At 40.8% G+C, this 288,358-nt stretch overlaps 2 protein-coding genes and 1 long non-coding RNA gene across 6 annotated transcripts; 2 read left to right on the top strand and 1 right to left on the bottom strand.

Moving 5' to 3' along the window:
- Positions 1–23,807: 23,807 nt before the first annotated feature.
- On the bottom strand, positions 23,808–36,739 carry PERP (p53 apoptosis effector related to PMP22). Its single transcript, XM_059177444.1, has 3 exons — positions 36,339–36,739; positions 26,826–26,966; positions 23,808–25,274 (listed from the first exon to the last, which is right to left on the bottom strand). The coding sequence occupies exons 1-3, from the start codon at positions 36,550–36,552 to the stop codon at positions 25,048–25,050; spliced, it is 582 nt and encodes a 193-aa protein (XP_059033427.1). The 5' UTR covers positions 36,553–36,739; the 3' UTR covers positions 23,808–25,047.
- Positions 36,740–58,654: 21,915 nt separating this feature from the next.
- On the top strand, positions 58,655–60,346 carry LOC131833151 (uncharacterized). The gene is made up of 3 exons (XR_009354342.1): positions 58,655–58,762; positions 60,032–60,177; positions 60,280–60,346. It is a non-coding gene; the product is annotated as an uncharacterized LOC131833151 (long non-coding RNA).
- Positions 60,347–84,786: 24,440 nt separating this feature from the next.
- ARFGEF3 (ARFGEF family member 3) lies at positions 84,787–263,722 on the top strand. 4 transcript variants are annotated; one of them, XM_059177439.1, is made up of 35 exons: positions 84,787–85,329; positions 92,984–93,035; positions 129,300–129,381; positions 132,834–132,965; positions 150,140–150,208; positions 165,433–165,564; positions 168,535–168,657; positions 172,048–172,090; positions 174,345–174,423; positions 182,599–182,703; positions 183,574–183,907; positions 193,329–193,441; positions 194,195–195,105; positions 208,283–208,449; positions 209,459–209,624; positions 213,063–213,170; positions 213,532–213,747; positions 213,908–214,018; positions 215,416–215,566; positions 216,859–217,179; positions 219,326–219,459; positions 221,271–221,416; positions 223,216–223,395; positions 230,047–230,191; positions 231,698–231,820; positions 236,840–236,943; positions 238,598–238,742; positions 241,172–241,300; positions 243,796–243,972; positions 245,305–245,419; positions 246,264–246,366; positions 246,597–246,728; positions 249,021–249,142; positions 253,880–255,101; positions 259,487–263,722. In XM_059177439.1, exons 1-35 carry the CDS (start codon positions 85,245–85,247, stop codon positions 259,676–259,678), a joined length of 6,669 nt encoding a protein of 2,222 aa, XP_059033422.1. In that variant the 5' UTR covers positions 84,787–85,244; the 3' UTR covers positions 259,679–263,722. The 4 variants fall into 4 exon arrangements, with proteins under 4 accessions (XP_059033422.1, XP_059033424.1, XP_059033423.1 ...); XM_059177441.1 differs by lacking the exon at positions 165,433–165,564; XM_059177440.1 differs by lacking the exon at positions 168,535–168,657.
- The last annotated feature ends 24,636 nt before the right edge of the window (positions 263,723–288,358 follow it).

Raw genomic sequence — 288,358 nt, 5'->3', positions numbered from 1 at the left:
GGTAATCAAAGTTTGCTTTATGGATAATGTAAAGAATTTTCATGGGTAATTTTATTATCCAGTGTTTTTCCTTAGATATCGAGTTGAGACTTCCTAAAAAATCTGACTCCATTCATTTGATGTGACTGATTTTGAGCAAATCTTGAGACATTTCTCTCATCACTAAATAATAGTCAAGAGGCATCACGAGAAACACCAACTTTGTGCTAGGCTGGTGTTCAGAGCAAAAACTTCTTTCTGTAAGGCTAATTAGGACCTTGCTCCTACCTAAATCACTGGGCCTGGTAGACACTAATATAGAGCTCACCAAATAATAGCAACTAAATAAAAACACAGATCTGCAGTCATAGATTGGTCAAAACTCCATTGAGCATTTCTTCATCATACATAAATCACCCTTTAATAAGACTGGCTTCATCTGGAGCCCATTAGTATTTTCATTCAACTATACAACAAAACATCTGCCCACAAATTCCCAATGCTAACTGCTCTTCTACATTGAAAGCTATTTCTGCAAAACAATGTCCCTAGTGTCATTTGATTAAGGCATTTTGCCAAAAGTATGTTGGGTCCTCCTCCTGAACATAATATTAGTCATTATCTTTGCCTCTGGTTTTAGAAGCTTCTCAGCATAACTCAAACTATCTTTGCTCTAAACAGTTCATTTAGTATCAGTCTTTAGGTAGAGAGCCCCAGATGGGAAGCTGAAATTAAGAACACTGTATTCAGAAGCCAACGAAGAAGGATCAGTCTTTTGATTTAGGCCCATAGTTAATTATCATACTTCAGAATTACCTGAGGAACTAGATAATAACAATAATAATGATAGTAATAATAATAATAATAATAACTCTTGAGCCCCACTCTTAAAGTTCTGACTGTCTAAGTCAAGGACATAGATACCTGTGAACAATTAAAAAGTTTTACAGGTAATTCCGTTAATCAGCAGAGATGAAAGCTCTATTGAAAAAGATAATACATTCCAGAAAACGCTTTATATTAAAGCTCTTTTCTATTAGTTTTAGATCTATCATCAAAATGTAATTCTTTTAAGGTCTAATGTTCATAAAAGATGAACTATTATTTAGCATGTATTCATGAGAATTTAAGGTTATAAAATTGGCTTTTTAACACAATATCTGTGTTCTCTTTCAAAATCAAACGGAAGAATACAACTTGGAGAAATTCTACATATTGACCATACCCTTGTGGCAATCACTTCCTGGTTATCCCTAGCAAGAAAGAGACTAATAAATTTAAAATGTTCCCTAAATAAGAAAGGAAGATGAAGGTACCTTAAGTGCTCTCCTTGGCTTAATAATATTGCTCACCTCATTCACTGCTTTCCTTTGGAAAGCCAGAAGGTATCTGGGAATGGCGAAGTAGAATGCACTACAACCTGTGAATGTCAAATGTAGAAGTTGTTCTACTATTTTTTTATCTTATGATTTTCTCAGTGGTGGTGACTATAAACATGCTGGTTTCACATCAGATGCAGGAGACATGGAACAGTGCCTAAAATGTTCAAAAAACATTTGACCAAGTGCAAATTCCCTTACTCTATGGGGAGATATTAAATCAATAAGTGAATTTCATGAGTTAATTTGACTGTTGAATTTTAGTAATAGTTTGGGTTTCATTAATCCAGTTACTGGTATCTTCTTAAAACTTTGATTCAGGTTAGTTTAATTATGAAAAAGAGGTTTCTAGAACAAGGTTTCTGCTGTCATCCCTCCAACCCCCATGCTGAAGCTAATCCTATTATGGACAAGCTCCTAATTCAATCTAAATATTAAGGACTGAATTCCTGAATGATTGGATAGCAAGGTGGCCTCTGCCATATGCACTCAGATTGGGAGCTGGAAAGTAAAGCCACAATCCAGGATCTGTCTTTTTTCCTCATTCCACAAAAAGGGGCATATTCTCAAACCAGAGATAGGTTTACTATGTAAGCCAGGTCATTTTGACCCATAGATTCATCTGTATTTATTTCCCTCATGTCACCCCCTACTGTCAATAAAGCCTTACTTGAATGTTCTGCCTGTCTCGGCAATGCTTCAGGAACTCTAGGGGAGTATCCAAATGAACCTGATGGGTCAGAGAGAAAGTACTGCTTTAAAGGCAAGGGTGAGTTGAAACTTGAGGTAGAGAGTAAATTTCAGGATACAGAACAGAGTAGTATGGCCCAACTCTACCTCCCCATCAGGAATTTTTTCTTTTCAAGGAAACCAACCAATGCAGAGGTTTGACAATTTTTTCCTTATTAGGTAAAGTTGTATATCATATGGAAATAATATCCCCATCTTACAGAAGAAATACCTGAGGCCAAGGTCAATTAAATTTATTTCCCCAAAACAACACAGCTACAAGTGGTGGTGTAAGAAGTGAGAATTTTACCACTTAGCATTTCACGTCACTGGTTTGCAAACTTCAGGAGATTACAACACACTTCTGTAAGTCTTCCATGAAACTGTAGAGAAATACATAGCTATATATACACATACAAGTTCACTATAATGTTAAGTTTATTCACACTGTTGTGCAAGAGATCTCCAGAACTTTATCATCCTGTAAAAGTAAACTCTATACCTATGAAATAACTCCCCTTTTGCACATCTCCTCATCCCCTAATAACCAACATTCTATTTCTGTTTCTGTACATTTGCCTATATTCGATACCTCACATAAGTGGAATTATACAGTATATGTGTTTATTTCACTTAGCATGATGTCCTTAAACTTCATTCATGTTGTAGCATGTGACAGGATTTTCTTTCTTTTTAAGGATTCATATTCCATTGTACATATACAGGATCACATTCTGTTTACCCAGTCATCCACCAGTGGACATGAGGGTTGCTTCCACTGCTGGACTGCTATGAATAATGCAAAGATTGCAAACACCTCTTCAAGATCCTTCTTTCAAGCCTTCTAAGTATATGCCCAGAAGCAGAATTGCTGGGTCATATGGTGATTTTATGTTGAAATTTTTGAGGAACTGCCTACTGTTTTCCGTAGTGACTGCACCATTTCACATTCCCTTTAACAGTGCACAGGGGGGATGCCTCAGTGGCTCAGTTGGTTAAGTCACTGCCTTCAGCTCAGGACATGATCCTGGAGTTCTAGGATTGAGTCCCACATCAGGCTCCCAGCTCCTTGGGGAGTCTGCTTCTCCCTTCCCATGCTCTCTCTCCATCTCTCAAATAAATAAATAAAATCTTTAAAAAAAAAAAAAAGTGCACAAGGGTTCCAGTTTCTCCACATACTCACCTGTATTTTTCATTTTCTTTTTTAAATTTTTTTAATAGTAACCATCCTAATGATGTGAAGTGATATTTCATTTGCTTTTCATTTGCATTTTCCTGAGGAGAAGTGATGTTTGAGCATCTTTTCACATGCAGTCCAGTCACTTATATATCATCTTAGGAGGAATGTCTATCAAGTCCTTTGTTCATTTTTTAATTGTTTTTTTTGTTGTTGTCTTATTATTTTGTAGGAGTTCCTCATATATTCTAGACATTAACTCCCTAACAGATATATGATTTGCAAATAACTTCTATCATTCTGGAGGCTGCCTTTTCATTACATTGATTGTGTCCTTTGATGCTCAGGAGTTTTTAAGTTTGATGTCCCATTTGTCGAGTTTTATTTTCATTGCCCATGTTTTTGGTGTCATATCCAGAAATAGTTGCCAAATTCAGGGTCATGAAGTTTTTTCCCCTATGTTTTCTTCTAGGAATTTTATAATTTCAGGTCTTAATTTAGGTTTTTTATCTCTTTTGAAGTTTATTGGTTTTTTTGTTGTTGTTGTTTATGCTCTAAGGTAAGGATCCAATTTCACTCTTTCGCATGTAGATATCCATTTTTTTCAACATCATTTGTTGAGGAGACTGCCTTTTCTCCTATGAGTAGTCTTGGCACCCTTGTTGAAAGTGCTCAGTGCTCCAGCAGGGCTGCCTTAAAAACATGATTAAAGCTCATGCATGTTGTAGTAAATGTGAACTATTTCTCTAACATTTGGCGGATTTGTTTCACTTAGCACAATGTCCTCAAGATTCATTCATGTTGTAGCATGTAATAGGATTTCCTTTCTTTTTAAGGTTGGATCATATTCCAGAGTTTGCTATTCCTTTACCTCTTAGGTATGCATTTCAACATCATTAATCAGGGCAAAAACAATAGCTGCTTGTGCACTGATCAAAATTTGGTTACAAGCCACCAACAGGATTGTGATGGACAAGTGTGCCTCAGCATGCCTGGTGAGTACCACCACGCTGTAGTGTTGTCTTTCATGGAAGGTATTTCTTGGAACCCTAAGAATATTTTGCCCATCCTTACTAAGCTATATAATTACATGAATTAAATAAAAAGGATTAAGTTTTCTGACTTTTGTGGAAGACATTACCATGTTAAAGCAAAGTACATAAATAAAACTAAAAAATGGCTGCCGTTTGATTCATGGATGAGTAGGAAGATTGTTGCTCTGAGTATCTTAACAGATTTAGCAGAAGCCTGGATCACTTCCTCTTAGGTCCTGTGCTCCTCAAGAGAATAAATTGTGTCATAAGTAATTGAGAATTAAGAAATTTGGTGTTGTGATATTCTGGTCCAGGATGTATTACAGACAAAAAATCATCAGCAATATCTCCAAGATGGACAGATCCTCTACAATAGAGGTGATGGGTGTGCCCTACTGTACATTCTGCAGCTGTTTTTCTGCCTATCCAAAGGCAGCCTGAAGGATAATAGCAATTCTCCATTTATCTGCCAATCATTAGTTCATCCACATAGCCACAGAGTAGATTATCTTCAGTTTTATAGAGAAGTAAATTTTAGAGATGAAATACTTAGAGGATGCAGGATAAACAAGAAAGCATGGCATTCAAATTCAGCTTCCTATTACTAGACTAGTAACTCACTTTCATTACTCTGCTGTTTCCTTGATTTTTAAAAAGTTATCAAAAAATTCTGCATTAGCATTTACTACATAGCCTTTAAACATACTAAGAGCAAACATTGCTTAGGTACTATTTTTCACATATTCTTTTTTTTTTTTTTTAACAGCTATCATGATGCTGATCACGTAATTTTTCTCCTTCCTCATTGGTAGCCCCCTTCTCAAACTCCTTTATATGTCTAGATGTTGGTAGACTTCAGAGTCTTGTCCTTGCCCTTCCTTTTCCTATAGAATCTAATCCAGACACATGGCTTTAAATAAAATCTTGTGCTGAGACATGACTTCTCCTCTGAACTTCAGGTAGATATACCCAATTGTGTACTGAACTTCTTTACTAGGATGTCTAGTGGGATTTTTGCAAGGAATATGTCCAAAAAGAATTTTTGGTTTTCTTCCCCAAATCTGCTTCTGCCTTAGACTTTCTACTTCACCAATGTCCAGCTGCTCAGACTGAGAATGGAGGCATAATCTTTTATTACCCAGTTTCCCTCATTACTCACCATCCTCACAAACCATAACCCTATCCAAGCAGGTACTGTCAACTTCTGAAATATATCTGGATTCTAGCCACAATTCTTCACCTCCACCACGACCACCTCAGTCCACACCTCCATCCTCTCTGTCCTGGACTACTAAAACAGTCTTTTAACTGGTCCCTCTGCTTCTAATTCATCCCAAGCTCACCCCTCTGGTCACAGTCCATTCTCCAGTTAGTAGACAGAGGATATTCTAAAAGTATAAATTAGGTGATATCACTCCCCAGCCCCCTCCAATACTCCCCATTGCATGTAGAATAGAATCTAAAATCTACATGATCTGGGTTTTGGCTACTTTGCTAGCTCATACCTTACCACTTTCTCCTTATTCATTATATCCTAGCTACACTGGCATTCTTTCTATTCCTCATACACACCAAATCCAATCCCATCTTGCTATTCGCTCTATCAGGAAAACCTTTCCCTGAAATTTTTTCTTGGCTTCATACTCCTCAACACTTTTTCTCACCTTTTCAGAGAAGCCTTCCAATCAGCTCGAAGAATTCCCACAGTCCCACCATCCTCTCTCCCATTACTCAGATTGGTTTTTAATATCATTTATCTTTATCTAAAATCATCATGTTTGATTTGTTTGCTGACTATCTCCACCATGAAGTATATGTGCAATAAGTGAGGGAATGAGTGGCAAAATGAACAGATAAAGAAAACTTATAAAACATGGAAAATCATTAAAAAAAAATTTAACCTCATTATCCAGAAGTAGCCACTCTTCATACATTTTTAGGATTATTATTTTAACCACTCTCCATTCTCTCTACCCATCTCCTCTCTCCTTTTCTAGCTGTATGTTCATATGTATATAATAATATATATATATATATGTATTGTACATACGATTTTATAGTCTGCTTTTATCACTTAGAAATAACTATTAAACCTATACTCATAATAATAACAATTATTATAACATTTAGACGTACCTGTTTAAAAACAATATTAAAAAAATAGTGAAAGTCATACCCCACTCAATCCAGTTCTCAGAATTAACAACTGTTAAGATTGGTATATATTGGGATACCAGGGTGACTCAGTCAGTCAAGTATCTGCCTTCCGCTCAGATCATGATCGTGGGGTCCTGGGAGCGAGTCCTGCATTGGACTCCTTGCTCAGCAGGGAGCCTGCTTCTCCCTCTGCTTGTGCTTTCTTTCTCTTTCTCTCTCTTTCTTTCACATACACACACAAATAAATAAATAAAATCTTAAAAAAAAAAAAGATTGGTATGTATTATTCCAAGGTTCTTTCTTTGTCTATTAAACATACACACAAATACATACATTATATATGTTATATAACATCATATATATGTAACATGTATGGGCAATTATATATGTATATATATTTATATATGGAGAAATAAGATCCCAAAAATCAAATTTGCTTTTTGTATTTCAGAATAAACTGAGATTTTCCCTTGTCAGCACATGTTGAAATTTCTGAGGGCTTTTTGATCTTTAAAATGGCTGCAGGGTGGGGATAGAGGTAAGCCAACAAGAGGCAAGCTGATTCCTGATTCAGAGAGGTTCAGGAATTAAAGACAAACCCTATCTCTGAAGGCAAGGACACAGCATGAGGTTTAACACAGGAGGATAGATTCACATTTTTACAAGAAGCATATCAAAGCCCAGTTTCCTTTCTCAACAACACGGTTAACATCCTCAACCTTGGCAGAAGACTAGAAATGTGCCCATAGAGTATTGAGGACAAATCACAGCTGAGAGCAAAATAAGGCACATGCTGAAAACAGGTGGATTAAAGTCTACATAGTCAGCAGTGAAAGTTCCAGCTCATTCTTCCAATGACTCCTTGAGTAATAACAATGAGGCTCTATCTTCTAGGCAAGAGATAGGAAAATTCCACTCTAGGAAAACTGGTCTTCCCAAGAAACAAGACGTACACATACTGGCAATTTGGAGTCTTTCAAACCAGGTTCACCCCCATAACCAATGATGAATCCCACCAGTTGAGCCCAATAAACATACAAGGAGCTTTCAGACTAAAATGTCTTATATCTTACTCTGAAATATAAATGAATAACCAAGGATCACTAAACATCCAAGAAAAGCCTCAAAATTGAAAAATAGAGACCAAAACATATGTGTAAGCAATCAAAAAGAGAGCTCAAAGGAAAAAGAGACACAGATGGGGCCAGAAAAAGACTATAAAAACTTATTATTAATATGGGAAATGAGAGATTTTGCTTCTACAAAATAAGTCAGAATAATTATTTTTTAAAAGAATAGACATAATTAAAGAATAAGAAAAAGCTCTTGGAAGCTAAGTCTATGTTAGAAGAAAATTTTTTGGATTCTAAGAAGATTGAAAGATTAATATTGAGAAAATCCCTGCAAAGGAACCATAAAAAAAACAAAGAGATGAGGACTGGAAGAGAAAGTAAAACCAAAAAAAAAAAAAAAGAGAGAGAGAGAGAGATGGAAAAATGAAAAAAAAATGATGACAGAAAATTAGAAGATGTAACAGAGAGGTCCAACAAATGACTAATAGGAGTTGCAGAAAGGGGGAACAGAGACATGAAATACAACAAATGGATACAAACCAGAACTAAGGGACATCAGAGATTTCAGAACATGGAAATAAAGAGAAAATACTGAAATCTGCCATAGATGAAAAAATGAGTTACAAGCAAAAGAAATCAGAATGACGTGACTTCTCAAGAACAATATGGAATCTAGAAAGAATGCCTTCAAATCCTGAGAGAAATTATTTCCAACTTGAAATTCTCAGCAAATGAAAAATGAGTCAGGTATTCAAGTATTATAATAAAATCAAAAAGTTGGAGGAGGAAATGAAATCATTTGCTATGAGAGTAGGACAAGAACTGTACCTAAATAACCATTATAATATAAAATATGAGCATTGATGTAACGTCACTGGGAATTTGGAAAAGGGTCTGTATGCGTGCATATGTGCCTCTGTGTGTGTGTGTGTTCACATGCACAACCACACATGTGTAGGGGTGAGTGGGATGGATATAAAATACAGATGGGTATATCCTTATCTTCCATGTCAATATAAGATGTCAATATAAAATTAAAAACTCAAGGGAAAAGGCACATTATTTGAAGAATGCAGGTAAATATCAGAGGAAATAACTAAAACAGTTTTCTGTGGTTATTGCTTTAGGAACCTGGATATGAAGGGCAAGAAGAGAATGGGTAGGGCCTGCTATTTTCATGACAAACTTTTTGAGTTGTATGACTTTTAAATTCAGCATATGTATCATTTTGACTTGTTTTTTTAAAGGGTACAAATATTTGCAGTGTTTCTGGATAGGATAAGTATTTCTTAGTGGGCATTAAGTTTCAAAAATAAAAGATATTAATATGTTTGCTGTCGTGGAAAGTCTCACAATTTTTGAAAAGTGAGAATTCTTGCAAACTGGAACAAAATTTCAATTTTGTCTCTTATAAAACCCTTTTTTGATTCTTTTGTTGTTATTTTCTAAAGATTGTATTTATTTGAGAGAGAGAGAGAGAGTGAGAGCACAAGTGGGGAGAGGGGCTATGGGAGAGACAGAGGGAGAGGGAAAGAATCTCCAGCAGACTCTGTGCTGAGCCTGGAACAAGGGGTGAGGCTCCATTTCACAACTGTGAGATCATGACCTGAGCTGAAACCAAGAATCAGATGCTTAACTAACTGAACCACCCAGGCACCCTGAGACTGCATTTTCTACATAAAACCCCTTAAATTTATCTATGTTAATACACAAAGATTTAGTTCACTTGTTTTAACTGCTAGGTAGTATTCCGTTGCTTAAGATTCATTTCTCTAAAATGTACTTGTCCATCCCCCTATTGACAGATATTTAGGTTGTTTCTAGTCTTTCAGTATCACAAAAATTGTTTCAGTGAAAGTGTGGGGATGTGTCTCCTGGTATGCACAGCTGAGAGTTTTTCTGGGGTTTAACCCCAGAGGTTGAAATTCTGGTTAGAGAATATACACATCTTCAGCTTTTCTCAATATTGCAGAAATATTTTTTCAAATCACTGAGGCCATTTGCACTTTTACCAGCTGTCTAAGACCATGGAGTTATTTAAGCATTGCCAAGGTTTCTTGATCTTACCAGTCCAGTGGGGGTGAAGTAGTGTATCATTGATTTGATTGTCATTCATCTGAAAATAAGGGAAGTTAACCATCTTATGTTTCGTGGTCATTCAGCTTCTCAATTTCTGAATTACCTATTCACATTCTTTGTCTGTTTCTTTCTTTTGGGTTATTTATTTGGGTTATCTTCTTCTAATTCATTTGTAGGGTTGCCGGGGGGAGGGGGTTGGGGAGAAGGGGGTGGGATTATGGACATTGGGGAGGGTATGTGATTTGGTGAGTGCTGTGAAGTGTGTAAACCTGGTGATTCACAGACCTGGGGATAAAAATATATGTATATAAAAAATATATGTTTATAAAAAATAAAAAAAAAAAATAATAAAGTATATTCTGCGTGGTACTAATAATATTTATGTATATTTATATAATACCTTTGTTTTTTAATGACTGTATGACTCTATGATAGGAAATTTGAGTAATACCTAGAACTGGTAGTACCATAAGGCCTTGAAAAGCAATATGGAAGAATATTTCAGAAATGATAAGCACTTACTGAGTATTTATTAGATGGTAGGTTTTGGAATATCTCATTTAATCATTTTGGCAAACCTATGACATTGTAGTATCTTTCCTTTTTGCATGTACACAAACTAAAGGTCAATAAGTCAAACCAATTGCTTGGGCCATGCCAATTACTAGTGAAAGAGGTAGGATTCTATTTGATAACAAAGTCTATACTTTTTCACAGCATTACCTTAGCTCTCTTTAAAATACAACCCACTCCTAACAGCCTATTCCCAAAGAAATAAATCTAGTAGATAAGTGAAAATACACAAAAATGTGTATTGTAGCATTTATTGATAGTGGTAAAATACATTATAAAAAGCTAGGCTCTGATATAAGGGAATAATTTCCTAAGCCATCCCCCATAATGCAAGTGACTGTGACAAATGAAACACCACCCACTCTCAAAGAGACTCCCTGCTAAAGCCGTTGACACATAACCAAAAACTAGGTCTTTAGTGAATGAAGACAACCCATGGTGATGGTAGATGACTAAGAAGTTGATTAAAGTACCTTTCTGTGAATGAAAGAGGCAAAGGCTATAAGCAATTCATTTGTTAATTCATCTGTTCATTCATTCATTTGTTCAAGAGGTGCTAGTGAGTCCCTCTGTGCACCAGAGGTTATGTTCTCTGTCAGTAATGAAAAACAAGTCATGCTCTCTGCCTTTAGGGGGCTGGCTGTTTAGCAATGATGAAATGGAAGCATAGGGGAAGAGGAGTCAATATTCGCACACTGTGAGCAATTCAAGTGTGCCACACAAATAAAACTTAGCTCTTGTGCTTTCTGTAACTGATCCCACTTCACCCCTTGGTGATGGCACAGGATGGGAGGAGGGAGAAGTGCACTTAAAATTGCCTGTGAAAGGTAACTTAGCTTATTCCCATTTAAAGTCTGCCTTAAGTGACCTTCATTCCTTTAGAGTATACACTTAGTTATCCAAAGTTCACACTTTTTTGTTTTAGCCTATCTTCAAATATCTTTCCATCCTTCCATCTCCCCTTTCATAGGAAGACAACAGGGAGCATTCACCTCTTTGTGGGGAGGTGTAGATTTCATAATGAATTAATCCTAATCTTCCTCACTGAGTTCAACTTGCCTCCATCTCCACTGGCAAAGTCTCATCCATGGAGTGACAAACAGTCTGTTTCCTTGGTTCTAGCAAGGCACAGAGTCGATTCTCAGGGACGCCAGTCATCAACTGCTGCTGACATTGTCCCTCCTTGGCTTCCGCAGGTGCTGTGGATACCTGGAGCCCTTACATGGCCATGTGACAGAGAGCCTAAGAGCATAGGCTGTCTTGCCAGATGGCCTGAGGTTGAGTATCAGTCCAGCCAATTACTAGCTTTGTGATCTTAGGCAAGTTACTTCACTTCACTATGCCTTGGTTTCTTAATCTATAACATGGGGCTAATAAAAAATATTATGTATTTTGTGGGTGGTCAAGAAAATTGAAGTAATGCATTTAGAGGTGCATAAAATCGTATCTGGGGGTCTGGGACTGTTCCAGCCCTCCTGTCTGTTGGCAGGATCGTGCACCAGCTCTCCTCAGCAATCAGAGACTGGAAACTCTGGATCTGGGCCAGAATGTCTTGGGGCAGAGTGAAATAATGATGCTCTTTGAAACTCTAAAACAAAATAATAGCTCCTTAAAGATGTTCAGGTTGAAGACGATGAATCTACTGTGGAAATCCAGAAGCTGTTGAAGGATGTGAAAGACAGCAATCCAAAAGTTGAAAGTTGAATGCAAAGATACCAGAAGAGCTAGATCCTCGTATTGTCACTTCCCTTTCCTGAACATGCTGAGCTCATTCTCTAGTAATTAAAAGTCTCAAAGAGGGTGACCTGATATCTCCAAGATACCTCATTAATGAAGACCAGATGGTCAAATGTTAATTACTGGTCACAATGTAGAATTTAGACCTGGCTTTCTTGCTCTGGTTTATCTAGTAAATTCTGTACAAGTCACATACCCACTTTATGTCAAAATGTTATCTCTCACAAGGATACAGGGATGATAAAAGGCAAGAATTCTGCTTGAAAAAAAAAAATGTTCAATAAGTACGACCCATTTTTTTAGCCTCTGACATCACCAGATCGTTAGATAGACTCTTCATTCTCCCTTGGCACTGCCAGGTACATTGTGGGGTAGGGAGTGGGGAGCATTTGGATCACTTCCATACCTGGTAAGCTGAGAAAGAAAGCTCCTTTCTAAAGTTTTCCTTGGGAAGCTAGGCACAAGATACCACACACACACAACCATGCATGTTAGCTCTCCTCTCTACTCCTCTGTGACTTTTATTCTTTTTTGATTCCTCTTTTCAACCCAGAGTTTTATCCTAAGAGGAGGTCATATGTTTAAGATACACTCTTCTTTTACCCACCGTTCCTCTTTTGTAGCAAGAAGCTTTTTCTTTCCATTTAGTGGGAACTTGACATAAATCACATTTTGAGTTCTCTTGACCTAAGCCTTAGAGTTAAGACTTTGTAATCAGACCTCCCCACTTGCTCCTCATATGTAGGAGAACTTTTAGAATAGAGACATTCATTTTCTCTTTCAAATAGGCTGTTTTCACAATGAGGGGAAACTCAAGAAAGTTGGACTGGAGACTTAAAGCTGGCCAACTACTTCCTCTGTCTAAAGGGGTGAGTGCTGCATCCACACCTATACATTATTAGCTACCCTATTTTTCTCTTGATTCCCCTCTGGATTCCTATTCTTAGACCAAGGAAGAGCCCCTATTAAGCAAGGTGACTGGGGGAAAGCAATGTTAGAAAGTGTTCCTGAAAATCATTCCCAACGTATACACAAATGTTGCTCCAATTTCTTAAATACTTGGTATGTGTCAAGCATTGTGCTGAACTCTTTAGAGTCTTTCAATTAATTCTTACAGCAATAATAACTACCCCCTTTTGACAGATAAACAGAATCTTGAAGATACTATTTACTGAATGAGCAATCTCAGAGTCTACTCACAATCACTGTGCTATTTTTGCTTTGTAAATATGCAATGATGTGGCATAAGAATGATTTGGTGAGCCTAGAGGGGGCAGAGCTTGATGGCTAGCTAGTGTCAGGGCTTAAGAGAAAAGGAAACACAATTCTCAGTAATATCAAAGAAGATTTCAGATCTTTAGAAGGAATCCAAAAAGGAGAGAATGGAGAAAGGTAAAGACAGTGGTGAAGAGAGGAATTTCTTTCAAGAAAGAAAAGCAGACAGAGCCAGAGCGTGGAGGGTTTTGTAAGCCATGCTATTGAGTTGCAATATAATCCTATGGGCTATGAGAAGCAATGGAAATGAATGGGTAAATAATCCAGAGATGTGTTTCCAAGCCAGACTTCTGCTACATGATGATAGGACTGTGTAGCAGATGCTGTTGATGCCCACCTTGAAAGCCTGTTGGACCACTGCTTAGTTCACCCCATAGCTGTGGTAGCTGGTTCCCACACACATCCCAAGCAGCCATGTCTCTCTGCCTTTTTGCCTGAGGGATTTGCCTAGCTTTCTAGCTCTACCAGAGGACTCCTCTGAAGTTCTGAGGATTTTACCCTCAACCATTCAGGGACAGAGGTTGGTTGATAAATATTCCATCTTCTGCATCTGTCATGGGATAGTCCTGTCTGGTTGCTCAGAGCATCTGTAGCAGGATCAAGTCCCAGTTGCTTACAAAAATACCCAGAAGTAGTAACATAATACACACTTTATAGGCTTTTCTCCCTTCTCTGTATTACTTTCTCCACTTCCTCACTTGAGATTCCTGGGATCACCTCCCAGATACTACCTGTACCTCAATGCTTGTCTCATGTTCTCCTTTGGGGAAAAAACAATCTAAGGCAAATGGTTCTGGGAGTGGCACCAGGATGGAGCCTGCCATTGGCTCACTCCAGTCAGAGGGCAGACAAAATGGCCCTGCTGGTAGTATGCACTCCTGCAGTTGCCTCCTGACAGCCTGGAGCATCACAATTACTAAAACACTCTCTGTGATGGTTGGAAGAGCAAGCACTGGCTTATTTGCTCTCTGAAGCACTTGAAATATATGAGGGCAATAGTAAGGACAAGGATGGTTGGATGGTGAACTGGAGAGAGGGAATACAATCTTTGGGTCAACCAAGAATCAATTCACTGTGACACAATGTGAAAGCCAGAGATCCTCCTGGAAAATATTTAAAGGGGCCCTGACCTCCTGTACCTGTAGGGCAAGCTATGTTGGAAATCCAGCCTAGTGTTTGATATAAAGTTGATAGACATACAAAGGAGACTGAAACATAGTCCTAGGTCTTCCATGTTAAAAATTGGGCTCTGATAGGGAATGAGTTGGACTCTAAAACCTGGGGTGTAAGCATTGGGTGCAAAGCTCCACACTAACAGAGAAAAGCTACCTCCCATTGCCTGGAACCACACAAAGTTCCCTACTCGACACAGATGCCTCATGAGGTGATAGTGTCTTTATCATTGTTCCTTCCCTCTTTGCTTCTAAACCAATAATTAGGGCAAAGTCTTATGGTATCCTGAATGGGATAGTAAAGTTCATGCCAGAGAGAAATGGCCTATCCACCAAAAGAGCTGCAGGGCCTGGTTGATCTATCCAGTCAGTACTGAGGGAGCACACATGGGAATGGACGTTAGATTGAGAAACAGGTTGGTGGATAAACACCCCTCAAAAAAATAAACCACCCACTTAGAGACATCAGACCTTTCCATCCTGGAGCAGGCAGCAATTCATCCTGTCAGAGCTGATGTTTACTTCTGTTTCCTTTCCCCACCTACAGGGCCCCTACCAGCCCCATTATCCAAGGACTTACAAAGATATTGAGTTGTTGACATGAGATCCTGTATAACATATCCTTAAACTAAGGGAGCCAAGGGGACCATGAGGTGCACTGGTCTTTCCATACACTATCCCTCCCAGAAGCTGACAAACTGATAAAATATTAAAATAGCCTTTCACAGTCTCAGCTAAGCTACCAGCTCACAGACATTTCAGGGCTGGGATCAGCCGCTTGAACTTTTACTCCCAGTGTCTTGTTTGAGAGAATCTGTGGCCCCTCTAAGAGAAAATTTGGACTATGCAGAATTAGAGATCAAGGTTTCCAAGAGGAGGTGAGTTTCAATGAGGGGGACATAAGAAGGCTTCCACTGAGCCTAAAACTACTACCACTGGTCCCTTGGATTTCCTCAGGCAGGTAGACCAATGGGTCAATAATCCAAGTTAATATGCTGGTGTTAATTGACCTTCATCATCCCAAGGGGATATGGTTGCTGTAATGAAATATCAGTGAAAACCTCAGCCAGAGCTGCAATTATGGGGACTATACTTGATTTCACGAATCCCCCCATTTTTAAATTCTGCTTAGAACCTGTGGCCCACAGCCACCTTGAAGCGTTAATACCAGGGTCCGCCCAGGACGGGAGAGGGATGATCTAAGCAAAGACAGCAGTGAGGGACTATAGCAGACAATGTAGATGTCCAGCCATGTCTCTTTGACTCCTCTCTGATTAAGCCTGCAGCCATAGTGGACAGTTGCCTTACACACCGACAGCTTCCCACCCACCCCGGGTCCATCTTTGGATCCTTGGCCTGAGCACTCTACCTAGAGCCCTGAGAGTTTGCTCAGCCCACACACAGTCAGCCCAGCTGTGCCAGGAGGTAAATCCCAGAATCTTGACCATGAAAGACAGAACCATGAGCTAAAAAGCCCAGGCAGCTTAGGCTTCAGTACAACTATTTCGAGGGGCATCGTACAGGCTTCTCAGCAATAGTGAGCCCCAGTTGTAGTGATCTGACCATACACACACTTAACTTGTCTTTTTCCCTAATTTGTTTCCCCTCATCCCTTCATTTGTGCTTCCTGGCATCTCTTCCCAAATAAACTCTGTATCACTAAGTCCTTATCTCAGGAATCCAAATTGAGGCAGTGTGCCACGAGAAAAAGAAAGTGTTCTGATTTCAAAACCTCTTGATGATGTATAATTCATCTTAGCATATTACTAGTTCTGAAATTTGTATGATAATAAAAAGCAAAAAAAAAAAACACTTAAAATATTTTTTAAATATTTTAAAAATATTTTAAAAGATTATTTTTGTTTATTGGACACACAAAGAGAGAAAGAGAGAGAGAACAAGCAGGCAGAATGTCAGGCAAAGGGAGAGGGAAAAGCAGACTCCCCACAGAACAAGGACCCTGATGTGGGGCTCGATTTCAGGACCCTGGGATCATGACCTGAGCTGAAGGCAGGTGCTTAACTGACCCGGAGTGACCCTGGTGTCCTAAAATATAATTCTTAAAACCTTATTTACCTCTGTATCTCCCCGAAACAGTTGTGTTAGGTTAAGAGAATGGGTTTGGAATCAAAAGCACCTGGCTTGAATGATGACTCCATTATTTCCTTTGGAAGTCACTAACGTCCCTAAATCTCAGTATCCCAAACTCTGACATGGATGTGATCATGTGTCGGCCTAATGGGATTACTGCTATGATCAAATAAGAGCCTGGCATACAGTAAAGAAGTGAGACAAGGCGCTACTATTGCAATTACTTGACTGTAGAATCCTTTTTAGTAATAACTGCTCATATCCAGAAGAAGAATAGTTTTTGGAACTTCCTATATGCATCTTTCTTGTGAAAATCTGACCTCTCATCTTATGCAGAGAATCTTAGGTGAATTCTATATGGTGATTTCCTTTTCATAAAAGTCTTAAAAGCATTTGTACCATCTTACCAGATATTTCTGCAAATGAGAAACCCATGTTGAACATGCCAGCTTGGCACGAATATAAGCCCTCCAATGCCTCTTTGCGGATTCTCATTTTGCCTGTTTTTCCCACCTTCTTTGGTCAATGAAAAAGGTGTTTCAAGAGAAAGCTGTTTCAGAATATAGGAGTTGTCTACACTTTCCCACCAGTTCTAACTCATGCCGTGAGAACTTGAGGGACGGGTTGAAGGGACAGATCGGGCTGCTCTGTTACCAAAACAAACACGAGTCCCCAAACAGTGCTTTCCTCATGGAGGACTGGCTAAGAGAAAGACCACAGCAACAGGCTGTCTCGTGTTTAATAGTCTGCCACTCTTTGTGTAGTTCCCAAAGTGGCCTTAGGATTACACAGCCATCAGTTCTAACACTTTTCTTACCTCTTCTTAGAACAAAAATCTGTTGTGTGAAAGCATGTGAACAGCTAGGCATGTTTTATACAGAAGCCCCTGAGGACCAGCCCAGCTACACTGAGGTGACTCAAGCAGAAGGTTAGTCTTGAGATGGCTTTTCCTTCAGCAACTCAGCTCTCCCAGGGTCCCAGGACAGCCCCTTTGTGCATTCCTAACAGACAGCTCATTCAGGGGTTCCCAGAGAGCCCCATTAGGACAATTAGGCTAAAAATCAGCCAGTTGTGGCTGGAAGCTTCTTGTTAGCCTCTCAGGGCAGAAGTGTGCAGGCAGCCTTCTGAGCTGAGGAACATTACTGGGGTATTTATTACTTCTTAACATATATTTCAATGTGTAGTTTCCCTTAAGGTCTGTGTATTTGCAGTACATGTGACTAGAAAATGACAAACATCGCTTGACTCAGCTTTGACTTTATTTGGTGTTTTGTTTCTTTTTTTAAGCAGAATTAGTGTTTCCTCTTTTTTTAAAAAGATTTTATTTATTTATTCATGAAAGACAGAGAGAGAAGCAGGCTCCCTGGGGAGCCTGATGCAAGACTAGATCCCAGGACACTGAGATCATGACCTGAGCCAAAGGCAGCTGCTTAACCGACTGAGCCACCCAGGCGCCCTAATCGGTAATATTTCTGAATGTTGTATTTACCCTTTAAAGACATAAATTGGAGAACAGGGAGTGTGTTGGTAGTAAGTCCTTGATGTCGATGGTGAGAGCTGCCTCTGTTTCTGAGCCTCACAGAGGAAAATCTGAGGTGGCAAATCGGGGTGGGGTGTGCAGGGAAACATGGAAGAAGGCTTGACTAACTTCTCAAAACAATCCTGGTAAGCAATTTTATTCCTACTGGGGCTCCTCCTTTAATTGAGGACTGTTCCACTGTGGTATTTGGATGCCCTGATCTCCCAACCAGGGCTGCCCAGTGGGACTCCTCTTAAGGGATGGCACAGCCCCCACCCAGAGAACCACCCCAGAGGGCAGGCTGGGAACATCCTGCGTGGCTAATGTGCTGCTCTGAGGCATTTGTATTTGTTTGGGGCCTGCAAAGAATTCATTTCTTCTCATGGCGATGTCTCCAGCCTCGATGCACCTAACTTCTGACCAACATCTTCAGAAGAGACAGTTGTTCCAATGGTCTATCAGCATGAAAGCCATCCTTGCCAAAGTCAGCTTTCCATATGTACTTTAGCTTTTCAATCTTCTCTGTCTGGACTGAAATCATTTTTTCCTTTCTGTTGCGTTTTTTTGTTTTCCTTGAAAAAAAATGTTTAGGCATTGTGGTGTTACTTGACTAGAAATTGGGTGGGGTGGCATTTGGAAGCACCCATTGTCAACGAAGACTGTTAATTAAAGAATATCCGCTGTCAACCAAACAGAAAATATAGAAAGAGAAACAGAGGATTCACATAAGGAACTTGCTTTCAAAGTCTCATTAAAGTGACTTTTAGTGATTTAGTTCAGTTTCTGTTCCAAATCTAAGTGTTCCCTCTTGAAAGTAACCCATTCAAAAACAGTTGATAATTGCAGGCTAATTACCTTGAATCTTCGTACTGGAAAAACTGGCTGTGCAAACCATTGTACCACTGTCTATTAAGATTATTTGGTGACTCATTATCACTAAGACAACCTTATTTCAGTTAAATCAACAGGGTTCCATTTCTTCACCAGAGAGCTAGCTTTACACACCACACACATACACGCACATCTTCTGAGTTTTTCTTTATCTCCATAGCTAAGGAGAGTAAATTCCTAGATCGACAGTGAAACACAGAGGAGTACAAGTGGAACATCTTTAACGTGACAGGTTCTGAGCCTCTTTTAACTTTCCTTTCCGGCTGTCTTTTCCCACACCTGAGGTGTGTTATCCTCTCCTTTGCCACACCCAGAAAATACACCCAGATAATTAGCGGACTTGTGAAATCCAGGAACAATGAGCTGTACGTGTGACAAGGCAAGCCCAGTTCCCGGAAGAATGATCTCAAACAAGACTCTGAACATTGACTGGCAGGTCCCAATCTCTTTTTTTTTTTTTTTTTTTTTTTCAGTGTTTAAAGATTTATTGTTTGTAGGTCCCAATCTTGGTCTGTCTTCAGGAGTTTTAAAACCTGAAACCATATCCACAGGGGTGAGATACAGCAAACTTTTGACCTCAGTAGACCTGTTGTTAACACTCCATTGCAAAACAAAACAAACCTACAATTGCAGAAGGAGTGAGGAAAGGAGAGAATTCAAAGGAAGGAGCTGGAATACAGCCTCTTCATCCCAAGTTCCCTGAGCTATGTGCTCTTGCCCCTGATGGAGGAGTGGGATTCCTTACTTCATGAGTGTATGAAATACTCTGGTTCAGAGTCATCCCTCTTTCATAACAATTTAGATTTCAAAATTGCTGTAATTTCTGTTTTGGTTTTCCTGGTAATTCTTTGAATTTCTTTCTACGGAAGGGAATTAAGTACTGGAGGACTATCATAAACATTTACTCGTATCTTCCACCTGAGTCAACGTCAAGGTACTGGGAGTACAAACAATGGCTTCTAAGGAGACAATGATGTCCCCAAATAGGTCAAGTTTCATTCATATCTGCTCCATTTTATTTGAAGATTTGGAGAAGGGAGGTGGAGAGTTGAATAACTGCAATGCAAAATATTTTTATATGAAAAAAGCATGGCTATATTTCAGATTAAACAGTTGTGCAGACAATCAGGTGAAACTGGGAGCTGTGTACTCACCTTCCTATGCTAAGAGTGCTTAGGTGAAAAAGATCTATACACAATGTGGCTGGAAAGTGAAAAGGATCCCCTTTTCTATTTGTTTCTATTTCTGATAAGGAATACTCTCTAGCATAACAAAAGCTGAAGGACAAAATATGGTCTACCTGTATCAAGGTACTCTATATGTTGTGAGAATACTATGTGTTCACACATATTTCAAGGTAGTCAATAAATAATGAAGACTCATGACATTCTGTAATGTATGGATGATTCTAATGTCTAAAAAAGTTAAGACCAGTAATCTGCGATATCAAAAGCAGTACAAGTTAAGAAAACTAAAAACAAGGGCTTCAGAAAGATTTTGCTGGGTTTTTATTTATGAGGCCCTTTCCATCAAGCCACCAAGTCAAGACCGAATCCTCTCGTCTCAGCCACACCCCTGGGATAATCTGGAAACTGGCTTACACCTGCAACACTTACAAAGTGATGACTCACGTGGTCCAATCACAGAGAAGTGATCCAAAAAAAGAGAGCACAATCATGAAAACTCAAACCAGTGTGGACTGCGTTTCTCCAACTCCATGCAGTGAGATACACAGATCCAAGAAATCTATTATTAAATCCCTATTTTTCCCTTTCTCTCGTTTATTTTCTTTAGCTGCCCCCACCCAGACCTCACCCTTTATGCTTCTGGCCCTCCACCTTCTCCTTTACTCTACACCTTCCCATTGTACAATACCTCCCACCAGTCCCCCAAACACACTCGGAAGGCACATCCTTTCCTAGAGTATGGAGAAGTAGAAGAGGTTAAGGGCCCCACACCAATACAGTGGGGGAAGGGGGAAGCCCACGAGTACTCGTCTGGTATTACCTGGTAATTACCTGGTATACTATTCCCCACTACACCAAATACCATATTTTGCACTTATTATTCCTATTATTTACTAACTGTCTGATCTTGAGAGTTATTTCATGTTCCTATGTTTTCATTCCTCCTTTGAGTAATTAATAATAAACTAAACCCATATTAGAGGGTCAAGATGAATTTGTATGGGTTAGCACATGGGAAGCACTTAGAACAGACAATACTATTTAATAAGGGTGACCGTCATCTCTGGGTTTTGCCTACAGGTCAATTGTTCCCTTCTCTAAGGGGTAGGAAAGTCTGGTGGGAGGAAGGGGGGACAGACCAATGGGCACACTCTTCATGGAGCAGACCAATTGCCCTGATTTACATCTTCCCCCTTTCCCAGAGCTACTCTTTTCTCTGCCAGCTCCAAGCTCTGCACCTCTTTTATTTTTTTTAAGATTTATTTATTTATTTATTTATTTTTTTGGCACAGAGACACAGCAAGAGAGAGAACACAAGCAGGCGGAGTGGGAGAAGGAGAAGCAGGTTTCCCGCTGAGCAGAGAGCCTGATTGGGGGCTCAATCCCAGGACCCTGGGTCCATGACCTGAGCCAAAGGTAGACACTTAACAACTGATCCACCCAGGCATCCCCAAACTCCACACCTCTTTGCCAGTTATCAGGCAGCACAGCTGTTAACTTTCCAACAGCCAAGTTGAGTTTATTCAGGGTGGTGGCTTCACTCCAGTGTTGACGATATCACTCATTTTTCATCTTCTCAAATTTGACAAAGCCTCTGGTCAGCTAATGGACTCTTATCTTGGTATGGATTTAATTCCTCTAGTACTTACTTATTATTCTACATTTTTTCCCATATTAGTCAGAAATGATGGATTTAATGGAGTCCACTCCACCATCTTGAATCAGAAGTTCCCTGGAATATACATAAAGCTTTTCTTCTAAGCCTTAGGGTTACTTATGCTCATGATAGAGTTCACATTCATTTATTTAGTGGTTCTTCCAACTATAGGAATCTTCTTTCATTTTCAATTAAAGAAAATTCCATCACAGTATTAACATTTTAGTCATTGTCTCTAGCTGTGAAAGTCAGCTTGGAAAAGAGCCATATTAAAAAAAAAATAGCCTCACTTTACCATATTTGCTTTTTCCCAAGAATAGTTAAGTAAATTAACAAATACAAACACACTGAATCAAAGAATTTTGAAGGAGAAAAGGATCATTTGCAATCATTTTATGCATGAGGTTATAAGGCTAGTGGAAAGTAAACTGCCCCAAGCCTGCACAGCCAGCAAGTGCCGAAGTTGGATGAGTTTCAAATATGGCTTTTTTGGGTATGCCTAGAAAAACAAAACAAGTTGACTCAGCATTCATGTTTATTTTATGAATAGGACTGTCTTTCAGCAGGGGTTTGTAGCAAAAACCAACATGATGATATTAGGACTATATTCTCCCACTGTTTTCATTTCCTTAGAAAAGGAAAGCCTATCAAACTTTATTGTCAGTTCTGCAGTATATGGTTTTGAAGCGAAAAGTAATTACAATCCATAGTTATCTCATGTGACAACTGAAAGAACTTGACATATTACTTCTTTGTTACGTTCAACGTAGATGGCACCAAGCATATCTGATTACTTATACCATGAGTGTGAGATAATTGTTTGGGAACCTATAACTGCTTATTTAAAGGGTGGAGACTCCTGATATACTTACAGAGCCAAGCTAGCTTTACTGGGGGAAATGCCATACAGTGCATTGTTAGTCTTCAGATGGTTTCTTAGTCAAATTCTTCATTACTCTCCAGAATGCTCTGGAATTCTATAGCTCCATTTATGACATAAATGTATCTGTTCTGGTGAAAATCAATCAACAAGGCTATTCCTGAACAAGGCTGAAAGAAGTGAAACATTTTAGCCAAAGTAACAACACTCAGTGTGTCTTTGTTATAAACATTTCAAGTTGAAATTCTTCTGTTAATATAGACCATTGATCCAAGGAAGCCATATTTTTTTCTAAATGTGCATCATTAGAATATAGTGTGTAACTTATTAAGGAGGTGAAGAAGACAGTTGGACAAGGAAGTATCCAAAGACAGGAATGCTCACTTTAGAGAACCTTGTACCTGATAATACTTTTGAGGTAAAATGGGTGTTCTAGTTTCTTAATGTCTAGCTATTCATTATCTGTTGAGTTACTTCTGTTTTAGAGGATGACATTTTTAGCATTGTTAGTTATCACTTCAAGTCCTCTATTGGCCACGGAATTTTTGAAAATTTTTGGTATAAATAATCACCCAGGTGACTTTCTTCTAAATTTATGATGAGAAACATTAACCTCATATTTTGAAAAACACAGAAAAAAATTGACCACCAAGAGCCAACTAGCCAATAGAAGCACTAAGAAGTATGTCCAGTCTCCCAGTATGCCACCCAACAACCCATCTTCACATTTCCACACACCAGAGGGGAATTAAGGGGAATTAACCTACAACCCATACTGTAAAACCATGATCAGACAGGAATGTGGACAAGGGGAATAGAAGAAACTACTTGCTGTCTCACTCCCTGAGTGATCCCATTTCAAGCAGGAAGATGAGAGAAGAATGAACCTTTGCTAAACCACACCAACATTCCCTGAGAAGTCTCTTAGGCCATTTCCCTCTGGTGGTAGCACTGGATAGAGGCTGTATAGGATCTGTGTGTTGGGTATTGGTCATTGAGGAAGAAGTCCAGGGAGCAGACTCCCTGAATCCGTGAAAGTCCCTTCAAATGTGTTATGGGAAACCTAAAATAAGCAAGATCCTTCAAGCTAAGAAAAAGCTGCTTCTCATTTTATCCCATGTTCTTATTATTTTGTCCCATCCAAAGCATCTTTTAAAAACTCCCTTCCCCAGAGTTGAAAAAGGAAAAAAAGCAAGACCAAAAACTACAAACTAGGAACAAGATTAAACACCTGGTTTATTGGGAAAAATTCATAATGAAAACTGCAATTGCTTATCCTGCAACTTACAAAATAATAATTTGATATATAAAATGAATTAGTTTTCACTATGTAAATACAAATGGTTAAAAAAAAAATAGTCCATGTGATATATCCTCTATTTGCCATTCAGAGAAATCTCACATCCTTGAATTCTGTGTGTCTCACATCAGGTATTTTGTATCTCTTTTTCCAAGGAAGACCAGGTTTGTCTACATTGAAGGTGGTGTTTACAACTGCAATCTACCAGAAGCTGTGTCTATATGATTAGAGCCCAGCCAAACCTGAGATGAACAATTCAAGCCACTTCCTCTCCTTCGGCTATTTTAATGACTTTGTGAGAGGAATGGAGCTCCGAAAGCTTTACTAAACCACTGGTTCATGCCTATCAGTCATGATGAATTAGACCCAGCCCATCTTTGAATCCATCTACTGTGTTCCTGAACATATAGACACAAAAGAGTACAGATTTATTAATACAGCATTTTCCCACACCCCAACCCTATAAACCACTTTAAAAGAAAAAAATTTCATCTTAACCTTTCACTACATAAGGAGGCCTTAATAATGCTGCAGGCTTTGGGTATGAAAGAATACTTTCCTAGTTGCCATAGCATGGTAACAGAAAGCTTCACAAAAAAGATCAGGATATTAGTTAGAAATTCTCACAAACAATATGCATTGAGGAAGCTTTTTAGCTTCTTTAAATAAGTGAAGGCTTGGAAAATATTTATTTTTTGCATTTCTTTTAGGATCTTTGGTCACTGACAATTCTTACTAATCTCTCTCTCTTTTCATTGGCTCTTAATGGACACAGTCCATTCCACCTGGGAAAAGTAGAAACTCGATCAGGTCAGTCCAATCTTTGAAGCCTTCTCATTTTTGCCTTATACAGTGGTTACATTTCATATTCATATTCTTTTACAAATGTCATATAAATGGTATTTATAGATATAAGGGGATATTGGCATATTATAGGTCATTAGTTTAAAGAAGTAAGCTTTGTTTACAAAACATATATAAAAGATGAATATGAAACTGTAACACCATTTAAGAAATATTTTCTCCCAAATTATTTTAGCATTGACTAGTTTAATGAGATTAACACTGCCCACAAAATGGGTTCAAAGGATGCTGGCGAAGGCAGTATCTTGCTCTGGGATCCATCTTGGCAGCAGTGATCTTCTGCTCACTCCCACCTTAGGCAGATGTGTAGAAGTACCTGGGCTTGGCATTACCCAAAAGGTCATCTTCATAGTTGGGAAGGCAACAGAAGAAGAAGGCACAGCCAATCAGGATAATCGTGGCTGCCCACCCAAAACCATAGGCCCAGTTATAGATGTAAGTGACAGCAGGGTTGGCATGAAGGTTGAAGGTCTGGGTGTACTTCACAGGGTAAATCACCAGGGAGATGATCTGGAATACGGCTAAAGGGAAGAAAAACATCCCCAAGTGAATACAAATGCACAAATGAATGCAAGGGAACAATAGGTCAACTCCCTCTTCCACAACTGGTTTTTGTCTTTAAATAAGTGTTAAATCCACTTCCTGTCAATGAAAGGGACTTGGGGTGGGGGGGATCTATTCGACATGAGCCAGAACATGTTATTGACTCTTGTATGTCAGAGAGACCTGGCACTGAGCAGAATGCTGATTATATGAAACACAGACGAAAGGCAACTAGAGAACCCTTCTTTAGTACCTGTGTAAGCATTGTGTTTACTAAAGTAAAAAGTGCAAAACTCTGGTGTACCGTTGAAAGCAGGGTGGTAGGTTTTCATCTTGGTATTTCCTGTGCCAAACACAGTAAATATTTTCAGGGCTAGTAAAAATAATATATATACACCTACACACATGTGTGTGCACACACACACATATATTTGACAATATTGATCTTTAACAGCACATGATTGGAATATTCATTTAATAAATGAGTAACTAAATGAATCTACAAGCCAATGATGTGAATGATCAACAGAGAAATACCAGGAAAGCCTGCAGAGGAGGCGAGAATCTGAGGAGTAAATAGAAAGGGAGAGATGGAGGTCAGAGGGAACAGCATTCCAGGCTGGGGGAAGAGAAACACCGGAGTGTTTCTCTTGGAGGAGTGTAAGGAGGATCTAAGAAAGAAAACACAGGTCAAGAAGACTTCTATCCTCTTTGGCATTAGAGTCACCCAATTACAATTACTATTAATCATATTAACATTTTAAGCAACTTTTAAAAAAAGAACTTGATTAAATTGACTTTTGTTTTCTTTTTTCATGAACATGCATAACTCCATGGAGCTATAATGAGCACACACGTGCTATGTTGTGCTCTGTATTCTTTTCACATCATATTTCCCATGTCTGTTGCCATGTCAGAGGATAGGAACACATTTTCGCTCTATAACATTAAGACACTAAGTCTACACCCAGTGGTGCCAACCAGTTGTGCTCCAAGAGCCCTAGGTCTGGTATTCCATTAATAAATGTTCACTCTGACCACACCCACCTGTATCACTAAATCTCCCATACTGCAGAATCAGCTCTATGATACAAGTTCTGGACCTGGCCCATCCTAGGGTCTCCTGTCCCACTGCAGAAAAACTTTCTATGACCCGCTACATCATAAGATTGTAACATTCCTTCTATAAGCAAAATGGGCTCAGCATGGGGCTCACAGGAGGACAGCCCTGGGGCCACAATGGAAAAAGTGCAGTGATTGTTGTCAGCTGTTGTTGTCAGCTCTGGTCCCTCAAAGCAGGGTGTCACTGGACATGGACGTGGGGTCACGCAGCATGGACTGGAAACATGGGGTACTGCCTGAGACACAGGAGGAAAGGGACCTAGACCTAAAAGCCCATGTCTCCGTTACTTTTGCGCATGGTGACACATCTCCTGACAACAGACCTGGAAGTGTAATTGTCAAGGATTGTGGGTTGGACAGTATTACAGAGATGCCTACTGAAGGTAAGAATGAAGAACCTGTCTTACCAGCCAGGGCCAGGAGGCCTCCAATCACTCTGAGAAAGACGAGCATCTGGGGTCCGCAGAGGGCAAAGAAGGACAGGATGAAACAGATCACCAGGATGATAAAGCCACAGAAGAGCATGGCGGCCGCTGCCCTTCCCCACGCTGTAAGAGAAAAGAAATGAATAAGACACACAGGCCACATTTAAAAATTACCTATCGAAGTATCAATAGAAGTTTTTTTTTAAATCTTCTACTACTTATATTTGGTGGAAAGACTGTGTTTTTGATGGGAATTAAGCATCTCCATATCTCAAGGGAAGAATAGGCAATTCATACGGAAGGCACTAATATATTACTTGTGGTAATACCTTCTCCCCTCAGACTTGGGGTAAATGTTTCTAGCTCTGAAATGAAAGTTAGAATTCATTCAACTCTTTCTCACGTAATAAAGAGGCCATATAAACAGGTATATTTAAAAGGCTCTCTCCTTCTTCCCCTCCCTACGCTCTTGCTCTCTCTCACTCTCACTGTCTTGCACTCTCTCAAATAAATAAATAAAATAAATAAATTTTAAATAAAAATAAATAAATAAATTTTAAAATAAATAAATAAAATAAAAGGTTCATGCAAGTTCTAACATAACATATAATAAACAACACTTTTGGTATTGAAAAATTAAGTTATAATATCTTTAGGAAATGGTTCAAATACCTTTAAAAAGATCTTTGTTTTGTATTAATGTTTGGTCCTGTGCCAAAATAACCATTGAAAAGCATACTTATGACTAGACAGAGAGGTGCACTAAAGTGATTTAATTATAAAGAAGCTTTGATTTTTATAACAAGTTTAGGTATAAACATATCCCATTGTTTGTCTAAATTTTAACTTCTGAAGTATTCAGAATTTATAGCGCAAGAGTTCTTAATGATGGATAGGACTCTTAAAAACAATCAAGATGAAGTGAAAATTGAGTTCTGATTTTGAAAATCTGCGTGGACACCTCTAGTCTTGTATTGTTCTACCGTCAGCCCATGGAAATAGGAGAACCATGATACCCAGGTTAACAATTCCAGTCAGTAATTCCTGTTGTGCAGCCTGCACTGATTTCAAAAATCTCTTCCCACACAACCTGCTTTCTAGAGGGCTTAACTGACATTGATGATGTAATTGCCCTGGCCAGGCACTGTGCTAAGAACTGGACATGCATTAGTTCACTAAATATTCACAGTAACTTTTAATGTCTTTTTTTTTCCTAAGAGAGGGAGGCAGAGGAGGCGCAGATGAAGGGGAAAGAAAATCTTAAGCAGGTTCCACGCTGACTGCAGAGCATGATGTGGGGCTCTCTCTCACGACCCTGAGATCATGACCTGAGCCTAAATCAAGGGTCAGACGCTTAACCAACTGAGTCACCCAGACACCCCCACAATACCCTTTGAAAGTTCATACTACCATCATTTCTTTACTGGGGCACCTGGCTGGCTCAGTTGGTGGAGTATGGGACTTTTGATCTCAGGGTTGTAAGTTCAAGCCCCACGTTGGGTGTAGAGATTACTTAAAATTTAAAAAAAAAAAAAATGTTTATCACCATTTCTTTAGAAATGAGGATATACTAAGACTTTGAAAGTTCAAGTGACCTGCCCATTGCCACATAGCAATTGCCACTGTGAGTGGTTCAGGCAGAGTTTGATTTACAACCTGGATAAATCCAAAGCATGACTCTTCAGATACGTAATTTATATCCCATAAAATTCACTCTTTCAAAGTATACAATTCAGGGGTCTCTACTATATTCACAGGGTGGTGCAATCATCACCGCTTATAATTCCAAAATTTTCATCACCCCCCAAAGAAGCCCCATATCCATTAGAGGTCATTCACAATTCTCCCCTTCCTCCAGCTTCCAGCAACAATTAATCTAGTTTCTGTCTCTATCAGTTTGCCTATTCTGGACATTTCCTATAAATGGAATCCATACAGCATGGCCATTTGTGACTGTCTCCTTTCACCTAGATTAGTGGCCTCAAGGCTCATCCGTATTTGCAGGTACCAGCACTGCATCCCTCTTTGTGGCCAAAAAAATTCTGTTGTACAGCTCTCCCACATTTTATTTATCCAATCATTCATTCACTGATGGACGAACATGCGCTCTTGACCTACACATCCACCCAGGTGCACTCCTGACCCACTGAATCAGAACTCAAGAGGTAGTACCCAGGAATCTGCACCTTACTGACATTTCTTACATTCATGCTAAAGTGTGAGAAGAACTGAGAGAGATTATTAATCTCCTTATGAGACCAGATCAGCCCTGGCAAAAACAAGAGCATGTAATTTTCAGGATGTGACCCATCGTCAATTATAGCCACATTCTATAGATTTTTTTTTTTTTTATGGCTACCACCAATCATTACATCAATTAAATCCAACTATTAAATTCAAAGAAGTAGATACTGATTTTTCCTTTTGAGTTCACAGGTTACAAACCATAACAAAAGGTGACATCTACATAAGCATGCAGAGGAATGCAAACGTTGGGGAAAGCTGCATAGCAGAATGTGAATTCTCAATAACAACAATAAAACTCCCTAACAAAGAGCATATTTTGATAACCAAACTTTGACAGTCACAGATTAAGGTTTTGTAAGTATAGCTAAACAAGTCGTGCATGATGTAGCTTCACAGAGTAACATCAATAATTATTCCTATTTATTTGGGGAAGACTATTGTTATTACTACTCCCTCTAACATGATAGCTGAGGTGTAATTTACAGAAGTTTGAAATACTTGAAAGAAATTAAGAAACCAGCAAGCCAGGTCACCTAACCTGAAGCCAACAGGTGAGCACAAACAGAAACACAGCCCATGTTAAGCACCTGGCGTATGCTGTGTGAAATAATTCCGTCGTGACTTGTTTACGTAACATGCTGAGTCTAAAGAAAATCAAAATGGCAAATTAAGTGGCTTCTTGTCTTAAGAAAGGCTTCTCTGGAAGTAGAAGGCATGTAATCTGCTCCTACAGCATGGGAACACCCAGAATGAATCACTTATCTATCACTGAAGACCCAGATTTTGGCACGGTTTTGAAGATCTGGCTGATGAATATGGAGTAAGATAACCTGCCTTCTCATATCAATGACTAGGTTGCTGTAAAATGATGAGATGGACCCTCCCAGGTCTGAGCAGAGTCAGCCCAGCCCAATATCCTGCCTGAGAAGGGGACCAACAGCCATGTAGACATGGCAAATCTCCATGACATACATTTTGAAAAGCTGAGATGAGTCTGTACCCCCAAGTACCTTTGGTCTTACCTAATTACCCAGAATGAGCTTAATACCTGCAAATTTACCCAAACCTTTGGGGAACTATTTATATTTTTATATTATACCATGATCTAAATTATACCGTTATCTACTGACCCAACAGAAAAACATCAATTTTTTTAAAAACTTGTCCATGACTGAACAGACGGATGGTCTTTGGCTCTTCAAAGGCAGAATGTGCTTCTTCATTGTGAAGACAAGTTATTGTGAAGACACCATTATTATTTTATATGCAAATTGTATTGCCTTTCCTAATTGTGGTTTGTGATAGAGGGCGGGGAAGATTCTTGTTCTCAATTAGCACTCTCTGAACAGAAACCACAAATCAGGTAGGACTCCAGGTAACCAGATTCCGTGTTTCTGTGCAGGAACGGTTTCTGTTTGTTCTGTCCCCTTAAGGGAAGATGAATTTGGTGTTATTTATGATCCGTTACGTCCTAATTTTTTTTCTAAGTGCCATTTGGACAAGTTCCTATTATCAAAGAAACCAGAGGACTTATAAATCCACTTGTAAATAGGATTCATTAAAGATCCATTTGGAAAATTAGCTTACCTAATTTTGCCATCACTTGCAAAGAATAAACCTTAAATCAACACTAACAGTCACTGAAGAAATTCTGATTTTTTTCCCTAGGAAATGCTTTTAAACTTTTTGTATGAGAAAAATGCTGTATCTTTTTTCCAGTGATGACATGTGAAAACACGATGTTGCAAGTCAAATACAGCTAGGAAAAGACCAGTGAGGTCAACTGATAAGAAAGGAGCCAAATAAATAAATAGGTAGACAGTAGAAATAAATAAATACCTTGAATGCCAAGCTAGGAACCATTAACCAAACTGAAGCTTGTGGCGGGGTGGGGGGACCAACAACAACAACAAAACTGTAAGATGAGAGCACTATTAATATTTTTAGTATTGTGAGCAACATTTGGCACTAACCGTTCCTCCAAAGTTAGTTTTTCTTTTAATGAATTTGCTGCATTCTTTTTTTTTAGTTTTTTTTTTTTCTAAAGATTTTATTCATTTATCTGACAGACAGAGATCACAAGCAGGCAGAGAAGCAGGCAGAGAGAGAGAAGGAAGCAGGTTCCCTGCTGAGCCGAGAGCCGGATGCGGGGCTCAATCCCAGGACCCTGGGACCATGACCTGAGCTGAAGGCAGAGGCTTTAACCCACAGAGCCACCCAGGCGCCCCTTTTTTTTAGTTTTATACATGGCTACCATACCCTGACCAGAACAGTCTGGCCTAGCCCCTTACTCAGTGTCCTGCAGACACCAACCTGCCGCCCAATTTGAGTAGGGCTCCTTTCCAGAACAACAGATTCAGCTATTAATAGTACAAAGGCCCTACCTAGTAAATCTGAGAACAGGTCAGATCTCATACTGGTTGTATAGGGTTCTTTATGTCAGACTCTTTAGGTCACAGAACTGAAAACTGGATAAAATCATGGGTGAAAAAATTAAAATGTTAAAGATAACCCATGGGTGGAGTATATATTCAAAAAGACTGGGGCATGTCCAATGAGGAGGTAATGGGCAGGAACACAGGCCGGGGCCTCTGAAACTGGAAAGCGTTTACAAATCACGTGGCTATCTTGTGAAATAACCACCTTCCAGGTAATGCTGATGCCCCTCGTCTGGACATGTTGATTTGCAAAAATCAAGAGAACAACTCGTCACAGGCCTCCAAAAATATCTACATCGAAGAAGCGAGTTTGCAGAAGCTTTAGAAGGCAGTAAAGCAAGGTCAAGGTCCCATGGGATGGCATCCAGCTGGTGTGAGATTCTTTACATGCTCCACATTTTCTCCGGAAACGGAGCCTGATGATAACTACTTACCACTGGGTTTTTATAGAACCGTGATACGTTCTCTCTTTATGGTGTTCTTTTAAAGCCTCAGTGGGGAAACCATCCTACCCAGGAAGATGTGAACACAGGGATTTGTACCATGAACATAGACAAGATATCTAGCAGGGAATCGGGGAGCAATCCTCACAGACTTGAAAGTGGGTCAGATGAAAAAGGCTAGGAAGTAGCATTTACGTGGAAGCATACTTGAGCTCCATCAGTACAAGACAAGTACTTTTAGACAGAGAGCAGCGTCCAGAGAACTGAATTAAGTTGTGGAACAAAGGGAAGAGGCTTAGCTTGTCGTGGGTGGTGTTGATGAGTAAAGACTTTGGTGAAAGCTTGAACAGGTGCACTCTTATGTCCTTCTATAATAGCCTGGGCGTCTGTGTCCGCTAGCAAGGAGAAAACAAGGCCACTTAAAAGGGAGTGAGGCTTCCGGGCAGTTCCTGCTAAATGCAGCCAGTGAGCCAGTCGTTGGTTCCCACACATCTGAATCTTATAAATCAATATAAATTTATATTTTTAATTATGAAAATCAATTGAGTGGCCAATTTTTTATTTTGCTGTGTAAAAACCATGAACATCCACCCACAGTGAATAATCTATCCCACCAATGCCTAATTTCATAAAACCATAACATTTCTATACCTCACCCTGCCTCCCCGTCAAAGGGTCTCACGAGCCTAATCTCAACATGAAATCCTTTAAGTTGAATTTAGAGCGATATAAACCTATTCCCTTTGTGCTTATCTTTCTCATCTCCTATACATTTAAGAACCATAGGGCTAAATGATCTAAAAATAGGTCCTATAATACTCTGATTCCTGGACTTACCTAAGACTGATTTCATGTAAAAGCAAAACAAACCAAAAAAAAAAAAAAAAAAAAAAAGAACAAAAAGCAGAAAACAGCCCATTCAATGCACTGTGCGGTATTCAAAGACATCTGGTAAAAAGGAGGTTCTGTACTTGTGAGGCAGGCACTCTAACTGAGCTGCCCTGGGTCCCCACTGCCGTTCCTGGCGCATAGACTCATCACCCTTAGTCTCCACCCTGACAAGTAGGTGCCTGCTTTGGATTTGAAATCTGTATCACTGATATTTAAAATAATCTCCTGATGTATTTTTTTCTTAAGACTGGAGAAGAAAGGGTGCCTGGCAGAACAAAAACAGGATGCAAGAACATGCATGCAAATCCAAGTTTGCATTTTATGTATGGGTGAAATCGGACCAATCATTGCAATGCTCTCTTCCTGTTTGGACAAATATAAATGTGAGATTCTCTCCATGCTCGACATGCTCATGATTTTGCTTAAAAATTAAATGGGTATTTGTGAAACTGGGTATTTCTGTAGTTGTTAATATCATGTAAATGCAAATTTCAGGGGGAAATTTAGTTCATTTATGAGGGAAAATGAGGTGATGTAGCAACCTGAAATTCTTTTAAAAAACCATCAATAACTGTGAGGAATATAATATTCTGCATTTTACATCGTTCTAATGGGTAGTATCATGTTCTGCATTTTACATAGTTCTAAGAAACTATTTCCCTTTACAAAAACGTCTCTATTATTAGTATAATTGCCAAGACTTGCCAGGAATAATCTGTGCTTTTAATATCAAAATGAACATACTAATGTTATGAATATTAATTAATAGAAAGAGATGGTCAAGCACTTTGTAATAAAAAGATATACTTTCTTAATCGTATTTACTCAATGTAAATCACAACATTTACACTCTAGTACATATCAAGAAGTTTTTTAAGAGTCAATAACACATTCAATCATCTATATTAAGATATTATTTGATTTTATGTTTAAGATTTTATTTATTTGACAGAGAGAGACACATTTAGAGTGTGAACACAAGCAGGGGGACTGGGAGAGGGAGAAGCAGGCTTCCCGCTGAGCAGAGAGCCTGATGTAGGGCTCGATCCCAGGAGCCCTACAGGCAGATCCCAGTGAGCCACCCAGACACCCCTAAGATATCATTTTAATTAGAGCCATCCACCTTATTCCTTGTTGTGTTTACACATGTGTAGGAGTGTGTATAAACTGCTTACTACATTTTAGAGAAATCTCCTGTAAACATATTGTTTTCCAAAAAGCCTTACTGGTTATCTGAAAATCTCCAAAGTTGGAGATGCCTAGAAAATCGCCCTACAGTGTAGGAATCCACAATTTCGATATTTGTGAAGCAAAACTAGCCAATAGTCAATGGCAGAAAAAATGAAGTGTAAGTATAATAAACACTCAACTCATCTCTGACACAGGAACCTGAGATGGACCTCTCTCTGGGGAGTTCACATCTACATCCTTCTTCCCACGGACAAATAATGACAGGGGATCCTGGATTCATGATTTGATTCTAGGTCTTGCACAAAAGCTTCATCTAATGTGTTATTGACACATACTTATCTTTGCAAAGGTCTATAGGAGTAACTTAATTGGGATGTTAAAGCCACCACCCGCTTAACGAATATCAGTCTTGCTGCATCGTAAAGGTAGCAATAGATTTTTTTTAAACTTGGAAAACTGAACTTTACCGAAGACCAATTTCTACATCAATTTGAAACATATTTTATACACTGGATCAGTGTTGCCTTTAGCATTAAAAGAGTTAATGCTTTAGATTTCTAATTAAAAAATTAAACCAACAAAACCTGTTTATTCCCTTCTATATACAAAGCACTATATCATTCTGAGGCTCAAGACACCACACCCTACAAAGGTGAGCTCATCTTGCAAGTCAAGAAAAATAAGAACTGCATTGTAGTGAGTTTCCCAAGAGGGCTGGAGTCACAGCCAGAGCCTTGCAGGCCAGATCATGTCCCAGCAATAGCTGGTGGTTCTACCAGCTCCTCTCTTCCTGTGGTGCACTAAGTTGACTTCACATGAGGGAGGATTGCAGAGTACTCTTTGGGTCTGTACTAGTCTTTGTTCTGAAGTATGATTATCAAGTCTGCTTAAAAACACACCTATTTAAGCAGTCCTGTTAAGTTCCCCTACAAGAGACTGAGCTCCAATGCGTTTTAACTAAAAGATAAAGCATATTACTTCAAAGATATTAATTCCCTTTTAAAACCTAAAAGATCTCAGATAATAGAAACACTGGCAGGCGCTCTATTTGTTTTAAGAGAGAAAAAACACAGACTCTAAGGAAAGGAGAAATTCCATGCAGTCTTTACATTTTATTAGCTGCTAACGAGGACCATGCCTCCCTTTGCGGGAAAGCTCCTATTGGGAATTTCCAAACAGTCCACAGTAGATAAGATACAGCACCAAGCTCTGGATAGGGGCCCCCAGAACCACAAATAAACACTGTGCTTGGAAGCCGTGGGCCACTTCAGAGTAAAGAATCAAATTAATGGGTCTTAGGCAGGGAATGAGAAACGGCAGGGTAGCCTTCTTTCTGGGTTTAAAACTATTAAATTCAGTTGCTGAGGCCCCATTCAGTAGCATTTAGCTTAAGTTTGGATTAGGCTCCTACTTAAACCCTCCTCTCCCGCACCCCAGGCAAAACACTGCTAATGACAAGAGATCCGGGCTCTTCTTCCCCACTGTCCTAAGAAGGGAGTGGCAGTAGACAGGACTGTGCTCCTCTCCAGTCCTGCCTATTATGTAGGACACCAGGGCTGCCCCCATGCTGGAAAAATAAAACGCTCGATCTGCACTATATGAAATTTGTCAACTCCGCTTCCTTTTGCTGGTGTGGAAGATGTGTTTGCTGCGTCGATTTTACATCAGATTAAAGTAAGTTTTTCTAAACAACAATGGCGGACTTAAGTCCAAAAGACACCCCCTAAAGCTAACCAGAACTAGCCTGCTGCTTAAAAATACTGCGGTCCCTCTTGAAATCATGACTGCTAACACTTGGACGGAAAGGGCCTTTTTGTTGCTTTCACTTAGTTCGCGTTAAACGATACACCGACCTTGGTGAAGGCACATATTTTAATATTTTATTTTAATCTCGTGAGGAATCAGAGGAGATGGTGGAATGGTAAGAGATTTCAGTGGGTCCTCAAGAAAATACAGTTTGTTCATTGTATTTCCTCACCTAAACCTTTTCGACGGCTGAAAATCTCCTCTGGCACATAACCGACAAAGCCTACAGGAAACATAGTTTAAACTAGGGCCGTTTTCGTTTCAGTGTTGAGTCTGGTTTTGGCCACTCAAAGCTGCTACTGCTTTCTTCTGTTCAGGTCTGATGCCTGAATCTAAGCTCTAAACACACTCCTCCCCACCCCACTGCCATCACTCCCTACCGCTGCCCCAGTTCAGTCCTTTAACTTGGGGCGGTCTCCGAAGATCGGCGGAAGGCCCAGCCGCAGCCCGGAGGGCTTCCCGGAGGCGGCGGCACTCACCGTACTCCATGAGGCTCTGGCAGCCATCATCGTAGGACCCGCTGCCGCCGCCCTCATGGAAGCATCGCCACCACAGCGAGGATGTCTGGATGTGGTCGCTCGACTGCAGCCAGCCGCGGCCGGCCAGCGCGATGATGTCGAAGGCGATGGCGCTGAGCAGCAGCAGGGGCAGGATCCACCTGCAGCGCTCGCAGGCCAGGCCGCAGCGCAGCATCTTGACGGTGGCGGCGCGGAGGAGAGGAGCGCGCGGGGCTCGGACGCCGCGGAGACTGGCCCGCCAGCGCGGGCAGCGCGACAAAAGGGAAGAGGCCGCAGGGAGGCGGCTCCCGGGAGGACGCGGCTCGGGGCGCCCGGGCCCCACCTAGATTCCGGTGACTCACGGCGCGCCGCCCCGACCTGCCCGGCCGGCCCGGGTGTGCGCGGGGAGAGGCGGGGCCGGGCTCGGGTTACACGGGGCGTGGGGGAGCCTAACCCGCCCGCGCCCGGCCTGGAGCCGCGGGGCGCCCCGCCCGGCCAGGGATGGGGTCCGGGGGGCCCGGGCTGCCCCCACGCGCGCCTCCTCGCCTCCCCACTGCCTCATGTCCCGCTTCCTGGAGCCTCTCACGTCAAATGTGGTTTTCACAGTGCCTCACCGGGTGCCCATTTTAATCCGTGCAAACCAGCTCAATATTTAATCTCTGTCGGATAATGGTCTGACTTTAAACAATCCCATATTTATCCATATCTGTCGGATAATGGTCTGACTTTAAACAATCCCATATTTAAGTTTCAAGCAGCTTGAGATGGGTATTCACGTTGTACCTGTGTGTAAAGGCTGCACTGCGTTTGAACGTAGTGTGCGCAACCCAGGAGCCCGTCCCTGACCTTCCTAGGCAGAGGTGGCCACTTCCTCCCGGGCTCCACCTTTGTACCTTGTACCGTAGCTCACTTCATACTCTTATCTGCTTATGTACCCGCCTAACCTGCTGGGTCTGGAGCTCTTTGCCAGCAGAGGCCATGTTTTATTTATCTGCGTATCCCTAGTGTCTAGCACTGTGTCTGGATGTTGGCGGGGACGGGTGGGGGGCTCAATTAACATTTAATGCATGAATGCGCTGAGTTTAACAGATGCTCACTTAGGTCTTGGAAGAGTTTCATCGGGCTTCCTGGAAACCTTCAGGTCCCGTCTGCAGCAGTCCACACTCCCTATCACAGGTCTGTCACTATTTCAGCCTACTTAATCTACTCTTTTCGTTTACTATTTTGAGGTTTCTCCAAACAAAAACCGTATGCCAACATGCAACCAGCACCTAAAATCCCACCTCCAGTGTCCTGGCCCTGTCACCACCAATGACTCAAGTGTGGGGCTGGGGGAGGAGCTGGACCGGCAGCTGGGAGTAGCAACTGAGGAGAAACAAATTCTCAGTGCCAGGCTCCACAGTCGCCTTGGGCAAATCATGAAAAGCATCCAATGAGGGTCACAATTTTTTAATGGAGGTCACATCTTACCTCGTACCTTCAGAGCTTTCCTCTGAATCCCTTGCTTTTCCCACCAATTTAATATAAGAGAAAGGGGGAATATTTAGCAATGTTTAAAATTTAGTTCTCTGTATTTCAGTTTGGTATTCTCAATAGAAAAAGAATAATATTTTGTCTTATGGTTCTCTGGCAATTTTTGAGAACTGTTCCCAGAAACGTGCTGAGAAAGTTCGTGTTTGAAGCCACAGGAAAAAAATCTCTTCAGCCTTAGTCTGACATAAGCCAAGTTCACATATTTTCCTTAGAGGCAAATATTTTCACTTTGGAATAATAGCATAAATGGGGCTGGGAGGCTTCCGCCAAAAGTTAACTGCATACGGCGCAGATTGTATAAAGAAAATATGCTCTCGGGGTTTTCAAAAGTAATGTAAATATTTGTTTAATTAGCTGTGTCTATAAGATATTTGTGAGGGGGAGATATCACATTCTACAAATAAATAGAGAACTGATCAGGAGCAAAGTGAGTTTCATGGGTCTTAAGATCTCTAAAGGATTTTGGACGAAATATAACTTCTTTTTCTTGTTCCAGTAGATATGAGGAAAAGAGCTCATTCATGTTGAGGTGAAAACAAGGAAAGTAGCTCTTCAGAATTTCTGGAAGCGAGTAAACCCAGCCTGCTTGGGTTCTAACTGGAAAGTACCTAATATAGGTCTCAAAGACTGTGGAACCAGATGAGTCGAGTTCAGATCCTTTCTCATATCAGCTGTGTGACACTGGGACACTTAGCTTCTTTGTGCCTCAGTTCCCTTATCTCTAAAATGTATAGTGCTCACCCGTAGTGTTGTAATGGGTATTAAAATGCTAATATATGTAAAGCATGAAGAATTGTGCCAGCACTCAGTTAGCTACAATAAAAGAAGTGATAATGATGATTTTCACGTAAGTTTCCCACTTTACTAAGATTGGGCCTTTACATGTTTATAAAGAACAGATTCTTTACAAGAATATCAACTGTATAGGTCTAAGTTTCTCAGACAATCATTCATTCCTCTTAGCCATACTAGCGAAATGACGGTGTATAGTGGAGAATAGGCAGCTCAGTAGTTCCGCCTTCTGGATAACCTAGGAATCGCAGAGCGTCTGATGATGTAAAGTATATCTAAAAAAGGTTTTTATTTTTATGATTTTGGATTTTCATGGTTATAAAAGCAATAAACATCACAAATGAGGTATATACTATTATCATCCTCATATAGATGATACAACTGGGGCACAAAGTTCAGTAACTTGCTCAAAGTCACAGTCCCTGAGTGGCAAACCCATACACTACCCTGGGCCGTTTGTCACCAGAGCCGGTGCAATTTACCACAATAACCATTTGTAAGAATCTGGAAAATATTCCTCCATAAGTTTCCTTCTTTCTTCCCTTTTCTCTGCCTTTGTAAACATCCAACCCACTACCAAGTCTCTCCTGAGCTTAATGAAATGGTCCCATTTAAGCTGCCATCTTCTCACTCGGAAACCAAAGTAATCACGTGCAGGTAGAATGAGCACAGCGGGACAGGAAATCAGGTAGTCGGAAGTCTTCTCACTGCTGACCCTGTGCTTCACCTCTAATTCCTGTCCCATCACTCTTCTCCTCTGTTCCTGCAAACTTCTGTCTCCACTCTCTCCCCTCCTATTCCTTCCTGTCTAGTCTACCCAGTGGTGTGATGGTAAATGTTTACCAACTTTCTGACCCCCCAAATCCTTGATTTGTAGCATTTGTCAAGGCTGATTTCCAGTTACCACCTGATGTCACTGAACACAGAATTGGAAAGAAATATACATAATTATCTCTCTCAACCTAATAAAAGCACACCCTTGCGCCTACCCCTAGTATCCTACCAGAGATATTCTCATAGAGGTCACCAGTAAGGTCCTATTTGCCAAATTCAGTAGATATCATTGACCTTTTCATTCCACTAGATACTGTGATGTCTTCCTCCATAAAACTTTCTACTCTCTTGGCTTCTATAAAGGTGTTAAAGCCTGGTGCTCAAAGATCATCAGAAACACACCTATACTGGGATGCTTGGGTGGCTCAGTCAGTTAAGCATCTGCCTTCAGCTCAGGTCATGGTCCCAGGGTCCTGGGATTAAGCCGCCCATCAGGCTCCTTGCTCTGGGGTGTGGGTGGGGGGCTGCTTCTCCCTCTGCCTGTTACTCTCCCTGCTTGTGCTCTGTCTCTGTCAAATAAATTAATTAAGTGGTTTTTTTTTTTTTTTTTTTTTTTTTTTATTTGACAGAGAGAGAGAGATCACAGTAGGCAGGCAGAGAGAGAAGGGGAAGCAGGCTCCCCGCTGAGCAGAGAACCCGATGCGGGGCTCGATCGCAGGACCCTGGGATCATGACCCGAGCCGAAGGCAGAGGCTTAACCCACTGAGCCACCCAGGCGCCCCAATTAAGTGGTTCTTTAAAAAAAAAAGAAAACACCTATAGTCAAATAAAGTTAGTTTTGTTCACTCTGCAGCAAAGCACACAGCACACCACAGGGTACTCCGGGGATGTCCCAATGGGAGGATGTTAGGAGATCTTAGCCACAAAGATTAGGCTTATGTCAGGTGATTTAGAAGGGGGTTCAGAGATGTGCGTGTTTTGTTCTGAGTTATGTCAGGAAGAGCGATATCTTATTTTTAGTTGCATGGTGTTTTTTTTTTTCTTCCTGCGTTCAGATATGATTATGGAATGGTCTTGTTTTTATTTTGTTCTATCACAATGACACAGTGACCTCATCTGATGTTTATATTCTGTGAAGTTACTCATGCTCAGCGTTGAGTTATCCTGGCATAGCTATTGGCTGCCAGAACAATTACCACCTGCCAGGGACTGGTTTTTTCTTTCTCTTTCACTGGGTCTCCATGAACCTCTCCACCCAACCCTTCCGGCCTTCCATAATGTGCTCGTCCTCTTCTGACCTCTGTCCTCACCCAGTGGTGGATTCTCTGGGATTCTTTCCCATATCACCCTTCTATTCATTTTCTTTGTGTTGCATCATCCACTTTGATGATTTCAACCCCTACCTGTATATTCATGATGTGCAAATACACACACTTTTTTTTTGGCGGTTCAGAATTTTGTATCCAACTGCCAGAAGGTGGCGCCACCTGGATCCCGCCCCCACCCTCTACACACCACCACCACTTCAGCATCAACTTGTACAGAGTTCCAATTGCTCTCTCCTCTACACCATTGTTGTCTTCCTGTAGCCTCCATACCGCCTCCATCACCTTGGTCACCAAAATTAAAACTTCAAGATCATCCTTGACTCCTTCTATATCCAATTTAAATCCAGCAATGTAAGGTTTTGCCAGCAGCCTTAGCTCCTGAGTACTTCTGCAGTGCACTCTGTGCTCTGCCCCTCCTCTGCCTGCCCCGGGGCCATTGACCTTCACCGCCACAGCTGCCCCTCACTGCTCTCCCGCTTCCAGTTCTGGACACTGGACACTCCCCTCTCCCTAAAATCCGTCTTCCGTAAGACCACTAAAGCGGATCTGAACCTCACACTCTCTTTGATGCACCCCTCACTGATTCTTCATTGCCTCTGCCATCAAGAATGAGATTCCTAAAAGTGACACACAAATTCTCCTGTGGTCTAGCCCCTTTGCCTCTCCAGCCTCATCTGTCCCCTCTGCTTGCCTTCTCGTCTTTTAGGTTCTCCCCAGCCTATCACAATCTGATTCTGCTCATGCTACTATGTTAGAACAGCTCTTTGTAATATTATCAGAGTATTCAACAGTGCTGATGACTTCCTCCTGGAAACCCACACCTGCCCTCTGCCATGGCGCTCTCACTATTGACCTTTCTGACTGTCCTTCTCATTCTCTTCTACTTCTCCCTAAATGACTTAGCCCAGTCTCTTTCTTCCTCACATTCATGATATCATATTTGCTTTTATTCTGATGTTATTTTTCGAATAACTTTCTTCCTAGCCCCCTCCCCAACCACCTATTAATTCCTACTGATCTTTAAAGATCTACTTCAGACACCATGGCCTCCAGAAAACTTCCCTGAATCTTAGCATATTCCTTCTATCCCTGCCTCCAATCTAAGGTAACTATGTGCTCTTTCTCTGTGATCCCAGAACACGTGAACCATATGGAGTATTCACTTCATTTTATAATAATCTCTTTTTTTTCATTTTATAGTAATCTTTATGTGTGTTTCCATTAGACTGTGAGATCCTTGAAGAAAGTGACCATGTCTTATTTGTCTTTGTATTCCCAGCACCTTTTCTAATGCAGGTGTTAAGTAATTGACAAATAAATGAATGGATGGATGGATGGTTTGGTCAGTAGCTAGGAGACTTGGTTTCTCTGAACTTTAGTATGTTCATTTATTTGTTGAAGTGGCTAAAAAATAAACTGCAAGGAAACCTGTAGCTCTAAAATGCTATGAAAGTACACATAAATGAAAAGACTCGAAATTGAAAAAATATATATATATTTGGAACAGTAGGTGGCAGTAGAATACTGTTTTTCAGCTTCGCATTTGCAAGACTTAAAATTGATTGACTATCCATAGAAAAACTAATAGCTATATTGCATAATATTTTAAATGTCTCTATACTTTAGTTAATAACAGTGTGTCCAGATTGGTTTCCTAACTACAGAAATGTATTATACTAGTGTAAAATATCAATAATAGGGAACAGTAAGTACAGGGGGCTAGGAGAATTTTGTACTCTCAAGTTCTTTATAAATCTGAAACTATTCTAAAATATAATTTTTAAATGCCTCTACACTGCTTAGTATATCATTTTTCTCATACAAAAATATGAAACCCCAATATCAGTCATTTCCTCATATAAAATTAAATACAAAACCCTATAATCCATCATTCACCTTCAAGTTTTTTAAAAATAAGTTTTTGATATTCAGAAATAAAAGCTATTTATTTATTTAAAATTTTATTCTTCTGTTGTGATTATAAATGTATTATTTTAGAAAATCTGAAGACAGACAATATAAAGGATACATTATCCATAGGCAATTGCTTCTTTCTTTTCAACCAGAGTCCATTGCTGCTAATATTTTGACCTTTTGTTTTAGACTTTTCCCCTTTGTGCTCTAAGAGCTGAGATCCTCCCTTGGCTCCTACCAGCACACATTCTTGTTGTTTCTTCCCACCCTGTCACAGGTTTCTTCCCTAGAACCTGTGGCCAGACCAGGGGGGTTCATCAGGATTTGGTCCCAGCAGCTTCTTCTTCCCCTGCATTCTCTCTTTAGATGACCCTAACTACTTCTGGCTTAGACAGTATGCTGGAAACTTCCAAGTTTATTTCTGGCCAGACTTCCCTTCTGAGCTTCAAGTTGAATGTCTCACAGATAATATCAAACATAAAACAGCCCAGACTGAGCTCTTTCATCTTCATACCTCCTTCTTTGTCTTACTCTTATTAGTAAATGGTATCAGCATCTTCTACCTTCTTAGAAGCCATCCTCTACCCATTTGCTCCACATCCAACCCATCAGAAAATCTCCAGCTGCCACCTGCAAAAGTGTATCTCAAATCCATGTAGTTTTTGCAAGTTCATTATCACTGCCCTACTCCAAGCCACCATCCTTTCTCACCTGGGCTAGTGTAATAGCTTCCCCATTGATCTTCTAATTTCCATTCTTATCCTCTTAGAGCAGCCAGAGAGAGGGGAGGTGAACCTTGAGAAACTATGGACTCTGAAAAACAATCTGAGGGTTTTGAAGGGGTGGGGGGTGGGAGGTCGGGGTACCAGGTGGTGGGTATTATAGAGGGCATGGATTGCATGGAGCACTGGGTGTGGTGCAAAAATAATGAATACTGTTATGCTGAAAATAAATAAAAAATAAATTTAAAAAAAATAAATGGAAAAAAAAAAGATACAGTTCACTTTCCTACATAAGGTTTTAACAAAACAGCAATGCCCATGGCACTTGGAATGAAACTTGCCCCACTTGCTGAGGTCTTCAGCAGCTGGCTGGTCCCTGCCCGCACCTGTTAAAAGAATTGGAGTGCCTTCATCTCCTGATAGAACTCTGATACAATTTTTAGTTATTGAGAACATAAAAAAGAAAATGTTAAATCCTCATAATGCTGTCACCAATACAGAAACACAGTTAATATTTTCATACATTTCTTTCTACTTCTACTCTTTTTTTCTACATGGACATACTCCTACATATACATGTGTATACAGTATATTATAAACACATTTGTCTTTAGGACTCCACTCTATAATCTTCTATCCTGGTTTTTTATTGTCACTTGATAGGTAAAATGTGATTATTTTGCTAACACATGTTGCCATTTACAATGGCCACTAACAAGCACTTAAGACCTGTTCTCCCTTTTCTATGTTTGATTATTTCCCCTGTTTGGTATTTGATACTTCTGTATCATGCTGCTTATAACATTCATTTCTCTGGGAAGCATTTATTGAGTTCCTCTCATGCACATAGCACCGTGTCAGGAAATAGTGTAGAAATACAGAGGTCAGGCCCCATAGCCACCCACACAATGCTCAGGGGCGGGGGGAGATGTCGCCAGCAAGTCATGCGGGTGCCCGTGCAGGCGGCCCTGCTAATGGAGGGCTGTGCCCAGGGCTGTGGGAGCAGAGGAGGGGAGGCCGCACTCTTGGCCTTGGAGCAGTTGGCTCATTTATTAAGAGTGGGAGACAGGGCTGTTTTCAGGCCCAGGTGCTCTCCACGAACTAATTCCACCTAAATTCAATACCATACTCCTCCCTAGGACCATCAGGATAACTTTCCAAAAGGGACTCATTAATAGCCTTCCAGGGGTTAGGAGCAACTAACATTTGTTTAGAATTACTGTGGTCAAAGGACTCCCTAAAGTGACATGTGATATCTCTTAGAATTCTCCCGACTGTCTTCAAGTTAAATACTGTTATGCCCATTGCAGAGGTGAAAAAAAAACCTGAAACTGAGCTAGTGAGTAAATCACTAGCCACTCTTCTCATGTCTTTCAATATTATGCTGGAAACTTCCAAATTTGTTTCTGGTCCAGATATCTTTAGTAAATCAGGGGGCCCGAGGCCGAGTCTACTTGCACCACGTCTGTGCTCTGTCCCTTCCAGCAGCAGCGGTTTCTTACATAAGCACAGCATTTGGAACCAACAAGGAAACAGAGTTAATGAAGGGTTAGCCTAGATTTACATTCTGTTTAGAAAGTAGTTACATCTCAACATCATTTCCAAGCTTGGAACGTCACTGAATACAGAATGAGATACTGAGCTCAAACCATATCATCTGGAACCCAAGCTTTAATTAGAGATAATAAACGCTAATATTTATTGAGTGCTTCAAAGTGTGTGGCACTATTCTTTGTACATGAAAGGTATGAAATACTTTATTCTCAGCATAATCCTTTGAGGTAGATACAATGAAGACCTCTACCTTGCAAATACAGATATTGAAACAGGGTTTGAATTACTTGTTTAACATCACCCAACAAGTCTGGGTTAATCGGGGTTAAAGCCCAGGCCAACTCTCTTGACCTAAGGTCTTGGCACCTAACCACAGTGCAAATAATAATAATAGCAACCAACCCTTAGCATGTACGAGTGCCTGCTTCAAGCTCTCATGCATTTCTCTTCTCTTCCCAGTCCCGTGAGCAATGGACGACTATTGCTACAATATCACAGATGAAGAAACTGAGGCACAGAGAAGTTAACGACTTTTCCTGGATAACTCAGCTAGTAAGTAGCAGAGCTTGGTCTCAAATGACTTTTTTTTGTCCATTATTGCATTGTTGCCACTGTTTCGGTGGCAGATTTAGATTTCAGTGGCAGTGATAGCTTTCTTCATTCTTTCTCTCATCCTGATGCCCTCTACACATGATTATGCATCACACACAATGTATGACATAGGAATGCTTTGTTTTAATAAACCAATGATAGATTTCTGGTTTGAGAAATTTAACAGAGTCTGCCCAATTAACACCTAAAACTCACTTTTAGTGTGCACAGTCTTTAATCTATTGGGGTACATTTTAAATTTATAGCACATATCCCGTCGCCGGTCTATATCTGAAGACTAGTCATGTTTCCAAACCAAGGCCAACTGTGCTCTCTCTCCCTCTGCCGCTCCCCACCTGCCCACTAGTGGAAGGATGATTATTGTGCCCCTTGGACGATCACTAAAATGCATGTTGTATATTCTAGGGTTATTTCAGCCTGGAAAACTCCCAACAAATATTCAGCGAAGACCTCAATGTGTCAGCTGTGCTTTTAAAACACACTTTTTAAAAAATATACTCAAGATAGGGAAAGGGATGAAAACCTTGGGTCCAGGCTGCACACGGTGGTATCGAAAATCACGGACTTGTTTCTTTAACGATTTGAAGGAACCATTAGTGTTTGGAGATTTGTTGTTGTCGTAGTAGTAGTTAAAATTCACACATTGCAATCTGTGACTGATGCAGACATTTTATTTTATTTGGCACTCTCTGCGAGTTCTTTCCTGTTTACGACTGAGCCGCTGTGTGAGCCCACCTCAGCCCAGCCTCTGCCGGCCTTGTCTCCTGCCTCCACACAGGTCTCCGCATTCTCTCTCCAGCGGACCTGCAAACCTCCAGGGGGTGGTTTGTACCTCTCTGTATTCCTACGGCATCTCCTTAACTAGCCAGGCTCCACAGCTCTTGATTTCTGAAAATATAACTGCCAGATAATAAATTGGATTGCCCTAAGGGTAGAGATTAGAAAGAAAAATATATTCTTAAGAATATAAATGTTAGGTAATATTTAGTACCTCTATTGAGGACAAAACTGCCATTCCTCAGCTCAGGGAATCAGCCTGCTCTGACTCAGCTGTCCCTGTGAAGCAGATGGAGAGATTGTGTGGAGCAGCAGTCCAAGGTCATTCATTTATTCATTGATTATTTAATTATTAATTATTATTTATCAATCATTTATTAGTGTTCAGTTAATGTTGAAAGAAGTGTGTTGGCTCTTGAGAACTCACATGGAATATTAAATAGAATACAGGAGTAACTTCAGGCGCCTGGGTGGCTTAGTGGGTTAAAGCCTCTGCCTTAGGCTCAGATCATGATCCCAGGTCCTGGGACTGAGTCCCACATTGGGCTCTCTGCTCAGTGGGGAGCCTGCTTCCTCCTCTCTCCCTGCCTGCCTCTCTGCTAGTTGTGATCTCTGTCTGTCAAATGAATAAACAAAATCTTTAAAAAAAAAAAAAAAAGGGTAACTTCAAGTCGTTCTGTCAAATTTACAGATTGATTTTTCAGGGGATGAACTCAGCAGAATGACTTTTTTTGTCCATTATTGCATTGTTGCCACTGTTTTGGTTCACTGAACTCACATGAGGAGGTCTCTTCATTCTTTCTCTCATCCTCATGCCCTCTACACATGCTTATGCATCACACACAATGTATGACATAGGAATGCTTTGTTTTAATAAACCAGTGATAGATTTCTGGTTTGAGAAATTTAATAAATTTGAGATTATGTCATTTGCAAAACTTAGAGAAATATTTACTTATCCCATATAATCTTGGCATATAGCTGGAGAATCCTAGAGGGCGTTAAAAAAGATCATTGAGATCTCTGGGATGCCTGGGTCACTCAGTTGGTTAAGCATCTATCTTCCTTCGGCTCAGGTTATGATCCCCAAGTCCTGGGATCGAGTCCCACATCAGGCTCCTTGCTCAACAGGGAGCTTGGTTCTCCCTCTGCCTGTCACTCCCCCTGCTTGTACGCTTGCTCTCTCGTAGTCTCTCTCTATCTCTGAGAAATAAATAAATAAAATCTTTTTTAAAAAAATCATTGATATCCCAAATGGTAAAAATTAATTATGGGGTCTTCTGGATTTGTTTGGTGTTTCCAAACCACTTGATGAGTTATGAAATAGTTTACGAATGATATACAATTTGCAGTTTCATTATAGTTATTTTCTTTTAAGAGGGTCACTTTTTTACTTTTCCAAAGATGTAAAGTAGTGTTTCTTTTAAAATAGTTATGAGTTAATCAGGCACTTTGTCAGTTGGTTATGTGGCAGTTAGAAAGAAATATAGACCTCCACCCCTGTTTCCTTTGAGTTTGCAATTTAATTTGGAGGACAGCGCCTACTGGAATATACATGAGAACAAGTAGCATTAAAAAGTATTTATGACTAAGTGCTTAGTGGAGATCTATTGAGGGAGAATTCAGAGGAGAGCTGGAAAGAGAATTATGGGTAGGCAGGTATGTGAGTTTTCTGTTGCTGTATAAACAATTACCACAAACTTGGTCACTTAAATAACACCAAGTGGTTAGTTCCCAGACCCGAAGCTCTGAAGTCCCGGAGGGCTCACACTACTATTCAGAGTTTTCTCTACTTAGGGTCTCCCAAGGTGAAATCAGGGAGTCAGTTAGGTCTGACTAGGCTCAAGGGAAGAGCGGGCTGCCAACCTCATTCACCTTGTTGGGAGAATTCGATTCTTTGTGACTGTTCCTCCACAGTTCCCATTTTCTTGCTGGCTGTCGGTCAGGTCCTCGCTCTTCCTGGGGCTCCTCTATCTTCAAAGCCATCTTCAGAGCCACAGTGCATGGAGAACTTCTCACACCTGAAATCTCTGTCTTCTTCTTCTGCCACCAGCTAGAGAAAACTCCACTTTTAACGGGCTTGTCTAATTAGATTGCACGCATCCAGATCATCTCTCCTTGGCCATATGAGGTGACACGATCACAGATCTCACGTTCCACCCAACTCAAAGGGGGGGATTACCCAAAGGGGAGGGTTCCTGGGAGCCACTCCTAGAATTTACGGAACAGTTCACACAGAAGGCGAAACCAGAATTTACCTTAAAAGAAAGCTAGGTTCTAGATAAGTAAGTGTACTAAAAGGCTTATTCAAGAAGGAGGAACTGTTTAGTCATTTAATAGATATTTATGTAATACACTGATATCTGATGATTGGGATATAAATGATGAGCAAAGGAGACAAGCTTCCTGGCCTGACAAAGTGGACGAAAGAGAGTGACCACAGATAGATTTGCATGAGTCATGCTCAGGGACAGTGAACAGTCCACAGTTTGGGGGACAGGAATAATTCCTCTTAAGAGATAGAGTACGGGGGCACCTGGATGGCTCAGGGGGTTAAGCCTCTGCCTTTGACTCAGGTCATGATCTCAGGGTCCTGGGATTGAGCCCCACATCGGGCTCTGCTCAGCAGGGAGCCTGCTCCCCTCTCTTTCTCTGCCTGCCTCTGCCTACTTGTGATCTCTCTCTCTCTCTGTCAAATAAATAAGTAAAATCTTCAAAAAGAGAGAGAGAGAGTATGGAGTCACATGGGTATGTTTGTACTAGGTGTAGATGTGGACACTTGAAGGCTTTTAGGACAAGGCAGGGGTTTTGTATAAGCAGCTCAGTGGTTTTTGAAAGGAAGAAAGAGAGACATCTAACCTTTCTTCTGGAGACCTAAGCTGTTAAAAGCTGCCCGGGTGAGCCAGATGCCCCTAGCCCAGTCCACTGGCAGGGATGATCAACAAAACCCTGAGTCTGAAAACACCATGAGGACAAAACAGGAGGGCCCAGCAGACTGGTCGTCACCCTGAGTTGCATGGTCATAGGGAGAACCGTGGCTCTGGGCACAAGCCATGATGGCATCCCACTCACCTTGCACCGCAGCCTCCCGGTTGGCAAACAGACACCCAGGGGCGAGGTGATGCGAGCTGGGAGGGCGTGAGCCTGGCTCAGTATGGTGAGGAGCTTATGTGACTGAGCTGGGTACTGAGCAGGAAAGTGATCCTTGATGGACCTCCGAGGTGAGGATGAAGGTTGGAAGAGGATGGTGGAGAGGGTCTCAACAGGCGCTTCGGCCCAGCTGTGGCTGCTGGCTGCAGAGAAGGTCCATAGGCTGTTAAGGTCCAGCAACTTGTTCTAGCAGATAATGACACTTCTCTAGCCTCAGAGGAGTACAGGTTTAGGTAACTACACTTAGCATCTGTTTCAAAATTTCCCTGGGGCACCACAAAGTACAAGGAAGGAGGTGATGACCTTGTAAGAAGCATCACTTAAGGAGTGCCCACGGTGAGTCAGGACTTGCAACAAGCAATCCCCATGCGTGCTCTGCACTCCTTCCTTCTCCAAACCCTAACACAGAGATACCGGACCTCTCACACTGCAGATAAGGACACTGAGGCTCAGAGAGGTTAAGCAATGTGCCCAAGGTCTCACAGAGAAGAATCGGTACCTAGGACTCTGCTCAGTCTGTTTAGTAAAGCCTGTGGTCTCTTAACTTATACATCACTGCCTCTTGAGATCATGTTCTAAAAAGGATGAAATGTGCTTTTAATGATTCCTAATTTTTCAGCTATCTAAAAACTCATGAAACAGCATATGACTATATTCCTAGTTGTCATAGAGGCAATGTCAGAGATGCATTTACTGATCAGAGCATGATATAAGTAATCTGGGGTGAAAAGAACAATTCCAACTGTCAAGAATGTCATGGAGCCCTCACTAAAGAAATGCTGGGGCTTTGCCTGTATTGTCTCTTGCAAACACAAGGACAAAAGCATTGGACTACTTAGGAAATCTAGGATATAGCCCAGTTGGGGTTCTAGAATGCTGGCCATTGGCTCTCCCGACCAGAATATTCGGGAAGTTCTGGGACCTGAAGGACAGCTACCCCCTGGTGGGATGAGGGTCAGAATGTGTCCAGGATAGCAGAGTTCTGAGAAACTTGCCCTGTACTGCCAAAGGAAAGAGAGATGAGAGAGTGAAGATAAGCTAAGAATAGAAAATGGGGAGATGCTTTCTCAGTGTGCCTAGTAAGCAATGGTGGAATGGATTTAAAGTCCCCTTCTCGGGCATGTGAATGGTGTAGTCAACTAAGCATCTACTCTTGGTTTTGGCTCAGGATCATGAGATTGAGCCCTGCATTGGGCTCTGCACTCAGCACAGGGTCTGCTCGGGCTTCTCTCTCCCTCTCCTTCTGCCCCTCCCCTTGACCCCTTCTCTCCCACCACCCCCCTACTCCCCACCACTTGCAAGCTTGTGTGCAGTCGCTCTCTCTCAAATAAATAAATAAATCCTTTAAAAAAAAAAGTCTCCTTCCAAGAGACCAGATGGTGCCATCCCCTAAAATGCAGATTCTGCAACATATTTAGCTCTGTCCCAAAATCTCGGAGCACTAGCCCAGATTTCACTCTTCTCGATTGATCTCTGAGGCAACATTATGGAGAGAGAATTGGACCAGGAAGTAATTGAAGTTTCAGTTGAGTTTGCAACTAATTCTATGTCTTTGGAAAACACACGAAGTCTCTCTGCAATTCATTTTCATCATCCGTAAAAGACGCTGCTAACATAGTTATAAAAATGGAATGTTTTGTGAGATTAAGAGTCACTTATGGTTTGTCTCCCTCCCAATCCCATCTTGTTTCATTTATTCTGAGGGTTGCCGGGGGGAGGGGGTTTGGGAGAAGGGGGTGGGATTATGGACATTGGGGAGGGTATGTGATTTGGTGAGTGCTGTGAAGTGTGTAAACCTGGTGATTCACAGACCTGTACCCCTGGGGATAAAAATATATGTTTATAAAAAATAAAAAATTAAAAAAAAAAAAAATGGAATGTAAGGTGAAATCAATTATCCAGATAATCTTACACTGAAATAGTTTTCTCCTGAGATAGCAAGATAATTAGGGCAAAGATACTGGAGATGATTTCTGAGACTCTTCTAGACAATTCCATAAATTTACCTCCTTATCTTACACCTTTACATACAGTCAACATACAGTAAAATTGTTGATGGAAAAAATAAAAGTGATACCCAACAGACCTCTACATGAATATTTGGGGAGCCTGGGATGAGACTAGGAATGGAGTCCAAAGAACACATTTTAAATATGTAAAAGTTATAAATCAAGGCAACAAACTGAAATAAAATCTTTTCTATCCTCCTATTGCAACAAATATAACTTCCTAACAATCTGGAAGGACAGGTTTGAATTTAGAAACCATGGAATGTTGATTCCCAGCCCACGCCCATTTTTTTCCCATCTCTGGCTCCTTCCTGTATTGCCAACACATTGTGCAACCCCGTGTATGCACCCCATCCCACATGACAAGCTCTGGCCAGAGTCCCTGCAAACAGCTGCCCCTCACTACCACATAGGCCTAAGGGTACCCATTGGGACCTTGGCAAGTATGTACCCAAGCTCAGGCAATCAGGATAGGGAATTTATGGGACACAGATACCCAAAACCTGGTCCAGAGAGGACCAATGAAGGCAATGGGTGGCTGTGTCCCCTTGGCTTTGTGGATCTTTATCCCAGGTGGAAGGCACAGTCAGGGGGTGGCCAGTGTACGGCCCTTAAAAGCCAAGCCAGGGCAGGGACCTCAGGTGCCCTTTGTCTACAAGGATTTGCAACAGAACTGACACATCTGCCTTAAAGATTGACGTCTAAGTGGGGCGCCTGGGTGGCTCAGTGGATTAAAGCCTCTGCCTTCAGCTCAGGTCATGATCCCAGGGTCCTGGGATCGAGCCCTGCATCGGGCTCTCTGCTCGGTGGCGAGCCTGCTTCTCTCCTCTCACTCTGCCTGCCTCTCTGCCTACTTGTGATCTCTGTCTGTCAAATAAATAAATAAATAAATAATCTTAAAAAAAAAAAAATTGACATCTAAGCATGTCTTTCTCCTGTGGACTTGGAGGGAGCTTCCAGCCACACTCTCTAAAACCCCTTTGCAATCAAAAGGAGCATCGCCTGATCCAATGACCCGTGAAGCTTGCATGCATCTCTCCATCTTCTCTGCTCAAGCATGGGGTGGGGGGCAGTGTTACCCACCTGTCCCTTCCTTGTTTCAAGAAGTCTGTTCTGCCACCATTACCTAATTGTAGCTTTTTAAAAAATGATTTATTTATTTATTTGAGAGAGAGACAGAGTGCAAGCAATGGGGAGGGGGGCAGAAGAAGAGGGAGAGAGAATCTCAAGTAGACTCCTGCTGACCACAGAGCTCAACATGGGGCTCGATCTCATGACCCTGAGATCATGACCTGAGCCAAAATCAAGAGTCAAATGCTCAATCAACTAAGCCTCCTAGGCGCACCTTGCTTTAAAGTTTAAAACAGTATCTTTGTATGCCTGAGGAAGGACTGGGGGGGGGGGTACAGGATATATGTTAACCACTGCTAACATTTGGGTGATAAGTTATAGGTATCAAGAAATTTCTTAATTTTTTAAATGGTTTTTATTTTTCACTTGTAAATTTATCTACATTTTCTGTAGTGAATGTATTAATTTTAAGAGAAAGAAGCACAAGTTATATGATTCCTTCTGTAGGTTATTTAGGCACATAGAAGTATGTGACACACAAATGTTATGATACGGTTCATAAGGCTCTGCTTTTGTGACTTAAGTCACAAAAAAAACTTAAGTTTTTTTTTTATACTTATAGACACAGTTCTTCTCATTCTCTTTTCATTGTGCACCAGAATCCCATTATATAAAATACCCATAATTAAGGCAACCCTTCTTCTATTGATGGATATTGAGGTTGTTAGCAGCTTCTTGTTTATTACAGGCAATGCCACAACAAACATCCTCTTGTGTATTCATCCCTCGGGATAAATCTGTAGCAGTGGAAATAATGGATTAAAGATGAAATGTCAACTGATTGATATTAACAAATTGCCCTTCAAAAAGGTGTCACCTTTTTCCATTTCCACTAAGAGCGTATGGAAGTTCTGACAAGGGCTTGCCAACATTGCATTTTATAAATGTTAATCATTTTTGCAAGTCTGGTAAGTAAAAAAAAAAAAAATGGTGGCATCCCTTTGATTTGATTTTCAGCTCATTTTGAGTAGGGTGGGATGTAGGTATTGGGCATTTGTATTTCTTAATAACTTAAAATTGAAATTCTGCCCAGAACTGAGCTTAAGGTGACTGCTACTCAGAGCAAAAACATATGGGGAAAGAATAATGTCTTCCTTCTCTGAGCTGCATATTCGGTGCCCAAGGACTCACTTTATTTGGTGATTATTTCTTATAAGTTTTACATGCTTCTGCAATAGATCTGTGAGCCCCTTGGTAAAAATGACTTCAGGTGCCTGTGGTTTATGTGTAGCAAAATGTAACAGAAACAGAACTGGGTGTAACCTCACTAGGCAAGACTCATTTGCTTGTAATGAAACCTAAACTCTTTCCTGAGACCTAAGGGCCTCTCCTGACCTGGCCCTTACTAACCCTGCCAACCCTACCCAGCCCCACATTGCTTCCGCTCATCTGGCTCAGTCCTGGCCTCCTAATTTCCCTCCAACCCACCTACTACTTTGCTGTCCCCAAGCCTTCGCAGTTACTATTGCCTCTGCCTGGAACACGCCTCCCTATGCTCTTCACATGCCCAGCACACTCTCATCCTTCAGACTCCAATCCATTTCCTGTCTTAACCAGGCACCTTGACCCAGTGAGTCTAACACATCACCCTGTTTATTTCATTGAACGTGGTCATGGTCAGACTCAACAACTTGCTGGAAGGAATCATGAAGATCAAAGAGTTGCTTTATTTATGGTCATGGTTTACTACAGTGAAAGGATACTATTTTGTTTATCAAAATCAAGAAAGGGAGAAGGTGGATGGGCAAGTCAAGGGGAAATCAGGGCATACTTGCAGGTGCGCCTCCCAGTTGGGACACATGGAAATACCCTTAGCTGTCCCAACAAGAGTGTCCCAGTACCTGTGAGTATGGCCAACCAGAAAAGTGCACTGAGTCTCAATGTCCAGGGTATTTACTACAGATCAGTGATTCAGGCTTGTAGTACCCATGTGACTGACCTTATTCCTCCGTCTTCCAGCCCAACAAAGATCAAGCTGACATAGGATGGCCCAACTAAAAACACTGTTACCAGGCAGGATATTCCAAGGGCTCAGTGGTTATCTCCCAGGAGCCAGTCAAGGGTCAGTTTTCCTGAAGACAGGGCTTTTTTCTTTGAAAGGTGGAGGGTTTGAACAACTTGGGCCTTTACTGCCCACCCTGAAATGTCTTGTTTGTTCATTTATTGCTTGTGGATTGTGTATTTCCCTTCCTAAAAGACGGTTCCCTGAAAGCAGAAAGACCCTGTCTGTATATTCCAATGCGCACACCTGGAAATGAGCCCAGTGCCAGACACTCATAGCTATTTGGTGAATGAATCAATGAATGAGTAAGTGAAATACTTGAGTAAGTATTTACAATAAGTTCCTCTCCCCTCCGCTTCCTAGAAGAATTTTGTTGTGCTTGTACACCTTGAGAGCTTAGAAGCTTATTTATAAAACATAACATTTTCACAGAAAAACAATCCTCTAAAGCAATGCCTTTATTAGCATAAGATTCCAAGCATTTCTTCAAGCAATTTTTAATTTCATAATTATTTGACTTGGCATGAGATTCTATCTAAATATGTCAGAGGCTTGAAAAATAATTTTGGCTTTGTAATGAATCTCACTTTATTATAGTCCCTGCCTTCTCTCAAATGATAGTAATAATTCTACTATAATGTTTTCTGAAACATTTATGAATTCCTTTAACTTATACTTCAGTGCCATCTTAATCTTTTGAACTTCCTGATGTGGAAATATCTCTATCTAATGTCATAACTTCTTGTAATGCATTCCAATGGAATAAAAGAAACTTCAATAAATGAAATGTTTTCAATATAGAACATTTCTGCTTTTTTTTGAGGGGTGGGGAGAGTGTTTTATGATTACATTACCTGATGCTTAGCTCTTGCCATCTGCTCTGCCCACAAATTATAAATGACGGGAGAATAACTCACAAACATATAAGAGATGAAAATGATTTAAAACCTCTGTATCTGTTTCGTTCATTAAAAAATGCTGCTAAGAAGACATTATTATTCATGATTATTCATGATTCAGGCACAAATTACAAAGCAAACTGGTCATACATGACAGACCAATTTATTTTCTGGACTAAAGATTTCTCCATGCTCACAGGATGCTGGAGAATGACTTCACTGAACCTTCATGGCATCTTCTGTATTAAGGCACAACAGAAAGTGAATTATTTAAGGGCTGTTGCTTATGGCAGAGTTGATGACACAGAGATAAATAGTTTCAACTGCATTCACTTTGTGGGAATCTGTGTTTTGAGATGAAAAAGCATTTAGGGGGAAAAAAAGGAGAATGGGAAGTGAAGATATATATAAGCAGATCTGCATAATCAGAATAATAATAAATCCTGCTGTAGTAAAATAAATCCTACGCTGGCGATGAATTTAAACCCTAACTAATAAAGCCAAGTCTCATAATATCCACACTGCTCTTGTTCAGGCAAGTGTAGGTCCGTTGCTTTTGGAAAAATCATTGATCTGCCCTGATAGGTCAAATACGGATAGAACAGGCTCTATGCTGAAGCTATATTTTGGTAATTACAAGAATCACCAGGGTGCTTATTAAAATCATGACTTCCTAGACTCCATGCCTATAGAATATATTTCTGTAGTAAGGGAGGGGTGCATAAAATTTATCTTCCAAATGTGACTCTGGGCCAACAGTAAATGTCCTGGGCAAACAGAACCGTATGGTCGTTAACAGTACATCTGGGTGTATATTCACCAAGAACTCCACGTGATTCATGTGAAGATGGAATGGGACTCCTCCTGAGGGAATCAATCTCCCTCGATCCCTCAGGACCTATAGCACTTCTAGGAAGCATTTCTGCCTGGAGGGAACCATCTGCTATGTAACAAGGAAGGGCCTTTCAGACAGAGTCACCAAATGTCCCAGTCTGTTTGGGACTGAAAGGATCTCTGGGACACAGGATTTTTAGTGCTAAAACCACATCCTGGGCAAATGGGGATGCCTATCACGGGCAGCCAGGCAAAGTAGCTTTTCCAGAGCCTAGGAAGAAACATCAATAAGAGAAAAAGTCAGAAAGAGAACTGAGAACTCTCCCAGGAGTGGCATATCATTTCTATCCAAAGAGAGGGAGGTATGCAAGAATCCCTTCCCTTCTGAGTGTTTACATGAATTTCCTGGGGCTATCATAACAAAATACCACAAAACTGAGTGGCTTAAAATAACAGAAATCCCTTCGCAGTTCTGGAAGCTGAAAATCTGAAATCAAGGTGTTGGCAGGGTTATCTAAAGGTTTCAAAAAAAATTTTTTTTTCTTTGCCTCTTCCCAGCTTCTGATGGCCAAGAAAAGTCTAAGATTGCAAATAGCCATGAGAAGCTAGGAACCCTGCACCCATTGTCACATGACCATCTCCCGTGTGGAGTGTCTGCATGTGTGTCTCCAAATCTCCCTCTCTTTTCTCTTATAAAGCCACCAATCCTTAGATTTAGGACCCTCTGGAATCCAGCATGACTTCACCTTAAGTGCAAAAACCCTATTTTCAAATAAGGGCTCATTCTGGTTTCTAGTGAATGTGAATGGTGGGGTAGGGAGTGGGGAAACAATTTAACTCGGTCTAGCATATACGCTACACTAATGGAAAAAAAAAAAAACTGAAATGATTTTCTTTTCTTTTTTTTTTTTTTAGAAATTTTTTTTTAAAGGCTTTATTTATTTATTTGACAGAGAGAGATCACAAGTAGGCAGAGAGGCAGGCAGAGAGAGAGAGAGGAGGAAACAGGCTCCCTGCTGAGCAGAGAGCCCGATGCGGGACTCAATCCCAGGACCCTGAGATCATGATCTGAGCCAAAGGCAGAGGCTTAACCCACTGAGCCACCCAGGCGCCCTGAAATGATTTTCAAAGATGGTTCCTGCAGGCCCTTTTGTTTGGAGACCTCACTATATAGTGTTCTTCCCTGAAAAGATTTCCATACCCAGAGGTCCATGCTTAACATCCCCATTGCACAAGCTCAAAACCCTGAAATGACAATCCTCACTCCCAACACACAAAGAATGGAGGCAACTTGGTAGCAGTGTCACCATATGAAATGTTGAATTCTGTTTCTCAGCAACACTGTGCCCTTACAGAGGTTTGCCACGAGGTCCTCAAACATGAACAAAGAAGTGTATACTGGGAGCGCCTGGGTGGCTCAGTGGGTTAAGCCTCTGCGTTTGGCTCAGGTCATGATCTCAGGGTCCTGGGATTGAGCCCCACATAGGGCTCTCTGCTCAGCAGGGAGCCTGCTTCCCCCTCGCTCTGCCTGCCTCTCTGCCTACTTGTGATTTCTCTTTCTCTGTCCAGTAAATAAATAAAATCTTCAAAAAAAAAAAAAAGTGTATACTGGACAAGAAGGCAACTGGGTTTTTTCACACATACTCTTGGAATTTGAGAGGAAAATATAGAATGGAACTAGCATTTTTAAGCATTCAACTCTACTAAGTACTTTTCATCTCTTATTTCATTTACATTCATAACTCTATGATTGGCATTATTAACTCTCTCTTCTTTCCTCGAAGTTGTTTAACAGTTCTTATGAACTCATGTATTCCCAAGACCTCTCAGAGGTCAGCAGGGATTGGTCACTCTCTGCTTGAAAGTTAGAGGAGCCAAGCTGAGCCAAACACAGAAGTTCCCGTATTTGTTAGACTTGTTTTCCCAAGTAGTAACAAAGCTGTCTTCCCTTCATTATTCAAAACACTATACTCTTGCTGCAAGCCCTCAGTGAGTCTGTTAGCTCTCCTCTCGCGTCTGGCCATCAATAGTCTCTGAACGAGTCTGTCCCCAGTGAGGTGTGAAAATGGGGAGTAGAGGCTAAGGAAGACAGAGGTCAGTGGAGAAAGAATTGGGAGGGAAGGCAAGAGTACGCCTGTGCAAGCTTGAAGAGTCCTGCTGGGCGGGCAGCAGGCCCGTGCTCATGCGCGTGAGCAAAGTGCTGTAGACTGTAGGACTCCAGAGCTAGGAACCGCCCCACTCTGGTTAGAGCCCCTTTGCCCCGGGCCCCAGGTGCGGTGGCCTCCCCCAGCCGCTGCAGAAGCGGGGATTCCCACTCCCGCCTGGCTCCGGAGTGGCAAAGGGAGTACCTGTCAGCATCTGCAAGAGATAGTTATGTGAGTAATCGCAGCCGCGCTGGGTCTTTACAGAATGAGGCGCTTTGCAAGGCCAAGTAGTGCATACTTTATTTTAAACGTTCAGTTTTTCTGTTTTTTTTATCCAAGGTTTCAAAAGATATTTTTCTTTAATGTATGGAATGAGAAGGTTCCCTAAATCACAGCCAATTTAACTTCTTACAAGGACATCGTAATAGCTCATTCTGATGTATCTTTATGTGTCTGACAGGAAACATAGATCAAGTGTGAGGAAATTATAACCTTTTTTTTTTTTTTAGATATATGAACCAAGTCCTGATTTTTTCAGGATTGAATTTAAGATAATTTAAGTTGAAGTTGAGAGAGTTTCAGATATACCTAAGAAATGTGTATAATGTCATAAAGATTTTTCTGTTTTCTTATATGTGGCAATAATTTTGCTCCTAAAATATTTTTTTAGGAGTGCACACTGGTGAATTTTATAAACATTGGGTCCTAGTGTACAGTGTATTAACTATTTGAAAAATGACTAGGTAAAAGCACTGGTTCCAAAAGTCAAGATTTCTGTGTTCTCACTCAGTCTCGTGTAACGAACCATGTAAACTCAAACTTCTCCCGTATCTTTGTGCCTTAAAAATCTTTTCTGTAAAATAAATATATTCAGTGAAGCTAGTTATTGTCCAAGTGTGCCTCCCTTGCCCCCCACATCTCAGCTAAGCTTTCATTCTGACTTCTTACTCATTCTCACTGGGAATTGCAAGAGGTTAATAAACAACCCTACCTTCTTCCCTTTCTGTGTTTGTAAATGATTGAATGATCAATGCAGGAACTAGACAGATGGAGAGCAAAATCAGGTTTTGATTACTGATAGGAGCTGGACCAGTAGGAGGGATAGAGGGCCACCTTGTGCACTTATCAACACTGGCCACTGAGCCACCTCAGGCCTTATCAGATGGAGGGACAGAGAATGTATGTGTTCTGCAGAAGGGCTGGTTCCAAAAGGAAAAGATGCCCAGAAGAGGCTCAGCCAAAATACTCAGTCCCTTTTTCTAAAAGTACCAAACAGTTAGGTCATCATCTTGCCATGGGATGGGGAAATAAGTAAACAGAAGCTAGGCAGTTTCCACCCATATTTCTCCCTCCTGGGAGTTTGTAGTAATGATGACAGAACTCTGAAAAGCTGAAAAATCAGTAAATGTTATAGGTTAAGTGGGTAAATTGTGTGATATATGAGAGTTGAATCTCATAAAGCTATTATTTTTTTTAAAGACTTATTTATTTATTTTGCAGAGTGAGAGCACAAGCAGGAGGGTCAGATGGAGAGGAAAAGAGAATCAAGCTGACTCTGCACTGAGTGCAGGGCCTGACACGGGGCTCAGTCTCAGGACCCTGAGATCACGACCTGAGCTGAAAGCAAGAGCCTGATGCTTAATCCAGTGAGCCACCCAGGTGCCCCAGTTCTTACCATTTTTTGCTTTCAGTTTTGAACATGCAGCTTAAACACCTTTTCTTCTTCCTGCTTTCTTCCTGCTGAGCAGAGAGCCTGATGCGGTAGATCCCAGGACACTGAGATCATGACCTGAGCTGAAGGCAGAGGCTGTAACCCACTGAGCCACCCAGGCGCCCCATTTGTATTTCTTCTTATGTGACTCCTTTTTCTCCTTTCCCATTCTTTTCTTTGATATTGCTCTTTTTCTTATCTACATAACACTATATTATTAGAGATATTAAACCTTTGTTGTATATACTATAAATGTTTTTTCTCATTTTGTCATACTTTTTTGGTCATTTTGTATTTATCTTTCTTATTTTCTATAGGAGGAAACATTTTTATTAAGTCTATATGTTATAAATTCTTGCCTAAAACTGAAAATTTAGAAATGAATCCATCAAAATCACAGGATTTCATTGTAGTTACCAGTCAGTCAGAATCTTTATCCCAGGAATTCATGTTTTTAAAATCTTCTCTGTATAGGTAGAAAAAAAAGAACTCACCTACATGAAGGTGTGGATAACCTTGTATACAAGACAGTGAAGAAGTTGAATTTTCATGGGAAATGTCAACTTTGTCATTATTTCACATGGTATTTAATATATTAATATATTATATATTAAATAACATATAAATGTATATTAAATATATATTTCCAATAAACAAATCAGAACTTTCCTATTCTTCCAGATCTTACCAAAGTCCTCAGAGTCAAATTACCTGCTCTCCAACAACTATCAAGTGCTGATATTCGAGAGAAGTGGTATATTTCCCTCAGTAGAGGAGGTGGGGTGGAGGGTGAAAAATTAAAGAAGATTAAGAGGTACAATGTCTAGGTATGAAGTCAGTAAGTCACAGAAATGAAAAGTACAGCTTGTGGACTACAGTGAATAATATTGTAGTAACGTTATGGTGACAGACATTTTAAAAAGAATGAAATGTTTAAAAACTACTATATATAGAAACATCTTCTGACTTGCAATAATACTTACAAAAATACTTACAAATGAATAACTACTTCCACATGCCCACAAGTCCTCTCCTGTCTCTGATTTCCTCCTGCAGGAATCTTCCCCCATCCCTGACACCTTCATCCAGGATTCCTTCCCCACCATTGCTGGGGAGACCGCCAGGAACGCCTATCTGGGTGGGGCCTCTCCAGCCCATGGCACCTCCACGCGTTCTTCCTTATGAACAAATTCATCAGGGCTCCGGAGTCTCAGGACTCTCAGGACTTAGGGCTTAGGATTCAGAGTATGAGATGCTAGGTGTCTCTTTCTGGGAATACTAAGAGCTACACTTAGAAATATTTCATCCTCATGACGGATTAAATAAGATTTTGTGAGTTTGATAATGTAGCCATACTTATAATGTTTGCAAGCATAGACCTAACAAAGTATTTTGGGGTTTATAAATCTTTCATAAGTTGGGAGTTACCTGTATAGTGAAGATGAATAGTTAAAATAAAATTTTTATTTTTATCTGATGAAGTATTAAATCAAATGTATGTTTTATCTTTAATGTTAAAGCCCAGTCCAATTGTAAAGATAAAAAGGAAAGTGTTCTTTTCTGGGCATGCCTGCAGCTAACTCAAGGGACCTTCCAGCCATAAAGGCAAACAGAATTTCTTTCCCCTTCAAACACATTGCTTGTTAATTCCCTTCTACATTTGTTTTTGTACTAAAACCATAAGCTTCTGAGGGACATGACCTGGGCTTATAAAACAATGTACATAATGTTTCCCCTAAATTTAAAAAAAAAAAACCTAAGTCACAGAGGAGAAATATTCATCCTTGCTCATCTCTGGATTTCTTTAAAAATCTCCTCAAGTTTTGTGAAAATCAAACATTTCTGTAGCAATAAATATCTAAGTGTCACAACGGCAGATCAGAGGATTGCTCTAGAGGACATTGTTGCATAGTTTCTGTGCCTAACAAACAACTTTCATTTCCTCCTAATCCTGGGACAAAAATGTGTCTTCTTTAAAAAAGCAAGCCGGTGGGGTGCCTCAGTGCCTAACTTGGCTGACCTTCGGACTTTCAATGTGCTTCAGGTGGTGATCTCAGGTCACGATCTCAGGGTCATGGGATAGAGCCCTGCATCAGGCTCTGCACTCAATGTGGAGTCTACTTGAGATTCTCTCTCTCCTCTCCCCCAGCTCCTCCCCTGCTGGTACTCAATATCTCTCTCTAAAGCACATAAATTTAAAAAAAAAAAAAAAAAAGAGGCAGGCCCATGCTTAGAACTCTTCATTCTCCGAACCTATCCTCTCCCCCAGCCAGTCAGCTCAGCCAGCCGTTTTCACCATCAGTCAGGGACTCCCAGAGCCTCCACTGCACCCAGTAGAGCCGTCATCAGGAGTAGCACATTGCTGCCCTAGTTCCTACAGGTCAGGTGTGCTTGGTTTATTATAGTTCTCTTTCTTAGCCCCTCTGAGTCCCTCCCCCAATAAGGTTAGAATCACTGGAGTTGAGAGAAATGAAGTCCATTTTGCTTGGTTCTTTCTTTCTTACTATTTTTAGTTTTAATTCCAGAGTAGTTAACATGTAGTAGTAAATTAGTTTCAAGTGTCCAACATAGCGATTCAGCAATTCTCTGCATTGCTCCGTGCTCATCACGATAAAGGTACTCTCAGTCCCCATCACCTATTTCACCACATCCCTCCCACCAACCTCCCCTCTGGAAACCATCAGTTTGTTCTCTATAATTAAGAGTCCATGTCTACTTCTTGGTTTGTTGCTCTCTCTTTTTTTCTTTGCTTATTTGCTTTGTGTCTTAAATTCCACATAGGAGTCAAATTTTATGGTGTTTGTCTTTCTCTGACTGATTTATTTCACCAACATTATATTCTCTAGCTTTATCCATGTTGCTGCAAATGGCAAGATTGTATTCTTGTTTATGGCTGAATAATATTTCATTGTATTTATGTACCACGCCTTCTTTATTCATTCATCTGTCCATGGACACTTGGGCTGCATCCATAATTTGGCTATTGTAAATAATGTTGAAATAAACATAGAGGTTCTTGTATCCCTTTAAATTAGTGTTTTCATTTTCTTTGGGTAAATCCCAGTAGCTGTGAAGTTACTGGGTGCTATGGTAGTTCTGTTTTTAATTTTGTGAGGAACCCCCACCCTATTTTCCACAGTGGCTGCACCAGTTTGCCTTCCCACCAAGAGTGCACAAGCTCTCCTTCTTCTCCACATCCTCGCCAAAACTTGTTGTTTCTTCTGTTTTTGATTTTAGTCATCCTGATTGGTGTGAGGCTACATCTTATTGTAGTTATGATTTGCATTTCCCCGACATCAAACGATGCTGAGCATCTTTTCATATGTCTGTTGGCCATCTGTATGTCTTCTTTCAAGAAATGATTGTTCATGTCTTCTGCCCATTTTTTTAATTGGATTATTTGGTTTTTAGGTGTTGAGTTGTATCAGTTCTTTATATATCTTAGATACTAACCCTTTATTAGATATGCCTTTGCAAATAATCTTCTCCCATTCAATAGGTTGCCCTTTAGTTTTATTGATTGATTCCTTCACTATGCAGAAGTTTTTGTTTTGTTGTAATCCTAGTAGTTCTTTTTTGCTTTTATTTCCCTTGCCTCAGGAGACTTAATTTAGAAATATGTTGCTACAGCTGATGTCAGGTGAACTACTGCTTGTGCTCTCTTCTAAGATTTTTATGGTCTCAGGTGTCACATTTATGTCTTTAATTCATTTAGAGTTTATTTTTGTGTATGATGTAAGAAAGTGGTCCAGTTTCATTCTTTTGTATATTGCAATCCAGTTAAATCCATTTGATCCAGTGTGTCATTGGGAGCCACTCTTGCCTTATTCATTTTCTGTTTGGATGATCTGTCCATTGATGTAGTTGGGGTGTTAAAGCCCCCTACTACTATTGTCCTACTATGAATTATTTCCTTTATGTTTGTTATTAACTGTTACATGTATTTGGGTGTGCCCATGTTGGGTACATAAATATTTACAATTTTTGTATTGTCTCCTATCTTATTATAGAGTGTCCTTCTTTGTCTCTTATTATAACCTTTGCTTTAAAGTCTATTTTGTCTGAAGTAAGTATTGCTACCCCATCTTTCTTTTGAGAACCACTTGCTTGATGTTTCTCTGTTCCCTCACTTTCAAGTTGTTGGTGACTTTAGGTCTAAAATGAGTCTCCTTTAGGCAGCATATAGGTGGGTCTTATTTTTTATCCACTCTGTCACCCTATGTCTTTTGATGGAGCATTATTCTATTTACATTCGAAGTAATTACTGATATGTATTTGTTGCCAATTTGTTACTCACTTTGTGGTTGTTTCTGTAGTATTTCTCTGATTCTTTCCCTTCTTCTTCTCTTTCATAGTTCATTTTCTTTACTGATATACTTGGATTCCTTTTTCTTTATTCTTTGCATATCTATTACTGGTTTTTAATCTGTGGCTACCTTAGGTTGTTATACAAACTCTTCTGCATATAGCAATCTATATGAAGTGATGGTTGCTCAAGTTTGAATTCGTTTTAGGTATATGGTGTCATATTTTACAACCTTTTATTCTGTGAATCCTTGGCTGGTTTTTCAGATAAGTTTTTTTTTTCTTTTTACCACTTTTTTGTTTCCTACTTTTCATACTCTCATTTATGGCCATTCCTTTTCTTTCTACTGAAAGAGACCCCTTTAATATTTCTTGTAGGGCTGGTTTAGTGGTCAGGAACTTCTTTTGTTTTTGTTTGTCTGAGAAACTCTTTATCTCTCCTTCTATTCTGAATGATAGCCTTGCTGGATTGAGTATTCTTGACTGCAGATTTTTCCCTTTCAGCACTTTGAATATATGGCTGATAGCACTTTGGATATATGGCTCCTTTCTGGCCTGCAAAGTTTTTGTTGAAAAATCTGATAGCTTTTAGTATTTCCCTTGTATGTAACTGTCTTCTTTTTTCTGCTACTTCTAATTTTTTTTTCCTTGATTGAATGACTTTTTGCCATTTTAATTAATAGATATCTTGGTGTGGACATCCTTTTGTTGATTTTGTTGAGGAATCTCTGTGCCTCTTGAATCTGGATATCTGTTTCCTTACCCAGATTAGGGAAGTTCTCAGCTATTATTTCTTCAAATAAATTTTCTGTCTCCTTTTCTCTCTCTTCTTCTGGGATCCTTATAACATAAATGTTATTATACTTGACGAAGTCACTGAGTTCCCTGCTTCTATTCTCACTTTGCATAATTTTTTTCTCTCATTTGTTCAGCTTCATTACTTTCCATTAGTCTGATTCATGGTTGCTAATTCATTCCTGTGTCTTTTCTAGCCTATTTATTCCACCAAGTTTATTTTTAATTTTAATTATTGTGTACTTCATCTCTGATTGGTTCTTTTTTATCTATGAGTTAATGATCTCACTGAGATCCTCCACTCTTGTCCCAAGTCCAGTGAGTATCTTTATAATCATTACTTTCAATTTTTTTTATCAGGTGTATTATTTAAATCCATTTTGTATGGGTCTCTTGCTATAATTTTGTCCTGTTCCTTCATTTGGGACATATTCTTCTGTCTCTTCATTTTGCAGAACTCTCTATGTCTATTTCTGTGTTCTGGTAAGTCAGCTATGTCTCTTGCTCTTGAAAGTAGTGGGCAGGGCATGCACTTAACAAGATATCACTGGTCCCCTTCTACAGGGGACTCACAGCCACTGTAGAGGCTGGGGCAGCTGGATCCACTCTGTTAAGTGCACACATATTGATGGAGGTTGTGTGTGTGTGTGTGTGTGTGTTTAAGATTTACTTATTTATTTATTTACCTTAGAGAGAGTAAGCAGGATGAGGGCCAGAGGGAGTAGGAGAGAATCCTCAAGCAGACTCCCCACCGAACATGGAGCCTAACACGGGGCTGATTCCAGGACCCTGAGATCATGACCTGAGCTGATATCAAGAGTCACCATTTAGCTAGCAGCCACCCAGGTGCCTCATCAGAGGGTGTAGTTTTAACAAGGTGCTCATGTCCTCTGTGGGAAGTTGAGAGACACAGTGTTGGCAAGGTTTGCACCAGTCTTCCTGGGCAGGGGACCAGAGGCATGAGGACTAAAGCAGGCCCAGCCGGAGAGGGCAGGGCATAGTCAGTATAAGCAAGTTAGGCAGTGAATACCTGTGCAGAGCTCGTTCCTGCAGAAGGCTCTAAGATTATGCTGGGGAAAGTGGGAGGGTCATGGTGCCTGCCCGTTCCTTTGTTCCCCGAGAGGTCCCTCAGTGAACTCCGAGATTAGTAACTAACTCTGCCTCCCATATGCCCCAGGAGTTTTGAAACTGTTATTTCTAAGCTTTATCTTTGAGGGATGTTTGTTGCACTGAATCTTTAAGGGCAGGGACTCAGCTTTCTATCACCTTCTGGGCTCTTCCAGAGTCAAGCTTATTGATTTTTAAAGTTCTAAGCTTTAAGTTCCTTTGGTTATAAGACCTCATGAAATTTGGCCCCTCTGATATTCAAAGTCAAGTGTTACGGGGATTTGTATTCCCTGGGCAACCTCCTGATGTGATAGTCTGATTCTCATCACTCTCCATACCCACTGTTCCCTCCCTCTAGTGGCCAGAGGCATGGGGTTTAGCTCCCTACCACATCTCTGCCCTTCCTGCCCTCTTGAGTGTGGTCTCTTCTCTACATTCATTTGCAGAGTTTGTTCTGACTGTCTCTTCCATTCTTCATTTTTCTGGGTTATTTGAACAGATGTGAGTGTTATGGAGTTGTATCTGTGGGACGAGATGAGCTTAGGGTCCTCCTACCGTGCCATCTTCCCGGAAACTCATTTTGTTTGCTTCTTGTATTCACTCCTTAGTGCCAAGATAAAATCACTTTTCTTCCAACCACTAAATTATTGATTCAATGAGTCTCTCAGAGTTTGCTAACCAAATGCAATCCTTTATCTAAATAATGTCCTTGGACAGAATAATGGATGAAGAAGATATGGTATGTATATACAATGGACTATTACTCAGCCATCAGAAAGGATGAAATCTTACCATTTACATAGATGTGGATGGAACTGGAGGGAATTATGCTAAGTGAAATAAGTCAATCAGAGAAAGACAATTATCATATAGTTTCACTCATATGTGGAATATAAGAAATAGTGCAGAGGATCACAAGGGAAGGGAGAGAAAACTGAATGAGAAGTCATCATAGAGGAAGACAAACCATGAGAGACTCTTCACTATAGGAAACTGAGGGTTGCTTAAGCGCAGGTGGGTGGGGGGATGGGGTAATTGGGTGATGGGTATTAAGGAGGGTACATGATGTGATGAGCATTGGGTGTTATATGAAACTATGAATTATTGAACACTACATCAAAAACTAATGATGTAATATATGTTGGCTTATTGAATTTAAAGTTTAAAAAAAGAAAGAAGAAAGAAATACTGTTCAGCCATTCAAAAAAAAGAAAATGAAAGTATCCCTACCTCCAAAAAGATTTGATATTGTTTATTTTTTCCCATAGTAAATGGAGAGTTAAAGTTTCAATATAAGACAGAACATCTAATAGAAACATAAAGATAGATGTTTCCAGACACCTGGAGTAATGTAAGTATAATGATTCACTCAAACATTCATATATATTTGAATTGGATAACCGTCATGGGCCAGGCACCATATTAGGCATTGGACATTTAACAGTGAGCAAAACAAACATGGTTACCTCCTCCTTGACTCTTAAACTTCTTGCATCCAGAAGAGATACCTGAGCTGGAAAGTGATCAGCACAGTGATAGGTTTAAAAGCTCTGAGAAGAGGCGCACCTGGGTGGCTCAGTTGGTTAAGCGAGCAACTTTTGATTTCAGATTGGGACATGATCTCAGGGTCCTGGGATTGAGCCCTGTGTTGGGCTCTGAGCCATCACGGGGACTGCTTGTCCCTCTCACTCTGCAGCTCCTCTCTCTCTCTCTCTCTCTCTCGAATAAATACATTTTTTTTTTTTTAAAGAGAAGAGATGTGATAGTCTATGGGAAAGGTGGGAAGGGGAGGTAGAAAAGAGAACGGGCAGAAAAAAAGAGAGAGAGAAGCAGAGAAAACCATGAGAAAAAGAAAGCTAGGATTGAGGTGTAAGGTTGTTCTCATGAGAGTCAGTAGAGAAGGTAATTAGAAGCACAGTTAGAAAATGTTAGAAAACTTAAAAGAAAACAAGGGAAATGTGGTTTCACAGAATCCAACAGAGGAGTGTATTTTAAGAAAAGAGGGGTCATGATATCAAATGCTACTGGGAGAAACCATAAAATTGAGGGCTTTTCTAAGGTATCTAAAGAAAAGGGACCTACCAGGAGGGGAGAGAGAGGGCAGGGCAGTCAAACAAGAGAGGCATATGGCAAGAGAGGAATCTGAAAAGGCTTAATGTGAGGAGCCTGGAACCCTTGTCTTCCCCCTTTGGTCACCTGGTTCTCTTCCACCAGTCCTTCAGGTCAGAGTTTAGATGGCACCACACGTGGGAAGGCTTCCAATGCCATTTTGGTGAAGTGCCCCTCTTAGATGCTCAGAAAAGCACTGTTCATTTTCTTTCATTTTATTTCTTTACTGATTTTAAACAATAGCAACCAACTCTGATAAAGGAGTTTCTCTGGTTAAGGAGAAAGACAATTTTGGGGGGAAGGATATTTGGTAGTTCACAGAATTTAAATGAAAAGCAGAAGAATTTGGGCTTAGAAAACAGGTGAAATCCAAAGGAGACCAAGTGAAGAGGTTTCCAGGTCAAGTCTTCAGGCAGGGGGTGGATTAACCAGCCACCCCACACCTGGCTCCACCTGGCTATTGCCACCAGATGCTGTAGGAATCATTGTGTATCAGTGCAGGGATGATTCCAAACTGTCCCTTGTCTCTTCATTTTGTTAAGTTGTAGGGGGAAATCATACCCAAAAAGGGGGGAGGGATGTAACATTTATGTACAGTTTAAAGAATAATAAATTGAATAATTTTATAGCTACTGCTAAATCATGATTTTGAAGTTTTTGAGTACGTTTCTAGTAACTTTCTTTATCTTGGAGGAAACTGAAATCCTGGATTTTTTATACAGTTTTATTACATATTTGTGTCCCCAAACTCTATACAGCTACCACGTTTTTGTTTTGTTTTTTTTTTTTTTTACCTTATATAAGTGAAATCACACTTATATGTTCCTCTGTGACATGTGAGATTGTAATTTATATATATATACCTGGTCCTCCTCCCATATCTGGCATAGAGCTCTTAAAACTCTTAGAATTTAAATTTAAATCTTAAATGGTGAGAACCTGAAGGTGTTTTTTTGTTACATCAATGCATTAGTGCATGACTTCTGGTCCCCATGTAAGGATGAGGGCTGGCTGCCGGGAGACACAACCATGTGACTAGAGGCTGGGAATTTGCAGTCCTCCCACCCTTACCTAAGCAGAGGGGTCAGGAAATACTCCCTCTCCCCTCTGGTCCTCTGGGGAGAGGTGTGGTGAGGGGTTAGGGGCTGGAATTAGAGTCAATTGCCAATGATCAATGATTTAGTCAACTGTGCCTATATAATGAAACCTTCATAAAAACCCAAGAGGACAGGGTTCAGAGGACATGCAGGCTGGTGAACATGTGGAGATTTGGGAAAACAGGCTTGCCTAGAGAGGGCATGGGAGCTCAGTACTCCTTCCCACCTACCTTGTCCTATGTAGATCTATATCTGGATGCTCCACAGCTGTATCTTTTTCTAATAAGCTGGTGATCTATAGTAAGATGTTTCTCTGAGTTCTGTGAGCCACTTAATTGTGGCAAGTTAATTGAACCTGAGGAGGGACTCAAGAGAACCTCTAATTTGTAATCAGTCACTCAGAAGTACAAGTAACAACGTAGACTGTGATTGGCATCCTGAGTTGGAAGAGTCATTGGAACTTCAGGTCGGTAGCTGGTCGGAAACACAGATAAGGACGACCTGAGCTTGAAACTGGTGTCGGAAGTGGGATGGGTCAGGGAGGGCAGTCTTGTGGGACTGAACCTTTGATCTGTGGAATCTGATGTTGTCTCCAGGTAGATAGTGTCAGAATTGAGTTGCATTCTCAGACACCATCCAGGTAGTGTCTGAGAATTGCTTGTTGTCTGTGTAAAAATCATCAAAAATGTTGTGGGTTTTAAGACCTTTGTTTTTTATAGCTAATTAAATTTGAGAAAAGATCTTCCTCTAATTTAATTACACGATCTCACAAATTGTCTTTACTTCTAAATTTTTTAAAAATTTTTAAGATTTTTATCCATTTCTCCCACCTCCAGCCAATCAGCCATCTGTTCTCCATATCTCTGAGCTTGGGTTTGTTTGTTTGAGATTCACTTGTAAGAGAGATAATATGGTATTCATCTTTCTCTGATTTATGTCTCTTAACATAATGCATTCATGATCATACATGTTGTTTCAAGAAGCAAGATTTCATTCTTTTTTTGACTGAATAATATTCCACTGCATGTATATACCACAATTCTTTATTTATTCAGCCACCGGTGGGCACTTGGGTTATTTTCATATCTTGACTATTGTCAAGTTGTAATGAACATGGGGTGTATATTATCTCTTTTTGAGTTAGTGTTTTCCTTTTCTTTGGATAAATGCCCAAAAGTAGAATTGCTAAATCATACGGTGGTTGTGGTTTTAATTTCTTATAGAAACTCCAAACTATTTTCTGTGGTGGCCACACCAATTTACATTCCCACCAACAGTGTACAAGGGTTCCCTTTTTTCCACATCCTCATCAACATTTGTTATTTGTCTTTTTTATAGTAACCCTTAAAGCAGGTTTAAAGTGATTTCTCATTGGGGTTTTGACTTCCATTTCCCAGATGATGAATAATGCCCAGCATATTTTTATGAATTTGCCAGCCATCTCTTTGTCTTCTTTGGAAAAATGTCTATTCAGGTCTTCTGTCCACTTTTTTTTTTTTTTTTTTTTTTTTTTAAGTAGGCTCTATACCCGGCGTGGAGCCTTGAACTCATGACTTGAACTTGAAGAGCTTGAACTCAAGCCCCAGCATGGGGCTTGAACTCATGACCCTGAGATCAAGACCTGAGCTGAGATCAAGAGTCACATGCTCAACTGACTGAGCCACCCAAATGCCCCATCTTCTGCCAATTTTTAAATCAGATTCCTTGTTGTTGCTATTAAGTTGTAGGAGTTATGTATACATTTTGGATATTAGCCCTTTATCAAATATATTATTTGCAAATATTTTCTTCCATTTAGTAGGCTGCCTTTTCACTTTGTTGGTGGCTTTCTTTGCTGTGCAGAAGCTTTTTAGTTTGATGTGGTTCCATATGTTTATTTTTGCTTTTGTTGCTGCACTGTCAGTGTTAGACTAAAAAAATTATTCTTTAAGACCTATGTCAAGGAGCTTACCACCTATGTTTTCTTCTAGGAGTTTATGGTTTCTGGCCTTACATTCAAGTCTTGAATGCATTTTGAGTTAATTTTTGTGTATGGTGTAATATAGTGGTCAAGTTGCATTCTTTTGCATGTGTCTTTCTCCCGTTGTATAGTCTTGGCTATCTTACATGGCTGCATAACAAAACTAAGGTAGTTAAAACAGTGTGATATCAGCATGAAAACAGACACATGGATCAATGGAACAAAATAGCCCAGAAACAAACCCATGTATATTTGGCCAATTAATTTACACAAAGGAGCAAATGAATTTTAAATTAAGCCTTTTGTGCTCCATGAAAAAACCCACTGGGAATTTCACTAGAATTGCTTGTTGTCAAATATTTTGTCTTTATAGAAGCAAGATATGTCTCTCTCTCTACTTGAATCTTCTTAAAATGCTTCAGTAGAGACATAATATTCTGTACAAAGGCTCTGTACATATTTTCTTATACTTATTCCTAGATGCTTTATATTACTTTATGCTACTAAATTTCTGTTTGTTTTTGCTAATAAGTAAAAATGCAACTGTCTTTTTATATTGATACAACATCTAGAAATCTTGCTAAACTCATTAATTCTGACCATTTTTCTATACATTCTTTTGAATATTCCATGTAGATAATTATAACATCCACAAATAATTACTGTTTTATTTGTTCTTTTCTTAACTCATGTACTTACTTTCTTGTTTCGTTGTATTGCCTATAATCTTTAGTCAGTCCACTGTTGAAGAGAAGCAGTGACAGGAACATTCTTGTCATGGACCTATGTATTTCCTTCTTTTTGGTGCTTGCTTCAGAGTCAGAATCTCCAATGGATGCACTGACGAGGAAGAAACAGATGCCGTACATTGGCATCCACAGAATGACAGGGTTTTTCTCTAAACTGAGGAATCGCTCCCCAAATGGAAGAATATTCAGATGCCAAACAGTGCAAAGTAACCTGTAAGTGTCTGGATGCTTGCCTTTATTACAATGTTTCCACCTGTCAGTTTAGTCAGCACTCAGAATAATGTGTCTGTAGGCGAATGTATTCTTTACTTCAAACTGAGACTCTGAGAGCACAACTCCCTTTGTTGCAAACATAATATCAGAATTGGGGATCCTCCCCTTTCTAAATCATTAATAGGAGCTGCTATGGCCTATTGCAGGGTCTATTTAAGAAGCTAAGACTTGGAATGGATGTCGGTGAAGTATGGAGCATTCTAAAGAACTGGAATGTTCTATTAATATAAAACCTTAGAGGAGACATTACAAAGTTACATCTACAGTAATTCCCTTTCTCTTCTCCCAAGGGTTTATCTATTTCTGTCATCACCATATTGCCTATAGTAGCACTCCTGTTTTCTTCTGCCTAAGTTACTGATGAATACAACACAGTCTCCTTTGCTTTCACACCTGTGAAGAAGTTTATGTTCCTCCATGGTTTTCTAGAAGATTGCTGCTGGCAACAATGAGAAAGAGACTTAATAAAGAGGAATCTGCTACCAAAGTCTCTCTCTTTCACACACACATACACTTTAAAATGTCTATGTAGTGAATCATAAACAAAATGAAAAAACAAATTACAAATTTAAGAAATATATTTGCAATAAAAAATTACTATCCCTGATATAAAATCAGGTCTTACAAATTAATAAAAAGAGGTAATATCCCAACTTTTTAAATGGGTGAAATACATGAACGGGCAGAGATGAGGTGATAAAAATAAGATGTTCAACCTCATCTTTTAGGTTTAGTTATAAACTAAAACAAGAATTAGAGAACAACTTTTTCACCACTTCAGCTGGCGAAAGGGGAAAAGATTTTGAATATGTTGTAATGCTGAAGAGTAGAAATACAGGTTCTTCTGTGCACTGTTGGTGGAAGCAAACATCCGTGTTCCTTGAATCTCGTTTGCCAATATGTCATCAAACACTTTAACTGTGTGTGCCTTTTGACTCAGTATTTTTACTTCTAGAGATTTACTCTAGGAAGATATTGTAATAGGGAAGTTATGTAAAAACCACAGAAATGTTCACTGAAGACTTCTCTAAACGGTAAAAGTTGGAACCAACAATATGGATTGATTAAGTTTTGCTAGGGTCGTATAATAGAAAAATAAACAACCATTTAAAAGGAAACTTCCTATCACATACCATTGAGTGAAAAGAAGCAGAATGTATAATAAGAGCATATATAATATTACCTCACTTACATAAAAGCATATGAACATGTGCATATACATATACACATCCACACACATAGACATACCACAACTATGAGAAAGGCTATTTATTAAAATTTTATTAATGAGCAGGTGTCAAGTCTTTGAGTCATGCGTTTTATTGTTTATAATGTTATCTATAACTTTATGTAGCCTTCACACTGTGTGCTTCCCTTTTCCCTGGCACCTTGGTTCCTCAAGTTCTAATTGTTTTAATAATTCAGAACTCCTAGTTTTATTTTCCCAGACTTTGGGAACTCTGACATCTCTAGGCCACCATTTTTTTTTTAAAGATTTTATTTATTTATTTGTCATAGAGAGAGAAGCGAGAGCAAGCACAGGCAGATAGAGTGGCAGGCAGAGGCAGAGGGAGAAACAGGCTCCCTGCCAAGCAAGGAGCCCAATGTGGGACTCGATCCCAGGACGCTGGGATCATGACCTGAGCTGAAGGCAGCCGCCCAACCAACTGAGCCACCCAGGCATCCCTAGGCCACCATTTTTGACTTGACTTCTATGTATGTACTGTGACACACTGGCAGTGCTCCAAGGGAAAAAAGAGAACATCTGACCCACTTCTATGCATTCCCCTTCTCTCCAGGATCTTGGCCCTTAAAGCCTGGATTCCCTGGTTGTTTCTGATGCCTTCAAAAAAGCAATCTTAATTTTTTAAATCCAGTTTTATAATGTCTTTCAACAGTAAGTTTGTTCTGATAAAGGGTCCTGAATCATAGCCAGAAGCAAAAGTTCAATTGTATCATATTTAAGTACCCAGATAACATCAATTTTTACTAAAGTAGAAACTTCTTTGCAAATAAAGGAATCATTTTAAATGTTAATAATTGTTAATGTTACCTGTTTGGGGGGGGATATTTAAAATGTTTCCCTAAATAAAGATACACTATATTTTATACAAACTTAAAATGTATTGGAAGTAACCATTTGCTTTTTTAAATGTTCAAGATCACTAATGATTTTGTAAGCCGTCTTCAAATTAAATACTATTTTCCTAGACTGGATTTAATACAACACTGAATTTAATCTAAAATCATGCTTATTTTACTTCCAGATTATACTGGTGCTTGTTTAGGTTAAACAATATTGTGAACAAGTTTCTTCAGTATACTGTGAATTAGGTACCAGAATAAGTGAAAAGATCAATGATTTGCCTATTAGCCAAAATAAACTTGAAAGGGAAATTCGAGCTGGAAATTTGGATTTAGCATCATCAACATGGATGTTCAGTGTCTGAAGCAGTAATAGCACAGTCATGAGATATCACCAGACTTGGAAATTTTGCTGAGTTGGTACTGTTCCATAAACATTCATATACAGGGAATTTCCAGGGCCCTTGTCACTTGAAGGAAGCTTCCTATGCATCCTCGGACACCTCTCTTTCCCATTTTCTCTATTTACATCTCCTAGATTCACCAAATATCTTCCTGTTCCACAAGGGAAACAAGGTATCACAAATCCCTAAACACACCAAAACCCAGTCTTCCATCCTCCCCTCCTTACTCAGAGGTTGGTCTTCAGACCTTCCCTGGACTGATAACTTTCTGTACACTAAATGTGATCTTTCCCTCCTCTAACAATGCCTATTTCACCTGTTGGGTTGGCTGCCTCCTACCTATTCAACTTCTACCTTTAAGTCTCTTTTCTTTCACTGTATGAATATATTTCTCACCGATAGACTTTTTAAATCTCCCATTGGTCTAGTGTTTTCCAAATTGCAGGTCTACCCATTAATGGGTTGTGGAATCAGTTAGTCTCTTTCACCAGAATGTGTTCTTTTTAGAAAAGAAGTATTATGGAATCTTCAATATTGGAATGTGACACTTACATTCTAAATCATGCTGTTCACACTGTAGCAAATACTGGGGTCAACCGAGTTGAGTGACAGCTGATGGAGGGGATGTAATGACTGTGTGCATTGGCTGGGAGCCAGCTGGCCATTGGCTATTCTGTGCACTGGTGTTTCATTTGGTTTTCTGGATTTGATCATAATTGTATCAGGAGAGTTAATGGTTTATAGTTTAATTTGTGTCAGTGTAATTTGCAGTTAATTATGAAGTGAGGTTTAGAAGAATTTATCCACTGTTGGCAAGGACAGCAAGAGTTCCTATTAACTTTTGGTTGTGAGTTAATAATTTTCAGTATGAATTTTTGGATTAGGCATAAGCATTAGGCATTTTTTGACTTTGCAAATAATCATACATCTTAATCAAACATGCATAAATTCTTCTTAAGATAATTTATTTTTATTTCATTATTAGAAAAAATAAGAATGATGATGTTAAAAAACACAGAAGCATGTTTTGGTTGAACTGCCAAATTTGGACTTGTGAATAGTGACAACATTAGGACAAATGTCTCTTCTACTCAATACATTTTTTAAAAATTTGAGCTGAGTAAAAAAAAAAAAAAGTTTAAGTATAGCTTTCCAAATGCTCAAAACACTAAAATACTGAAAATGTATTACTTACAGTGACATTCTTTTTTTAAGAGATCATTAGTTTATCTAACATTTTCCAGATAGTTGAATATATTAAAAGTATTAATAAACAGATATTAGCTGATAAAAATATGTATTAATATATTAAGTAGTATTTTTAGAATTTATTTTTAATTGAAGTGTAGTTGACAAGACCGTATTAGTTTCAGATGCAACATAGTGATTTGATATTTGTGCACATTGCAACATGATCACCACAATAAGTCTAGTTAGCATCCATCACCACATAAAGTGGCAAAGTATTTTTTTCTTGTGATGGGAACATTCAAGATATATACTTTCTTAGCTTCTTAACATCTTTCACATTTGTAATACAATATAATTATTTTATTTTATTTATTTATTTGACAGAGAGAGAGATCACAAGTAGGCAGAGAGGCAGGCAGAGAGAGAGAGAGAGAGGAGGAAGCAGTCTCCCTGCTGAGCAGAGAGCCCAATGCGGTACTCGACCCCAGGCTCCTGAGATCATGACCTGAGCTGAAGGCAGAGACTTAACCCACTGAGCCACCCAGGCACCCCTCATGACAATTATTTTGTAATTGGAAGTTTGTACTTCTTTTTTTTTTTTTAAGTAAAGCCTTTTTTTAAGGTTTTTTAAAAAAATAATTTTATTTTATTTTCTTATAAACATATAATGTATTATTAGTCCCAGGGGTACAGGTCTGTGAATCGCCAGGTTTACACACTTCACAGCACTCACCATAGCACATACCCTCCCCAATGTCCATAACCCCAGGAAGTTTGTACTTCTTGATCCCCTTCACCCATTTTGTCCACCTCTTACCTCCCCTCTCCTCTGTCAATCACTAAGCCGTTTTCTGTATCCATGAGTACTGTTTTGTCTTGTTTTTTAATTTGCTTTGTTTTTTTAGATTCCACTTTATAAGTGAAATCATATAGTACTTGTCTTTTTCTGTCAGACTTATTTCCCTTAGCATAATACTCTCAATGTCCTTCCATGTTGTCATAAATGGCAAGATTTCATTCTGCTGTATGGCTGAGTAGTATTCCATTGTGTAAATGTAAATACCACATCTTCTTTATCCATTCATCAGCTGACGGACACTTATGTTGCTTCCATACCTTGGCTATTGTAAACAATGCTGCAATGAACGTGGGATGCCTATATCTTTTCCAATTAGTGTTTCCATATTCTTCAGGTAAATACCCAGAAGTGGAATTGTTGGATCATATGGTAGTTCTATTTTTAATTTTTTGAGGAAACTCCATACTATTTTCCACGGTGGTTGCACCAATTTATATTTTCACCAATAATTCATTTCCTTTTCTCCATATCTTCACCAACGCTATTATTTCTTGTTCTTTTGATAATAGTTATCCTGACAGGTATAAGGTGACATTTCATTATGGTTTTGATTTTTACTTCCTTGATGATTAATGTTAAGCATGTTTTTATGTGTCTGTGGGCCATCTCTATGTGTTTAGAAAAATGTTTATTCTTCTATCCAGAAGATCACAGATCTTCTGTCCATTTTTAATTGGATTGTTTAGGATTTTATTTGTTATTGAGTTGTATGAATTCCTTATATATTTTGAATATTAACCCATAAGTGGATATATGATTTGCAAATATGTGTGTCTTTTCCCATTCAATAGTGGCCTTTTAAAAATTTTTTATTAACATATAATGTATTATTTGCCCCAGAGGTACAGATCTGTGAGTCATCAGGCTTACACACTTCACAGCACTCACCATAGCACATACCTTCCCCAATGTCCATAACCCAACCACCATCTTCCTGCCCCCCACCACCCAGCAACTCTGTTTGTTTTATGAGATAAAAAGTCTCTTATGGTTTGTCTCCCTCTCAATCCCTTCTTGTTCAATAGTGGCCTTTTTATTTTATTGATGGTTTCTTTTGCTGTGCCGAAGACTTTTAGTATTTTGTAGTCTCATTTGTTTTATTTTTGCTCTTGTTGCCATTGCCTTGGGAGTCAAGTCCAAAAAAAATATTCCCAAGACCAGTGTCAAGGAGCTTATTACTGCCTATGTTTTCTTCTAGGAGTTTTATAATTTCTGGCCTTACATTCAAATCTTTAATCTATTTTGAGTTTATTTTTGTGTATGGCAAAGCTAGTGATCCAGTTTCATTCTTCTGCTTGTGCTTGTCCAGTTTTCCCAGCACCATCGATTGAAGAAACCATCCTCTCCTTATTACATATTCTTGCCTCCTTTGCTGTAAATGAATTGACTGTATATACAGGGCTTTCTTTCTGGACTCTCTATTCTGTTCCATTGATCTATGTGTCTGTTTTCATGCCAATACCATCCTGCTTTAATTGCTATAGCTTTGTGATATAATTTGAAATCAGGGAGTGTGATGCATTCGGTTTTGTTTTTCTTTCCCAAGATGCAGTGATATTATTGCAAATGAAAATTTAAAGTCTTACAAAAAGGAAACTACAAACTTGGAAATAGAGCAGTCAAAAACTTGTTGTTAAGGCCCTCACATATTTTCAAAGAAAGAATAAAAGACAAATTTTTCAACACTATTTCACCCTTTACATTAGTTAATCAAGAAGTGCTACTATCAGGCGCTTGGGTGGCTCAGTGGGTTAAGCCGCTGCCTTCGGCTCAGGTCATGATCTTAGGGTCCTGGGATCGAGGCCCGCATCAGGCTCTCTGCTCAGCAGGGAGCCTGCTTCCCTCTCTCTCTCTCTCTGCCTGCCTCTCCATCTACTTGTGATTTCTCTCTGTCAAATAAATAAATAAAATCTTTAAAAAAAAAAAAAAAAAAGAAGTGCTACTATCATATTTAGCTGTATAGGTGTGGCCAAAGAGAAAGTTACTCACATAATTGCTGAAAAACAAATTATTCTTGGCATATGTGGTCATGGTGAGTATGATTCTTGATGATGAATTGGCTGAGAAATTTAAAACCATACTGCTAATACTTAAAGTTATTATACGTTCAGTTTATGTCAAATATATGTGACAAGTTTTATGAAGGATTTATTGTGTTGTTTCAATTTAAGCTAACACATAACTAGTTTGGGTAATTCAATAGAATTGGAAAAATACTGTTTGAAAAATATACACTAAACCAGTAAATTGTAATGGAATTGAAAGTGATTCAGAAGTAAATATAACCAGGAAACAGCAGAATAATTTAAAATATTATTAGGAATTTCGTTCTACTTTGCTACTTGAAATCACTGTTCACACATGTTCATACATTTGGCATCCTAAGAATTCTGCTGAATCTCTGCTGACTCTTTGGAAAACAATTGTAGCAATAATTGTTAAATTTCATTAAAAGAACTGTTACTTTTTGATATGTTTTGTTCAAAATGGAGCTGTGACTGATATTGGTGGCCATCCACCAAATCCTCCTCCCTCTGCCACAGAAAGAGATCTCTGGTGGGGGCCCTGAGGTCCCAGATAAACTATATGGTATCCAAGTGCGTCTCTGCAACTGTCCTCACCAGTGGAATACAGGGGAAGGAATTTGCATGGCTTCTACATCGGAAGCCTGGGCTCATATACTCTCTGTTCTTCTCCCTATCAGTTAGAATGCAACCTGCCTAAGACCTATCTTGGGAAAAAAATGCCTTCCAGGATGGTGGAGCAGTGAGATGTGAGGTATATGGTCCTCGAATGATCTCCTGCAGCTGGTATTCTAACCCCCATCACTGACTCACGACTTAGTTTAAACTATAAATAAAAGTCTATGTTCTGCCAACCACTGTACCACTGTGTCATTGTTAAAGCAGCTTAGCCTTTCCATTAGCTAATATTTGCATGTGTTATGTTATACTGGAGTTATTGGCTGGTATGAGAAAAATATTACGCGATATGAACACAAGAATGGGATTCACTTTTTTCTGTTTAAAAGCAATCTCATTTGGCTATCATTTTTGGAGATGGGATTTTAGCAACAAAATTGGCACATATAAGTCATATTTTTAACATTTTTTAATAGCTGGATTTGGAACCATAGGGGAAAAGTTACACTCCATTTCAAGATGCTTAATATATACAACAGTTACAAAATACATTTTAGGTAGTCACCATGGTTACTATATGTCCTCAACCTTTTGCAACACAGAAAGAGAATATTATTAGTGAAGACACTCTGAATGGAATAAAATTAAAGACATTAGAGATATTGCAAGTCTCTGTTTCAAACTTTAAACATTTCCAATAAAGAAATTTGAAATACCAAGAAAAAACACTTGGGTAAAAGATTCATTTGCTTTTCAAAATCCTGAATCCATATTTACATTACAGTTGATGCTCAAAAAGGAAAACTACTTATTAATGCTTTGTTATTCAAATACATTGAAAAATGATTATAAATTTATCACCATTTTGGATTAAGATTAAAGAAGAATCTGCTGACATTTGTAACTTCAGTTGCTAAGTAATGTGTATTGTTATAAGTAGCATACACAGCAACGTGTTTCTGTGAACCAGAATTTTTAACCAAAATAACTGAGAAGAATGGGAAGGAATAGACATCAAAACACAAAACACCAGGGCGTCTGGGTGGCTCAGTGTGTTAAGCTTCTGCCTTCAGTTCAGGTCATGATCTCAGGGTCCTGGGATTGAGCCCCACATGGGCTCTCTGCTCAGCAGGGGGCCTGCTTCCCCCTTTCTCTCTGCCTGCCTCCCTGTCTGCTTGTGATCTCTCTCTCTCTCTCTGTGAAATAAATAAATAATTATACACACACACATACACACACACACACACACACACACACACACACACACACACACCACCTGGGTTGCGCATGCTGCATTATCCTCCTGTCTCCAGCCTGGAACAAATTTAAGAACAGGCAAGCATGACTGCAACAATGAATCAAAGCCTATTTAATAGTAACTCTATTCTATTTAGCAGCAAGGATTGTTTTATAAATAAAAACTTTGTTTGAAGGACCCCTGCTGGCTCAATCAGCGAAGCATGGGACTCTTGATATCCGGGTTGTGAGTTCCAGCTCCGTGCTGGACATGGAGATTACTCAAAAAAACTCTTTTGTTTCAGTGTTTAAATCTACCTATATATTTATTTCTGGGTATACTGGGGGTGGTGATGCAAAGCGTTATTTTCTACTGAGTTGATGTTTTTAAAAAAAGTGTTTTGACTTTTTACTCTTAATTTCCTTCATAGTCAACAGTTTGAGTGAGTTGTTTATACATGTATTTCTACCTGCTTTTTTTTAAATTTTTTATTTTTTATAAACATATATTTTTATCCCCAGGGGTACAGGTCTGTGAATCGCCAGGTTTACACACTTCACAGCATTCACCAAAGCACATACCCTCCCCAATGTCCATAACCCCACCCCCCCTTCTCCCAAACCCCTCCTCCCAGCAACCCTCAGTTTGTTTTGTGAGATTAAGAGTCACTTATGGTTTGTCTCCCTCCCAATCCCATCTTGTTTCATTTATTCTTCTCCTACCCCCTTAAGCCCCCATGTTGCATCACCAATTCCTCATATCAGGGAGATCATATGATAGTTGTCTTTCTCTGTTTGACTTATTTCACTAAGCATGATACGCTCTAGTTCCATCCATGTTGTCGCAAATGGCAAAACCACAATGAGATATCACCTCACACCAGTCAGAATGGCTAAAATCAACAAGTCAGGAAATGACAGATGCTGGTGAGGATGCAGAAAAAGGGGAACCCTCCTACACTGTTGGTGGGAATGCAAGCTGGTGCAACCACTCTGGAAAACAGCATGGAGGTTCCTCAAAATGTTGAAAATAGAACTGCCCTATGACCCAGTAATTGCACTACTGGGTATTTACCCTAAAGATACAAACGTAGTGATCCAAAGGGGCACGTGCATCCGAATGTTTATAGCAGCAATGTCTACAATAGCCAAACTATGGAAAGAACCTAGATGTCCATCAACAGATGAATGGATAAAGAAGAAGTGGTATATATACACAATGGAATACTATGCAGCCATCAAAAGAAATGAAATCTTGCCCTCTACCTGCTCTTAATTAATCTACTGCAACCAGTCTCTGCCTTCATTATTCTTCTTGAGCAGACTTCCTATCTAAACTCTTATGCCCATTTGATCCATTTGTATTAATCTTTGTCCTTCCATTGCCTGTATACTACTTTTATTTTTTATCACTAAAAACAAAAACAAAAAACAGACAAACAAAAAAACCTTGCAATTATAAAAAGAAAAATGTTTATTTTCCTGTGTGTGCATGTGTATTTTTCTTTAAAACTCCTATGCACAAAACAAACTGAGGGTTGCTGGGGGGAGGGGGTTTGGGAGAAGGGGGTGGTATTATGGACATTGGGGAGGGTATGTGTTTTGGTGAGTGCTGTGAAGTGTGTAAACCTGGTGATTCACAGACCTGTACCCCTGGGGATAAAAATATATGTTTATAAAAAATAAAAAATTATATATAAAAAAAAAAACTCCTATGTACTTCCACTTCAAATATTTAAATAATAAAATTGGGATCAGTCAGTGCATGGGTGTATGTAATAGCATATAACAACTTCCTTACTTCATTTAACTATGTAGTTCCAACCACTTTTCATGTCATTGAACATTCCTCTCCTACATTATTCTTAAAGGCTATAAAATATGCTGTTTTATGGATACATACATCATGGATTTTTTTTTTTTGCCCATTTCTTTACTGTTGGACTTGTAGATAGTTTTCAATTTTTAAAAAATGATTGAACAGCATATTGAAATTCTTGTAGAAAAATCTTTATCCACTTCTATAATCACTTGCTTAGGATGAATTCCTAAAAGTAGGACTGCTGAATCGCAGCCATATCTGTGCTCTATACAACACATCTAGAATCCCTCCAGGATTACCCTCCCACTAGCATCTGTGACACAATAGGGTCCAGTTGGCCAGCTCTTAGCCAATTTGATTGATTTTTTTTTTTAAAAATCACACCTTACTTGAATGTTTGTGCTCTTTTGATAAGTAGGTGTTTGAATATTTCTCAAAGGTTATGTAAATTATTTGTATTTGTGGACTGACTTCACAATCATTGCCCATTTTTTTAAGAGTGTGCAAATGCATTTGTTTTTTAATATTCTGCAAGAGCTTTATTACAAAGCTATTAGAACTTTATATCTCTGAAATTACTACTTTTTCTAGTAAATTTCTAGTAAATTTGTTTTTAATCATAAAGTGATAATACTCTTAAAAAGAATAAGGAGACCCCAGCTTTCTTTCTGGCACCCTGCTCTATCCATTCCATCCACTGCCTCCTGCAACCTTTGCCAAACCCCAGGAATCAATAACTCAATACCTGAAGGCTTTCAAATCCTCATTTCTATCACGCAGCACTGTACTACATTTCTGCCCATAAGTGAAATACCCTGTGGGTTTCTCATTATCATTTTCCACCTGAGTATGTTCAAAACTGAACTCGTATACTCCCCAGATTCCAAACCCTTTCCTTCTCTTTTTTAACTTGGAAGATGGGGCTACAATCCTCCCCTCTTTCCAGAAAAGAAACCTGGAAGTCATCCCAGATGCTAACCACCCCAATCAGTCATTAAATCCTCTGCTTCCACTCCTTAAATATCTCTGGCGATATTTTCCTCTATTCCTTTCCACCTACTATTGGCCTAACTTATTTCTAGATTACTGTAGAATTTTCTTACTGTTCTCCCAGGTTCCAGTTACTCCTTTGCAAAAAAGAATTCTTCCCTACCACTACAGTGACATTTTTAAAGAAAAACAAATCCGCTTAAAATCCGTTCTTAGCTCCGAGTCACGGTTTTCACAAGAGGGAAACAATGACATGCCAAATGAGATTCCTGTTTTCCTCTCTCTCTTTCCTTCAAAGCCATCCCGGCAGCACGGCGCGCGCTCTCTCAGGACCTGAGGCCCTGGCTATTGCTCCCTTCCTCCAGTATCTGGACACCCACAGTCTGTTTCCCAACTTCAGCCAAAGTGTTCTTTACTGGGGAAGCTCCTCCTGCCCATCCTTTCCCACCCCCACCAAAGTTAGACACCTGCTTGGGCCCCTATGCGTCCCCCCCCTTTTTTTTTCCCTCTAGAGGATAACAATTTAGCGCAAGAGAATAAGGAAAAGGGGGTTTGGATTTAGGAATGTGTTTTGAGGCTAACTCTGGTAGGTGTGGGAAGTAACTTAGCCTCTCTGGCCTGGTTTCCTCCTGTGTGTAATGGGGCTACGAACCCTCATCCCCCCACCTCCTCCGCGAGATCGTGTACTGGTACCCGGTAGGGGAGAGGCAGTCTATTCACAGGTAGCGCCCGAGCCGGGCACAGAGCCCAGAAGGGCTGTGCACTGAGCAGTGAGCACCGGACACCGGGATGCTAGCGCGCGCCGCCACACTGCGCCCGGGGCTGGGCAAACCCGGCGGGGCCGACCCCACCCCGCCTGGCGCCGCGCAGGGGGGTCGCGGGTAGGGATCCGGGTTGGCCGGGAGTGTGGGGGTGGGGGGGCAGTGGCTAGGCCCCTCCCCGCCGGCTGCCCGGGCCGACCAGACGCTCCCTGGGGCCGCGCCGGGCCAACGCCCGGCAGGCGAGCCAGCTCCGGACATCCGCTTCCACCTTCCCGCGAAGCCTTGTGGCCCCGGGGCCTGCCTCGGCGTTGGGTCGGGGACCGCGGCCTCCGGCCTCCAGGCTCCAGCTTGCCGCCGCGCGCGCCGAGCGCACCTGACCCTGGCGGGCGGGGCGGCGGGCGGGGCGGGGCGGCGAGGCTGACGTGGCCCGCGGCATGGAGCGGGCGTGATTCATCAGTGGCCGCGCGGGACCGGCGGGGGGCGAGCGCCGCGGCAGCCTAGGCGCCGGGAGCCTAGCAGTGGCGGCGGCGGCGGAGGCGGAGGCGGCGGCGTCCCCGGCCGGGCCTCCCAAGAGCGCTCCTCTCCCTGTCGGTGGCCGAGACCCTGCGAAGGTCAAGATGGAAGAGATCCTGAGGAAGCTGCAGAAGGAAGCGTCCGGGAGCAAGTACAAAGCCATCAAGGAGAGCTGCACCTGGGCCCTGGGTAAGCGCGGGACACGGGGCGCCGGGCACCTGCCGGCCGGTCGGGCTCCCGCGACCCTGCTCGCGGCCGCCGGAGGGCCGCGCGGGCTGGGGCTGAGCGGGCCCTGATGCTTGGGGCTTCCGATGAGCTGCTGTTATGCATGCGTTTTGCGCGATTGAAAGAGTTGCCTCGGCGAATTGATGCGGGATATGAGAATTTTGGATCGGGCGTTGACATCCATCTGCCTCTTCTCTGGTCTCTGTCTTCTACCAGACTTTAGCGGGGAACCGTGGTCCTCCCCGCCAGGAGGCCCCCTTTTCCCTATCCCCAGCAAGGTAGAGACGATGGTCACCCATCTCCGAGTTAGACAGGACCACCAGCCGGTGCGAATCCAGGGGCCGGATTCCAAGCGCCTGTGGGAAAAAGGGAAGTTGAACCATCAACCTCGATCTCGAAACACTGGCGAATGTGACCAGGAAGGAATGGCTTCTTTGATTTTCCAGATAGAGGCCAGCTTGTTAAGTATTAGCTTCCATGGTTATTGTACATGAAACATTACATGCGTATGGGATTGCGTTACCTCTGTAATTCTGCTGTGGTGTGCCCTTCAGACAGGTGGGATTTTAAATTTGTGAGCCGTGCAAGTATTGAAGTAAGTTCCTGGTAGCACATCTGTGATTCCCATCAGACTCGGGTTTGCCCAACTCCACCTCAAAGAAGACTGCAAGACATTCATTCCAATTCGACGAATTTGGGCAATCAGAATTGTCTGGATGGGAATGCAGAGGGATCAGGAGCATACTTTGGGTGACACTGATCGAACCATGGTAAGGCGGAGGAGAAACCAAGGCAGACTTGGGGGCCCCTGGCCTGGCCCAAGCCTGTGTGCCTTTCCTTAGCTGCCATTCAATTACAAAATAAGATTGAATCTCTTTCTCTCTTAATCAGAAAGCAATCAGTGCGTGATATGACACCACTATGGTACAACCTGAAAAGAGAGAAGTGCCATTAGCAGGTTTTCCACTAAATGTAGAATCTGGTGGTGTTTTAGGTGACTCTGTTAATATTCAGAGGATTGAAATTCACATATATTGGGTGTATGTGTACAGACAATTCTAGCAACGTCATTTTTCTTTGACATCTGCATATGTCATGGAAGTTTATCTTGTAGGCTGAACTTGACCATTGTTTACGTTTTGGGAATAGGGACCAGATATACTTGAGCAGCTAGGCTCTTAAAGCCACAGTACTAATTTTCCATTGCCATTGTCATTCAGCAGAGCCATTGAGCGCTAGATTCCCAAATGCCTCTAATGAAGGGTCACAGATGGCTGAGTAACATAATAAAGCCGGGCCTGACTGCGCTTTAAACATGCCATTCCTATGTTCATTATTATTTTGCTGTAAATTAAGCAGATTGAGATAATAGGGAGGAGAAGAGTGATTGAGTATTTTTAATGTTTAAATTTTGATTTTCAACATCTTGTTAAATTAAACTGCAGTGTTGCTGAGTCTAGATCCTTGAAGCCATCTGGGAAGCCCACACGTGAGGCAGGTATCCGAGCCAAACCTGGAGTCTGTCCTGACCACAGGAGTGGCTCTGATTCCTTTCCCAGTGACTGTTCTTCTGTAGTTACCGAGAGAAGGCAGAGTGCATGAAATAGTTAAGTAACAGTGCCTGACATTCACTGTGAGGGTTGGGATGAGTAAATCAGGAAAACAGATCAAAGAAGAGGGCATAGAATATGGGGTCAGGGGTGGGGTGGGGAGGAAATGGCTGTGAGCTGGTAGGGCTTTTAAAGTAGATTTGCCTTGAAATCATAGGTAAGCTGTGGATTCCATCTTCTCTTCAGTTATTTATTTAGCAAACATTTATGAAGGCCTCCCCTGTGCTGAGCATGGGGCTAGAAGGATGAGTACAATGCTTCTTCCCTGTAAGGAGGGCATGTGAAGGGAGAAGGGAGCATGAACAAAGACTGTATGGCTTCCTGCTCTTTTCTGCTCCAGTCCATTTTCTACCATTCCATCAGTTGTTGGCTTTGCTTTCGTTTTTTACTATAAAACGCATCCCCTTCAACCCCATAATTTCTTTCTAGATTAAAGTGTAAATTCCTTAGAACACTCTTTAGAATCTAACCCCAGCTCTTGTTTCTTCTTGCTCTGTGACCCCCAAGGGTTTCATAAACTAGAGTGAGCTGCAGCTCTTCTGTGAACACACCAGGCACTGTCTGCTTCTCTGTCTTTACTCCTGCTGGGAATTCCCCTTCCAGACTCCTAAGGCCTAAATCACATAGGAAGCAATCCCTGGGCTCTTCAGGCAAATCCGTTCCTCCCCTGGGTTCAGAGCCCTGCCTTCATGACTGCCTTAGAGCACCTAATACTTTGGATTATTTGGCCATGACAGTTCTTCTAGGGGCAGGATAATTGAGAAATATTGTATTCAGGAGACCAAACCCTCCTGCCCCCAAAACAACAGCAACAATAACAACAACAATAACAATAACAACAACAACAAACCCCTAATTCAAGCTGACTTGAGCAAAATGGAATTTATTCACTCTCGTCACTAAATACCCCCTGTAAAGCTAGCTGTGGGTTGAATATGGCTCAGGAATTACAGTTCAAGGACCTTGCTCTGCTCTTTTTGGGGAGATTGAAACACTCTTCATGAGTCTCCTGGGCTTGTGAATCATCACATTGAGACCATCTCATGAGAAAGAAGCATCAGCCCACATAGACCATCTGAGGGGAGAGGGATCAACCCCCATTAAAACCACCATGGGAGGGAAGAGTCATTTTCACACTTAGTCCATCTGAAGAAAAAGGGGTTATCTCCCACTTGGACCATTATAGGGGAAAGGGGTTACCTTGATATCACAGGAAAGAGGCGTCATTTCCCACTAAAACCATCACAGGAGAGAGGAGTTGTCTCCCACCGAAAGGACATGGGGATGTCATTGCCATATGTTGGCCATCACAGGAGAAAGGGGTCCTCTCCCACTTGCCTGTCATCAGATCATCTCAAGAGAGTGGAGCTCTTCTAGTCACTCCTGCCCAGTCTTTGGTTTCACTTTTTCTCTCTTGGTCCTAATGGGTCATGTGTATACCAAAACCAGTCCTCCAGCTAAGGAATAGAATGGGCTATCTGGCTTTGATCTAGGCTACAAGGCTCACCCAAATCCCTGACTCAGAAAGGGATAGTTTCTTCAAAACAAATTTAGGATTCTGTTTCCGACAGCTGGTCAGCCCAAACAACAAATGTCAACAGTGTAGACGTGTGCTTCTTGAATGGAGGGACTGTCCCTTATGCTTCTGTGTGGCTTTCACACCTACAATAAGAGAAGCAGTTGTTTATAAACAGATCAGCCCATTAATGACTTGTTTGGGTCTTAAGTGAAATTTATCTTTTTTTTCTGTTTGCAAAAGTTACATACGCTCATTTTAGAATATTGAAAAATATTTGGACAGTATAAAGAAAAAAACTAACATCACCTGTAATCTCAAAACCTAGAAAGATCGCTAATCACATTTTGGAGTAGTTCCCTTCTGCAGAGGGTTATACTATCTATGGCAGACTGTCATTTGTTTTTTCTTAGCTTTAGCATCTTCTATGTTTTCATTGATACTTCTCTGAAAATCGGTTTTCTTAATGGCTGCATAATAACCAACAAGCAATATATGGCCGGGGACCATGTCTTCATTTTAGAAACCTGTGATGTTTACACATATCAGGAGACTTGTTTCAAAATGGATTTGGAAATGGAGGAGAGGAGAAAGAAAACTAGGGGCTGGAACACCAGGTAGGGAAAGAAGAATAGTCTATCCCTCCTGCTTTCCCTCTACCTTTCCACCTACTTTTCCTTCCAGCCAGTTTCTGTTACGTTTACAGCTCGACTTCTCAAAAAGTCTGTAGTGCATGTGGCCACAGCCTGGCTTTCCACTCCCTCTTCCACTACCTCTGTCTATCTCCATCTCCCATCCTGCCACCACCTGGTGGTGAAGAATCCCCATCCAGCTAAGGGATTCTCAGCTGCATGGAACACACTGGCACCCGACTTCCCCTGGCCCCCAGGACCACACCTTGCCCACTGTTACCATGCCTCCCAAGCGGCCCTGCTCCCTTTGCCAGCTCCCGCACTTCTCCCTCACCTGAATGTTTGAGTTTCTCTCAGAAGTCAGCCCAGAGGCCTCTTCCCTTCCTCCCAGCCCCACTGGAGTTCAGCCACCCATCTCCACAGCTTCAGGTCGGCAGCTGAGAATGTGATGCACCCATTTCCCTCACTTGTCCGCCCCAGGTTCCCCAGGTGACCCGGTACAGGTACCTACTCAGCGTCTCCAATTGGCGAGGATATGCTCAGTATGGCTGCTCTGCGATTTTCCTTTGTCTTTTTTCTTTCTTCAGATTCTTGGTTAGCCTTTGTAGGGTTGGGTGCTATTGAACATCTTAAGTTGAATATAACCCCGCCCTGTCTAATGAGGAAAACTGCCAGGATTTGGTTGCTGAGTGTCAGCACCTCCCCCTGGAGAGCAGCAACGTATTGTCCGGGGCCCTGGCCTGCTAACCACTAGGCCACACTGACCTGACCGGCCTTTGATCTGCTCCCTGCACCTGCATCTCAGGGCTTTGCTTTAGGGTTATCCTGTCTCATCTTAATGACTAACCTCAGTTCTTCCACTTCCTCCTTTGGCCTTGTTGGCTACAGCATCCCTGACCCTACTGATCCCATCTTTCACTTTTGCGGATTGTCTTGCCTACACCCATTCTTTGCTCCATTGGCCACAACAGGCTGAGATCCTATCATGTTTTAGACTGCTCTCACTGCTGAGTCTTGGAGATACATCTGGTATCCATTTTTCCTTCTGATCTTTCAGCAGACCAGCAGAAATAGTTCTCCTTCTCCAATGAAATTGGTTCATACCGGTAGGGCTTGTGGACTCTAAGCCATGAAGAAAGGAATCCACACAGTTTGAGCTGACAAAACTGGGAGCAAATCAGAACTTGGAATATTGAGATTTCTAATAATAAATAAATATTTGGTCTTTGTTCTTATTTCTGGCACAGAGCCCCTAAAATTCTTGAATTTCTAGGTGAAGAGGACCATAAAGTGTTTTTGTCATGTTAACGAAGAAGCAACCTAAGGGTGGGGGCTGTTGCTAAGAGGACCAACCCTGTGTTTAGAGAGTTGGAATTTTCAGTCCCTCCCCAGACCTCCAGGGAAGGTAGAGGGGCTGGAGATTGCGTTCAGACTCCCATGGCTGATGATGTAATTAGTCATTCCTATGTAATGAAGCCTCCATAAAAAACCCAAAAGGATGGGGTTCGGAGAGCTTCTGGGTTGGTAAACCCATGGAAACATGGGGAGAATGGCACCCTCAGAGACATGAAGCTCGCCTTTTCTCCATACCTTGGCGCATGCTTCTCTTCCATTGGGCCCTTCCTGAGTTTTGTCCTTTTATAATAAACCAGTAATATAGTAAGTGAAATGTTTCTCTGAGTTCTGTGAGCTGTTCTAACAAATTAACTGAACCCAAAGAGGGGGCTCATTCATACCTTCAGCCTATAGCTGGCCAGTCAGAAGCCAAGATGACAACCTGGATTTGGGATTGGGGTCTGAAAAGGGGGTGCAGTCCTGTAGGACTGAGCCCTTAACTGTGGGATCTGATGCTGTCTCCTAGTCAACGGTGTCAGAATTGAATTAAATGGTAGGACTGCCAGCTGGTGTGAGGGAATTACTTGTTCGTGTGGGGAAGCCTCCCCCAACCACACATGTTGGAACTGGATACAGAATTGTTAGCCCTATTGAAATAGAACAGCTTTGGCTGGGGGGCCGTGGGGGAGGGGGAAGAGAATAGTGTTTCATTATCTCTGCTGTTGGAGGCAGGAGTAGTGTGAATAATCCACAGCAATGGTAAGGTAGTGAACATCCAGGCTGGGTTAATGAGATTTGAGGGTGAGCCTCCTTTCAATATCCCTAACTGTAGGATGATTAAAAAAAAAAAAAAGTTTTATCTACCATGTCATAAATGTATGTGAGCATCATGAGATGTTGCATAAAATGCTTTGTGAACATCGAGGCTCTCACAATTATGAATTATTATTTGAGGGTGTTAAAAGCAGTATTTCAAAGAAAGAGCTTTCCCTTCCATATTTATTATTTTTTTAATTGAAGTTTAATTGACATACAAAACTATATTAATTTCAGGTGTACAACTTAGTGTTTTGACCATTCTGTACGTTACAAAATGTTCACAGTAAAAGTGTAGTTACTGTCTGTCACGAGGCAAAGTTCTTAAAATGTTATTGACGATATCCCCTGTGCTGTACTCTTCACCCCTGTGACTTATTTATTTTGTTACTACAAGTTTGTACCTCTTAATCCCCTTCTCCAGTTTAACCCATCCTCCACACCTCTCCCCTCTGGTAATCTTCAATTTGTTCTCTGTACATATTCATGAGTCTATTTTGGGTTTTTGTTTATCTGTTTGTTTTGTTTTTTAGATTCCATATATAAGTGAAAGCATATGGTATTTGTCTTTCTCTGACTTATTTCACTTCGAATAATGTACTCGGGTCCATCTACCCTCTCACAAATGATGGAATGTCATTCTTTTTCTTATGACTGAGTAATATTCTATTATATATATTGCACCTCATTTTCTTTATCCACTCATTTATTGAGGGATGCTTAGGTTGCTTTCATTTCTTGGCTATTGTAAATAATGCTGCAATAAACATAAGGGTCCTATATCTTTTTGAATTACTGTTTTTTTTTTCTTCAGGTAAATACCCAGTAGTAGGGGAATTATTGGATGCTATAGTAGTTCTATTTTTAATTTTTTGAGGGACACCCATACTGTTTTCCACAGTGGCTGTACCAATTTATATTTCCACCAATAGCGCATGAGAGTTCTTTTTTCTCACATCCTCACCAACACTTATTTCTTACCTTTTTGATTTTAGTCATTCTGACAGTTGTCAGGTAATATCTGCTAGTGGTTGGGATTTGCATTTTCCTGATGATGAGTGATGTCGAGCATCTTTTCATGTGCCTGTTGGCCATCTGCATGTCTTCTCTGGAAAAATACCTATTCAGGTCCTCTGTCCCTTTTTTAATTGGATTATTTGGAGTGGATTTTTATTTTATTTTATTTATCTATTTATTTATTTATTTTGGTGTTGCGTTGTATAAGTTCTTCATATATTTTAGATATTAACCCCTTGTTAGATATATGATTTGTAAATATTTTCTCCCATTCAGTAGGTTACCTTTTGTTTTTGCTGATTGTTTCCTTTGCTCTACAAGAGCTTTTTAGTTTGATGTAGTCCCAGTAGTTTATTTTTACTTTTGTTTCCCTTGTCCTTTGTCTATTTTTATTGCAAGAATATAACATTTTAGCCAATTGTAGATTAAATTGAAATTCTTGTTCAGGTTGAAATTTAGTTATTCATTCTGTTTCTGTAGGGAAATGTATCCTAATTTTTTAACTGCTCTGAGGAAGTCTTTTGAGCTATCAAGAGAGGGGTTTTAGGTATGAGTGACTTGCATGCAGATAATTGAGAACTGACTAATGTATAATTATAGGAATTTCCAGGGAAAAAAGAAACTAAGAAATTTATCTGCAGATTCTCAGTCTATATGTATTTATTTTTAACTTTGTAATTTTCCTTCTGCAGAAACCCTGGGTGGTGTGGATACCATTGTCAAGATCCCTCCACACTTGCTGAGGTAAGGAGACTGGAGTTGTAAAATATGGTGGAAGTAAAAATCGCCAACTGTGTCTTCCTGAAGCCCCAGATAACCTGACTGGCATATAGCATTTTACTTGTTGACTGAATGCTGTTTTTTTTTTTTTAATATTTTATTTATTTATTTGAGACAGAGACAGTGAGAGAGAGTATGAGCAAGGAGAAGGTCAGAGAGAGAAGCAGACTCCCCGTGGAGCTGGGAGCCTGATGTGGGACTCTATCCCGGGACTCCAGGATCATGACCTGAGCTGAAAGCAGTCGCTCAACCGACTGAGCCATCCAGGCACCCCTGAATGCTCTTTTTTAAACCCATGAGCTGGGATAGTTCATGAGGTTAACATGATGGGAACCTGACTGCAGTGATTTCTAGGCATCTGTGGAGTGAGTGAAATCAGTAATCCAGAGAAAGCAGCTGAGGAATGAAGTGGAAGTGTAAAATTGGTCAGGGAGAAAAATGTCCAGAATCTAAGAGAGAATGTAGACATTGGGCAAGATCTTCCACTGCAGACTAGGAAATGCCCCCACCCCTTGCTAGGGAGAAGCAGTCCTACATCCTGTGGGATGGATTTAAACTCCCGCTGGTCCCTTGGCTGGACACCATCTCTCACAAACTCTGTAGCCATATTCAACAAGCCAGAAGTAGTGAGCCTGTTTTCCCGCCTTCCTTACGGTTCCCCATTCCCCTTTATCATGGAAGAAATGCCCTGTGTTGGACATTTGAAAAGAACAAGTAAGAAAGTTGCCTATGATTACATCACCTAAAGATAACCACTGAAAATTGTTTAACAGATTTTCTTAACAGACTTTTCCTTACAGATACACATTTTTACAAATTAGTATGAATTTTATTTATGTTTGTTTCTTCCTTATTTTTTCAGGCCACATAATATGAAGAACATTTTCTAATGTCAATATATGTTCTTGAAATTAAAATATTGTATATTCTTCCATTATATGTCTGCTGTAACATTTATTCAGTAATTTTCTTGTTATTAAACATTTGGATGATTTCTAGATTTTTTTGACATTATTAAAAATATTGACTTAAACAGTCTTTTGTTGAGTAAAGTTCTATACTGTAGGACATTATGATTTATTAGGTGTTTTCCATCTCTACAATTAGAAAGAACAAGAATTATGATTCTGTGTTTTTAAAAAATTTATTGCTTCTCCTATAGTATCTGCTACAAGCTGATATATTGTAGGGGAATTCATGTATTAATGAAACCAAATGTACTTTTATGTGTACAAAGCTAAATGGATAGAATGCCTGGCAATAACACTCTTGCCTGGGGTTGGGGGGCTGTGTTCCAGGCGGGGTATACATGAAGACTTTCTAAGACATATGAAGGTATTGATGGTTTAGGGAGATGGTTTCCTGGTCTTCATCATCTATAGATACTCTTTCTGAAAACTGCTTTTGCTACATCTCCTTTTCTATCTTACCTAGTAGAGTCCCTTTTCTCCTTGACCAAGGAAGGCACAGCTATTACCCAACCCATTCCAAACCTTACTGTGGTGTGTTGTCCTGGGGTGCAAAAGTCTCGTCCCACCAACAAAGCACTATGAAAATACTAGTGTTTGTGTTGGTAAAAAGGCCAGATTTAATGGCCAGACCATACATCTTTTTGTAAGTTAGTTTTTTCATCTTGGCTTTCAACAAAATTGAAGGAAGACCTAATCTAATTATAAGATAATAGACAAAAAGATGTTTCGATGGTAAGTATCCTTCATTCTCTTCTTTGTGTAAATAAGATTTCTTACTGCTTACATCCATAAAAATGAAAAGGTATGGAAATGATGTTAAATCCCCACCTTATTATAGCAATAAGGAATACTCCATCCATAGGTATATGAAGTAATTGGAGAAAAATAAACTTGGCTTATCTGTTTCTTTAGAAATGCATTCTAATGAAACAGAAAAAAAATAAAATAAAAAAGACAAAATAAAAGTATACTTTCCATGTTAACTACATTAACATTCTTATAAATATTCATTAGTGTTGTTTGGATCAGTTGGGTCCATTAGTAATCACACCTTGAACCAGAAGAAAAGTAAACACTTTTAAATAGTATGGACATAGGAAATTTTTTAAAAATCACTTTATACACATTTTGTTATACAGAAATGTAACAGGGAGATTAATAAAAGCCTCTCAAGAGTTAAGACATATTATATTGAGAGAAAATTAAGTTGGGGAAATAGAATGGAAATATAAGTTCAAGGAGAAAATAGACCAATGTAGCATTTTTTTACTGTTAAAGAAGAGTTTGCTCATAAACTTTTTTGTTGGATGAAGGTGGTTTTCAAACTGTTGTGGTATTTAGATTTCACTAGATACATTTAAAGACCTGACATGTTTTAATTAAAAATTGTAGTACTTTTAATATGGCAGAATCGTAACCTTTTCCATTAATTAAAATTATAAAGAAATGTAAATGTGAATTTAAAATACATGAAAAACAGAACTTTAACTTTTTCTTAGTGGCTGTTTGAGCAAAAAAGTTTAGTTAACAATGCCTTAAAGGTGAGTTCCTCATCCAGAGGGTTGTTGAACCTGGCGGCTGGGCTTCTTGTGGTTCTGGGTCTGTGATAAAAGTTCTGCCTATAGTGTTAGGGGTGAGAAGGCGGCAATGACACTGGAGAAGCCTCCTAGCCTGCTGGTTAAGAACATTCATCAAAAGACAACTGGTATTTTCCAACTCTTGGTATGTGTGTTGGGGCATGGAAAGATGAGCTACAGAATATGCCGTGTTAATGGGACCTAAACATGGTTGGTCAGCATTTAGCCATGCCATTTAGCTTTCCTGTCACCCATGGCCTTGAGATTTCCCCAGAGCTAGCTTGCCATCTTGTACAACTCCGAGAAGGGCGGGGTTGGGGGGATGTCACCAAATTGTTGGGAAGGATGCCAGATCAGGAGCTGTGGACAAATATATATCGGTGGCTTTCCATATCTTCACCACTGTTAGCAGATCAATTGGAGTGTTTATCCTAACGAGAAAGAGCTGCCGAGGTCATCCTGTGTATGTGTATTGTGTTCTCGGTGTGCAGTGAGGTCTATCAAACATCTTTGTGTGAGAACTAAACCCTATATATGAGACAAAGCAGATGTGAGCATTGCTCTTAAAGGTTTTATATTCAGAAGGAGGAGGATAAAGACGCACAGAACTGGAAAACCATGTTTTGTGCTGGCCACTGTGTATTTATGGTAGAATTGTATACATATAAGGGGGTTTCAGTTTGACCATGAGTCATAATCGTTTTCAAGCCTCTTTTAGGGTATGGGAAGAAGCCATAATTAGAACAAAAAAAGAGCTCTTGAATCAATATTTGTCTGATTTACTATTTCCCTTTATCGTAAGAGAAGTGATATAATGAGTTATGCTGTAATGGGCTTTTGTTTCTTTGTTGTCAAGTCAGTTTTGCTTTAATCCTTTGATTCCGTTGCCAGGCACTTTGAAACCCAGAGAGTACTTAACTCTGTCCAGTCACTGCATTTAACAGAGCATCTTTCTATTGTTTGAGTACCTGCTCAAAAAAAAAAAAAAATTAAAAATAAAAATAAAAATAAAAAAGATCTAGTCACTGTAAATATGTATACCCAGGAAAGAATTTGGATATATTAATTATTTTTCTTCAATTATATTTTAATTATTTTTCTTCAGTTACACTTCTATTTAGCACATGAGAAAGAAACCAGATTAACTATGTCTTGTGTTCTCATGATTTTGTATTCAGTTTCCATTTCCATTTCTGATAATCGCTTAGAAGTGATTAGTTACAGATATTTTGTTGTTTCAGAAAGGACAATAGGGAATAATTCAAATCTCAGATACTTTTGCTATGCTCTTTTTCTTCAGTTTTCTTTTGCCACCGACTGATTGCCTTTTACGTTAACTATATTAATGTTATGATAAATAATTACTCATACTGTTTTGCTCAGTTGTGTGCATTAGTAATGATAGCTCAGATCAGAAGAAAACTGAAACCTTGAGAGACTTGTGGTTGCATTATCTTCTGTTTTTCTTTTACCGTTGATTGCTCTGTGGACTTCATCTCCACACTAAAATTGTCCTGATGTCACATGAATAATTTTCGTCACTCCAGTGACTGGACTCAGTCATACGTAGAGCATTGCAGGGAAGAACCCCGTGGTAAAACAATTTTAGGTGAAGATAAGGAGTGGTTGGAGGCATTGCCTCTTCCGCCCCAGACTCTCAGTGAGCAGATGTCCACTCTCATGGCTGGTAAGTGAGCCTCTGTAGCAAAAGGGGTAGGGATTCATGCAGAGTGCCAGTGGGAGCCTGTGTCAGTGATGGAGGAAGGCCCAGGGATCCTGTCCTGTGGAATATTTCTGAATTTGTTAGTATGTAGTAATGTGAAAGTCATTCTGTCTTTCGTACCCTAAGTCTTGCTTTTGAGCTTGGCAGTGAGTTTAAAGTCCTTACCTTCCTCCACGAAAAGCCTGTCCCCTCATGACCTTTGCTTCTCTTTTCCTTCTTCTTAAACTTCAGTCCTTCCATGTCTTCACAGGGTTGAAAACCCATGAACAAGTGAGCTGTTGAAGTGTCCTTAGACGCAAAAAGGAGGTCATCGATAGCTCAGGCTTTTCCTTTGATTGGGGTCACCATTTCTGTATTCTACTTGGTTTACAAGCAGAAGGCAACTAAGGGTGCTCCCTTAGACTTGGTGAACTATCTCTGACTGAGTCAAGTGAGCACAAAGCATTGTTGACTTCTTTGTTGTTAGCCACTGGGTTTTCAACCAAGTGATGATAAGACTGGGAAGCTACTGGTCGAGAAATTTCAGTAGTTAATGGGAAATGTTTTCTGTTTCAGACATTTTTTCTACTTTATCCTGTCACCCTCTCTACCTCCTTGCTTTTCCCGTGTGGTCTGGAGAATCAAATGATAGAACCAAAATAACCTGGTCATTTTTGGAATCTTCAGGGCTGTGGTGGTTTTTGTTATGAATATTCAGGGGTGATGTCTGTGTTTTGTGAACTGTCGCCAGCCTTGCTTGGCAGGAAACACCTGGCTTAAGCCCACCTGGGCTTAACCACAACTTCTGGAATGTTTGGCTTCCTGCAAGTTGGTTCATCAGCCGTCCTCTTCCCTCCCCCCCTGTCCTTGTGATGGCTTGGTTAAGATGATACCTGGTTCTGTCTGATCATCTTTCCCTCAGAAATCTTGAAGAGTTTATATTATATCCAACCCTAATTGTGAAAAAGAAAAGGGCTCTTCTGTGGGCCTTTCAGTACTCTTGTTGTGTGTAGTCACCACCTTTTCTAGATCATTCTTGACTTGCTGGCACGTTCCCCCAAAATGGTCTTCCCTGTCTAATGGAGTTTTGCAATGTTCTTCTGCTTCTGAGTCTTGGTGGGGTGTGGTCAGTCTCTCTGCTGGCGTCTGGGCAAGAATGGTTTGCCTGCTGCCTTCTCCAGTGGCTTTGAAACTCCAAATTCTGGTGACTGTGGATCTCGATATCCTCACATAGCTCTACTTAAATCTTCGAGAAGGATGCTTTTCACCCCATGTGAAGGCCCAGAGACCTTAAGCCACCACCAGTTTGCTGCCATAGTTGAGCTGCCCGGCTCTCTGAATTTTCTACTCTGTCTTTCCTGTCAGATTTCCAGGAGGTTCACTCCCCTTCGACTGGGACCAGGTGGGGTGAGTGAGGCGGGGTCATGTAAGTGCAGGGTTCGGTATTTTGTTCATCATGGAATTTGGCATTCATTTTGAGTTTTTAAAATGTGGCATTAAAACATCTCACACCGGTCAGAATGGCTGAAATCAATAACACAGGAGGCAAGTGTTGGTGAGGATGTGGAGAAAAAGGAACCCTTGTGCACCATTGACAAGAATGCAAACGGGAGCAGCCACTGTAGAAAATAGAATGGAGGCTCCTCAAAAAAATTAAGTAGAATTAACATATGATCCAGTAATTCCACTACTGGGTATTTACACAAACAATATGAAAACACTAATTCAAGTTTATCACAGCAATTAAATTATTTAATTTATCACAGCATTATTGACAATAGTCAAATTATGGAAGCAACCCAAGTGTCCATCAGTAGACGAATGGATAAAGAAGATGAGAGATATATGTATACAATGGGATATTACTCAGCCATAAAAATAATGAACACTTGGCATTTGTAACAACATGGGTGGATCTAGATGGTATAATGCTAAGCAACATAAGTCAGAGAAAGACAAATACTATATGATTGTACACATGTGGAATTTAAGAAATTAAACAAATGAACAAAAAGAAAAGAGTCAAACAAAAAAAAACCAGACCCTTAACAACAGAGAACAAACTGATGGTTACCCGAGGGGAGGTGGGGGAATGGGTGAAATAGGTGAGGCGATTAAGAGCACACTTACCATGATGAGCACTGAGTCACGTACGGAATTGTTGAATCACTGTATTGTACACTTGAAATTAATATAACCCTGTTAATTATGCTGAATTAAAAAAATGTGGCATTAAAATATTGTTTATCTAGCTGACTGAGTTTTTTAATGCTCCCTAAAATTTTGTACTCAAGGCCAGTGGCTCAGTCATCTCACCAGAGTTCTAGCCCTGCACTCCCGGTGCTCTCAGAAAGTTCTCATGGCTGCTGGGGCCACGACGTTTAAGTCAAGCTTTATTCTGTCCCCTTCAGATTCCACAGACTATTTCTCATGAAGGATCTTGGTTTCTGCCCTGCTTTGAGTGGAACCTCAGTCACAGGCACCATCAGGGAAACAAGCTCTTTCCCACGATGAAGGCCGTGATTAATAAGACCCCCACTTCTGGGATATGCTGTCCCACGTGTACTAGTGTTTTACTTAAGGCATTACCCAGGCCCCATTCCACCTTCCTCCTGGGCCCAACTCAGAAGTTGAAATAAAGCATGCTGTTACAAATCCTCTTCCTTCCTCATGCCAAAGCTTAGACCTAAATGGCTGGTCTGTGGTGTTTGGTTACCAATCCCAAATTCCCTTGAACAGGAAGTATTTTTCTGAGTTGCTCTTTTCATCAAGATTGCCCACCGGGTGTCTCATATACATGCAGCCTTTCCCACTTCGTTATCCCACTTATCCTTGAAGAATGAGCTGTGTTTGCTAGACGAGATCCTTCCCTCCACTGTGCCCTCACTACACTCTGCACAAATTTCTCATGGTGCTTATCCATCAGGTTCGCATTTAAATCTAGGGGTTCTGTTCTGAAACCCTATCCTCAAGAAGTTCATATGTATAAATTAATCATCTTTTTAAAGATTTTATTTATTCGAGAGAGGAGAGTGAGAGAGAGATCACAAGTGGGGAGAAGGGGAGAGGGAGAAGCAGACTGCCCACTGAGCAGGGAGCCCAATGCAGCACTTGATCCCAGGACCCTGGGATCATGACCTGAGCCAAAGGCGCCCAAATCATTCATCTTTTCATCCCCTACTTTGGTGCTCTGTATGAGTTTGCAGGATGAAACTCTTCTCGAAACTGCACTGCATATCCCAGGGAACCTGTGCCTCATCTCCTAGATTCTTAGGAAACATAGTATTTGGAAGAATCCATGCCAGAATGGAATCTCAGCTTTAGCAATAGGACTTGTCACATCTCGTTGACTGAAAGGGTAAGTCCCAGAGACTAGGACCAGAAGCCCAACACCCAATCCATTGATCTCATCTAGTATAGTCTTAAATTCCTCACTCTCTCCTCAACCAAAGCCCTGACTAGCTTAATGTGTATTGGACCAGGGGTTAGGAGTTGGTGGTACTTATTGGGACCCTGATTAATGTTCTGTGCCAAAGGACATTGTGCAAGGATTCGAGCTCTCATTGGCCCACCTGGAAGAGGCAAGCTGACTTCCCTCCCACACTCCCAATATGAATTCCACTTGGGAGTATTTCTGTTTTAAAGAACGTTCACCCCCCAGATTTGCCCCTTTTCTTAGCCCAGGTTATTTACCACGAGAGTGGTATAGATGAGATGAAAATGTCAAGGGAATCCCCGAGCTGTCTTGTTAAAAGGCAGCCATTGGCAGTGAACCTCTTGTTGGCATTTCTCAGTGCCCCTCTGGGAACAATCCCAGACATGACTCCGGCCACAGCCCCGCCGCCTTTCACTCACCTTCTCTGTGATTATTCAGAGCCAACCTCAGCCTAATTGCCTTTCTCCTACCAGTTGCTCTTCCCAGAAAGTCTCTAACAGCACTTTTCCCTATTTGTCCTTGTCTGTGTCCCCCACACCACTCCCGTACCCACCCTGGATGAGCCTCTGCCCAGCCTTCTGCTTCATTTTGCCTGCCTGGTCCACATCCTTTTTCCAGCTCAGATGCTGGCACATACGTCCCTATCTTGATTGGGGGAAACTACTGATCTTTCCACATTCATTAGCATTTATGTTTTGAGAGAACCTTCCACAGTATCTTCTCACTCTTTGTAGGTTTTTTTTTTTTTTTTTTAAGATTTTATTTATTTATTTGACAGAAAGAGACACAGCGAGAGAGGGAACACAGCAGGAGGAGTGGGAGAGGGAGAAGCAGACTCCCTGCTGAGCAGAGAGCCTGATGAGGGGGCTTGATCCCAGGCTCCAGACCATGACCTGAGCCGAAGGTAAATGCTTAACAACTGAGCCGCCTAGGCACCCCAGTATGGTTTTATTTTAATGGCTTTTTCTGCTGCTTTTATCTGTTTTAGTGTTTCCATTCTATGCAGAATCCTGGAGCCACTTCAACAGGATGTGCAAAATGTTTATTTTTTAATTGAAATAAACATGGTCACATCAACTGGGAAAGACTGATTTAAAATGGATGAGAACAGCAAATGCCTTCGTCATGGTTTTTGGCAGACAGTTTCAATCTCGGCGTTGTTTTTGTCTTTCTTGTATCATGGAGGAGTTTTGGGTTCTCCTTGCTAGCTCCTGTCATCCAGAGGCGGAAGCAAGGGATGCTCGTGTAGATTTCCCAGGTCCTGTCTTCAGCTGTGCTAACTGAATGGCGGCTCTTAGCAGAAGTGCCAGACAGATGCTTCTAACGAGGCCTCCACTTTCTTCCAGGTGAATTTCAAGCATCTGTGCTTCTTGTGGATTTAAGCTCATCCTGAGGTCTTACCTCTTTCTGGCTTCTGCTTTTCTTCCCTAGTACAGCTGACCTCCCTTTGCAGAAATAGGCAAATATAAGTCAGTTTTGGCTCTGTTGATCTTTTGCTGGTTCAACATAGGAAGATGATGATGATGATAATAATAAAAATAATGGGTTTAAGACCCTTTGGTTAGTCTAAGACTGGATCATTTTCAGTTATAGAGAATTCTTTATCTCAGCGAGTCATGAAAGGAAGGAGGGAGACTCTGTCAACCTTGCTGGACATAGATGGGGACCATTTACGTGAACAAGGACTTGCCCTGGAGTTGAGATGATGTTCATCTTCCTGAGATCAGGCTTGCCCTAAACAGGTGAGCAGAATGATATTTCTGTGTTGGCCACAAAACCCCACTGGCTAGAAGAATGTGACATGTGGAGGAGCCTTTAGCAGTAGGGATGCTGAAATCCATGTTTGAAATCAAGGTGCCCCAAATATCTAATTTCTCTTTTTCCTTCTCCTGTTGCTAGGGAAGACAAAGAGTATTTCTGTCACCTTGCAACATAGCATAGGTACAATACTATACGATGTCCCAACTTACAAACAGCTTCTTCTGTGTGTTATCTGCCAGCCTGTAGGCCAATCCTAATGGTTTTCTTGTTCTATTCCCTTTGATAAGGAACACCTACAATTAGCTCTCAATTATAAAGCTTCTCCTTGTTAATAGCCCCTGACCTAAAAGCACTTTTAAATGATCAGTCCATTAAATAAGTGTATAACCCACCCAACTAGGTTGTAGGGGACATTGGGCTTGATTGACATTTTGGGATGTGAGCGAGATATTAATGTTCAAGAATAGCCAGCCACACATCATTCCTTTATGATAAATGGTTGATATCTTTATTTTATAGCCCTTGGTTCTAAAGGGAAGTATTGGAAGGAAACATAAAACCCCATTTTGAAAAAAATATAACAACCCTATCATGAATCTTCTTTCTTGAGCCTCTTTATTATTTTTGAATGGAAGGAAGGTAGGCTTTTTATTCTATGTTTGGTTTCTATAATTAAACTGTGCCTTACAGGCAATTTAGGTCCAAATTTCCTACTTTATTTCAGAGTATACCTCTGAGAAATTGTTTCTATTGATGGATTGTAACAGTGGATTCCAGAAGACGGGTAGGGACTGGAGCTTATTGATTTGTGATGTGAATGGTTCAGTGAATTGTTTGTATCTCTCTTGTTCACCCTGTAAGACTTTTTTGTTTCCCTACTGGGGAAGGCATGGTGCAAAGACTAAAATCATTTAGTTTCTTTGGACATCTTCATTTATTAAATATTTTATATTTTTTTCTGTTTTCATTCTACTGCATATTTCTGTGTCATTGAACTATTTATAAAGCAGTACGATTGTGTTATTATAAAATAATACCCTGGTGTGTCTTTTCAAGTGAAGTTCAGTAAACTTGACACAGGAGATCTCCTTTACCTCCTCAACAGTCCGGTACTCTGTTAATGTGGTGCCTTGTAGCATGCTTAATAGCCTTCTGATTCATATTTTCTCAACTAATTTTGGGACAATTAAGAACACAAGTTGACATTTTGAAAACCTTTTTTATGTGACGGGGCCTCTCCTAGGCACCATGCACGCCGGTCTTCACCGTGACAGCCCTTCCTTGAGGGGTGGAACGACTCAGGTATGGAGAGACCTTGTAGGCAGCCACACTGCTCAAGCCAGCCTGGGGCAGTGTCAGAACTGCTCACCTCCAGAGTTTACTGTCTTACTATGGGGTATTCCCCCCACCAGTACTGATTCATCACAGAGGTCTATTATTTCTTCTTCGTAGCTTCTGTGAAAAGCTGAGATACAGAAAACTACATTTCATGCAGCAGATTATTTGATGAAGTACCAGTGTTGAGAAGAGCACTTGGAAAATCTGTATTTAGCCACTGCCCTTTCAGAGAGCAGCTAATGAACGCAGGAGTAGGGTTAAGATCACCTGTCACTGAAACAACTTTAAATGCGACTTCCAAGGAGCCAGAGCTCTTAAAAGAGGAGGTGTCATATATTCAGACTGACGGAAGAGCTGTGAATTATCGAAGCTGTTGAGATCTGTGCATATACAGAACGTTGCCAGGAAAGGACCTAAACTGACTTTTCCACTTCGTGAGACAGAAGGAGACCTTAAGTCAAAGGACTCTGGTCTGAAACTGGTGTTGAGCACCCGCTAGGGAGACCCGAGTCATTATGGAATTAACTAACCCTTACCTCTCTGAGTTTCTGCTCACTTGAGTAAGGAAGAGGGTAAGCAGCAGCCGACGTGGGAGGGTCCCGACGAGTGAGCCTGCAGGACTCCTGCGAGGCGGGTTAGCACAGGCCTGGTTTTTACCGGGTCAGACTACGCTGAAGAAACACATCCAGTCTAGGGGCACCTGGGTGGCTCAGTGGGTTAAAGCCTCTGCCTTCGGCTCAGGTCGTGATCCCAGGGTCCTGGGATCGAGCCCCACATTGGGCTCCCTACTCAGCAGGGAGCCTGCTTCCTCCTTTCTCTCTCTGCTTGCTTCTCTGCCTACTTGTGATCTCTGTCTGTCAAATAAATAAATAAAATCTTAAAAAAAAAAAAAAAAAAGAAAAGAAAAGAAAAAAAAACACATCCAGTCTAGATCACATTCTGGGGGGGAGCTGACCTGAGCTAATTTTTAATTTAATGAGGTCCAGAGAGTACTGTTGTATTTTAAAGATTTTTTTTTCTCTCTCTCTCTCTCTGAAATTGTAACTTCCCCATTGCTTGTTTTATTTTGTGAGCCTCATTTTGTTTTTCTGTATTTATCAGCTGGGAGAAAAGTCTTTCAAAGACAAAAGGGGTTTTGTATGTTTATTTCAGAGTCTGTTGGTAGAGAAGAAGTCCAGCTGTGGTTGGCAGAGATGGGCTGAACACAACGTGCGTTGTGCTCTCCTGGGTTGACCTGGGGGTGACGGTATTTGCCCCATGGGATTTTAACCCCCATTCTGAAATATAGCTGGACATGGAAGACAGGGCCAAGAACATGACATTGCTCATGTGTCTCAGGCATAGTAACAATATAACTGTCATTTTATAGTCAAGAGGATATTTGATTAAGAAAGAAAGTGATTGTTAGTTTAAGGTATGTACACCCAAGAACCCAGTACAGTGGACACCTTCATAAATATTTGCTTGTGATGGTGCCTTGCAGCTCTGTCTTGAATGCCTGGAGCGTCTAGAGCTGTGATCAGTAGTAGGAAGACAGTGTGAGGGGGTCTGGGCTGTGGTGGGAGAGGCAGTGGCAGATGGGGACTTGGCAGATGGCTCAGAGTCAGCCAAACAGGCCATATCCTGTGTGCTGGGAGTAAAACACAGACCATCTCCCCTCTGAGAGCACGCCACACTGTAATAAAGTAAGTCCTGCGTCCAAGTCCTTGTTCTTCCGTATATGACTGTTGGGACCCTGAGCTGGTCATTTTGTCTGTCAGCTTCTGTAACTGAAGATGGACAGTGAAAGGTAGTATGGTGCCTCTGTTACCCCCGTGCGATCATTGATCAACCAGTAGATGCAGAGAAGAACAGATCTAGAGAGACCTTGTTCCAGACCACAGAGACAGACTCTGTCTCCCCAAAGAAGGGCTCAGGGTGCTTGTATGCTCCCCCCCCCCCCCCGCAGGTGAAGAGACACAGACGTACCTCCTCCTTTCTTCTCTCTTCTCAGCATTTGAGCAGGGGAGCAGCCTCTAGCCTATAGGCCTTGTCTCGGGTCCCTCCATGTTACAGGCATATATCGTTTCCAGCTTTACTGAGATGGAAATGACATAATATTGTGCGAGTTCGGGGTGTACAATGGGATGGTTTGATATATGTTTATGTTGTCAAGTGATTACCACATAAGGGCACTTAATCCCCATCCCCTGCCATGTTGCGTGCATGTGTAATGAGAACTTTTAAGGAAGATCCTACAGTATTTGTCTTTCTCTGACTTATTTTACTTAGCACAGTGTTCTCAAGGCTCACCCATGTTGCTGTCAACGGCAGGATCTCTTTCTTTTTCACAGCCGAGTAATATCCCATTATGTGCTTATGTACCACTTTTTAGGAAAGTTCATCTGTCACGTCAGTGCCTTCATCTGTCACATCTGCATTCATCTGTCCCGTCAGCGCATTCATTTGTCCCATCAGTGCAGCTGTTCTTAGACTTTTTGGTCTTAAAACCCATTACGCTTTTGAAAGTTATTGAGGACCCCAGAGGGCTTTTTAGAAAAAATATTGGATTATATCTATCAGTATTTACCACACTAGAAGTTAAAACAGAAAGTTTAAAAAATATTTATTAATTCTTAAAAGTAACAAGAAACCTATGACATGTTAATATAAATTAATTTTTTTTAAAGATTTTATTTATTTATTTATTTGACAGAGAGAAATCACAAGTAGATGGAGAGGCAGGCAGAGAGAGACAGAGGGAAGCAGGCTCCCCGCTGAGCAGAGAGCCTGATGCGGGACTCGATCCCAGCACCCTGAGATCATGACCTGAGCCGAAGGCAGCGGCTTAACCCACTGAGCCACCCAGGCATCCCTATAAATTAATTTTTTTATGAGAAGGAACTACTTGAAGAAAATTTAGCACGAAGAATTTTACATTTTTTGCAAATCCTTCCTGTGCAGCGGTGTAGAAGAAAACAGCTGGAATCTCAGCTTGGCTTCTGCATTCAGTCTCTTCCAATATGTTGCTCTGTTTGAAGGAGATAAAGAAAATCCTGCCTCATACAGATAAGCAGTTGAAAATGGGAAAGGAATCTTAATTGCCTGTTCAGATAATGGAGGATGTTCTTTCTTCATAGAGTCCACCATATACTCCTGAGAGACTGAGACCAAAAATACTTTTGAGTTCATGAACCCTCTAAAAGGGTCTTGGGCATCTCGGTTCCCCTTTGAGAACCATGTCTCCCCCATTTTATTTATTTATATTTTTTAAAGATTTATTTATTTATTGGAGAGAGTGAGGAAGTGGATGAGAGAGTGCATATGGTGGGGGGGAGGGTGCAGAGGAAGCGAGAATCTTCAAGCGGACCCCTGTTGAGCATACAGCCTGACAGGGGTCTTGGTCTCTGGATTCTGAGATCGTGGCCTGAGCCAAAACCAAGAGGCAGACGCTTAACAGACTGAGCTACTCAGGCATCCCTCTTCCCCATTTTAAATGTCAAAATCTTGAATCCTTGAGTCCTTCCTTCTTAAGATTCACCAACTGGGTGTACCTAGGTGGCTCAGTTAGTTGAGCATCAGAGTCTTGGTTTTGGCTCAGGTGTCATGGGGTCAAGCCCAGCATTAGGCTCTATGCTGGGTAGCGAGTCTGCCTGAGACTCTCTGCTTCTGCCTTTCCCTTTCCTTCTGCCCCTCCCCCTGCTTGCATGCTCTCTCTCTCTCTCCTCTCAAATAATTAAATTTTTTTTTTAAAGCCACCAACACTTCCTCTTACCTGAGAATTAGAGCTTCTCCCAACCCTGTCCTTTCCAGGCCTGCCCTTTCCAGCCCCTGTCCTTGGGCTCCAAGCTTTAGGCCTGCACAGCAATCATGTTATAATGCTCTATCGGGAGGTGGGCCTGTCTTGTGCCGCCCAGGACTGTGGAACTGTCACCTGGGTCACGTTGTTACACTGGCATTATCCCCTGCAGCTATGGAAATTGGCCCTGGAACCACACTGCAAATAATACTTACTGGGGTCTAATGAAGATTGCTGAAGATTTTAATTAAGGTGGTGCTTTACAGAAGGTACATGAAATCATAAGTGAAACACCACCTGATAAAACAGGCTCATGGTGTTTTGGCAGTTTGCAGCAAGATTCAAGTTCTTTAGTTCAGTTTCTCCCCCTACCTTCTGTGCTGACTTTCAAAGTGTGATTTCAGATAGAAGAGATTTCAGGTACAAAGGAGCAGATAAGAGTCGGAATTAAAGCAGTGTTATTTCTGATCCCTCACTCAGAACCCAGAGAGGCCTAACTGGTGCTTGGGAACCAGAGACAAATGAGCCCGAGCAGGTGCCATCAGTGAAACTTTGCTGTGGCAGTTTCAAGGGTTGTTCTGTAAATTCTAGCATCTGAAATAAGGAAGGTGAAATCTAATGGCATTCTGTCTTCCTCTTCCACTTTTGCTTCAAGACTCAAGCAATGTCTTTGAGCTGGCCTCTGTGGCAGTCCATGATGAGGCTGGCTGTTGATGGAATTATGGGGACAGGGGGAGGACCCAAATTTCTGGTAGAACTGCACCCTGTACATACCTAAAGGCAATGGTTTGGTATGGTTTTGAACCAGAAGACATGCAGGGGTTTTCCTAGTTAGGAGGTGATTGTCAGCACGTGTAAATTCTCTGCACCTTTCATCCCTCTCCCCCAGAACAGAGACCTCTGATCGCTTACCTAGCATCCAATCACCCCCTATCCTAACCAGCAGGACCTGACTGAGTGTCCACGATCTGCTTTTATTGTCCATCCTGTGCTTCAGAGGAGCCTGCGCCGACACAGGTGTGGGTGTACCATCTAGCCATGGCTGTTCCCTGTGTCAGGGGTATCAGAACGGAGTGCGAGAGGGATACTCTCTCTGACTCCTGAAGGGGAAGTTCTCTCTTCCAGGAGATGTCTCATCTTCCAGTGATGCTTGCAATGGCCACAGCTTGCTTTGCAGCTGTGAGGGGAACCTGTGGAGGGTGGACAGGGGTAAGGGGGGTGTACGTGGGGCAGGGGGAATGGGTAAAGCTGACACTTAAAGGGCGGATCACCCGCACGATGGAAAGAACCTAGGCTCTTGGCTGTGTCATCGGAGCACTGGATCACCTAGAATTGGGGCCAAACTGCCTCCGTGTTTAAGCCGCTTAGGGAGTTGATTTCCTGTCACCCGCAGCTGAAAGTGCTCTCCCTGATACACCCGTTTTAAAGGAATCCATGTGACCCTAGGGTCCAGGGGAGGGAGTTCAAGTGAATGCGGCAAACCAGGAGATCTCTAGGTGGAGTCCCTTTCCTGTTGCCTGGCTGCATTTTGACCATTTTTCTGACCTTTTAATTTCTTCTACGGGATAAGGGCAAGGAGACTCTAAATTAAGTATTTGGTAACTCTGGGGCAATAGTACTGGATATTTAAATCTGTGGCATTTACAAGGTCTAGGGCCTGGAGCTGCAGCTTTGGCACCCTCTCCCACACCCTGGGCACACTGGGGCATATTGTAGCCTTCCTCTTCTGCCACGAATAACTGATTTGCTCATATGCTTCCCGCAGCTGGACTCTAAACTCTGTCATCCTTATTCCCAGCCCCGTAGTGTAACGTGCCTCCCCGCAGTATTGAAGGAGACCAAGTCTACACCAGGAATTGTGCTAATGACTTTATACATTATCTTATTAAGTCTTGCAGTAAGTACGATAGGTACAAAAATAATTTATATTTGAATAAGAAAACTGAGGCTAGAGTGATAAAATCATTGCCATGAACTCTCACAGCTAATACAAGATAGACAGAGGTTCAAGTACAGGTTTGACTTGAAAGTTGTTCGTTTAGCTAATATAACCTATGTCTTCAATGGATATTTGCTGAATATCGTCACCTAGATATGTTAAAATAGGAATTATTGTTGTCTCTGTCTATCCCTTCATTTCCCCCTTCACCTTTGGGAAATGTATTGGGGCAGAAGGCTCACGTGTGATTCCTTGAATATTGGCTTTTCTCTAGAAATTGGCTTTAGGGTGTGTCCGGCTGGTCAGCGGGTTAAGTCTCTGCCGTCTACTCCAGTTGTGATCCGGGTTGCTGGGATCAAGCTCTGCTTTGGGATCCCTGCTCAATGGGGAGCCTCCTTCTCTCTCCCCCCACCCTCCCTTGTTCTCTCTCTACCTTTCTCTCAAATAAATAAATAAAATCTTAAAAGAAAAAAGAAAGAAATTGGCTTTGGTAGTATGTAAGTGATGAATGCATTCAGCTATAAGTAACGGAAAGCCTAACTATAGTGTGAACAAGATGGGGCTTATCTTCCTCCTGTAATGGGCAGTCTGGGATGTCTAGGGTACTGCTGAACTTCCATTATATTTGCCACAAAATGGTTCTTGCAGCCATAGTCAGCATGCCCTCATCCCAGACAGAAGGCAGAAGGACAAAGGACAGAAGGGCAGAGACAACTAAACAGGTCTTGCCCTTTTCATCAGGAAATCCAAAGTACTTCAAGAGCCACGAGGGAGGCAGTGACAGTAGGAACCAGGATTGTCGGGAGCAACTTAGACCAGTCTTGATTTACCACTTGAGGCTGGGCATGCCGTCAGCCAAAAACAAAGTTGTAATCAAGTTACAGGGAGAAGGTTGACAACTGCAAACCACATAGCTCAAAGAAGCAGAGGCTATGAGACTTAGAAGAGGTGACGGAGCTCCCCCATCTCGCTGCTAGGACAGCTGAGACGTAAAGACTAAGAGCCGGTTTCCTTAGACTCTCTTCTTCTTACAACGCTTCCCAACTATTTCCCATAAAATATGTGTTTTCAAAGCTCTTTCATATCCCTACTGTTTATCCTTCCCAACCTTTCAAAGGAGTCTAGAAAGCTTCTGCACCTGCCTCGTGAACAGAAATTGCATACCAGAAGACCAAAGTAATATGCTTAGGATTATCCCTGACATTTCTTGGCCAAAACAAAATCACCGATTTCCAAGTTAGGCCAATGTTCTTTTAACAGACTCCATGGCCTTCCCTGACACTGTGATCTTCCCCAATAGCCTTATACTGAAGCCAGAGCCGGGGTTGGGGCGGGGGGAGGGGTGGGGGGGCTTCCTGCCCAGATACCTTGGACTTTCTGTTGGGAAGGCCCGGCTACTCCAGTTCCCCAGCATGGATGGTTTTGGCTTTTCAGGGACAACTGGGTGGAGCCCAGCCTGCAGAGAGATATCGGGTCCCTCGGAGTCCCCAGGAAGGAAGGACAGCCAGCTCGTGCCCATAAACTGGAGTACAAACATTTTTTCCAAGGTACTTGACCCTGTCTTTTAGCAGCAGGGTACTTGGTCATTTTGAGCGTGGTTGGCGTGTTGTTGCCTCCCTCAGCTGGAACTGAGGTTGCCCCGGTGCCTCCTGACACATGGGGAAGAACACAGTGATGTGAACACCGTGTTGAGTCACACTAGTGACAAGGCATCTGAGCAGCTGGAAAAGTGTTTCAGTGATAGAGTTTGTTAATCTCAGCTTTCCATAGTGGGGACGTCTCCCATCAGTATTAGGATAGAAAATGAATGGGGTCCCTTTTTTTTTAACCTTATAGAAGAAGAGACCCCCTTTCCTTAGCCAGAGGTTTTTATCTAATTAGATTTTGCCACTACAGAGAATTATAGCAGAATTTTAGTTATAGTGTTTAAAATACTTGAATACACATTTGCCTACAAATTTCCCTTTCTTCCATACTAACATCCTTATGAGCCTGCAGGATCTCAGCTTGTTTTCCTGGATTTTGTAAGGACCCATATACATACTTTGGCAAACTCACCAAGTCCCTATTTGGATGTAGGCCATTGAGAGCCAAGCCTGTAGCAGCTGGCTGTGTGGCATTCACTCCCCGTGATCTCTGGAGGCTGTGGCTGGCGACAGTAACACCAGGCCGACTCATGGTAACACCATCAGGCAAAGGAGCACCACCATGGCCCTCCTGGTCTGGTGGTCTGAAGTCCCGTGTTCACGTGCCAGCCTGTGATGGTTGTCAGGCAGGGTTTGTTGTCCTGATCTATAATCATTTTACTAAGAGAGCCATCTGTTGCTGCTTTTTTTCTTCAGTACATTAAAAAGAAAAAAAAAAAAATACGGGGCATGTTTGTTTTTCTTCCAGTATGTGTTTCATTTAGGAAGGTCATGTGGGTGTGTAAGAGTCGATAAACACCTTGAGTGGAATAAAGCAGCCCCTTGGTGATGTGTTGCTGCAAACACAGCTGCTTTTAGGATGCCTGGGCTCCAAGGCAGGTTAGCAGGCTGAAGGGTAACTAGCGCCCAGACACAATCCCAACCTTTAAAATTAAATTTATCCCAAGAAGCAGTCTTGTCTTCTTATCAGATTTTGCCAGACCTGAGGCTGCTGAGTGGCAGATTAACATGGATCTTATTCATCGGAGTCTACAGGAGGGACGAGGGGAGGCATCAAATCTACATTATGTTTAAAGCAGACGGCTAATAAGGAAACAACCCGTTCTTTTTGGCTCTCACCCAAGGCTTATTTTTCGAGAGCGCTTACAGAGTGGGATCTTTTGGGATAGTCAGTGGTTGAAACACTACACACACATGACTGTTGGGAGAAGTTGCTATTTATGGGAATAAATTTTACATCATGGTTCTCTGATGCTCATTGCCAAAATGTATTGCTTTAAGGGACGTGATCTTTGTACGTGAGTGGCCGAACGTGATTTTTGATGATGACGGGGAAAGAACTGTGGGGCGTTTAATGGGACAGAGGCTTTAATTTCAAAATATAAAAAGGTATTCAGTGGCTTTTCCCAGCTTTATTGACAAAGAAATTTGCATATACTTAAGACATATAGAGTGATGATTTGAGATACGTATACACTGTGAAATGATGACCACAATCACGTTAATGAACATATCCATCACCTCACTTAGTTACAATTTTTTGTGTTAGGAAGACATTTAAGATCTACTGTCTTAGCAAATTTCAAGTATATAATAAAGTATTACTAACTGTCGTCACCATGTCGTACATTACATCCCCAGAATTTATTCATCTTCTAATGGAAACTTTGTACCCTTTGACCAACATCTCCTTATTCCTCCACCTTTCAGCCCCCGGTGACCACCATTCTACTCTCTTTGAGTTAGACTTCTTTAGATTCCACCTATAAGTGAGACCGTTTGTTGTCCTGATCTATAATCATTTTCTATAATCATTGTCTTTCTGACTCTGGCTTATTTCACTTACCATAACGTCCTCAGCTTCATCCATGTTGCACACTTGGCAGGATTTCTTTCTTTCCATGGCCGAGTAATATTCCATTGTGTGTTTGTGTATTTATGCTTGATATCTAAAGTATAGGTACCTAGGTATATCTGGTACATATGTAGATATCTGTATTTTTATATATTTATGTATAGATCTATATTTATATATCAATATCTAGGTAGATAGATACCACATTTGCTTTATCCATTCATCTGTTGATGGACACTGAGGTCATTTCCATACCTTGACTATTGTGACTAATGCTGCAACACACATAGGCATACAGATATTTCTTTGAGATACTGGTTTCATTTCCTTTGGGTATATGCCCAGGGATTGTTGGGCCATATGGTAATTCCATATTTAACTTTTTGTGGAAGCTCCATACTGTTTTTCATAATGGCTGTGCCAATTTACATTCTTACCAGTAGAGCACAGCGCTCCCTTTCTCTACATCCTCACCAGCACTTGTTATCTCTTTTTGAAAATAGCCATCCTAACAGGGGTGAGGTGATGTCTCATTGTTATTTTGAATTTGCATTTTCCTGATGATTAATGATTTTGAGCAACCTTTTAATGTACCTGCTGAAAATTCATACGTCTTCTTTGGAAAAATGTCTTTTCCATTTCTTTGCCCATTTTAATAGGATTGTTTATTATTATTATGATTGCTAGTGAGTTGTATACATTTCCTGCTTGTTTTAGATATTAACCTCAACCACATAAAAGGTTTGCAAATATTTTCTCCCATTCTGTAAGTTGCATTTTCATTTTGTTGATTGTTTCCTTCGCTGTGAAAACCTTTTTAGTTTGATCCCCCAGTTGTCTGTTTTTGCTTTTGTTGTCTGTGCCTTTGGTTGTTATCCAATAAATTGTTGATAAGGCCAATGTCAAGGACTTTTTTTCTATATTCTGAGAGGTTAGCAGATCAGGTCTTACATTTAAGTCTTTAATCCATTTTGAGTTAATTTTTGTGAGTGGCAGAAGAGATAGGTCTAAATGGAATCATTGTGTCCTACCGTATGAAATATACATGTTTTAAATTATCTAGAAAGTAAGAGAATACACAAATGACACACTCATGGCGGGGGGGAAGGAAGGTTTTTACATTGTAAAGTATGCTCATACTGTAGAAAATTCAAAAGCCTACATTCAAAATGTAATTCTTGAGGTACAATGCAGTGTTATTTGAACTATTCATAGGTTTCATTACATCTATATGTTATAGATGAGGACACTGAGGTATGAAACAGCTAGGACCCAGTAATAAATGGTTAAGCCTGAACTCCCATCCTTGACAGCTGGATGCAAAATCTAGATCATCTAGAGATAATAAATCTTAACACTGGTTTATTTCCTTTTGAATGTACGTCATGAAAATTAAAAATTAGGTCACAAGGTGTGTAATGTTTTGTAACTTGCTAGTTTCATTTAGTATTGAAAACAATTTTCAAGTGCCACTAGGAGTTCTTTAAAAACATTTTGAAGGCTATTAAAATTCCATCCAATTGGTATACCATAGGAAAAGTCGTTTTTAGTATTTCCCTCATTGTTCTAGTAATTGATTAAAAATTGGCATAAACTGCTAGGGAGCTTCTCTTCTTTGAAGGTATAGTCTCAGTTTGGGGCACCTCAATGGCTCAGTCATTTAGCATCTGCCTTAGGCTCAAGTCATGATCCCAGTGTCCTGGGATCAAGTCCTGCATTAAGCTCCCTGCTCTGTGAGCCTGCTTCTCCCTTTCCCTCTGTCTCCAGCTCCCCCTGCTTGTACACACACACACTCTCTCTCTCTCTCTGTCAAATAAATAAATAAAATCTTAAAAAAAAAAAAAAAAGAAAGGTATAGTCTCAATTTTAAGGTGTAGTATGCCATTGTAATATTAGTAAGGCACTTCACTTGCTTAGTAGATTTCACAAGGACCTTCCTTACCAGTTGACTTTGAGCCAAGGAAGGTGAATATATTTCCCTCCGCAGTTATTTAACAATATCCCTGACCACCTGTGTAGCCAGCTACTTTATCCTGTAGGGTAGGGGAGGCCCTGACCCAGCCAGGAGGGATTCTAGAAATGCTTGTAGGGTCAGGCGGAAGTATGGAGGAGGGTAGAATTTGTAAAGATGGATAGATGTGTAAATAAAGAGGACATGACGTTTAAAAGCACTGAGCATGAGTGCTGTGAAGTGTGTAAACCTGGTGATTCACAGACCTGTATCCCTGGGGATAAAAATATATGTTTATAAAAAATAAAAAATTAGGGCGCCTGGGTGGCTCAGTGGGTTAAGCCGCTGCCTTCGGCTCAGGTCATGATCTCAGGGTCCTGGGATCGAGTCCCGCATCGGGCTCTCTGCTCAGCAGGGAGCCTGCTTCCCTCTCTCTCTCTCTCTCTGCCTGCCTCTCCATCTACTTGTGATTTCTCTCTGTCAAATAAATAAATAAAATCTTTAAAAAAAAATAAAAAATAAAAAATTAATAAAGACTAAAAAAAAAAAATTAAAAGCACTGAGCATGCCTGTGATGAAGGATTGTTAGCTTTGAATGGTACAGTCTATCTTGACACTGGAGATTAAGCTTTAATGTATTGTTCTTGGCCTTTCCCTATATTCAAACTAGCCAGATGCTTAGGTTTTACATCATGGACTAAATTTGACAATTTAATGCTGAAAACTTTATTGCTGTAGATAAAAAGTCAGTAACAGTAAAGGATACAGATTTTTCTATTTTCTGTGGCCTAAAGACCTATACATTTTATATCTGAGTGTGCTAATCGGATGGAAAAAGTTTTCAGATGTACCTCTCCTGAGAAAAGTGGGGACTATTGCACTGGCTTTCATGTGCTGGGTTGTTTTGGGGGGAGAACATAGGTCACCTGGAAAATAAAAAAATTTTATTACTTTGGCTAATTTGCAGGGATGCCTGTGCTTGTCTCCATATTGTAGATGCCTTTCTCCTCTGGTTTTATCTTTTGCTTCTTCATGATGGAGAGGTAGTAACATGCTTCTAGGAAAGAGAGAAGGCTTTCGTGTTGCATAGTCCTTACATTTGAATCTCGACTCATCCATTTACCACTTTTGTTCATGTGTATGTGACTTTGGGAGCCTCCTTGACTTGGACTGTAAAATGAACTTGATAATGGGCACCGTCCAAGTTCTCATGAGGATTAAATGAGTTCTAACATTATGGGAAAGTTCCCAGCTCATAGCTTCCTCTGATGGATGGGCTTACTACTTCTTTCCACATCTCCTCTAGAGCAATGACCAAAGTGTTCCTTGTTTTTCTAATGGGACCTAATACTGTACAGCAGCTAAGTGACATGGGACAAAATACTTACCATCTCTGAGTCTGTTAGCTCATTGATCATGAGGAAGTAATCACAGTTTTGTAAGTACTCAATGAAATGAGATCATGGATGTATGGCCAGTCCTTATGCCTGGCAAGAGCAGGCACTCAGTGATTAGTAGGTACTAGTACTGAATGGCCATATCTTTGAAGGACAGCTTCCCTTCTGCCATCTTTCTATGCATCACAGCTTCCTCTGTCTTCTTTGCTAGCATCCTTAATTCTCTTCATTCACTGGACAGATTTTTCTGAGCTCTGTCCTTCTGCTGTCCTTCTTCCTGTACTTTGCCTTGGAAGCTTTAATCACTTCCAAGGCTTCAGTTACCTTAAGATGGAGATTTTCTAATTCCTGAGCTCGAAACCAATACATCCAGCTTTGTACTTACCAATACTTAGATGCCCAAAGGAATCTGAAATTCCATAATATATATACAGTTATCATCCATCCCATTTCCATCCTCAAAACTGTTCTTCCAGTAGGTCCTCTCTACTCCAATTCTATACTATCTCTAGGTTCCATTTCTTCCTTTCCATTCCTGAATATGGCCTAACTGCATTGTACTTTCAGCACTGGGCCCTTATAACAGTGTAGTCCCTTTCTCCAGGCTTTGCTGCCTCCAGTAAATAGTGATGACAACAACAAAACTATAGTAACAAGAAAGTGGTGACAGTGAGAAAAAGTACCAAAGACAATAATAATTTGTTGAGTATGTGCAACATGCTAAGCACTGTCATATCACCATAAGTCTTGGGAGAAGTGTGACCCTTCTCTAGGCTCATGTTGTAGAGGCCCCGTTCTTGTCCTCATCAAGGTGGAGGGAACATTTCCACCTAGAAGCCACCCTGTTCCCTCAGTTCTTGCTCTGGGCACTTAAGACCTCAGAATTCCCTCTTAAACTCCCTGCCTCTTAGACTATGCCGAGCCTCCTTCCCAAAACTGCATGTGGACATGGCTTTATCTTTGAGAAGGCAGATGATGCCATAGAAGTCTGCATGTCTGGGCCCAAGGGCAGGCTAAACAGCAGCTGTTTGCATAGCTTGTAGTCTTGAGACCCATGCTATGAGACCCTTGTGGGGCAGGACAGAGCCAGAGGTGGCAAAAGAAGGGGTTTGGGCCAGGAAACTTCAGGAGTACTGTAAATGTTAGGGTAAGGAATCAGGAATTTTTCTAATGTAGTTTTTTTATCTAATCATTGTAATACTTCTCTAGTAGGTAATATTAGGTCCATATATAAAATGTTTCAGAGTTTCAGAGGTTACTAAGTATACAGATTATAATTGGCAGAGCCTGAATTTGATGCAGATTCACTGGACTCTAGAATTTTATTCCATGATAGTCTACTTTTTATCATTCCCTACATTGTAGCCAGAGTTCCATTTGGTAGAAAATGTCTGAGGTCGCAATCTTCCCTGGATTAAAAATCTTCCATTAGCTCCTCATTTTCAACTGGCTAAAGGCCAGTTTCTCTGGAATAGCATGCAAAGACCCTTCAAAAGCTGTTTAGAATCTACCTTACCAAAGGTAAGGCTCCTTTCTCATGAGTCTTCCCACTATGACTTATCCAGTCATAATGAACACATTCTGTGCCTTTGCACGTACAACCTCAGCATAGTATGTCTTTCCCTGGCTTACCAAGTCCCATACAACACCCCCAATTTCAAGGCCAAATAAATATCACCTTGTCCATGAAGACACTTGAGTTTTTCTAGACAGGATCTCTCCTACTCCTGTTATACATTCCTTGTTGACTGTTTATACCTTAATAAAGTGTGCATTGCTTTCTTATCTATTTTTTTAATATTATCCCATGTTTGTTCCTTCTTTGAGGCTGTGGTTTCCATGTGCACACGAACAAGGTATCTTTTCATTATAAGCCTAAGTTTTCATACAGAGTCTGGACATACATGGTAGGCTAGATAATTTTTTTTTTTGAAAGACCATTTTAATACTAAGAATCTTATGTACTTTTCACAAGGGAGTTACTGACAATTGAGGAATACAAATTTTAGTTCTGCCCATTGTGCTGACCTGCCAATGTACTGGTTTTTTAAAGGCATTTGACATCACAACCAGCAATTTCTATTTCACAGAAAAATGTCACTTTACTTTTAGTCCTGTAATTGCACTATCATGGCATTTAAGTGACGAGAAGTCGCTGTTAAAAAATGTGTAGATCTATATTATTTGTGAACTTTAACACGCCACTGAGTTCTGAATAAAACATAAATCACAGTTTTGTCTCAATGTGACTGGTTTGGTTTGCCTTTTCAAGTACTACTTACATAGACTTTTCTGAAAGATATTTATACCATTAATTGTTATTTTTCATGAGGTAGCTACCTATGTGCATAAAATTGTCAGCACATAAAAAAGATTATGTTGTATTGTCCAGCTACTTTTTCTTCTTCCCTAAGATTTGAATATTTGAGTTAGCGATCCTTTCTGTTTTGGTGGTTTATTGCTTTTTGCCTCTTCATGGCAGAAATTCTGGGCAGAGTCCTACCTCTTGATTGCCAGTTGGAACACTTCCATCATAAAAAAAAAAAAAAAATCATTAAGTATCAAAACGCATGTGGTTCTGTGTTATGGTGTAGGGCAAAACCGGTCCTAGAGGCAGGCTTCATGCTGTTGGTGTATTTACATGATAAGCCCAAAAGTTTGATTTTGGGAAAATCTGTCCTAGAAAGAAGCAAAATGAAATTAAGCATACTTATTTTAGATTACATGACTAAGGTAATTATATTTTAGGGTGACAAGCAAGCCTATTTTCAGTCAAAAAGACTTGAGGGAGAAGAAAGAATTCAGGAAGTGTTCGAAAGATGGCAAAAGAATGTCTTAGAGGAAAGGAGAAGGGAAACTGTTCCAGGAATTGTGGCCCAGTTTTTGATAAAGAGGGAAGGGTGGTGACTTGACAGAGTATGAGAAGTTGGCACAGAAGCAGCTCAGGAAGGATTAGATGAAAGCTGTTACGGGAAACACGGCCATTCAAGGACCCAGGCCAAAAGCTTTGAAGGAAAGTGAGACGGTGTTTTTGCTCGTGTAGTACAAAGCTAGCTTCACATTTTATTTCTAAAGGTAATATAGTCTTGAAAAATGTTTAAATGTAGAAACACATGATAATAAAACCAAGATCATCCATGTTCCCAAAAGGCAGAGAGAGATTTTGGATGTGTTCTGAGGAATTTCTTACTAGCTTCTCTCTCTCCTCCACCTATTCTATAATTATAGTAATGGTTTATTTCTGAGTGGGGCCATGTATATACACAGTATATATTCTCCATCGCATTTTTTTTTTTTAGATTTTATTTATTTATTTGACAGACAGAGGTCACAAGTAGGCAGAGAGGCAGGCAGAGAGAGAGAGAGAGAGAGAGGGAAGCAGGCTCCCCGCTGAATTAACATAGGGGGAAATTTCTAGGTGACACCACTGATGGTGATCCATTGCATTTTCATTTTTAAATTTTTGGCATAAGATTTCAAAGCGCTTTCCTGTGTCAATGAAAACTTTCCAGAATACCTTTAATTATTATCTATTTTTCCCTTCTATGAATGTGCCATGATTTCTTTAACCTTATTTACATTATAAATAAAATGACAATAAAAAGCCTTTGCATCTAAACCTTCGCTTCATGTATAATGATTTTTTTAGAATGGTTTCATGGAATAGAAAATCCTCGATGAAACCACACTCACGTTCGTAAGCTCTGGATAGCTACTGACAAATTATTTTTTTTGAAAGTGTTAAAGAATAAACCTTTCATGGGGCCCCAGGGAAAGGTTCTGTGAGGAATCGCTAAGTGTGTTGATGGAGGTGAGAAAGAGTTTACAGTGCTTCGCAGTGGAAAAATGTACAAGTCTGTGTGTAAATGGTTGACGTGGGGGATGATGTGAGGAAATATTGGATTGACCATGGACAGGAAGAAAGGAGCTGGGCTTTTCATTCGTCTTTCATGAAAGGTCCTCCACAGGCTTACTGGGTGTAAAAGCTTAACTCTGTCTTGGAACAGGGTTTGAGAGCGACAAATGGTAACCACTAAGGTCCTCTGTGGCCGAGGAGCTTGAGGTCACGGCTTATGTTGTGCCCCACCTCATTTCCAGGAGTGAGATTTTCTCTCTTATGCTCCTGTCCCTCATCAATAAATGCCAGTATTTTTTGTCCCTTCTCATTGGCTTGGCATGAAGCTTAAAGCAGATTATATTATAACTTAAGCTCTTAAATTGGTGCCCAGCATACTGAAGCCTTTATTAATAAATGGCGTTCTACACTAGTGGGGCTCCTCCCTCATGTATCAATTAGATCATCTGGCTGGCTGTGACAGAACACTCGAGCCAAAGAAAAACCAATATGTTGTGTCTAATACAACGTTTGTGTCTGGTGGAAAGAGAAGGCCACTTGCTTTGATCCTTTTATTGGACTTGCTTGTCTTTATAGGCTCAGCTCACCTTAATAGCCTTGATGCTAACATTGTCAGTCGTTTTTCTTCTTTTTGAAGATCAGAAGATTGAACTGACACTTGCCCCTATCTTGGGCAGGAATGATGTCTGCTTTTCCCTCTGTTATGTATTCTGTGCACAGTGCAATGCCCTGAACGTAATAAACACTCAATAGTTATAGAAAAAGATGAATTCTAGAGCAGCCTCCCTTGTGATGAGTGTGAGATTCATGTCTCTTTTCCTCTAGAAATTAAAAAAAAAAACTTAGTGTTTTTCTACTTAATTATACAGAATGTATATCTTATTATCTTATGGCAGAAGTATTACCAGATTGTGGGGGAAAATATCAAGCCATGATGTGTTTTTCATTTTTTTCCAAAGATAATTAAGTTCTGAGATGTCATGTACAGCATGGGGACTATAATTAACAACACTGTTGTGTATTTGAAAGTTTCTAAGAGAGGCCTCAAAGTTCTCATCTAAGAGGCTTCAAAGTTCTCATCACAAGAAAAAAATATAACTATGTGAGGTATTAGCTGTTAACTACTTACTGTGGCTATCATTTTGCAGTATACATATATTTCAAGTCATTATGCCATATACCTAAAATTAATGTTATAGGTCAGTAAGTCTAAATAAAACTGGAAAAGGGTATTTTCAAAATAAATAAAAATGCATTCTCCTTTATGAATTGTTTTCTTGACCCATCGTGTTCTGTATTTTTAAAAAGGTAAATGGGTTTACCATTGTCCCATCACAAAAATGTAACAAGATAATGTTTTGTGTTTGTTACTTTCTATTCTTTTGCAGCTTTTTTCTTCTGAATTGACTTCTTTTATTTTAAAAAATGTGAAGAAAATAAGTTTGGCTCTTATATGTTAGAAAAATATGATTTTCAAGGTAAATTCTAGAGTTTGAACAAATTTAACCTACCTCCATTCATATACCCATCTACTAGAGAGGAGGATCCATCAGATCTATCAGATGGCAAAGGTAAAATCTAGGTAATAACATAGCTTGAAGTCAGGTGTCATGATATCCCCAGCTTTGGTTTTCTTTTTCAGCGTTCCCCTGGCAATTCAGGGTCTTTTCTGGTTTCATACAAATTTTAGGATTCTTTGTTCCAGCTCCATGAAAAATGTCAGTGGCATTTGGTAGGGATGGCATTGAAAGTATAGATTGCTCTGGGCAGCTTAGACATTTTGACAATGTTTATTCTTCCAGTCCATGAGCATGGAATGTTTTCCATTTCTTTGAGTCTTCCTCAATTTCTTTCATAAGTGTTCTGTAGTTTCTAAAGGATAGATCCTTTAACTCTTTGGTTAAGTTTGTTCCTAGGTATCTTCTGGGTTTTGGTGCTACTGTAAGTGCAATATGATCCAGGAATTACACTACTAGGTATTTACCCCAAAGATACAGACGTAGTGAAAAGAAGAGACACATGCACCTCAATGTTCATAGCAGCAATGTCCACAATAGCCAAACTGTGGGAAGAGCCAAGATGTCCTTCAACAGATGAATGGGTAAAGAAGACATGGTTCATATATGTAATAGAATATTTCTCAGATATCAGGAAGGATGAATACGTATCATTTACATAGGCATGGTTGGAACTGGAGGGGATTATGCTCAGTGAAATAAGTCAAGCAGAGAAAGACAGTTATATATGGTTTCACTCATGTGGAGCACAAGGAATGGCATGGAGGACCACAGGGGAAGGAAGGAAAACTGAATGGGAAGAAATCAAAGAGGAAGGCAAACCATGAGAGACTCTGGATTCCAAAACGGATGGTTTCTGAGGGGAGGGGCTTGGGGAATAGGGTAGCTGGGTGATGGGTATCAAGGAGGGCATGCGTTATGATGAGCACTGGGTGTTATAGGGAACTAATGAATCATTGAACACTACATCAAAAACTAATGATATACTATATGTTTGCTAACTGAACATAATAAAAAATTTTTTTTAATTAAATTTTTAAAAAATCCAGATAGTATTTACAACTTTTCAGACAACTGTTGGACAACTACAAGCAATTAAGTATGCTTTTCATTACAAAAGCAAATCAATTTTCATAGTGTGGCCTATGGTATAAATGAAGGCTTTCTTTATGGGTGACAACAACAACAACAGCAGCAGGTATAATTGCTATAAAGAATATATGGACTGGGCGCCTGGGTGGCTCAGTGGGTTAAAGCCTCTGCCTTCGGCTCAGGTCATGATCCCAGGGTCCTGGGATCGAGCCCCGCATTGGGCTCTCTGCTCGGCAGAGAGCCTGCTTCCTCCTCTCTCTCTCTCTGCCTGCCTCTCTGCCTACTTGTAATCTCTGTCAAATAAAATAAATAAAATCTTTAAAAAAAAAAAGAATATATGGACTATAATGGGGCACGTGGGTGGCTTAGTCAGTTACAAGTCCAGCTGTTTAATTTGGCTTAGGTCATGATCTCAGGGTCATGAGATCGAGCCCCACATCATTGGGCTCCATGCTGGATGTGGAGTCTGCTTAAGATTCTCTCTCTCCCTCTCCTATCACACCCCTCCTCCCCAGCCAGTCATGTGTGTGCATGCATGCATGCTCTCTCTCTGTCTCTAAAAATAATAATAATAATAATCAAACAAGAATACATGGATTGTCAGTGTGAGTACCAGTAAGAAATGGGAGAAAATTTAGTTCCATATTTAATATTTTGCCTAAGTACAAGCAAAGGCACTCACCTTTTTGAGCTGAACAGAAGGAAATGCAATGATGATTATTTTTGTAAGGAGCCAATGGCTTTATGGCTTTAAAAAGTATTTTGTTCAAATTATGCAAGTATATTCTAGAGTTATATAAAAATTGATACAAATAGAAAGTATATATAAAAAAAAAAAAAAACAATTCCCCCATGCCACTCTCTAAAAACACCCACCGCCAACATTCAGCTCACTCTGTCTTGGAGGGTACCTTAACTGACTTTCATTCCTATCTGTCCCTCTGTACTGTTTGAATGTTTTTAGGTACATGTAAACCTTTTATCACAAAATGACAGTGAAAATATTTCTTTTGAGAGAAAATATGAGCATAACCATATTATATTATTTGGGATTTTTAGAATAGATTAAATCATATAAAATTTCTGATATTCAACCCTTTCCAACCTGCAAAAATGGTAATTTCATGTGCTCAACTTAATAATTGCAGGAGGCTTGCTAAGAAATCTTGAAGGGCTGCAGGAGAGAAGGAATTTTAAGTTGCTTATAGTCGCATTCATAGGGCCTAAAGAAGTTCCTAGAGGGTGAATCTAATCTTTGGTATGAAATATAAAAGATTGATACTGATAAAAATAATTTTATTAAAATAGAAATGAAAATCATGATACAATGGAAACCTATTTAACAGCACAGCAGAGGAAGTGAATTAAGGAACCAATTAAATTCCAATTGGTTCCATAAAATTGGCCCTGGCGAACCTTAGTCAATGAGAATTCATCGGTGTTGATACAAACTCTTTACAGCCTCGGTATTCATAAACACGAATAATAAAGTCCCAAGTGTCACACAAGGGTGGAGGGGAAGCAGTGAAAAAAACCTCCTGAACTCAAATTAGGAATGTCTGTGGCCACTAGGAAAAGTGGATGGCTATAGCTTGAACTCAGCAGTTGGTTTTAAAGCCACACTTTCCCATTCATCTAAACTGTCTATACCTTCTCATAAATACATACCAGCTGTCAAATATAATGCATTGCTTCATCAATGGTCACTCAAAATAAGGTAATTTACATTACTTGTTTGATGCCTGCCCCAGTCTTTTTACTTGGGAATCATTTGAACTGCTATTTTTAAAGCCATGTGTCTTAATGCTGCAGTTGGTGGGGAGCTGTGTACTGGTGAAGGCACTGGGGAGGCCTAGGCTGTGGGTCTTGAAGACACATATGGTCCAAGTTTAAATCACAGCTGTTTCATTTACTAACATGGGACCTTGAACAGGTTATCTCCTATCTCTGCACCTTGTTGGCAATTAAATCTCTACTTTCAAAAGTTGTAATTAAATAAAATAGGAAAGATGAACATGTGATCATGGGCATTTGCACATATAAGCCTCTGATTTTCCATCAGAGCCATGATTATTATATGAAGCATTTCAGGCAATTATTGAATAAATGGCTCGGATCCTAGAATCCTAGAATTGGAGAGTCAGCAGACCTTACAAGTCTAAAGTGTCCCTGTGTTCATCCAAGAAGAATCAGCCCAACATTGAGGAACTGATTTGGTTTTACTTCAAGTTCATATTGAAGTTGGTATTGAAAGTTGATTTTTGGCAAATCCTAACCTTCCTGCTGTTGACCTATTTCAACTGCCCCATGTTCATTGCTCTCTTCCAGCCCAATAAGGATGGTCTTGACAACACAGTAAAAGAAATAGGTTTAGTCTCCTTGATACAACCAGACACAGTGTCGTGGGATGATGAGTTCTACATGCATATGCAACACTGCTAATTCTTCTTCTTTGTGGAATAATTGCATGTCAGGACATGGAACCTGAGGCCACGGCCCTTATTTAATTAGGCTAGAGGGAACTTGCACATGCCTGTGCATAAAAATAATCACTTAGTGTAACTGAATATTAATATTTGGTATGCCCGTTTCCCAATGAGGCAGCATCTAGAAAGATCAAAAGATGATTTATTCTAATACAGAACGGGCAAAGGGGACCGGGTGTGTGCCACCTTGCAACTTCATTATAAATTTCATCCTGAGACCCAATTAACAGGCCTGTTATTCTCTTTTGTTAAAAATCACTTAAAAAAACTAAGACAGTGGAGTTTTCATGGAACCATAGAGCAAACAATGAAATCAGCCATGCCTGTGAGCTGCTTTCATTTCCCATGTGTTCATTTCCTGTTGAAGTCAGGAGCTGAGGCTTGTGATGCTAATCTAGGGCATTGCTGGGTCTGAGGGGAGAAGAAACCTGGGATCTTGAAGAGAGTGTCACACACAGACACACCCTCCTTCTCTGCCCCAGGGCTCAGCATAACATCACCTCTTAAGCCCAGTCAAGGAGCCTGTCCCTCTTCCCTGACCCGTCAAAATTTCTGCCATTTTGGGCAGGGTCCTTTCCCTTGAAGTTGGGGGCTTTTAACTTAGGATCCATGTGAAGTTGGCGTTTCGGGGGGTGGTCATGAGTCCTCAACATGATTTCTGTACTTTTCCTAGGAAGAGGGTCATGTGCCAGATACGTTCATGATCCAGAAAAGGTTAGGAAACAGATCGATTCTAATTGTGCTTTGATCTTTTGAGATTAAAAGGTGTTGGAAGGAACTTGGTCTTGGGGGATCAAATCCCATTTGGATTGTATCCAGTAGATTTTAGCTATACAGCCTTGGGCAGGCTAGAGAACCTCTCTGAACCTCCAGTTTCTCAAATGTAAAACCAGATAAGAATGCTTATTTAAGGTTGAAGTGACAGATACACTAAACAGAGAAATAAGGGCTAATTTTATTCATTTTTTTCTATCTTTCCTTGAATGAAATGAAAGCAAGTATCTGATCAGTTGTGGTTTTGGCCAGATTTTTCTGAGCACCCTGATGGAGTCTTGCTGGTGATTAAATGTTGGTTGAATAGATGGGTGGATGGACGGAGTGCCTTGGCTTCACACCTAGATGAACTCCGTCTCCTTTCTCAAAACACAGTATTTACTAAGAGAGATCTTGGTCCTAAAAGATTTCTCTGTAGGAGAGAACTTGGTTTTGTCAAAGTCCTCCCAGGACAGTTAGCTCCATATCCTGGACAAAATCTTGCTACATACTCTGACAAGATTAGATCTTATTATCCTATGGAAAATCATGATCTGTGCTGCCTTTATCTGTATCAGGACTGGTCAAACTAGAGTCTGTAGGCCAAATCTGGTCATTGCCTGTTTTTGTAAATTTTTATTAGGGCATAGCCATGTTTATTGATTTCTGTATTGTCTACGACTGCTCTTGAACTATGGGAGAGTTGAGTACTTAGGACAGAGACAACGTGAACAGAAAACCTAAAATATTTATTACCTGCCTCTCTATGGAAAAAGTTTGCCAACCCCTGATACATCATTTGTACTCCTTAGTGCTACGCTGTAGGACTGGTCATCAGATGCCCTTTTTCTGGATTGGGAAGTAAGAGCCAACAGAATTAAGTATCTTGAGATCATACAATTTAAAATAATCCGGGTCTATGTGATTCTTTCCCCTAAACACTGATACCTTTCAATTCAGCCCAAATCTAGTGAACCACTACATCTTTCAGTCCTGTCCGGTGACCATGACTAGCAATGGTAGCAGGCCACACAGTGATGTCCCCTAGAATCATGGTACAACCCTGGGGGGCAGGGGCTGACATTTGTCCACAGCTTGGCTCAGGTCTGTGGTACAAATGGTGTGAATGTGGAAGTAGATGAGAAAGTGGAAGGAGGATTTCACAGACTAGTTCTGAAGACAGCAGAGCCATAGGAGTCTATAGCTGCTTATATGCCAACACAGGGCTGCTTACCAAAGGTTATGAGGTTCAGCATTTCCAGAGTGTCCTTGTGGCTGCCGAGTGTGGCCTCTGCTCTTGTTTGGTGCCCTTGGTGGGTGATGTGTGCGATTTGCGCATTTGCAGCACAGGGCCACTCAGCAGAGACTTTCCTTCCTCTGGGCTGTGAGACCATGGGGGTTTTAGACCTACATACTTGCTCATGGGTACTGAGCCTTCATTGGCAGATATGACTCCAAATATGAGTAGAAAGTTCTTTCCCAGTGAATGAATACTGAAGGACATTTGTTTCAAGGGTTTGCAGATGAGACTCTGTGGTTCTTCTGTTAATACTCCATCTGCCTGTTATTTCTACTTAGCAGCATTCACCTTTCCAGTTAATTTGTCCAGCTTATAAACTGGTTATGATTAAACCAAAGGTTGGGGGGAAACTTCGGAACAATTCAGCCACTCCTGCTTTACTTGACTGCATAGCCAAGTTTGCCTTATAATGGTAGTTAAGCTGGTGGTAATGGGTACAGTGACAAAATTCCAGCCCCCCTGCCCCCCCCCCCCCGCTGGAAGGAACATAGTTGAGTAATTTACCCATCTGTCGCAGGATGTGTCTAATGAAAAACGGCTGCAGTGTTAATTGACTGTCACATAAAAATGGCTATTGTAGCTCTGGGTTGGTGAGGGGAGAGGTGAGAAGGACTGGGAAGGCTCATGTTCTCTCTAATGGAGTCTGTCTTTGTTCTGTCTTTGTGGCCAGCATCAGGGATGATCTGGGACTCTTGCTTCATCTGTTGTGGAGCTGCTGTTGGAGGATCCACAGAAAAGCAGCAGGGCTGCAGGGCCTGACATCCTTCTGATAGGAAGGAATCAGAGCTATAATTAACTTTTTGTTTCATTGTGCTCTACAACAGTGACCCTTAGTTCTCCAAAGACGAAATCCCATAGCCTCACCCTGTAGCTTTCATACTCCATGAATCTTTCAGTTTATGCTGAAAATAGAAAACAGATAAAAATGAGGTTGCTGTGGTTTAAGTGGGGGCGGGGGATCCTGGTAAAATTAAGTAACATTCCATTTGTTGTGCCAGTGTAGCTCCATGGGGAAATAATAGGTTGATTAAAATTCTTGGATATTGTTTAATTATTTAGAGTGAATGTTCTAACAGAACGATGGGTTTTTTAAACAGCTCTTTTGGTTTGTTCTTAACATATTTTAGTGCCCACTTATTTTTTTAAGCTTTAAAACATCTGAGTACCTCTCCACATACATCTTTTTCATCATTCCCATGATACCAGGGACCTCTCATTGGTCAAACATGCTGATATTTATATTTCTGTCCTGGAAACATGTTTATGGAGAAGCCATCACACAACTCAGCTCTACCTGATGGAGACTAAAAAGTGAATTTAAAAATGATAAATGGTTGCTGAACATTTTGAGTTGGAGAGAAACTGACACGTTAATAAAATTTCAATTTATATTGATGAAGCAAAGTAGTGGTGGTGATGCATTCACTTTGTAGACGAGAGAGAGGTATGAGCAAAACATTGTAATATATATCAATGGTGCTTTCTAGAGTTGTTCACCCCAGGTGTACTGGGTATAGCAATTACATTTACGAGAGTAAGGCACGAGCACAGACTGGTGAGACTGCTGCCACAAAATAATTTGTACACCAAAACAATTGCTCGAAGGTCCTTGTGATGGCTCTTCCTGTGGCCAAGGAAAGTGCCGATATGCTCTCATTTCTGCACAGGTGTTTTTTTGTTTTTCTTTTTCTTTCGTTTTTTTTTTTTTTTTTTTTCTTTTCTGTGTGTTTAAGTCCATGTGCATTTTTATTCTCAGTTATGGTTTTTATGTATGTGTGTCGCAGTATTTGGGAGTGGGTATGCATAAGGATTGTATCACTTGACTGCCAGCTTTGCTGAGCTCATATGTTGTCCTTATTTATGTGTTTGCCAGGGAGAAATGCTTGCTTCCTCTCCAGTTGGCTTTGGAATCCAAGAATGTGAAACTGGCCCAACATGCTCTGGCGGGAATACAGGTATGGCTCTCACTGGGTGCAACCAGGTGACAGAAATGAACAGGCTACTTTGGCATTGAAATAGCAAATACGTAACATTTTAAATAATAGCTGTTTAAAGACCTGGACTACAATTTGATTGAACTAGGTAATAACCACAGAGGATAACCGAATTTTCATATATTTACCAGCATTTCTTGGGACACAGCATTAGACTGTTGAGCGTTTGTTGTCTGCCACTGATTCCCAGCTAAGCTCACACAGAAATGAAATACTTCAGGGGACGTCCACCTTTAGGAGGACAAAGGATCCCAAGAGAGACACCTTAAGTTCTATACCAATCCAAATCTTATGTACATTCAGCATCTTTGGTTCCGTGGAAGGAGAATTAATAGTAAACTGGAAAGATTTTGTCTTGTTTTCTATTTTACAGTTAGGTTGGTGAACAAATTCATGCGTTTTGTTTCCAGAGCAAGAATGGGAGGGGGAAAAAATTTAGCCTAATCAGAAAAGTCAGATTGGTTGAGGACTTTCCTTCTCTGAGCGTTTGTTCATTCGTAGTTTACACCATCTAGAATAGGTCTGATTCCAACAGTGTGAAGGTGATGACTATATAATATATTGGCTTTTAAGTGACTTAGTTCTTAAGTGACAGGCCTGTGGGGTTTGTTCAGGGTGGCCGTGGATTGGTGGTATTTGTCAGATGTCTTTTCACATTAGCGTGTGCTATTTCATCCTCTAAGTGTCTTTCTCATACATATGAAAGAATGAAAAGACTATGGCTCTTCTTTCTCTAGTGGATTGAAATTAGATAATGTGTTTTAATATGCATTAGTATTAGACCTTTTTAAACATTGTAAGTGATATTAAAAACTCTTTGCTTTCTCTGACATGATTGGGCCAACCATGGTTGTGAATGGGAGTTTATTTCGACCTGCTATGTATGTTCCCTTTTCTCTAGGAAAATGTACAGATTTCCCTATTTTTTTTTTTTAAAGATTTATTTATTATTTATTTATTTATTTATTTGAGAGAGAGAGAGAGCAGAGTTGGGGCAGGGGGCAGGGAGAAGGAGAAAGAGAATCTTGAGCAGACTCCCTGCTCAGCCTGGAGCCTGTTATCGGACTTGATCCTACGACCCTGTGATCATGACCTGCACCAAAATCAACAGTCAGCCACTTCACCAACAGAGGCACCCTGGTGCGCACCCCACCCCCCACCCCCCCACCCCCCGTTTACTTTTTTAACTCCCAAACACTCCAACCTTACAGAACCATGTTTGCACGGGCTTGTTCTATCACTTTAACTCCAGGGACTTGCTGGGCGGTCCCAGCAAGAGGAAGAGCCTTCCTCTTGCCACCCTGTATGTACTTCCTCTGAACTTTCGCAATCTTGCAGGACTTTCCAGTCCTTATCACGTCAAGTAAAAACACGTGCGTATATAAATTTAACTCCGGGGTGCCTGGCATGCACTGTGTGACAGTGTGGTGGTGGTGGGGGGGGGATCTCTTTTGAGAGGATGTGAACAAGTGTCAGGGAGTCCTGAGAAGGTTTGAAGAACTTATTTTCAGTGACATTCCACTGAAAGAGGGAGTCCTTACACAGGATGAGTCAGAATTTCAAAGGTTCTTGGCTGCAAGCATACGCGGAATGGGATGAGGACAGATTTAACAGGAATAAATATAAAATCCTACACTAGGGTCTCAAATAGAATAGCTTAATTGCAGCCCTTGCGAATGAGAATTAGGGATTTCAGGGTGAGTCAGCCTCGAATGCACTGTGACTTACAACTAAGCTCGTTTGATCTGAGAATATAATTAAAGTTAGGCATTGCTGTTTTTCAGATTTTGGTTTTAAGCAATAAACACATTTAATTATCTCACTTAACTAGAATTCTAGAGGCAGGCATTTCTGGTTTGGGTGTGACCGCTCAATGGTGCCACCAAAGACCCCATTTATTTTTGTCTTTCCCTTCTGCCATCTTAAACATTTTTAAGATTTTTTTTTAAAGAGCAGTTTTATATTTACAATAAATTTGAGAAAAAGGTATGGAAATTTCCCATATGGGCCCTATGCCCACCCATGCCTAGCCTCCCCCATTATCACTCACCAGAATGGTGTATGTGTATGTGTGTGTGTGTGTTTTTTTAAGATTTTATTTATTTATTTATTTATTTATTTATTTATTTGAGTAGTCGGAAAGGCAGGCAGAGAGAGAGAGGGAAGCAGGCTCCCTGCTGAGCAGAGAGCCCGATGCGGAACTTGAGCCCAGGACCCTGAGATCATGACCTGAGCCGAAGGCAGCGGCTTAACCCACTGAGCCACCCAGGCGCCCCGTGTGTGTATTTTTTTAACCAGGGATCAACCAACAGTGACAGATCTTAATCACCCGAAGTTCAGAGTGTACCTTAGGGACCAGTCTTGGTTGCATAATTCTTTAATGTCAGACCACCCCTTCAAGTGTGACAGTCACTCCAGAGGCCTCATTTTTAAGCAGGAGAGCATCTGTGAAGCCATCTTACACCAGGACCATTTGAAGATACCCCAGGAGGTTTAATATGGAGAAGAAAAGACTTAGGGGGACTTCACAGTTGACTTCTGAAATTTTAGCTTAGTCTTATGGCTCCAGGAAAAAGATGAAGGAGTAGGAGTTCTAGGGAGGGTTTTTGTACAATCTAAGAATTTTATGAAAAATGAGAGTTGTCCCCTCACCAAAAAGAGCTGTGACATATAGTATCTCCTGAGAGACCTCATGAAAGTGAACATCTCATTTTAGTTTTTGTGGGATTCACTTTCTGATGGAAACACATTAAGATTTGTGAGTTCATGAATGCTTCTTGGGTAAATGATTGTTCACGTTAGGAAATATCTGAAAAATGAACTTGTTGTCTACAAGACCTTCTCCTTTCCTATGACAAATCTATTTTCAGAAAGGGTTATGTGTGAATGTGACTTTGATTAGGTGCTAGATGGCAATGGGCACATTCATCCTCTGTCCCCACCAACCACACAACTTGTATGGTCGCCATGTTATTTAGAATGAATTCTCTAACAGCAGCAAAAAGTCTTTGCTCAGGGCGCCTGGGTGGCTCAATGGGTTAAAGCCTCTGCCTTCGGCTCAGGTCATGATCTCAGGGTCCTAGGATCGAGCCCCATGTCCGGCTCCTTGCTCAGCGGGGAACCTGCTTTCCCCTCTCTCTCTCCCCACTGCTCTGCCTACTTGTGATCTCTCTCTCTGTCAAATGGATAAATAAAATCTTTAAAAAAAAAAAAAAAAGTCTTTGCGCAGACTGTGCAAAAGGTTTGATGCATTTGTCCTTGTTTGTTGGCATGTAGCATGAGTTCTTTCCAAATGGCCTCCACCGACAGGGCTCCTGAGTACGAAAAATTATCCTCAGGACATACTAAGATACAACAGACTATGGCAGCAGGGGAAAGCCTGTCTGTGATCATTGCCTTGTGCCTCTTTACAGAAGCTTCTGTCAGAAGAGAGGTTTGTATCCATGGAAACAGACTCTGATGAGAAGCAGCTGCTCAATCAGATCCTGAACGCTGTGAAAGTGACGCCTTCCCTCAATGAAGACCTGCAGGTGGAAGTGATGAAGGTTGGTTTGACGTGACTGCTGGTTTGCGTCACTGGGATGGGAACAGACTGACCCCCCCCCCCCCCCCCGCCAACCTCTCACTGTTAGTCTAGAAATGCCTCCATATTGTGGTGATGCCAGCTCCCTTTTCATTTGGAATATATGGTTATTCTTGCTTATGGTCCCCCAGAATTACCTGGATTGTTGAACAGAAATGATAACTAGGTAAAAAAATAGAATTTCAGTAAATCTATATGATTTTTTGCTTGATCCTGCACATCCAATGTTATTAGGTAACGTCTTTGTCACTTTTTAAGAGAATGCACGGGAGTAGGTCCAGTTTTTAGATCTGGTCATTCTGGGTATTCTGCTGCCTATTTATGTTAAAACAAAGCAGTGATCAAATGATGTTTTCACATATTCTAAGGCTTTAGAAATAGGCAGTTTAAGGTCAGGAAGACCAACTTGGGGAACTACATTAGAATCCCATCTTTCTTGTCTATTATCAAATTATGGGAACCTTATCTCCCCCATTTCAGTTACCACTTTGGGGGATGGCACCTCTCCCTCCCCTTTCCCTTTGCCCTCCCTTTTGGGAGTCCCTTATGCCGATTCTGGAATGTGTCTTATCCTGTGAATGAACAATGAATTGAGCTGCAGAGGATGGAAATCTCTGCCCCAGAACAGCACCTCAGTCAGAGCAACACAGCTGGAACCAGTGCGCTGGCTTTTAATAACGCCATCTATTCATTTTCTCCTGGAGGAATAAGTGTAGAGGAATATTTAAGAATAGTTGGTGTCCTAGAATGGTTGATTTCTTCCTGGAAATGCATTGAAGGATTTTTGTCTCGGGTAAGAGAATTCACTCCTCTGGGTTTCAGTTTCTCCATTCAGAGAAGATGATTTCAGTCATGATATTTTCTCAGTGCCCTGGGCCTCAGCATAGCCCATAGCTGACAGGTAATTTCAGTGCAGTGATGACGAGCTGAGACTCTGAAGCAGCTGATTCACTTTTCAGATGGATGTCCTCAGGTAGATTCCTTAACCTCTCTGTGCCTTGGTCTCCTCATCTATAAAATGGGGGAAATAATAGCACGTACCCAACAGGATTGTTGCAAGGATTAAATGAGTGATATTTGTAAAGAACTTAGCACAATATCTGGCATAAAGCCAGTGCTTTACAAGTGTTGGCATATGCCTACTACTTCCCACCTGCGGGTGCTGAGTCATAGTCTCAGTGGGTGCGTCTAGGAACATTATTTTTTTTAAACACTCTTTATTTGAGAGAAAGGGAAAGAGAGCACAAATGAAGTGGGGAAGAGGGAGAAGCAGACTCCCCACTGAGCAGGGAGCCTGATTCAGGGCTCGATCCCAGGACCCCGGGATCATGACCTAAGCCAAAACCACATGCTTAACCTTCTGAGCCACCCAGGTGCCCCTAGGACTATTCTTAAAGTAAACATTGAGAATCCCCCGAAGATCTCATTCGTCTTTAACTCTCTCTGATTCTGTAATGTACAGTTTTGCCTTGTCCTCTGACATCCATTTGGCAGCTGAGCATTCATAGGAACTGAAGAGCAACCTTTTCTAGAACTTATTTGACTTCTCTACTTCCTCCATGCCGCTGTTGAGAGACAGACAAGGCTCGCTGCCATGTTAACTTTTGTGGCTTCCAAGATCAGTCTGTTGAGTTGTTCTTGTAGTATTAGGTCTCCGTGTACTGGAGGGTGAGCTGTGGTGTCACAAGGAGACACACACTCCACAGACTCGCATTCTTCTGGAAATAGAAGGAGAAAGTGCCCGTTCTTCTACAAGTCTTAGAGAAGCAGGATGCTTAATGGTTATGTCAAGAGTAACACCTGTTTTGAAAATTTAGGCCTGCTTCCTCATTCCAGCCCAGCAGTGCCTTCTGCTAGCCTTGCTGAGGACAGAAGTTGACACATGTTAACTCTACTGGAAATCCTGGAAAGCATATCTTAATGGACTTTCTAATGACACCATGATAGAATTTGACATTAATGTTCAGGAAGAAATCAGGCATTGTCAGACAAGAAGAAAACAGTAATTTGGCCTGCCATTCTTTAAAATTAGATTTCCAAAATGCTTAAAAAGAGAAGGGCCTTTGCCTTATGCTATTAATCATTTTAACCATTTAAACATTGGGAGTGGGGAAAAAAATACTTCAGTTTACAACAAACCTGGCCTTCAGTTACTTTCTTTTGAGACAAACCTTTTTAGACAAGATAACTAACGATACGCTCAAGTGCTATTATTAGCCTCAAGTGCATCTCCAGAGCTGGGGGTCCAAGCGTGAGAGTCCACGAAGGAAGGTTCCATGATCATTACTTATTTCTGACATTTAAATTATTTGGGTATAAAGACATACCCAAATTATAGCATTTCTGGCTTAGAAATAATAATAGTGTTTATACCCTTTCTCTATGCAGGATAAATTTCTGCAGTAACTTCAGTCACCTTTAGAAGTGTGTGCCCTTTTCTCTTGGGTGCTATCCTACTTGTAATGGCCCAACTAAAAACTCACCAATACATCCTGGTTTTGCTAATATCATTACCATATTAAAATGGTTTTGCCACTTGTTCTCGCCAAAAGAAAGAATTGGATGAGCCCTCAAGGAAAAGCTCGATCCCCATTACACAGGAAGGGTATATTTATTCTTGATGCTTTATATAACTCATCCTCATGATAAATGATCTAAACTAGGCATCTCCTATAAAAATCCATTTTATATAAATATTTTGCAGGTACTATAAAATCTTTTAAAGTGAGATATGGTAGGCATTTTCAGATACCGGGATGTTATTCAGGAGCGATAAAGCCACACCATTCATTTTTTATTTATGTCTGTCTCACCACAGCAGAGCCCATTTTTATGACAAACCCCAGGTGCCATTTTTTTAAGAAGCTATGCCATGCATTTTACTCACACGTTGCTCTCTGGTAGTGTTTGTAAACATGAGAAATTGAACCCTGTCACACTCTTAAGAGTGTGGAGCGCTTGTATTAAATTCCTGGAGAGAAAATAATATGGCTTCCTCTTTGAAGTCTCCCAGAGATTAAACAAACTGTCTAATAATGAGACTCAAGATTCCAAAGGTAGTGTTCTCGTTTGGAAAGAAGGCCCTAGACTTTCAACCGGAGGGTTAAAGAAAAGAAATCAGTGATGCTTGCTCCTGACAAATTAAATCAGAGTGAGGTTAGATCACTTAGTCTAAGATCTGTTCTGCATGGTTTGACTGTCTAACAAAAGGGGGAGAAAAGGCAATTTGGATTTATGGAAACAGCCATGTTTCCAAATAAAAATTTTATTTTTATTATGATTTATGGAAACAGCCATGGAATCCAAATAAAAATTTTACAGCTTGAGCAAATCAAGGATCAGGACTGTAGAATCAGAAAGAAGGTTTCTCTGAAGATAGATTATCTTAGTAAGGGATTAACAGAAAGCAGGGAACTACTTAATATTTAGGTTAAACACTTGCCCGCTTTGGTAACATTTTCCCATGGTGGGTGCCATTTGGGTAAATGCCACGCAGACTCCCCAGGAGCCGGGTACATAACTAATGACATCTCTGACTAGAACAATTAGGACTTTTTTTTCCCCTTCTTCCTGATAGATAACCTTTAGAGAGGTTATTAGCTGATACAGCTGGCTGAGTCTTTAAAACTGAGGGGAACTGTGGCTGGCCTTCTGCCTCTAGAAATGTGTCAGAGATGTGTGCAGCCTATCTGAGGGAGGCAGCCAGCTTTGTGGATAAGGAAGGATGTGATAATGGATACTGAGAAAGCATCTGATGGATGTGTTATTATTAGATGTTTTTCTTTGGGTGTGTCTTTTGGTGATAGAAATGATACTGGTGGGATCCTTCACAATTTTTCAAGGAGAAATGACAGGGGTTGATAATTTGATATTTACTGTGCATCAGATGCACTGGTCAATACCGTACGTTCACACTCAGGTCATACATCTAGTCAAATGGCGGGGCCAGTGTTTGCCCTGTAATGCCGCTGGAGGTCAAACTTATGCTCTTAAACAGTGGGTTAGGTCACTTGCCTTCTGAGTCTATTCTAAAAGGCGCATGGGTGTTAGCACTATCCCTATTCGAAAGAGAATTGAATAGAAAAGTTCAGTCACAGGCTGGTAAGGGGCAAAGCTAATAGTGGCTCAGAACCCTGTGGGTTTTGGCATCCTCCGTGACCATACATTCTCTTACTAGTTTCAAGACCTAGATTCAAGTTTGAAGAAGAATCAATGTCTTTCCACCAAATTAGCTAATGGCTGTGCGTGTGTGTGTGTGTGTGTGTGATAGAGAAGGATCGAGATTGAGATCAAGTTGGGGGGAGGGAAAGAGCATGTCATTTAATGTTAAGGTATTTTTCTATTTTACAAAAAAGCCAACCAAACACCTACAGAAAATACAGATGGAGAAAGAGCTGATGGCCATAGAGATAGACCTAAGGTGTCCATTTAGAACTCTGGTCTTACAGTGAGAAGGAGAGCGTGCTTTTAAATTATGTACCAACAAGGCAGTCAGTGCCTTGGTCTGGGAGAAAGAAGCAGACCAAATAAAGGGACTGTTTCTAAATTCCTCTCCATCATGTCCTAATGGAGGAGTCTCATACTGGCTCTTTATCCAATGGTTAGCTTTGATGCCCATGACTCTGGGCAGTGGGTCTTCCGGAGTGCCTCATGTGAGAAACGATCATTAGTGCAGCTTCAGGATGAAATGGTTAAATTGTCTTCCCCTCTCGTAACAAGGAGAAATCCCTTCTTAGTCTAAAGCTACTGAGACAATTTAGAAGATCTGCAGCAATCTCTGGTATTAAGGAAAAATCCAGTATTTGATAAAAACCATTTAATTTTAATGTACCATTGCTAGAGATTGTTCTGACTTATTTACAAACATATTATTTCTGTAATTAATGCAGAGGAGTTTGTAAAATATGTGGATCTGCTAAGTAAATGGTTCTTAAACCACCCATTTTCCTGCTGCTAAGACTGAATGATGATCCTCTTTTCCCACTTTGTAGACACACTGATAAAATTCTTACTAAGTTTTTCTCCCAGGTTTCTTTACTCTCCACTATGACTGCCTCAGAGAGACAATAAAAATATATGAAGAAGTAAGAAGCAAACACTGAAACCTTAGAAATACAATTTTCCTTTCAATAGTATGCATTATTTTTGAGATGAAGATATTTTCACATTATCTATTTTTTTAAGTGCCACAATTTCCAATGCCATGCCATTTGAATACATCTGAGAACAGTTCTGCTAAGTGTTTTTACAGATTTTCCTCATAATTTTTATTAAGCAAGTACAGATGGAGAGGCCTTCACTGTTCACTGTGGATGGTCCACAGTTTCTAGTAAAGTAGGGAGATCCTTCTATTGTTTCAGTCATTTATTCCTCAAATATTTTATTGTTTCTTGTGCGCCAAGCACTATGCAAGCCACAAAAGATCTTTGGTGAAGAAAATGAAACCAAAACCAAACAGAAACAGGGTCTGTTTGGAGGTTAGCAATGGAGATAGAAATCAATTAACACGTAAGTACACATATATTGTGATGAACACGAGGATAGAAAAATCTAGGGACCTAAAAGTATATTTCTAATAGTGCCTGATGGAGGACAGATGAAGAGGATGACAGAGAAGGCTATTCTTAAGTGACATTTAAAATAAATAACATTTAACATGAGGAGATGAGCCTGGGTGTTATACCCAACTGATGAATTATTGAACACTACATCTGAAACTAATGCTGGTGGCTAATTGAATTTAAATAAGCAAATAAAATGACATCTAAAGCATAAAGAATCAGACAAGAGGATAAGCCTGGAGAAAGGGAAGAAAAGATTGTTGTATTAATTAGAGTTCAGTTCACAGGGCAGAGGCTTATTTTCATTTTTTCACAGACTTAGGTCATTATTGGCTGGACCTCATGCTCTAAAATCCTTGTTTCTGGAATTTTGTGGTCCATGATGGTGTCCCATCCTCAGTCAGTGGTTCACACTCCAGCCACCTGGCAAGAGGATACTTCTGCTTACAACCTATTGGCCATGGATGTATGGCAACTTTCCATCATAAGGATGGCTGGGAAGTGTAGTCTTTATTGGGGCAGCAATGTGTCCAGAGTTCTGTTCTTGAAAACAAAGGGGACAATGTTGAACAATAACTGGCAGTCTTCCACAATCACATGTCACATGGGGATTACAGTCTGGCATATTTTCCCAAGAGGCAGCTGGCCCATCATCCCCTCTGTTACCTTTCTTCTGTCAGGGGCAGAAGAGGGTGGCCTTGTGTTCAGGGAGGTAGGAGTTTAGCCAAGGCCCAGGGGACTACCTACAGTGGGCCCTTTGGGGAAAATGCACATTATAATCTCTCCAAATGGTTACTCCTTAACTATTGGTCCAGGCATAACTGGAAAAGTTCACTAGTTAGTGAAAACTAATTACATGTTTTAGTATTGTTTTTATCCTTTTAGTGCCAACCAGAGCATCTGGCATATGGCTAACTAATTGCTTGTTAACTTAGTTATTGACAGATGGAGAGGTGAAAGTTTGACCATGAGGGTAAGCAACAAGCAAAAGGAATGAAATTTATGATGATAGATAATTAACCTGTGTGAGTTCACAAATGAGAAGGATTAACACAGATTCACACTTTAGAATGGAAGTAAGTTCCATTCTAAGATCCTTCTTTTTGTAGGTAAATTGAAGCTGTAATCGTCCAGTTACTTGTCTGGGCTTACACAGTGGTCAGTAGCAGGGTTACTTTTTCAGCTATTTATATTTTTCTGCAAAGACTTTGTAGCAAGGCTGGGACTTGATCTGGTCTCCAGATGTGTGCTATTGGATGGGTAGAGAAGAAAACTTCTCAGACTTGTATTTGAGTAAACTGCAAGGTCAGTGTGAGTCCTACAGCTTCTGAAAAATAATGGAACCTAATGAAAGAAGAACACTCTCTTGCAGTGGATAGAATCCCCTGAGGAACACTTAAGTGGCCAAGTGTGTCTGTGGGAGTAAGAGATGGCAGAGGGTAACTGTCCTATGAAACCATCATTAGGCTCTATTGTTTTTAAACTTCTTGTTACTTTTTCTTTGTTTCAAAATACCTGGTAGGAGAGTGGTAAGGGCACAGTTCTGGAGCTAGAACACCTGATGACCTTGGGAAAGGTGCTTCTCTGTTCCTCAATTTTCTGACCTGTAAAATGTGAAAAATGATGATGCATACCTCCTGGAGTTGTGCCTTCAGTGAGTTAATATGAAATAAGTACTTGTAACAATGCAGTATTGGGGTTGGTGTTAGCTTTCATTGTTGTTACAATTATTAGAAAAGAAGATGTGTAGCATAATAATAAAATGAATCCCTCTAAACTCATTAGAATTATGAACCAGAACATTAGAAATATCTTTGCTTTAGGAGTTTCTTCTTCCTATCTCTTTTCTTCCTCTATAGTCCTGCCCTCTATACAGCCTATAATGTAATTTTCTTTTGTCATAATGGAAGAATGTGTATTTCATCATATATTTCTGATTTCTAAATAAGGACTTCATCATATTTACTATTGTTGAATTGTAGCTTCAAAGAAGAATTCTGTAAATTCTGATTTATCAGTTGTACACCTACATATTATTTCGGGTCCTAACCATTTGCCATGATTCCACAGTCTACAGAAAACACCCCACCATTTACACCAATAAATTTCAGTTCCATCCTACTAGGCACAATTCATATGATTTGGATATTCTAGAAGAGCTTTATAATTATTAATTGTTAAATGTTTCACATATAGAGAATCAAGTTGGCTTTAGCCCTTTAAATACTATCTTGTGGAACTTCGTTGGTCATGTCTACAAGCATTGTTTATGATATTATCAAAAGCCTTGAGTATATATGAGCAGAAACTATCTGAGATGAGGTGCCCATCTAGGGAGAGTCTGAGAAGAAAAGAGAAGGAAGGAGTAAAGGTGTTATCTGGGATGTGCTCATGAAATTTACTTCTTAAACCATCAGCTGTGAGATTAGGTCAAAATAAGTTTGTTACAGACTAACCTAGAAAAAGATAATTCATTGAGCCTTTTGATTTGTTTTCTTTTAGATTTATTTGCATTGGTTTGTTCCGTGAATGTATTTTCATTACCAGCAATATATAAAACTTTGTAGGGTCAAAAGCCATGCATTCAAAGGCAAGTGCTCATAAACTAATTGGAAAGAGATCATGATATTTACCATAATTCAAAGTATTTGTGTATGTTGTCATAGAAGTGGAGTTGGAAAAATTCAGGAGAAACTACATTGAGCTGGGTAGATCAGCATTTCAAGGCGGGGATACTATTTGAGTGGAAGTTTGAAAGGTGGGTGTACAGAATTAAGACAATTTTTTTGGGAAGGCGGGCATTCTTGGTGGAGGAGAAAAGCCCCGTGGATTAGAAAGTGTAGGCTTACACTGGGATTCCTGAAGGTGGGTAAGCCATGAGGCTGGAATGTTAGGTTGAGGGAGATTCTCTAGGACCTGGTCAGAGGAAGCAGGAAAGGGACACTTCCAGAGCTGAGTGTTAGATGTTGAAGGTGCACAGGAAGAAGGAAGGGCTTTGCAGGATGGTCTGAAGTCAAAAGGCCTGAGTCAGAGGCACTGGTAAACTAGCTTATTGTAAGAGCCTAAGCGAGAAGTCCTGAGGATGTGAATCAGATTGCAGCAATAGGGAAGGGTCCTTAGCAACGCTGTGCAGACAGGTGCACCCACGTGCCCCGAGCCGATAGGGAGAGAAGCAGGAGCCGCAGTGACTGGCACTGGAGTAGGTGGTAAGTAGGCGGGAAAGGAAAAATCCAAGGTGATGATGGGACGAGGAACCAGAATTTCTGACTGAATGATGGATTTTAAGGATCCAATTTAAGAGAGACATAGTGAGTTCACATTGTCAGATATGAAAGAATCGTAATATTTTTAAAGGGTCATGTAAAGAAATACAAGGAGTTTAGCACTAGAGGCTTTCCAAAATGGAGAAAAGTTCACTGTAAATCCCACAAGGACGACTGGCTTTTGAATATTTGTTTCTAATCATATGTATATGTTCACAGTTATATTCATTGTGTATATAGACTTTTATTTCTTTTCACTTTAGATTATAAACATTTCCCAGATGGCTATATTTATTCTTTCAAGTGTAATTTTTTCTTCTTCAAGTGTAATTTTTTTTTAATTTTTATTTTTTATAAACATATAATGTATTATTAGCCCCAGGGGTACAGGTCTGTGAATTGCCAGGTTTACACACTTCACAGTGCTCACCATAGCACATACCCTCCCCAATGTCCATAACCCCACCCCCCCTCCCAACCCCCCTTCCCCCAGCAACCCTCAGTTTGTTTTGTGAGATTACAAGTCACTTACGGTTTGTCTCCCTCCCAATCCCATCTTGTTTCATTTATTCTTCTCCTACCCCCTTAACCCCCCCATGTTGCATCTCCACTTCCTCATATCAGGGAGATCATATGATAGTTGTCTTTCTCTGATTGACTTATTTCGCTAAGCATGATACCCTCTAGTTCCATCCATGTCATCGCAAATGGCAAGATTTCATTTCTTTTGATGGCTGCATAGTATTCCATTGTGTATATATACCACATCTTCTTTATCCATTCATCTGTTGATGGACATCTAGATTTTTTCCATAGTTTGGCTATTGTGGACATTGCTGCTATAAACATTTGGGTGCATGTTCTTCAAGTGTAATTTTAATGGTTATATAATTAGGAATTTGAGAGGTGGGGAAAGTATTATCTGTTTACCATATTGGAGATTTAATGACTTCCATGGAATTGCATATGCTCATTGATGATGTTGAGAAGTTGAAATTAGGGATGGAAACTTGGAGTAAATGTTGGCTCCAATGATAGATTTTTGAGTCTCCAGTTAGAGCAAGAAATTATAGGAACTTGCCAAGGGAGAGAATTTGGAGGAAAGAATAAGAATGGTTTATTTATTTGTTCAAGTGAATCAGCCAAGTTCATTATGATTTAATATGTACAAAGAAATTTTTTACAGTTATCACTTTTATAGTATTTCCTAGAATTAGGTGGTAAGGGCATATTAAAAAATATGAATGAATATCAGAATTAACTACTAGAGGCACCAAATCAAGGCCAGAAAAGACACAACCATATGCCATAATAATTAGAAATATTTTCCAAACTGGGTACTCAGGAACACTAGCAAAATATTTTCTAGGACTAAAAAAAATCTCAGAATAGCCATTTGCCAGAATGTGGGCAAGTTGAACCAGAAAGTGATTTCTCAAATTATCTGTCACTCAGCCTAAGAGAAGTCAGTTCAAGTCCTAAGGGGTAGAGGGTTCATGCAATACAATAATTTCATTTATTTTCTTTGAACCAAAATAAAGACTGGGGTCATAGCTCAACTACTTCTGTTACTTTCAGTCCAAAGTCTCTGAAACCTAATGAAGGGTCAGTGGATCTTTCCCAGATGCCATCTGAAAGTTCTGCATTCTAGCTTGGAGTCTTCTGGAAGAAGAGTAATAATATTGTAGGGTTTTTCCCCTATATTCACAGGGTGTGTGGGGTATAAGTGATCTAAAACAGTGGTTCTCCACTGGGAAGTATTTTGTACCCCAGAGAACATTTGGCAATGTCTGGAGATATTTTAGTTGTCACAGTTGGGATTGCCACTGTCATTGGAGGGGAGAGGCCGGGGTACTGCTAACACCCTACAACGCACAGGACAGTCCCCCAGAAAAAGAAGTAGTTGACCCAAAATGTCCATAGTATTGAGGTTGAAAAACTTCAATCAAAAAATAAGGGGGAAAATGCTTATTTTAGGCAGCCACATTTTACATTTAGATAATAAAGTGTACCCTGATATTTGGTATGTACTTTGTGACTACCCACAACCCCACTCTGATGGCACACGTTCTGCCATCTCTGGAAAAGAGTCTGCTTTGTTGCTTGTATTTCAAGTCCGTTTTTACTTCATGGCCAAGGCATACTGTCAGTGGTACACACCCATAAGGCTGCAGGGGCAGAATTGGGACATGTCCTGCACTGAATGGAAAGGCATTTGGTGGCTCAGAATCCCCATGCTCAACACTGAAGTTCCCATCCTTGTTTTTGCCATATTTGACAGAGTAAAAAAAGAACTGGAAGGTTTCTAAAGAGAAGGAATTATGCAATCATTTTTAATTTTCTGAAGTTTCATGCCAAGACATAGCAAAGGCCAGAAGGAAATGTGCATTAAGGAACAAAGTTAGATTTTCAGCCAGAACCTGAGCTGGGGTTTGAAATGCACTTGGCATTAAGAATTTGAAGAGAGTCTCCTCCTCTCCATGCACCAGGAAAGACAAGGCCTTCTGTGGGCTGTACTCAAGGTTTTAGCTACTTTTTTGAGCTCTGGTGGATTTTGTTTGGTTTGATTTATAAATAACATGTGGTATTTGGAAAAATGAAACTATAGTCACCTCAAGATGCACTCATATGTAAAGTAAGATAATTTTAATAGTTTAAGAAAGAGGAAAAGAAGAATTCCTTAGTATACCCCTGTGCCCTCAGTGGGCCTTGACTCCCCCAAATCAGCACATTTCTTGATGGAACCCATGTCTTCTTTCCTAGGATTAATTTATTAATAGTGTGTGTTGTAGTGTATTAAATTTAAAGGTCCATGAAAAGGTGAAAGTGGAATTACAGCTAGTATGCTCTGAGTTAGACCTTGAGAGGCTTGTCCAGAGGACAGTGATTTTCCCAGTCATAGTACCCATCACAATTTACTGCAACCCCTTATTTTATGATGGTCTTCAACACCAGGTGTTAGCTCTGCAAGATCAGGGGTCAGGGTGTCTTTTTGGTTCAGTACTATATGCCCAACACCAGCATTAGATCAGACCCCTAATAACATACCCATAAATAATTGTTGGATTCATGAATGGAAGCCTAAATAATGCAGCACATGGTTAGATGTAAAGTAAACACACAGTTGCTACCCATTAAGGTCAAGAACCACTTTCCACTCCAGTATTTGCAGGAATGGTCCTGGAGAGGACTCATTTGGAACCTTGGCAGAAATGAGATCTTCAAATCCTAAATCTTAGGGAAGTTACCATTTACTATGTTGACTGCAAAAGGTAGGTTCTCAGCAGAGCATAGCAGGAGGTCTCAGAAAGGAAAAAATGTTCCACGAGTCTCATGGGAGGTGGCCTCTGGTTAGGAGAGATGATTTTTTCCCTGTCCAGAGTGAGGTCCTGCTAGGTGGCTGGACATCCCTAAAGGAGGCTTACAAAATTCTGATCATCCTAACCAAGTCATCAGAAACTCTAGGATTCTTACCTTATGTGGTCATAAAACCGGCCATTTTGTGATGGCACACAATACCAACCTGATTCTGCCATTCAGATTCCCAGGATAATTGCCTTCTATATGACTGGGCTATCATAATACGTTGTCTACACATTTTACAATAATGACCAGGCACAAAGGTGCAGAGTCTCACTGAAACTCTGAGGGTCATCATTCATGTGGACTGTGCATCAGAAGGGGCGAGCTTGGGCCAGGACACCACACCTCCTGGGGCCTGGCAAGTTGCCAAAAACATGGTGGGCATCAAAAAGTCACACTTTACTCCTCTAAGAAGCTTATAAATCTAATGAGGCATAGAAAGGGTGCACAGGTTTAACTGATATGTCTAAGCTGCTCCAAAGAAATGTATAGAATATATGGACCATATCTTCTTTATCTTTTTGTCTGTTGAAGGGCATCTCAGCTCTTTCCACATTTTGGCTATTGTGGACATTGGGGTACAGATGGCCCTTCTTTTCACTACATTTGTATCTTTGGAGTAGATACCTTTTAGTGCAATGGCTGGGTCATAAGATAACTCTATTTTTTAATTTTTTTGAGGAATCTATGCACTGTTTTGCCAAAGTGTTTACACCAAATTACATTCCCACCAACAATGTAAGAAGGTTCCCCTTTCTCCACATCCTCTCCAACATTTGTTGTTTCCTGCCTTGTTGATCTTTGCAATTCTAACTAGTGTAAGGTGGTATCTCACCACTGATTTGAATTTGAATTTCACTGATAGCTAGTGATGAACATTTTTTCGTGTGTCATTTGTCTGTCTTCATTGAAGAAGTGTCTGTTTGTGTCTTCTGCCCATTTTTTGACATGATTATCTGGTTTTTCGGTGTTGAGTTTGAAAAGTTCTTTATAGATCTTGGATATCAGCCCTTGGTCTATAGTGTCATTTGCAAATATCTTCTCCCATTCCCGCCTTTTTGTTTTGTTGACTGTTTCCTTTGTTGTGCAGAAGGTTTTTATTTTGATGAAGTCCCAAAAGTTCATTTTTGCTTTGGTTTCCTTTGCCTTTGGAGACATGTTTAAATTTATGATCATAAACCTCTTTTTTTTTTTTTTTTAAGAGAGATTTTATTTATTCATTTGAGAGAGAGCAGAGGGAGAAGCAGACTCCTGGCTGAGCAGGGAGCCTGATAAGGGTCTCAATCTCAGGAACCTGAGACTGTGACTTGAGCTGAAGGCATATGCTTAACTGACTGAGCTACCCAGGTGCCCCAAAGTTTCAATACATCTTTTAAATTGAAGGGTTGCTTCTTGTACACCATAGCTATTTGATTATTGTTTTTTTTTTTTTTTTTTTTAATGATTGGGATTTCTCTCAGTCTTTGCAATGATTTTTCCCATTTCCTGGAAAACCTTGTGCCTGTTTTCCTTATCCTCATAGCTCCTCTATGGAGGCCATGCCAGCAAGATGAATTGTGAGACACTGCCAGTCACCCAAGTTCCCGCTGTTCAGCAACGACAACAACTTAGTCAATAAGCTTTACTGACCCTGTGAGGGATGTATTTTTAATGCACTTGCCCTCAGGGTTTTGTCATTCCTGTTTTCCTTAAGGCCAGTGTGTGGAGAATGTGAATCTGAACTTTCTGCCTACTCATGATGCAACAGAAATCAGATTCTTTGAATTCATTAGCTGTCCCCCAAATGTCCTAACCAGTCTTTGTTTTAATCCAGTGAATGAATGCTTACTAGGCATTGGGCACATCAGCCATTTCTCCACTGATTGTTTTTGATAAGTCATTTCTGTCTACTGAGTCATCCTTGCCAGACACTGTGCTCTTTATATAGACCATGTGAGTCATAGGGAGCATTGTCCTCCCTGTATTTAAAACCTTCTATGCTTCTGACACCAGAAACTCTACCTGAGCTTAAGGAGCTTTCATTCTCTTGGTTGTTCTTAGTTTTTGCAAATAACTCCACGGATCTTTGGATATTGGTGGCTAGACATGAAGTGTGGAAAGCCTTTTTTCAAAGATCTTTTGAACTCTTATCAGCATTAGCTTGGTCCAGGGATCCTCAGCTTCCTTCATACTGTTGCTAGGAGGCCTCATTCTATATTGACTGGCTTCCCTGTGGCAAAGGAAGTTGACCCTTCTCTGTTCCCCAGAGAACCTTGATTACCAAATACCACCGACTCAGTGTCCTTCATGAAGACGTCCCCATTGGTATTGCTCCCACTTCCCCCAACCCCTTCTGCCTGAAAGCATCTCTTGTCACAGAAAACTGCTTTGTTTTTTGAAAACTTCTTTCCAAATCCACTCCTGTGCACCTTGTATGGATGTACAGAGTAATGGAGGGCAGAAAGCTGATCACCAGTCTTCTAAGTAACAGTAACCAGTTTAGACAAATATTTGCCATTATTTTCACCTTGTAAAGTATTGCCAGTTGCCAGTCTTTATTGTAAATACTTAAAAAGCCAAGAGCCCAGATGGAAAAGCCATCTCCCAACTCCATGGACCACCATCTCTATCAGTCCCTCATAACCTCCCACTCACCTGCCAGGAATCACAGCAGGGGTAGCAATTCAAGAAAAGGAAGCTGTGTGACATAGCAAAAACTCCAAGTAAGACAGCACCATATAAGAAAGCCTTAAGGGTCTTTCAGGTGCCCAGTGGATGTTATAGTCTAATGGAAAGATTATCAATAAGTAAACCAGTTGTTTATGAGACTGGCACATGCTCTTAAGTCATGAAGCAAAGGGATGTGACAAACCAGTTAGAGGGTTTCGTTGTCAGAGGAGGACACCTCTCTGAGGGGGTTACATTTATGCTGAGACCTAGAAGAAGCCAACCAAATGAGTCACATGAGAAACAAATGCAGGAAGAGCCAAGGACAGGAGGGTTTCGGGCAAAGGTACCACCAAATACAGAGGCATTAGATGACATGGCCTCCTTCCAAGCCAAGTTAGGTCCTGGTGACACTGCTGTCTCTCCTCAGTTTTCATCACTTCTTATCTACCAAGCCCCAACCCGCCAAAATATTCATTAAACAGAAGAAAGCCTTTTCCCAGAAGGACTTAGGACAGCTGTTCCCACAATCTCTGTCAGCCTGCTTGACATGGGACGATTTTTATCTGGACTTGACTCTTGGGTGTCTGGCACCTTAAGGATCAAAAGACTGAGGGACAGACCTACAATGAACTTATCTAAGCTCATGACTATAAAGTTGGCAAAAATCCCCTTTTCCTTATTTAATCATGTACATATTTGTTTTCCCTGGAGGAGCAGCTGTTCCTAGGGTGGCCTGGCCAGTAACTAAGACTGAGGGATTAGGAGAGATTCCTTGTCCCATCTGGCAATTGCACTTTTTGCTATGCTGATTAGGTGTATATCCTGAATTAGGTAGATTTGCAAAGCTTCAGCATTCTTTCATGAATTGGACAGAACCAGATAAGAAGCCTCCTCAGGCAACCCCCACTGACAGCCCAAGCTGCTGGCAGGACCCAGGTGTTGGGTTTGAGATCAAGGAGCAGACACCAGCAGTTTTATCTCAGACTAGCAGGGAGAAAATTCACAGTGCCGCAAGTCAAAGGACAGAAAGCAAGAGTCTTGCCTCTTATCTACAAAATTAGAAGCAATTTTTAAAATGCTGCAGGCTTTTGTCCATCTGTTCTGTGATAGCTCTACAGATACAAAGTGAAAATTTTTAATGGTCGTTAAAGATCTTGCAAATGTCTCTAACTCGTTGTCTATCTTGTAGAGTAAGGGTCACCTGAGATGAACAATAAACGCTGGGCAGCATCTTGGGGGACGTTATAGGAAGGAAGAGGAAGTGCCTGCTAAAGGATTTCTAATCCCTTGGGGATTTGGGAGGGGAACAGGAACAGAAAGTACGATGATGTCTGGGTCTAGGAAGAGGACAGGACAGATTGCACGGTGGTTCAGGGCATGGAGTTCAATTCCTTGGGTTCAAATCTCAGCTGTAGTGCTTGTTACTTGTATGGTCTTAGGTGACTTAATCTTTCTAAGCATCAATTTCCCTGTCAGGGAAATAAGGACAATAAAATCATCACATTTACTGAAAGTATCAACCTAGGTAATTCACACACTGTGCATAGCACTGAGCCTGTTATTATCAGACGGACCTCCTAAAGTTACTGAGGAATGCTTTTTCTGGCCATTCTTGCAGTGGCCATTCTCTGCGGGGAGAGGGTAGCTCCCTTTACTTATAGTATTAGTCTCTGTTTTACTGAGCAATGTGCAGCCACTCATTAGAGAGCAGTGAGTAGCATGGGAAGAAACGTTAGATAAAGCAAAGAGCAGGGGTGCCCGGGTGGCTCAATAGGTTAAGCATCTGCCTTGACTCAGTTCATGATCCCAGAGTCCTGGGATCAGATCCTGCATCGGGCTCCCTGCTCAGCAAGGAGCCTGCTTCTTCCTCTCCTTCTGCCTGCCACTTCTCCTGCTTGTGCTCACTCTCTGTCAAATAAAAAAAAACTTTAAATAAATAACTGAGTAAATTAAAATAAAGCAAAAAGCAAAGGAGGCATGAAAACAGGGCTACACAAATGATATGTGAAATCATATTTCTGTTTATTTTTTAAATTTTTTTAAGATTTTATTTATTTATGTGACAGAGAGACACAGCGAGAGACAGAACACAAGCAGAGAGAGTGGGAGAGGGAGAAGCAGGCTTCCTGCCGAGCAGGGAGCCAGGAGCCAGATGCGGGGTTCATCCCAGAACCCTGGGATCATGACCTGAGCTGAAGGCAGACACTTAACAACTGAGCCACCCACGTGCCCCACGTTTCTCTTTATTTCTTAAATTTTAACCCCTTCTCTCTTCCTTCCTCATCTCCCGGTTGCTAAAGGTGTTACTCTGCATCACCTACACCCCGACATTCGACCTGAACGGGAGCGCAGTGCTGAAGATTGCAGAGGTGAGTAGTGCCCCCTCCTCCCAGTGAGCATGTGCTGTGTTCCCTGGCTGCCTGCTCACAGCTGCCTCCCCCAGGCTGGGAGAAGTCCAGGGAGGAGGGGAACTGAGGCCCAGCAGTAGGGTGAGACCTTCTCTGATCATTACCTTGGGGAGTTTCCACTAAAGAATTGATCTGTAGGAAACAGGCTGTGGGCTCTGTCACCCTTGGTCATAATGCTCTTCTGCATGCTTTGGTTTGCTTCATTTGAGGTTTTAAAATGGAAATAACAGTACTGGTTGTCCCAAAGCTTCTGTACCTAGGCGCTGCGCCTCCTTTTGCTTTCTGAGTCTATTTTTCTTAAGAATAATTGAAAAGCATTTGATTTTTTAAAAAATGGTTTTCAAGAAACCAGGTACGAGAGTGAAAGAGACGTTTATTGATGAAATTCCAGGCCCGTCTCCTAAAGCCCAATGAACACATTTTGTAACTATCATTGGAAAGCCTTCTCTTTCCCATCTGTGTTGCAGGCTAGGGAACTGTGTGCCTTCCAGCACTCCCAAAAGTATGTCCAACAGAATTCTTGGCTTCTCCAGTGCCTGGCAGATGCCTCTGGCTTTTGGAAATGTCAACATTCCAAAGCTATACTTTAATACACTTAGAATAATTTTCCTTCCATTTCTTGAAAAGAGTATCTTCAGGATTCATGTGTTTTGACAGGAATACATGTGCAGACCTCAAAGAGGCAATGATAATCTGAATTCTGAAATTAGGAAGAAAAAGCTCAACTGTCAGCACTCAGGGGTATACATGTTTTTTTATAGAAATGATCATCATTTCTTGAGTATACCAGGTAGAAATGTAGCATTTTGGACATGTTTTCTTTTTTTCTTTCTCTCATTGTTGAGATATAATAGACAAAAATTCTATGTATTTTAAGTCTACAATTTAGTGTTTTGATATACATACATATTGTGAAATAATTACCACAGTGAAGCTAATTAAAATATCCATCATCTCACATAGTTAACCCTATCACGAGTAGTATTTCTATTGTCCTCTACTTGTGCCTTTTATGGTATCGTGTGCCTTAAAAGAGTGAAGAGTAAGAGAAAGTTATTTTTGAGCACATTGAACATTTTTATGTATCTATCAAAAGAACAAGAAATGATTAGCTGACTTCTAACTACAATGTAAATTCCCAAATGTGTATTTGTATAGGTAGAAAGAACACCTTTCTTTAACCTATTTATGTTTTACTCCGTATAGGTAAAGAAACAACTATCTATCAGTAATATTTTTCAGGCGATTTTTAAGGGACTCCTGTGAGTATTCCTATTATTTGCAGGTTCCCTTTTTTGTTGTGTGTGTGGTAAGAACACTTAACACAAAATCTACCTTAACACATTTCTAAGTGTACAGTGTGGTAATGTTAACTACAGGCACCATGTCGCTTGGCAGATGTTTAGAACTTACTCATCTTGTGTAACTAAAACTTTAGACCCATTGAAGAGTAACTCTCTACCCTCCCCTCCCGTCAGCCCCTGGCAATTACCAGCCTCCGCTCTGGATAATTTGGACTATTTTCAGTACGTGTCAGTTCGCTTTTTAAATGACAAATGTAGTTTCTAATTAGAGCAAGAAAACAAATTGGCATCTAAGTAGCCTGTTAGCCCTTTGCCATATGAAGGGTGAGAAGGGAAAGCAGCTGTTCCTGCCTAGCCAGTCCCCACCCCCCACACCCCAGCTGATGGAAGTTTGGGAGGTGGGGGATGGGGCACAGGTTGTTTCAGGACCTTCAAGAGGGGAGAGAGAGCTACCAGGGTTTCCCAAGCTGCCTTCCAGAGAAGGAGAAGGTTGCCTTTACTATCCTCCCAGGAACCAGTGTTTGAATGCAAATCTGATCAAGATGTCATTCCTGAGCAGTGGACACACACTGCCATGTCGTGCCCAAGCTCAGGCTGTTTACGGCAGGTAGTTAGAACGCAGAATAGAGACTCCGCAGGCCTTTCTAGATAGAATAAAGCATCAAAACACAGTGGTCTCTACCAAAACCTACAAAGGAAAAACAAAGCTTTTTTTGTTTTGTTTTTTGGAAAAGAAAAAAAAAAACTCTCCGCCCCAAAGCAATATAGAGACAGAGGTCTTCCAGGTTAGCGGTGGCCGTGGCAGGAAGGGAGAAGTGGTGCTCTGGGCTCTGGAGGAGCACTGTTTGGATGTAAACCCCAGCACTCCCACCTCCTGCCCACCTGCTGTGTTGCCTTGGCTACCTCCCCAGCCCTGTGTTTGTTTTCTGTGAAGGCAGTGTTAGCTGTGTGCTTGTGCCATTTGGACAAGGGGGAGAGAATCCACGTGCGAAGCTGTTGGGGCAGACCCAGCCTCGCAGTAAGTTCACGCCACTGCTGTCAGGAGCTGCACTTGATGATGACGTCCACGGTCCACTGGACAGTACTGATCTGGCCAGGACCCTGAAAGGATGGGGCATCGATCAGGCAGCTTCCTGTGGGAGCGGTAACTAGCTCACTAGCTCTCCATTTCCCGCTCCGGCCCTCTGTGATCCTTTAGTTGGGGAAGAGTCCCTAGCAGGACAACTGTATGAAGGTCGTGAAGCCGGGGTCACACTATCACAGAAAAACGTGTTGTTCCCCATGCTCATGTGAACTTCAGAGTTTATGACAAAGGCTTGAGACCATATTCTCTGGAATTCGGAAGGACTCGGTGAAGATCTTGAAAATGAACAGTCCGTCATGTATTGGGTGGTGGGGGTCTCCCATTAGGGTGCAGGCCCCCACATGATGTTTTAAGCTCTGCCTCTCCTGCAGGCCCACAGGCAGGCCCTTCCACCTCCCTGTTCACAGCGGGACCCAGTTTAGTGGGCCATGTCTCCCATGCCTCCCTCCATTTGCCACCTTGCTCTGGTCCGTGGACAGAGCAGGGCTGTGGAGACTGCACTGTCATGGCCGGGGGAGTCACCATTTCTTTTTTAAAGATTTTATTTACTTATTTGACTTTGGCTGTGGGAGAGAGAGAAGTAGACTCCCCACTGAGCAAGCAGCCTGATGCGGGGCCTGATCCCATGACCCCAGAATCATGACCTGAACGGATGGCAGATGCTTAATGACTGAGCCACCCAGGCACCTCAGGAGTCACCATTTCGAAGTGCCTTAATGGCAACATGCAGAATTGCTACTCTGTGCTAGTACAGACCTGGCATAGATCTCGTGTTCAGGAGAGTAAGAATCCTGCTCCTCTGTCAGGCCAGTCCACGGGAAGGACATTTCCAACCCAGTCTGCTGAGAGAGGAAGAGTGACCCCAAGCATGACGAGCCCCACAGATGCTAGACCTGGGGCTTCCGTCCCAGAGCCGACAAGAGACACACCCTGGAGCGTTTGCCTCCCTTAGAGAAGAATAGTGACCATTTATCCATCAGGCCTGCCCACCGCCCCACGTATTTCTACGAGGCATCAGTTCTAGTTCTGAGCCCTCAGTGGCCACTCTCTCTCAGAGCTGGTAATTCTGGGGAGGCACGAGAACATATCATGTCCCTGGTTATGGCGAGAGACAAGTACATCAGCTCAAAGACAATGTTCTATAGCTGTCCTTCATGTTCATTTAGCACTTACTCTGGGCCAGTCGCTGTTTTAAAAGCTCTGCCTACAGGAAATCATACAATCCACACAGCAGTTCTGTGAAGCAGGAAATCCTCTTATCCATCTTTGACAGACTGAGAGGGGGCCACCAACATCCCAAAAGTCAGATAGCTCAGCAGTGGTGGAACTAGGAGGCGAGACCAGCAGGTCTGACTGGGCTTCTGCCCTTCACACCGTGCAGCACACAGCACACAGCTTGGCTGTGGAAGCCCCCTCATCCTGGGGGGCCCTGATGACCTCCTCTGTAAATGGTGGAACGCTTCTAGAGGCTACCCACCTCCCTTTATCCCAAACCGTGCTCAGGGATGAATACTGTGCAGACACAGTGTTGGAGTTAAACTAGCCTTACCTTTTATCTTGAAAATGTGTCTTTTGATGAAGTGAATAGTACACAGCATTGACTAACAATGATCAAAGATCAGAACAAGGGATAGGCTTCTAAAAGGTTACTTATGTTCCTCTATAAGGTTGGCTGTTTGCAGTAGTTCCTTGACTAAGTTTTGGCTTTTGCTCTTTGCACTCCTGAAACCCCCTGTTCTGTGTGGGACACTTACAGCCACCAACCTTTGGAGCCTTCCTCCCGCATTGGTGGTTCTCATCAAATGGCTTCATGTTAGAATCACCTGGGAAGTGTTAGTAAAAATAAGATGTGTAGGGTTGCCCCAGAAAATCTGAGTTGTTCCCTCCTGGGGGGACCTGTGCTTACACATTTTGCAAGAGGTCCCCGGTAATTGTGCTGGGGACGTCAGGTTGAGAATAGCCACCCTGATGGTGACTCTTCTCTCCCACCAGCCTTCGCCATAAAACCTCCGAGTATGGTCCACTGACCAGAGGCATCAGCAGCTGCTGGGACCTTGTTAGAAACACAGAAACACAGGCCCCATCCCAGACTCATGAGAAAGAATCTGCTTTCTAGTTAGAGCCCTCTTGTGATTCATGGGCCTACTCAAGTTTGGGAAACAGTGCCACATTTGAATATCAGTATAACCTCCTTTTAAATGATCTAAAACCCAGGTGAGCACTGTCTTCCCCAACCAGGTATGGAATCCTACCAGCAGCAGCATCCCCTCGACTGTGATCCCTTGATAAGTACAAGGTTTTAATTCTCCAATCCCTCCCACCCTTCATCTCCTGCCAGACCACCTCCACACTTTCCCCTTCCCATTTGTCAGTGCTTGATATATATCAAGTGTATTTCTTATGCTTTAAGGGTCTAATCTGCTACAGGGTGTCCCACTGTTCCTCAGTGGGACATATCTTATTTTTAGTAACACTTCCCAGGTGATTCTGAAGGCATGGATTTTCACCATAAGGCCCACTGTCAGCCTTTAAAAAGGGGAGAGGGGAATGCCCCCACCTTACTCTGTAATTCTGTAATCTGGCACAGGCTGAGCAGATCTATTTATATGAAAAGCACAGCAACAATTTATAAGCATATGGATCCGTAGTTACAAATACTAAATTATTAGATGACTCATATATAGATAATTTAAGAAAGAAAAATAGTAGGACCATCTGAAATCATGGTTTACATTAGCTCCAAAAGAGAGGAAAAAACACTTTTCTCACTGGCCTGTATCATTCCTCAAATTTGCAAAATAGCTCAGAACCTTTCAATTCCCACCGTAGTAGTCACTTAAGAAATGATTTTGCAGAGGAGGAGTCAAGATGGCTGAGAAGTGGCAGACTGAGACTACTTCAGCTAGCACAAGATCAGCTAGATCGCTTATCTAAAGATTGCAAACACCTAAAAATCCATCGGCAGATCAAAGAGAAGAAGAACAGCAATTCTGGAAACAGAAAAACAACCACTTTCTGAAAGGTAGGACCTGCGGAGAAGTGAATCCAAAGCGACGGGAAGATAGAGCCGGGGGGGGGGGGGGGGGGGTGAGCGGCCTGCTCCCGGCAAGCGGCGGAGCAACGGCGCACAAAATCGGGACTTTTAAAAGTCTGTTCCGCTGAGGGACATCGCTCCAGAGGCTAAACCGGGATGAAGCCCACGCGGGGTCAGCATGGCCTCAGGTCCCGCAGGGTGACAGAAGGACCAGAGGTGTCTGAGTGTCGCAGAGCTTACATGTATTAGAAAGGGGAAGCCAGCTACAGAGACAGAGCCAACAGTAAGCTCACAGCTCGGTATTACCTTGAACCGGTCGCAGGCTCGGTGAGCTCGGAGCGCGGCCGGAGGTCAGGCAGACAGGAGTAACTGGCGCTGTTCTCTGAGGGCGCACTGAAGAGTGGGGCCCCGGGCTCTCGGCTCCTCCAGGCCGGAGACCAGGAGGCCGCCATTTGTATTCCCGTCCTCTGGAACTCTACGGAAAGCACTCAGGGAACAAAAGCTCCTGAAAGCAAACCCGAGCGGATTACTCAGCCCGGCCCCTGCTAAGGGCGGTGCAATTCCGCCTGGGGCAAAGACACTTGAAAATCACTACAACAGGCCCCTCCCCCAGAAGATCAACAAGAAATCCTGCCAAGACCAAGTTCACTTACCAAGGAGTGCGGTTTCAATACCAAGGAGAGAAGCAGAATTCCAGAGGAGGAGAAAGCAAAGCATGGAACTCATGGCTTTCTCCCTATGATTCTTTAGTCTTGCAGTTAATTTAATTTTTTTTCTTTTTCATTTTTTTTCTCTTCTTCAGCTACAATTATTTTTAACTTTTACCCTTTTCTTTTTTAACGTCTTTTTAACTAGATCATCAAATATATTTTTTTCTCTTTTTTTATACTTTTCTTTATTTGTTTTCTTTTTTTAATTCTTTTTTTTTCTTTTTTTTGCCTTTCTTTTTTTCTGAACCTCTTTTTATTCCTTTTCTCCCCCCTCATGATTTGGGATCTCTTCTGATTTGGTTAAAGCATATTTTCCTGGAGTTGTTGCCACCCTTTTAGTATTTTACTTGCTCCTTCATAACTCTTATCTAGACAAAATGACCAGGCAGAAAAACTAACCACAAAAAAAAAGAACAAGAGGCAGTACCAAAGGCTAGGGACCTAATCAATACAGACATTGGTAATATGTCAGATCTAGAGTTCAGAATGACAATTCTCAAGGTTCTAGCCGGACTCGAAAAAGGCATGGAAGACATTAGAGAAACCCTCTCGGGAGATATAAAAGCCCTTTCTGGAGAAATAAAAGAATTAAAATCTAACCAAGTTAAAATCAAAAAAGCAATTAATGAGGTGCAATAAAAAATGGAGGCTCTCACTGCTAGGATAAATGAGGCAAAAGAAAGAATTAGCGATATAGAAGACCAACTGACAGAGAATAAAGAAGCTGAGCAAAAGAGGGAAAAACAGCTATTGGACCACGAGGGGAGAATTCGAGAGATAAGTGACACCATAAGACAAAACAACATTAGAATAATTGGGATTCCAGAAGAAGAACAAAGAGAGAGGGGAGCAGAAGGTATACTGGAGAGAATTATTGGGGAGAATTTCCTCAATATGGCAAAGGGAACAAGCATCAAAATTCAGGAGGTTCAGAGAACGCCCCTCAAAATCAATAAGAATAGGCCACACCACATCACCTAATAGTAAAATTTACAAGTCTTAGTGACAAAGAGAAAATCCTGAAAGCAGCCCAGGACAAGAAGTCTGTAACATACAATGGTAAAAATATTAGATTGGCAGCAGACTTATCCACAGAGACCTGGCAGGCCAGAAAGAGCTGGCATGATGTATTCAGAGCACTAAACGAGAAAAACATGCAGCCAAGAATACTATATCCAGCTAGGCTATCATTGAAAATAGAAGGAGAGATTAAAAGCTTCCCGGACAAACAAAAACTGAAAGAATTTGCAAACACCAAGCCAGCTCTACAGGAAATATTGAAAGGGGTCCTCTAAGCAAAGAGAGAGCCTACAAGTGGTAGATCAGAAAGGAACAGAGACAATATGCAGTAACAGTCACCTTACAGGCAATACAATGGCACTAAATTCATATCTCTCAATAGTTACCCTGAATGTTAATGGGCTAAATGCCCCAATCAAAAGACACAGGGTATCAGAATGGATAAAAAAAATAAAACCCATCTATATGTTGCCTCCAAGAAACTCATTTTAAGCCCGAAGTCACCTCCAGATTTAAAGTGAGGGGGTGGAAAAGAATTTACCATGCTAATGGACATCAGAAGAAAGCAGGAGTGGCAATCCTTATATCAGATCAATTAGATTTTAAGCCAAAGACTATAATAAGAGATGAGGAAGGACACTATATCATACTCAAAGGCTCTGTCCAACAAGAAGATCTAACAATTTTAAATATCTATGCCCCCAACGTGGGAGCAGCCAACTATATAAACCGATTAATAACAAAATCAAAGAAACACATCGACAATAATACAATAATAGTAGGGGACTTTAACACTCCCCTCACTGAAATGCACAGATCATCCAAGCAAAAGATCAACAAGGAAATAAAGGCCTTAAATGACAAACTGGACCAGATGGACATCACAGATATATTCAGAACATTTCATCCCAAAGCAACAGAATACACATTCTTCTCTAGTGCACATGGAACATTCTCCAGAATAGATCACATCCTTGGTCCTAAATCAGGACTCAACTGGTATCAAAAGATTGGGATCATACCCTGCATATTTTCAGACCACAATGCCCTGAAGCTAGAACTCAACCACAAGAGGAAGTTTGGAAAGAACCCAAATACACGGAGACTAAACAGCATCCTTCTAAAGAATGAATGGGTCAACCAGGAAATTAAAGAAGAATTGAAAAAAATCATGGAAACAAATGATAATGAAAACACAACGGTTCAAAATCTGTGGGATACAGCAAAGGCAGTCCTGAGAGGAAAACATATAGCGATACAAGCCTTTCTCAATAAACAAGAAAGGTCTCAGGTACACAACCTAACCCTACACCTAAAGGAGCTGGAGAAAGAACAAGAAAGAAACCCTAAACCCAGCAGGAGAAGAGAAATCATAAAGATCAGAGCAGAAATCAATGAAATAGAAACCAAAAAAAAAACAATAGAACAAATCAACGAAACTAGGAGCTGGTTCTTTGAAAGAATTAGTAAAATTGATAAACCCCTGGCCAGACTTAACAAAAAGAAAAGAGAAAGGACCCAAATAAATAAAATCATGAATGAAAGAGGAGAGATCAGAACTAACACCAAAGAAATACAAACAATTAAAAGAACATACTATGAGCAACTCTACGCCAACAAATTTGACAATCTGGAAGAAATGGATGCATTCCTAGAGACATATAAACTACCACAACTGAACCAGGAAGAAATAGAAAGCCTGAACAGACCCATAACCAGTCAGGAGATTGAAACAGTCATTAAAAATCTCCAAACAAACAAAAGCCCAGGGCCAGATGGCTTCCCGGGGGAATTCTACCAAACATTTAAAGAAGAACTAATTCCTATTCTCCTGAAACTGTTCCAAAAAATAGAAATGGAAGGAAAATTCCAAGCTCATTTTATGAGGCCAGCATCACCTTGATCCCAAAACCAGACAAGGATCCCATCAAAAAAGAGAGCTATAGACCAATATCCTTGATGAACACAGATGCAAAAATTCTCACCAAAATACTAGCCAATAGGATTCAACAGTACATTAAAAGGATTATTCACCATGACCAAGTGGGATTTCTTCCAGGGCTGCAAGGTTGGTTCAACATCTGCAAATCAATCAATGTGATACAACACATCAATCAAAGAAAGAACAAGAACCATATGATACTCTCAATAGATGCTGAAAAAGCATTTGACAAAGTACAGCATCCCTTCCTGATCAAAACTCTTCAAAGTGTAGGGATCAAGGGCACATACTTCAATATTATCAAAGCCATTTATGAAAAACCCACCGCAAATATCATTCTCAATGGAGAAAAACTGAAAGCTTTTCCGCTAAGGTCAGGAACACGGCAGGGATGTCCATTATCACCACTGTTATTCAACATAATACTAGAAGTCTTAGCCTCAGCAATCAGTCAACAAAAGGAAATTAAAGGCATCCAAATCGGCAAAGAAGAAGTCAAACTATCACTCTTCGCAGATGATATGATACTATAGGTGGAAAACCCAAAAGACTCCACTCCAAAACTGCTAGAACTTGTACAGGAATTCAGTAAAGTGTCAGGATATAAAATCAATGCACAGAAATCAGTTGCATTTCTCTACACCAACAACAAGAAAGAAGAAAGAGAAATTAAGGAGTCAGTCCCATTTACAATTGCACCCCAAACCATAAGATACCTAGGAATAAACCTAACCAAAGAGGCACAGAATCTATACTCAGAAAACTATAAACTATTCCTGAAAGAAATTGAGGAAGACACAAAGAAATGGAAAAATGTTCCATGCTCCTGGATTGGAAGAATAAATATTGTGAAAATGTCTATGCTACCTAAAGCAATCTACACATTTAATGCAATTCCTTTCAAAGTACCATCCATCTTTTCAAAGAAATAAAACAAATAATCCTGAAATTTATTTGGAACCATAAAAGACCTCGAATAGCCAAAGGAATGTTGAAAAAGAAAGCCAAAGTTGGTGGCATCACAATTCCGGACTTCAAGCTCTATTACAAAGCTGTCATCATCAAGACAGCATGGTACTGGCACAAAAACAGACACATAGATCAATGGAACAGAATAAAGATCCCAGAAATAGACCCTTAACTCTATGGTCAACTAATCTTCGACAAAGCAGGAAAGAATGTCCAATGGAAAAAAGACAGCCTCTTCAATAAATGGTGTTGGGAAAATTGGACAGCTGCATGCAGAAAAATGAAATTGGACCATTTCCTTACACCACACACGAAAATAGACTCAAAATGGATGAAGGACCTCAATGTGCGAAAGGAATCCATCAAAATCCTTGAGGAGAACACAGGCAGCAACCTCTTCGACCTCAGCCGCAGCAACATCTTCCTAGGAACATCGCCAAAGGCAAGGGAAGCAAGGGCAAAAATGAACTATTGGGATTTTATCAAGAGCAAAAGCTTCTGCACAGCAAAGGAAACAGTTAACAAAACCAAAAGACAACTGACAGAATGGGAGAAGATATTTGCAAATGACACATCAGATAAAGGACTAGTGTCCAAAATCTATAAAGAACTTAGCAAACTCAACACCCAAAGAACAAATAATCCAATCAAGAAATGGGCAGAGGACATGAACAGACATTTCTGCAAGGAAGACATCCAGATGGCCAACAGACACATGAAAAAGTGTTCCATATCACTCGGCATCAGGGAAATACAAATCAAAACCACAATGAGATATCATGTCACACCAGTAAGAATGGCTAAAATTAACAAGTCAGGAAATGACAGATGCTGGCGAGGATGAGGAGAAAGGGGAACCCTCCTTCACTGTTGGTGGGAATGCAAGCTGGTGCAGCCACTCTGGAAAACAGCATGGAGGTTCCTCAAAATTTTGAAAATAGAACTGCCCTATGACCCAGCAATTGCACTACTGGGTATTTACCCTAAAGATACAAATGTAGTGATCCGAAGGGGCAAGTGCACCCGAATGTTTATAGCAGCAATGTCCACAATAGCCAAACTATGGAAAGAACCTAGATGTCCATCAACAGAAATGAAATCTTTCCATTTGCGACAATGTGGATGGAACTAGAGCATATCATGCTTAGCGAAATAAGTCAAGCAGAGAAAGTCAACTATCATATGATCTCCCTGATATGAGGAATGGGTGATGCAACATGGGGGCCAAAGGGGGTAGGAGAAGAATAAATGGAACAAGATGGGATTGGGAGGTAAACAAACCATAAGCGACTCTTAATCTCACAAAACAAACTGAGGGTTGCTGGGGAGAGGTGGGTTGGTAGAAGGGGGGTGGGGTTATGGACATTGGGGAGGGTATGTCCTTTGGCGAGTGCTGTGAAGTGTGTAAATCTGGCGATTCACAGACCTGTACCCCTGGGGATAAAAATATATTATAAGTTTATAAAAAATTAAAAAATTAAAAAAAAATTCATGAAAATGCTGCTGAGCTCACAAAGCCCTCTTTAAAAAAGAACAAAAAAGGGAATAAAAAATCTGTATCCATCCCCCCCCAAAAAAAGAAATGATTTTGCATCAACAGAAAGAATTAACTATGTAAGAAAATTATACAGGAATTCATTAAAGTGTCAGGATATAAAAAAAAAAAAAAGAAATGATTTTGCATCAACAGAAAGAATTAACTATGTAAGAAAATTATACTGCCACCAAAAAAAATTGCATTCTTTAGACTTCGGTGCAGTGATTTTGTAGATTCTCACCTGCTCATTTAGCCTTTGAAAATCTGCATCTTGGTTTCGAAAGCAGGACATCTCAGCCTAAAACCACCAGTTAGCTCCTGGAAGCTTTCTTAGTTTTATCTGAACTTTTCATAAAAATAAGCCTTTAACTTAATGAAAAATAAGTCTTTAACTTAATGAAAAAAGAATGTTGTATTGTCACTTTTGCTATTAGCTTGGGAAACAATTTTATAAAAAAAAAGCATTTAAACCATTTAAAACTCCTGTGGAAATGTTGAGAAAAAATCCAGACATCCTCTTCTTTCTTACCCTGCTGGAAGGGTGACTTTTACTCAAGAACAGTGTTTACCCTGAAACCTGTTGATCAGGAAATAGGGATGTGTACTTAACTATGAAGAATTAGGCCATTTCCCCCAAGGCACTGTTGAAACAGTAAAAGGATCATTAAGCACTCGAAATGTAAATAAACTTTCATTTGTATGTCTCACGTTAACTTGCTTAATTAAACTGTTAATAATGAACGTTTTTCAGATCACAGTTTTTCATGATACAGGAAGAATAAGACATATTGTCAAATTTAGAAATGGGTAATTATGAAATATGCAATATGTGTTTTCTGTTCAATTTCATGAATAATCAGAAATAAAAACTCCCTATGGATACATAATCCTTCTTGCCATTGGTTGAAATCTAGACCAAGATTTCTCCTAGCATGATGCCCAAATGAGCAGATTTGCTGTTGAGTTTTCCAGAGGTAGTAACTTAATATTGGAAGAAGCTGTGGGAGTAAAAATTGACAGTCTTTGGGTAAAGGAAGAAGAGAAGTCATAGCCAGAAGTTCTGTGGAATGAATTTGAAAACGGTTAATGTTGTTTCTTTGGAAAGTTTCAGGGTGTATTCTCAAGCCTGCTCAAGGTTTCTCTGAGGAATTTTTCAAAGTGAGAAAGCCTTGTTTATAAATGTGTATTTGCTGATTCAATCTTACTGACTTGTGGGAAACTTCCAGTCTTTTATTCTATCAAGCCCAAGCAAAGTGTCTCAAAGACCATTCTTTGTTTAAGGTTCTTAGTTTCAGGGTCCTCCCTCTTTCACTCCATCTGTCCATCCATCCCTCAACTGCCAAACACTGGTTAATAATAATAACCAGCTAATAATGGTAGCTACTAGCTACGGAGTCGCTAGTGTGTGTCAATAAGTTGTGTTTTCTGAACATTCTCCTCTCATCTTTACCCCAACCAAGGCAGATGAAGAATCCCATGAAAAGTAAGAATAATTTGCTATCCAAGTTTCTACAGCTAGACATTCAAATTCAGACTTTTTATATTTCAAATATGGGCTGTTAACCACTGTATTATGTTGCTTCTTCGCTACTATTAGTCTTAGAAAATGTTGGTAGAATCTTGCCGTAATAATATTGGCAACCACCTGACATTCGTAGGCCGTCTCATCCACCTTGGATCTTCACCACAGTGCTTAGTTAGAAAGCAGCGGTGTGGTGTTCTCACGTGTGAAGCATAGTACTGAAGAATTTTACTTTTTTTGTGACCACAGATCCAAGAGACTGGCAGGCATGCGCCACCTTCTTGGGTATCTTTATGCATCGATACTCAGCTTCTCTGAGCTTTATGCTAGCATCACATGACCTGATGTTTATATGTTTATAGTTTCATTTAGTGTTCCTTGTTACTCCATGGGAGTTCAAAACCATTAAGGCTGAAGACCTGCTACCAGAGATACCGATTTAATGATTCTAGTTGTCACTAAAGTATTTTTTTTTTTTTTTAATTGGGCTGACTTCTAACTCCTGAATGTTCAGTGATACGTTTTGGTTCTTTTAGTTTGATGTAGTAGCATTATTCTTGAGACATACAGCAAATTAAATATTCTACAGTTAAGAAGCAGATTAGTCTGCAGATAAAATCCAGAGGAAAAGTACACAGGAACCCAGTCAGTTTTTCTTGGAAGCATCTTTTTTGTTATGTTCCACCTAAAACTGGGAGGAGTAACCCCACCTCCTCGCAAGAAAACTGGACAAGGGAGCCCAGACTGTTGTATCAAACTGGCTGAGGCCACTGAAGTAAGGAAATCCTGTTCTAAGGAGGAGCATCTCCACTCTCCCTTCTGGAAACCTTTCTTTTCTTCCTTCCGGGCCTGTCTTTACTGACTCTGATTTGACTCCTTGGAAGTGTCTGTTCTCTGCTTATTTGCTGCTGGATGGGCTTTGAGCAAACGAGTCCTTTTGCAAAGATTTTCCCCACTTCCCTGTAACGTCTGACTTACACAGTTCTTAAAGAACTTGCATGGAGTTAGAAGACACATAGAGTGGTTCAGAGATCCTCTCTACTTCATTTGGGCTAGTTCATAGAGCAGGGCTAGAGTTCAGTAGAACTTCTGGGGACCCCGGTGCAGGAATTAAAGGTTGAGGTGCCTTAAGCCATTTTAATATGCCAGCTTAAGCCAAGAGGAATATGGAGGAGGAAAAGGGAAATCACAGTCAGAGGTGTCCACGTATGCTTGGACACTTGAAAAATTTCCAAAAGGAAAATGAACACATATCCCAACCCTGCATGGGGGTTCGGCTTACTTATACACATATTCCTTAGGAATAATAACTTCAGTTATTGTGTGTGTTGGGGTGTGTGTGTGTGTGTGTGTGTGTGCGTCTCAGCAGGAACCATTTCCTGAGGTGCCTTCTGTCACATTCCCGCCTGTTACAGCTGTTCACCTGGAAGCGCCTTGGCCATCAGGTTGTCATCATGATTCAGTGTAGAGTTGAGACTTGTAGTAATGGTCAAAATCGTCTATGGTTCCAATGTGATCAACAAGCTTTCATAACTTCCCTATATAAAAAGACATTTCTTCTGCTTTCTTGTAGCTCAGCCTTTGATCTTTCTATTTTTTATCACCATACATTATTTTTCATCTCCATAAAATTTTCCCATTGAAAACACACTATCCGATCTGTTTATGGAACTTGTTACTCAGTATCATACACAGATTTAACAAAGCTGTGCCAGGAACCCCATTCAGATAGGAAAGAGAAGGCAAATGCTCAGTTCAACAAAGTGAAGGTCATATGTATTTTGCCAAGCTAAACCGATTTCTCTTGCGGCGGCTACTTTAAAATTTGTCATCACTTTGGCCAACGCTGAGTATCAATTACATTCTATTATTTTGCTTTGTATTAAGTGATAATAATTCTGCCCTGGGTTTAACCGTGTACTGTTATTTATCCATCTTCTTACTTGAGGATACTTCTTACTCTGGTTGCTTATGTATGGCTTGCAGACTTATGTTTTCTTGTTCTTTTTCCTTCTGCTTTCGGCATTTGTTTTGCTTTATTAACTCTGTGGTTTTGCCCTCAGTTGTGTTTCGCATGCCATAAAGCTGGACGTCCGCAAATGCATGAAATGGCTAAAAAGTCCGTTACGAAACTCCTCACTGCCCTGTGTCTTCGTGCATTCCCTGGCCATCAGGGGCCTGTGGCTTTTCACAAGGTATTTAACTTGGCCCTTTAAGTGTCTGGTAGAGATACAGGATTAGGGTCCTTAAGGGTCAAACTCTGCACTACGAAAGCAAAGGGCATGGGGAGGTAGAAGTGCCACTGGAAATACTATAAGAGGAAATTGATGAGCGGTAGAAGTGCCACTGGAAATACTATAAGAGGAAATTGATGAGCCTTTTCCCAGAAACTCAGCCTGCCTTTGGACTTGCTATTCTCTCGACTTCTCCGATTCAGTGCGCTCATTTTAGCGCTACCCTAAGGTAGAGGCAGAAAAACATTTACAAAGGGAAAAAGCATTGGCTTGGAATATAGTGGTCAGGTGTGTCATGAAAACCTTCCTTCTAGGACCCTTCCTGGTTTACCCATTTATTATGATTGTAAAAAGTATGAGAACCTTTTTTTTTCTTTTTCTTTTTTTTCTTTCTTTTTTTTTTTTTTTTTTAAGAAAATGTCAAGATAGCTGATAGAGCATTTCTTTGTGTGGAATTAAAGATAGTAATATTATTAGGTACATGGTCATTTTTATATTTAAAAGGATACCCTTTTATCATAGTAAGTACTTACACATCCATTGTAAGCAGAGTGAGCTTCTTAGATTAACCCTTTTAAAAATTTATTTAAGTAGGCTACACACCCAGAATGGAGCTCAATGTGGGGTTTGAACTCACAACCCCAAGATCAAGACCTGAGCAGAGATCAACAGCCAGATGCTTAACAGACTGAGCCACCCAGGTGCCCCAGATTAATACTTTTTTTTTTTTTTTTTAAGCCATATAAGCATGCAAGGAGTCCTTCCTAGTGTTGTACCCCTGGGATTAGCAACTAGAAGTGGTGGTGATGTTAAAACTCAAAGAAATGCATTTGGCATTTAGGAAGTTCTTGCCCAGATACAGTACCATGTGCGTTACATAAACTCTGGTTCCTCCATGCTTTCATTCATGGCTCTAAAGTGACTAATGAAATTTTTGAAGGGAGGTTGTAGAGCCGCTATGGCTATCCGAATTTAAAAGAAGCATGCTTAGACTGAGTATGAGTTTAGCTCTCAAAATAGCTACTTTCTCATCTTTAATGCTTCTGCAGCTTCAAAATCCCCCTTCAATTAATGTCAGAGCTCAGAGATCTTAAAGATCAATAGCTATGAAGATTTCTGGGGAGAACATGGGATTTAAAGAAAACTGTTAAATTTTGAGTCATGAGTAGTCCTTCTCTGCTGAAGGACACTCCAGAGCATTTGTTGCCTCAAAGTGATGCCCCGCACTCATTTAGATGTATTTCCCACATTTGCACATCATTTCATGACATGCCAAGTATACGCATTCCACATACTATACCGATGTATAGTTTGTGCCTTTGCATACATTCTAATCCATGATCATTGGAGAAAATGAATTTAAAACTGACATGCCCTTCGATGGCAATTTGAAAAATAAATTATTTTGGAATTTGCTTTTCTTTTTTAGCTAAAAACAAATTAATCTAAGCCAATTTCCAATTAAATTTATGAGTTGTAAATCCTCAATCGGACTACTAAGGATTCAATAGATAAATTTAGCTGTTGGAGACTATTTACTTTTACATTATTAATTTTCCTGAAAAGTTATGACTGTGAGGCCCAAAAGAATGTTCCAGCATAAGCGATAGCGGCCATGAAGGTTAACACTTAATATCTCTTCCATCTCCCTTCTTATCCATCAAATTAAGTTTGTCATGGAGGTGAGAACTCTTTATTTTGATTATAGATAATCTCAGAGTTATCCCTCAAAAAATAATTAAGGTACATTAAATCTCTTTCTTTTTGTGGGTCTAAATATACTTAGTAAACAGGAAAGGATGACCCACCTGATAGACAGAAAGCAGCAGGTAAATTTAAAGCATGCTTTTGTTGTTATGACCATCCCTATAGCTTCCAGAAGAATTAGAGGAAATAAAATCTGCAAAGTCATGACATTAAACATCATCATCATCAAATCCCCAAATTGAGATTTCTCCATGCTTGCAGCCATCAGGGAGTCTATTCAGGTCCCAGTAGACATTCAGACTCACAAGACCCACATAGGCCACAACTCGCATGACATCTGCTTAATAGATCCACGACAGGGAAGAGAAATAGGGCCCTGGCAGGCATTTCTCTCTCCCAGGAAGGAGGAGCCTTTGCAGTCGTCCAGCAGCTACTCTGCGGGTCTCAAATGTCAGCCTTGAAACAAGAGATGAGAGCCCCCTCGGTGGGTGCAGTCACCTTGGCTTAGGAGCCCCCATGTTTCCACCACGGAGGAACCAGAATTTCCATAACAACTCCATGAGCAGAGCTGGCGGAAGTCTCTCAGAGGACATGAGCAATGACAAGATTCACTTCAGGAAACCCAAACCTGTGACTTCTCGCCAGGTTTCTAAAGTCCATCCATAGTTTTTCCAATTCAGATGCAACGTAGTCATGGAAAGACACTTTTACCCTAAGCCACGCTGTTCAGTTTCCCAGCCGATTGTCCATTTGTATCAGGTTTCCAGAACACAGCTAGAGCGTAAATCCAAGATCACTGTTTACAGTACAAAAGAAAAGGATTAACAGCCCTTTCCCCATACTTCATAACATAGGAGTGAGTAAATTCTGTTCCTGTTTGACCATGGAAGGAGTTTTTCCGGATTAATTTCCAGACACCTGAGTTTGCTCTCAGTAGAATTATCTGGCATATCTAAAAATCACTCATTTGCATTCTCCTATGCTGCTCAGAACAGTAAGTTTTGAGAGTGATAATCTTTAGGAAAATGTTACTTGCCTATTGGCTTCAAAACAAATTTTCAGGGATTTTTAAAGATTTATAGTACTCATCAATAATTAGTCCTAAATCAGGCTGACTTTCTGTACAAGAGGGATTTACTGTCCTCTCTGGTTAATTCCAAAGCATGTTGGTAATGAACTGGTTATCTACAGAGCGTGTATGTTGCTATCTTATCTCTTTACCAGGTGTGCATTGAGACATACATATGTAGCTGTCACCAACGTAGTATAAACACGGCTGTGCGGGCAACTCTCAGTCAAATGCTGAGTGACTTGACTTTACAGTTACGACAAAGGCAGGAGAATACGGTGAGCGGGCTTGCCGGCGTCTCTGTGTAACTGCATGCTGTGTGTCCCACACCCTCGATGCTCCCTCCTCTCCCACCTGCTGCCAGGGTGGCCTCCTGAAGCAGTGGGGGAGGCTTACTTGGTTTAGAAGAATATTCATTTATATAAATTCAGCTCTTTATATTTTTATCTGTTTAAAGTTTTGAGAGTTGTTTTTCCTTATGGTTCCTATCATTTTTTAGTCATTATTGAAAATTTTATATAAAAATATTATGTTAATATCCTAACAAATACCAGAAGTTCAAAATTAGGCAAAATTAATAGCAATTAATTACATGCTTTGAGGCTAGGTGTGTGTTGCTCTTTGTTAACTAAAAGATTGTTCCAGATCTTTCTTCATCTTCTGGGACCATCAAGGTAAAGCTTGATTTGCCTTCTCTCTGTCACCAAAATCCATTGGCACTTATTGATCTAAACTTGAACAGACTGTCTAAAATGAGTGTTCCCAGGAAAAATGTAAATGTTGTTGGCTTCTCATATATTTTATCTTTGGGGAATGTTAATGAAGGAGATGATAATTCTTTAAAATAGGGATGTGGGTTTTTTTATCTGCTTCTGAATAATTCAGATTAAAATTCTTTAAAAATCTACAAGGAGTATTCTTAAATGAACACTTTATTATTCTCTAAAATAGAAAATCTCAGGGGTGGTCTGAAATATCTCAGAAGTTAACTTTATAGAAGTGAAGTTCTCATGAAAGTGAAGTTCTCATGTTTAACTTAAATTATCTAATTTTTAACCTCAATTATTTTCTAATTTTTACAGTTGAGTGGAACCTTAGGATTTTTCTAGTCAAATTCTTTTAGCCCTCATTTTACAAATGAGGAAGATGAAGCCCAGAAAGGTGAAATTGAAATCTAAAATGAATGAGCTTATCAGTAAAAGAGCCAGAACTAAGTCGCTGGTCTCTTGCCTCTGCAGCAGATAGGGTTTGAAAAAGCCACACTAATCTGAAAATGCAAACACTTTTATTTAAATGGTTGTTGGTTTTTTTTGTTTGTTTGTTTACATTTTTACATTTGCTATGTCCATAGCCCAAGTTTATATTAAAAAATTGTTTTATCTTGAGAGTATTACCTTAGGTTACCCTTTGTTAAAAACTACTTCACTTAAATTAGGATTTTGAGTATTATAGCGTGGAAATAGTAGTTAAAAGGAAATTCAAATTATAAATAGCAAACATGCTAAGAAAAGAAACCCAAAAAACATTAAAAACACATTTTAAAATAAGTAAACCTAAGACGTTGAAAATCTTGTATTAATCATACATTCGTAATTCATCCTTGCTAAATGGCAATGTGATGAAATAATGTAATACTAATGGTGTCTCCATGTTTTGAGATGAAACATTTAAACGAAACTTTGTAGTTTCAAAGTGATTTCCATTGTATCCCTTTACTTAATCTTATTTTTAAAATGTTAAGAAGGAGAATATGAGGCTTTAAGTGAAATGACTCAGCCTTTTAGCTCACCTTGCTCTTCTGTAGGAAGGATAACAGGCACATTATAAAGGTCACGGTAAAACCCAGAGTGTGTGACTCTTGATCATGGGGTTATGAGTTTGAGCCCCACATTGGGTGTAGAGATTGCTTAAAAATAAAATCTTAAAAAAAAAAAAGAAAAACCTCAAAAACTCAGAGGGTTATCTTCCTTTGCTTGTGGTATTATGTGTCTAACAAGCCTTCTGGTCCTGCTCATCACGGACCATCTGGACTTACCCAACCTGAGGCAAGATCCCAAATTAGGTGGAAAATTAGTGTTTCCTGTCATTTCTTTTCCATTACTCATGCAGTCCCCGGAGATGTTTCCATGTCCCAGAAAAATAATTCTCAGGATGCTAATATTTGAAGCATATGCAATGTCTACTAGCAGGAGACCCAAGTTTTGTCAGCTAAGAACAGTGATTTTTTAAAAAGCTAGTAAAGGCAAGTGGTCTACAGGAGTGGAGAGGTTCATTCAAAAGAGACTGTGTGTTCGCCCACAGCCCACCTAGCCTTACCTGGGGAAGATATGTAGTGTGTACCATGACCCCTCACAGGAACGCATCATGGGCCACCTCAGAATTAGGAAGGCTTAAATACAACAGAAAGAAAATGAATCTAGAATGCCAAAAACCTTAGCAGGAAATGTACAGTTGATCCTTGAACAACATGGGTTTGGACCACGTGAGTCCACTAATAGATTTTCTTTGTAAATATAGTACTATATTTTTTCTTATGATTTTCTTAATACTTTCTTTTTTCTATCTTGCGTTATTAAAAAACAGAATATTTTACACATGGCATACAAAATATGTGTTTCTGGACTTGTTTATGTTTATTGGTAAGGTTTCTAGTGAACACTATGCTCTTAGTAGTCATGTTTTAGGGGAGTCAGAAGGGACACACAGATTTTTTTTTTTACTCTAGGGGTAATCGGTTCCCCCAACCCCCACATTGTTCATGAGTCACTTGTAATTTCAATTTAATGGCTATCCTTACTCCCAGAACAGATCACACAATTTGATTTTGTGCTTTCAGGATCTTGGAGTTACTATCAAGCTTTATTGTCGAATTATTTAGGTGATGAAAGGCATTATTAAATTTTAAGTTATTGATTTCAAAAAGCAAAAATGTCACATGTAAATACTAGGATGTAGGTGGTAGTGCTTCTCCTGTCCTTTAAAGATGATTCAGATGTATTTTCTCCAGAAAATGTTATTCTACACTCTCTATCTATTTAGCCACTGCTGAGCTGTAGATATTGACATAGCCTTTCACCATGAATGCTATGGAAGCCACTGAGCTTGCAAATTGATGAACAAGGAAAAGTAAAAATATGTGCTTATAACAAGTTTAAAAGACAAAACAGTGCCCTGGGAGGATTTCTATGTCTGGCGGTTGATCAGCCAGAAAATACCCTTTTCTCTCCCAGTGCTCAGAGGTAGGAAGACTGAAGAACCTTTCTACAGACCACTATTTTAATCCTTCTCATTACTAAGAGTCCGTATTCAGTAGGTGCCAACCAAAGTATAGGCTGTGACCTTGGAACAAGCCATCTGGGCAAAGGTAACTCACCTGTTTCCATAGGGATAGCTCCAGGCCCTAGCTCAGCGCCCTGGAATCATACAATGAGCAAAGGGCTTAAACCTTTATGAAGATTGTGGAGTCTGGAATGAATTATTTTAGGAACTGATGAGCTCAGTTCCAGACATCAGAGGCTTCTCCCAAATACCATGGGTAATGAAATGCTATCAAGACCTGGAGGGGCCACTCAGAAGGACATTTGTTCCCTAGAATTTTCCATGGTGTAGGAGTCAGGAATTTTGGTGCCTGAATCTCCTAATTGTCCTGTGTGTGTTTCCCTTGCTAGATAATTGAAAACCCGGATGTCCCACAGGAATTCAGGAATCAAGGTATTGCATTTGATTTTTGCTAGTTCAGTTTAAAAAGCGAGTCTAAGAATGCCTACTATGTGCTTGGTGCTGGGGATATAGAGGTGAGTGGGGCTCTCAGGAAGCTCTCCGGAGGTTCTGCTTAGCTTTGCTTTACCAGCTAGTACTTCATCAGCTGTTCCCTAACCTTCCTTCTGGCCCTGTACCCTGCCCCTACACCTATTTCTGTTCCAACTCTGTGAAGGAGAGTAACTTTTCATATACCTCCCTATTGGAGGCTAGGGTTTTTTTTATGTGACTTTGTTTTTGTTGTTGTTGTTGTCATTGTTTTGTTTTTACTTTGTTTTGTTCTCCATGAAGTAAGGTTTATTAATTGTTAAAATGAGAATTGGATAGAGGGTTGTAGAAACCTGATTGGCATAGAGCTGTTGTACCACAGTAAGTTGGTGAAATGCCATTTTTTTAATATGAAAAAAAATTAATCTCACAGGGAATCTGACAGTAGGACAAACAGCTCAATATAAGTGGCAGATGAAATCCAGGTAAGGAATTTCATTCTGACCCAGAGGAAAAGGAAAAACAGAGGTCTACCGATAACTGACAAGTAGTTTGTCTTTTGTTTTTTGGGGTCTTTTATTTTGTTTCTTAGTTTGGTAGTATTTTCTGAAAAGATATGAAAAATTCAAACCATTGAATTTAGAAAATGGAAACATGTTTTATCTCATATTTTATTCAGTAATTTAAAAAATACTAGAAAATCTGCTTTTCTTTGATATCTTTGCATGTTAACAATAAGACAAGGTGGAGGTGAGAGGAAAGTTGGTTACAGAGAGGATGAAAAGGGGAATAAAAGGTGGAAAGAAATGCAGCCAAGCAGCCACAATTAGGAGACACAGAATGAAGGAAAGAAATGAGAAAGGCATTAAGTCGTCTCTGAAAGATTGCTTGAGCTTGTGTTTTTCATTCCCCCTCGCTCCCTTCTTGGGCTGCCTACCAGAACATGCTTCAGCATCTCACCACCTGTGGAAGCTCCCAGTGACGAGCTCCACCTGTCTTTCCCTCTCTTGGGTCATTGTGGTTCTGTAAAACCTTCACTTTGGGTTTATAAACCAAAGAGGAGGTCCAAGTCCTCTTGACCACAGGTTTATCTTTTAAAAATATATATTAGTAAAAAGTGGATGGACCCACTGACTTTTATCTAAAACTTTGTTTAAGGACTTATGGGTTTTAGTTATTTTTAGTGGTGTCTTATTGTTGTCTTATCATTTCTCAGGTTTGTTTCTTCATGGAAGAGCATAAATTCTCAGGATTAGCTATTTCTCTTTCCCATCCTCCTCTGACTTCACTGTCATTTTCTGTCTGATGCTCTTGCCATTTTTTTCTCCATCATTCTTAACCTCATGGTCATTTTTTTTATCTCTACATTCATCAAATACTCAGCCACAATTGTATAGATCTTTAAAGTTTTTTGTTATTAGAAAAACAAACGCTTTCACTTGTTATTTCACTGGGCCCAACAATTCTGTGAGATTGGGATTATTTGTACCCATTCCCCTAAAGGGAGAACTGAAGCTTACCCAAACTCTCATGGTCAGTAAGTTGTGAACCAGTACCTGACCAGATTCTAAATTTCACCCTCTCTCCAATACACTCAGTGCTTCTGTGGGTGTTTTGTTGCTAGCTTCTGAACATGAACATGTCTGGAGGAAAAATTATTTCTTCTGGCCTTGATCATTGCTCTGTTAGCAACTGTGTGCCCTGAGGATGCTGGGAAAATAGGTAAAGTAGTGCAAATGGGGAGTAAGTTATTTTGCCATCTTTCCCTGGTTCCTTAGTTTGAGAAGCCCATCTTTCTTCCATGCTGCCACATTTTATCTCTTTGATGCAACTCAAATCTGCTCAAGAGATCCAGAAATTTCAAAGATCAGAATAGGGATACATTTGTAGTCTACCGACCTAAATATTGTGGAAATTGTTGTCAGTTGTATTGTTTCTTAAATTAATGAACTCTCCTTTTGCTAAGTGTGAATGAGTTTAATTTATAATAGTAAACAATGTATCATTTTATTTTTGAACCTAATTTTTGAAGTCTTTTACTTCAGAAATGAATAATTATATTTTCTATGATCATTTTAGTGGCCTGAGGAAGGCTCAGCATCTGAAAACTTTCTTTTCAGTCCTGAAAACATCAAAAGCAGAGGATGAGAAGGACTGTTGAGGAAGCTTCTAGTGCCCTCTGCTAATGTCTAATGCTTGTAATCTCTTCTGTTTGAAGGGTCGACAGTTGAGTCCCTCTGTGATGACCTTGTCTCTGTGCTTACTGTTCTGTGTGAGAAGCTGCAAGCCGCCATTAAGTAAGTGCCTTCAACATTGGTATTCTTATTCACCACTAGTCTATTTCTGAGATAGCTTTTGTCTACAGCATCACTTACAATTACAGATTATAGGGGCAATGGTTACCCCCATTGGTATTCACCTGCCAATCCTGAGAAATCTATTCAGTGACTTTGGGCAAGTCCACACTACCAATACCTTGACTGAAGGATATAACTTTCTCATGAGAAATAGGAAAACAATAGTTTTCAAAGAAGACTTAATCCTTCAAGCATGGAGCTGAGTGAGAAGAATGTTGGTTAAGAGGTAGTTAACAAAGTTAGTTGATGTAACCCGGGCACATCCCAGCTATATGACTCTAAATGAGTCTTCTCACTGACCTCTGCTAATGGCAAGGACAGACTCTGTGGTCTTTCTATATTTCTTCTAACATTTCCACATTTCCATGTGAGTTCACATGCGTATTTTTGAAAAGAACACATTGTTCTTTTATATACTTATTTTTTATATGCCAGTTTAATCCTCAATATTAGATCATATAGATGATATCCACTGCTCCAACTCTCCAGGTAGTAAGTTAACTTATTAATTCATGGATATTTAGTAAAGCCAAATCATAAAAGGACTAGACTTTCCAAGATGAGATGTAAAGCCTCTACCAGCTACATATATAATTAATTACAAAATCTATAACACAATACAATTCTGAAATGCTTTTTGAGTTGTGAAAGACACTATAATTTGCTAGTAACTAGAATATTTGGTAATTCAGAAAACTTTTACTCGTAGAATTTCCTATATACTAAAAAGTTGGGAGACATAGTCTAGTTGAGACATTAGTGAGGCTTCTCACTTTGCTGGAAAAGTTGCAGAAACTTGTTGGGTTTTTGTTTTTGTTCTTGTTTCTTTTTTAAATAAACTTAGGATTTTTGAAAGCTAAACTTAGAATGGCTCTTTAGAGTTTTTGCCCAATGGTTTCTTTATGGTGTATCCATCATTCCTTTAGGTCACTTGCACATTTTGTCCAAATGAAGCTCCCTTCATATTAGGCACTTAAACAATGAAGAGATCTAGTGAATCCATAGGTACTACAAGCGAAAAAGAAAAGCACTTCTTCCACAAGCCCCACCTGCAAGTTTCTCTCACCCCTGGACCCTGGGCAGAACATTATTTTTCCTCAGAGGGGATATGTCTAAAAGCAGATGCCATGTGTAGTTGGCTTCTCCTTACTCTGCTCAAGTCTCCATCTCCCCTGACCATGGAGAGTTAGTAGGCCTGGGGCTCAGACTATGATCCTAACCCCAACTACAATGACCCCATCTGTAGAGTCTTCATGTGACCTGATTACCTTGGGACGGTTCCAGGTTGTACCTATTCTGTATGATTGTAATCATCTTCCTTCACTCTTGGCAGGGTCCTGGCTGGGATAGGTTATATATTCACTCTACGTATCCATGACCCAGGTTTCAATTTCTTCAATTTCTTCTAGTGCTCACTCCTTTCCACCCCTACCTAGTTCTACTACCTCATAGCAAGGCCAGTGGTTATGTCAGAGCTGGGGGATGCTTCTCATTGGCTTGTTTTCTCCTAAGATATAAACATATCTGGTGTTTAATCACTATTGGCTCAACTACCTTATCTTTGTTGCATTAGATGGGTAAAACCTGTTTGGCCCCTTAATACCTCTTGACTTTGTGCAGAGCTCTCAACCACTGAAAGCTTATATATCCTGTAAAATAATTATTATTTATTATTATTTGTGTGTGATACACTATTAGTGATATAAAATATATTAAGGTTTTTGTAAGAATGAAACGAGAAAATTTACTTAAAAGATAGTTGAGTCCCAATAACCAAAGATTACCTGAGGGTAAGAGAATTTGGTTTATCAACTTGTATTAACGAAGGAGCCTGTACACTCTGGGGAGCCAAGGGTAATCAGGCAAAGGATGTTAGGAGGGATTGTTATGGATTCAAACCAGAGTTAGGCATTCTGGAGTGGGTGAAAGGAACCGAGGCTCTGTTCAAGGATTGGGTGCTATCAGGGGCATTCCCAGGATGGGACATCTTCATTTTTATTGAGCTGATGGGAGGAACAGTTAAGGAGCTGTCATTGTAGAAGAAACAGGAGTCATTTACAGGGGAGGGTGATATTTGGTCATTTTTGTAGTCATACAGGATTCCTTTTTTTAAATCTCTGATCAGACCAATTCATAGATTGGCTTTCATTTTGTTCTGCTGCCATTGTGAAGAGTCTTCATCCAATATTAACATTCTGTGAAACTGTTTGTATTCCCCAGGGGGACATCCCAGCTGGCTGGTAGTAACTAGGCAGTCGCCAGCTGTCAAAGATGCTTCTTCTCCCTCCTCCACCCCCTCAGGTCTCAGCATTATGAGGGAAAAAAACAAAGACCATCAAAACTTTGAAAAATATAAAGGCTATGTTCATTACCTTGCAATCAAGGGGGGGGGGGATTGCACATTTTTTTTTCCTGCACAGTGTACTAAGAGAAAACTAAGATTTTAAGTATTAAAAAACCTCAAGGCAGTTATGCCATTAATATTTGAAAATCAGCCACCAAGGTAAGTCTGAACAAATCTATAGGTCTATGAATGATAGATTTAAAACATACCATTGTTCACTGGTCAAGACTATCTTCAGCTAGGTCCAATAAGTGCTTCAAGTTCATGGCTCTTTAAAACCTAGATGTCTCTAACATCAGCCGAAGGGACTGCCATTTGTAGAGTGACCACATGATCTAGTACACCTGGGACAGTCTGAGGTTACACCTGTTGTACTTAGTATAGATTGTCAGTATTGGTATCTTCTAGGAAGTTTGGGATAAATAGAACTTTTTTAACTGCATAGTGCCTAACATGTGATAAATACTTGATATTCTAAAATTGTTTGTTTACTTTTAGAATTGTCAGTGCTACTTCTGGTTTATGATGCAGCTTGGGACATTGAACTTCTTACATCAGACATTTGTAGATTATTAGGAAAATACATTGCACAAACACACACTGCAAATGCATGTATACACATATTACCAACTAAAGGGCATAGATTTCTGTCAGTCACTAAAACAAGGATGAAAACATTTTCTGAACCATATGACTGGGGAATTGATTTTAAACAGGAAAAGTAATTCATGCAGCACATACATGGTTTTCTAGGATTTCTCATTGGACTTTAGCTCAAAGATGGCTTTAGGCATGTTGTTATAGAAATTAATGGTTTTTATAGGATTCCCATGGTCTTGCTTGGTTTTTCAATGCAATGCCCCAGCCATCATTTTGCCTCTGGAGACTGTTCACTGTGTTTTGAGTATGGCCTTTCCCATCATGATTCCATTTCCCTAAGATGAGGGTTCTGTTGCTAAGGACACTGGGGTACAGCCTGCTTAAGCATTAGCTTCAGCAGGAGACCTGTAAGGCCACCTGGTCAGATGGTACCATGTTCTCGGCTACTTTCAATCTGGTGGTTCTCTTTATTCTTCTTGTTAAGTTTCCACATCTTTTACAATTTTTTCTGAATTTGCTACCCAAACTCCTTTTATTTCTACTAGCTAAACTTGATACTTCTCCTACCTTCTAAATATCTTCTTCCTCTGAAATCACACTATGGTCAGTACTTTCCCTCAACAGCCATTTCCAAAAATTAGTGCCCACATACCTCATTTTACTCTGTAAGGGTATGTATTCATGATATGCTCAGTCTCCCAGAAGGATTTTTCAAAATTTATCCAGGTACGCAGAATAACTCACATGCCTTGGAGATGTGTTATTAATAGAACTCTATATTAGGCATGTTGAGTTACATGATGCTTTTTAAATCCAAGAGTTTTAGGAAGGACAATTGGGCTTAGAAAGATATTTATTCATCCTCTGCCCATTGGTCTCCTATCAGCCTCTCCCCACTTCCCTCCCCTCCCAGTGCCGAATATCAGACAAGTGTACACCGAAGCAGTCTCGGGATCAATGAGAGGTCAGGTGTTCCTATCATGTGTTTAATTTCATTCCACTTCTTACACAATTACATAAGTCCCTCTCTCCTTTTGCTACCTAAATTTGAATTGTCTCAAGGAGGAAGGGGTAAGATCCAAATGATTCATCATCAAACAAAACTCTAAGAACTCCAGAGATCCAGACTGTGCTGCCAGATTACCTTCGCAGGGACCTTGTCGGGATGGGGCTCCTTAGCTTTCAGGGCCCATTGGTCCACTCACAAGAGTCGTTCTCCATAGCTCTTGAGCCTGGAAAGAAGTTCAGAGATGGGCAGAGAACGAGACCAGCAGCTCCTCAACCTGCCAGCCATGAAATGCTCCAATGGAAGACCCGGCCGAGGGTCTCGCAACCCTCCATGTTGGCAGATTTTTCCTCATGTGTTTTGAAAGGGTTGGCTGGCTTCTTGGCTTCTTGCCACGCCTTCCACATATTTGTCTGTCTATGGTCAGACAAATAAGAACTGCACACACACTGGGCACATGCCGTGTGTATCTCGCAAAGCGCACATGTGGAGTTCGCTTACATTTCAGACAGCTCATTTAGTGACGTGACTCATGCAAGGCCGTGAGCACCCATTTTTTCAGACTGCAGCAGCCCACAGAAAAGCTGCTGTGTTTGGTCTCCAAGGAGACTCCCAGACTAGTTACCTTGGTGATGCCTCCTCTCTATCATCGGGTGTGATGGCGCGGGCTTGCAGTATTGCTGCCGCGTGCGTTCTCTGCAGATACTCAGAGGAAACTTGACTGCTCATGGCTTTCCTGCAGGTCTATTTCCAGTTTCAGAAACTGGGAATCTTTATCGTCTACAGTTCTTTTCGTTCTGCAATGTGAGACTGCCAGTTTGAAAGATAGATGTTTTTGAATGGGGACACTTAATAATTTTTTTATTATATCTTATTTAAATTCAATTAGTAACATGGAGTGTATAATTAGTTTCAGAGGTAGAGTTCAGGAATTCATTAGTTGCATGTAACACCCAGTGCTCATTACATCGGGTGCCCTCCTCAATGCCCATCACCCAGTTACCGCATCCCCCTACCCCACCTCCCCTCCTATAACCCTCAGTTTGTTTCCTGTAGTTAAGAGTCTCTTATAGTTCGTCTCCCTCTCTGCTTCTGTCTTATTTTACTTTTCCCTCCTTTCTCCTATGAGCCTCTGTTTTGTTTCTTAAAATCCACACGTGCTGAAGTCATAGGATAATCATCTTTCTCTGACTGACCTATTTTACTTAGCATAATACTCTCCAGTTCCATCCATATCATTGCAAATGGTAAGATTTCTTTTTTTTTTTTTGATGGCTGAGTAATGAGTCCGGTGATTGGTCAGAAAGAGGAACCTGAGACTATAGCAGAGATGGTCCTTTCAGAACTTTTTCAAAATGTGGCTTATTGGTTTATGACCCTTCTGTTTTACCTTCTCCAGTCTGTTCATTTCTACAGCTTCCAGAATGATTGTTCTAAAATGTACATTTGGTCCTGTCCCTTTTCTACCTGCAGAATAAAGTCCAGAACAAGTCCTCCCAATCCCTTCCTGGTCTGGCCCCTGCCGCCTCCCTAGGCCCACCTCTCGCTGAGTATCCTCACAGTCCCCTCCAACCACAGACCCCCACCCTCTCCCCAGCCCTGACATGGAAGACTCCTACTTGAACTTCAGGTTTCTCCGAAAATGCCTTTTCTTTTAGATATTCTTTCTGGATCTTTCTAAGGATTAGATGCCACTCCCATATACACTCATAGAACCTTGTGTTAAATTATTCATGTGCAGCCGTTCCTACACAATGCTTTACCTACTTGCTTCCTTGTTTCTCTAGTCCCTTGAGAATGAAGAACGTGTTCTTTCTGGTCAAGAATGATGTCTTGCACAAAAGCATAGGGAAGCTTGTGGGTGTAGGGGTATAGAAATATGAAGTCCTTCCCTGGCCCCAGAAGGGCTAAGTAGGTATTACCTTTTGTATTCTTCCTCCAACTACCACCTTCCTCTTGGTAAATGGTAATAATTTTTGTGGAAACTCAGCCTTTACCCACCTCTTCTTCCCCCGTCAGCAGGTATGGGAGAGTATATCCAAATATAAGCGGAATTCCCTTTAAAAAATATATGTATGTGTGCGTGTATTTGACAAAGAAAGAGAGCACAAGTAGGGGAACAGCAGGCAGAGGGAGAGGGAGAAGCAGGCTCCTCACTGAGCAGAGAGCCCAACGCCAGACTCAATCCCAGGACCCTGGGATCATGACCTGAGCTGAAGGCAGATGTTGAACTGCCCGAGCCACCCAAGCACTCCATGGAATTCCCTTCTTCAGAGTCATGGCATTATTCGAATCATTGTGCAGTTCTCTTTGGGCAAGGGAGATCATCATAGAGTATGAGTCAGCAAGCTTTTTCTGTGGACGGTCACATACTACCTCTGTTTCTATTCATTTTTCTTGTTTTTCTACAACCCCTTAAAAACATAAGAATTATTTTTAGATCATGAGGCCATGGGCAGGATTTTGCTCTTGGATATAGCTTGCCAACCAGTTTTAGAACTTGATGTCGATTTTACAGAGACCTGTTGCCAAAAATCTAACATAGCCCTTAAACGAGGGGCCCACAGAACCCCCTTCTTGAAACCCTTCGTCTTGCGTCTGTGCAAACTTTCTCAGTTTGGCAATGGTATGTGTGTAATCTCTGGGGCTTTGGGATGGGCTGGCGTCAACTTCTCTTCCTTTCTGTCTTAAGTTTCTAGTCTGCCTGTCACTGTCTTGCCTCTCGTGTCCACCCCCTTCTCCTGGGAGTTATTTGAACTATTGAGGGTATTAAACTTCCTTTTGGCATTTATTTAAGTTAGGAGAAAAGATCCACAACCAAAAATGATTTTCAAAGCAAGTTCCTCCTTTTTGGGAACATATGGGACTCCTGAATGAATTCTCTTAGTATTTATTATATTTATTTATCATAAATGTGCACTCAAACAGCAAATTCTTCCTTATTCCTGTCGGTCACTTACCACCCACCTGGAGTTTAATACTTGCTGGTGGATTAGACAGAAAACTTAGTCTGGGTATAAGAACATGCATCCCCTGAAGTTGTCTTTTTTTTTTTTTTAATATGGCTGTATGGATTAATCTCATAATAATAACTCTGAGAAAAATAATTTGTCCATTGAAAAACCATGTTACCTTCAAAACAAATTCAAATTCAAATTAGTAAAGTGTTGACCATTTTTTTAAAAAGATTTTATTTATTTACTTAACAGAGATCACAAGTAGGCAGAGAGGTAGGCAGAGGGAGGGGGAAGCAGGCTCCCCGCTGAGCAGAGAGCCCCATACAGGGCTCGAACCCAGGGCCCTGAGATCATGACCTGAGCCTGAGCCGAAGGCAGAGGCTTAATCCACTGAGCCACCCAGGTGCCTCAAAATGTTGACCATTTAAAAGATAATGTGATTAGTAGCCTTTGAAAAATTTAGACAATTGAACACATTAAAAGTTTGAATGTTTCTGGAATAAACTGTGGAATTTAATTGATAATGATATATCCATATTGGTTCTTTAATGGTAGCCATTCCCGGTGATGTAGAACACGGTAACTGTTCCATGCTCAGTTTTTCTATATATCTAAAACTCCTCTGAAAAACGAAGTCTGTTAATTTAAAAAAAAACTCCCCCAAACTGTATTAGTTTGCTTGGGCTGCCGTAACAAAGTTCCTTAGACTGGGTGGCTTACAGAACAGACATCTACTGTCTCCCAGTTTTGGAGGTGGGATATCCAAGATCAGGATATGAGCAGAGCTGGCTCCTTCTCAGGGCTTCAGGGAAGGATCTGTCCCACACCACTCTCCTTGGTTTGCAGATGGCCATCTTCTCCTTAGGTCTTTTCCATTGTCCTCCATCTGTGTGTGTCTCTGTGCCCAGTGTTCTCCACTTTATATGGACCTCAGTCATATTGGGTTAGGACCCACCCAAAGGACCTCCCTTGAACTTGATGGCCTGTGTCAAAGACCCTGTCTCCTATCAGGGCACATTCTGAGGTACCAGGAGTTCAGTCCTCAACATAGAAACATGCAGGGATGCAATTCAACCCCTCATGATAAGTGCCCCCCACCAAAATGAGCACTTCTCTCATGCCTGGCATTCTTCCAAGTGCTCCCCACACACACCCTCTTTAATTCTGCCTTCCTGTGCATGTGTCTGTGTGTTGGTTTTGTTCTGCAGTGACCAGAAGCAGCTGCAGCTCCTGTACTTGGAGTGCATCCTGTCCGTGCTCAGCAGCTCCTCGTCCTCCATGCACCTGCACAGAGCATTCACCGACCTGATCTGGTGAGCCTTCTACGCCCCCCACACCGACCGGACTCGTCCCCCTTCCAGCTCTGCCCCCAGGTCCCTGCCCATGGCATCCATGCCCCACTGCTCACCTCATCTGTGTGTGAATAGTAGTTAGAGGGAAAGTAGGAAAATTGCTTTGCTCACATGCACTGGATCAAAATACAGAAGCTTGATCTGAGGGCCTCTTGTGTTTTGTTGACGCCACGGGCTCATGCGACTCAAGAATGAGGAGAGTATTTTCTAGGTTATTAGATCATCCTAAAAGTATACAAAGGCACCAGAAAGTTGCTTGGGGGGTGTGTGCAAGGCTATTGAATGTTATTCTTCGCCCTTGCCTGGTACATTCTCCGTCTCAACCTGAAGACTAGTCACTCTATTACAATCAGAGTGCCCCACAGGTGACAGGGTCCCAAGTAGCCAGCTAGTTGCTCAGGGTTCCTGGGCTTTTCCACGGGGAGGAAGTCGAAGGATATGTGACAGTGTATGTGTCAGAAATTTAAATTAACTTCTCACATTAGAAGTAGAAATAATTTTGTTATTTATGGTAAAATGAAACTTTCTAACTAAGCCATTTAGCATTTTGAGTCAGTTTCTTTATATAAGATAGTTTCTTAACACTTCTCTTGGTATTTTTATTTAGTTCATTCTGCCTTGAGTTATGAAAAAGCTATTCCGTTCGTATACTGAGAAGTGATGGAGAGACATGGAAGATGGGGGCAAGATGTCGCCCAAAAGAGGAGCAGCAAAGAACCCCGTCCTTACTAGTCATTTTTGTGGCATCTGGTATTTACCCTCAGGACTGTATTCACATCTTATCCTTTTGCCTTGTTAGCAAAACCTTTTTTTCCTCCTGTGTCTTCCCAGGAAAAACCTTTGCCCTGCTCTCGTCGTGATCCTGGGGAATCCGATCCATGATAAAAGCATCACCTCTGCTCACAGCAGCAACGCTGGCCCGGGCATCGAGTCAGACTCTGCATCTCCAGGAGTCTCTGACCACGGCCGGGGGTCCGGCTGCTCGTCCACCGCGCCAGCCCTGAGTGGGCCCGTGGCTCGGACCATCTATTACATCGCAGCCGAGCTGGTCCGGCTGGTGGGGTCGGTGGACTCCATGAAGCCCGTGCTCCAGTCCCTCTATCACCGTGTGCTGCTTTATCCCCCACCTCAGCACCGGGTGGAAGCCATCAAAATAATGAAAGAGGTAGGGAGGCATGAAGAAGGCCACCATGCTTGCCACGAGGCGAGGGGCAGTATCTGAACACAGTGGCTTGCCTACAGGAAGCACTCAGAACATGTGTGCCGATCACCTGCTAACACTTACTTGCTACCGCGTGGTATCCAGTAATCTCTAGGCTGTATCTTTAGGGCTGGGGTGTGGGTGCATGTGTTGGGAGCCTGGGTGAGGAGGGGTTGATCGGTGCTCGTTGATGCAAAGTCATTGATAATTAAAGCTGCAGGCATCTGACTAGGCCGCAGGCTGATTGCATTCTTGTCCTTATGTACTGTTTGTACAGATATTGGTGTTTATTCCCTTTGGCTAACATTGGATTTCAAACTGATTTTATGCTCAGGTTGTACATTATCCAAAAAAAAAAAAAAAAAAAAAATTGCTAATCTCTGGTAAAAGGAATCCCTTTGCCACATTCCTTCTTAGGGCTCATATCCCAAACCTCATGACCCCTGTGAGAAGGTAAACTTGTCCAGCATGTAATAGAGATCCCATCTTTCACCGTTTTAAGGAGGTACTTCAGAGAAGAATTTCTCTGTTTTCTTGTAAATAACCAAAAAGAAAAGTGATCAGCATTTTTGTACTTGTGAACTTGTTCATTGGCTTTGGTTTTCGTACCTATTCCCAAACAACAAACCGAGAGTAACAAAATTCCTTTGTGGATGTTTCATTGATTTTAAGTAATATTTGCTACTCCTCGGTTTCTCAAAAGCTTAATTTAAAATGCCTCTTGGTGTTGTTTTAATAAGATTTGACTGTGATGAACCATGGAAAGTTCTAACTCAACATTTCTAGAACAGGAGGAGTGGTCCAGATTCCACTGTTCTTTAAAGAAATCTGTGAGCACACCATCATATTTTTTTTCTTACCTTCTATATGCCCAGCACTTCACATGTATTATCTTTAGTATTCTTAATAGCTTTTGATGTTATATATGAGCTTTTACCTGTGAAGGATGGTATTTCTTTCCCCCATCACAGCCTCAGGCAATGAGAACAAAAGGGGTCAGCTTTAATACCTGGCTACTCCTAGGTTGGTGAACCCAATACGGCTTTGGAGGCAAGTGAGACTAGACTAGTTTGTTACCACCCAGACAGCAGTGGCCCTCCCTTGGGGACCTGGCCCTACCCTTGTTGAGTGTGTAACTGGGGACACAAGATGGGCTTTGTCTAAATAAGCAGATCTTCAAGGGGAAGAAAGAGGGAGGGACTGGCTACACATGCTCAATTCCTTCTAAATCCATCAGTCAGATGAGACTCCCTGCTCCATCAGAAGGAAGGAAGAGAAAGGAAAGAGGTCCAGAATTTTATTCCATTGGATATCCCTTCTTGTAGAGATATAATGCCAGGAAAAGGAATTTTCCCTCCCGCAAAGAAACTAAGATCCCAAGGGATCAGATGATTTGCCCAAGGTCACAGAGAAAGAGGAAGGGTGTATACCCTGGTCCATCTGACCTGAAACCCATCATCTTTTGCTGCAACACACTTATTACCATACTTTGATATTGCAATGCAGATGATTCTGGGACTCCCTTTCCATGCTGTGTCACCTACCCCTTCGTGAGACTGAGTTGAAGAGTCAGGGTTTAGATCCTGTCTCTGCCACTCCCCAGCAAGGTGGTAGCAGCTAAATCACTTAACCCTGAACTCACAATTTTTTATCTTTACATAGTAGCAATATTCCAAAGTCTCGAAATACAATAACGTTGGTATAAATACTCTGTAAGTATAAAGTGCTAGGTAACTATTTGGCATGCTTATTGCTATGCTAAGGAAAAGAAGAAATGTGTGGAGGCTGAAAATAGCTGGTCCTCATGACCTCCTGCCAAGAGTAGTATACCAATTCTCACTTAGCTCCTTGTCTGCCACCTGCCTGTTTTCTTCCTTTTGTCTTTCTGAATTTAGGCTCATAAGTCACCACCGTTAAGTATTTTTCGGGCTCTAATGGCTCCTGTTGACTCTCTCAGCAAGACTGAATGACTCTGCCCAGTTTCCAGATCCTTCTCTCATCATTCTTATTTCCCATCCTTTCCCAGGTTCACCCCCCTTCCATCTGACTGACCCTGCTCTGTCCCGTTCCCACTTTCCTGCCTCTATTCAGACTCCCCTCCCTCCTCCCCAGGGCCCTGCCCCGTAGCAGGGTCCAGAAGTGATTCCACTGTGCTAGGTGTAGCTGGCACTTCATGTTCATTTATCTACAAACCCTCTTAGGAAGAGAATACCATGCCCGATTTCCAGATGGGAAGCTGAGGCCCCATGTGAAGTTACTTGCCCAAAGTCCTTACGAGTAGCCAGGCTACCAGGTGAACCCAGACATTCTAAGGACGGCTGCCTCTGCTGTCAAAATCATTGACCTTTACCGTTCTGCTTCCTTAAACCATGACATTCTTTAAATTCCATCATTTAGCAATTAATTTTATGTCCCATCGCACTGATCCGTTTCCCAGTATGACTTGGTACAAACTTCCTGTCTCTTCAAGTATGTGTGTGTGTATGTTACTCTTATATGTGCCCTGCCTACCCCCTTATCTAACACTGCAGAGTGCTTGCCTCAGCGTAAGTGCTCAGGGAATTGCGGCTGAATGACGGATGGACCTGAGGACAGAATATCCGCAAGGAGGGTGTTTTGAGAACAGCAGAAACCTTTCTTTCCCACCCAGACGTGACTGGTCCTGGACTTGTGGCTGCCCATGGCAGATGCCCTTGCTGCCTGAATGCTAAGTAAATACATTGCATTATGGGGCACATAGGTGTCTAAATGTATTTTCAATAAGCATTTATTGACCACCGCGTAGGAAGTTTGGAGTGTATTCCCCTTTCTCATCGATTTATCTAGCTCCCCCCCCAGATGATTTTACATGAGTAGCAGGGCCAGGCCATGCTGCCCCATGGAGCACAGCTGACCGATGGGGGCCGGGTTATTCCACTCACTAGGACAACCATTCAGCTGGGAAGCTTGGTAACTTGGAAACCAAAATGTGCCATCTGTGCACACAAGGAAAACCACTGGGCACCCAGGATGTTTGTTCAACCTTTCGGAGTTTGAGAACTTGGTGTGTTATTTCCCTGTTGTCTTTGTGACTTGTCACCCCGCCATACACGCCGTGTGCCTATTAATCAAAGACGGGACATTTTGTTCTTCAAGTGACAATTTTCTTTTCGGTTTCTGCTTTCCCAAAAAAGGAACAGTAATCAAAAGTTCACCTTGTTTCCTTTCCTCTTTCCCTGGTTTGGCTTCAGAAGGAATTCCTTAATTTTTTTTTTTAAGATTTTATTTATTTATCTGAGAGGGGGAGAGAGTGAGAGAGCACACACATGAGCGGTGGAGGGGGGGGGGGAGGTGTAGAAACAGACTCCCCGCTGAGAAGGGAGCCCAATGCAGGGCTCCATCCCAGGACCCTGGGATCATGACCTGAGCCAAAGGTGGACATTTAACGAACTGAGCCATACAGCTGCCCAGGGGTTCCCTAATCTTTATCAGACTGTGACACCCCAGCCTCTGAGAGCACATCTCTCCCTCCCACTGGAGGAAGCTCAGATTCTGCGTGCCCTGCCTTTCTTCAAGTGGTTGTTGAGGATTCTTTAGAAGCATAATTGCTTTCCTTCCAGATTTGGAAACAACTGAGAAATAAAGCCCAAATCAATGTGGGGATTCAAATATGTCATCTAACTTATTACTGGTAAGGTTAGATTCGAGAATGTAATGAGATTCCAAGAGAAAGTGAGATTCCCCTCAGCTATCCCCCTGCACCTTCCTTTCTAGCCTAAGAGGGGGCAGCTGGAGGCTTTTAGGCCTGACCCCTTCCCTTGGATGCAGGGCAGGCTGGTGGTTAGGGAGAGGGTGGGAGAGGAGGAGAGGGATGAGGAGAGCAAGGGCAGGAGAGAGAGGAAAAGAGGCAGAGGGAGGGGAAAGCAAAGAGAGGAGCAAGGGAAACTTGACTCTTTCAATGTCAAAAAAAATAATAATAAAATGTGGCGAGAAAAGCTTCATTACTATACCTCTAAGAGAGGCATTTGCAATTTCCGGGTACAAAGGAAATGTGGAAGGACGGAGGGAAAGAAGAGTGCCCCTGAAGATATAACATTTTCTAGCTAATCTACCTTTTCCTGTGACTATAAATTACTTTGAAAATAATGGGCTTAGTGATAGAAAGTCTGTTCCAATACACTTAACCCAATCTTTTCCTGAATTAATTAGCTTCAAATGGAAATTCTCTGCAAAGATTTCTACCTCATGGAAATAAAAACTAATAAGAACTGAACAGTTATGAAAATGCTATACATGAAAACTTGTAGGATGTAGCCAAAGCTGTACATAGGAGGGTGTTCATAGCTTAAAATGATTGTATTTTAAAAATTGGAAACCTAAAATTAATATTCTAATATTCCAAGTTAGGTAGCTGGGAAAAGAGCAGATTAAGTTCAAAGAAAGTAAAAGGAAAAATAAGGATGAAAGCAGAAAGGAATGTGATAAAAAGAAAGTAGAGGGGATCAATAAAGTGAAAAGTACCAGGACTCTGAAAAGACTGAGGAAGTTGAAAAACTCTTGATAAACACAATTTAAAAATTCCAGAATAAGTAAAAACAAGTGGAAATAAGAATGAAAACAAGCATGTAACTACAGATATTATAAACATTAAAACATTAAAGAAGGTATTAAGGCCACGGAGACCAGTAAATTTGAAAACTTAAATAAAATAGATAAATCCCTGGGAAATAATACAGCCTTTAACAGTTTGGCTCAAGAAAAAATTGAGAACCTACATAGTTCTAGAATCTTTAAAGAAATTGAATCAGTATATAAAGAATATTTCCATTTAAAAAAAAAAAAAAACTGACCTCCCCATATAACTTTAAAAACTATTTATACTGTGGTGTCTGAGTGGCTCAGTCGTTGAGCATCTGCCTTCGGCTAGGGTCATGGTCCCAGGGTCCTGGGTTCAAGCTGCCTGCTCGGTGGCAGGCCTGCTTCTCCTTCTCCCATTCCCTCTCTCGCCTGTTTTTCTCTGCCAAATAAATGAAATCTTTAAAAAAAAAATATCTATTTATACCAACATTTAAGGAATAAGTAATTCTCATAATACATGAACTTTTCCAGAAAGTAGAAAGAGGAAATGCTTCTCAATGTGTGTGTGTGTGTGTGTGTGTGTGTTTAATTTTTAGAAGTTGTTTTACCTTTTGACCCCCTTCATCCATTTTTTTTCCATCCTCCCACCCCTCACCTCTGGCAACTACCAGTCCATTTTCTGTAACTACGAGCTTGGTTTTTTGTCTGTGTCTTTAAGATACCACCTATAGGAGAAATCATACAGCATTTGTCTTTCTCTGTCTGGCTTATTTCACTTGGCATAATACCCTCTAGGTTCATCCATGTTGTCACAAATGGCAAGATTTCATACTTTTTTATAGATGAGTAATATTCCAGTGTGTGTGTGTGTTTCTTTATCCATTTATCCACTGAGAGACACTTAGGTTGTTTCCATATTTTAGCTATTGTAAATAATGCTGCAGTGAACATGGGGGTGCATGTATCTTTTTGATTTAGTGTTCTCATTTTCTTCAGATAAATATCCAGAAGTGGAATTGATGGATCATATGGCAATCTATTTTTAATTTTTGAGGAACCTCCATACTCTTTTTCATAGTGGCTGAACCAATTTCCATTCCCATCAGCTGTGCAAGGTGGTTCTTTTTTCTCCACATCCTTGTCAATACTTATTTTTTCTAGTCTTTTGATAATAGCTATTCTAGTAGATGTGAAGTGGTATCTTATTATGGTTTTGACTTGCATTTCCCGTGATTATTAATATTGAACACCTTTCACGTGCCTGTTGGCCATCTATACATCTTCTGTGGAAAAATGTCTATTCAGGTGTGTGTGTGTGTGTGTTTTAAACCATTTTTTAAGCCAGATTATTTGGTTTTTTGCTTTTTTATTGAGTTACTTGAGTTCTTTATGTATTTTGGATCTTAATCCCTTATCAGATATATGACTCACAAATACTTTCAGTAGATGACCTTTTCATTTTGTCAGCTGTTCCTTTGCTGTTTGATGTAGTCCCACATGATTATTTTTGCTTTTGGTGTCAGATTAAAGAAATCCTCTCCAAGACTCATGTCTGGGAGCTATTGCCTGTGTTTTCTTCTAGGTGTTTTATGGTCTCAGGACTTACATTAAAGTCAATCCATTCTGAGTTAATTTTTGTGTATTGTATAAGACAGAGGTCCGTTTTCATCCTTTGGCTGTGACTCTCCAGTTTTTCAAGCACCACTTGTTGAAGGAACTGTCCTTTCCCTAGTGTCTATTCTTACCTCCTTTGTTGTAAATTAATTTGACATATATGAATATTCTATTCTCTAAGAATAGAGAGCCTAGAAATAAACCTATACTTTCTGATCTACATGTCTGTTTTTTAGGTTAGTACCTAAAAACTGCTTTAATTATTATATATGCTGTTTTAATTATTATATAAATTATTATATAAATGTTGTTTTAATGATTATAACTTTATAATATAATTTTAAACCAAGGAGTGTGATGCCTCCTGCTTTGTTCTTCTTTGTCAATTACTTTGGCTATTCCAGGTCTTTCAAGGTTCCATGCAAACCTCAGGTTTATTTGTGCTATTTCTGTGAAAAATACATTAAAAATTTGGTAGATACTGCATTAAGTGTGTAGATTGCTTTGGGTAGTATGGACATTTTAATGACACTAATCTCCCAATCCATGAGCACAGAGTATCTTTCCATTTATTTGTGTCATCTTCAATTTCTTTTATTAATGTCTTATAATTTTCAGTATTCCAATCTTTCACCTCCTTGATTAAATTTATTCCTAGGCATTTTATTGTTTTTTCTTAAATGTTCATGTCTTTTATTAACCCATATATAATTACTTGTCTTCTGGTTTGTTGAAGCAATTGGTCAGACCACATTTGCCACAATAGTGTCCATCAAAGTGGCCTAGCCATAAAAACTCCAGCACTACATGCATCCAAAGGGCACTCCCAAAGAAGGCGACTCACGTTGCCATTCTCATCCACCTTAAAGTATTTCAGAACAGCCGTTTCTCTTAGTTTATTCTTCTTGGGAGCAATGTAGGACTTATTCTTCCTTCCTTCTTCTTAGTACCACCACGAAGTCTCAACACAAGATGAAGAGTGGGCTCCATTTGCATGCTGTAGTCAGACAAAGTACATCCATCGTCCAGTTGCTTGCCAGCAAAAAGCAGTCGCTGCTCATCATGAGGAATTCCTTCCTTATCCTGAATCTTGGCTTTTACACTGTCTACTGTAGCTGAGGGTTCAGCCTTAAGGGTTTTCACGAAGCTTTACATCTTGGTGGTAGTTCCATGGCAGATGGTGGGTTGGAAGGGCATTTTATTATTTTTGATGCTTTGTAAATATGATTGTGGTTTTTTTTTTTTCATTTCTCTTTCTGATAGTTTATTTGTGGGTAGAAATACAACAGATTTTTGTATGTTGATTTTGTGTCCTGCAACTTCACCGAATTCAGTTGTTAGTTCTAACAGCTTTTTATAGAGTCTGTAGGGTTTTCTATATATAATATCATGCCATCTGTGAATAGTGACAGTTTTACATCTTCCTTTCCAATTTGGATCCCTTTTATTTCTTTTCTTGCCTGATTGCTGTAGCTAGGACTGACAATACTATTTTGAATAAAAGTGGCGAGACTGACATCCTTGTCTTGTGCCTGATCTTAGAGGAAAAGCTTTCAGCTTTTTACTGTTGAATATCATGCTAGCTGTGAGCTTATAATATGTGGGCTTTATTATGTTGAGGTATGTTCCCTCTGTGTTCACCTTTTTGAGAATTCTTGTCATAAGTGGTTGTGGAATTTTGTCAAAATATTTTTTCTGCATCTATTAAAATTATCTATTTTTTTCCCTTCGTTTTGTTAATGTTGTGTATCATTCCACTAATTTGTGCACATTGAGCCATCTTTGCATCCCTGGAATAAATCCCAGTTGTTTATGGTGTATGATCCTTTTAATATGTTGTGAAATTTAGTTTGATCACATTTCATTGAAGATATTTGCATCTATGTTCCTCAGGGATATTGGCCTATAATTTTGTTTTTTTGTGGTATCCTTGCCAGGTTTTGGTGTCAAGGTAATGCTAGCCTTACAAAATGAGTTTGGGACAGCTTCCTCCTTTTCTATTTTTTGAGAAGGATTGATACTAATTCTTCTTCAATCATTTGGTAGAATTCACTGGTGAAACCATCTGGTCCTGGACTTTTGTTAGTTGGGAGGTTTTTTCTATGTTAAAAAATAATTTTAATATATGAATTTATTTTTTTATTATGTTCAGTTAGCCAGCATATAGTACATCGTAAGTGTCTTTGTAACGTTCAATGATTCATCAGTTGCGTATAACACCCAGTGCACATCCAGTTGGAAGGCTTTTGATTACCAATTCGATCTCCATACTGGTTATTGGTCAGTTCAGATATTCTTTTTCATCATGATTTAGTCTTCATAGGTCAAATTCATCTAGAACTGTATTAATTTCTTCTGGATTGTCCAACTTTGGCATATGTCCTTTATAGGAGTGTCTTATGATCTTTTGTATTTCTGTGGTTATCAGTTTTAACATCTCTTTCATTTCTGCTTTTACTTACTTAAATCTAATGAGTTTTTTGTTTGTTTGGTTTTTGGATTTTTTTGTGAGTCTAGTAAGTGGTGTGTCCATTTTATCTTTCCCAAGAGCCAACTCTTAGTTTCATTGATCTTTTCCATTATTTCTTAGTATCTGTTTCATTTATTTCTGCTGTAATCTTTCTTATTTACTTCTACCAAATTTGGGCTTCACTTTTTCTTTTCCAGTTCCTTAAAGTGTAACGTTATTGTCTTCATGTAATTAATTTCTATTTTCATGCCACTGTGGTTAGAAAAGGTGCTTGCTATGATTTCAGTTATCTTAAATTTAAGACTTGTTTTGTACCCTAACTTAAGATGTACCCCAGAGAATGTTCCATGTATACTTGATCAGTCCTGTTTTTGAAGCTAACCAGCTTCAAATGAGACAAAGAGAGTACAGAGAAGTTAAATTATAGGCCATTCTTAGTAAAGAGCGTAGATGCAAGTGCCTTATGATTCTGTGCTATAAAATTTTTTGAAACAATCCCTTAGAGAATTTGCTTTGTCTAAGCCAGTCCTGAATTAGGGAGCAGGGAACCCATGTATTCCATGACAAGAGGAATTCTAGATCAGTTTTATTAAGATTTGTAGTTCCAAATAGTTGTGTTTTTCCTTAGAGTATATCACTCACTTTCTCTAAAATACATGCTTACTTGAGCTCACAGTTTAAAACCTTGTGCTTTTTTAAAACCAGTTTATTCACTACACTTATTTTTCCCCCTTTTTCTTAAAGCTACTTGGGAGCCCACAGCGTCTCTGTGACTTGGCAGGACCCAGCTCCACTGAACCAGAATCTAGAAAAAGATCAATTTCTAAAAGAAAGTCTCATCTGGATCTTCTCAAACTGTATGCTACATTCCCGCTTTTCCATCTATTATTGCTTGGCAAGGACTGTTTCTCTGAATACATTTGACCGTGTTTTAAAATCGCTGAAATTTTTATGAATCTGCATTATGTGGAATTTTATTGTTTAATAATGTTCCCACAAGCCATATGAGAAATCTTATTTCAATGTATTATGATCATGTGCTTTCCATATTTTCATAATGTCTTAAAGTAAACCCTGTATGCAAAGTGAAATGTACAATTATTCATTGGGGTTATTTTAGGCAAAAACTTTTTGAATCACAATACTATAAGGTTCCTTTAGCCCTCCCCTAGAAAACTGAATATTATCTAGTTTGTAATAGTTGTACTCACATGCATCTGCTCAGAAACATGTTTGTTTTATAGAGGATGTCCTCATTATCGGATAGGCACTGTGAAAAACTGAACATAAATCTCACAAAAGTGAGATTATTCAATGCCTGTCCTCTGTCCTTGTGGAGATTATAAAGTCCATCTGGAATTTTTGTGCGTATCCAAATAAACCAGCCAACTGAGAGAGAATGTGATTCAAGGTGGGCCACTCTACCTGAAGGTTTTCCTCTGTGCACCCAGGAATGTTAGTTTCATTTCCTCCTTGGCCCAGACCATTCAATTCCATGCAGATCAGAGGATCTCTCTTGAATACTGTACTGTTCACCAGACTGACACTTCTTGTTCCTTTTGGAGCATTCTCCCATGTTTCTCACGCTGTTTTCTTCTTTGGACCCTCAGCATCATGGATGGCATGACGGAAGCGTGCATCAAGGGCGGCATCGAAGCGTGCTATGCTGCGGTGTCCTGCGTCTGCACCTTGCTCGGGGCCTTGGACGAGCTCAGCCAGGGCAAGGGCTTGAGCGAAAGCCAGGTCCAGCTGTTGCTGCTGCGCCTGGAGGAGCTGAAGGACGGCGCCGAGTGGAGCCGAGACTCCATGGAGATCAACGAGGCTGACTTCCGCTGGCAGCGGCGCATCCTGTCCTCAGAGCACACGTCGTGGGAGCTGGGGAACGAAAGGAGCCCTGACATCAGCATCAGCGTGACCACCGACACGGGCCAGACCACGCTGGAGGGCGAGTTGGACCAGACGACACCGGAGGAGCACGCAGACCACCACAAGAGCAGTCTCAAGTCGCCCGCCGTGCCAGAGAGCAAGGAGATGCTGAGCAAAGTGCCCGAGGCTGAAGCCGTGGACCAGCCAGATGTGGTGCAGAGAAGCCACACGGTTGCTTTCCCCGACATAACTAACTTCCTGTCGGTAGACTGCAGGATGAGGTCCTACGGCTCCAGGTACAGCGAAAGCAATTTCAGCATGGATGACCAAGACCTTTCGCGGACCGAATTCGATTCCTGTGATCAGTACTCGATGGCGGCGGAGAAGGACTCGGGGAGGTCGGATGTGTCAGACATCGGGTCGGACAACGGCTCGCTGGCGGATGAAGAGCAGACCCCTCGGGACTGCCTGGGCCACCGGTCCCTGCGGACCGCCGCTCTGTCCCTGAAACTGTTGAAGAACCAGGAGGCAGACCAGCACAGCGCCAGGCTGTTCCTGCAGTCCCTGGAAAGCCTCCTTCCTCGCTTGCTGGCTCTGCCCAGCGTGGAAGAGGTGGACTCGGCCCTCCAGAACTTCGCCTCTACCTTCTGCTCAGGTTTGTAAATGGGGTTTGGCTATCAAGTCAGGAAGGGTGTTCAGGGCATTTTGCTGAAATGGGAAATTACCGTCTGGCCTGTAGTTTGAAATGCTCAGAACATCTTAATCACGCCTCTGGTTTCTTATATTTGAAGAGAACAAAGGGATGTAAGACCTGTTGGCACCGGCTGGAATTGTAGGCAGCTGATGGCTGGGATTCTCTGATGTTGATAGAGCTTGCTACCTTCTAGAAAGTTGCTGCTGACTGAAACAAAATGACAATCTCTGACTCTCAAAACCTTGAGTTCTTAGTGTGCTTCTACACCTCTGTGTCTAAAAATCACAAAGCCATGCACTTGGGTATACCAGTATGTCGACTGTTTTAAATGAGGGTTTGAATCAGCTATAGGCTGACTCCCCCGAACTTGCAGTGTGGGATATCCTAGCATCTGATCATTGTGGGGGGCTTTCTGGTGGCCAGTCCCCAACCAGCAGCCCACCCAGAGTCACCTCCTTAGAACAAAAGGTGTTCCTGGTGCTCTTATCGCTTAGGCATTTACAAGGGTTTTAGGACTCAGGATGAGGTCAAAGATAAATACTAGAACAAGAGATCCTTCTAGAGATCATATCACTCAGGAAATTGTAAGGATTTTAGGAGCTCTGTGCCAGGACATGGGTGGAGACTAATTATCTCACAGGACTACAGAAAGAAAGATGGATGCAAACATTTATGGCAACCTAGGAGTGCCTTATTCCTAAGTAATCACCTGTGCCTTCCCCTGACACTCAAGGGTTTCTTGACCGCAACCCACCGAGCTGTTTGGAACTTGCTGGGCTTGTGCTCACAGAGAAAGGACTAATCCTAAAAATGAACACTGCATTGTTAAAAGTCAGGATCACCATTTGCTCTTCCACTTCTAAGGCTTGGGCATGTGTCTGTCATTGCACTTACCACATCTATCAAGTTATTTGTGATGCATCTACCTTCCCCCTCTGTCCTTTGAACTCCTTGCATGCTCCAACCGTGTCTAACACATATTCAGTCTTCCAACAAAAGAGCACATCACACACACATACAAAAAAAAAAAAAAAAAAAAAAAAAAAAAAACCCTAGCCCATTTACTGGATCTTGGCAGAGCTCACTGCTGTACTGTTAAGAGGTAGCTTAATAAGTATCTTTAAGAAACTGACCAGATTGTCCTTTGTCAAAAGGACACAAAAAAAGACACTTTAACCCAGGTGTATTTAAGGAAGGATATTTTTTAATATGAGAATGATCTAAAGTTGTAAGTGCCAGCAGAGGTAAGGAACTTTCAGTCCCGGACGAATACTCCTGGACTTCTCAACCTATCCAGAGATTGGAAAGAGACATGTAATTTCTCAGCTTTCCTAACTGTACTATGATTCTTTTCAAGACATAAAAATTCCTATTTTTAAGGCTACCCAATATTTTTTTTCTTGATACTTGTCCTTTTGGAATTAAATACAAAAATAAAGTTAGGATATTCAATTCATGTGAAGGAACACACACCCATCTGCAAAATTCATCTTTCATTGAGATACTAAGATAATATGTAAATACTCTTCCTAAAAATTTATTTCTCCTATTATCTTTTATGCTACCGTCATTAAATTTGTTGTTTTATTGAACATTGCTAGTATGTTTTGTGTGTCTGTCTCCTCCTCTCTCTCTCTCTCTCTGTCTCACACACACACACACACACATACCCAGTGACACTTCATCAGTCAGCATTTATAGAGAAGCTTCAGTATGCTCTGAACTAGGGACCTCAAGATATACATGATATACATGACTTAATCTCAACAAATATGTATTGACTGTAGATTTATAAGCTTGTTCTTTGGCCCCTTAACCTGTGGAATATGGCATGGGTTGAAGAAGTGAGTCATGGGTAAAGTCTGAGCTGGAAGGAATGTTCACTTCCCTTTTGAGGGGGTTTGGTAGAACCTCTGAGCCTGTGCTCCTTCTCAGCTGGTAGTATTCATGGGGGAGGAGCTCAGCAGGTGCTCTGACCAGCCTTCCTAGTGCCAAGGCAGGCAGGCTGGGGAACATCAGTGATCCCAAGGAACAGCCGTATATCAGACTGTAGCACTGCCACTGGTAATGATACTGGTGGCCTTGAATCATTAACAAATGGAAAAAATATATTTAGGATCTTGTATTTAAAATTAAAATAATCTTGGGGCACATGGGTGGCTCAGTCAGTTTAGTGTCCAACTCTTGATTCGACTCAGGTCATGATCTCAGGGTTGTGAGATCGAGTCCCACATCAGGCTCCACACCAGGCGTCGAGTCTCCTTAAGATTCTCTTTCTCCCTCACCCTCTCCCCTGCCCCCAGATACATAGATATATAAAATGAAGCTAATCCATATAAAACAACTCAGCTGCAGAAATTTCAGCCTTTACCTAGGTAAGATCTGACATTCAGATTACTTCATATTTATCAACAACATCCCTAAGTAATTCCAGATAAGTAAGTTGTTCTGGTGTAGAGACTGACCCTCAAAGGCCCTGCTTCATTTCCTACAAGAATTAGGAAACAGAATCCTAGCAAAGTCTTTTGTAAAATTTGAAGCTAAAGCAAATCTTACCAGCTGTGTTTTTGTACCTTTCAAATCGATACTTATTTACAGTACATGCTGAATAGAGCTTGGGTAAATTTTTTCACTCAGTTTTTCCAAAATGTGGCTCCATGGATGTTGCAAACTGCTCAAATTTTGGAGGTCAGTAAAATGTCCCATCAGACCCAATATGTTGTGACATTGATTTTTATATGTAGGAATCAATACACTGAAAAGAGACTTCAAAGTCTTTTGATTGTTTCCAAATATAATTTTTAGTAATTGTCTATAACCGAGTTAGTCATTTGTCTTTTTAGTTCTAATGAACGCCACAGTATTTTTACCAGTTAGGAGTTGGTCTGCCTTTACAAATTACAGACCCATCACACTGTGGTCCGCTACCAATAAGGTCAGTCTCCTCAGTCACAGCTGTGGTTTGATGGATCAGACTGACCATTGCTAGGGGTCGGCCAAAGCTGCTAGATGTTGGCCTGGGTCCACTTCGGCCCTGCCAATCCCCACTTCCCAGTGCCAGCATCACCTCCAAGATGAAAGACTAGTAAAAGAGAAACACCTGTACCCTGTAGGGATGAGAGAGAAGGCAGATGGCCTTTGTTTATCCAAGACAACACTTAAAAGGTAACAACAGGAAATGAGAAGAGTCTCCCTGAGTGACAACCCAGGTATTTTGCTCATTATTTACTTCAATGTCAAAAGCTTTAAACCTTATTTTGTCAAAAGCTCCCATTGAGCATTTGCCCCTGACTTGTTATCAGGGTCTGCTCTGTGGCTGAGACCAGACTAGCTCAGTATTTCTCAGGGACCCTGTCCTCAGACGACGAACACCCAGTTGAAATAAGCCCCTTAATTCCACATGATTCAAGGGAGCCTCTCCTTTGAAAGCAATGAAAGGTTTTTACGGTGGGGGAGTTTGAACACATCCAAACGCAATAGGTTTTATAGAGACGGAAGTGGACGTGAGCTGTGACAGCTGCAGAAATTCCTCCCTCATCCTGCGTAGAACAAAGTGACATCTGTGTGAAGTGGCCCCTCCCGGATGAAGAAGCAAGACCAGCCTCACACAGCAACAAGTCGAGGGGCACAGGCACCTACGTGCCTTGGGATCACTGTTCCTTAGATTCGGGGTGTTCCGTTATCATCTCGGGATTCTCTGTGACCACATATAAGGCTTATTTATAAGCCATTTGATGTTTATAAAGTACCAAATTTCATAAAGGATACTACAGCAAGTATGAATCTCAGTTATGCAGGAAATATCTCTTTCTTTGAATTAAAGCAAACCTGACTGCAGACCCTCCAGCCAGCCTGGATGGCCAAACATTTGATGTTAGCCCTCAGGTTCCCATCCCTGGGTAAAACCAGAAGCTGGAGCTTATGTGGAATCTATCTGGACAGGGAGGCCTCTCACCTCACTTGGCCAAGGAGCCCCCACTGTCCACTTCACAGGCTCCCTGACATCCTGTGATTTCGCTACCCCTCTGCCAACATGGTGCCAGGACTGCTCTGGCAAGACTGGGAGCCCCTGGGCTCCATTGTATGTTCTCCTCTGAGGCCCCACCAATGCCCCCCATACTGCCAGGAGCAGGAAGCCACAGACCTCCAACCCTGGCCCATTTGGGGGTCTCCCTTTCTGCCTTGCTGCTTCCTCTCTCCTCTCATTGCCTTCTGGGAATAGACCAGGCTGTCCCTGGAAGGAGCTCTGGCTTTGTGGATACGAAACCAGGAAGGCAAGTATGCTCTTGCCAGCTTCAGTTTTTGGTCCTGGGATTTGAACAGTCCAGAGTATGTCTGTGGAATACAAAAGGTAAAATGCAGAAAGAAAGTCTCAAATAAATAATGTATTACCCTGCCTCTATCAGTTAGGATTAGATTTGTTTGCTTTTGGTAAAAAACTCAAGTGTTTAAGATTCAGCTTCTTTCTCCTAAATTACATCTGAGGTAGTCTGGGGTAATCTGTCCAGCACTCTGTGATGACTTTCCTGTCTCACTGCCCTACCTTTGTTAACACAGGATTCTCATCCTGAGGTTTCCTCATTTGCCAAGATGACTGCTGCTGGTGGAGTTGTTCGTTTGCTTTAAGAAAGGGAGGAAGAGGAGTATTCTGGAAGCAGGGCTAGGGAATAAGTAGTCTAACAAAACCCTCCTCCAATACCCTGGCATTTGTGCAATATGAAATTTGGAGAATATAATAATATAAAGATTTAAAAAAATTATACACCACCCAGAGATTGCCTCTGAAATGTCTTGGTGTCTTTCCTTGGAGTCATTTCTCAGCATTGATATGTATCTGCAAGGATAATAATAACTAACAGGAACATAGCTCTGCATTGATTAAGGCTTTTATCTGTATTAATTCATTTAATATTCATAAGAACCACATAGAGTAGATAGTATTCTTATTCTCATTTTATAGGTAAGAAAACTGAGGCACAGAGATGTTAACTAAGTCAAACAAGGTGCACAGCTACCAAGGTGTGTATACAGTCTGGCTTCAGAGACCTGTTCCTAGTACCACGCTGTGCCTGCTGCTTTGGGGGATGGGGGGAGGCATGGATGGATGAGGGATGAATGGATGGGTAAATCAGAGACTCTGTTCAAGAACAGAAACCCTTCTGGAGTTGATTGGCCATGATAAGAAAAGCAGTTGCAGACTGTAGCCAGGAAATGTGGGACAGTTTTCCAAGTCCTGACAGAGGCCATGGAAGCCCATCATCTCACTGGCTCCTGAGAGAACCACAGGAGTTCATACTAAGGGACCAGAAACTCAAGGAGATTTCTATATTAAAATGTATGTGATACATATTTCATAGCACAAATACTAGAAATAACCTAAATGCCCCCAAATAAGGGGGAAGTTAAATGATTTCTACTATGTCCAATTAGGACACTATGTAGCTGTTTAAAATGACGTTTTCAAAGTGACATTTAATGGTATGGTTAATGGTCATAATGTAATTTTTTTAAAAGGATTCAAAATTAACTTCAAATGTTAATACTTCATGATAATATAATTACAGATTGTTTTCACTGTCTTTTTGGTACTTTTCCAAACCCCTTAAATTTTTTTTCTTATGACTTCTATCAGCAGAAAATAAAACAGCTATGTTATTTGAAAATTGGAAACATGAACTTAAGGAGATATATTACCAAGTAAAATAGTGTAATCTTTTTGTTTTAACTGAAGTAGAGTTGACACACAATGTCGCAGCCATGTCAGGTATACAACCTAGTGATTGAACAGGTCTAGACATTTTCCTGTGCTCACCACAAGCATGGCTACCCTCTGTCAAGACACAACATGATTACACGGTAATACCATTGACCCTATTCCCTGTGCTGTTTCTTGTATTCCTGTGACTTATTCATTCCATAAGTGGAAGCCTATATCTCTCTCTTCCTTGCACCCATTTTGCTTATCCTCCAACCCTCCCCTTGGGCAACCATCAGTTTATTCTCTATTTACAAGTCTGTTTCTGCTTTTTGTTTTTCCGTTTGTTTGTTGTGTGTTTTAGATTCCACTTGTAAGTGAAATCATACGGTGTTTGTCTTTCTCTATATGACTTATTTCACTTAGCATGATCCCCTCGAGGTCCATCCATGTTGTCGCCAATGGCAGGATCTCATTCTTCTAACACGCATATTCCATGATGCGTGTGTTTGTAAATATATATATGCCACATCTTCTTTATCCATTCCTCTATGGGTGGACACTTGGGTTGCTTCCATACTTGGTTGGCTATTATAAATAAAGCTGCAGTAAACATAGAGGTACCTATTTTTCACCCCTGTCATTCTCTTTGGGTAAATACTCAATAGTGGTATTACTAGATCATAGGATAATTCTATTTTTAATTTTTTAAGGGATTTCCATACCATTTTCCACAGGAGCTGTACCAGCAGGGGCATGAGGATTCCTTCTTCTCCACATCCTCACCAACACTTGTTATTTCTTGTCTTTTTGATTCTAGCCATTCTGACAGGTATAAGATCATCTTTCATGTAGTTTGGGTTTGCATTCTCCTGATGATTAGCAATATGTGGCATCTTCTTGTGTATCTATTTGCCGTCTGTACATGTTCTGTGGAAAAACATATATTCAGATCCTCTGCCCACTTTTTAATCAGATTATTTGGTTTTTCGGTATTGAGTTGTGCAAGTTCTTCATCTGTTTTGGATTTCCACCCCTTGTTGAATATGTCATTCACAAATATCTTCTCCTGTTCAGTAGGTTGCCTTTTTGTTTTATTGAAGGTTTCCTTTGCTGTGTAAAAGCTTTTTATTTTGTTGTAGTCCCAACAGTTTGTGCTTTTGTTTCTCTTGCCTGAGGAGGCATATCTAGAAAAATGTTGCTAAGACCAATGTCAAAGAAATTACTGCCTATTTTTCTTCTGGGAGTTTTATGGTTTCATGTCTCACATTTTTTAGGTCCTTAATCCATTTGGAGTTAGTGTAAGAAAGTGATCCCGTTTTATTTGGAATCTACCTGTCTAGTTTTTCCAGCACCATTTACTGAAGAGATTGTCTTTTCCTCATTGTATATACTTAGAGGTTCCTTTGTTGTCTATTAGTTAATTATATAAGTATGGTTTTATTTCTGGGATCTCTGTTCTGTACTATTGATCTATATGTCTATTTATGTGTCAATACCACACGGTTTTGGTGAATATAACATTGTAGTATATATTGAAATCTGGGATTGTGATACTTTTCTAAAGATTGCTTTGGCTATTTGGGTTTCTTTTGAGGTTCTGTGCAAATTATGGGATTCTTCTAGCTCTGTGAAAAATGCTATTGGTATTTTGATGGAGATTACATTGAATCTGTAGATTGCTTTGGTAGTGTGGACATTTTATCAATATGAAAGCTTCTAACCCATGAGCAGAGGGTATCTTTCCATTTATTTGAGTCATCTTCAGTTGCTTTTATCAATGTTTTATAGTTTCAGAGTACAGGTCTTTCACCTCCTTTATTAAATTTATTACAGGGCATTTCATTCTCTTGAGAGCAATTACAAATGGAATTGTGTTCTTAATTTCTCTTCCTGTGACTTTGTTATTAGTATATAGAAATGCAACCAAAAATCATATACCTTGTTATAAAGGTTTAGAAAGTCAATAATCCCCAGTTGCTGAGTAGGTACAACAATGTTCTTATGTACCATTGGTAGGAAGAAAAATTGCTATCAACTGTTGGGAAGATATTTGGGCTGTCTCTGTCAAGCTTTATATATGTTCTTTAGTCTACTTTAAGGAATTTATCCCACAGATACCTTGCATAAGTGTTAAAAGGCATTTCAGCTTTGCATCATTTCATTATTTCAGCTTTTTGTCATAATTGAGACTACATACATGTCTACCAAGGGAGCTTTAGTTAAATAAATCGTACTCCATCCATGCAGTGGTATATGCATAGTTATTTGAAAAGAATGAGATAGATCCGTAAGTGCTAGTATCAAGAGATAGCTAAGGGTACCTGCAACTGGGTGGGTCAGTCAGTTACGCATTTGACTCTTGATTTCAACTCAGGTCATGATCTCAGGGTCATGAGATTGAGCCCTGCATCAGGTTCCACACAGAGCAGGGAGACTGCTCAAGACTCCTTCTCCCTCCCTGTTCCTCCCATCACTCACACACCTCTCTCTCTAAAAAATAAAATAAAAAGAGGTATCTAACATGTATTGCTAAGAAAACACCAAGTCATGGTACAGTGTATGTAGTATGATCTCATTTGTGATTCTATTTCCACACAATACATACAAGGAACAAAGTCTGCTGGGATGGCTATCATTGGGGCTTGGGAGAAGCAGGGACTAGTTACTCTTATTTATATTTTTTAGTACTCTTTTTTTTAATTAAATTTATTTTTTTTCAGCATAACAGTATTCATTATTTTTTCACCATACCCAGTGCTCCATGCAATCCGTGCCCTCTATAATACCCACCACCTGGTACCCCAACCTCCCACCCCCCCGCCACTTCAAACCCCTCAGATTGTTTTTTAGAGTCCATAATCTCTCATGATTCACCTCCCCTTCCAATTTCCCCCAACTCCCTTCTCCTCTCCATCTCCCCTTGTCCTCCATGCTATTTGTTATGCTCCACAAATAAGTGAAACCATATGATAATTGACTCTGCTTGACTTATTTCACTCATCATAATCTCTTCCAGTCCCATCCATGTTGCTACAAAAGTTGGGTATTCATCCTTTCTGATGGAGGTATAATACTCCATAGTGTATATGGACCACATCTTCCTTATCCATTCGTCCTCTTAAGTGACGTAAGTAATGTTTATTTGAAAAACAAAACAAAACACATTATCTAAGGCATGGAGAAGATGTTTCAAGGTCACTTATGCTAATTTTGTATCCAGTCTTACTGGTAGGCAATCAAGCAAGTGACCCAGCCTTCTGTTCCTGACAGTAAAGAACATCTTAATTATAGAGGGAGAGAATGAACTTTAGTTACAGAAAACTGGAAAAAAACAAGTAGCCAGAAAGCATTAAAGGTCAGATCTCCTATAGTTTGTCACTCCAAATTTATAACACTTCAATGAACCCAATCAGAGGATGAATTTAAAATAGAGTATCTGTTTGAGAGGGACATGATAGAGTACAATCTTTTAACAACATTAGAAATAAGTACAGCATGGCATTGTGCAAAAAGCCTGGAGTTTGGGCCCAAAATACCTTTGCAATTTCTAGCTATATACCTTTAGGCAAATTACCTTAATATTTCTGAGGCACTCTCCTTACCGGGAAAATAAAGGAAGGCAATCAATATAGGCTTTATATGTAAAATGAAATAAATTATAAGAAGAGATTGGTTCTAAAAATTAGAAAGCACTTAATACATTCTAGCTATTTTGTTATTTCCATTATTACATCACCAGTGAACTCTATCTGGTATGGCAAGAAAAATGAGTGTCTTCCTTAAGTTGATAGACTATACATCCTTTTGTTTTATTTTCAAGTTTGCCAGATCCTTGTACTGTAAGAAATTAGCCTGCTTACAGAGAGAGAAGTCGGTACCAACAGATTGCTCCTAACAGGCCTGACCAATCATTTCAGAACTCCACATATGCACTAGCCCTTCTGGAACATTGTCACACCTCTGCTAGTGATTTGGGTCTCTGTGTCAGAAGACACATCAGCTGCCTTCTTCCTTTTCAGCATCTGAGAATGTACTTGGTTTTCCAAACCATATCTAAGGTAAATAGTGGTTGGTTTTAAAACTTTAAAAGAAATTATTTCTGAAGCCTGAGATCAAAGCCATTTGCAAATGTCATTTTCCTAATTCACAGATTCAAATATTCCTTTCATCTATGATCCCAGATAGTTAAATACCAACAATGCTGAGATCTGCTTTCTATTTACCCTAGAAGGAGACCCATCATGTGTCCTTTATCTCCTCCGGAGACTAGAACCATCCCCACCAGGACCTTAAGAGTATGGAGTATTCCTCTAGGCCATCATGGAAGAAACACATTGCCCATGTCCAGATCAAGGATATCATTTTTTTAAAAATATTTATTCATTTACTTTAGAGAAACCACTTGTGTGCAGGCGATAGAGGCAAAGGGAGAGGGAGAAAGAGAATCCTCAAGCACACTCCCCACTAAGTGTGAAGCCAACACAGGCCCAATCCCAGGATGCCAAGTTCATGACCTGAGCAAAAACCAAGAGTCAACTGCCTAACCGGCTGAGTCACCCAGGTACCCTAAGGATGACATTTTTAAATCTTGCTCTCAACCTTCCTTTTATATATGCACCTCCACCTATGATCACAAAGTGCCCTCAACAAAATATTTCTTATAACAGCTGCAAAGTTCTTAAAGGAAAGCCGGGGAGATGCCTAACATTTGACTGAATAAAGTGGTTTTATGGGAATAAGCTACATACTTAATGCCCACTAAGGGATATTTATGCCGTTTTCAAATTTAACAAAAGTCTTGAAGATTTTTCAGCTTCAAAGCTTCTTCTGGCCCATGTCGTCTTGTTAGCATATTCATTAAGAAATCCACAGGGAGGAGCACCTGGGTGGCTCAGTGAGTTAAAGCCTCTGCCTTCGGCTCAGGTCATGATCCCAGGGTCCTAGAATCAAGCCCCGCATCGGGCTCTCTGCTCAGCGGGGAGCCTGCTTCCCTCTCTCTGTCTGCCTGCCTCTCTGACTACTTGTGACCTCTGTCTGTTAAATAAATAAATAAATCTTTAAAAAAAACAAAAAAAAGGAAAGAAATCCACAGGGATATAAGTAACAATTCCAGTTACAAATTTATATTTCCAATATATTTGACTGTTAGTGTTGAAAACTCTTGCATTTTATAGAAGAGGTATCTTTGTTTTAAAGATTTTATTTATTTATTTGAGAGAGAGAGAGAGAGATCACAAGTAGGCAGAGGCAGGCCAAGAGAGAGGGGGAAGCAGGTGTCCCAAAGAGGTACCTTTTTGATCACAGGATAATTTTAAGCATATGAAGATCATATAGACATGTGTCATTTTCATGCATATTATTTCAGATGGTCTGTTTCAGCCACATTTCTAAACCAAGCATCAGAGTGTATGTAGGACCAAAAGGAGTACTGAGGCTGATGAGGGACCAGATGAAGAGAACCCAGCCTGAGAAATGTTTGTCCCCCACATTCTCTGAAGTTTGAACAAGGCACTAATCCTCTCTGACCAAACAAGCCCATCTTTAAAGCCCATCTATGACATATAGTTGTTTCATTGTTTCTTTCAGTTAATTTGTATAAAACACATGGAGCCCTTCAAAATGAAAAACTTTTAAGCATAAAATGATGTTTAGAAAAAATAATGAGGGAAGAACCAGCAGCTATTCCTTTACATATATTTTTAAAACTCTATTTCCTCATTTAAGAGCATTATTGAGATAAAATTTGCTGAGATACAATTCACATACCATATAATTCACCCATTTAGAGTGCGCAGTTCAGTGGTTTTGATATATTACATTATTTATTTTAATTGGGATAAAAAATATATAAAACTTAAAAATTTCTACTTTTCCCATTTTTACATGAGCAATTCAGTGGTACTCCCTACATCGACCATGTTGTATTACTGTCATCCTGACTTTCAGAAATTTTATTTATCATCCCAAAGAGAAAAGATTCTCCGCCAGCCCCTGGTGACTTCTCATCTACTCCTAATGTCTCTGTACATTTGGCTCTTCTTGCCTGAGCCTCCTCTGCGTGGATCATACAATAGTCATCATTTTGTGCCTGGTTCCTTTTACTCAGCCTGTCTGCAGGGTTCATCCCTGGTGAAGCATGGATCCAAACTCCGTGGTACGTGTGTACCGTACTCTGTCAATCCACTCCTCTCTGATGGACAGTCCAATCGTCTCCATAGTTTAGCAGTTGTGACTAACGCTGCAGTGAAATTGGCATACAAGGATCTGTTCAAATCCCTGCTTTTAATTCTTTGGGGCATACTGTACACCCAAAGAGCATAATTATTGGGTCATATGGGAATTCTGTTTTGTTTATTGAGGAACACTATTACCTTTTTAAAAGTATGTACTAATGGGTTACTGCACTAAGCATCTTACCTGTGTTATTACGTCTAGTTTCATAACAAACATGTTCGTTCATTCTTAGCACATTTTTTAAACTTTTTAATTTTTTTATTAAAATATAATCTATTATTAGCCCCAGGGGTAAAGGTCTGTGAAGTGACAGGTTTACACACTTCACAGCAATCACCATAGCACATACCCTCCCCAATGTCCATAACCCAACCACTGTCTCCCTACCGCCCTCCCCCTAGTAATTATTTCTTAAGGGTCTTCTATATGCCAGGCACTTTTCTAGGCACTGGGGCCTCTGTAGTGAACAAAACTAATAAAGTCCTGCCCTCTCATAGATCTTACATAATAGTAGATAATAGTAGTGACAGCAGGCAATAAATAGATGTTAATACAATGCTGGGTGGCATAAATGACATCAAGGCAATGAAAATAATGCAAGGTGAGAAGAAAGAACAGCACAGCAGTGGTGGGAGCCATGGGATGCTGTCTGAGATGGAACTGGAAGGGAAGGCCTCCGTAAAGCTGATGCTGGAGCAGAAACCTGAAAGAAGGGAGTACCTCCTCCAGAGATCTTGAGAGATCATTCTGGGGAATGGCAAGAACAAATGCAAAGGTCCTGAGGCAGGCCCAGTCTTGGTGTGGTCTAAGGAGCAGCACAGGTCCTGGTGGCCCTGGGGCGTGAGAAACAGAGAGGAGGGGAAGTCCAGGTTTTATTTTATTGTGATGGGAAGCCATTGGAGACTTTCAGCAGGAGATGGATACAGTTGAGGCTGAGACTTGGCGGGTCTGAGTGATTTTACCAAAGTAGCTGGTGAGTAGCTCATCCAAACTTGCCCAAGTTGCTTTACTCCAGAGTGCATCCCCATCCCCAGCAGGCTAGGGCATATATGGGACCTTCACAATGCTCCTTGCTGGCTGTAGCTGTTGTAAGTGTCCTACAGGATGCATGTTCCCATCACAAGGATTAGGTCAGGGCTCTCCATAAGCCAGCCTTGCCGGGTGCCTTGTCTGCAGCCCCAGCGGTGTCTGCACTCTGTCCCACAGGCATGATGCACTCCCCCGGGTTTGATGGGACCGGCAGCCTCAGCCTGCAGATGCTGATGAATGCAGACAGCCTGTACACGGCCGCGCACTGTGCTCTGCTGCTCAACCTGAAACTCTCCCATGGCGACTACTACCGGAAGCGGCCCACCCTGGCGCCAAGCATGATGGTGAGCCTGATGCCTCTGTGCTGACCCTCCAAGGACAGGTGGCTGGAGAGCTGAGCACCAGTGTCCTGGGAGGAGTGGCATGGTGTGCACTCTTCCCCACTAGCGTGGCATGGGCAATGCGGGTGGGGGGCTGTGGCGGGTTGAGGGGGATGCAGGGCGGTTTGCAGAGTGCGATGGGCCACACGGCTACCCACCTTGCTCCAGAGAGGCAAGGACCTAAGTGCCTAGAAGTGGCTGCCTGCCAGCAGCCCGGGAATGTCCCCCCAGTGGCACTGTTACACACACATGTGTGAGCTGCAGTCTGAAACAGGTGATCAGAACGGACCATTCAAACACCAGAAGATGGGCAGGGAATGGTCCCCTTCTCTGAAAATCAAGGCCTGCTTTACCAACACTCTTCATGGTCTTCCAGAATGTACTCAGATCTACTTGTAACCCACAACCACACTTCCCACTGGTCAGAAATAGAGCATCTCGCGCAAACTGCTGAATGAGAATGATGGCGATCATCCAGTGGTCGTCCCCGCCCTCATGTCAGCTCGTGAGCCTCCGTCCATCGAGCTGCGATTGTTTGCTGCATAAACTGTAAATCCTCAGGGGTAACGGGTATAAATCCAGTAGTTCTTGAGCCGCATAGGCTTTTTCAGGGAACACTTTGCATCTCTGCTGCTCTTGGGGAAGTGAGATGGAGCTGCTCTGTTCATATTTCTGCACCGTCTCTATTTCCCCCACAAAGAGGGGAGAGATGAGAGGCAGCGTTCCTAATCCTTTTATGGGGTTTCTTAAAAAGATCTGTAAGTGAAAGGAACTTAATGAAGTTTATAACTTCCCCATCTTGGTTTCCCCTTCCCCTAACCACACCCCCACTATGCCCCCAATCAATAAGGTTTTATTTTTTCTAGAAGCCTTGACTCAGGTAGAGGACGCCTGCAGGGAAGCGGCAGCAGGGAAACGTGTTCATTTGTGAGGGATCCTATCTGGTCACCTTCTCATGTGATCCTCTCCATAGAAAGAGTTCATGAAGCAGGTCCAGACCAGTGGGGTGCTGATGGTTTTCTCCCAGGCCTGGATTGAGGAGCTCTACCATCAGGTGCTCGACAGAAACATGCTTGGAGAAGCCGGCTACTGGGGCAGCCCGGAGGACAACAGCCTGCCCCTCATCACCATGCTGACCGGTCAGTGGCTCCTCTCACAGCTCCGAGACTCTTGGTGTGGAGGGGGGACAGACACTCCAAAGCCCCTTTCAGAGAAGCCAGCCTCGAAACAGCACCCACAGAGTCTCCCCAGCAACTGGTAACAGTTCCAGGAAAGTGTCATGAATTCATCTCATAGGAATGTTCTGTCTGTTTCTCACACGGGACACTGGGGAACTCACTGTGCCCCATCAGATAAGGACTATTTAGCACCTGGGTCTGTCAGAGTAAAACGATGGGCCTCTCTAGGGATATGAAGTACTTTCTGGGCTTAGAGCCCAGAATTATTCCTGGAAACTCCCATGTGCTAATAGATAACCCCATATCATTTAATGCTCCTGAATTTGCCAGAAATGTAAAATGCTTGATCTTAAACTTGGCTTCTGATCCCTTCCTGACTATACAAGAATTTGAAATAATACCAAGAGGTTACCCAGCATCTTTGTTTTCAGTGTCCAGAGTTTGTAAAATCCTGTTTATTAGAAATTTTACATGAGAGCATAGAGAGCTCTATGGAGTGTGGTCACGAAGCAGGGGTTTTGTTTTTTGAGTGTGTGTGTGTGTGTGTGTGTGTGTGTGTGTGTGTGTGAAAGCAGTCATTCATGGCTTCTCATGGCTTAGCTACAGTGTCACGTAGACCAGGGAGTGCTCAAGACCTTGGTCATCAGTAGGCTTCATATATTATATCCAGGCTCGTCTTCTTTTTGATCTGAGTTCCCAGACTGGTTTCTGATCCAAGTTCTCATCTCATGGACCCAGGCGACCGGGTATGTAGAGCACAGCCCTATGCCAGACACCTCCCCTGCCTCTATCATGTCATGTGTCCACACCCAGCTCAGCATGGCTCTGCACCAGGCAGGACACATGGGCAGGATCCCAACCAGGCTGGGGCAGGACAGTCCAGGGGAGGAGGCAGAATCCGTTGTCCAAAGGCAATGTTATGTAACCTGCGGCCAGTTTGTGGGGGGCTCTTACAAGGGTAGCAGAGTAAACCACTGACAGATAAAACCCAACAAAGAGGGATTTAGGCTGAGGTGCTCTTTAGGAATCAGGCAGGGAGTCAAGACACATAGTGAGGTCTGTCCACAGCAGACAGAGCCTTTATCATTGGCTGGCGTTTGGAGTCTTGGTTCTAGAACTAGGATGCAACTGGGAGAAGCAAGGGCAAGGTCTCTAACTGTAGGGATCAGGATCACTGGACAGGTGACCAATTTGTGTTTGACTAATCATGATAACTTTCATATCCATTTGAAATCTAGGACTTCATAAATGTGTGAGACATTTATTCAGGCATCCATTAAGTAGTGCGCAGTTTCCATCTTTCCTTGTAAAATCCCTCCAATAGGGATTGAAGGTACTTCCCAGAGCTTAAGGTGCCTTGGGATTTGGGTAAGAATCCTAAACATGCCAGCTTTAATTTTCAAAGACCACAGTTTCTGCCAAAATGAATCTCTGTGACTCTCTTACCTGAACCTTAACAAAGGGAGCCATTCAGTAGTTATAAAAATGAAGAAATAACAGGCCATTTACAGTAGCCACATGCGTCACACATTCTTGTGTATCAGCCACCTCTTTGTCACGGAACTGTAAGCTCAGTCGCTACCTCCACGGGAGCGTTCTAGACACAAGATGATATAAAAACATGGGTTTTTCCATACAATTCTGCAAAATAAAATTCTGTGATTCTTTGTGGCAAATTCCAGGTGTGAAATGGCAAATGAATTTGAGCAGCAATTAACCTGGAGCTTGGAAGCGTCCATCTGATCTTTTTGTCACATGCAGGGAAAAGCAACAGCAGCTGTCTTATTATCAACGTTATACAAACAGGCTATTCCTGATGTCATGGAAAGGTGTTCTGTAGTACTGGAATATTAGTGCTTAGATAGGCTTTGTATTACTTGAATTCAGCAGTACTTTACCTAGAATACAGGAAACCTCATAACTTCCAGAAACAGCAATTTCCAGTGAATGCCATAAGACCATTTGACTATAAGTCAAATTAATGTCATTGAAACGGGCCTGTTCCCACTTCAGTAGCCATTGAGGTTTCTCCCTGCTTCTGTACCCCAGTTTTGTTGAGACGTAATTGACATAAAACATTATGTTAGTTTGGGGTATACAACATGATTTAATGATATATATCATATGTGTGTGTGTGTGTGTGTGGTGTGTTATTGCAAAATGATCATCATGATAAGTTTCGTTAATGTCAATCCCCTTATGTAGTTACAATTTTCTTTTCTTGTGGTCAGAACTTTTAAGATATAGATAGATGTCTTTGCAACTTTCAAAGAGATGTGTTGCCAAAAGTCTCTAGTCTTCTTGGACTTACTATAAGAATCAAAGGTATAATAAAATAATTTCCAAACAGCATGCAGAGAAGGCTCATCCTGTTGGTGAGGGTCAAGTCCTGAAGGAATAAACTTCAGCTACCCTCTTTTCCCATGCCCTCCCCGGCTGCTATTCAGCTATGTTAGCTGCATTCAAGTACGTATGCCCCAATTCCATCACTTCTCCAGTGGTTCCCTCCTTTCCACTGAGACATTTGGGACCCAGAGGATGCAGGTTAGCCCATGGCTACAAGGCTACTTAATTCAGAGCTAAGGCTTCTCAGTCCCAAGCCAGCTTCTTCTTGCCAATATATTAAGAAGTGTTTCATTGAAATAATTCCAGAAATGAGTGTTTTAACAAAAATTCAAATGAAGGAGCGTTAAGATTCCTGTATTGAGCTGGATGGAGTATGTGTTATCATGGAAAGTGGCCCAGATGGGAATCCGAATACTAAGTCTGATTCCTTCATTTACTGGCCCCATGGCCTTGGGTATCTTACCTACTTTGAATATTTATTTCTTTTTTGGTGAAATGGGAAAAATACTACCTATCCTGCTTACTTGCTTAGAGTTGACAGAAAAATCTAAAGTGAAAACACTTCAGAAACTGTAAGGTATTATTTTCAAGTGATTGCTCTATTTTGGAATCAGATTATGTGATTATCTGACCAAAGAGATACTATTCTTCTTTTCTTTATTCTTATGAGGAAACTCTGAAAGAGAAATCCAGGTTGGGGCAACCTGCATGTATAAAATTTGGGAATAATGTCACTGTTCTGGATAAAAGGAGTATTCAGACATCTAAGTATTCTAAATCAATAGATTTTCCAACAACAGACATAGCAGAGTTTATCTTCCTTTTTTAAAGTAAAAAATATACAACAGCCTAACAAGAATGTTCTAGCAATGAAAGAAAACTGGACTATGAGGTTAAACAAAAATTTTAATATTCTGATAAAAGATTATTATTTTATTGCTACATAATAGAGCCAATGGATGTTTGTTTGGGAAGAAATTAATATTGTGGTGGCCATTTGTTTTTGACTGGAGTGTTCTTAATCAGGGAAAATCTTGTCTTTTTCCTTGACAGACATCGATGGCTTAGAGAGCAGTGCGATTGGGGGCCAGCTGATGGCCTCAGCTTCTACCGAGTCCCCTTTCACCCAGGGCAGGAGAATTGATGACTCCACAGTGGCAGGTAATGACTTGGGTCTTGAGTTTATGAATATGCATGCGTCACGTATGTTGCCAGCAGTTAAAGCATTAAATGGCAGCTTTGTGTGCTGATGTAGATGAATTAACATCTTGTCCTGTCAGAAAAAAGCATGCCTGATGGAAGTTACTTTGCAATGTCTTGCTGATGATGCAACATTCATTATTTATAAACACACAAATGTTTAATGTGAAATGCAATCCAATAGCCATTAAATTATATTTCCGGTAGGAGAATGCCTCACAACTCAGGCTTGCTATTTGGATGGTCAGGAGATCCCGTGCGGCTCCCTGCTGGGTTGTTTTCTGCCTCTGGAAAGTGATGCCTCTGCCCTTTCACGTTCCAGGTGTGGCATTTGCTCGCTATATTCTGGTGGGCTGCTGGAAGAACCTCATCGATACTTTATCAACCCCGCTGACTGGCCGGATGGCAGGAAGCTCCAAAGGGTTGGCCTTCATTCTGGGAGCTGAAGGCGTCAAGGAACAGAACCAAAAGGAGCGTGATGCCATCTGCATGAGCCTCGATGGGCTGCGGAAAGCAGCGCGGCTGAGCTGTGCTCTAGGTACCAGAGGGAGTGACGTCCCATGACACGTGACCTGAGGGGCAGCCCTGAGGAGCGCTCGGGGCATGGCCTGTTGGCAAACAAGTCTTCTGGAGGGGCGCTTTTGGGAAGTGGTTGGAGAAGAGACTCAGTGAGCTGCAATCATTTGTTGTCTTTGTAGGAGTTGCGGCTAACTGCGCCTCAGCCCTTGCCCAAATGGCAGCTGCCTCCTGTGTCCAGGAAGAAAAAGAGGAAAAGGAAGTCCAAGAACCCAGTGACGCCATAGCCCAAGGTAACCACTGAAGCGCCAGAATCCACCTGGTGCCTTCTGTGCCATCTGCACACACCCGCACACATAAGCAGATCCCTGTCCCCAATCCCTGTGGCATGTGCAGCCTATGTTTGCCGCCGATCGCGAAGTCCCAGGTGTGGCTCCCTTCAACACAGCTGACCCTGAAGAGAGCCTCCGTAGATCCCTCTGTAGATAAGAGACATCCTGGCCCTTGCTGACTAGGAAAGTGCTCATGGATGCTCACAGGAATCCTGCAGGACACCAGAGGCCTGCCTGGCGGAGCTGTTTGTTCTTCTGTCCTCATCTGGCCACATGCTTTGGCACTGCACAGAGTACCCATCTGAAGACTCCTCAGGTCCTAGCAGGGAAAGGCAGAACAGCCAGTTTTCTGAAGAGGGAAATCAAATGGAGGAAATCCCTAAGAGAGGCTTCAGGAAAGCTTTGATCTTGTAAGAGAAAAACCTGAGCTTAGTGAATTCCCGAAAGAGTTGATTTTTAACTTGTGAAAATTGGTTAGCCAATGAAGTGGACGATTAGTAGATATACTTGATATGCACAACCATAAATTACATAAAAATCCTTACATTTAAAGTTCTTAAAAAATTATAAAACCAGAATTGATGTCCTAGTTATATACAAATAAATAAAATCAGTATCACAGACATACGACAAAGACACTTGGCTAAAACTCAGTTTGCCTCTCACAGCAGGAATATGGTTTGACTCCTCTGAAGTGAGCGTGCTGTGTTTCTATACTCCAGACCATCCTTCACATATCCCATTGGGCCCATCTTCCAATGAGTTGATACCTTTATTCATGGAGGATGTTGACATTGGGCCTTGCCTTGGCATTTTGCATAATTGACATATTAAGTTACCCTCTGCATCCTTTCTCATTAGTTATCTACAATTTAAAAAGTGTTATTTGAAGATCACAAGTATAAATGTAAACTCAGGAAATGAAATGATCTGATGATCATGGGCTCAGAGCATATATATGTATACATATATTTTAGATGATCATCACCATGAACCTGTGATGTTAAATAAACCTCAGAGAACTCACAGATTACCAGGAATTCTGTCTTATCAGTGTAGCATATGGGTGGGGAAGGGCTCAGGTGCAAACAGCTTTAGCTGGGTAAAGAACCCCATCCACCTTGTGAGCCTGCCAAACTGGGCTCACCAGCGTCCGAGGGGCTGAGGGCTGGGTAGCTTGCACATTGAACCACAGGGATGTGCTATTGAGGAGCTGGCTGCCAGTGCCATCGAGTAACATCTGCTATTTCCCTTTTGCTCTTGCATGGCAGCCCATTCTCTCCTTTTTATCCCTTCTCTCTTATCCTTCTCTGGCCTTATCTTGGACCATTACGTTAATGAATGTCTTTCCGGCACAGTGAAACTGAAGGTAGAGCAGAAACTGGAGCAGATCGGGAAGCTGCAGGGGGTCTGGCTGCACACCGCCCACGTCCTGTGCATGGACGCCATCCTCAGTGTAGGCCTGGAGATGGGAAGCCACAACCCGGACTGCTGGCCCCATGTGTTCAGGTGCATGATGATCCCCCAACCCCGATCAGTTATGGAGTTCACAGTACCTGTAAGGCAGAAGCAGCAATGATCTCTCCACAGTCCTCACGAGACTAAGACAAAAAAGCATGTCTTGCAGGCATTGTCTTTGGGTTTGACCTGGGACAGAGAAGCAGTGTCCATGGTGCAGGCATGGGGCAGGGGGCAGGGGCCAGGTTGTCTCCTCACTGCCTCCTCAGTGCACGCCTGATGCCTTGCATCGAGCTCCATTCTGGAAGAGCAGCAGTGGGGCAGACAAGGGCAGGGCACAGGCACCTAGACCTCACCCAGAGCCCCAGCCAAATCTGGGTTCAGTGTGATGCCCTCAAAGCAAATACAGTCGTAAGTGTCTGTTGGGTTTCAAAGAGAGAAGCATGCAGGTCATTCAAGGGTTGCAAACCCCTTCTTGGGGGGAACATGTGAAAGAGCCAGTATGACTCAGCCTGGAGCAAATGGGTTTCAGCATGGGAGCTGACGTCCTGCTGCTCTTCGTTGTGCTCACAGGCAAAACAGGAGAAAGGAAATGACTTAAATTGCACCAGAGCATTTTACAGGGAATAAAAAAATTGCCTGAGCATAGAACACAAGAGTGGGTTATCTGGGATGGTCTTTATCAGTCACTGGACTTCTCTGGGTCACCGGGCCTCTTATGAACCATCTTAGCCCCGGGGTCTGTTGAGCACGAAGTTTGGAAGTTGGCAGCTATCCCCTACATTGTGATGCTTCTCTGGGTTTGCCACGATCAGAGCGCGACCCCAGCACCAGCACTAGATGCTGTTGAGGCCAGTCAGGACATGGCTGGGCAGAGCCCTTGAGAGTGGGCCCGGTGTGGCCGGTGGGCCTGCCAGGCACATGCACACTCCGACTGGGATCCTATAGAAGGACTTCCCAAGTCCTCATCAGAGCACTAGAGAGAAGCGGAGAGGGCCTCCTGGGAAAACTCCCTCAGGCAGCCCAAGTCCAAATAAGCCAGTAAGCCGGACGGGATGGAACTGGACGAACAGGGCTTCTGTTACGCACCTTTCCTCCCAGCATGGAAGGCAGTCTGAGGAACCCTTACCCCACTTCCAAGTCATCTAGTCCAACTCAAAAAAGAAAAATAATATGGATAGTGAGGGGGGAGAGGGAGAGGTTGCTCTGACAAGAAAAGAAAGGAAATTGGGGACAGGGGGTCTGCAAAGCTGGGTGGGGTTTCTTTCTTTCACTGTGGGATTTACAGAGCTGGCCTGCTGAGCTACACGGCCTAACATCTGTCTGTCTGCGCCTCTGTCTAGGGTCTGTGAGTACGTGGGCACGCTGGAGCACACCCATTTCAGCGACGGCACCTCTCAGCCCCCTCTGACCATCAGCCAGCCCCAGAAGGCGTCAGGGGGCTCCGGACTTCTCGGGGACCCAGAGTGTGAGGGCTCGGCCCCGGAGCAGAGCCTAGAGCCAGAGAGCTCCCTGAGCGTGGCCCCCGTCATCCAGCCGCTCTCCATCCAAGAGCTGGTCAGGGAAGGCAGCCGAGGCCGGGCCTCTGACTTCCGCGGGGGCAGCCTCATGACCGGGAGCAGTGCCGCCAAGGCCGTGCTCACGCTGTCCACCCAGGCAGACAGGTAAGAGCACCCCGGGGTCTTCGTACCTCAGAGAGTGCTCCCTGCAGAGCACCAGTGGGCAACGCCACACCCATGTCTCTCCTCTCAAATCACGCCCAGGACAACTAGATGTGTTGGCCAGTCATTTAAGCCTCTTTTTTCATTTTTTTCAAACATACCTCTGTCTCCCACCAGGCCCCACAATTAAAATGAACCACTGTCTGTGGACTAAGAGTGGAGACCCAGAGGCGGGTTCCCTGGGGCTAGTGCCCTGCATTTACTCTGTGATCTTGGGCCGGTTCGCCCCCCCAGGGCCCCGATTGCCTCACGTCAAATAAGGCCATAAAGTCAGCCTCTCTCAGGGAGGTCATAAGGTTAAATTAATTACTACACTTGAAGCACTTAAGACAGAACTTGATAAATCATAAAAATCCATTTTTTTAAAGATTTTATTTATTTATTTATTTGACAGAGAGAGAAAACAGAAGCGGGGGGGGAGAGGGAGGCAGGCAGGCAGAGGGAGAGGGAGAAGCAGGCTCCGTGCCGAGCAAGGCAGCTGACTCAGGGCTGGATCCCAGGATGCTGGGCTCATGACCCGAGCTGAAAGCAGATGCTTCAGATGCTTAACTGACTGAGCCACCCAGGTGCCACCAAAAACCCATTATTCTTATGATAGTTATTATCTATAGTCCCACACCTAAGGGGGTGATATATTCTTTAACCATATTGAAGTTGAGAGGAAAAACCCAATAACTCCAGCCCCAAGTGGCAACACCTCCTGATGTTGAACCTGCTGCTGGTCGTCATATCACATGTCATCCCACCACATTGCACTGTCCACACTGGGTCATTGTGCCCCCAGCCCCAGGGCAGTGAAGTTTATACAGGGAGCCCAAGGCTGGGGAGTGGGAAAGCAAAACAGCACTCACAGGGGCTCAGAACACCTGAGTTCTTTCCTCGCTTTGACACTAATCAACTACAAGGTCATGTCTGCATAAAGAGTTATGCTGAGACTCCATGCAGTGTTCTCTTCTCCCGGCTTATCCAACAAGGTGGCTGGGAAAGTGTGCTGGCATCTGGACAGTAGTATGCAAGCATCCAGCGGGGCATAAAATTCATTGCTGTTCTTTTACTAGCAACGAGAGAGAAGAAATGGTTAATAGGACGCAGACACTAAATGACATTAAAATTGGATTTACAAAAATAGCAAGGAAAAAGTCTTTGTTTCCATCATTTGTGAATGCTTAACCTACTAATTCCCATCTTAAAATCTGTACATCTCATATAACCTCTTCAAACGGGACTCTATTCAATTCCTGTTGGAGACCCTCTCCCTTGCTTAGCATGTGACAGCCCACGGGGCTGCTTGCCCTTCTGATGTAAGCACAGATTTGGTGGGCAAGCAGCAGATGACTGAAGAGCAGTGAAAGGCCGGCCATAGAAACCCACATCGGATGCCAGCCTTCTGAATTCCAGCGAGCCTCAGCTCCTTCTCCAAGCCCTGCTACCTGTGTTCCCCTCCTCCTTCCGCTAGAAGTGTCTGCGCCCAGCAGAGTAGAACACAGAAGGAACCTGCGAGGTTCATTATGTTAGGGAATATTTGTTCTTTTAGTAGCTACTTGGGCTCCCACTGCGTGCAGGGCACTGGGTGTATGAGTCAGAGGCAATAATTAAACTAGGCCCACCCCCAGGGGGCTTACAGGTTTGGGTGTACTTTGGTTGTGTATCCTTCTGAAGACCAAACCCAGCATTAGACTCATCAGTCGTAGCCCAGCAAAAGACTTGATTGACTTAATGGGTTTTTCTATCACATAGTTTATGAAGCTAAAGCTAATTTTAAGGATTCCATTCCCAGTTACTCAGTTTCAGGGGGTGATGCTTTTGCCAAGTTTCAGCTTCTTGCCAAATGTTTCATGAGTGCCCAGCATGGCTGAGCTGCGCCATGCGAAAACAAAGATTTTTTTTTAATGGTCTGTGCCCTTTATATGAAAGTCTCCTAGTTCGAGCAGACTTATACACAGTAATAATAGGTAGAGAAACATAACGCACATTTCTTTACAGTTTTACACATTTTCATTACTCACAGTTAACAAAATTACCATCATCATTCTACCGCAAAGACTTGGTGGAATTGTTCCCAAGTAAAAAATCTGTTTTTTTCCTCCAGGCTCTTCGAAGATGCTACGGACAAATTGAACCTGATGGCTTTGGGGGGGTTCCTCTACCAGCTGAAGAAAGCATCCCAGTCCCAGCTCTTCCATTCTGTTACAGATACGGTGGATTACTCTCTAGCCATGCCAGGTAATTCCTTCCCAGAAGAACTATGCCATGAGATCAGCAGGAAGCAGCCCGGATCTCTGAAAGCAGCGGCCCACCTGAAGACTTGAATTCCCATTCTCATCACACATGGTCACCCTGGCTAAGGTCTAGGGCAGATTTGTCATCAGTTTTCAGGCATGCTGGGGGAAATGCTGCTGCGGCCAGTGCTGCCCCTCTTCCCACTGGAGCTGTGCCGGGTGGTTCTGCAAAGTTTTGTGCTTGAGATAGAGAAAATTATGTGGCTACTCAGGGTGCAGGTAGTTCCCATGAGGGTGGGACCCCCTTCCCCATATCACAAGCCATGTCTCTTGTTTCATTCAGTTCAGCTGCTTGCAGAAGCAGCTCCTGATTCCACAAGAGGCTGGTGGGAGAGAAGAGTGGAAGGAGGGGAGAAGCTGCCTGCTACGCTTAGAAAAACTGCTGTTGAGGCACATCCCTAACGATAGGTCAATGTCACTGTCTTCACTGATGAGGACCCTGAAGGGAGCACAGTTGTAATGAGCTGCCCCAGGGTCCTAAACTGGTGGTAGGCTGCTCACAGATGCAATGGTCCATCAGTAGCCAAGGTTGTCATGCCGAAACAGTGAGCCTCTGTCCCGATGGGTCTGGTCAGGGGCACAGAACTACATGCTGGGGACACACTGTACCGGCAAGTTGGATCATACAGCCTCTTGAGGTCCCATCTTTAGGGATCTGAAGTTCTAAGTGCATGCATTTGACCTTTTGACCCTTACTGCAGATTCTGATTTGAGAAGCACAGTCGTTCCCCTGCTAGTTTTTAATAGACTTTAAAACCTTAGCTCTGTAACGCCAACTTCCCAGACCCCTCGAACTTCCAGAGCAGCCCTGGACTTGGGAGCCACCTTCAAAGTGTTTGGGGTTGAAAAATCAGCAAGCTCTCAGCTTACCAAAAAACAAGGAGCAGGGCTAAAAAGAGGCAGCTGTGAGGAGGGGGCATTTGCTTTGGGATGAATCAGATAGGAGTTAAAATGCTGCGCCCATCTTTTACCAGCTACACTCTCTTAGGTGAGTTGGTAATAATATTACTGTCATTATGAAGTTTATCTGCTATGGCAAGATTAATTAGAAAGAAGCAATCTGGTTGCAAGAGCAAGATAATGATCAGCATTTTGTAGGCAATATAGGAGCAGCAGTAGGACATGAAGAAGAAGAAAATGATGAAAAGGGAGAAGACCAAGGTGACAGGGCAGAGCAGTAGCAAAAGATCAGAGGAGGTAAGGATTACACTGAAGCAAGACAGAGCAGGTTCAACAAGCATGTCCTTGAGTAGAAAGGGGCCTGACCTGCTTGGTAAGCACTGATGACACAGTGACGGCAGTAATGCTAATGCCTAACAGCAGGGTGTGTTTAGTATGTGCCCAGCCCTGTGATAGGCACTTTGTGAGGATCTCCATATTTAATCCTTCAAGTAACTTGAAGAGGTAAGTGCTGTTAGCCCCACTTTTACACGAAATGTAGCTTAGAGAGAGAAAGTCCTGGTCCCCACCCGTCCTACTTAACCACCAGGCCATTCCCTCTTCTCCACAAACAGTGCTCACACTTGTCCCGGCAGGCCCTGGGAATATGGCGGCCCATAGGAGAGGTGCTGAGTGAAGCCCCTCATCCCTCTTGAACCCTGGGTCTTCTCCTCCCTCAGTTGGCCCGCATTGACTAATCCTACCACCCTGAGTATTTTTCATCCCCTTTGATTTTCATCCTCTCTGTGCTTAAGAACAGACCGAACTACCTCTTTGTTTGGGCTTTATGGCTTTTATGGTCTTGCTGCCTTCTAGGAGAAGTTAAATCGACCCAAGACCGGAAGAGTGCCCTCCACCTCTTCCGGCTCGGAGACGCCATGCTGAGGATCGTGCGGAGCAAGTCGCGGCCACTGCTCCATGTGATGCGCTGTTGGAGCCTCGTGGCCCCACACCTGGTGGAGGTGAGCCCCTGCAGCCGAGCCCGCACAGGGCTTTCCATGCAGGGAGGGCTGAAGAGCATCATGGCCTCAGAGCAAGGCTAAGGTTCCCAACCTACCCCTCCCCCAACCCGGCGAAAACGTCACAGTTCTCTATAGGACATCTGGGCATCTAGAGAATCACCCCAAAGGGCAGTCCCATCCTGGTTTTGCCCCTATCTTTCTTTATAGTCACATGACTTGGGGAAGTACCTCCCACAGCTGGCTTTCCGATCCTTATGAATTACTTTCAGCCTGAGGCTGGAATTTCACTTTTATCTTTTAATTTCTTTTTTTTTTTTTTTTAAGATTTTATTTATTTATTTGACAGACAGAGATCACAAGTAGGCAGAGAGACAGGCAGAGAGAGAGGAGGAAGCAGGCTCCCTGCTGAGCAGGAAGCCTGATGCGGGCCTGATCCCAGGATCCTGAGATCATGATCTGAGCCCAAGGCAGAGGCTTGGCACCCCAGGAGTTTCACTTTTATACATGATAATAACAATGTCTCTTGTTCTGCCAGTCTCTCTTTTCTGAGAGCTAAATGTACTCTGGGAAGTACCCTGTAAGTAGGTGAACCATATGCCCTAGTTTTCCCAACAAAATTAATGTTAGGACCCCTTTCACTCTCACTCTCATACAAAGTAGTGCATGCATTAAATTATATCCTATGAACTAAGCATTTCAGTACATAACGACTGGCTCCTTCTCAATTGGTGGGAAAATTATTGCCTCCTTTTTCAGTAATAACAATTCTTATTAGTTCTTCAGTGTTAATCTGGCAGAGTTACATCATCAAATAAAATGTTTTGTGGAACTTAATTCACTAAACTGAGAACATACTAGTAAAGAAAATGGGTAGAAAATCACAACTTAGTCATGGAAAAACAGGGTTTATGATTTATCTGTTAAACTACAACCAACCATCTGCAAAATCTGGCCACATAAAACAACAACCATTTATTTAGCTCCTGATACTGTGGGTCAGGTATCTGAGCTGGCTTGAGCTAGGCTTGGCTGAGCTCTTCTTGCCTCACTTGTGCACCTGTCATCAGCTGGTTCATGACAGCCTTGACTAGGAGGGCTGGACATTGGAGCCTCTCCTCATGATGTCTCTCCCTTCAGCAGACTAGCCCTGGCTCATTCACATGGTATTCTTAGGATTCCCAAGAAAAGTGAGAAGGCAAACCCCAAGTCAGAGCTACTTTCCAGTTCTCTACTGATACAATGTTTGGTATTTTCCTTTGTGCAAAGCAGATCACACATCCAAGCCCAAGGTCAGTGACAGAGAGGGCTCCACAAGGGCATGCATACAAAGATGTGAGCAAGTCTGACCATCCTGGGGGCAACTGGCCCTCTTCCTTGAGGGACAGGTGACACCTCTGATCATATTCAGAACATGGCTAGAATGAGACCATAGGCAGTTCCCAGACTAGGTTCCAGTGTATTTATAGTCCATGTGTTCTTTACCACCCAAGAAAACTGTCATGTTACAAGAAGGCAAATGAAAAGGAAATTACTAGAAAGTCTCATTTTTCCAAAAATATTAAAGTGAAACTAGAGTTGCGTGTGATCTTTAGTTAAATTATTAAAGATTTAACTTTAGTGTGCTGTTCATCTATACTTAGTCCTTGGAGTTATTTTTACTTTCATTTATTTATTTATTTTTACGTCAACAGAATTGCTGCTTCTACCTCCCCACAACGAAGTGGGTTAGGAGTTTAAGAGACCAATTCCTTACTTCCGTGAAGTCCTGATGGTGTTCTACTCTCCTTTGGATTTTGCAGGCCGCCTGCCATAAGGAAAGGCATGTGTCTCAGAAGGCTGTTTCCTTCATCCATGATATACTGACGGAGGTTCTCACTGACTGGAATGAGCCACCTCATTTTCACTTTAATGAAGCACTTTTCCGACCTTTTGAGCGTATCATGCAGCTGGAGTTGTGTGATGAGGATGTCCAAGACCAGGTCAGTGGCGTGTGGAAGTCAGCATCACCAGCAACAGAGCCGGCCCCTCCTGAGTGCCCTGGCCAGCCCTCCTCTATGGTCTTTGCATGTTTCATCTTTCCAGTAATCCTTTGTGGAATCCGTAACAGGGGGGCTAAGCAATTTAGCTGATGATACATGGTTCATGATTAGTGGAACTGGGGTTTGAACCTAGGCAATCTAGCTGTACCAGTGCATACTTCAATATACCTAACCTATACTCTTCATCACTACAATACCCTCTGCCAGGAGATAGACAGTAAGGAAACTAACTGTTTACTTCATGTCATAATGGTAGGCTAGGAACACAGACAGATCCTCTGCCTCTGAAACCTACCAAAAAGGTCGAATAAAGGTTTAAAAATTCCTTGTAAATGCACTGACTCTTGCTCGCAAGAAAGGCAAGAATACTAATGTGTCCAAAACTAAGTAACCATGGGAAGCCAGAGCACTAAGTAGAGTCCTAAGCCTACTTTTGCCATGAGGGAATTTGCCATTGGGTGAAGCAGAAGTCTACTTAGCACATCCTTGAGGCTTACAGGAATGGGAGATCAGTCTCAGGGCAAACTGTGTAAGACTGGTGTTCATTCAGGGCAAAGTTGAGTTCAAAATGAACCCAATACCACCCTCCTGTGGATAGTAGCAGCCTTTCTCTAACATTGGCTCTTCATAGAGACTAAAAAACAAACAAGGATGGGCGCCTGGGTGGCTCAGTGGTTAAGCCGCTGCCTTCGGCTCAGGTCATGATCTCAGGGTCCTGGGATCGAGTCCCGCATCGGGCTCTCTGCTCAGCAGGGAGCCTGCTTCCTCCTCTCTCTCTCTCTGTCTGCCTCTCTGCCTACTTGTGATTTCTCTCTGTCAAATAAATAAATAAAATCTTTAAAAAAAAAAAAAAAAAACAAGGAAAAAAAAAACTCTATAGGATTTAAATTTATAAGCTATCCGTTCTAGCAGGTCAGTGTATGAAATTACACCACCTTTGTAGTGTAAATTACACTGAAAAACTTCATACAGGCATGATACAAAAGCAACAGAAATTCCCACAGAGGAACTCATTTCAACCTGGGCCATAAAAGAATCCCACAAATAAAGTTCCCAGATATATGAGTTCACAGTATTTCCAAAATATTACAAACGCACAGGGAAATAAGGCAATACTTAGAGCAAGCTGCTGGAATAACAGATGGTACAGTCAGGACTGAAAAGAATTCAAATGTGGTATCCTTCCTGCGAAATATTAAATAGGAATATCAAGTAAGTTTAATGAAACAAAAGAAAGCAAAAGTGAGTTAATGAAAAGTGAGTAAGAAAAGTGAGTTCATGCCTAAAGACTAAGTTGGAGGATTTCCATCATAATGAATTAAGTAGGTCAGATCAACTTTCCACAGGGAACAACCAGGAAAAGTTGGATTAAAAAAAATTTTTTTAATCATTGTTAGATATTGGAACATAAGGCAGTGAATAACTGAGGCCAATGTCTGGAAGAAGAAGAATACCCAGAGTCTGTGCCTGGTGTTGGAGGTGATATTTCCTGAAAAGGGAACCCACTAATTTCAGAAAAGGAGGTTGCAGGATTGAGAAACTAACCAAAACTGGAATCTGGGGCCCTCCAAGTCTGGTAACTTATGGACATCCTGGGACAGAACCATGAAGAGAAAGGGACATATTAGGAAGAAGAGTGAAACTTAAATAGACTAATCATACCAGGAAATAATCCCCAACTTTAAATAATCCCAGTCCCTAACATGAGATTAGATGATTTGCAAGTTCTGGGGCCTCTTCCCTAGCACAGAACAACTCTTTGACAGAAGATGATGTCATCCCAAGGATTCAAATTATTTCTTGATTTGCATATGTAGTGTCTACATTCAGTCAAAAATAATCAGGCTCATTAGGAAATAACACGTCACTGACAACAAAAAGAAAAACAATAAAAATAGACACACACACACACATAATCACATGCTTAGCCAGGGATCCAGAGTCCTCAGAGACAGATTTTAAAATAACTATGCTTCACTGTATTCAGAAAGATTTAGAACTGGGTGCGCCTGGGTGGCTCAGTCAGTTAAGCAACTGCCTTCGGCTCAGGTCATGATCCTGGAGTCCCGGGATCGAGTCCCATATCAGGCTCCCTGCTCAACAGAGAGTCTTCTTCTCCCACTGACCTCTCTCCTCTCATGCTCTCTCTCTCATTCTCTGTCTCTCTCCCTTTCAAATAAATAAATAAAATCTTAAAGAAAAGAAAAGAAAGATTTAGAACTAGAAGGATTTAGGCTATGGCAGCATGAAAAAGCTAATGAAGCCACCTCACAAAATTCAAGTATAAAACAAGACAAAATTGTAAAAATCAATGGTTTCAGGTTTCTGGAAATTGACCAATGGCAGACAACAAATTGAGTAGCATTTATACTTAGAAATCCTTCTTGCCAGAACTTTGCTTAAGAACAATGGAAGTTCGTGACCTCTTGCCAAACACTGTCCCCATCATCCTCACTCTCAAGCTATTGGCTAGTATAGTAGTTTGACTAGTGTGAAGCTAACTTAGAAAATCAGCAGCTTTTCCACTATAAGGGACAGACTTAGTTTAAAGAAGACTTAGAGGGATGCCTGGGTGGCTCAGTCACTCAAGCCTTTGGCTCAGGTCATGATCCCAGGGTCCTGGGATCCAGCCCCGAATCAGGCTCTCTCAGCAGGGAACCTGCTTCTCCTTCTCTTTCTGTCACTCCCCCTGCTTGTGCTCGCTCTCTATCTCTCCCTTGCTCTCTCAAATAAATAAATAAAATCTTTAAAAAAGAAGAAGTAGTAGTAGTAGTGAACAGGGGAAATTGCAATTTGGCTAGCCTAAGGTTACAGTGAGCAGTGATTGAATAAGAAATTTAACATGAATCCCTGGAAACCAGAGACTTACAGAAAGACTAGATCGATTCCTCATGCATCTCTGGCTGAATGAAACTTATGCATATGCAGTATAGACCATACAAATCCCATCAGAAAGTAAAAAACAAGACCTGGCTAAACTTAGAATATTTCCCCCAACCTACACATGTGGATTGGTTGAGGAGGACGGAAGCCTTAAAGGCTCAAGTTGTCTGAGCACAATTTCTGCCCAAATCATCAGCTGACCCCTAACCTATTCAGACATGGGGAGGATTGTTAAATAGTAAATCTAAGACCTAAAAACAAAGAAACTGACCCAGACACACTGGCTCTCACACATGGGAAGAGACAGATTTCACAGTATAAATCCAACCCCTTATTTAGGAAAAACAACAACAACAACAACAACTCAAAAATTAATCAGAATTCAGCATTACCACAATATGTTATACAAAATGTTGACTTTTCAGCAAAGAAACAGGAAAGGAAGAGGGGAGGAAGGAAAGGAAAGGGGAAAGGAGAGGAAGGAAGGAAGGGAGGGAGAGAGGAAGGAGAGAGAGAGAGAAAGGAAGGACGAAAGGAAAAGGGAAGGGAAGGGAAAGAAGAGACAAGAGAGAAGGATACCTATTGGGAGGGAGGCAAAAAATAGAAAGTGACTTTGAATGAGCCCCGGTGTTGGAGTTGAGAGCCAGGCTTTAGAGCAGCTACTATAAATACTATCAAAGAATTAAAGGAAAATATGATGGCAATGACCAAAAACAGTCTAATTAGAGAAATGGAACTATGAAAAAAATGCAAATTCTAGAGTTGAAAAGGCAATGACTGAAACGAAAAATCTATTAGGTGGTCTTACCAGCAAGATTTGAGACGGCAGAAGAATCTGAGAACTTGAAGGTAGATTAATAGAAATTTTCCATTCCAAAGTTTGGAGAGGATAGTTTGACCAGAAATAAAGTCTTAGAGACCTGTGATAAAATGTCAAGCTTATGTGTGATGGGGGTTCAGACAAAGATGAGAAACGGAAAGGGTCAGAAAATAAATTTAGAAAACTAATGGAACCCCAATTAGCATCAACACAAAGATAAGCACAGTAGATACTTTATAATCAAACTGCTCTAAGACAAAAAGAAAACCTCAAGAGCAGCAAGAGAGAAAGTTTGTTACTACAGTAGAATTAAACGCTACTTTTCCAAAGAGAATGAAGGCCAGAAGACAAAGCAATAATACATTGAAAGTGAATAATTTAGAGTACTTGTGCTTCAAAAATGAAGATGAAATAAAAGAATTCTCAGATTTAAAAAAAAAATAATAGAATTTCTTGCCAATAGACCTATCCTGTAAGAAGTACTAAAGGAATTCCTTCAGACTAAAAGGAGATAAAACAACAGAGTAAGTCAGTTTCACAAGAAGAAATGGATGTGTGGGTAAATATATTTTTTAATTTTAAAAACAGTGTTTACATAAGCACTGACACTAACATTATATTTTTTAATTTATTAACTATAAGGATGTATATAGCTGTAGCAAAAAAAAGGGGGATAAAATGAAACTACTAGAAACAAAGTTGCCATATTTTGCTAGATTTAAGTCATTATTAACTTGAATATTGTGATAAGTCGAAGATGTATATTCTAATCCCTAGGACAACAGCCTTGAGATTAATACAAAAAATAAATTAGAAAGAGAGAAGTCAAATGATACACTAAAAATATATTTAACACAAAAGAAGGCAGTAAAGGAGGAACAGAGGAACAAAAAACACATTATATGTGGAAAAGAAGTAGTAAAATGACAGATGTAAATAAGACCATTTTAATAGTATTAAATATGTATTTGTGAAAAGAGGCTCCACATCTTTAGTCATTAAGGAAATGCAAATCAAAACCACAATGAGATATCACTTCAGACCACCTAGGATGACTTCAGTAAAAAAGATAGTAAGGTTTGATGAGATGTGGAGAAATTGGAATCTCCATATGCTACTAAATGCGCTGCCATGGAAAACAGTCTGGGAGTTCCTCAAAAGGTACATACCGAAGAAAAATGAAAACATATATCCATATAAATCTAGACACAAACATTCAGAGAAGCATTATTCATAACAGCCAGAATGTTGGAAACAACCTAAATTCCATTTGCTGATAAATGGATGAATGTGGTATTTCCACACAATAAAATACTATTCTGTAATAAAAAAAAAAAAAATCAGTACTGATTTGTGCTACAGCATGAATGAAGCTTGGAAACATTATACTAAATGAAAAAAGCCAATCACCAAAACAAACAAACAAACCAAAAAAACCCCACATTTTATTTCATTTGTGTAAAATGTCCATAATAAGCAAATCTAAGGAGATAAAAAGTAAGTTAGTGATTGCCTAGGGCAGAGAGTAGGGTTCTGTGGAGGGAATGACTACTGGCACATGCTGGCCTGGAGGCATAGGCAGGTCAAGAAAATGTTCTAAAATTAGATTAGTCATGGCTGCACAACTCTCTAAATATGCTAAAAAACACCAAATTGTACAGTATAAAATGGGTAATCTTTATCATATGGGATTTATATCTCAATAAAAATGTTAAAAAATGGAGTACCTGGGTGGTGGGTGGCCTGGGTTAAAGCCTCTGCCTTCAGCTCAGGTCATGATCTCAGGGTCCTGGGATCGAGCCCCGCATCGGGCTCTCTGCTCAGTGGGGAGCCTGCTTCCTCCTCTCTCTCTGCCTGCCTCTCTGCCTACTTGTGATCTCTGTCTGTCAAATAAATAAAATCTTGTCTAAAAATGTTAAAAAACATGAAATGACCAAGCTATCAGAAGGCAGAATTGTAAGGGTGGATATAACAATAAGATATTATAATACACAGTCTACAAGAGACAGATTTTACATTCAAAGGCACAAAGATTGAGAGTAGAAGAGGTGAAAATTATATACCATGCAAACAATAACCATCAAACGGCCAGGGTAGCCATATTAACCTCCAGCCAAATGAACACCAGTATGGCAAATATTACTAGAAACAATCTTTGGGCCCTTGGGTTAGGCAAAGATTTCTTAGGAATGACACCAACAAGATCCAAAAAAAGAGTTGATGAATTAGGCTTTGTCAAAATTAAAAACTTGTTCTTTAAAAGACACCATTAAAAAAATAAAAAGACAAAGTCAAAGCAGTAAAAAAAAAAAAAAAAAAAGTAAATCACGTATCAGAGGAAAGATTTGAATCTAGATATGTAAACAGCTCTAAAAACTCACTAAAAAAAGACAGTGATGAGGGGTATCTGGGTGGCACAGGCAGTTAAGCGCCCAACTCTTGGTTTCGGCTCAGGTCATGATCTTGGGGTCAGGAGACTGAACCCATGTTGGACTCTACGCTCAGCGTGGAGTTTGAGATTCTCCCCCTCTCCTGTCCCTCCCCATCTACATGCACATTCACTCTCTAAAAATAGATCAATTTTTCTTTGAGAAAAGACAATAATGAGAAGACAAAAAGTTTTTTTTAAAAAAACAGCAAAACATTTGCAGATGGCAAATAAGCATGTGAAAAGTTGCTCAACACTAGTCTTTAGCAAATGCAAATTAATGCAATATGGCGGCTCATTTAAGGAGATTTTTGAGTGGGTTTGGATGAATTCTGGTTTTTCTTTTTTCACTGAAATTAACCCAGAAATAGGAAGCGGAGAAGTATATCCCCCTTCCCAGAAATTTTCGTCCTGCTTTTAAGGGAAAGATTTTTAGTGCCACCCCCTTTGCCTCTGCCAGGTTGTGACATCCATTGGTGAGCTAGTTGAGGTGTGTTCCACACAAATCCAGTCGGGATGGAGGCCCCTGTTCAGTGCCCTGGAAACTGTGCACAGTGGAAACAAGTCTGAGGTGAAGGAGTATCTGGTCGGTGATTACTCCATGGGTAAGAACGTGTGTTTGATTTTGTATCCTAAATCTTTAATGAATGCAGTTATCAGTTATAAAGTTTTGGGTGGCATCTTTAGGATTTTCTAAACAAAATTGATCATGTGATCTACAGTCAATTTTACTCTTTCCTCTCTGACTTGGATGTTATTTATTTTTTTTTTTCCTGCCTACTTGCTCTGGGGAGTATTTCCAGTACTATATTAAATAAGGGTGGTGAGAGGAAAGAATGGGTAGATTATTTTTATCATAAAGTATGAATTCTTGATGCCAATTTTCATGCTATCAAAAGAAACTAAACAACAGGGCAGGCTACCATTCGGCCATGTTTTCTTGGTAGGAAATGACCTGTTATAGCAGGGGCACCCATTCTGAGTTCTGCTGGCAGACCAAGAGCCCTGAGCATTATCAGGCCCTGCTCTCACTGACAGATTAGACCAAATGCTGACACTTCTGTCTTTTCAATTACACATATCTGTGTTGAGTTCATTCCTGAAGCCAAAAAAGCAAACATTATTTGCTTCCTAGTAAGAAGCAAAAAAGCATCATAACACTGTTGAATCCCAGTTAGGGAAATTGAGCTTAGCTGGAAATGAACAGGGACCCATAAAGCAAGCCAAGAGACCCAACAGGGGATGCACAGGACTCAGCATAGAGGTAAGCTAAGTCTTATTGCATGGCTCAGATTATCATGGTAACATGGTGAGGACAAGCCAGATTGTAAGGGCAGAAGACACAGAATTAAGGCAAACTCCTGTGCAGGCTACCATGTGCTCTCAGCCTCCCCCAAGGGTCCCACAGAGCACACTCTGCTCTGGGAGTGAAAATGCAGCAACATGAGTCTGATGTTTCTCCCCAGCGAAGCCCATTGGAGACCCAGCTAAGATTTGGCCATCTAAATACTCCCTGCCTAGCACCTACCAAAATCTCAGACTCCTCAGAGGAAAGCCAGTGTTCAGAACAAACCATGTTGTTTTCATAGTCTAGGCACAGTGAACCACCCTCATCAATTCACTGTTGCCTAGGAATATTCTGAGAACCAAGTTCCCAGATGTGAGCCAGTGGCCAATCTTGTAAGCCCTCTTTTCTAAGGATAGCAATCTCGAGCCTGTTAACTCTCTCCTGCACAGTTGTGAATCAATTAGTATATGCCATCAGGGCATATCTAAACCTTCCCTTCCCTGTAATTACGTGTGTGGAATCCCAGAGGCCTGCATGTTTCCCAACGATGTAGACCCACCCATTGCCACAGCGCTGCACTTAGTGGGCTTTGCCCTCCTGTCCCTGCGGAGGAGCTCTCTGGTATTTGTAGCCTTCCTGCAGCTCCCCCTGCAGGCAAAGATGAGAAGGACAGCATTGGAGCCAAGCTCCCTGTCCCCTCAAAAGGCCAGGAATTTCCTCCAGGGGTAGGTCTTTTCCAAGACTTCATGGAAGGTGCTGGGAGTATGGGCGACCTGAAGGGTAATGTTGATGTACTTAATATTCTACAACCTTCCTCCCTTAGGAAAGAGCCAGGCTCCAGTGTTTGATGTATTTGAAGCATTTCTCAATACTGACAACATCCAGGTCTTTGCTAATGCGGCAACAAGTTACATCATGTGCCTTATGAAGTTTGTCAAAGGACTGGGTGAGTGGAGTCTTCTTGTCGTGCCTCACAACAGCTTGGGGCCCTTTCCTGGGTGACCGTGTGTGAAAAACCCTGGAGACGGGCCCACTGCCCACCTAGAGCCACTAAGCCCACCGCCTGGGCTTTAAGCAGATGGCAGTGTGCGTTGTGTATTCAGAAGCAGAAAGCTTACTGTAAAAGCAGCTGGGATTCTGTCCAGGGTTGCTATTTTTCATCATGTTCCTGGAATGCTCTTGTAGTGTAGCATGTTTTCAATCTATATGTTACTTGACTCCAACTTCGTTTTGTATCTTAAAATATTCAGTATCATATGCTGTAATCTTCCTGACATGAGAGCTGCTGTCCTCAATGTCACATAATTAGCAGCCTGAGCTTGAGTTTCCAGCTCCTTCTAAGCAAAAATTTAGGATGCCTACCCCTGGGCCATATTAATCATAACATTTCTTTGGAGGGTAAAATTCCCCCTTCTCTGAAACACATAAGACCTGATTTTCCGCTTAACTGAGCAATGCTTGAACAAAGGAGAGCCTTGCTATACAATTTGACCTGCTGAAGCAGATTTTTTTATGGAGCCCAAGTTGATCTGGGGTGAAATGGAAGAGAGGGCAGTTAGTGAAACCAAAAATTTGAGAAGGAACTGAAGTCTTAAAGTTTTGAGAACCTCACCAGGGAATACTCTTAGACCCTGAGGCTAAGAACAATTTGAAGAAGGACAATATAAGTTTCATAATATTTTTTAAAAATGTTTGCTAAATAGTCAACAGTTCACTTGCAGAAAAAGACTGGACACAAAGAAACTAAGGGACTGGGGCGCCTGGGTGGCTCAGTGGGTTAAGCCGCTGCCTTCGGATCGGGTCATGATCTCAGGGTCCTGGGATTGAGTCCCGCATCAGGCTCTCTGCTCGGCAGGGAGCCTGCTTCCCTCTCTCTCTCTCTCTCTGCCTGCCTCTCCATCTACTTGTGAATTCTCTCTGTCAAATAAATAAATAAAATCTTTTACAAAAGAAAAAAAAAAGAAAAAGAAACTAAGGGACTTCATTCATGTTCCCCTTCTTGGGGAGCAGGAACAAAAATGCAAGTTTAAGGATAGAGGCACCAAGTCTGATGTGTTGACCATTGTTGTTATAGTCTATTATGTATTACATGTGCTTCATTCTGTTGTTACATATACCCCCAAAGAATGGAGGACTGAGCAGGATAACCACGCCACTTTCTCATCGATTTTACAAACTAGCCTTCAGTGGAAGATTTCTTGTGATCTACAGCATCAGATTTTATTTTTTTAAAACTCTGCTCTATGTTAAATAAAAACCAAATAATTTAGTATCTCCATCACAAGAAGACCTTTAAGTATGAATCTTTGTCTCAGGTAGTAGAAAATTCAGTTCTTCTATAGGAAAAGCTCACCCTGGGTGGCTTCTTTGTTCCCTTCCCCCTCTGACTGGCACCCTTACAGTGCTCTGACACTGGACATAGGGGTGGGCTGCGGGGGTCTCACACCATGCAATGTTCTGCGACACCAGCTGGGTGTCCTATAACTCAATTCAGTTCTGGCACTCCCCAGAGTTAGCTCAGACTTTACAGGTTAGGGACTCAGTCCTACAAGACTCCCCCCTCTGCTTCACATGCCAAAACAAAGGTAGATCCCCGGGTTACCCACAAGTCTGACATGACTACACTTTGGGGGTTTCAGGAGCCCACCCCTTAGATTTGGTTAATTGTTGGAATACTCATAGAACTCAGGAGAACATGTTCACCCTTTCTTATGTAATGAAGGATATAATTAGGGATACAGATGAATACCCAAAGAGATACATTGGATGAGATCCATAAGGGTCCCAAACACAGGAGCTTTTATCCCCATGGAGTGAGGGTGTGGCACCAACCTAGGTGCCTAGGTGTTCACCAACCTAGAAGCTCTCTGCACCCCATACTTTTGGAATTTTATTTAGGCTTCATCACGTAGGCAGGACAGATCTTTAACTGTTTCCAGGCTTTCTGCCCTAGGAGGTGGAAAGTGGCTAAACATTTCAACTTCTAGGGGCACCTGGGTGGCTCAGTGGGTTAAAGCCTCTGCCTTCAGCTCAGATCATGATCCCAGTGGGATCGAGCCCCGCATGGGGCTCTCTGCTCAGCAGGGAGCCTGATTCCTCCTCTCTCTCTCTCTCTCTGCCTGCCTCTGCCTACTTGTGATCTCTCTCTGTCAAATAAATAAATAAAATCTTTAAAAAAAAATTTCAACTTCTAGTCGCAGTTTGGTCTTTCTGGTGACCAGTCCACATCTAAGAGCACACCACGTGTTGCCTTGATTAGAAGACCCTCCTGTCATCCAGGAAACCCCAAGGAGTTAGGAGTTCTGTGTCAGGAATTGGAGTGAAAGACCAAACATTAGACCACAAGATGCTTCCAGTACTCTTATCGCTTGGGAAATTACCAGGGTTTTAGGGGCTCTGTGTGGGGAACTGGGAACAGAGACCAATATATGCATTTGCTATAATGTCACAATCTTATATTTCATTTAAGAATAATTACTGGTATTCTCTTATTCAGTGAGCAGTTAGGTGCCTGTCGTGGGGCACAACAGCCCGTATGTACCGTGAAGGTGTAAAGATGAATAAAACATGCTTCCTGCCTATGAGAGGCTCACAGCCTCTTCTCAGAAACACACATAAATCAATAACTACAATTCAGTAAGATGAATACTTTTGTGAAGGATAATAAAAGGAAAAGGGCATTTAAGCAGAAATAAACAAGCCCCTGAAAGAGACGTTTGGTAGTGGGGGCCCATGCAGGCTTCAAAGAGGAAGTGAATTTGAAATCTGTGGAGTAAGCTATAGGTTTGCTTTTCTAAAAAAACAGGGTATATTGGAGGTACCCACAAAAGAGGGATAATAGGTGATGAGTTGGAAAGAAAGGAAGGGGGCAGTTGGGGAAGGTTCAAGGAATCCAGAATTTGTGGGGAAGTTTTCTTTTTTAAGAAATAACTTAGAATTTTTTTTTAAGATTTTATTTATTTATTTGGCAGAGATCACAAGTAGGCAAAGAGCCAGGCAGAGAGAGAGGGAGAAGCAGGCTCCCCACTAAGCAGAGAGCCTGATGCGGGCCTCAATCCCAGGACCTTGAGAACATGACCTGAGCCAAAGGCAGAGGCATAACCCACTGAGTCACCCAGGTGCCCACATGAACTCTGGTAGGCTGATGCCCCCATACATGGGGATGGGCAGCTGCAGGTAGAGAGAAAGGAGACAGGATGTGATTGGCTCCCGCTCTGGTAGAGGTGGGATCTGTGAGGCTTGGCCCTGCTCCAGTGGAGGCCTGGACTGGAGGAACTGAGCACTGCTCTCTGCTCCCCTTCCAAGAACTGGTGTTACCCAGAAATAAGGTGTCCGAAAGCTGAGCATATTGGGTGTGGAGGAGAAGAACAAGTTATGAATTCTGTCTTTGGACATTTTGGACAATTCTATCTTTGGACATTTAGATGGACATTAGATAGGTTGAGCTTCTGTGAAACTCCATTCAAGTGGAAATGCCTAGCAGCAAGTTACAAATTTGAGATTTTTTCTTAGGGAGGGAGATAGAGGCAGCAAATAGAGATGCAGAATAATTGGTATGCATGTGGAGGATTTTTTTTTTTTTTTTCTGTGAATTATAAGGGGAGTTATTTGTGTGGGGCATATAGTCTGCAGGAACCAAAGAGCCTCCGTTGCCAAGCTGGCTATGTCCTGCCCTGGACTCCAGGGGGCGCCATCTGCACAGACTTTGATGTGAAACACAGCGGCCTTGGTTAAAAAGACAAAACAAAAAAGGATGCTCACTTTGACCAACAGGCTAAGAAATTGATTTATTTTTAATTTAATTTAAAAATGTATTTAATTTATTTTAACTCCTGCTGGGTTATTTCAACATGAGTTTGACCTAGTCTGTGTTTTTATGTTGTAAAACATGTTAACGCAAACTAGGGGCTGGCCAAATAGTGGCCTGTAAGCCATACCCAGCCTATCGATAGTTTTTACAAATAAAGTTTATTGGAACACAGCCATGGCCATTTGTCTGTAACTATTTTTGGGTTACAATGGTAGATTCAAGGAGTTATAACAAAAACATGATGACCCAAAAGGCTAAAGTATTTATTGTCTCACCCTCTACACAGATAGCTTGCCAATCGCTGATCTAAAATACAATTGTTTATCTTTTCTAAGGAGAAACATGCCTCTTTGTCTGAATTTTAACTAATGCCTCGTAATTAGGTGTGCTTACCCACAGGGGAGGGTGCCTAGTGGCTACGACTGTAGACAATTAGAAACAATTACAGTACAATGGAATGATTTTATTAAGAGTATGGAATAGATTCATTACATGAGAATAAAACTGGTATTCCTCAACTATTTACTTATAGGAAATCTAGATACTCTCCAGATCTGTGAAATCTCTAGATACATACCACAAAAAAAAAATAGAAACCATTTCAATTCCATTCAATAGTCTCCATCCCCAAGCCCCAGATGTTCAGACTCTACCCAGGGACTTAATTTATCATCACTGTTTAGCACTGAACACTGGCAGCAAATGGGTCCTTTTCCAAACAGACAGTGACCTAGCACTTCCCTCCAGCCCAGCTCGTGGCTTGTCACCAGGATTGTTCTTTATCATCAAGCTTCAAAGTCACACCACCCACAGCAGGGGCACAATGAAGGGATTTCCAGTGGGGCCAGGTACAAAAGAACTCCGGCCAGCCACAGAAGGAACTGTGGTGGAATACGGGGAAAGTATGGGTTAGCGAAGAGGGGAATTACAAAATGGGTTAATCCCAACAAAATAAGAACAGTATCATTCCCAACTGCATGTACACCAGGCAGAGGGGAAAAAAAAATGACTAAAATGATTCATCTCAGGGTCACAGAGTTCAGGATCATTTTTTCTTCTATTTTAGCCAACGTTTAATGAATGAATGTTGTGTGAATAAATAGGTCTTCCGTTGAAGGGGGAACGCAAAAGTAATTTTGTCTGTCTGTCTTCCAGGAGAGGTGGACTGTAAGGAAATAGGAGACTGCGTCCCCGGACCTGGAGCCACATCCCCAGACCTGTGCCTCCCTGCCCTAGATTACCTCAGGCGCTGCTCTCAGGTACACTGAGGTCGAGGCCCTGAAACCTACCTCAGATGATACTCAAAAACCTGCCTGAATGTCTTTTGCTGAAGCCCAAGAGAAATACTTTCTGTTGACTCTGAGGAGATTGGGGGCTTAGATCTGGAGTAGGAATTTTTGTTCCCAGCTCTTCCATGAAGGAGAGAAAAAGGAATAAGCGTGTGCTGGTACACACAATTGAATTGAAATCTCTGAAATTTCTCACATATACTCAGACACAGAAACTGTCACAATCTCTATATTTTCTTCAGGATATAGAGAGAGGTCACGAGGTCCTGGGAAGTCTTCATGATAGGACGTGGATGGTGGGGATGCCACCAATGAAAAGAGACATAAACCAAAGAGGGGCACATTCTGTCAAGATCTAGTGAAGAAATCCCATGAAACTACACTTGTCAAAGGGAGCAGCGCCCTTCATTGTGCTAAACCCAGTAATTGCCATTATCCCAAGAGGATGCTCCCTCCTGAAGCCCTTTCTCCCCCAGGCTTCAGTAATGCTCAGTAGTTGCCCCTTCCTATCTTTGCGGGTCATGTCACCAGGCCTCTTCGAGTCTGTGGAACCACTCCCGCGGGGATAGCAGCAATAGTGTGAAATCCCAGGGCTTTGGAAAGGCCCCACGTCACGGGACCTCAGCTACCTTTTCACCCTCAGATCCTTCCCTCTCGCTCTGGGCTCCAACCACACTGACTCTCTTCCCCTCAGATACATGGTGCCTTAATGTTCAGGGCCATGGCTGTTCCCTCTGCCTGGAATGGCCTCTCCCTGCATCTCCTTGCGACACTCCTTATCTTCCTGGCTCTCATCTGAAACACGACCTCCTCAGAGAGGCCAGAGCTTGAGTATCAACCAGCTCACCGCCAGTGCTCCCACATACCCTGGGTACTCTAGTATCACCCAATATTTTCTATAGCTTTTATGTCCAAAATTGTATTTTTTCTTTGTGAAAGGATCACCGTAAGACCCCAGAACAGGAATTTTGTCTCACCCACAACTCTTTCCCTAGAACAGCAGGCACAGTTCTAATCCATGAAGATCCTTGGGCATTTGGCCCAGTAATGAGGATTCCTGGGGGGCTGGGCTCTAGCAGTGAGGGGAATAAAGAACCCAGGGCAGTCTTTCAGCTCTGCTTCCATACCTTCATCTGTCCCCCCTGGCCCAGAGATGCCTCCCTTTCCCCACTTACTGTTGGCCTCCTGGCCCTGGTGTTGAAGCAAGGGAAGGGGAAGTCAGTCTGGTATCCCATTTACCTAGAGACCCTCTTCTCAGTGATCCCCACAGAACACTTTCCCATAGGCAAAAACTCTTGACATGTTTTGTAGTTCCCTGGGTCAGTTTACAAAAGTCTATAAAACTCATAGGTAATTGAGATGCTGAAAAAGTATCCCTAGAGCCTTTTCCCTCTACCTTTTTGTTTCCACTAAATGCTATTTCGTTGGCTCCACGAGATAAGAAACCTCTCATGAGCTACTATTTGAGTCCAAATCACGAACAGCCTCAAACCTTCCATACGTTGGGAGCTTCTCTGGTTTTCCCTAACCCCAGTATTGCTGATATACAATTTTATTCTTCTTTAACACCCAGAGTGCAGCTTTTTCCCCACATATAATTGCAATTTGGTATTCCATTATTTAGTTACTGGCCAAAATCTACAAAATGCCCTTGAAGCCAATATTCCTTAGTGGGCGACTTGCTAGCTTGCCTCGAAGACTTCAGGAGCAGTCGGCGAGCAGCGAGGATGGAATGGAGTCGGTCCTGTCGGATTTTGATGACGACACTGGTGAGTTGATTGACTGAACTGAACGAGGTTATTTGTGTTAGTATTCCCAGAAACTTGAGCCCTGAGTTCAGTAGCTTATAAATCATAAGAATGATCACCCATTTATGTTGCTACTGTTTTTAACTTTAACAGCACAAGCCTACCTAAAGTTTCCATGGACTGTTTAAAAACATCATTTGATGTCTTGTCTCCAAACCCATCCTTTTTAGATGGATGCCTCCCTCCAAGCTCTGTGTGGATCTGCAGACTCCACTAAATATAGTTCTAACTCTGAATTCTCTATAATTTAGCAAATTGGAATGTGGTTGCATTGGTACTTAAATTGGCTGGTAATTGTCTTTAATACCTTCTAGGAAACACAATCATTATATAATTACTTCCTGCAGGACTATTTGGTTAGAGACTGGGGAAATTAAGCCACTACTGAAGAGAGAATCTATTTGTGACTGGTGGAACTGAAGGCTCATTAAAAGAATAATTTTAAAGAATGTGTTTCAAATTAGTTCCTATGTAATTTCCTGTGGATTAGAGCTCAGTCTAGTAACTTTGGGAAATTTTCAGATGGGTTAACTCACGCTCATGCTTGTCTTCTGATTCAGTCGACCCTGCCCTGTTCTAGATCTAAAAATGGAAATTACATCCTTAAAGGGAACTAATAACTGGCATAGGTTGATTCAAACTCTCGTAAAAGGAGTTTTGGGGAGAGGTGGTTTTTAATTTGCTTCTTTATTTGTTTTTAATTTTTGATTTATTTTTCTGTTATAAATTCACTTAGAGTAGAAGAGGATTTACAGTTTTCCATAGAGATTACAAACAGTAAAGCCTCACTAGTTGAGACTAATTTTAAGGAAAAACCATAGGAAAGAATAGCTAACGTAAAGAACTATTAAAATGGAAATTGTCTAGATATTGCTCAAGAGAGGCTTCATTTAATGATTAGTTAAGAATTTTTACTTAGCCTCTTAAACCTCCAACCCAATTATAAACAGAAGCTAGTGTTGTTTATCTATAATACAGTCTTAAACTGTTGTAAATGGTTTGTGTACGTGGCAGTCAGCAATCCTCTTTCCATTCATGCAAATCATTAATCCCTTGGTTGTTTTTTTTCTAAGCACCCCATTTTTTAAGGATTAAGTTCAGCCAAGACCTATCTAAACTTTTCCACATTATCAATTCATTGAGATCTTTCAATTTATAATTATATATGAAGCATAGCTAGCTCAGACAAAAGAATTGAAAACAAAGGCTTCAACTTAGTATTAAAAATTGATATGCTCTTAGATGTTATTCCTCTGGTTTCCAAAAGCAAATAACTTTTTTTTTCTTATTGAAATTTCAAACATGTGTAAAACTAGACTGGTATAATGAACCTTCATGTACCCATCACCCAGCTTCAGCTATTAACTTATGGCCAATCTATTACGTATATTTACACATACACCCTCACTCTATCTCCTCCCTCCATTCACAGTCGCTATTTTATATCAGATCCCAGACATTATAGCATTTCATCTGTAAATGTTTCAGTATGTGATCTTTGAATATAACAAACATAATCATAATTCCATGATCACACCAAAAAATTAACAGTAATTATTAAATATCAAATTCAGTGTTAGCATTTCCCTTTTCTTATGTCAGTGAATTTCCATGACTGGTGTAAGATCTGCACTCTGTGTTTGGCTGATAGGTCTCTGAAGTCCTTTACAATCTCTAGATTTTCCTCTCCAACTCTTTTGTGTTCGCTCTTCCTTTTTGGAAGAAGTGAGGTCCCATGTCCTGTGGAGTTTTCCATGTGGACTTTATTGGTTATATCCCCTAGAGTGGTGCATAATATGTGATTCTGGCTTCTGCATTTCCTATAAATTAGCTTGTTCACACTGCTTATATTCTGAGGTTCATGAGCCTTTATCCCCTAGTTTCTATCTGAGATGATAAAAAAAAAAAGCTTTGGACCTAGGGAGTGGTGATGGTTGCACAAAACTCTGCATGAATACCACTGAATTGTATATGTAACAAGACTTAAAGTGGCAATTTTTTTATATATTTATATTTAAAAGAAAATCATATACATATATATGTATATTACATACAGTAAAATAATTTTTAAAAAATATACTAAGATGATGCAAAATGATATTTTATTATTTTGTTATTGTCATCTCCCAAGAAATCTGACCTTTATTTCATTATAGTAGAATTTACCACATAATCTTCTTCCTGTAGGGGGATGAGAAGAAATTTTGGGTTTTTTTTTTTTCCTTTGACTTTGTTAGAGCCTGTTAGTCTTCATCTGCCCAGGTTTGTAGACACTGAGGGCTACCACACCATGTGGCACTCTGCCATGGTAATGACGCTTAGTTGGCTCTTACGATGACTCTGTGTTGTGTCTAACTGGATCTCACCAAGATCTGCTGCTTGGTTTCCAGGGTTGATAGAAGTGTGGATCATCCTCCTAGAGCAGCTGACAGCGGCTGTGTCCAACTGTCCACGTCAGCACCAACCGCCAACCTTGGATTTACTCTTTGAGCTGTTGAGAGACGTGACAAAAACACCTGGTAAGAATTTCTATGTCTGTCTTTTGTGGGGAGTTGTGATACATAAAACTTTTTTCAGGAAGGTATTTCCGTGTGCCTGCCCATTTCACAGCTCTACCCCTAGACTCGGTACAGAGCCTCCTGCATAATAGCTGCTCAGTAAACACTTGTTGAATGACAGTGAGGCAGTGATGGGTTAAGATATGTCCTGTTATTGTTGACATATATTCCCACCAGTCTGTTTACAAATAATGTGTGCTATTCAGTTAGCTGGGTGTGTTGGATCCCTCCAATAACCAGACAAGGTTATTGGCTTTGCTCTGTTTCATGATTATAGCCGTCCTCTTTAGCTAGATCTTACATGCTCTCCAGGGCTATCAGTAGGGCCTGCTGAGTTTCCAAGGACATAAACCACTCAGAAGTATATACAATATTAAGACAGCAAGATCCTTAATGTATAAGGGTCATAGATCATTAGATTGACAAAAAGACATGTAGGGGGGCCTGGATGGCTTAGTCAATTGAGCATCTGACTCTTGATCTCAGCTCAGATCATGATCTCAGGGTCATGAGATGATCCCCACATTGGGCTCCACGCTCAGCATGGAGCCTGCTTAAGATTGTCTCTCTCTTCCCCTCTCCTTTGGCCTCTCCCCCTGCTCATGCGTGCTCTCACACACGCTCTTTCTCTCTCTCAAAAAAGGAAAAAGACTTGTAGTGATCATCTATACCTTGATAGTATAAGAAAAAAATGGCCCTGAGGAATTTATTTTCTCTTTTGAATTAATTAAATTTAGCATGTACACTTAACACATGCAGATTTGTAGTGATCATCTATACCTTGATAGTATAAGAAAAAAATGGCCCTGAGGAATTTATTTTCTCTTTTGAATTAATTAAATTTAGCATGTACACTTAACACATGCAGATTTTCCCAAGATCCAAGCAACTTACAGAAATTCTGGTTTTCACAATCAGAACCACAAATGAACCCACTAGTTAATTCCAGAGCAATAAGAGTTTTGTTATTTATCACAAACTGATGAAGACTTGGTACTGTTTTAAGAGCCATTGCAAGGGGCGCCTGGGTGGTTCAGTGGGTTAAGCCTCTGCCTTCGGCTCAGGTCATGATCTCAGGGTCATGGGATCGAGTCCCACGTCGGGCTCTCTGCTCGGCGGGGAGCCTGCTTTCCTCACTCTCTCTGCCAGTCTACCTACCTGTGATCTCTCTCTGTCAAACAAACAAAATAAAATCTTTAAAAAAGAAAAAAAGAGCCATTGCAAGTGTATAGGAGAATTTTTATCAGAAAATCCAGCATAGCTACTCCCATGTCAGAATGTTATGTCTTTTATCCAAAAATAAGCAGGTACTTTATAGGATTAATTATATACCTCTCTTTCACTAGTCAGTATCATTTTCTCATTTCACATTGCCATTAAATGTATATGGGAGCCCTTAATTCTAGAAATCTATCATCAAAGGAAATTAATGAAGACAAAATGGGCTTATGATTGCTGAAATATACTGAATACCAAAAAATTATGAACACCTTAACTGTGTTAAGTAAATTATGATAAGGGCAGATGAATTTTCCACATGCATTCAAATGAGTACTTGTGAATAACATTTGAAGTATATATACTATGGAATATAATCACAACATGAAAGTTTATGCATCTATAAATACATACATACATTCAAAAAGACTAGAAGTCAAACAAAAATGTGATTATCTCTGTGGGCAAGGTTTATTTCTTCTTTGTATTCCGGTGTTTTCTGTTTATTAGGAAAAGGATGCTTGCTTTTGTGATCAGAACTTTAAAAACTGATCACTTTCACAAGGATTTTCACTATAGCATTATCCAAAAAGCAAAAAATTAGAACACCTTAAGTGTCCATCAGTAAGGGAACAGAGACGTAACTATTATCTAAATCCACTGACACAGAATGATCTCTAACTCATGTTAATGGGTTTCTTGATGTTTCCTATAGATACTTGTATGTACACTTTAGAAGTTATTTTCTTATAAACATACAGATGCATATACACATATATCTGGGGACTGGAGTTAATCAGATGATACTTTAGCTTTATTGGTATTATTTGAATTCCTATGAATTTATTTGTGTGTCATTTGCGTAACTAAATTCATACAGAAACAAAAAAGAGGAGCACCTGGGTGACCCAGTCAGTTAAGCTTGACTCGATTTTGGCTCAGGTCATGATTTCAGGCTCTTGGGATCGATCCCCCATGTCCAGCTCTGCACTCAGCAGGAAGTCTGCTTGAGATGCTCTCTCTCCCTTCTGCCCCTTCAACTCAAATGCTAAAATAAATCTTAAAGAAAAATGCCACCGAAGACCATATATTCCCTAATTAGTAGTCAATTCTCTTTCCTTGCAGCTTCTCAGAGAGGGGGAAGGAGAAGGGCCATGCCAAGCCATGGGCAGTGACTTCCGTTTCCCTATAGGAAAGCTGTTGCAATCACAGTTCTGATGCTAATTTTTCTTTTTCAGGACCAGGATTTGGTATCTATGCAGTTGTTCACCTTCTCCTCCCTGTGATGTCCGTGTGGCTCCGTCGTAGCCATAAAGACCATTCATACTGGGATGCAGCTTCTGCTAATTTTAAGCATGCCATTGGCCTGTCTTGTGAGCTGGTGGTGGAGCACATTCAAAGCTTTATACACTCAGGTATCTATGCTCCCATAGAAGTCCATGCTAAGCATATTTTTCATGGGAAGCATCACTGTCTAAAAGTGCTTATAAATACCAGCGTATGATTTTGTCTGGAAATTTCTCAAAGAGAAGTATATGGTCGGTACCAACCTTCTAGATTATCAAAATGAAACTTGACACTTAAAATACATACGTGACTAGAAATATAATGCCATCTAGTAGATTTGTGCATGAGAAGAGGGGATAATCAAGTATATAATCAATTAAAAAAAGAACTGGCCCTGTGGTCTGGGAGTGAGAAGAGGGTATAGCCTCCTGCCTCCTCTGGGAGGCTAAATGGAGGAGAGAAGATTTTAACAAAGGCTTCAGTTATAGGCAAGAAGCTGCTTAGGAGGTTGGGGGTGAAGCATCTTAATATCTGTGGCACTTTGAAAAAGCATGTGGTGGATAGTATATTGAAGTCAGAAAAAAAAAAAATCACTGTTGGCCCTAGATGTTATAATTCTATATGCCTTTGGCTTTTCTTTATAAATAAGAGGTGAGGGGCTCCCTTGTTGGAGAGGTTAGAGAAACTCATAAGATGTTCACCCCAAGGGAGAGTCAAAAAGCAAAGATAAGAAATGGGTAGCTCTATTAGATTTAATGACAACTTGCCTCCACAAAAAAGGAACATTAATTGAGAAAGAAAACAAGTGGGTGTTTCCACATGTAACGGTAACTATCCCTCGGGGTAGATGTTCTCAACTAGATCGTTGCTTTGCCCAGCACAAAAATCACTGAGGAGGCTACTGAAAATTGGATCTGTGTCATCACAAGGACTTTGAGGAAAAGAATGAAGATGTATTCCTTGAATTGGGAACATAGAATGTGATTTGTGAAGGTCTCATTTTCTTTAATCTGGGGATAGTGTGCAAACTGAAGCCAGACTGAGAAGTTGAAGACAGTAAGCTGAGAGAGGGTTTGTCAGGAGCATTTGATTCGTCTATCAGGCATAAGGAAAGTATACGTTTCACTTTTCTCTTTTTAAGAATTTAAATTTTTTTTACTAGCTACTATTCAGGCTGTTCTGTGTTCCAGTCTGTGTAAGTAGATTTGTGCATATATGCATTATATTATATGCATAACTCCAAAAAATGTACATCAACACACCAAAGCCACATACTTCATCATGAAATGATTAATACAAACTAAAATCAAGTTTTAAAAAATCCAAGAAAATTACTCCCCCCCTCCAGATATTTATATTCTTTTTATTGCTCAGACTTTCTCCTTTAGCTATAGATGCCTTTTCAACCCCCTCCTTTACAACAGAGTTTAGTGAAATCTTGGTTTTACTTTTCCATGTAGACATCCGGTATGAGAGTATGATCAACACGATGCTGAAGGACCTGTTTGAGTTACTGGTAGCCTGTGTGGCCAAGCCCACAGAAACCATCTCCAGAGTGGGCTGCTCCTGTATTAGGTGAGGAAAAACCTTCCCTAGCTCTCCACAGTTTTTATTATGAAATCCAACGGGATTAAATTATTTTATTGTAGCAATTCATTTTTGGATTGCTTTCTAAAGGTAAAAATGTCTGTATGTATATGCTAGTAATTCCTCATTTCAGTGTTTAATCAGCAAATATTTATCATGTAGGCATTATATGAGAGGTACTCAGCTGCATGAGAAGTCAGCCAAGGCTCCTGCCCTTGAGAGGTTTATAGCCTTTTCTAACGGACATAACAGAAAGAGATGCATAGAAAATGATAATAGAAAATGATAATGATAATAGGAAAGAGATGCATAGAAAATGATAATAGGAAGATGCATAGAAAATGATAATGATAATAGGAAGAAAATGATAATGCCCAAGGAGGGCAGGGGAGTAGATGGTCAGCAAGAGCTTTTTCTATTGATGACACTTTGTCAGGTCCCCCGAGGGGGGCAAGCTCTTGCTAGTTGGGGACTTGTAAGAAGAACATCACAGACCTAAGCATGGAGATCAGAGTCACCAGTAACAGTTACTTTGGTTGGTATTTGTCCAGGAGTAGTAGAAAATGGGGCTAGAATGGAAAAAATAGTAGAGAATATATACAGTCTTGCATGCAAGCCTAAATTGAAACATTTCCCTGTTAGTCATGGGGCCCCCATGATATTTTATAGTGAAATGCCTTAGGAAATCGTGTTGGGACAGTGGAACACCAGCTGGGTTGAAGACAAGAGGCAGCAGGGCATGCACGGAAGCTGTGGGATGAATCTGGGTATGCTTCTGTAAGGGCAACAACACGTACAGATTCAAGACCCCTTTCCTTGTCTCCTTGAACAGGTATGTCCTCGTCACTGCGGGCCCCGTGTTCACTGAAGAAATGTGGAGGCTGGCCTGCTGTGCCCTGCAGGATGCCTTCTCCGCCACGCTCAAGCCCGTGAAGGTAAACTGCTGGCAGAGAGAGCCAGAGCGGGTTCCCATCTCCCAGTGTCCCCTCATGCCTGTCAGTGGGGGCATCCGGATGCCGCCCTCCTCCTCCTGGAAGGCAGCCTCTCTTGAACTCCTACAGGGGCAGAAAAAGAAGCTGTCAGAGCAGTGCTTTTGTCCCAGACTGAGGGACACTCAGGACGGGGCAGGGGGCACCCAGGGAACCTCTGCTGTGTTTCTCCCCAGGATCTGCTGGGCTGCTTCCACAGCGGCACCGAGAGCTTCAGTGGGGAAGGCTGCCAGGTGAGGGTGGCGGCCCCTTCCTCCTCCCCCAGTGCCGAGGCCGAGTACTGGCGCATTCGAGCCATGGCTCAGCAGGTAAGGACTGGGGACTTCTAGAAGCTTCTTCCTGGTGGTCCTGCATCACCAGACTGCCTTTCATTCCGTTAGGGAGCTACTCCTTCTGGCTCTGACATCTTGTCAGTACTGTTCTTATGAGGAATGACTAATGCAGTCAATAGCCTTAGAATCCTCTCCACCATCTCTTTCTTAGGGCATCCTGCAGTGCCCAGATCAGCTAAAATCCTTTCTCTCCCTGGCCGCTACACTTCATACACTACTTGATTTACTTGGACTCCTTATATTTTCCATATTTGCTTAAATATTGATGTTACTTGCAGTCTACAAGGGCCTAAGGATGGCAAACCTATTTGGTTTTTTCCTTATATCTCCCCTACAGAGCCTTTTCCAAGCTGCTTAATTTCAGTGGAATGTAAGTCATAAGTAAAATTAAAATATACTTACACATGCAGGGATCACAATGTACCAATGACTTTTTTCTTCTGGCAAATGTCAGAAGGCAAAAAAGTTGGTTGTAATCTTCTGAGCAGAGAACATATTCCATATACTTTCCCCTGGTGTTCCTAGAGCAAGGCATGTAGAAGACACTTGCTTAATGTCTGTTGAGTCTGAGAGTTACTAAATCACAAAAGGCCTTCCAACATTAGCACTAGCTACAGACATGCCCCCAAATACTTAAGTGACATGTCAGTCTATCTCTGAGATAGACTGCATGGGGCTTCCAGCAGCAGGATTAAGCACTGTCCCTAAATATACATATATTCAGAATAGTGAGTGGTTGTTGAGAATTCAGTCTATCATTTAGTGGCAACAGACATATTTGAAGTATGTCTTCACATGCAGAAGATATTTTGCAAATGTGTGTGGTATGTTTAAAACATTAAGCAATTTTTATAAATATATATGCAGTGTTGGATTAAATTTTTGGTTAAGTATTCTAATTCTTTAGAAAAGTAAAGTGAATTGGGGGTTATATTCAAAGGCACCCTTTTTCTAGAAGATCTGTTTAAATCCTTAATAAAATCTCCCCTTAGGACATAAATAATCCAGGATACCCTGATTATCAGTTGAGACGTTTCCTGGCTAGATCTGGTTTCTAAAGGGCTTTCCCTAGCACGCCTCACAGGGTGGGTTAAGAACCTTCCACTCTGCTTCTCCCATCCTCTGCTGTCCACATTCATGACAGCCCAGGACATGATGGTTCTGTTGGGAAGGGAGAGAGCACATCCCACTGAAGCATCCATGGCCAGTCTGCAGAGGTCGGAAGAGAAGGAACAAGGCTACAGTGAGGATCCACTTTGGCCCCCACAGCTGTGATGGACAGCTACCACAGAAAGGCACCGTAACAAGAAGCCAAGAGGTGGTCTTCTGACAGGATAGCTTCCCTAAGGGGAATCCATTACACTGCTAACAGTCATCCCCATGTGCTTACGGTGGGCTTCCAAACTACATCCCACCACACAGCAAGAACATGGAACCTTCTTCTGAAACAGTAGATTGTTAATGGAGAAAAAAGGCAGAGGCCATTTAGTGAAGCTTTTATTTTTTAATATTTTCTCTTCCTCAGTCCCTAACCAAAAACTTTGGAAAGAAAACATTTAAAAGTACTTCTATTGGGGCATCTGGGTGGCTCAGTGGGTTAAAACCTCTTCCTTCGGCTCAGGTCATGATCCCAGGGTCCTGGGATCGAGCCCCACATTGGGCTCTCTGCTCAGCTTCCTCTCTCTCTCTGCCTGCCTCTCTGCCTGCTTGTGATCTCTGTCAAGTAAATAAATTAAATCTTAAAAAAAAAAAAGTACTTCTATTTTCAAAGGGAAGAATCAAGAAGCGCTTATATTTTTTTTAGTCACTTCTCCCACCGTCCCATAAAGTAGTATGACCACATCCAGAGTCCTGAGAGGGGGCCCTAATTAATCTCTTCCTCCCATGTTGGATAGAATATAATACCACACAGATGTCAAAATCAGAGTTGTTTTTTTTTTTTTAAAAAAACAGCCCCTTTTTGTTTACTCTCAATTAATTTTAAATATCAGTGCTTGCTAGTTGGAGTGTAATGAGTTGTCATGTAATAAAATATGTTATTAGTATTAGTGTCAGCTTCTGAATGTTTCTTCTTCTAACACTATATGTACATAATACATATTAACCCTCTCAACAAACACACCAGGTAGAAGACCATTATCAACCTCATTTTATAGGTGAGATGAGTAGGAAGAGTTAGCAACTTACCCAGAGCTATCCAGCCAGTTCCTGGCAGAGCCAGGTTGAGGATGATGGAGCTCCGAACTGAACCTTTGCATACCTTTGCAGGTGTTTATGTTGGACACCCAGTGCTCGCCAAAGACTCCAAACAACTTCGATCATGCGCAGTCCTGTCAGCTCATTATTGAACTGCCTCCTGATGAGAAGCCAAATGGACACACCAAGAAAAGGTAAGCAGCGAAGAAGCTTAACCATGTGGACAACTTAGAATGTGGGAAGTCCGTTATCTTCACTTCTGGCTGCTTATAATCCAAGCTTTGGCTAAGAATACTGAAAATATTCATAGAGTCATTTAGCAAGGGTTTTTACAGAAAATTGTTCACTTTTTAACCAGAGCTTCCACGCTTCACGTGAGTACCCTCCACGGGGTGGCTCAAACAACAGAAATGCATTTGCACACAGTTCTGGAGCCTAGAAGTCCAAGATCCAGGCGGCGGCAGGGCTGGTTCCTTCTGAGAGCCTCTCTCCTTGGCTTCTGGTTGGATGTTCTCTCCCTGTGTCTTCACTTGGATTACTCTTCTGTACATGCCTGCGTCCTAATCTCTTCTTATAAGGACACCGGTCATATGGTGGATTAGGGCCTGCCCTAATTATTCTTCAAGACCTTTTCTCCACATCCAGTCACTCTGTGGTACTATAGGTTTGGACTTTGACATGTGAATTGGGGGGAGAGGGGACACAACTCAGTGTGTCTATAGTATTGTCCATATTATGCCTTTTAAAAACAAATTTGTAGCGTAAGGCATGATTCATAATGTTTTGGGAGAAATACATCAACTTCTCAGGAGCAATACAACTGTCAGGAGACAAAAAGATCTCTGCCCTGCCACATGAATCTTGCCCTTTTTAGATTTATTCATTTATTATTTGAGAGAGAGCTGGCAGGGGAGAGGAGGAGAGAGAACCTGAAGGAGACTCCCCACGGAATGCGGAGCCCAACGCAGCCCAGTACCAGGCCCTGAGATCATGACCTGAGTTGAAATCAAGAGTCGATGCTTAACCTACTGAGCCATAGAGGTGCCCCTAATCTTGCCCTTTTTAAATACTATCATTTTGCCTAAAAACTCTTGTTCCGAGACTTGAAGATAATAGCCGCCACTGAAATCTCCCATTTTTAAACTGCAGTACACAAATAATGACTGCGACTATTTGAGCACTATATGTGAGCCACAGCAGCTAACTATTTCCACTCCCATTTTACCACAGGGAAACATTCAGAGAGGCTAGGCCAGCTGTCCCAGGGCACACAAGCACAAAGGCAGGGAGCCACCTGGCATACATGGATTTGACTCTTACTACAGAGCAGTTCTTAGCTTAGCAAAAGATGTTGCACGAGATGAGTTAGACCTACGGAAGGCTCCTGTACATACCATCCAGTGTATCCTCCAAGGTCCATGTTGAAGTCACCCATGGAAAAAAGACCTATTAATAAAGAGAAATCTGGGTGTGGTTTTAAATCACCTTGGCAGGGATAGCCCTGAGCTTTACCCAAACTACCTAATATGCGAGCTTTAAGATGTGGTACTTGAAATTCTGGGTCTTTTTCTCTCTGAAGCTAGTATTAGCATGTCTTATGTCAGCCACCTGTTGGACAGTTAACTCTCCAGGAGGACAACTTTCCTTTGCACTTGGCCTCAGAAGCACTTCACAGTCCCCTTAGTAACGGGCATGTGGAGAAAAAGGTTGAAACACTTGGGTATAACAAATTGAAAAATTATCTGTTGATTTTGTTTAGCTCCTGTCAGCATGGGTGATTAAAAGCTGCACTCTGGGGATGCCTAGGTGGCTCAGTCATTAAGCGCCTGCCTTCGGCTCAGATCATGATCCCAGGGTGCTGTGATCAAGCCCCGCATCAAGCTCCCTGTTTGGTGGGAAGCCTGCTTCTCCCTCTCCCACTCTCCCTGCTTGTGTTCTCTCTCTCACTGTGTCTTGCTCTCAGTAAAATAAATAAATAAAATCTTTAAAAGTTGCACTGGAAGAGATTATGCTGAATGAAATAAGTCAAGCAGAGAGAGTCAATTATCACATGGTTTCACTTACTTGTGGAGCATAAGGAATAACACGGAGGACATAGGGAGATAGGAGAAGTGAGTTGGGGGAAATGGGAGGGGGAGATGAAGCATGAGAGACTGTGGACTCTGAGAAACAAACTGAGGGTTTGGGAGGGTTGGGGGGTAGGAGGTTGGGTGAGGCTGGTGGTGATTATTATGGAGGGCACGTATTGCATGGAGCACTGGGTGTGGTGCATGAATAATGAATTCTGGAACACTGAAAAAATTTTAAAAGAAAAGTTGCGCTCTGTAACCAGTTATTTTACTCTTTCCGTGCCTTTCTGTAATGCTTATCTCACTATTGTTCTGGCTGCTTTTCTTTTTTTATTGTGCATGGTGTGGCTTGAACCTAAAGCAAAAGGAATTTTCTGTCCTTTTCACATGCACCCTTAGCAATTTTGTCTCCTAAAGCATCAGAGGGGATGATCTTGGCTGATAAAGATGCTCCAAAATTCAAACATGGCCTCGCAGCCACCGTCCTTTTAAATATTTGCTAGGAAAGGGCTTTCCAGCTCTCAGGGAAGGTAACACATCATGTCCTGTGGGCTGTGGTGTCATACCTTCCGAAGGTTGGTCAGACTCCCACCTCTCGCTGTGGTTCCTGCTGCAGGAGTCCAGGCTGCTAGGGGATGGGGTTGAGGTATCTGAGCCATTTCTCCAGGAGAACTCTTCCTCCAGGCAGCAATCTGTGCAGGCACCTGTGCATAGAACCAATCTGTCTGTTACTCCGTTGGTCCTGGACACTTACTGAGTACTGTTCTCACCAGTTTCCCAGGCCCTGGGACATAGAGGAATAACAGGCTGCCCTGCATAGTGTACTGGGGCCGACAGACAAGGGAACAGACCTGAGTGCTTGGTGACAGGAGTTCCCTTTAGTTAGAGTCCTATAGCTGTAGACATGAAGCGTTAGACCAACTTGGTGGCTTTTTGAGCCCTCTTCTCCAGAAAAATGCATATTCACAGTTCCTAATACCTTAAATAATTTACCAAAAGGAGGGGGGAGGGAATGGGGAGTTATTATTCAAGGGGTATTGAGTTTGGGATGAAAAGATTCTAGAAACGGTGGTGATAGTTACCCAAAATTGTGCAGGTGCTTAATGCCACTGAATTGTACTTTTAAAAATGGCTCAAATACCTATTTTATATCATGTATATTTTACCACCAAAAAGAAAAAATTACTTCAGTGATTTGTTAGAAAGGGTTGGAGTCTGTAAATGACAGATCTGGGCTGAGCCTACTGTGTTCACTCAGTGTACCACCCCACCAAGGGCAAGTTCAGCCCTTAAATGTATGAAGCATTTGTGTTCTTTTCTGCTAAAAGAGTCCTTTTTTTATTTTTATTTTTTTTAGATTTTTTATTTATTTATTTGAGAGAGAGACAGTGAGAGAGAGCATGAGCAAGGTGAAGGTCAGAGTGAGAAGCAGACTCCCCATGGAGCTGGGAGCCCGATGCGGGACTCGATCCCGGGACTCCAGGATCATGACCTGAGCCGAAAGCAGTCGTCCAACCAACTGAGCCACCCAGGCACTCCGAGAGTCCTTTTTTTAAATGCAAGGTCATAGCTAGACATATTGATATAATAGTTGGATCTCTGAAATAAGCAATTAATCTGAGGATCATAATTTTATAATTACCCTGTGAGGAAAATTAGTTTGCAACATAATAGCATAAGCTACTTTCATGCAATTCCAAGAGCACTGAAAACAAAGTGAAACCATAAACCACAAACCACAAGGGTGAATTAAAATATTTAGTAAAGGTAGTGCCTAGAATTGAAATTCTTTTCTTAGTCTAAGAATCCAACTAAACAAAAGAGGCCGAATCACCAAAGAGCACTTTGAAGGCTTCCTTATGTGGGCTGTGCCCACTTCTCAACCAGGAGTCCTGGCCAGGTGTCCATGGAGGGTTCGCCCCACCCCCATGCCACATAGCTGACCTGAGGGGCATCTCAGTGCATCCAAAAGAGCATTCAGGGTCCACAGAGGTGTCCTGTGGGCCATGATAGCAGGAACGGACACGAAAGAGAATTGTACGTGTTGAGCGAACATGGCTTTCTCTCTCCTAGGTTTGGCTTAAAAAGCTTTGACTTATATTATTTATTAATATTGCGAATGTTTGGACCTCATCCATCTCACATGTTGGAAGCACTGAAGTTTTTACGTTTACTCACCAAAGACATTAAAAGTTAATCCTGGTAAACTGGTTTGGTCCCTAGAAAGCTAGACTTCAGTGAGATTGCTCACAGCTTTGGGGTTGAGAAAAAAGCCTACACAGTAGAGAAGAAAGCCACTTAAAATTCAGAGAATTGACCAGACGTTGTTACTTTCTGATTTTATCTCCTTCATGTTATGAGTAATAAAATGTCAAATCTTGTATCCCATTGCTGTGCCTATATTGAAAAGTTTTTATAAAACAGTAATATCATACAGTGCCTAGATTTTAGGAAGTATCGGCAATTCCATTAATCATGACTAAAATGGTGATCATGTAATGGCTCCAGAAGTTGGCCTTTAATTTTTTTTTAAGATTTTATTCCTCTACTTGAGAAAGAAAGCGAGCACGTCGGAGTTGGGGAGGCTGCAGAGAGAGAAGGAGAAGCAGACGCCCCGCTGAGCAGGGAGACTGATGCGGGGTCCGATCCCAGGATCGTGATCCCGGGATCACGAGCTGAGTCGAAGGAAGCCGCCTAACCAGGCGCCCCCAAGTTTGCCCTTTTTAAAAGAAGGCATTGAAATAAAGCAGTTTTGCCTATAGTTTTGCCTATGTCATTCTAAAATGTGTAACACTGGAATCCCTTTCAAGTAACCCACATTGGGCAGAAAGCTACTAATCAAACCCTTCTTTTCATTTGAAGCGTTTCTTTCAGGGAAATTGTGGTGAGCCTGCTATCCCATCAGGTGTTACTCCAGAACTTATATGACATCTTGTTAGAAGAGTTCGTCAAGGGCCCCTCCCCTGGGGAGGAGAAGACAGTGCAAGTCCCAGAGGCCAAGCTGGCCGGCTTCCTCAGGTACATCTCCATGCAGAACCTGGCGGTCATCTTTGACCTGCTGCTGGACTCGTACAGGACGGCGCGGGAGTTCGACACCAGCCCCGGGCTGAAGTGCCTGCTCAAGAAGGTATCGGGCATTGGAGGCGCGGCCAACCTCTACCGCCAGTCTGCCATGAGTTTTAATATTTATTTCCACGCGCTGGTCTGTGCTGTCCTCACCAACCAGGAAACCATCACCGCCGAGCAAGTGAAGAAGGTGCTTTTTGAGGATGAGGAGAGAAGCACAGATTCGTCCCAGCAGTGTTCATCCGAAGATGAGGACATTTTCGAGGAGACGGCCCAGGTGAGCCCCCCGAGGTGCAAGGAGAAGAGGCAGTGGCGGGCCCGGCTGCCCTCCCTGAGCGTGCAGCCCATCAGCAACGCCGACTGGGTGTGGCTGGTCAAGCGGCTGCACAAGCTGTGCATGGAGCTGTGCAACAACTACATCCAGATGCACCTGGACCTGGAGAGTAGCCTGGAGGAGGCCCCCGTCTTCAAGACTGACCCGTTCTTCATCCTTCCGTCCTTCCAGTCGGAGTCGTCCACCCCCTCAACCGGGGGCTTCTCGGGGAAAGACACCCCTTCCGAGGACGACCGGAGCCAGACCCGGGATCACGCCAGTGAGGCCAGCAGCCTGAGGGCAGGCGGCGGGGACTTGCTGCTGCTGCCACCGAGCCCCAAGGTGGAGAAGAAGGACCCCAGCCGGAGGAAGGAATGGTGGGAGAACGCGGGCAACAAGATCTACACCATGGCCGCCGACAAAACCATCTCCAAACTGATGACCGAATACAAAAGGAGGAAGCAGCAGCATAACCTGCCCACGTTCCCCAAAGAGGTCAAAGGGGAGAAGAAGGGAGAGCCACTGGGTCCGCGGGGCCAGGACTCCCCGCTGCTTCAGCGTCCCCAGCACTTGATAGACCAGGGCCAGATGCGCCATTCATTCAGCGCGGGCCCCGAGCTGCTGCGACAGGAGAAGAGGCCCCGCTCCGGCTCCACCGGGAGCTCCCTGAGTGTCTCTGTGAGGGACGCGGAAGCACAGATCCAGGTGGGTTCCCATCAGCCTGGGGATGCCAGGAGGCACACCTAGCAGTCTGTGTGTTGGGGGTGTGGGGGGCCTAGCCTTCCAGGGACAGACGTGTCCCCCTCATGGAACACTCACACATTGTGTAAGTCGATAGACACCAGTAGGAGACAACCCATTTCCCCACCAAAGTCAGAGGGTGGGCCGAGACTAACCCGGAGCATCCATCTGGGTCAATATATCAGTGTGAAATTTTACTCTTACATAACTTCAGGAATTATTTTTAAGGGTTATACGAGATACTGAGAACTCAGAACTCACCTGGATAAACAAGATGAAGCTGAAACTTCTAAAGGAGATATGCTTTCACTGGCATAGGGTCCTGAGTTGATGATTGGAAGAGGCATGGAAGAAACGTGTAAAGGAAAAAAAGCAAAGTGCCTGTTATTATGTGGTTATACCAGTGAACACCAATGTTTTCATCTCGAGCCTTTCTAATCCATTAGGAGCACATAACACATCTCCTTTTTTAGAGGGCTTTGACTATTCCTGTTCATTCATATATTTAATACTTGTAATTCCATGGTACATCAAAAACTCAGCTTGAGAAGAAAACAGTGTTAGTGCTGTTTGTTCAATTTAAGAATAGATGAGACTGTAAAAGAGAAACAGAGGAATCTAGAGTCATGGGAACCCTTTAAAAATAATCCAGGTGTTTAAATTTGGGCTCCTGTCACAGGCCTAAGTTGGAAGATCTGAGATCCAAGGATTCTGTGAACTGACACAAAAACGTGTTCTCAGAATAAACATAAATTTGGACTTAGCATGACTCTTGTTGGATGCCTTATTTTCCTGTAAGGTACTTGAATGTAGAACCAAACTTCAGAATCCAGAAAAAGCAGACTAGATTTGTAAAAGTCCAATCAAATGAAAATGTATGGTTGTTCTATAATAGATGACCTTCTTGACAAATAACATGTCTTAATTTTCTTCATGTCTTGGAGATTTGCTTATGATTTTAAAAAGTTACTGAGGGAAGGTAGTCCTATTCCAGTTTGCTAGGCATTATAGAGACTGATAATTAAGAATGTCCTATGTCCTATGGAAATTTCATTATGAGAAGGCAAGAGTGCCTTTAAAAATCTGAGGAATAAATAAGATTTGTGGACAGGCATACCTTGGAGATACTGTTGGTTTGACTCCAGACAACTGCAGTAAAGCAAATATCAAAGTGAGTCAGATGAATTTTTTGGTTTCCCAGTACGTGTGAAATTTATGTTTACACTATACTGTAGTCTATAAAGTGTGTAATAACATATCTAGAAATATATATATCTATACACATACCTTAATTTAAAAAATACTTTATTGCTAAAAAATGCTAACCATCGTCTGAAGTTTTCTGCCAGTCTTTTTGCCAATGGAAGTTCTTGCCTCGACATTGATGGCTGCTGACTGAGCAGGGTAGTGGTTGCTGAAGGTTGAGATGGCTGTGACAGTTTCTTAAAGTAAGGCAGCAATAAAGTTTACTGCATTGACTCTTTCACGAACAATTTCTCTGTAGCATGCAATGCTGTTTGGTAACATTTACCCACAGTAGAACTTCTTTCAAAATGGGAGTCAGTCTTCTCAAACCCTGAAGCTGCTTTATCAACTAAATTTATATGATATTCTAAATCCTTAGTTGTCACTTCAACAATCCTCATGGCATCTTCACCAGGAGTAGTTTCCATCTCAAGAAGCCACTTTTTTGCTCATCCATAAGCAGCAGCTCCTCATCTGTTCAAGTTTTATCAAGAGATTGTGGCAGTCCAGTCCCATCTGCAGGCTAATTCTAGTTCCCGTGCTATTCCCACCACAGTTACTTCTGCCACTGAAGTCCTGAACCCTCACCGTCATCCATGAGGTTGGAATCAGCTTGTTGATGTTCATGTTGATGTCTTGACCTCTTCCCATGAATCACGAATGTTCTTAATGGCATCTAGAATAGTGAATATTTGTCCAGGTTCTCAATATACTTTGCCCAGATCTATCAGAGGAATCACTATCCATGGCAGCCATAGCTTTACAAAATGGATTTCTTATATAATGACTCCTTGGTCCATGGACTGCAGAAGAGATGTTGTGTTAGTGGGCATGAAAATAGCAGTAATCTCACTGTGTATCTCCATCAGAGCTCTTAAGTAACCAGAGCATTATCAATGAGCAGTACTGTGTTTTTTTTTTTTTTTTAAATTTCAATTAACCAGCAAATAGGACAATCATTAGTTTTTGATGTAGTGTTCAGTGATCCATTAGTTGCATATCACACCCAGTGCTCATCAGATCATGGGCCCTTCTTAATGCCCATCACCCAGTTACTCTATCCCCCAACCCCCTCTCTTCTGCAACCCTCAGGTTGTTTCCTGGGGTCAAGAGTCTCTCTTGGTTTGTCTCCCTCTCTGATTTCTTCCCATTTAGTTTTCCCTCCCTTCCCCTATGGTCTTCTGCACTATTCCTCATGTTCCACATAGGAGTGAAACCAAATGACAGTTGTCTTTTTCTAATTGACTTATTTCACTTAGCATAATCCCCTCCAGTTTCATCCATGTCAATGCAAATGGTAGGTATTCAACCTTTCTGATGGTTGAGTAATATTCCATTGTCTATATGAACCACATCTTCTTTATCCATTCATCTGCTGAAGGGCATCTTGGCTCCTTCACAGTTTGGCTATCATGGACATTGCTGCTATGAACAATGGGGTACAGGTGCCCCTTCATTTCACTACATTTGTATCTTTGGGATAAATACCCAGTGGTGCAATTGCTGGGTTGTAGGGTAACTCTGTTTTTTTCTTGAGCAACCTCTGTACTATTTTCAAAAAGTAGTAGTATCTTAAAAAGAATCTTTTTTTCTGGGTAGTAGTTCTCAACAGTGGGCTTAAAATATTCAGTAAACCGTGTTGTAAACAGATGTGCTGTCATCCAGGTTTTGTTCTTCCATTTATGGAGCACAGGCAGAGTAGATTTAGTATAATTCTTAAGGGTTCTAGAATTTTCAGAATGGTAAAGGAGCACTGGCTTCTGCTGAAAGCCCCAGCTGCATTAACCCCTAACTAGAGAGTCAGCCTGTTCTTTCAAGCCAGCCATTGACTTCTCCTCTATTGCTATGATGTCCTAGATGGCATCTTCCCATAGACAGCTATTTTATCTACTCTGAAAATCTGTTGTCTAATGTAGCCAGCTTCATGAATGATCTGAGCCAGACCTTTTGGAGAACTTCCTACAGCTTTTACATCAGCACTTGCTACTTCACCTTGCAACTTTCTGTTATGGAAATAGCTTTTTCCCTTAAACCTTATGAACCCACTTCTGAAAGCTTCAGACTTTTCTTCTGTAGCTTCTGCACCTCCCTAGCCCTCACAGAATTGAAGAGAGTTAGCACCTTGCTCTGGATTAGGCTTTGGCTGAAGGGAATGTTGTGGCTGCTTTGATCTTCTATCCAGACCACTCGACTTTCTCTGTATCAGCACTAAGGTTGTTTCTCTTTCTTGTCATCTGTGTCTTCACTGGAGTAGAACTTTTCATTTCCTTCAGGAACTTTCCCTTTGCATTCACAACTTGGCTTACCTAGGCTAGAAGCTAGGCTCTTCTGCCAGTCTTGGCTTTCAGCATGCCTTCCTCACTAAGCGTAATCATTTCTAGGTTTTGATTTAAGGGGAGAGACCTGTGACTCTTCCTTTTCTTTGAAAACTTTAGAGGCCAGTGTGGGGTTATTAATTGGCCTAGCTTCAGTAACAGTTGTCTCTCAGGGAGTAGGGAGACCTGAGCAGCAGGAGAGAGATGAAGGACCTGGTCAGTGGAGCAGTCAGAACACACACATTTACGAGTATTTTTACCATTCTATATAGGCACCCCAAAACAAGCAATTGCATCATCAAAGATCACTGAGCACAGATCACCATAACAAATATAATAATAATGCAAAAGTTTGAAATATTATGAGAATTACCAAAATGTGACACAGAGATACCAAGTGAGCAAATAGTGTGGGGAAAATGGTGCCACCAATGAACATGCTCCACACAGGGCTGCACAGATGTTCAATCTGAAAAGAAAAAAAAGAAAGAAAGAAACTATCTGGGAAACACAGTATAGTAAAGCAAAGCACAATAAAACACGGTATGCCGGTAGTCCATGAAACCTGAAAATAAGGTATTCCTAATGTTAAAGGAGACTCTGCTCTGCCTTGTATAGATGAACTTAAAGTGACAACGTTTAGCCATATTAAATTACTAAAGACTGATTTATTGCAACCTAAAGCCTGAGAAAACTCACCTGCCAATTGGCAGGGCTTTGCCACACACCCGAGAGTTCAAATGAACCAAGAAAAAGCTGCTAATAATTCTCCTTAATCCTTTCTCGTAGGCCTGGACCAACATGGTGCTAACCGTTCTCAATCAGATTCAGATCCTTCCAGACCAGACCTTCACAGCCCTCCAGCCGGCGGTGTTCCCATGCATCAGCCAGCTGACCTGCCACGTAACAGACATCAGAGTGCGTCAGGCTGTGAGGGAATGGCTGGGCAGAGTGGGCCGGGTCTATGACATCATCGTGTAGAAGATTCACATTGAGGAAACACAATCTCGAAGGTTAGAGAATGCCCACCAATCCCCAATGGATAGCATTTGCCCCACCACCAGCCCCACTGAAACCAGTGTCTTGGAGAAGAGTCTACCCGTCCCTCGCTAATCAGCACTGGGGCCATTCTGGACACTCACCTTGTATCTGGAGGACACCAATGATACTCTGATTTTGCACATCATTTCAGAAAAGTCTCCATTCTTTGACACGTTTCTAAATCTTGATGTTTATTTCCCAGTGCTTTTGCCTGCCATGCTACTCCCAAAAGGAGTAGTCCTTTGAAGGACTACTCCTTTGAAAACACCACACTGATCCATTTGATTTTTTTCCTTTTAAATGCAATTGTTAAGGAAACATCCACTGGTAAGTCATGCTGGTGTGTAGGCACTCTGGCATCTAGTAGCGGACATTCTTCATCGGAGGAAGATTTCCATTATGATTATGGGCTTAGCAGGGAAGAAGACAGCTGGAAAAACAATTCTGGGTGTCATAAGCAAGAAAAGGAGGACTTTCTCTGTAACATGTTCCAGAACATTTCAAAGTTGTCCTAAATTGTCAAGATTTTCTGGTTGGCATAACCAACTTTTTTAAAGGTGCTGTTGTGCCTTTATTTCCCTATTTCTCAAGGAAGAAAATGCTTTCCTGGCAAGGTTTTAAGTCTGTGTCCTGGCAGCTGTTGACACACAGCTCCCAGTACAGTGGCTGATACAGTTCTCGCCAGGAGACGTGAGATTGCCCTGCCACCCTGGCTTCCCATTAGTCTTTGCTTTTTGCTCCCAAGGCCAAACAGGAAAGGAAAGGAAAAAAATGGTGCCTTAGTTTCTTGTTGCACAGACATTTCTATGCTCCAGTTATCTGAACATAAGGCAGAACATCAGGTTTTTAAGAAAACAAAATGTTAAAATGCAACTCATTTTATATCAGCACCCTTGGAGGAAAGGACTCCGTTCTCCAGGCAGCGAGCAGACTTCTCAGGGAACGGGGCAGGAAGTGGGGTGGTCGGGAGACAGCTGGGAGGGGTGAGAAAGGAGAGTGGGAGGAAGTCATTTGAAACCTTAAAATATTATACAAGAGTCCCATCAAATTGCAGTGTCCGACATCCAAGCTCTAGTCTCAGAAGAAAAGAAAACTGAAGGAGGAGGGGACCCGGTGAAATTTAGGACATTAAGTTTTTCAATTTAAAATATTTGTCCTCTCAGGAAAGTAAATTTACCCTATGTCTGAGGTCTTTCTAAATGGCTATTTTTACATGGATTTTTTTTTTTTAGATAGAACTAGAAAATTAATTTGGAAACTTTATCTTATTTACAACATACTCTGTCGTTCTTAAATTATAATGATTGAAACGCCTCAGTCAGGCCCACTCGTGTACATTCTAGAAAGTAGAGTTGGTTGCTAAGACATATGTTATCATTTTCCCAGGCCCTAAAAATGTGTTCATAATTGAGTATCATTCTTTTAAAATAAAACATCAACTCTTCGGTATAGAAGTAAGGATTTAAAACTTAGAACTTTACTCAGTGCTGGATTTGTAAACTTTGTCTTCCTTGAGAAATATGTAACTATCTACAAGGTTAAGATGAAGACAGGGTTCCCTGATTTATTTAGGCAAACTAAAAGAACCCCATCATTCCATATACCATCTAGAAATCACCACAGAGTTCAGAAGACATATTTCAGTTCCACAACATACTCTCTTTGCCTTCGGTTTTACCCCATAGACAAATAAGTTTAGAAACAGATCAACTATTTGATCTTAAGCAATGACCTTTGGGGATAGCAATGAGCTATAGTCTATATAATTTTTACATTTTGGAAGTAGAATTGAAAGGTACGTTCTCTTTTTTGTTTTAACAAAAGCTACAAAAAGAAACAGAATCACCATGATTTACTGCTTATCTGAGGTTTAGCTCCCATTTTTCCCATGAGGACCCCAAAATTTACTTTGGGGGTGAGGAAGAAACTTCAGTAGAGTGTCAAATCAGAATGATTATAAAATGCTTATATGTAGCAACTTTTTAAGAAGTATAAAAATTCAAGCAAAGCCAGTTTCAATGTAGAATGTCATGTGCCAGAGTATGTTAATTGTTTAGAAATCAGAATCCATTCTCCCATAGATTTTCTATTATGAGATCCAAGGCTAGTTTATGAAAATAAACTTTTCACAGGTTCCAAGAATTAAAAAGTGAGGAATTGTACATAGTTCTTTACCTACAGTTTTTAAGATGGTTTTGGCCCCTTCCCATCATGTATTCTGCAGTCTACCCCAAGGTCTACATTCGTCTCTGCCCATTTCCATTCCCAGCATACCCCATGCTACAGATCTACATCAGATTTGAAGCAGAAAGCTAACTAAACCACCTTAATGCTTCCCAGAGGTATTTGCAGTTGTATTTGCCTGATGCAAACAATCTCTAATGAATAGGACGTCAGGGCACAGTGAAGTCTGTCTTCTCCAGGGGTGGAGAGGAACCCTAAGTAGATAAGCGATCCCTTTTCAGACTGCCCTGGTCAACCACTCACACTCTCTTGGTGTCTTGGCTTCTGCCTTTCCCCATCTCTTCCTTCACTCCCTCTCGCCCAGGGTCTCTGAAAGACCAAGGTCAAGACAGCCTTGGTGGTTAAAAACAGTCACTACCATATATTTACTGATCTAAGCAGAATAAGATTTTCATGTTGCTTTCAGTTGCCTGTATTTACTCTAAGGTTGGGAATTACTCTTTAATATTTTGGTAAAGTATGTATCATGAAAGCACTTAGAAAATTGAAAGTGTGTAGGAATTCCTGGCCACCAAGCAGACCACACTTATCATCAGATTTTTCCTTGCCATAAGGGCAGAGTTTGATGGAAGGCTAAGATCTCTCCCAGCACTTGCCTCTCCTGATTAGCTTCTAAAAATGGCTGGGCTGCCTCTTTACACCACCTTATTATCTCTCCCCTTATGATTATTTTCTAGCCTTCACCATCAATATAAAACTAGGACATTTTCTACCATCTTTATGCTATTTAGTGACTGATCAAGGCAGATTCTAACATACATAACAGCTCAGATTAAAATATTTGCAATCAAATGTGACAAAGACTTAACATAATTCAAAAGTACCTTTAAATGGAAACTTCTTGGCACAGTATCACCAGGCTTTAGTTTTTGCTGTTTTAAGAAGAAGGCTTATACAGAGTCAGTAGAGAAAGTCAAATGATCTATAACCATAAGAAGGTAATGCAATTGTATAATGAATAACCCCTGACTTCCTCCAAATACATCACAAGGCTGCTTAGGTAGGAAAGTTTTTTTCAGAAAAGAAAATCCTTTTGTGCTCCACCCATCAAACTAAGCAGAATAAAGACCTTTGTTGGGAGCTGGTAACCACAGCAAGAATTTACAAACCATAGGGCGTGGTGACATTTGACAAGAGCCACTGTGAATGTAGACCTGACCTGCATTAGCATTCCATTCTCACAATAACCTGGCCGAATGGGCATAGAGGTCCTCATATTTTTTCAGATGAGGATACAGACCCAGGGAGGTTAAGAAACTGGCCTGAGATAGCCAATAAATGGCAAAACTCGTTGCCAAAGAGGTGTTCCTGAATTTGAAGGCCATGCTCTCTACGACACTGTGCTCAAAGTACACAGAGTAAGCACTTTAGTGTTTCAAGGAATTAAAAAGTTAAAATGAGTTGAAAATATCTGATTGGTGTCCCAGATCTGCTATGATATAGGGATTTTTCAAATAGGGTTTTAAAAAAAGAAAAAGCTAGTGATTCTACAGAGAAAGATCACATGTAACATAATATTTTAAGTGAACATAAAACAAGGTCTGAACTTGAATCTTAAAACAAGCCTTCCGTGGTAATTTAGAAAACTTGCCTAATTAGTTGGAAATGATGGAATAGTATTGCTTATGGCCAGCTGCTACGCAGAAAAGCGTGGCAGTCTGTGTCCAGAATGACATACACGGTTGGTAAACTTTTTTCAATTGTCATTGAACCACTCAAAATAAAGTGCCCTGTAGCCAACAGTGCCTCTCTACTTGCTTCCCTGGGAAGTATACAGTAGGAAATACGGAAGTCATCATCAAAGTTTGGGAATATGCAAAATAAATTATAACCAGTTTTCAAATGCACTCTCTGAAGAGGAAGCTACGGGTAAGACAGGATTGTTTAAAGATCCAGGTACTGGGGGCATCAGGTCAATATCCATAATAACCATGTGCCATATGACTAAATATTTCTACATACTCTGCAGACAAGGAAACAGGCAGAAGGAAAATCCAACATATTGCATTAAGCAGATGACAGAACTTGGATACACATGGGTACCTCTTAGGTGATCCTAGGGACATTTAGTGTGGCCTTAAAAAAGCAAGAGACTCTTTTTAAGCACTTTTTATTGGAAATATGAACTTGCTATGGGGCAAGACTTGTGAAACTAGTAAAGAACTCATAATTATGCTTCATCAAAAAAATTGTGTTCTCTTCCCTCGTAGTGGAGCTATCTAGAAAACTGTTTGTCTCTCTGTGAGCTCCTCTTCCTCTGCTTGTAATTGTTTGTATTTGATGTGGAAGTAAGAAATAGTTTAATATGAAGTTTTGGACTAGAACACCACTTAGATTTCCAAAACACAATTATTGCTTCAGGGAAACAGACCAAAAAAAAAAAAAAAAAAAATTATCCCCGGGAATAATTTATGAGAAACTCAATTGAGAACAATGCTCGATTTCCTCATAAACTATGATACCACTTATTAAAGAAAACTCGATACCACACCACTAGTACCATACAAAACCTTTCCCTTCTATCTGTGTGTCATAATGCATGAGAGCTCCAAGGAGAGACTGGCTGACCATCTCAGCAAGAAAACTTGATCAGCTGCTGGTAAATCCCATCCAGTTATGGTCCTTCCAGCCTTTCAACCACCAAGAATCATTTGTTCTATTAGTTCCTATCCTGAAGGTTAAGTAGTGGTTGTGTAGTATCTTTTGACTTTGTTCTAAAGTGGTTCTCAAACATTAGCACACATCAGGATCACCTGGAGGGCTTGTTAAAACACAGGTTGTTGGGCCCACGCCCAGAGTTTCAGATTTAGTAGGCCTGGATATTTGCATTTCTGACAAGGACCCAGTGCTGCTTGTCTGGGAACTACACTCTGACAACCGCCTTGAAAAAATTTCCAGCACTACCTTTAAGATCAGCCTGACTTAACAAGCTCAAGAGAAACCCCAAACTGAACCTTGGGCAGACAACTTGGGATTGGATTCTCTCCAGCATTCCTATTCCATCTTCCCAGTTTCTAGGTTTATTATACCAACAATTCGGTTTTTTACAAGCTAAAAGACAATGAATGTATCTGTTCAATGGAACAGTGAGATCTGTGTAAACTTCTTGTCTTTGTATTTAGAAACACTGGTTCTACGGATAATCGTTTGTATCATGTTGACCCTTTGACTTGTACTGATGTGATTTTAAATTTCAATATGTAGGGTTTAAGTTTCTTCTGGCATTACAGTTTTACTGTTCCCGTCTCAACTCTGTCACAGCCTTGGCTCCTGGCTTCCAGAGGTTTTTGAGTAGTTGCTTGCTTGCCAGTAGGTTTCTCTCTCTCATTAGTTACCCAAATATTGACACTTCAAAATGATGTTACACTACTTGATGTACCTTCATCTTTCACTTAACAGGTGTAGATTAATATTTTAATTTACTGTGTACCTGTCAAGAGTCTACCAAGTGATTTCAAAGAAATTTGCAAACTGAACAAATCCCTTTTGAGCAGTACATGTGCCTGTTTTAAGGACTTTTCAGTAAACATGGTTGTGTTCGTATCCACACAGCGAAGACTGTATTCTCTCATCTTCCAATGGTGGGAGAAATGTACACATGCATCAGTATGCTTTGGGAATACAGTGAAATCATAATTCAAATATAGGTGGGGCCTTAGTTTACTTCTTAACATTTTGATTAATTAGCTTTGGAAATTCTTTTTGCATTAAAAAAAAAATAAGGATTGTCGAATAATTCAAGAGAAAAAACTTAAGTACTTTAAAATTATCATCCACATATAAACTATAGTAATTACATGTAATTCTTATTGATTTAATTTTCTCTAAATCCTTCTGCTTGAATATTCTGACATCATTTAAATTACTTTAGATTATTGTATGAACAGAAGGTAATGACAAGATTTGCTAGAATTAGTGAGATCAGAAAGCATGTCAAAGTGCTAATGATACTAAAGAATCAAGTTCTTGCTTCTGTGGATGGAAATAATCGAAGTGGTTTATTTCACTTTTGTTTTCCATAACCTGTTTTGGAAATTAGGTTTGCTTTTAGTTCTTCTAATAGTAATTGATTTTCAAATTAAATTTAAAATAGTAATCTCTAGGAATAATTTATTTCCAACTTATGTTACCAACTGGTGCCAAAAATGGGAGGGGGGAATCTAAAAGCCAGTCTTTCGAGCTACCATACAATATGTTTTCAAGTTAGGGAATCTTGGGCCCTGACACTACCAGCCACCAGTGGTCACCCATGGCTACCTCATGATTACATGTGGGCCACCTTGTATTCCTCCCTTGGCAATTCTTCCATCTAAATTTTGTTGGAAGTGGCTCTCTTTAATAAAAATTCATTTCCTGCTAAATAGGCAAAACTGGACAAAGATTAATGGTGTTGATATTTTGGGTTTCACTTCAATGGAAACCATACGGTAGGATATCCAGGTATGGCATGATAGGGGCAGGAACAGGTGCCTAGAGGGAAAAAGAAATTTCACTTATTTTTCTTTGTTGATTTGTTTTCAGTGGATGGGTGGGGGGTGGGAGGAAGGGAGCTAAGAATAAGATGTCTATTGCCCTAATCATGCCAAAAGACTATTATTTCAGATTATTTTCCTGCTTTTCTAAGAGAAATAAATTACATTATAAACAGTTCCCCAACTACCATTTCCCACTCTAAATAAAGCCAGTGGGTGGTAAGGGTTCTTTTATCCCTTCTTATACTATGCCAAAGAATTGACTTGTTTTCACTAAAAATTATAAATAAGTGAAGCTTGGTATAGCCATAATGATTTGAGTCAGTATACCATTTTATCTATAAAATGCAGCATTCATCCTTGCAATCCCATTCACCAGGAGCCTTGAAACATTTTGTTTACTCCAAAGGACTTGTCAAGGAAGTACAGTTTTTATTTTTCCTTCTTATTTAGTTTGCTCACATTAATAAAAAAAAATTAATTAAAAAAAAAAACCCTGAAACTACTCTCCTTTGTATGTTGATAAACTGTTTGATTTGATAGAATCTGTCTGTTCATTGTTTAACAGGTCCCCGTAAGCAAGCTTGCAAGTGTATTTTGTGTACATTTTATCTGAAGTGAAAATGAAAATTCTAAAGAGAAAATATTTTAAAAGATATTGTATTTATGTTGCCTGTGTTGTAGAATAAAAATTCAAATGCATTAAAAAAAATCTATGTGAAACAGTTTTCTTTACCTAGTAAGTATATCAAAATAATTTATATAAATACCTTATGTTTATAGAATTTGGCCAAAAGAATGAGGTTCCTTTCTCCATGGAATTTCACAACTGAATGAAGAGGCACCTTCCAGTTCCATAACACAGAGATGGTCACTGTTAACAACTGGGTACATGCCTAGAAAGTACATTTAAAGAAATATATATATATATATATAACCTATATATAATTTTTTAAATATTTTATTTATTTATTTAAAGCAGGCCTCACACCTAACTGAGGTCTGAATTCAGAATCCAGAGATCAAGAGTCCCATGTTCTACTGACTGAGCCAGGAGGGCACCCCTATAATTATCTTTCTTCTTTAAAATAAACTCATAGTATCAATAGATAATGATGGAATTTATTCATTACAAAAATTGTTACCTTTTGTTCATAAATAATTAAATCCCTCAATTAATAGAAATAATATTATTAGAAGGTAGTTATTGAAAAGAAAATACAGCCACTTTTAACGTCATGGTCTTATTAAATTGCAGCTTTAAAACTATTTCAAAAGCCTATAATAGTATAAGCCTAGGCATCATCATGCCTAAATTGTGCAAAGCTGGCCATCAGAAGGATAAAAGAAGTACATGATGCCTAGGGATGGAATCTGTGCACATGACTTTAAACCATGATTCTCATTCTATCATACACTGGCAATCTCACAGTTGTATCACAAAGACACTGTCCCTTTCCTCTTATGGATAAAATAAAACTATAATAGATACTACTATACTTTGCATGTGGACATCACAAATATAAGTGACTTGGTGCACCTGGGTGGCTCAGTGGTTTAAAGCCTCTGCCTTCAGCTCAGGTCATGATCCCAGGGTCCTGGGATTGAACCCTGCATCGGGCTCTCTGCTCAGCACAGAGCCTGCTTCCCTCTCTCTCTCTCTGCCTGCCTCTCTGCCTACTTGTGATCTGTATTTGTCAAATAAATAAATAAAATCTTTAAAAAAAAAAAACAAATATAAGTGACCAACCAAGTTCATGGATGGAGAGGAGCAGAGCCAAGGTGGCCCTGGACTTGAGCCTGAAAAGCAGAGTCCACATCCCAAGCTTCACCCCTTCCCGGGAGTGGGAAAACCATACAACATTTGAGTACAGAGCTCAAGGTTCCCACACTGTAAAATGAATAAAAACTCTAACCTCAGAGCTGCTTCAAGATAACACGAAAGCCCCAAAGTTGCAGTGCTTTGTAAATGCTAATGACTACTAAATGTAGTACTACTATGTGCTGGAGAATAAGCCATCTCAGAAATAGTGCCACTATTTTGCAAGATGATTTATACTTGAGACCTCATGTGTACATGCCCTTGACATTCATACCCATGAATACACTCCAACACAGAAAGCCTAACTTCTGTGCCAATCATATACAAGGAGGTTGGCAGCCCAGATGCAGATCTCTTTAATCAAACATTTTGGAAATAAATTCCAGGTCAATAGCCAGTTCTTCCATTATTAATATCCAGCAATGAATATAATATGTGCATTCATCTATATGTATTTCTTTAAAGTAGAGACTTGATAGGCTTCAGCTATTTGACTTATGATCAAAACTTGCATAATCTAGCTTTGATAAATATTTCATCTCACTCATTAGAAAATTCACTTTCCCATCTGGCTTAAAGGTAGGTTCAATAAGAAAGTGAAAATAGAATTGAAGCATAATGTAATATTGTGGCTTTCACATATTGACAAACATTCTTGTTATCTCCAGCCTTTGAAAGAATACTCTAAAAGCTTGCCTTTTCTCTCTTCCTTGTTTATGTTTATTTATAGGTTCCTAGTTACAACATCAAGCCATAGGCACCCCTAATCTGCCCCACTAACTTAATCAGATAGCTCAAAATGTTTTGTTGTCAGAGAAACAAACTCTCCAGCTTAATGATCTCATGCAAACTAAGAGAGGGCAACAGCATAATTAAATCCCAGAAAAGTTTATAAGCAGTTTCTAAATCAGGAAAAAAAAAAAAAAAAGTTGATCTCAACCTGAAAGGATCAAATTTACAACAGTCTAGACCTGGGAACCCAAACACTGAACTTCAGTAGACTTTGACCTGGTTTCCCAGTCTCTTGCAGAGAATAACCTTCAAGAAGATAAATTAGATGATAAATGTTGTGATGCAGAAGGCTCCATCATACCTCAACTTGAAAAAATAAGAATCAAAGTTACCAGTTGTAAAGAAGATACTGTTGGCTATATTATAGTTAAAAATTCAATATTCCATCGAATCAGTAAATACTCAATGGGTTTTCTAAGATGACAATAGGTTATAAAAGTAACATTATTCTAAAAGCCTAGAATAGATTTTTCTTTCAAGTGGGAGGAATAGATACTACCACGGACTGTGAGGTCAAACCATTTGGAAATGGGCTTGTTGGAAAACTGAGCCTTATCAACTGAAGACACTGGCAGTGTTTACATTAGTACAAATTTAGGGAATTAAATTGTACATTATTAAATTGGTAAATTTATTTTAAGTAGCTCTTAGTCCAATGAGGTGGAAAAGCCTATAAAACCCTTGGGGATTAGAGCATGCACTAAGGATAAAAATTATATCTCCTCTCACCAGGTCTCCTTCAGCCCCCTGCCAGGTTTGGCTGCCGGAGGGTTTAGTTGGGGCGTGGGGGGTGGGGGTGATGCTCTGCCCCATCCCACACACACACAGCTGGCCTGTGTCCTGCTTCCTTCCCTCTCATGCCACTCCAAGGAATCAAACGGTAAGAAGTTAACATAATCATAGGTGCACCGGATTCATTACTTATCAGAATAACCGGGACTGTGTCTTTCGTGAAACTGTTGACTGGCCAATATTCAGGAATGGGCATAGATACAGAATTACAGGACCAGATCCCTGATTCAAAGATTACAGATGAATCTACCAGGGCTTCTTCCTTGAATATAAGTCTTTCTTCAAAAGCATTAAGTAGAATCCTGTGACTAACAAGTAATCGAGATATTAATTCATGTTCTTTTTTCTCCCCATATTCAAGTAGGTAACTGGCTCAGGGGTTCACTGTTTCAGGGGAGGGTTATGATGGGGCAGAAGGACAATGAGTTGCCTGGGACATTTTTTGGCTCTTATACTCCAAAAGCCTAAGCCATACACATACATGTGCATATATATGTATGTACACACACATAGTTTGGGCTTTTTAAATATGGGTTTTGAGGGAAGAATGCCATTGAAAGGGAGATTATAGACAAACTCTCCAGGGTAGAAACATAAGGAGAAAGAATTCCCTTGTCCTTGACTAGAAGTGAATCCCCAGGGATGTAAGGAAGCAGGGAAAAAAGGTTCAGTAGCAGAAAGACCGTAGGTCAGGGAGGACCATTGCAATGACAAGACTGTAAGAGCCCAGAGAAGGCCGGTCCGCATGGTGTTCCTTGGCTGCAGGTTGACCAGCTAGCCTGGGAAAAATCCCCAGTCTCTGGCCGTGGCACAGGGTAGCAAAAAGATCTCCACACCTCATGGTGTAGAAGCAGCAGAGCGAGCAGGCACCTGTAGAGAACAGAAGCTTGGAATACTTTTTTTCATTGAGTCAGAAAAAAATAAAGATCAAAATGTGATACATGAAGCTGTGGGCTGAGATTTATACCTGATTTTGTAACGAATAATCTAAAAATCGCAGTATGTCTGATTTTGTAAGGTGACTGGAATGGAGGGTAGATAGGGGAGACAGTTGCCCCCACAATTGCAAAGTTATTTCCAAGGAAGGGCCAACTGAGTTGACAATTGACAAGACACCCCCCCCCAGGTTCAATGTCCATGGCCCTCAGGGTCAAAAAGTTGTCTGCCCCCTTTGGGAGCAAGTCTGTCTCATCAGATCATGAAGAATTGGGCTCCCAAACTGTCTCCGCTTAGATGTCTGAGCTGTTTGACCAAGGGCAGTTTCATTCCTCCAAATGGGCAGGGCTCCATTGCTGCAGATAAATATAGTCAGTTTATCCTCTACCTGATTCCAGATCCTTCCTCCTATTTGCTTCTGGGTGAACCTAAGCAGCTCACCTCCTCTTCTACAAGCAGCTACAATAGTCCCACTTCAGGTTTTACCTAACCAGTAAAAGACATCACCCATCCATGTGTATTATAGATGAATGCAGACTTAGAACTAGTTTCTTTATGTAATCATCATAAGAAATATAATAGGACAACAGTTTGCAGAGTGACTTCAACCTCTGTCAAAATCACGCCTCCCCCGCCTATAAGCTGTTTTCCCATCTAGCTCATGTATGTCCATTACTAGCTCAGCTACCCTAGACAGTCCCAAGCTGGGATGTGTATAACAGCCACTTGACTGATTGTTGAACTTGCAGGTGTCCAGGCCTTGCCTCAGAAATTCGGACCCAGGAAAAATGAGGCAGGGCTCAGAAATCTGCAAGGCAACAAGCTTTCAAAAGTATTCTGATACAGAAAACCTGTGGATCACTCTTCAAAAATTATTCTAAGATGCTTCGCCTTATTCTAAGATTCTTACTCAAAGAATCTGTTTCTAAGTATCTGATGTATAATCTGACCTAAAATTAAAACCTGAAAGTTTGGTCCTTAAATACAAATGTTTAAGTTGGAGGCCCAGAAATACTGTAGCTGCTCAAACCTTTACTTGCCCAGATAGCTTCACTTTAGAGCAGAGGTTTGTAACTTAGGATTCCCAAGAAATTAAGGGGTTGATGAACAAGAAAAGGAAAAATTATAGCTTTGTTTTCCCTATCTTCTTTTTTTATGTAATCTCTCCACCCAACATGTGGCTCAAACTTAAAACCCCAAGATCAAGAGTCACATACTCTACCGACTGAGCCAGCCAGGCACCTCCTATTTTCACAGACTTCTAACTGAAATTTAACATGGCCTTCATTTTTTATTATAGGCAACAAACCCCCATGACATTGGCAGGCCTATGACTGGTTTCCCACAAAGGCTACAGATCTTTCCCTATTACAGATCCCTCAAAATTCCCATACTTGGGACTAGTTTTGTTTCCTTTTCTAATAAAATGTATTTTACCATATGCACTTAAAGGTATTTAAAATACTTTAAATTATTCTGAAAAAGGATTCATAGCCTTCTCCAAACCGCAAGAAATCTATGGCACAATAATCAGCTAAAGAAATTCTGTCCAAAGCGGGGCCTGGGTAGCTCACTGGGTTAAGCCTCTGCCTATGGCTCAGGTCATGGTCCCAGACTCCTGGGATCCAGCCAGGCATCAGGCTGTCTGCTCAGCAGGGAGCCTGCTTCCCCCCCCCTTTCTCTCTGCCTGCCTCTCTGCCTATTTGTGATCTCTTTCTCCCTGTCAAATAAATAAAATCTTTAAAAAAGAAAAGAAAATTCTGTCCAAAATTCTCATAAGGAAGAATGGCTGTAAATCTGGGGTAAATGCATCAAATCACGTTTGGGGTAAGAGCATTTTCTCTCTCATGTCACCTTATATTTTAGTGTGATCACCTGGGAATCAGAAGCCCTAATTCCAGTTTCAGATTAGCACTGTTTGTCAGTAAAATTACCTCCTGAGTCTCATTCCCTCACTTGCCATGTGACAGGGCTGGTAAAGTGATTGCCAATGGCACTTGAAACATAAACCATTCCACTTTCCTGACCAAAATTCTGATAGCAAGACAGTTCCTGTAAATTCTCACAAAAGCTCTTGCTTTGGAGGCATTCAAATGGGGACAGTGCACAGATTTTTTTCCGACTAAGAAGAAATGTCTTTTTCCTATAGAGTAAAGCTTACTAAAAATATAATTCTGTACGTATTCATGAATTTTATACAAAATTCCAGTTGGTTTGAATTTTTAAAGCTCTGTAGGAAAAAAAATAGAATGCCCTAAAATCTCCCTCTGCTCATATTGTGAAAAATGAAAAAATTCAATGTTTTTGTCAGATTGGCCCTTTAAATTAAAAAAAAAAAAAGACTAATTTCATATAAATTTTTAAAATTGTTTTGAATTAGAGATATTTCAAAAATAAAAAATAGAGCTAGCAATGTTAAAAGATGAAATGGGCAAAATATCAAACCAAAGAATTAACTTTAAATTCTTATTTAGATTCAGCTTCCCACTAATGAATATACCAGGGATTCCTGGGTGGCTCAGTTGGTTAAGTGTCTGCCTTTGGCTCAGGTCTATGATTCCAGAGTCCTGAAATCAAGTTCCACATGGGGCTCCTTGCTCAGCAGGGAGTCTGCTCCTCCTTGTGCCACTGTCCCCTGCCCCCGCCCCACTCATGCACGCATTCTCTCGAATAATAAAATCTTTTTTAAAAAAATGAATATATTAACTCTTTAGAAGTCTGGAATCAATTTGACTACTAAATTCTAAGCTAATATTTATTCTAAAATATTCAATAACTAATACTGGCAATGATTTTACTGAGGAAATCTGATGAATAAATGGTGAAACCCATTTATTATCACAATCTTACATTATCGGTCTGTAGACTATGAAATAAATTGAGGGGAATTTTACTTACAGCACTAACCCTGGAGCAACAAGACTATTTAATCATATCTTCATTATTTTCATTTTTAAAATGAATTCATAGATGATTGAAGTAATCCTTTTCTAAAGATTATTTATTTTAGAGATAGAGGGTGCATATGACCAGAGGTAGAGAGAGGGAAAGAGAAAGAATCCTAAACAGACTTCACACTGCATACGGAGCACAACATGGGGCTTGATCTCGTGACTCTGAGGACCTGAGCCAAAAATCAAGAGTCGGACATTTACTCAACTGAGCAACCCATATGCCCCAGAAGTAGCCACTTTTTTAGAGAAAGGCAAGACTAAGAGGATGGACTTTTTAAAGGAACAGGAGTGTCTGATAATCCACACTTAATCCATCATAAGAAAACTATTTCCTGTCTGAATAGAGCATTAGATTGTGGAGAACCTAAATAAACCCCACATCCAACATTCACTATCTCTATTAGACCTGTGTAGGGCACTTTATGTACAACTGTTCTCAGGAACACTCTACAAGGTGAGTTTCTCAGATACATTTTACAATTGAGGAAAGCAAAGTCTCCAAGCAATGAAAGGGGAAGTAAATTTCTGAAGGTCACAGTAATTGGCAGAGCCAGGATTCAAACTTCAGTCTGACCAGAAAGCCATGCTCTCTCCGTTGGAACATGATACACCTCAAGGTTAAAATTTAAATGAAATTAACAGCCTGGAGGAAGACTTGCCCTGTGCAGTACCTCCAACCTCAATCAGATAAAATCACCTACAAACTTAAATTCAAACATTTTTTTCAGTCAGTACTCTCAAAATAATTGTGTTACATTAGTCCTCACAATGAGAGACAGTCTGGAGTTTTGACCATAGAAAATACAGAATAAATTCATCTGCTACAGGAATAAGCAACATGAAACTCAATTGATGGTTGTATTCAACCAAGCAATCTAGCATTTTGCCAAAGGATAACTTGAGAGAGCTAATACTCATGAAAAACTTAAAAGTCATCTTATAAACACACAATTTTTAGAATTTCTAATTTTATTCTTGCATTAGGTTATGCTGTTGAGAAGCTATGTATTCAAACCAAATTATCTCAGCTTCCTTTAGAAATGCCTTCACAAATTAAGATTTAATGTTATGTCCTTGGCTTTTAAAGAAGGTCGATACAAAAATTACCAAATTTGTCTTTTTATAAATCTATATTTATAGTAGTAGGTACCCATTACACTACTCATTTGCTTTCTTATATAAGAAACTCCAAGGAGTTCTTTCCAAATTCAAAGCCAAGGTCTTTGATAACAGTTATTTGATCTTATACTAGATATGAACTTCTCCGTTTTTGCTTTAGTTTCCAGGAAACTCAGAACTAAATTCAGGCTGAATAAGAATGCTGAGGAATAAGGGATGAGCAAACCACAAGCACCATTCTACCTACTGCATCTCTTAACTCTCCTTATTCACTCATTGCAACACTTAAACAAGGTAGAGTCAATCATATTATCTTATGGAAGGAAAGTGCATGAAGATCACTTTCCCAAGGAGGCAGCTAGAAAACAGCATTCAAGTCCAGGTCTGAGTCAAATTTCAAGTCTTCCACAGGTGAAAAGAATTGTTTCACTTTTATTCCCTAGTAGCACCTATCCCCTTGCTTTTTCATTTTGTATTGTTTTTCTTTATTAACAGCTTAAAACCTTTTTTTGAGTTAGAAATAAGTTACATGTAAATAAAATATTCCTTCGGGGAATACGTAACCTAGCTAACACTATGAAATAATTAGCATAAATACTTACAAGTTCTCTTAGCCACACCAGATACCCAAATTTCAGGTCCTTACTAGCCAGAGATGGATCAGTGGCAAAACTCCATGGCATAACCCACAGAATCTGAAGCAGGTGACCCTCAATCCAACTTGGGTCCCTCAGCATCCATGGGGACAGGGAGGGAATGTAGTTTACCAGTCTTTATTTAGATCACATTCTTGTCCAAAGAGTTGAGATCAAGAAGGGAGACAGAGAGATGGCAGAGTAGTAGGATCCTGAGCTCACCTCATCCCATGAACACACTGAGATGTCAGCTATATATATGCAACTAACTCTGAAAGTGACCTGAAGACCAGCAAAACAGACCTTCCACAGTGAATGACAAAAGAGAAGGCCACATTGAAAAGGGTAGGAAGGGTGAAGACATGGCCAGGAACCAAACCCACAGTGAACCTAATCACAAATAGAATACCACAAGCACCACACCCTGTAAGCAGCTCTGGCCAGAAGGGAAGATAACTCCACACACTGGTAATATCCACAGTTCCAACAGCCCAGGTTCTTAGCTGGCTGCTCAGGGAGCAAGTCCTGACATTCAGTGTGCCCACATCTGTGGCAGGGAAGCTAATTGCCAACATGTAGGCTGACTGCTGCTCCCAGTCACCAATGAACCCCTGGTTGCCTCAGGCCTCTCCACAGCAGGCAAAACAAACCCTACCCATGTGCTCATAGTAGGCAAAGTGGGCCATTGCACCCAGCTGGGCAGAAAGCAGTTGGAGCTCAGCCACAGCAGTAGGGCCAAACAGCCCATACAGAGGACACCCCTGAAGCACATGGTTTGATGACCAGGGGGTATTGCACTGTGGGGCACCACAGGATCTCTTCTGTACAAAGCCACTACTTTCAGGATCTGGAGATATGGCTGACCTGCCCAACACCTAGACACAAACACACAGAGTTAGACAAAATGAGAAGACAGAAGAATGTGTCCCGAATGAAAGAGTAAGACAAAAACCACAAAGAGCTAAATGAAACAATTAAGCAATATGCCTGATAAAAAATTCAAACTTATGGTCATAAAGATACTAACTGGACTTAACAAAAAAGGGGAGGAACTCAGTGAGAATGCCAAGAAAAAAAAATAGAAAACCTGAAAAAGAACCAATCAGAGCTGAAAAAATTCAATACCTAAAATTTAAAAATAGACTGAAGGGAATCAACAGCACATTAGAGGTTGTAGAAGAACAAGTCAGTGATCTGGAAAACAGAGTAATGGAAAACAACCAAACTAAAGGAAAAAATAAAATAAAAATGAGAATTTTAAAAAATGAAACCATAAAACCCCTTTAAGCAAACATAAGCAGTAATCTCTTGGACATTACCTTTAGCAACATATTTATGGATATGTATCCTCAGGCAATGGAGACAAGAGCAAAAATAAACTATTAAAATTACACTGATGTAAAAACTCTTTGCACAACAAAGGAAACCATCAACAAAACTAAAAGGTGACCTAGTGAATGAGAGAAGACATCTGCAACTGGCATTTCCCAAAAGAAAGTTAATATTAAAAATATATAGACATATACAACTCAACACCAAAAAAAAAAAAATCCAATTAAAAAACAGGTGGAGGACTTGAATTTTTCCAAAGATGCGCAGATAGAAAACAGACACACCAAAAGATGCTTAACATCACTAATAAATAGGGAAATGTAAATCAAAACCATAATGAGACATCTCACTCCAGGCAGAATGATAAGTATAAAAAGACTAAAAATAAGTTTGGCAAGGATGTGGAGAAAAGGGAACACTCATGCACTGTTGATGGGAATGTAAATTGGTACATCCACTGTGGAAAATAGTATGAGCTTCCTTAAATAATTAAAAGTAGAAATATCATATCATCCAATAATTTTCACCACTGGGTATTTACCCAGATAAAACAAAAACACTAATTTGAAAAGATACATGCACTCCTAGATTTACTGCAACGTTTTTTACAGTATCCAAGATGGAAGCAACCTGTGTCCATAAACAGATGAATGGATAAAGAAGGTTTGATATAAATACACCATGGGATATTACACAGACATAAAAAAGAATGAGATCTTGTGATCTTCAACAACATGGATGGACCTAAAGGGCATTACGCTAAGTGAAATAAGTCAGACTGAGAAAGACAAATACCATATCATTTCATTTATACATGGAATCTAAAAGACAAAAATGAACAACAACAACAAAAAACCCAGACTCTTAAATACAAAGAACATATTCATGGTTACCAGAAAGTAGATGGGTGAAATAGACAAAGGGGATTAAGAGGTACAAACTTCTAGTTACAAAATAAATGTCAGAGAGATGGAAAATACAGTATATGAAATATAAGCCATAACATTGCAATAATGTTGTATAGTGAAAGATGGTGACTACACGTATTGTGGTGAACCCTGAATAATGTATGTATGGAATTGTTATATCAATATGTTGCATACCTGAAACATAACATTGTATGAAAATTATATATCAATTTTAAAAAGACTTGAGAAAGGGGATTTTGACCAAAGAGCTTTCAGAGTTAAATTTGTTAAGTTTATAATTCTCTTTTAATAAAAGAAATAGCATTTCCTATCCTCACTGTGGTGAACACTGAGAACATCTTAAGTACAAAGCATTTGATATGGATTATTTCATAAAATCCTCAGGACAGTTTTGAGCAAGGCATTATCCATGTTTTACAGAAGAACTTGCAGCTTAAAGAAATTACCTATCACTCAAAGTCATTTCTGTTTAAACAGAAGTAGAACACTAACCAATCTCGCCCCAGAACTTATGCCTTTTACTACTGACCTATAGGCCCATTCAAAAACTCATTAAGCAAAATAACCTAAAGAGCTATAAAGCTTATCAAAAAAATGCACCCAATTAGCATTTATTTGTACACTTTTAAAATTTGTATTAATCTAGAATAGGTAAAATTCAATGGGATATATAGTAATTGAATATTTAATTCTCAGAATAGCACAAGATAGTCTAAATATTTTTCAAAATAGCAAGAAACCAAAGTTTTCTATTAGTCTGATTTATGCTTAGACCCCAAATCTACTTAAAAAAAAAAAAGTGAGTTACTACTGTATACTGTTTCCCCCCAAAATTCATATGTTGAAACCTAATCCCCTATGTAATGGTATTAGAAGGTGGGAGGTCTTTCAGAGGTGATTCAGATAAAGGGTGGAGCCCTGATGAATAGGATTAGTGTTCTTATGAGAGAGACCCCAAGAGCTCTCTTGCCCCTTCCCACAAATGAGGACACAAGAAGACATTCATCTGGAACCAGGAAGTAGCTTCTCACCAGACACTGAATCTGCCAGTTCCTGATCTTGGATTTCCTAGCCTCCAGAACTGTAAGAAATAAATTTCTGTTGTTTATAAGCTACCCGGTTGATGGTGTCTTGTGATAGCAGCCCAAAAAGATGGAGTAGTCATTCTCTAGAATTACACTTTTATTGCTTTTGATCCAGTTACAGTGGTGATCTTATAACTGCTCTATTATTAATAAACTTCCCTTCCTCAGCAATATTTTTCTAGACAGCTCCCTCTACTTCCTTACCTTAAAAAAAACTTGTTTTTTCTTGATAATTCCACAGTCCTTAAAACTTTCTAGGAATAAGGTTGGGAGAAATATAGGACACCTTCAGGCCCCCACCCTGTTTCACACCATTGTTGTGACGCTTTTGTCAACTGTCTCCTTTGAAACGTTGACCCACTTTGCCCTCCAGGCTATAGCAAGGAGAAAATAAATTTTCTCCTCTAACTTAATATTTATTCCATTTTCTGTCCTGGGATGATTGGACAGGTGAACGACAACTAGACTCTGATCTAATCCTCATGATCCAGTCCTTCCCAGTGTAAGAAATCCAAAGAACATTCCCCAAGACCTCATTCAGTCCAGGTCACACTGTCTGATAGGCAGTCCAGTCATTGTCTACCAGTCCCTCCACCTGAAAGCAATTACTTGGACAAATGTCATTGCCTTTGCCCAAATATGGACCCCCTTTCACAGTCGGGCATAAGGAGCTGAAGTTTCCAATTGTATGTAGAAAATATCTTCAAGTGTAAGGGGTAAATCATGCTACCACCAGTTATCAACTTCTACTAAACAGAACACAACTCAGGCTGAAATTTCTACACTGGGGTCAATTCCTCAGCAATTTGGGACTTCTGCTAGAAAGAAGGATATCTCCAAACACAAAGGAAGGGTCTACCCTAGAAAGCAGAAACTACCTAAAACTTCTTAAACTGCAGTTTTCCAACTTAACATTTTTTCATCCAACCTTCATATTTAAAAAAAAAAATACATACAATCACAAGTACACAAATCAGAAGTATATATACTAAAATTTTTAAGTTGATAAAATTAATAGACATGTTAATTTTCTTCTATGTTTAATTTTCTAATCCTTGTACCATGGATTACTCTAAATAATCAGAAAAATTGTTTTTATTTTTTTATTTTTTTTATTTTTTTTTTTTTAAAGATTTTATTTATTTATCAGAGAGAGAGAGGAGAGAGGGAGCACAGGCAGACAGAATGGCAGGCAGAGGCAGAGGGAGAAGCAGGCTCCCTGCCGAGCAAGGAGCCCGATGTGGGACTCGATCCCAGGACGCTGGGATCATGACCTGAGCCGAAGGCAGCTGCTTAACCAACTGAGCCACCCAGGCGTCCCAGAAAAATTGTTTTTAAAAGGAAAATATTTTCTAGGCCCAAATCAAAAGTCCACAAAAAGGAAAGGATAAAGATCTCCAAAACCTTCTTTATGTTCATTTCTACCACATTTGAACTTTCCTTTGACCCACATGTCTCAACAGCCTCCCAAACACTCTCCTCACTAACTCTAAACTTTCTCCTCTCCATTAGCTTCCATCCACTCTATTACCAGAGGAATTCGTGTATCATTTTTCCTCCTTAAAAATTTAAGATCATGTATTTATTTTATTGGTTTTGACAGAACATAGCTTTAATATTACTATCATTAGACTATAGTTAATATGTACAATCCTGGCACTGAAGGCTCCACATAATTAGCTTATTCTATTTTCCTGTCCTCTTCTTGCCAATCTCTGGAAATTCACACTGCTCCCTCTTGGTCCCAATCTTCATTATTGGACAGTCAGAAAGACTATCATTCTTCTTTCAATCAGTTGGTTTCTGCTGAGCACAAGGACAGAGACAGAGACTGGATACACAGTAGTGCACAAGAAAGACACCCTCCTGCATTCATGGAGCTCCCAGTCAGCTTCTGCTTTTCCAAAAATTCCTTCAAGCCTGCCAGCCTACCCAAACAATTCCAAGTGTGCCTCATGTACTGTGCATTCTTATCGCATCCTAAACAAAATAATTTTTATAGATGTCCAAGTTACACATAGTGAAATCTACCAGTTTTAAGTGTACAATTCGGTAAGTGTGACAAATAAACTGTGGCTAACACATCAATCACAATAGGTAATGCTTTCATCCCCAAACCATATCCCCTTACCAGCCAGTCATCCCCCTCCAACCTGGCCTTTGGAAACCACTATTTTGTTTTCTTCTTTATAGATTTTTTTTCTACAGTTTCATATAAATAGCATTGTATAGTGTATACTCTTTTGTGTTTGACTTTTTTTTTTTTTAAGATTTTATTTATTTATTTCACAGAGATCACAAGTAGGCAGAGAGGCAGGCAGGGACAGAGAGAGGGGGAAGCAGGCTCCCCGCTGAGCAGAGAGCCCAATGCAGGACTCAATCCCAGGACTCTGGGATCATGACATGAGCTGAGGGCAGAGGCTTTAACCCACTGAGCCATCCAGGTGCCCTGTGTTTGACTTTTTGTGTGTGTGTGTGTGTGTGTGTGTTTGACTTTTTATACAAGGGTAAGTTTTCAGAGATTCCTCCATGTTGATTCATGTGTCAATAATTCATTTCTTTAAATTGCCAAGTGTTCCAATGTAAGGATTCTTACAATGTTTTGGCATTCTTCAGTTGATGTGCACTGTCTTGTTTCCAATTAGAGACTTTTATGGATAAAACACCATAAACAATCATAGATATCTGTGTAAAGATATATTTTCAAATCTCCTGGGTACACACCAAGTGGTGGCATTGCAGGTTTTAATTTTTTTTTTTTTTTGACTGAAACATTTTTCCAAAGTGACACTATTTTCATATCCACAGACAGTATACTAGTTCTAGTTACTCCATATCCCTGCTAAAAACTGTTCTTATTATCAGGGAGATTAAAATCTCTTTAATCTCACCCATTCTAGAAAGATATGTGACATTTCATTATGGCTTTAATTTGCAACTCCTTAATTACTAATGATGTTGAGAATCTTTCTGTGTTCTTGTTTCCCTTTTTTGATGGGGGGGGATGAAATACTGTTCAAATATTTTATGCATTTTTAAGTCATATTGTCTTCTTGTTACGATAAGAGTTCTTTCTGAAAAAGGAATGTTAAAAGTGAGGATACCTTAAAGGATTTCTTGGACTACATCAAGCAAAGAAACATTTGTATTATAGGGATCCTAAAAAGAGAGAAAGTCACAGAAAACATACTTGAAGACATAATAGCTGAAAAATTTCCAAACCTGGAAAGGGGGAAATCATCCAGCTTCAACAATCACAGAAGTTCCAAATGAAATGAACACGAGGAGGTCCACATCATGACATATAATAATTAAAACAGTAAATATTAAAGACAGAGAATTCTAAAATCATCAAGAGAGAGGCAACTAGTAACATACAAGGGAAACCCCATAAGGCTATCAGCTGATTTTTCAGCTAAAACCAAGAATTCTCTGCTGGCAAGGTTATCATTCCAAATTGAAGGAGAGATAGTCTCCCAGAAAACAAAAGTTAAAGAAGTTCATTAGCACTAATTTAGCCTTTTAAAAAATGTTTAAGGGACATTTAAATGAAAAGGAAAAGATCATAATCAGAAGAAAATTACGAAAGGAAAAAAATTCACAAGTAAAAGGAAACATACCGAAAAAAGTAGAGCAATCACTTATCAAAGTAGCAGCAATATTTTAAGCAAACAAACTTTAAATCAAAGACTAGTGAGAGACAAAGAAGGGCATTACTAATGTCAAAGGAAGGGTTGATCCAACAAGAGTCTATAACAATTGTAATTATCTATGCACCAAACATTGGAGCATCTAAGTAAATAAAGCAAATCTTAAGGGAGAAATTGACAACAATGCATTAATGGTAGAGGCTTTAACACCTCACTTACATCAATAGATATACCATTCAGACAAATAATCAATAGGAAAATAGGGAATCAGTAGGGAAATAGTGTCTTTAAATAAAGCATTAGACCAAATAGACTTAACAGATATATACAGAACAATGCATCCCCAAACAGCAGAATACAGATTATTTTCAAGTGTACTTGGAGTATTCTCCAAGATAGATCATATGTTGGGCCATGAAACAAGTCAAGAAATTTAAGAGAACTAAAATCGTAGTAAGTATCTTTTCCAGCCAGTGGCATTAAAATAGAAATCAATTACAAGGATGCCTGGATGGCTCAGTCAGTTAAGCATCTGTCTTTGGCTCAGGTCATAATCATGGGATCTTGGGATTGAGCCCTGCATTGGGCTCCCTGTTCAACGGGGAGGCTGCCACTCACTCTCCCTGCCACTCTCACTGCTTGTGCTCTCTCTCTCTCTCTCTGTCAAATAAATAAATAAAATCTTAAAATATATACAAATAAATAAAAACACATGTAGACAAATGGAAAAAAAAAAAAACTATAGTCCAAAAGTTCTGCAACACAGCAAAAGCAAGTCTAGGGAAATTTATAACAATAGAGGCCTACCTCAAGAAATAAGAAAAATCTCAAATACACAAACTACACTTACCCCCCCCCAAAAAAAGCTAGAAAAAGAAAAACAAACCCCAAAGTTCATAGGAGGGAGGGTATAATAAAGATCAGAGAAGAAATAAATGAAATAGAGACTAAAAAATACAACAGCTCAATAAAAGCAAAAGCTATTTCTTTGTAAAGATAAATATTGATAAACCTTTACCCAGACTCATTAAGAAAAAAAGAGGAAGGACTCAATATAATCAGAAATGGAAAGGAGAAATAACAACCAACACCACAGAAATTCAGAGAGTTGTGTCACCCAGCTGGCTCAGTCAGTTAAGGATCTGACTTTGGCTCAGGTCATGATCTCAGGGTCCTATGATTAAGCCCCTTGTTGGGCTCCATGTTCATCAGGGAGTCTGCTTGTCCCTCTTCCTCTTCCCCTTCCCCACTCATTTTTTCTCTCTCTCTCTCTCTCTAAGTAAAATCTTTAAAGGGGAACTTGGGTGGCTCAGTCAGTTCAGTGTCTGACCCTTGATTTCAGCTCAGGTCACAATCTCAGCATCATGAAATCAAGCCCCTGTCAAGCTCTACACTCAGCATGGAGTCTGCTTGTCTGTCTCTTTCTCTGATTCTCTCTCTACTCTCTCTTTCAAATAAATAAATAATTTTTAAAAGAAATACAGAGGGTTATAAGGCTATGAAAAATTATAGGCCAACAAATTGGATAGACAACCAAGAGAAAATGTTTCTAGGAAGAAACATACAATCTTCCAAAACTGAAACAAGAAAAAAAGAATATCTGAACATACCAATTATTAGTAATGCAATTGAGTCAGTTATCAAAAAATTCCCAACAAACAAAAGTCCAGGACCAGATGGATTCACAGGTGAATTCTACCAAACATTAAAATATTTATAAGCATTTAATATATCAATAGTCCTCAAACTATTCCAGAAATATAAGAGGAATAAAAACTTCTAAATACATTCTATGAGACCAGCATTTAGATACAAAATCCAGACAAAGTCACTACAAAAAAAAGAGAAATATAGGCCAATATCCCCAGAGAACATAGATGAAAAATCCTCAACAACACATTATCAAACTGCATTTAACAGCAAGAATAAAAAGATCATTCACCATAATCAAGTGGGATTAATTCTGGGGATATAAGGATGGTTCAATATTTGCAAATCAATGTAATATACAATATTACCAAAATGAAGAATAAAAAAATCATATGATCATCTCAATAGATGCAGAGAAAATATTTGACGGTATTTGGCATCCATTTATGGCAAAATTCTCAAAAAAGTGGGTTTAGAGGGAATATACCTCAACAACATAAAACCCATATATGAAATATCCACAGCTAACATTATACTCAGTGATGAAATACTTAGAAATTTCCTCTAAGGTCAGGACAAAACAAAGGTATCCACTCTCACCACTTTTAGTCCATATAGTACTGGAATTCTGAGCCATAGCAATTAGACAAGAAATAAAAGGTATCCATATTGGTAAGGAATAAGTAACACTGTCACTGTTAGCACATGGCATCATATCATATATAGAACATCCTTAAAGGCTCCACCAAAAAGCTACTAGAAATGAAGAATGAGTTCAGTAAATTTGCAGGATACAAAATTAACATATAGAAATCTCTGCTTTTCTATACACTAACAACAAAGTAACACAAAGAGAAATTAAGAAAATAGTCCCATTTACAATTACATCAAAAAGAATAAAATGTCTAGGAGTAAATTTAACAAGGAGATGAAAGACCTATGCTCTGAAAAGTGTAAGACATTGATGAAAGAAATTGGAGACAATTCAAACAAATAGAAAGACATATCATGCTCATGGATTGTAAGAAATGGATTGGAAAAATATTGCTAAAATATCCATACTAGCCAAAGCAACCTACAATTTCTATGAAACTGTTATCAAAACACCAACAGGACTCTTCAAAGAACTAGAAGAATTTGAATATTTATATGGAACTACAAGAGACCTGAAACAGGAAAAGCAATCTTGGGAAAGAAGAACACAACTGGCAGTATCACAGTTCCAGGTTCCAAGATACACTACAAAGCTCTAGTAAAACAGTATGATACGGTCATAAAAATAGACAAACAGATCAATGGAACAGGATACGAAGCCTAGGAATAAACCCACACTTATATGACCAATTAATCTACAACAAAGGAAGGAAGAATATACAATGAAGGAAAAGACAGTCTTTCCAATAATTGATATTGGGAAAATTGTACAGCTACATGCAAAAAAAAAAAAATGAACTTAGACCACTTTATTATACCACACACAAAAATAAACTCAAAATGGATTAAGGACCTAAAAGTGAGAGCTAAAATCATAAAATTCCTAAAAGGAAACATAGGGAGTAATATCTTGGACATTGTCACTAGCAACATATTTCCTTCCTCAGGCAAGGGAAACAAAAGCAAAAATTAACTATTGGGACTACACCAAAATAAAAAGCTTTTGCACAATGAAAGAAACCATTAACAAAACAAAAAGGTAATTTACTCAATGGAAAAGAGAGTTTCAAATGATATACCCAATAAAAGGTTAATATCCAAAACACATAAAGAATTTATAAAACACTAAAAAAAATCGATTAAAAAATGGGCAGGGGACAAGATTAGACAATTTTCCAAAAAAAATACACAGATGAAACACACACACATGCAAAGATGCTCCAGGTTACAAATCATCAGGGAAATGCAAATCAAGACCATAGTAAGATATTTGTCAGAATGGCTAGAATCAAAAAGATAAGTAACAAGTGTTGGCAAGGATGTGGAGAGAAAGGAACACTTATGCCGTGTTGGTGAGAATGTAGATTGATGCAACAACTGTGAAAAACAGTATGGAGGTCCCTCAAAAAATCAAAAGTGAAAATAGTGTACAAATAATTCCACTTCTTAGCACTAACCCCAAAAAAACACTAATCTGAAAAGATATATGCACCCCTGTGTTTGTTGCACCATTATTTACAACGACCAAAATAACTTAATGTCCATTGATAGATGAATGGATAAATAAGATATGGCATATATATGCAGTGGTATATCACCCAGCCATAAAAAAGAGTAAGACCTGTCATTTTCTACAACATGGATAGACCTGGAGGGTATCATACTAAGTGAAATTTTCAGACAGAGAAAGACAAAAACAATATGATTGCACTTAAATGGACACTCTTAAAAATATAAAAAGAATGAACAAAGAAACAAAAAGAAGTAGAAACAGATGTATAAATACAGAGAATAAAATGGTGTTACCAGAGGATAGGGGGTTAGGGGATGGGCAAAATGGGTGATGGGAAGTGAGGTACAGGCTTTGGGTTATGGAATAAATAAGTGATGGGGATCAAAGGCACAGCACAGAGAATATAGTTATGTACAGTAATAGCGTTGTATGGGGATAGATGGTAGCCCCACTTATGGTGAGCCTCGCATAACATACGGATTTGTCAAGTCACTACTATACACCCAAAATTAATGTAACATTGTGTGTGTAACACAGACATAATATATAAAGTTATTTTTATATCATGGATACAGTCCTTTATCAGATACAGGTTTTGCAAATCACAGTTTGTGCCTTGTCTTTTCATTTTAATAGTAAATTTGGAAAAGCAGAAGTTTTAATTTTGATGAAATCAAATGTATTCATTTTTTATTTTCCCGATTTCCATATCTTACCCAAGAAATCTTTGTTTAGATTCACAAAAAAATGTGTTTGGTGTTGCCTTCTAGTGGTGTTTTTGCTATCACTCTTGGTCTAAGTCAATGATACACTTTTATTTGTTTCGTACAGTATAAAGGAAGCTTATGGTTTGTTTCATTACATGTAGATTTCAAAATGTTCCAGCACCATTTGTCGAAAAGATTAGCCTTTCCCTATGGATTCACCTTATTACCTTTTCAGAACAATCAATAGATTTGGATTTATTTCTGAACTCCATTATCCTGAAGTGGTCTAGATGCTTGTACCACACCACATGTTAGTATATCATATCAACATGGGTACTGTACATCTTTAAATTCTTGATTTACATAGTAAATCATCCAGTTTCTTTTTTTTTTCAAAAAAAAAAGGGTTTTTTGGAAATTATCCCTTTTTTTCATTTCTTTATGTATTTTAGAAAATCTTATTAATTTCCTCAAAAAAATATGCTGGAATTTTAGTTGAGATTGCATTAGATTTGTATATCAATTCAGGGATGATTGACATATTTTTTTTAAGTGACAGAAAGTGAGAGAGACAGCCACAGAGAGAGCACAAGCAGGGGGAGCAGAAGACGGAAAGGAAGAAGTAGGGTCTCCGCTGAGCAGGGAGCCCTATGTGGAGCTGGATCCCAGGACTCTGAGATCATGACCAAAGCTGAAAGCAGATGCCTAATGACTGAGCCACCCAGAAACCCCCTTTTTTAAGATTTTATTTATTTATTTGTCAGAAAGAGAGATAGAGAGAGCACAGGTAGACAGAGTGGCAGGCAGAGCGAAAAGCAGGGTCTCTGCTGAGCAGAGAGCCCAGTATGAGGCTCCATCCCATAACCCTGGGATCATGACCTGAGCTGAAGGCAGACACTTAGCTGACTGAGCCATCCAGGAGTCCCCAAGGATCCCTGTCATTTTAATATTAACTCTTCTGAGCCAGAAATATAACATACCTCTCCATTTAAGTCTTCTTTAATTTTTTCAGTAATGTTTTGAAGTTTGTGTGTAATTCTTACATGTATTTTGTTTAATGTGTCCCTAAGTATTCTATGGTTTTTACTATTACAATTTATATTATTTTTTAACTTCTAACAGTTTTTGTTAATATGCAGAAATACAATTGATTTTTCTATATTGACTTTATATCCCGAACCTTAATAAAAGTCAATTATTTCTAGGAGCATTTCTTTTTTGTAAATTCCATGGAATATCTAGACAATCTCATCAACTGATAATTAAAATAATTTCACTTCTCTTTTCCAATACACGTCTTTTATTTCTTTTGCCAATCTTATTATAGGATTCAG

This window comes from Mustela lutreola, chromosome 6, assembly GCF_030435805.1.
Source record: "Mustela lutreola isolate mMusLut2 chromosome 6, mMusLut2.pri, whole genome shotgun sequence".
Lineage (NCBI taxonomy): Eukaryota > Metazoa > Chordata > Mammalia > Carnivora > Mustelidae > Mustela > Mustela lutreola.
The sequence above is the reverse complement of the archived record's forward strand: the minus strand, read 5'-3'. Positions and strand labels throughout refer to the sequence as shown.

What these genes read in the sequence shown, in the direction of transcription:
- PERP (XM_059177444.1), bottom strand. Translation starts at nt 36,552, where the DNA reads ATGCTGCGCTGCGGCCTGGCCTGCGAGCGCTGCAGGTGGATCCTGCCC. An exon ending in CCAGAGCCTCATGGAGTACG is followed by an intron (nt 26,967 to 36,338) that starts GTGAGTGCCGCC and finishes TTTCTCTTACAG; the next exon opens with CGTGGGGAAGGGCAGCGGCC. An exon ending in AGGCCTCCTGGCCCTGGCTG is followed by an intron (nt 25,275 to 26,825) that starts GTAAGACAGGTT and finishes TCTTCCCTTTAG; the next exon opens with CCGTATTCCAGATCATCTCC.
- ARFGEF3 (XM_059177439.1), top strand. Translation starts at nt 85,245, where the DNA reads ATGGAAGAGATCCTGAGGAAGCTGCAGAAGGAAGCGTCCGGGAGCAAG. An exon ending in GACAAAGGCAGGAGAATACG is followed by an intron (nt 168,658 to 172,047) that starts GTGAGCGGGCTT and finishes TTCCCTTGCTAG; the next exon opens with ATAATTGAAAACCCGGATGT. An exon ending in CCACGCTCAAGCCCGTGAAG is followed by an intron (nt 246,367 to 246,596) that starts GTAAACTGCTGG and finishes GTTTCTCCCCAG; the next exon opens with GATCTGCTGGGCTGCTTCCA.